The 281,316-nt window shown below is 46.1% G+C and overlaps 13 protein-coding genes and 2 long non-coding RNA genes across 48 annotated transcripts in view; 8 read left to right on the forward strand and 7 right to left on the reverse strand.

Annotated features, from left to right (window-relative positions):
• Positions 1 to 3,742: 3,742 nt before the first annotated feature.
• On the reverse strand, positions 3,743 to 32,451 carry SLC6A16 (solute carrier family 6 member 16). 4 transcript variants are annotated; one of them, XM_080976178.1, is made up of 15 exons: positions 32,333 to 32,451; positions 27,148 to 27,214; positions 24,189 to 24,329; positions 23,498 to 23,691; positions 20,217 to 21,049; positions 18,915 to 19,072; positions 17,108 to 17,234; positions 16,082 to 16,257; positions 15,410 to 15,520; positions 13,433 to 13,674; positions 11,750 to 11,939; positions 9,834 to 10,035; positions 8,580 to 8,739; positions 8,250 to 8,412; positions 3,743 to 5,915 (listed from the first exon to the last, which is right to left on the reverse strand). In XM_080976178.1, exons 5-15 carry the CDS (start codon positions 20,410 to 20,412, stop codon positions 5,649 to 5,651), a joined length of 1,992 nt encoding a protein of 663 aa, XP_080832304.1. In that variant the 5' UTR covers positions 20,413 to 21,049; positions 23,498 to 23,691; positions 24,189 to 24,329; positions 27,148 to 27,214; positions 32,333 to 32,451; the 3' UTR covers positions 3,743 to 5,648. The 4 variants fall into 4 exon arrangements, with proteins under 4 accessions (XP_080832304.1, XP_080832303.1, XP_080832306.1 ...); XM_080976177.1 differs by lacking the exon at positions 23,498 to 23,691; XM_080976180.1 differs by lacking the exons at positions 23,498 to 23,691; positions 32,333 to 32,451 and adding an exon at positions 29,744 to 29,933.
• A 194-nt stretch (positions 32,452 to 32,645) lies between these two features.
• LOC308460230 lies at positions 32,646 to 34,813 on the forward strand. Its single transcript, XR_013978508.1, has 2 exons — positions 32,646 to 32,751; positions 34,555 to 34,813. It is a non-coding gene; the product is annotated as an uncharacterized lncRNA (long non-coding RNA).
• Positions 34,814 to 43,487: 8,674 nt separating this feature from the next.
• Positions 43,488 to 61,438, forward strand: CD37 (CD37 molecule). Its single transcript, XM_080976297.1, has 9 exons — positions 43,488 to 43,645; positions 46,399 to 46,473; positions 46,662 to 46,734; positions 47,534 to 47,658; positions 48,566 to 48,640; positions 50,322 to 50,426; positions 51,398 to 51,607; positions 53,612 to 53,695; positions 58,947 to 61,438. Exons 2-9 carry the CDS (start codon positions 46,408 to 46,410, stop codon positions 59,022 to 59,024), a joined length of 816 nt encoding a protein of 271 aa, XP_080832423.1. The 5' UTR covers positions 43,488 to 43,645; positions 46,399 to 46,407; the 3' UTR covers positions 59,025 to 61,438.
• Positions 61,439 to 62,380: 942 nt separating this feature from the next.
• On the reverse strand, positions 62,381 to 84,433 carry TEAD2 (TEA domain transcription factor 2). Of its 6 annotated transcripts, none has more exons than XM_080976250.1 (12): positions 84,296 to 84,433; positions 75,329 to 75,538; positions 74,313 to 74,377; positions 74,109 to 74,171; positions 70,994 to 71,119; positions 70,194 to 70,252; positions 69,949 to 70,010; positions 69,718 to 69,851; positions 68,172 to 68,342; positions 66,816 to 66,971; positions 65,176 to 65,331; positions 62,381 to 64,479 (listed from the first exon to the last, which is right to left on the reverse strand). In XM_080976250.1, exons 2-12 carry the CDS (start codon positions 75,474 to 75,476, stop codon positions 64,366 to 64,368), a joined length of 1,254 nt encoding a protein of 417 aa, XP_080832376.1. In that variant the 5' UTR covers positions 75,477 to 75,538; positions 84,296 to 84,433; the 3' UTR covers positions 62,381 to 64,365. The 6 variants fall into 6 exon arrangements, with proteins under 6 accessions (XP_080832376.1, XP_080832377.1, XP_080832378.1 ...); XM_080976251.1 differs by having other exon boundaries at positions 70,994 to 71,113; positions 84,145 to 84,394; XM_080976252.1 differs by having other exon boundaries at positions 66,909 to 66,971; positions 84,145 to 84,394.
• A 3,706-nt stretch (positions 84,434 to 88,139) lies between these two features.
• Positions 88,140 to 101,606, forward strand: DKKL1 (dickkopf like acrosomal protein 1). 5 transcript variants are annotated; one of them, XM_080976239.1, is made up of 8 exons: positions 88,140 to 88,296; positions 90,088 to 90,265; positions 92,313 to 92,447; positions 93,525 to 93,623; positions 98,486 to 98,581; positions 99,075 to 99,222; positions 100,117 to 100,279; positions 101,094 to 101,606. In XM_080976239.1, exons 2-8 carry the CDS (start codon positions 90,128 to 90,130, stop codon positions 101,434 to 101,436), a joined length of 1,122 nt encoding a protein of 373 aa, XP_080832365.1. In that variant the 5' UTR covers positions 88,140 to 88,296; positions 90,088 to 90,127; the 3' UTR covers positions 101,437 to 101,606. The 5 variants fall into 5 exon arrangements, with proteins under 5 accessions (XP_080832365.1, XP_080832362.1, XP_080832363.1 ...); XM_080976236.1 differs by lacking the exon at positions 88,140 to 88,296 and adding an exon at positions 88,759 to 89,050; XM_080976237.1 differs by lacking the exon at positions 88,140 to 88,296 and adding an exon at positions 88,760 to 89,050 and having other exon boundaries at positions 98,489 to 98,581.
• Positions 101,607 to 104,447: 2,841 nt separating this feature from the next.
• On the forward strand, positions 104,448 to 127,212 carry KASH5 (KASH domain containing 5). Of its 8 annotated transcripts, none has more exons than XM_080976218.1 (15): positions 104,448 to 104,582; positions 105,121 to 105,237; positions 106,109 to 106,289; positions 107,370 to 107,531; positions 107,933 to 108,050; positions 108,560 to 108,610; positions 109,014 to 109,091; positions 109,192 to 109,248; positions 110,052 to 110,111; positions 112,520 to 112,584; positions 114,920 to 115,007; positions 115,405 to 115,512; positions 123,725 to 123,774; positions 124,345 to 124,455; positions 126,903 to 127,212. In XM_080976218.1, exons 1-15 carry the CDS (start codon positions 104,507 to 104,509, stop codon positions 127,096 to 127,098), a joined length of 1,518 nt encoding a protein of 505 aa, XP_080832344.1. In that variant the 5' UTR covers positions 104,448 to 104,506; the 3' UTR covers positions 127,099 to 127,212. The 8 variants fall into 8 exon arrangements, with proteins under 8 accessions (XP_080832344.1, XP_080832345.1, XP_080832346.1 ...); XM_080976219.1 differs by having other exon boundaries at positions 115,408 to 115,512; XM_080976220.1 differs by lacking the exon at positions 124,345 to 124,455.
• A 1,680-nt stretch (positions 127,213 to 128,892) lies between these two features.
• Positions 128,893 to 135,830, reverse strand: LOC308460221 (GTPase KRas-like). Its single transcript, XM_080976326.1, has 5 exons — positions 135,669 to 135,830; positions 133,676 to 133,808; positions 133,117 to 133,295; positions 131,030 to 131,189; positions 128,893 to 130,308 (listed from the first exon to the last, which is right to left on the reverse strand). The coding sequence occupies exons 2-5, from the start codon at positions 133,784 to 133,786 to the stop codon at positions 130,198 to 130,200; spliced, it is 561 nt and encodes a 186-aa protein (XP_080832452.1). The 5' UTR covers positions 133,787 to 133,808; positions 135,669 to 135,830; the 3' UTR covers positions 128,893 to 130,197.
• Positions 135,831 to 135,965: 135 nt separating this feature from the next.
• LOC308460743 (galanin peptides-like) lies at positions 135,966 to 150,572 on the forward strand. Of its 6 annotated transcripts, none has more exons than XM_080977259.1 (7): positions 135,966 to 136,024; positions 140,848 to 141,016; positions 142,650 to 142,733; positions 144,301 to 144,355; positions 147,793 to 147,918; positions 148,788 to 148,862; positions 149,026 to 150,572. In XM_080977259.1, exons 3-7 carry the CDS (start codon positions 142,650 to 142,652, stop codon positions 149,085 to 149,087), a joined length of 402 nt encoding a protein of 133 aa, XP_080833385.1. In that variant the 5' UTR covers positions 135,966 to 136,024; positions 140,848 to 141,016; the 3' UTR covers positions 149,088 to 150,572. The 6 variants fall into 6 exon arrangements, with proteins under 6 accessions (XP_080833385.1, XP_080833383.1, XP_080833384.1 ...); XM_080977257.1 differs by lacking the exon at positions 135,966 to 136,024 and adding an exon at positions 136,065 to 136,739; XM_080977258.1 differs by lacking the exon at positions 135,966 to 136,024 and adding an exon at positions 136,065 to 136,325.
• Positions 150,573 to 154,703: 4,131 nt separating this feature from the next.
• On the reverse strand, positions 154,704 to 157,486 carry PTH2 (parathyroid hormone 2). The gene is made up of 3 exons (XM_080977491.1): positions 157,452 to 157,486; positions 157,259 to 157,373; positions 154,704 to 155,297 (listed from the first exon to the last, which is right to left on the reverse strand). Exons 2-3 carry the CDS (start codon positions 157,360 to 157,362, stop codon positions 154,886 to 154,888), a joined length of 516 nt encoding a protein of 171 aa, XP_080833617.1. The 5' UTR covers positions 157,363 to 157,373; positions 157,452 to 157,486; the 3' UTR covers positions 154,704 to 154,885.
• On the forward strand, positions 155,135 to 166,454 carry LOC308460954 (uncharacterized protein). 5 transcript variants are annotated; one of them, XM_080977490.1, is made up of 5 exons: positions 155,135 to 155,195; positions 163,711 to 163,869; positions 164,430 to 164,595; positions 165,399 to 165,475; positions 166,173 to 166,454. In XM_080977490.1, exons 1-5 carry the CDS (start codon positions 155,189 to 155,191, stop codon positions 166,313 to 166,315), a joined length of 552 nt encoding a protein of 183 aa, XP_080833616.1. In that variant the 5' UTR covers positions 155,135 to 155,188; the 3' UTR covers positions 166,316 to 166,454. The 5 variants fall into 5 exon arrangements, 4 of the variants coding, with proteins under 4 accessions (XP_080833616.1, XP_080833615.1, XP_080833614.1 ...); XM_080977489.1 differs by lacking the exon at positions 155,135 to 155,195 and adding an exon at positions 158,760 to 158,826; XM_080977488.1 differs by lacking the exon at positions 155,135 to 155,195 and adding an exon at positions 158,862 to 159,198.
• A 2,089-nt stretch (positions 166,455 to 168,543) lies between these two features.
• Positions 168,544 to 176,589, forward strand: GFY (golgi associated olfactory signaling regulator). Its single transcript, XM_080977637.1, has 4 exons — positions 168,544 to 168,641; positions 171,590 to 172,015; positions 174,718 to 174,894; positions 175,597 to 176,589. Exons 2-4 carry the CDS (start codon positions 171,616 to 171,618, stop codon positions 175,860 to 175,862), a joined length of 843 nt encoding a protein of 280 aa, XP_080833763.1. The 5' UTR covers positions 168,544 to 168,641; positions 171,590 to 171,615; the 3' UTR covers positions 175,863 to 176,589.
• Positions 176,590 to 178,855: 2,266 nt separating this feature from the next.
• Positions 178,856 to 206,615, reverse strand: LOC308460161 (excitatory amino acid transporter 2-like). 3 transcript variants are annotated; one of them, XM_080976192.1, is made up of 12 exons: positions 206,399 to 206,615; positions 205,117 to 205,250; positions 198,813 to 198,975; positions 191,122 to 191,274; positions 188,551 to 188,801; positions 188,245 to 188,422; positions 187,083 to 187,209; positions 184,929 to 185,162; positions 183,748 to 183,942; positions 182,984 to 183,118; positions 181,883 to 182,096; positions 178,856 to 180,066 (listed from the first exon to the last, which is right to left on the reverse strand). In XM_080976192.1, the coding sequence occupies exons 2-12, from the start codon at positions 205,192 to 205,194 to the stop codon at positions 179,971 to 179,973; spliced, it is 1,824 nt and encodes a 607-aa protein (XP_080832318.1). In that variant the 5' UTR covers positions 205,195 to 205,250; positions 206,399 to 206,615; the 3' UTR covers positions 178,856 to 179,970. The 3 variants fall into 3 exon arrangements, with proteins under 3 accessions (XP_080832318.1, XP_080832319.1, XP_080832320.1); XM_080976193.1 differs by lacking the exon at positions 205,117 to 205,250 and having other exon boundaries at positions 206,282 to 206,612; XM_080976194.1 differs by lacking the exons at positions 205,117 to 205,250; positions 206,399 to 206,615 and adding an exon at positions 204,623 to 204,662.
• A 203-nt stretch (positions 206,616 to 206,818) lies between these two features.
• Positions 206,819 to 235,410, reverse strand: FLT3LG (fms related receptor tyrosine kinase 3 ligand). 3 transcript variants are annotated; one of them, XM_080976305.1, is made up of 9 exons: positions 235,100 to 235,409; positions 214,521 to 214,617; positions 212,875 to 212,997; positions 211,992 to 212,045; positions 211,141 to 211,287; positions 210,318 to 210,471; positions 208,456 to 208,628; positions 207,691 to 207,751; positions 206,819 to 207,168 (listed from the first exon to the last, which is right to left on the reverse strand). In XM_080976305.1, exons 2-8 carry the CDS (start codon positions 214,554 to 214,556, stop codon positions 207,719 to 207,721), a joined length of 720 nt encoding a protein of 239 aa, XP_080832431.1. In that variant the 5' UTR covers positions 214,557 to 214,617; positions 235,100 to 235,409; the 3' UTR covers positions 206,819 to 207,168; positions 207,691 to 207,718. The 3 variants fall into 3 exon arrangements, with proteins under 3 accessions (XP_080832431.1, XP_080832432.1, XP_080832433.1); XM_080976306.1 differs by lacking the exon at positions 235,100 to 235,409 and adding an exon at positions 220,801 to 220,819; XM_080976307.1 differs by lacking the exon at positions 211,992 to 212,045 and having other exon boundaries at positions 235,100 to 235,410.
• LOC308460232 lies at positions 210,479 to 255,771 on the forward strand. The gene is made up of 5 exons (XR_013978510.1): positions 210,479 to 210,876; positions 211,836 to 211,933; positions 241,360 to 241,423; positions 242,487 to 242,683; positions 255,646 to 255,771. It is a non-coding gene; the product is annotated as an uncharacterized lncRNA (long non-coding RNA).
• The window catches only part of ALDH16A1 (aldehyde dehydrogenase 16 family member A1), a 46,936-nt gene continuing 17,131 nt past the window's right edge, over positions 251,512 to 281,316 (reverse strand). The window contains exons 11-18 of one of the 2 annotated variants that reach the window (XM_080976120.1): positions 280,279 to 280,415; positions 277,166 to 277,271; positions 276,869 to 277,038; positions 275,362 to 275,529; positions 265,668 to 265,872; positions 264,660 to 264,845; positions 255,690 to 255,815; positions 251,512 to 251,780 (exon numbers count right to left, since the gene is read on the reverse strand). In XM_080976120.1, the coding sequence (XP_080832246.1) occupies positions 251,604 to 251,780; positions 255,690 to 255,815; positions 264,660 to 264,845; positions 265,668 to 265,872; positions 275,362 to 275,529; positions 276,869 to 277,038; positions 277,166 to 277,271; positions 280,279 to 280,415 (1,275 nt within the window). In that variant the 3' untranslated portion in view covers positions 251,512 to 251,603. Of the gene's footprint in view, positions 251,781 to 255,689; positions 255,816 to 264,659; positions 264,846 to 265,667; positions 265,873 to 275,361; positions 275,530 to 276,868; positions 277,039 to 277,165; positions 277,272 to 280,278; positions 280,416 to 281,316 lie in introns of those variants that run through there. The other variant, XM_080976121.1, reaches the window with a different exon arrangement.

The raw sequence follows: 281,316 nt of genomic DNA on the forward strand, positions 1-281,316 counted from the left end.
GTGCATCCCTGAACAAAACAAAGCCTGTTCTATGCGAGAGCATTTTGCTCACATTCACTGCTTGCCTCAGCCACCCCCCACATGGATCTAAATTTAGGCGGTAAAGTTCAAGGAGGCATCTACTTGCCTTTCATTATATAAATTTACACAGAAGCCCCATAATGCTAAGTTGTCCAGGCACCCCAGAAAACAAACAAAACGATTAAAAGGCAACACAAAACAATAAGAACATAGGTTGTAAAATCAAGAGGACCAGACACTAGCTGTTTGAAAGGCCTGGGTGAAAGGCAAAAAAGATGGTGTTAGGCAAACCCATGGTGGCAAATGCCGCACTTTGTTTGACCAGGGGCACTTGGCTGGTGACAAGGACCACCAACTTGACATGAATGACTCATTTATCAGGGATAACACAAGGAGTTAGATAAACCCTCACAGAGGACAGATCTGCCTACAACTGCGATAGCTAGGTGAAATACCAGCCGCAGGGGCGGGGGGTGGGTGGGAGACAATACAGAAGATCAGATCCCCTTGTCTTCAGACCCTAACTTTTGGGCTTCCCAGTAACAACCAGTTTGCCCACCGTTAGGCTGGAGCGCGGGGTGGGGGTAGGAAGAGAAACAGGTAAGCCTCCGCCACGTGCTTCTTGGCGAAAGGGCAGATTTAAAAAACAAAAACAAATCTGAAATAAAATCGCCCCCCAAATAATTATATAAATAAATGGAGTACAGCTGCATGTCCTGGCATGCCCACGGACTTCACTCAATGGGTGGACCACTACCGGAAGCGGGATACTATAACACACACACACACACACACCCCGGACCCGCATGCCCCATGGTCAGTGCATAAATGAGCAAAACCCTCATTTAACTCCGTGGGGGTTTAAGTCTGAGCAGACATACAGAGGGATGGGCGCTGGGTGGGTTCTCTCTCTCTCTCTGATCCACCCAGATTCTCATGCTCTCCCACTAAAGAGGAGGCTTCCCGCCCCCGCCCCCAATTTGCAGTGCTTTGCCTCTCCCCATAACACCCTCCTCCCCATACCTCGGGCAGGTTCACCCCCTTTCCGCGGTGGGGGCTCCGGCGGCTGCTGCTCCTCTTTCCCAGGGCCCGCCGCCGCCATCTCTCCTCCTCCACAGCCACCCGGCTCTGCCCAACCCGCGGCCGGCAGCCTCCCTGCAGAAAATCACGTGACGTAGTATATTTAGGAGGGGCGGATAGATAGAGCAGCGAGCGCCGAGGGCGGGAGAGGCCTGTCGCCGGCCACGTGACGGGAGGCAAGGCAGCAGAGAGGCCGAAGGGGCCGGAGCGGCTCGCGAAGTTTCCGGGGTGGAAGGACGCGGGGTGAGGGGTGAGGAAGGAGCGCATAGAGTTAGAAATAGCGGTAGAGGGATACACGCAGGGCGAGCTTCCGGTTCCAGGGGGGCCTTTCCTTTCCCCTCCAAAGACAGACCTCCGCAGCCCTAGAGATGGGTGGAGGTTTTGGCGGCAGCGGTGTCCGTAAGAAAGAAGGCAGCGGCGGAGCCAGGGCGGCTCATGATCTTTCTACCTCTGGATTTTGTTTGGTGGAGGTTTTCTCCTCTGATGCTGAAAATAGAGACTTGTTGCCTTTATTGAGGAAACAGGCTAGTCTCATCGGCAGCACTTATGGCTAACATTTATTGGGGCATAAGGCTCTCTAATCCGGGTTAGATGGAGCAGTGCTTCCCCCCGCCCAAAAAAATGCTTAGGGGTACTCTTAAACAGCAGAGACATCACCTTTCCGACAAAGGTCCGTATAGTGAAAGCTATGGTTTTCCCAGTAGTGATGTATAGAAGTGAGAGCTGGACCATAAAGAAGGCTGATCGCTGAAGAATTGATGCTTTTGAATTGTGGTGCTGGAGGAGACTCTTGAGAGTCCCATGGACTGCAAGAAGATCAAACCTATCGATTCTTAAGGAAATCAGCCCTGAGTGCTCACTGGAAGGACAGATCCTGAAGCTGAGACTCCAATACTTTGGCCACCTCATGAGAAGAAAAGACTCCCTGGAAAAGACCCTGATGTTGGGAAAGATAGAGGGAACAAGGAGAAGGGGACAACAGAGGACGAGATGGTTGGACAGTGTTCTCAAAGCTACCAGCATGAGTTTGACCAAACTGCGGGAGGCAGTGGAAGACAGGAGTGCCAGACGTGCTCTGGTCCATGGGGTCACGAAGTCGGACACGACTAAACAACTCTCATTTTCTTACTCATATTGAAATACTGCCCTTCAATGAGGCCAAAAAACTTAGATTCACAAAATGTTTGGGGGTATGCATACCCCTGTGTCCCTCCAGAAAAAAAGCACTGGATGGATGCATTTCCTCCAGCGTTTTTCTTTTGTTTGTTTGTTTTTTTTTTTAATAAATAACTTCAAACTTTTTTGTTTAAATAAAAAACCCCAAACCCATTAATTAAATGAAGTCTTGCTATTCATACCACTGCCTACGTTGCCTTTACACGAGCACAACGCACATGAGGGCGGATATGTGTGTGTTTGTGTGTAACGCTTGAAGTGATTGGCTGCGAAATCGATTACGTGGCACATAAATGCAGGAATAGGGCTGTACAGTGCGCGAAAGTTGGCGTGGTGAGGGAAGTGACTCTGCCTGCTCCCTGCTTGGACCATGATGCTCCAATCACCTGTGAGTGAGGCCTTTTGGACAGGGCAGAACTTAGGTGTCTTGGTGCCTGGGGGCAAACGGCATGAAACAACGCCGTAGTTTTATAGTGCAAAATGAAAATAGTTGCAATGCAATGATAAATAAGTATTTATCATTTAAATAGTTATGGCCAGTGGGTTTCCCCCCTAAAATGTTTAGTGGTACTCTCATTTTCCTATTCATACTGAAAAACTGCCCCTCAATGAGGCCAAACCTAGATTGACAAAATGTTTAGGGGTATGTGTACCCCTGCATCTCCCCAGGAAAAAAGCACTGGTTATGGCTGTGAGAGAGTAGCTGTAAGCACAGTGGCCTTTTTCAGCACAACAGGCTATGATTTTTAAAAAGGGGTTGTATTGGTGACTGTATTGGTCAGTTGGAATCTAATGGCATCATCTGAAACATTAGCAGCTGATGCATCTGCTCATCTTCCAAAGTGATCTATGCCATCATCTGCCAGCAATACCCTTCTGCGGTCTACAAAGGTCAAACAGCAAAGTCTCTCTCTCTGTAAAATAATAGGAAAGGCTCTTTGTGAAATAATAAAAGGACACCAGGAACAGCATTATCCAGAAAGCATTAGAGGGATATTTGAAACCATACAGGACACTCTTTAAATGAGCTTAATGCCACCATCCTTGAACAAAGGAACTTAAAAATGAGACTGCAACTTGAAACTGCTGGGCTACAGTTGGAACAAAGGTGTTTTTTCCTCTTATACTACACGATCCAACTCTACAATTCTATGATCTACATGTGCTTATTTGCTCACCAATGCCAGGATGCCTATTATCAATAATTTTTTGTGTGAAAGGTTACCATTAATAATGTAATTATTACAATCTGTACATTATTTCTCCCACCATATGAAAATATACTGTATTTCTGTAACTAGAATAACCATGCACCTGATGTAGTGAACTGTAGTCGAAAAATTATGCTATAATAACAAAACTCTTTGTTGTTTTAACATTTAGGAAACATTTGAGAAACAAATGGAGCAACTTTACTTAAAAGTTGATTCCCCCACCTCCAGAGTTGAGATCGTAGGACAAATACTTGTTTCTACTAAATAGCTTTTATTGAAAAGAAAAAAACAAACATTCTTTGAAAAAGTTGTTCTCCTGTGTATGACTCACTTATGAGCTACAGCAAGCTGTGCTCCCCTCGTCTTGTAAGAAACTCAAACCCAAACACCACCACCAATTGGTTCCTTGCTTTGCTTGAACAGAGAAGTCCAAGAAACAAAATAACTGCGTTATAAAGTTCATTTACTGAACCATTTACATGAACCATCCTCATGGAGAATAGTTTAAAAACAGTCTACTGACTGCTACCTTTTAGCCTTGAGTTACAAAATCCAACTGAGTGTTGAAAAATTACTTGGCACAGTCTATTCTTGCACTCAGAACCAACCATAAAATGTCATCCCTCCCCCCTTGCATTTACAACAGTGTAACTTTAAGACAATGTAGACCACATGGAGTTTTTCTTTAGTCCTGTATCTCATATCAGTCTAAATGCTCAACCAATTTCTTTCTCAACATCACCCTTAGTCAGGTTGTGGAAAATACTGACTTCCATTGAGGAATTTTGCTGGCTCCTGCCCAAAAACATGCAACAAGCAGATGCTCTTTCTTGCAACTAAGAAAGAGATATTTACTCAGGCCAGTAACTGTACAGGCTCAGCTGCAGATGCAGAGCTCAGGGTTCATGAGCAGGATGAGAAGTTTAGAACCGGACGGAAGCAACCAAGATGTCCCAACAAGTTTCCATGCTCCACCTGCCATGTTTTTAAGAACCCAGCATGGTGCACTCACTCGTAACACTTGGCTCACTCTTTGAGGTCGGGATTGCAAATGTGCACTCTTTCAGGGTGGGTTGGTCTGTTCCTATCAGTGAAGGTGCTGCCTGGTTCTAAGCAACAAAACTGCACCTTCCTGTTAGGGCTCCAGTTGTTACTGCCTCTGGCTTAACTTCCAACTTTGGCTGCTCCAAGCTCACAGTTCTGCAGGAAAGTTCCCTCGCTCCCTCTTCCCAAGTGACTGAAGTTGCAGTGGAAAGGAGTGATCCCTTCACCACCAACTCTGGTTCCCACTATTCAACCCCCGCCCCCCTGTTGCTTCCTCCTCCTGCATCAGTCGGCAAACCCAATCCTGACCTTAACAGTACTGCAGGGCTCTTGACAGAAACTGGCCCTGGGAGAAGGGCGTTTTCATGCCTGTAGCTGCTGAGCTTGAACCATCTTCGGATGAGAATGAGCAATATGGCATCCAAAGATTCATCAGGGGGGAAAATAGGTCCTTGCCCTCAAGAGGCTTACAATAGTGGGTAAAACAACGGGAGGGAGGGAGAGAGACATGGGATGAATGTGAAGGAGAGCGAGAGGATCCTGTAACAGTGAGTCAATGCCTCATCAGATCTCAAGCTTTCCTTTACTACTGGAATCCCAAGAGTTGTCACTTTCAGCCTCTGGAACATGCGTGGCCTTCCAAAATCAAATTAACTTCAGCTCTCAAATGTTCCTGCACCATCATTTTAGTGGAGGCACTGCAACAAGGCATCACGATTCTAGCGAAGGGAAACAGGGCTCAGTGGCAGCAGTGAAAGCCACAAGGTGTTCTTTAAAAACAATTAATAATCCAGCAGCTTTTCTTGGATTGCCCCCACATCACTTCTGAGCTCCTCTTTCATTCGTCTCTTTCATCTCCTTGGTTGCAGCAGGTGTAAAGGAGGCACTGGGGCCAGCTGCATGAAAGTCTTCATGCTCACATCCCTTTTCCCCCCAAAGCTGCACCAGCCTTGTAAGCCATAAACAGCACACTGGGGGTATGGGTGGGTGTCTAAACAAACATGGTCGCCGCTATAAGAGGCTGGAAAATATAGCCAATGGTCAGGAGGATCTAGGAGCCGGAGCAGGTCAGATGTCCTCCAGGTGGTACATTCCTGCTGGAAGTGCCTCCCGTCAGTCTTGCCCATCTTCTGCCTGGACAAGCAAGTACCCGTTGCCTTGGTGCTCAGTATCAGCGGGGCTCTCTCTTTCTGCCACCTCGTCATCATCCTCAGTGGGTACAGGCGCCATCACCATGCCAGACCGGCTGCCACGCTGGGCAAACCAATCCATCAAAAGCTGCCGGAGAAACATCACTGGGATGGGGAGAGCAGCCAGAACAATGAGGCCTACGAGGAGGCCCAGGGCCCAGGGAGGGTATTCCAGCATCTGCTCCTCTGCCTGGAAAGGGAGACAACCAAGAATTATTACTGGTTTTCAAAACTGAAATTTACTATCAACCATGTAGGAATGGAAATTTAGTGGGCCCATCTGGACTCTGAATCAGGCTTCTCTCAGTCCAAGATGCACTAGGCCTTCAATGGCTGCACAGCCAGAAAATGTCCCCATCAGCCCTCGTCTTACTTAGAGAATTGACATTATCAGCAATATGGTCTGTGGAATTCAAACAGTTCTCTTTTTGAGCTGAGAAAACGTTCAGGAAGGGACAACCAAAAAATGATCTAGGGGTTGGAGCAACTGCCCTATGAGGAAAGATTACAAAATTTCTGTAACATTTAGCGAAAAGGCAAGAAAAGGGGTGTGGCAGGATGGAGGTATATAAGTGCACGCATGATATGAAGAAAGTGGGTAGGGAAATATTGTTCTCCCTCCCTTGAGGCCATCCAAGGAAGATGAATGTTTCAGGATTAAGGACAGGGAGAATAAATATTTCTTCACACTGTGCATGGTTAAAACTTTAGAATCTGCTCCCACAAAATGTAGTGATGGCTTTAAAAGAGGATTAGACAAATTCATTGAGGGTAAGGTGGTCAGTGGCTACAAGCCATGGAAACTATGATCTACGTCCACTGAAGAAGGCACTATGTCTCTGAATATTAGTTTCAGAATCACAAGGTGGGGGGAGTGTTGTTGTGCTGACATCCTGCTTGGAGGCTTCCTATAGGTACCTGGTTGGCCACTGTGAGAACAGGATGCTAGACTAGATGGGCCATTGGCATGATCCAGCAGAGCTCTTTTCTTACATTGTTAGGCCAGTTGGGTCTCATGGTTGGCTTCCCTAAACTAACCCAGAGCAAAACCAAAACACTCTTCTAGATCCAAATGGTATGGAAAGATAGTCCTGGTAATGAGGTCCCAGGCCTCAGAGAGGTTAGGCTGGCCTCAACTAGAGCCAGGGCTTTCTCGGCTGCGGCTCCAATCTGGTGGAACGCTCTGTCACAAGAGACTAGGGCCCTGCGGGACCTGACATCTTTCCGCAAGGCCTGCAAGACAGAGTTGTTCCACCAGGCCTTTGGTCAGGGCCCAGCCTGACTCCCTCCTCTGGCAACCTGCACAGAACTTTGCTTAACGGTTGCCATTAATTTGATTTTAATTAATTTTTATAATGAAATGTTTTAGAATGTTGGATTATTTGATTGTTTGATTATTTGATTGTTGTTAGCCGCCCTGAGCCTGGCTTTGGCTGGGGAGGGCGGGATATAAATAAAATTTATTATTATTATTATTATTATTATTATTATTATTATTATTGGAAGACCTGGTACAGTGGTACCTCGGATTACAGACGCTTCAGGTTACACACTTCACTAACCCAAAAATAGTACCTCGGGTTAAGAACTTTGCTTCAGGATGAGAACAAAAATCGCATGGCGGCGGCGGCGGCAGCGGGAGGCCCCATTAGCTAAAGTGGTACCTCAGGTTAAGAACAGTTTCAGGTTAAGAACTGACCTCCAGAATGATTTAAGTTCTTAACCCAAGGTACCACTATAATCAAGTGTAATCCATCTCTTTGGGAAGCTTGTCTGCTATTACTGAGCAACTCAACACGTGTTCAAAGAGCCAGAGGGCTCCCTCCCCAGAATGCCACTGGAAAAAATACTGCATTTGTGGATTAAAGCAGGGTTTCCCAAACATGAGTTTCCAGCTGTTTTTGGACTACAATTCCCATCATCCCTGACTCCTGGTCATGCTAGCTAGGGATGATGGGAGTTGTAGTCCAACAACAGGTAGTCACCCAAATTTGGGAAACCCTGGATTAAAGCTTTAAAAGCCCTAAATCTTGACTCTTTAGCAACCAATAAATATATCACCATTACTGTTTTGTTACAGAGAGTGGAAAAGAGGCAGTGGATTGGAGAAGGTCACCTAGTGAATCCATGACAGTTTTCAGCCCGTGACTTTCAGATCCAAATCAAAACACCTGATGCTTAGGATATGCAGCAGAAGTACCCATGGGGACTATGTGCAAGAAAAGTCATTGCCACATCTAGGTACAGAGGGTACAGCTTGATAACCTGTTGGTGAAAGTTGGGGAGCAGGGCTCCGCCACTCAGTTCCCTCTTGCACTTCACCCACATTGCCACTTTTATCCCCTTCCTGTATGCACAAAAGCTCACAATGAAGTAGGCTTTAGGGTCCCACAGGACTCCTGGTTCTTTATACAGTGGAGCGGTCCCCAGACTATGCTTAATTTTTTAAAGTGAAAAGCGGCAGGGGCAGCTGCTATTGGTCGGAAACATGAAGAGGTGTGACTGGGTGGAGTGCGCCTCTTACCTTTTCTCTGTTCCAGGCCTGGTAGGTGGGCCACTTCATAGCCATGTGCACCAGACTCGCTAGCAGCAGGCACAGCATCGCTCCCAGGCTGACAAAGCGCCACATGTAGCTGTAGATCCTCCAAGGCCGCCAGCCCAGCATGTCTTCTATGTCACTTAAGAACCTGCGGACGAAGGGAAAAGGATCAAGATGGCAGACGAGGCACCTCAGGTGTTAAGATACCCTGGAAGCACAGGGGAAGAAGAGAAACAGGCTCTGCCCAAAGCCACAAGGTAGACATTCTCTCCCACCTGCCCACCCCTCTCTTGAGAAAGCAGGGTAGAGAATTACCTGTCTGCTCCGTAGATCCAGGCCACGGCAAAAGCTTCAAAAGCCACAACAATAAGCAGGGGCAGGGTAGCCGAGTAGTCGTCAAACATGGACACAAAATAGCTGCCAGACCGTTGCACGAAAACCAGGCCCAGCAGGAATCCAATAATACAACACAGCACTGTGGGGAGAGAGAAAAAGGAGAGCAGGTTGGCTTGGCTGGACACCTGCTGGACCGCAGGGGCCCCGGTATAGTGGTCAGGCAGGATTACTATGAGGAATTATGAAAAATGAAGAAAGCCATTGTGTCAGCAGTGAAAGCATTGCTTTGACTGGCTTTGAGTCATTGACATGACTTCTCATCAATCCCACAAGCCTCTGCATCTCTGCCACATTTTCTCTATGCCTGACAGTCATGTATAAAGCATTCTACACGGACCAGTTGCTTCACCAGGCATCCTGGGTACATAAAGATAAGGAGGTAGCTTTGATGTAGCTTTTGTTAATCTTTAGGTAGATTTTAGGGCTAGGAAAGACTTTACGTGGAGGTGATAAAATGCCTGTATTTCCTGTTTATGACCTCTGAGGTTTGATAAATGCATTTCTCCTTGGTTCCTGTTTTATGTAGCCTGAACATGTATGCATGCTCAAATAGGAAATAGATCTTTGTAGTTAAGAGGCTCTGATCTGACTTTGTCCCCACGTGGGAATTTTTTGAAATGCTCAGAGGAAATCTGATTGGTTCTTACAAACGCTGTGTTAAAGTTCTTGGGTTAATAAAAATGGCCTGGGCCAGGGAGTGGCATGCGCACTTTCTCCCAGGTCTTGCTGGTCAAGCCTCGTGTCTTTTGTATTAATCAGGGTCCAGTCCTTCCCTTGCCTTCAGAACGCAGCACCCCTGTCTCTTGACAGGAGACACAGGGAAATATTACAAGAACTTCATAAACTGAAAACTAGTGTTTGAGTTTGTATTTTTCCTCCTGCCTGCCAGTCCCCTTTCTTTGAGCGCTGTGCCTTTTAGACAGCAATCCTGAGGGCAGGGACTGCCTTATTACTGACCTTTGTAAGTGGGAGCCTTTTATAGCTAAAGAGAGACGGCAATTACTTATTTGAAGTCTTTTTATTGTGCCTTTGTTGTTGTGCCTTATTTGATGTTTGTTTTCCTCTGTACAACGCTACAGAATTTTGTTGTTTTGCAAAATAAAACCCATCCACCTCACTCTTTTGCCCCCTGATGGATGTTGTTCCATCTCTTGGTTTTGGGTTCTGCCCTACCTGTGAAGAGGGTCCGCCGGCGCTGGAGGCTGTGGAAGTTGTCCAGCAATGGAGTGATGATCCCTTGCATGTTCCCCAGCATAGTGCTCAGCCCCAAGTTCAGCAGCATGAAAAAGAACAGCACCGACCAGAATGGGGAGGTTGGAAAGAGGGTCATGGCCTCCGTGAAGGTGATGAAAGCCAGTCCTGTGCCTTCCACATCCTGGGAGTTTGAAAAGAAGAAAAATCTGGGAATCATCCACTGAAACGGGCAGGTGACAAGCTTACACCTATGGGAAAGAAATACTTAACGCCTGGGCAATCTGCCATACAGGAAGTAGCAGTTTGTGGCAATCCTAATTGAATAGCAACAGGGACTATGGCCCTGTTCATGGCATAGGCCACCGTTTCTCCAACCTGGGTCTCCAGCAGCTTTTGGACTGCAGTTCCCATCATCCCTGACCACTGGTCCGGATAGATAGGGATGTTGGGAGTTGTAGTCCAACAACAGCTGGAGGTCCATGTTTGGGAAATCCTGGCATAGACTAAGGGTGAGGTAGATGTGACCCTCCAGGTGTTGTTGGACTCCAGTTCCCATCAGCCCAAGCCAACATAACCAATGGCCATGGATGATGGGAATTGTAGTCCAGCAACATCTAGAAGGCCAAAAGTTCCCACACTAGGTTTATGGGGCTTCATCTATTTAAGTGCTCCTTGGTTTGGGTTTTGTTTTGAAGGCTTTCCCCCTGTGCCTTAAAATTGACTCCAGGAGGCTTTGTGATTGACACAAGGGCCAGCCAGCGCTGTACAGAGCTCTGCTTTGAGAAGCTGGTGAGGCAGCTTCGTGATTGGTTGCCCTTGCACCAATCAACCCAGTATACCTGAAGAAGCATCTCCACCCCCATTGTTTTGCCCGGACACTGAGGTCCAGCTCTGAGGGCCTTCTGGCGGTTCCCTCCCTGTGAGAAGTGAGGTTACAGGGAACCAGGCAGAAGGCCTTCTCGGTAGTGGCGCCCGCCCTGTGGAACGCCCTCCAGTGTCAATGAAATAAACAACTATCTGACTTTTAGAAGACATTTGAAGGCAGCCCTGTTTAGGGAAGTTTTTAATGTTTGATGTTTTTAATAATTTTATATATGTTTTAATAATTTGATATACAGTGGTACCTCGGGTTAAGTACTTAATGCGTTCCGGAGGTCCATTCTTAACCTGAAACTGTTCTTAACCTGAAGCACCACTTTAGCTAATGGGGCCTCCTGCTGCCGCCGTGCCACCGGAGCACAATTTCTGTTCTCATCCTGAAGCAAAGTTCTTAACCTGAAGAACTGTTTCTGGGTTAGCGGAGTCTGTAACCTGAAGCGTATGTAACCTGAGGTACCACTGTATTATTATTACATAATAATAATATTCTGTTGGGAGCCACCCAGAGTTGCTGGGGAAACCCAGCCTGATGGGCGGGGTATAAATATACTACGACTACGATGATGACTATTTAATAATAATGATGATGATGCAGATCTGGCTTCTCAAAACAGGGTCCCTCAAAGGTGACTTTTAAACACTTTTAAAAACAACTATGAGAGTTCAGGCACAGCTCATACATGCCTCATTCACACAAACATAGCTTGCCAGCCATGGATTGTGGTCTGCTTGATCACCCTATGTATACAGTGTGTATCTGTGTGTTCGTATTGTGTGTGTGTGTGTGTGTGTGTGTGTGTGTGTACATACACACGCACACTTCAATTCCAGGGAAATTCACTGAGTCCCAAACATGTTGCCACACTAGGCCGGAGGCTACCTTTTGACTGACATGGCACAAGTTATGCAAGCCCATCTCTTGCCCCTCGGACACAACCCCAAAAGGCAGCTGCTTCTGACGGCTTCCCCCCCTTTTGCAGCAGCCCAGCCTGCCGTCCTTCCTCCTCCCTAGTCACCTTGTTCATCTCATCCTCTGCGCGGCAGTCACTGATCTTCCACATCTGCAGCCACTCTGCTGTGTCGTTCTGAAGACCCTGATACCAAGCGCTGTACTCAGCAGCCGAGAGGTCAGAAAAGTTTCCAAGGTGGGGCAGCGTGGCAGGGAGGGAGCCATTTGATGCTAGAAGAGACAAGGTTTTTGTATTCCTGGGGGGAAAGAAAAAGAATGGCAAGCAGCGAGGCCATTAATCAGCAATTACTCCAGATCTGAAAACACAAAGCCAACTAGCTGGGTAGAGCATGAGACTCTTGATCTAAGGGTTGTGGGTTTGAGCCCCATGTTGGACAAAAGATTCTTGCATTTGTGGGGGTTGGAATAGATGGCTTTTGTGGTCCCTTCCCACTCTACAGTTCTATGATGTGGTATCCCAGGGCGCCTCCCAAGGGCACCTGATGCCCTGGACTGTGATCCGTCTCCAAGCTTGCTCCTTCCATCACGGAAGGCAAGCAGGAATGTAATCAACACACAATTTCCGAGACTCTTCCCTTTGCTCTTCTGAAGGACGGAAGCTTGGGAGCATGTAATGAGCCTTACTCAAACTGAATGGATCCCTAGATGATGCCAAAATAAGTTTCAAGTGAGTGAAGAAGAAGAAGAAGAAGAAGGTAGGGATGACTGGTTTGTTTTTGTTCTTGCTTTTATTATATACAGTGATACCTCTGAGGTGACATACGCTTCAGGTTACAGACTCCGCTAACCCAGAAATAGTACCTCAGGTTAAGAACTTTCCTTCAGGATGAGAACAGAAATCGTGCTCCGGTGGCGCGGCAGCAGCGGGAGGCCCCATTAGCTAAAGTGGTGCTTCAGCTTAAGAACAGTTTCAGGTTAAGAACGGACCTCTGGAACGAATTAAGTACTTAACCTGAGGTACCACTGTATTTTGTGTTTTTTATCTTGTATTTTTATGTTGTCAACCACCCTGACATCTGCAGGTGAAGTGTGGTATACAAATTTAAATAAGAATACAGTCGTACCTTGGAAGTCGAACAGAATCCGTTCTGGAAGTCCATTCAACTTCCAAAACGTTCGGAAACCAAAGCGCAGATTCTGATTGGCTGCAGGAAGGTCCTGCAGCCAATCAGAAGCCACAGAAGCCCTGTTGGACGTTCGGCTTCCAAAAATAGTTTGCAAACTGGAACAGTCACTTCCAGGTTTGTGGTGTTTGGGAGCCAAAACATTAGAGAACTAAGCTGTTTGAAAACCAAGGTACGACTGTAATAATAATAATGGAATGGAATTTCTCCAAAACAGCCCTCTAAATGGCCGTGGATGGGTAAAATTCGGAAGACTATGGTTGGATACAAACCTAACTCAGCAAGGGGCGGATCTGAGAGCCCCTCCAGGAATTCCCGTGTGTGTGTGTGTGTGTGTGTGTGTGTGTGAGAGAGAGAGAGAGAGAGAGAGATTCTTTGATCTCCTGATGGCATCGGTGGTTATAAACAACCTTGCATAACTTACTTGTTTGCATACATGCTTTCGTGTTTTGTTCAAAAACCCCCAACATAGAACCACTGAACATGAGAAATAAAGCCAAGGTTGCCCCTGCCTGCAGCCTTGTCCTACAGCAGCAGAACCCCAAAGAGCTAAATATGTCAAAAGTGGGTTGGGGGGAGCAGGACACAGGCAGGCAGCTACTCACCTCTCCACACAGTCCTGTGTGATCATGTTGGCACGGAAGCCCAGCACGGCAAACACCACAAGCGTGGCCAGCACTGAAGTAAGGAAGTTGATCCCAGACACCAGCAGCCCGTCGATGTGGCAGTTGTTGTGGCGCGGGTTATAGCTGGAGTAGGCAATGATGGTCCCAAAGCCCAGTCCCAGGGCAAAGAACACCTGGGTGGCTGCCTGGCGCCAGACCTGCATGTCTCTCCAGATGGACAGCTAGAGGTTGGGTAAAGAGGACAAGGGTACAGGATTCATCCTCATGAATTCATCCTCAGAAAAGGAGAGGGGTTTTTCCAATGGAAGTAAATACTGGCAAATTAGAACTTGTCAGGAAGTTTGATTCTATGTATTTAGGCCCAGATCAAGATAATGGTCTCCTCTCACACAACAGGTTTTACCACCTTTGTCTTAATTGTGCTTTGTCATCTTAATTTTGCTTTTTCCCTTCATTTCCCATTGCCGCTCTGGCAAATAGCCACTGTTTGTTTAGCAAACATTTAATTTTTACATAGGAATTCCACTTTTCACAGTGATTTACCTCCACTGTTCACATTTTTTTCCACTCTCTATGCCCATATATGCACCTACTTGCCAATGCAAGGCTAGTACTTCATGCATCTGATGAAGCAGTCACTATCTGGCAGGAGTTTGCAGCCCAATCCTATGCATGCTTGCTCAAAATGGGTTTCACTTGTAAGTAAGAAGGCCGAGTACTGCAGGTGTCACAGGATTCGTTGCTGTTCACCTTCATCCTCATGACCCTTCACAACCTCTAACCTGAGACTGCTAGAAGTAGGTTTATAAACTCCATCTCAACCTAACCAAGATTTGCATTACCCTACACAAAGGCAGAACTATCTAGGTCCTGGATTTCTTAAAGAGTGTCTGCTTATGAACTTCCTTGTGAATGAGGTAAGAGAGGCTCTGTAATGAGCTCCATCATATTTAGAAGTCAAACTGGCCTTGGCTAGAAGCAGGAGCAACCTGACATCCGCCATCTGAAAGCTGTGGAATATGTTTCATGGGCTACAGGTTTAGCACCTTCCCTTCTGTCATTCTACAAGCAGGTTGAGACACCCTGTTCTCAGGAAGGGCCATAGCTCAGTGGCAGTGAGTGCATCTGCTCTGCCTGGTTCAATCCTCTGCATCTCCAGGTAGGGCAGGTAGAGACTCCTGTCTGAAACCCTGGAAAGCCGCTGCCAGTCAGTATAGACAATGCTGAGACAAATGGATCAACGGTCTGATTCAGTATAAATTAGGTTAAAAGGTAAAAAGTAAAGGACCCTGGGACAGTTAAGTCCAGTTAAAGGCAACTATGGGGTTGTGGTGCTCATCTCGCTTTCAGGTCGAGGGAGCCGGCGTTTGTCCGCAGACAGCTTTCCGGGTCATGTGGCCAGCATGGCTAAACCACTTCTGGCACGACAGAAACCAGAATGCATGGAAACGCCATTTACCGCCACAGCGGTACCTATTTATCTATTTGCACGGTGTGCTTTCTAACTGCTAGGTTGGCAGGAGCTGGGACAGAGAAATGGGAGCTCACCTTGTTATGGAGATTTGAACAGCTGACCTTCTGATCAGCAAGCCCAAGAGGCTCAGTGGTTTAGACCACAGCGCCACCAGTGTCCTATGTTCCAGCGTTTTCTATATGTATTCATTAATCTATTACTTGCAGTGATGTTGCCTTTTCTTTTGCTGACAGTTTTGTTGCGTTGTTCCACTGGATTATTTTAAGCCAGTTTTTAATTGTTTGGTTTGGATTCGTTTCACTGTTAAACACGTCTGCACCACTTTTCTCCAGTAGTATGGAAGTTTTGTAAGTAAACAAGTGAAATAATGCTAGCCTTGCGGTTAAGCGCTGGGGGGGGGGGGGAATAAAGGGAATTTGCATGCAGCAGGGGAAGTGGGCACACATGTACGAGAGTGTTCTTCCTTTGCACAGGGCTCTTACATTGGGCGTGAACATGATTCTGATCCCATCAACCGCTCCTTCTAGCAGCAGCGCCCGTACGAGGAAGCACAAGAGGACCACGTAGGGGAAAAGAGAGCTGAAATACAGAACCTGCAAATGAGATGGGGGGAAGAGAGAAAATCAAAACCAGGGACTGACAGCCTGTTTGTGGTGAAACAACCATTGGTACAAGATGCTGGCATTTCATTACCAAGTTCTCCATCCCAGGTATTTTGACATTGGGACCAGTAGTGGACAATCTTAGAACCATGTTTATGGATCCTGATCAATCTGAAGGCAAAGCATGATTTTAAAACACTATTAATCAGAGCAGGAGTGGGGAAACTTTGGTCGACAAGCAAATACTGGCATACCAGCAAGGTCCAAGTTGGCCATTTCTTCCAAACCCAATGCACCTGTACATTGGCTGATGTCACTTGGTAATATCAGCTGTGGGGCAGTAGTGCTCAGCAGGGAGCCGGGTGCGGCTTTGCAAGTACATTCCATGTGGGGAACGCACTGACAAAGTAGAAACCTGTGGCCAATAGTATCAAACTTTCTGCTGCTCAGCTAGTGAGCAGAGGGTTCTCTTCTGCTCGTGTTGATGAAGCAAAACACTCCCTCCTACCCAGGTCAACTTTTGATGAGAGGGAAAGTGCTCTCGCAACTGACCTTGCCAGAGGACTTGATGCCTTTGATCATTGCCAAGCACACAAGAGCCCAAGCAGCAAAGAGGCAGCCAGTAAGAGCCGGGTCAAGGCCTCCGCTCTCGTCCAGGGAGTTGGTCACATGCAAGGCCTTGCGGTACCAGAAGTAGACGGTGGGAGAACTGTGGCCACACTCTGTTTCTAAGATGAGGACAAGGACACACAGAGACAGAAAGACAGAGAGGTGCAAAGGTTAGGAGCAGAGTGTCATTGGTGAGGCTTATTTGACAACAAGGAGCTAAGACTTTCGTGTCACCAGCCCAGTGCTGTGGAACATTCTGCCAATCAAGAGATTTAGCAGGCAACTTCTGTTTCAATTTCTAAATGCCTGCTGGAAACTTTCCTATTCCATCAGGCCTATGCAGGCAATTAAAAATCCAGCTTTCCAAAATAATTAGCTTATTTCTGATTTAAACATTTTATATGGTTTTTATTGTGTGGTTTTATGCACAATTGTTTGTAAATCACTATTATTTTTAATGAATAGCAGTATATAAATATTCTTATAAATAAGGTAACGGGACAAAATAATCAAGCCCCTCTCCTCCCTTTTCCCATCCATATTTTGGTATGGTTAACTGAAGATTATGGGTTTTTTTGAGGACAGAACTGAAAAAATATTAGTTTGGCAAATATATATATACAGTGGAACCTTGGTTCCCGAACGTCTTAGTTGCCGAACAACTTGGCTCCTGAACGCCGCAAACCTGGATGTGTTCTGGTTTGCCAACCTTTTTTGGAAGCCAAACGTCTGACGTGGCTTCCGTTTGAGCACAAGAATCTCCTGCAGCCAATCGGAAGCTGTGCCTTGGTTTTCGAACAGTTTCGGGAGTCAAACATATTCCCGGAACGGATTAAGTTCAAGAACCAAGGTACCACTGTATCTCAAGTTCATCAGCACTTCCTGACAATTGGGAGTACATTTTGTCTCTGTACAATGACATCAAGGCAGCTTAGCCCTGCCCCCTCCTCAAACCTTCCAATCCCTTACCTGGGGCAGTTTGATTGGTTGCTGCTGGGCAATCAGTCCAAGGCAGGGGTAACTGGAAGGAGTTAGCCAGATAGAAAAGACTCCATGCAATGATGACATTATAATACAGGGCAACAAAGGAACAAACCTGAAGAGGAAGAGGAAGAGGAAGAGATCAGCGTCCTTCTCACTCCATCCCCAATGGGCACTGACACAGCTACCTCAGGGGAAGGGGCAGCTCTTTAGGGTCAAAGAACATATTAAAACACATTTTTACGTCATGCGTTCAAAACTGGTCTCCTCTCCTCCCTTAAGAAAAATCAGGCATGGGGGCCCACTGATCTGAATTGGGTTAATCATAAGTTTGGAGGGGGAGGAGCGCCTTACATTTGCCTCCTGAAACTCCCTTGTACCCAAAAGATGCTATTTACAGCAAATAGCACCTTCAAGTACATTTTTTGGCAGGAAAATTTATTGCCCCTCCCTTCCAAGAATTTTTTTTTAAAGAAACAGATGTGGTCTAAGCACGTTAGTTAAAAATATTTTTAATGAGAAGTGTCGTTCGATCCTTAGGATCATATTCCCAGCACTAAAATGCAGCTGCTTCGGGGGCGAGATACTGGAGATGTTTAACATGTCTATCCCCAGGAATTTAGGGCAGGATGTTAACTGCAATTGGCAATTATCTCGCTGGCACTTTAATCTAGGCAAGGCAGAAGAAGGCTGAGGGGAGAAGCCCTTCGCTCCACCAATTCCATTACTCGCTGCCATCTGGATAATTAATTTGTGGAATTCACTGCCACAAGATATAGCGGAGGTCACTAGCTTAGGTGGGTTTAAAATGGGATTAGACAAACTTGTGGAGGACTTGTCTATCAATGGCTATCAGCTGGCATGAGGGCGCAATGGAGCCTCCATGCTTGCAGGAAGTCTACCTCTGAATTCCAGTTGCTGGCGGAGGGTGGCATTAGCAGCAGAGGGCTGTCTCCTTCACACACCCTCTTATGAGTATCCAGTTGGCTGCTATGGGAAGCAGGCCGTGGGACAAGATCAGGGCTGAGGAACTGGTGTCTCTTGAGATGCTGTTAGGACTCCAATTCCCATCAGCCTCAGCCAGCATGGCCCAACAGTCAGGAATGATGGGAGCTGTATTCCAGCAACACCTGGAAGGCCACACGTTGCCCACTCATGACACAGACCAGCAGTGGGAGACCCTCTGGCCTAGTTAGGCCTCCCCATTTGGTCCAGGAGGCCATTTTGTTAAACCACACCCACCTGTCTTACACCTGTCTTCATTTAGGTCAAGTGTGGGGCAGCTAAAAATGGGGCAGGTCGAGGTTTGAAGGTGTCGCTGTGTCTTCCAGGCTTTGTGCCTTTGGCAAGCGCCGACAAGCAGCTGATTACTGGCATTTGCAAAGTCCCTGCCTGACAGCAGGCCTTCAAAGTCTGTTTGCAGGCGCACTCTGGATTAAAAATTCGCCTGCAAACAAATTTCAAAAGCGGGCGCACTGTGGATGCGAATCAGCTGACTGAATCCAACAGCACTTCTCTGAAAGGGCTTGTTCCCATCAGCTGTTCTGTGCTGAGAACGAGCCCCTTTGAAGTTGTTACCCAACACCATAATGACACCAGGTGATTGACAGGTGGGGGTGCCCACTCACCTGTCAAAGTTGGCTTGTGGGGGAGGGAGAGGCAGTGCTCCAGCCTGCCAGCTGGATCCAATTCCACACCCCCAATATAGTATAAGAAGAGCTTGGTGGGTGAGATTGGGGGTGAGCGAGCTCAAAGGCAAAAGGTTTTCAAAAGTGCTGCCGGAGGAACAACTCACCACGCAGCTGGCGAAGCCAATGCCCACCAGGCGGGGGCTGATGTACTTCCAGACCCCGATGCTGCCCTGCCGGATAATCTGCCCAGCTGCCAGCTCCAAGAAAAACAAGGGGATCCCAATGATGAAGAGAAGCAGCAGGTACAGCAGCAGGAAGGCACCTGGCCAGGATGAGACAGACACACACGGCTACAGCATGCAAGCAACACTTCGCTCCCAGACCCCAGCAGTCTCCCCTGATTCCACCAGCCAGTTACCCTCCCCCTCCGAATCAGAAATAATTTAAGGGAGGAAACAGGTGCTCCCGTGAAAGAGCATTAGGGGTCAGCTGGTTGTGGGGTGAGCTCAACTCCCCCCCCCCCCCAGACACACAAATACGGTCTGTGGCAAATTCCGATTGCCGCCTCTTCCTACTCTCCTCCCCACCCACAAGTGGACTCCAGTTCTCTCCCTGTCTGAAGCGCATGCCATGATTATGCAACCAAATATTTAGCTCTTTCAAATAAAGAGGGAGGGGGTTGTTTTTCTTTTTAAACACCATTGCTTAAACACGTTCAAAACTGTGGTTTTTTGGGGACTGGCACAAGGAAGGTGTTTTCGGGATTGGTACAAGGGCAGCACTGTGAAAATCCAGTTTCTGCCACCCCCTCCCTGCAGAAATGGGTTCTTCCATCCAAAATGGCCAAGGCAGCTGTACACGCTTCCATAGCAGGCTCAAGCTATGCAAGTTTGTTTTGTAAGCACAGCCTGGCTGTTACCTGCAACACAAGACTGTCCCCCTTCCCATTTACCAGCTGCTGCTCACAAGAAGTACCTAAGACCCAGGTATTGTGTTTGTGTATTGCAGGAGAAGCTGGCATGGTAGGGCAGTTCAGTGGCAGTGCTGAGGTTGCTACTTCATTGTCACACAAGTCCACTTTGGGCCCCCAAATGCCTTGGGCCTCAGCACCTTTGGAATTTAAGCAGGCAGCCACTTACGGCAGGGCCTTCTCTGTGGCGGCCCCTGCCATGGCCGTTTCCATCTCCCATACCCTTCTAATAGTGATCTGCTTCTTATCTCTTCTCTTCTATGTGCATCACTGTCAAGGCTGTAACTGCTTTTCAGTTTGTGTTGGGGTGTTTTGCACGGTTTCTAAGTTGAGATGTTCAATGCCTTGAAAGCCCAATGGGGCAGAAAGGTGACACAGGCATTTAAAATAAGGAGAAGTTAAAAGGCACAGGTACCCTGCTACAAATGAATGAAAAAGGGGACAATCTTGCTCTACGCCAGCCCCGAGCTTGCAAGAAATGCCTATATCCACTCACCTCCCCCATTTTTATGGCAGAGGTAGGGGAATCGCCAGACGTTGCCAAGCCCAACCGAAAAGCCAACCTGGGCCAGGATATACTGAACTTTGGACCCCCAGGCCGGGCGGGTATCAGGTTCATCAGTGAGCAGATCTTGACTGAATTCGCCTTCGGCGTTTGCTGCAGATTCGAGGTCCGCTTTGGATTTCTCCATTGGTGGAGGGATGTGATACACACACACAAATTGTGCACGCGGCTAAATCCTAGGGCCCTTGCACAATCACACGCCTTCACACTTGTCTGTCCGCAATTATGTCACACCCTAAAAAAGATTCTTCTCCTGCAACTAGCACAGGCTCACGTGTACCATGGGACCAGGGAAACAGAAAGTGAACTGCTAAAAGTGTATACACTCCTTGCACATTAGCAAATCTCTCTCACACTCCCACAGATGTGGGCATTTGTGTGTGTCAATAACGCTTGCCACACAGAACTTTGGCCCTCACACTGCTGTGCAGTCGCAGGTGCACATGCCTACAAAATTCTCTATGGGATTGATGCACTGAAATACGAACTAAGCTCACACACATCACTCGATCAGTTCATGCACGCACATACGGACAACCCACTCATACAAAGAGGGTTTCTCACTTTACCCTTGCGTCGTCTGTGCCTACCCTCAATCACAGCCAATTAAAAGAGTTTGGACGCTATATGCATACAAAGATTCACACATGTGAAAGTGGGTGGAGACAGTGTCTGGTAGGCTCCGTGAATTGCATATGCTACGAGATGCACACACAGGCACACACGCTTGCCGACTCTTCTCCAAAGCAAAAAAGGATTCAGGCCTAGAAAGAGAAGAATCAGAGAAAGGAGGAATGAGTATAAGGCCAAAGGTAAGATGCCCAGCTGGAGGGTCAGTCTGGATTCCCCAAACCAGCCTTCCTCCACCTGGGAACTACAACTCCCATCATTCCTGCTTATTGGTTACGCTGGCTGGGAACAGTAGTAGTCCAAAAGAGACTCCAAGGAGACTCCAAACCATGGGGTGGGATCCAAAGCTAGTGTTGCGCCAAGCAGAAGCACCAAAATTAATGGGCACAACTGATTCAGGTTCATTCATTTCAGTGGGCCTACTCTGAGCAGAATTTCGGTCAATATAAGCGCATTGCATTGTGTATTGAATTTTAATTACTTTTTGTCTGGAAAATGAGTAGGAAATGTAACAAACAGAAATGTCAAGACGGACAGAGATTTTGCCTGCTCCTGTGCTGTCAATTCCTCTGGCCTGTTCCCCAGAAACTTTAATAAGATGTATTTATTACCATGAAATAGGAGTCAGAGCTCTTTGGAGCCAAGAATATCCCAGCACAAAGTGCCTTTCAAACACTTGTTTGGACATCTTCTTACCTCTCCTGTCAGGGGATTAAAATTACGTCAAACTGTGTATCTTTCTAGGCCTGGAATTATTCAAATTGGCATAAATGCATTTCATTTAGATGCCTTGCAATTTATTTATTTTTCGGCGCCATCTGAAACTTTGCTTGTTTTCCCCCTCTGAATAAACAGGATGGGTATTTGTGGCTGGGGGAAAAATGTTTCTCAAGAAATATGGATGGAAGTGAACAAGAAAATACAGTTCTCTAGAAGTCAGGCGTGGGTGTGGGTGTGGGTGGGAGCTTCGGGGAGCTCCTGGGACAGCTATGCTGAATTGAGACATCCTTCCCCTGCCTTAGCTAGACCACTGGAATCTATCTTTACCCCAATCCTCTTGGTTTTCTACAGATTATAGGAGAAGTTAGCTGCTGTCAAAATCATTTCAGTGGTTTTCGGTAGCCATGAAAGACCTGAAACTCTAAAAACAAGAATAGAGTTCCCAATGTCTGGATCTCATATTAGCCATAGAGCCACATTTTCTCTACTCAAGCACAAATCATACCAATGTCTGGATTTCTTGCCTCTGAGCATCTGGTATTTTACAGCAGGTGTGAAGGACCTCAGGCACTGGGGCCTAATATGCCTGTCCAGGCCTTTCTTTCTGGCCGCTGGAACTTCCACCAGGCTCTGCTTCCTATCCTAATCCTGACTGTTTTTGCCTGGCTGGAATGTGTCCTTGATTGGTAGATAGATATAGATATAGCTAGGGGTGTGGGTGGGTGTGATACATACAATTGCTTTAACTGTTTTTAGTTAAACTAAGGTCAAATTCACACTACACATTTAAAGCGCTATGATACCACTTTACATGGCCACGACTTCCCCCAAATATTCCTGGGAGCTGTCATTTGTTCAGGGTGCTGGGAGTTGCTAGGAGATCCGTAATCCCCTCACAGAGCTACAGTTCTCAAAGTGGTTGAACTACAGCGGTACCTCAGGTTACATACGCTTCAGGTTACAGACTCTGCTAACCCAGAAATAGTGCTTCAGGTTAAGAACTTTGCTTCAGGATAAGAACAGAAATCGTGCTCCGGCGGCGCGGCGGCAGCGGCAGGCCCCATTAGCTAAAGTGGTGCTTCAGGTTAAGAACAGTTTCAGGTTAAGTACGGACCTCCAGAACGAATTAAGTACTTAACCCGAGGTACCACTGTATTAATCTCTCTTCATAGGAAATACTTTGGAATTGTAATTCTGTGAGGGGAACAGGGTCTCCTACCTAACAACAGCACCCTTGGCAAACCACACCTCCCAGGATTTTTCAAAGGAAACCATGACTGTTTAAAGTGGCATCATAGTGCTTTAAATTTACAGTGTGGATGCGGCCTGTTTTGGCCAGGAGCAAAAGTGGGCGGTGCAACAAATGTAAATTTCACCGTTGCACAGTAGGCTAGCTTCTACACAGACTCACACACCCCTCTCTATCCTCCATCCGGACATATAAGAGACCTTATCAGAATTCAGGGGCACATTCCACCCATGGAAAAATGTGCAAGGAGGGCCCTCTTGCCCTGCTGCCGCCCAGGTCTCTGGTCTCTCATCTTTGGGTTAGAGAATTCAGAACAAATAGCCTTGGGCCACAATCTCTGCAAAAGTGGTTGCAGCTGCAAAATTTGCAACAAATAATCTCCTCCCCTCCCTTCTTTGTGCGTATTCAGATACTCTCTCGAAATCTGCCCGTGCCGTGGGCAAGTGTTGGAGAGCAATGCCAACTTCAGCGGGTGAGCAGGAGGCAATGCCAACGGTCATCATGCCTGGCTCTGCGTAAGCGGTGAACTTTTGTCCACTGCCCCCCCCCTTTTTCCAGCGCCAATGCCAACCGCTCATTATTTCCCACAATGAGGACTGGAGGCTGGACCAACCTTCACAGACGTAGTGGTGGCCAAGGTCAGATATGAAAGGAAGGAATGTGTGCCAGCTCCCGGAGTGGGGGCAGGGAGAGAAAGGGTTCAGGGAAGGGGCAGCGTTGGCACAGGACAGCTCCTGCCTGCCTATCGGGCAGCGCCAGCCGTCTCCCTGCAAAGGCTCGCAGGCATGGTTCGGCAGAGCTAATTGCCTGAAATTAAGGGAAATGTTTATATCTCTAGGTCTGCAGACTATGCATGTCATGAAGGCAGTTGCCTTACATACAAGACTTTGCATGTTTGCAGTTCCTTTGTTGCGAAAGATTTTCCACATGACTTCCTATTTACAAAGCTCCCAGAGGACGATTGGGCTGCATTCACACCTGCATTTAAAGAGCATTTATGGCACAGTGACTTTCTCCAAAGCATCCTGGAGACGGTAGTTTGTTAAGGGTGCTGGGGAGGTTTAGCTTTTTGAGGGTTAAACTACAGTTCCCAGGGTTCTTTGGAGCAAGCCATGTATGGTGCGTATGCACAGAGATCTCAGGTTCCACCCTCAGCATCTCCAGTTGAAACACTCTCTATTGACAGGGCTGAAGAAAGGTTTTTCCTTTGCCTGAGATCTTGGCTAGGTGGACCCAATGGTCTGAATCCACTTCAGGAGCTTCATATATGATAACAAATACAGAGGATGGCTAAGTATACTCACATGCAGCGGAGGTATCTTATGTCCTCATCTAAGCATGCAACAGGCAAAAAACAGTTTACAGCAGCATGCCCACTCTCATTTTCTGTCCTCTCAGTCCTTGGCTTCTTAAGTTCACAAATTATATCTCCTTGGTGTAGCAATCTGTGAAGGTAGACGAACAGCCATAACTGGGTTTGTCCATTCAGACATCACTCCAAATCATAGTTAAGCACAAAACACGGTTTGTAAATACAGTACATTTTAAGGTGCAGTTTCCAGTTCTACTTTCCCAGTCAATCCAGTCGTAAACCCTAGTTTTTCAATTCGAACGCAGCAAACCATAGTTAAAATTTCTTAGCTACAATTTGGCAGGATGTCTGAATTGAGACACTCCATTTAATTAGATGTGGGAATACCCAACTTCTACTCTTGTGTGGCTTCTGTGTTGCTGCTTATCAGATCCCAGCTTTCTTTCCCAAATATATACAATTTCAGCAACAAGATTTTGCTACTTTTTCAGTCTTGTCTTAAGGCTAGAGAAGAATATCAAATGATAGATAAACTCAATTAAGTCTAACAACGCAATATGTTTTATTATCACTTAACTGTGATGTAGAAATAGCTACACCTGTGAACTCACTGAATCCAACAAAGTCTCCACAAACACACATTTAATTCTGTGGCATAAATAAAACACATGTAGCTGCATAACAGATTCTCTGAGGCAATTGTGCAGAAGGGGCTGCTGTTAAAAAGCTGCCGCTGCACGTACTGAATTGTGCAATGCTTGCAAGTGGCAAACTGTGTGTGGTTTGCCTCAAGGTTTGTTGTTTCAGAAAATGGAGTGAGGAAAGGGCTGCAGACTGATGCTGCATCCTTGCCATACATTTAAAGCACTTTCCAAGCCCCAAAAGAGCCCTGGGAACTGTAGTTTGCTAAGGGTGCTCAGAACCGTAGCTGTTTGAAGCTACAGTACACAGCCAAAAGCAGAAAACTAGCACATGGGAAGGGGGTGCGGGAGTTCGTAATCCTTTTCCCATGTGTCATTTTCCCACTAAAACACAAACACACACAAAGCTTTTTTCGGAGCGGGGATGCCCTGCAAGGAAAAATACGTACACAGCACAATGTTTCCGCTTTAGTTTGCAGCCTTCACAGCTGCATTTTGTCAAAAGTTGGAGATAAGCTACGCAGGACTGAGAACGACACGTAGCTCAAGCCTCGCACCTTGCCAGGATCTTGCTTTGTGAGGTGATCTATGTTTAAACAACTGGGCATGGCCCTAGGCCATTTGTGAGCATGTGTGCTGTGGAACAACACAACCTTCCTGAGAAGGAAAACTTGAAGAAGCCTCAAGCAAGCAAGCACTGAACTTGTTCAATTGGCCAGTGCCTTCTTACGCAAAAGAGGGTCTTCCAGTTTACATGACCAAAAGCTCGCTATTAACTTCATTGGAGGTTTAAAGGAATCTAACTGAACTGAGGTTCTGCCATTTCTAACTGCATTATAAGACCTGTAACTTGTGGCTGAGCTTGCTTTTCCCTCCTCCCTCCTTTTCTTTTTCCTTGTGTGCCACATCTTCTTCGGTTATAAGCCTGGGGGCATGGAATGCCTTACTATTAGCGCTGAGGAGGAGCAGATGGCCTAGCAAGCCTGTGCTAGCTACTCCTCTTCCCATCACACTCACTTAATTGCATTCCCTCTACCTCTAGGCTAGAGGAAGAGGCAAGTAAGCAGGAATGTTGAAGAGCAGGGATAGGGAACCTATGGACCTCCAGGGTATTTTTGGACTACAAATTCCATCATCCCTAAACATTGACCCTGCTGGCTGGAGCTGAGGGAAACTGGAGTCCAACAAGGGCCGCAGGTCGTTCCAAGCCCCATCTCTGCTGAACAGAAAGAACAGCAGCAGGAGGAGGCCCCTGGTCTCCAGTAGGCCTCAGGCCAGATCATGGACCTCAACAGGGGCCTGAAGGGATCAACCCTGGTTCCAGCCCTGTAGAAGACTGAGCTGTATGGTCTTGAATCAAATCAGCGATGAAAGACCCCAGTTGCATGTGAGGGGAGGGAAAGGGGCCACTACCACAGATTGTGCAAAAATGTGCACAAAAACCTCAAGGAGATACACCGTATTTATTTATTATTATATTTGTTAGTTGTTTTTCTCACAAAGTGACCCAAAGCAACTTACATTAAAACCAAATAAAGAACTCCCAATAAAAATCTAAAATCTAAAAGCGCAGCTGAACAGATAAAACAGATCAGGACTTGCTGTTCTCACCCAACTAAAAGAGGCCACAATTAAGGGCCAAAAACTTGCGTAAAGAAAAAGGTATTCACCTGGGGCCCAAAAACAGATAAGGGTGGCTCTAGGCATGTCTCCCTGGGTAGAGCATTCCACAAGTTGGGGGGTCACCACTGGAAAGGTCTGATCTAATTAACTTGGTAACATACCCTTTTGGTTTAAATGTATTCTGAAAATCCTACAAAAAGGAGACAGTTGTACTGTAACACGACTGAAAAGCGTGACTTTTACTGAGTAAAAAAAAAACCCAGGGTCCTTCTCCTTATGGGTTGTGTTTGGCAAAGTCATTGGGCAAGCAACCAGACTTCTGCTCAAGCAACAGAACTTCTCCTTCTGTCTCCTCTCCCTGCAACTCCTCAAATCTGCTTTGGGGTTCCCGCGAACCCTTTGGGGGTGCACGGGAGAGGGAGGAGAAGGAAGAGGGGAAGTTCAGTTGCAGGAGCAGCCTGTCGTTGTGCAATGACTTCAGCGGATTCCTCCCCCTGCCAATATTTCACAACCTACTGAGAGTTGAGGATGGAGCAAGACACAAGCATCAGACCCCACTATCTCTGAACGCAGGTTACCACCAAAATAGCTACAAGGCGAAGGTACAACCAGTACCTGCTCTCATCACGTTTACTTCCTCCCATCATATTTAATTCCTTCTTTCTGTCCGGAGAGAAATGTCCTTACCTTGTTTGTTGTCTTGGAAGTCACAGTTTAGGGCTCAGGACTGTCTGCCACAGCACCAGGTTCGCTCCTTTACAGAAGAGCAAAAACACAGGCAAACATGAGGAGCTGGTCTCCCCAACACGCTCAGCGAAGGCATGACGAGGGAGCAGGATAGCACCCACCAGCCTCACCCCACCACATTGACGTTTGCACCACAAAATCACATGAGAACGCTCTCCAAGTTACACAAGACCTTACTTTATGGGTCATTAAAAAAAATGTGCTAACTACCATCTTTTGACCCACAGGTCATAAAATCAACAGGTAAATCACCTGCTTACCTGAGGCAACCTTGCGACAAGTATGGGTGATCCCAGCAGCTAATACAGTAGTCAGGTTTCACAGACCTAAACTCAGGTCATTGAAATGAAGTTATGTGGGCAATAGGTTAACTCTCAGCAGGTATAAAGGAAAGGTGGGGTTGGCAGCCCCCAACAATGTACACGAAGGGGTTTTTTTAAATTGCTTTGTGGGTTTTAGTCATGTAATCTCATTTGTACACCACTTTGAGAAATCGTTTATGTTTTTTCTAAATAAAATAAGTAAATTTTGCAGCGTAACGCAACAGATCTAGAGTAGCGACAGCCAGCATGGTGTTGGATTGGAAAGGCAGGCTAGGACTGAGGAGAACCAGGTTCAAATTCCCCACTGGGCCACGAAGGGCCTCACTCTCTCACTCTTTCTGAGCCTCAGCTACTTCACGGGGTTGTTGTGAGGACAGAAGGTGATGGTGGGATCCATTTGGGGGTGCCAAATTTATTCCTCGCATAGGGCGTCGTATTACAAAAGATTGCCAAAGGATGCCGCTGGATGCAGTACCCTAAGATGCCTTGAGGAAGGATAAATATGCAAGGTCCTTGAAGGGTGGAATAAGAATGTAATAAATAAAAACAAATAAATATCTAATATTTGGGGCATCACTCTTATATCTTAAAGGACGGGAAGGATATACAAACAGAGCAACGAAACATAGAACAGGATAAATTCTCTGAGGCGGGAAATAAATGCGGCCCTCCAGACGTCTCTCTCTGGCCCTGCAGACTCTTCCCAGGCTACACCCCCTCCCCAAACACACTCTCTCTCTTGTGCAGAAACAAGCCTACTGCACAAGGGCAAACGTTGATATCAATTGCCCCGCCCACTTTTGCCTCTAGCCCCGCCCACCTTGGAATGTGGTCCCTGGGACGTTGCTCAGAAGGAAATGTGGCCCTCAGACTGAAAACTATTCCTCACTCCCTGCCCTGAGGGGGAGTTATTTTAGCACTCAGAACTGCCAGCCTTCACAAGAGGCCGACTGAAAGAGGCATGCTCAGAGGTGCGCAGGAGCCTTTAATTAAGGGACTATTTCAATTTGCACCACAGCAGGAGCTGCCTCTGTTCACATGAGGGCGACCCAGCACACACACATACACACAAGAGAGTTTGAAATTTGAAAGAAACCTACCATGGCTCACTTGCATCTTTCTTCCTCTATTCCTGTCCCAGCAGGAAGCCTGCCCTATTTAAAGTCCCAGAGCCAGGTCCCACCCCCTCTGCCCCCCCTTCATTCCCCAGTTAAGCATCATGTTACAAAGTGACCTACAAGCCTAGGCACACAAGCCCCAGTCCCCACTTTAGAAGCAGCCCGGCTTACGCTTCTCCTTAAAAAGCAAGCGGCAAAAATATATGATCAAACCAAACGTCCCACCATCTCAGGTTAGGGGGCCACATGGTATCAAGACATCTCTCTCCCCAGAACCACCACACTTTAAAAGCTCCTTGAGCTGATCCGCTTCTCGTTCAGTCTAGTTTCTTAAAACTCTGTCACTAGCAAGTGAGGGCTACAGCTTAAGGCCTCACACAAGTAGCCCCCCCCCCCAATTCAGCTCTGCAAAAAGAGGTACAGGATCAGGCTGGGTGCTGTGCAAGAGTTAAGCTTGCCGAATCAAAGGCCAGCACTTTACAACACAGTTCTGCAGCACCACTGCAAGGAAACTACCAGTTTAACCCAACTCTACAGGGTTGCGGTTTGTAGCTACCTCATTTTATCCTCTCGTTATCAAATTAGAAGATACACAGTCACCCAGTTTGGATGATCATTCCAGGCTTCATAAACTAGAATCTTGGTGCCAAAGGTGGCAGAAAACGGGAGAAAAGGGAGGAGCACTTGGCTCACACTCTCAGCTGCAGAAACCATGGTTTGCGAAACCTTAGATAATTGTCTGAATCAGGCCATCAGCTCAGTTCGGAATCCCTTACAGATGACAGCAATGCCTGGAGGCAAACGGTCAGGTCTGTGTATCCACAGCAGTGACCTTAGGAGAAACAACCGCTGGGAGGAGCACAGAGAAGAAATGACATGGTGCATCTGCAGTAGCACAACTGGGCGGCGTCTCCTGCCCCAGCTGCAACAAAACATGTATCTCCTGCATTGGCCTTCCAGCAGCTTGACCTCCCCACCATAGGTCTCATTGTCTCCCGAGACAGATGGATGCCAGCAAGAAGAATCCTGCATACACACATAATGGAAGTGATTGATTCAGCTAAATATAGGAGTCCCCTTGAAAACCAATTTTACCTTAGAACTCCATATGACTTCTGTTCAGGGGCAGCTTCTAACGGCTCCCACATCTATGGGAAATCAGAACACACCCACCCTCCAGCCAAGGGGCCTCTGGGCCAAATTCTCTCCAGTGCCAGGGAAAGCTCTTTCCCATCTTCTCGTTCCCATCCTGGGCACACCTTCCACTCCCTGGGGACTGGAGCTTCTCCACCCTTAACCCCAAACCACACATGCGGCTGTGTGGTGCATTGTGGGAAGGCCGTCGCTGCTCTCATACGTATGCAAGAACACACGGAGCCAAGAGTCAAGAGCCAAACTTAGACACAACTTAAACCCACCCTTCTTCAAAACCATTCGGGGAGCGGGGAGTGACAAGGACCCATAGTGTACCCATCTCCCCCTATGGCTAAGGGCTGTGACAGAGCACATGCTTTCACCTCAAAAAAGGCCCTGGGTTCTGTCCATGGCACCTCAGATAGGGCTGGGAGAGACCCCTGCCTGAAACCCCCAGCCACTTCATGTAGGCAACACTGAGCTGCTCCTTAGCGGCCTGACTCATGGTAAGTCAGGTTCATATTTTCCATAGGGGGGGAATTTCCATCGGAGAAAAACAATAACACACACGCTACCTGTGCCTAAGACCAAATTGCGCCCCATGCAGCAGCTTTTAACCACATCTAGTTTGCCCCCAGCAACCCCCAAAAAGACCCCTGACTCACACAATTCCTGAGCGCTTATGCTCACCAGATCCCTGGGTACGCACCTGCAAACACACGACTTCCCTGCCTCACACAAGCCCTATGCCACCCACACCATTCTCTCGCATTATGTGGCAGCGAGCACTGAACCCTAACTGGCCAGAAAGGCAGACACTCTGCACATGCTCAGAAGAACTCATATAGTAATATTCTTAGCATTTCCCCTCGACTAATACTCTATGAGCTGGTTAATGATATACACTTCTAGTCAATTTAGATAATAACAAGTGACTAAATTTTTTCCAATAGGTAAAAGCAACAGTATTGAGGGAAAACCCCACTACAGTATCATTGTTTTGATTTTTCCAGTTAACTTGTGCGTGAGTCATGACAACCATCTCAAAAGAATAGGCACGCCCACCTTGTGGGTGTGAGAGAAGGTGGCAGTTCCTTCCAGTAATTAGCTTGCTACTTTTATTTTCTTTTTACTGGTGTGTTACATTCCTATCCGGCCTTTCTTCCAAGGCACTCAAGCAGTGCACAGAGCACATCCCCATGTTATCCTTGCCTTGCACAACAGCCCTGCAAAGTTGGTTAGGCCGAGAGAGAGCGAGAGAGCAAGTACTACTAGCCCAAGATCGGCCAGTGAGCTTTGTAGCCAACTGGGGATTTGAATCCAGTATTCCCAGTAAGACATTTTCACTACTAATTCACAGCGACTCTTGTGTCAAAAACAGTCAGTTCGTTGTAAAATCCGAATCCTAATTTAATCAGGGATGTGCATGCTTTTTTAAAAAAGCTGATTAATATACTGTATAATGAAGTGGAAACCCTTTACACATTTGCCTGTATATTTATGATTTACTAATTATATTTCTATACCACCTTTATCTTCCAAGGAGCTCAATGTGGTGTAAATGGTTCTCCTCCCTCACACTTCATCCTTACAACAACCCTGGGAGGCAGGTTAGCCCGAGAGACGGAGAGTGGCCCAAGGTCACCCAATGTGAAGATTTGAACCCTGGTCTCTCCCAGCTCTCAGAATGACACTCTTAACTGTTAATTTACTGCTGCACTTGGTAAAAGTGATTTACAGGCATTGCAGCCCAAATTATTCACAAGTTTTGGGACTGAAGATCATGGAGGTGTCCCAGGAGCCCGAGATCACATGCACACTATGTGTATAAACATCGCTAATCCTTGTCTCCGTTTACCTTTGGAGCCTAGGGACCCTTTCCACACCCATGCCAGCTCCTTCTGGCCACATCTACTCAATGCCACTTTCAGCATCGGCTTAGCCAGGATTTTTGTTGGGAGGGCAGAACCTCAGTTAGCTATGTATTTTTATTTATTTTTTATTGATTGGGAGCTAGCTGCCCCCCCCCTTATACCCCGGCCACCTTGCAAACTCCCCGCCCCGCCCCCCGCGCGCAGAATTCTCTATTTGTTTTGTTCTATATATGGCACCGAGCGGCCACGTCTGACAGCTGCGTGACAGGCAGCAGCCCAACAGGTGATGCGCAGCGGTGGGAGGTGGAGGAAGAAGCTCATCAGCGAAGGAATGCTTCGTCTGTTGTTCAGCTGCTATTCCCGCCACATGGGTGCTGGGCGGACCTTCTCCTGCCCACCTTAAGCCGTCTCCCCTCCAAACCGCCGCCACGCTTCTCCACCCCCCTCCCAGAGAAGAGGGGGGGGTCGATTTTCCCCTCGCCCCCACTTCTCTGTCCCGGGGAGTTCCCGATCCGCTCCCCATGTCTCCTTCGCCCCCTTCCCTGTCCTGCCTTCTGGGAAGCCCCCGATGCTTCGCCTTGGGGTTTGATCCCCCTAACCCAATTCATTCCGCCCCCAATCTCGCTTCCTTGCAAGCGGGAGGGTCCCCTTCCTCGCCGCTCCTGCCCAGACCTACCAGCACTTCGGGGTACGATCCGGACGCGTCCGTTCCGTCGTGACACCTGGAGAACAGGCGAGGGAGCTCGGAGCCTTGCAAGCGTGGCCACGTTGCATCAGCCAAGCTCCCCCCGCGTCCAGAGGCGGGCAAAAAAGCCTTCCGACCCCGCCCAGCGCCTCGGCGCCGCCTCTCGGGTACTGCCGCTTTCGAAACCGCGCTCTTTTCGCAATGGAGGCCGCGAAAGATGGAAGATCTCTCTCTGCAACCCCGCGCCTCTTTCACACTTGCACGCACACACGTGTCACGCGGCAACGGCAGAGGAATGAGCACATGCCGTACGACGTTCATCCTGGGTAATGTTTGGGCATAAGAACACCCGCAGGAGGAAGGAGCACTCCGTGACGTCCAGGGAGTGGACTACAATTCTTATCATGCCGGTAGGGCCTGATGGGAGTCCTGTAACATTTGTATACGTGCTGTGCCGCCCTTTTTCTCCGGTAAAGGAAGAGGAAACGGCAAGAAAAAAGGGGAAATCGGGATAAAAGGCGCGGGGGTGGGGTGGGGAGGAAGACAGGAAGGGAGAAAACATGAAAGAAAAGAGAAGTAAATTGATGTGCTGCAAAGAATGGCAGAATAAGAGAAGATATGTGCACGCGCATATATGCTGGTTTTTACGTGCACACACGGTTATGAAGATTGAAAGGAAAAGATTCCCCTTTATTTTCATCCTTTCTCATCTGTTTCTTCCAAAGGAGCAGCATGGCTCCTCAGAAAACTCTGTAAGTTCGGTTGCACAAAAACTTTGTTCCTGCTGCACAGATGTGTCCAGCTGATGATTCATTGTTTTGACATTCTGCCCTTCCTCCGATTAGGAGCTCGTGACAGCTAGCGGTATTAAAAAACAACAGAACACACAGTAATAAAAACATACTTTAAAATCATAATCAGCTTCAGCAGCAGCAATGGCCATAATACCAGCCCTGAAAAAAGCTATTTTCAGTATGAACCAAAAGCAGTAAATAGAAGTGTAGGTATTCTGTTTCTACTATGGAGGGCAGTCAAATAATGAGGGAGTTCCACAGGTGGTGTGGTGGTGGGGGCACCACCAAGAATGACCTGCTTTGTGTAAATGTCCTCTTAGATGTTGGATGTTGTCTCCTGGGTGGGACAAGAAGTAGGACTTCCTCTACCCTAAACAGAGCTCCTTGGGTTCCAGGTCATTTAGGGCTTTATATGCAGGTCCCTGCTCCTGCCAACCTAGCAGTTCGAAAGCACGTCAAAGTGCAAGTAGATAAATAGGTACCACTCCGGTGGGAAGGTAAACGGCGTTTCCGTGCGCTGCTCTGGTTCGCCAGAAGCGGCTTAGTCATGCTGGCCACATGACCTGGAAGTTATACGCCGGCTCCCTCGGCCAGTAAAGCGAGATGAGCGCTGCAACCCCAGAGTCGGTCACGACTGGACCTAATGGTCAGGGGTCCCTTTACCTTATATGCTAACAGCAAAACCTTGAATTGTTAGTTCACTAGCAGATACGTAGTGCAGAGCTTTAAGAATCAAGTGAAATGATCCATACTTGCTGTTCCAGACCACCTTCCAGAGTTGCCCACATATGTTAATGCTGTTACACTGCTCTGGGATTTCTTGATTCAAAATCACGTTGAGTTGTATCCAAACATATCCAGAAACTTGAGATTAATTTCCAGAAAGCTGCTTCTTCATCCCGGGAACCATCATGCAAAATTGGATTACTGTATCTTAAGAGTTGTCCAAATGCATAGGAAACAGACAAAACATCTTTTTCCAAAAATTATTTATTTATATCATATTTTATCTATTTATTACACAGTATATTTTTTCATTACAGTTGTATTCCACCTTTCTTCCAAGGAGCTCAAGGTGGAATGCATGGTTCCTCTCTTCCCATTTTACCTCCCTGTGTCATAGGGGAGTCGGTAGCCATATATGTTTGTTTCTTTTTTCTGTGAACATAATGTAATAATTGCATTTCTTTAAAATTAAAAAGAAAAATGACGGCGGATGCCAAATCCAGTTATTAACATCCCGCATAATGAAACAGATAAGAAATGAGCAAGTTCCTTGTGGGCATTAAGCTCTGTTCAGGTTGGACAGGTTTCTACACAAAGGTATTCCAAGCCAGGTATTTAAGGCTATCCGTAGTGGGAATGTGGCTGGACTTGCTGGTTAACTCTTTTTTTTTTTTTTTTGAAATATTTTATTAGTTTCCCAAAAATAGCAAAAATAAAACAATAGCAATACAAATTCAAAACCAAATAGAAGAAATCGACTTTCCCCTAGTCCCTTCCTTGGTTCCATTATTTATCAGCATTCCACATGTCCATTGTAAATTTAAAAACCATTAAAATTACTTATTGTCCATTCATAATAAAATTACAAGTAGTCCTAGAACCCTGCTAATGTATTAACTTGTGTACATTGCTTCTATATATATGCAATAAAGTCCTTCCAATCTTCTTTAAATTCATTGTCGTCTCTTCCTCTTAGTTTCATTGTCAATTTTGCCATTTCAGCATATTCCAATAATTTAACTTGCCAATCTTCTTTGGCTGGGACACCATCTTCTTCCCAATGTTGTGCTAGTAGTATTTGTGCGGCCGTAGTTGCATACATAAATAAGTTCTTTTGTAATCTTGGTAGGTCCACTCCTGTAATACCTACTAGGAAAGCTTCTGGTTTTTTTTAAACAAAGGTTATTTTAAACATCTTCATTTCATTATAAATCATTTCCCAATAATTCTTTTACAATCCCACCACATGTGAAAAAATGTCCCTTCTGCTGTTTTACATTTTCAACACTTGCTTTCTTTAGCTTTGTACATTTTTGCTAATTTGACTGGAGTTAGATACCACCTATACATCATTTTCATATAATTTTCTTTAATCGCCACACATGCTGTAAATTTTATCTCACTCTTCCATAGTTTTTCGCATTCCTCCATCTGGATATTGTGTCCCCCATCTTGTGCCCATGCCTTGCTGGTTAACTCAGTTGGTTAGAGCATGGTGCTGATAATGCCACCGTCACAGGTATGATCCAGGTGTGGGTGCATGTTTCTGCATTGCAGGGGGTTGGACTAGATGACCCATGGGGTCCCTTCCAACTCTATGATTCTAACATTGCAACCTGTAGTTTAGGCTGGCTAGTTTACGCTTGGCAGGGATTAAAATTTGGCCCATGAGGCCATGCCACACAAACCACAGACACAATTAAAATGCATCTTGTACCTTTGAACACAATGTTGGTAAGCTGGGAACCATAGTAAGCAGTAGGCACTAGGGCCAATTTATGGACTGGGCATTCTGGCAAGCTAATGTTGGTTGGAGATATATGTATTTGTTATTTATATAGAATGCTTTTAAAACATGTAGCAAACTTCTGTTCTTTCTGTTTCTTAAAAAACTTGGTATAATAAATAAATTGGTTTCACTACCAATAAGGTAAAAACAGTTTCGCTATCAATAAGCTTGATGTGAAGCCAATACATCCTTTGCAGCTCCCTGGCAACCAGAACAAAACATTCGTGTTTGTTTGTGCGAGAGGGATTCCCCTTACAGAGGGGGTAAGAAGCAGGTTAGGTCTAGCAGATAAGCAACCTGGACTCTTCTACCCACTTTGAAACTACGGTACATTCACAAATGTTCCCATGCATGTGAAGAAGAACAAATACACTGCAAGCCTGGATTTTGGCAAAGAAGAATGTTGCTTTCAAAATCCTGTGGGTTTCTGGATTCTGTGGGATAGGACTGTGCTTCTAAAAGGCAGCTCTGTCCTAAGGAACAATTGCAGAGAAGCCAACTCGGAGAAGGCAGCCGCAATGGCAAAGGAGGATTGCAATTGCAGAATTGCAGTTTGTAAGACTGCAGGAAAAACATCTTTTCTCAAGCCTCACCTTGTTTCTATTTTTGCTTGTTATGTGGATCCCTAGCCAGGATCCTTTGCATGTGTAAGTATCCCTCCATCCCTGCTTTGTGCGTGGATCAGGGGTGCCGACTTGGGCCCCAGTTTATGGGTGCCCAGCAGCATGCATGCTGTGATGTCATGACGTCATGTTACATTGCATGCTGCAGCAGTGCTTGGAAACCCCAGAAGTCGTGTCCAGGGCCCGGCGGTAAGGGTGCCAAGCACCCACAACAATTTTTTGTGGGTGCCCGAGCCCCCAGGGCCCTCTGGAGTTGGTGCCGGTGGTGTGGATTAGGATTAGGGCCAGCCCAATATATTTTGGCTCCTGAGACAAACCACAAAATGGTGCTTCCTCCAGCAGGAAAGAAGGGGTGAGTGAAGATCTGCATTGGGAACAGGGGGGAATAAAGAGCTGCACTGGGAACAAGGGTGGGAGGAGACCAGCAGTGATTCCTGTTTGCCAAGAGACCACTGTAGAGGTGGCATGGAATGGATGCCAAGGAGGCAGCAGATCTGGACCATAAGCCAGTGTGGTGTAGTGGTTAAGAGCTGTGGACTTGTAATCTGGTGAACCGGGTTCGCGTCTCCGCTGCTCCACATGCAGCTGCTGGGTGACCTTGGGCCAGTCACACTTCTCTGAAGCCTCTCAGACTCACTCACCTCACAGAGTGTTTGTTGTGGGGGAGGAAGGGAAAGGAGATTGTTAGCCGCTTTGAGACTCCTTCGGGTAGTGATAAAGCGGGATATCAAATCCAGACTCCTCCTCCTCCTCCTCTTCTTCTTTGCAGCATGGCACAACTATAATTGCCACCATGGCAGCAGTAGCAGGTGATGCATTTCTTGGAGGCCAGATCTGCTGCCCCAGGTGGTCGCCTCACTTTGCCTCATGGATGGCCCAGCTCGGATTAGGGTTAGGATAACTATTCAAAATGTGATGCTTCCTCATGTTTATTTGAGCTCTGGAGACTTATTTCTGTCAGATGGTGTGGTATCTTCAGTACATCTATATGGAAAATAAAATATTTCCCCACAGCAAAGAAGTCTGTGTCCTTTGCCTGTCCCCTCGCACCTCGCCACTTAAAGTTGACGAGTTAAATTTTCAGTGAGGCCTACTTGCCAAAGCTTTCATATCACCTTACCTGTCTCTATCAGTTCTGCAACGTGGAATAGTCAAACTGGCTGCACTCATAAAACTTAATATGGTCTTTTGAAAGCAGCTTGTTCTGTTCATCCTAAATATTTAACAGTGCCTCAGCAGGCATCATTAATTGGTTTTGCTTTGTAGCTTGCTCTGTTCAACTAAACACCGTCCTCCAAAATTTTAACACCTTTCTACGGGACCACCACATAAGAAGTTAAGTTCCTTGGGCTGCAAACACAAATTAACTTTAAAAAGCACATTCCAATCACATCCCTCGAAGAATTTTGGGCACTGTAGTTTACCCCTCATAGAGTTACCATTCCCAGCAACCATTAATAAACTACCATGCCCAGAATTCTTTGAGGGAGGGGATGTGTTTAGAATGCGCTTTAAAGGCAGCATAGTGTCCCCTCACTCACAATCTGCGTTGCTGTGTTTTGCTATTTGGGTCAGTTTTGAAGGTGTGATACACTACCTATGTATAGGTTTTAAAAGATTTCCCCTCATTATTCTCTGCCTTCCAATACCTGCCACGTTAACCTCCAGCACCCGGCAACAGAAGCACCTGCTTCTTTAAAATTAAAAATATTACTTGCTTACAGGTGGGTGAGAGTGTGGCTTTGTTTTTGCTTGGTGCCGTCTCCTTTTGTGTTATCCCCTTCCTCATGCCCATGTGAGTAAATACTCTCTCAGTTCTTACCACCACCTCGAGGATCCATGCTTCAGAGCCAGGGTTTGGACCACAGCAGTGTCTTAAAGCATAGGATCTTAGAACTTAGCCGGTAAATGCAGCTGTGTTTTGTGATAACATGGTTGTTTTCTGTGGCTGGTGGGTAAAAAACAGGTGGATACATAATGCATGAGCCTGACTTTGCATCACAAAGCTCTGGATACTTGATCTTCATGTAGGATAACACGGGATTAAGATAATAAGGCAATGGTAAAATCTCTCCTCAATAAACACTCCCTGGTTTCGGGGTATGAGCTCATGAGAGATCTGAGGACCAGACACAGAGGCCTAAAAGTCCACATGCAGCCTGAGATTCCCCACTCGTCTAAGTGTAATACTTCAAATGAAAATACACCTGTCAGTGTGTAGAGATGGGCTCACTGGTCCCAGGAGGTGGGGGACAACAATCTGTCTGAAGTACAGTTAACAGTGGCTTTTTTCTGATATGATTTATGTCACATTTTCTAGAACAACTGTTGCTCAGCAGCACTGCTGTATGGGCGACATTTCCAGCTGGAAGGAACAGGAATACAGTTGGATTTACATAATACTTTTTGCCCAAAGATTGTGTAATCAAATGAGACGGTGCTTTTATCCTTCTCCAAAGTAAATACAGTTTTGATCTTCAAAGTGCTTGCCGGACAGGGGGAAAAAGTAACCACCTCAGGAAAGCCAAAAGGAGCAAAACGAAACAAAACCCGATTGTTTAAGGAACTTAAAACAACAGCTGTGGGGTTAAGCTGCCCAAAACCTCAAAAAGCTGCAGGAAATATAGAGAGAAATGCTATTGTGAAGGGGATCTCAGTAATCTTTGCTGCTGAGAGGAGCGGATTCTACTGTGAGCTGAAAGAGGAGGTAAACTAAAATAAAGAGTGGGCTGATCATTACATGGCGATGGGGGGCTCCTCAGATGAGCTGTGTATTGAGCATTCATCCTGATTTGCTTGCACAAAGCTGTCACGGAGGTCAGACACTGTCAGGTCTTTACTGAGCATTTGTTCTGATTTGTTTGCAGGGAGGTTATACGTCAGCAAACTGCTCACCTCCTGATGCCTATAGGAGGCCCCTTCGACATTCCACACTTTTCAATGCATTTCCCCATCAATTTCTTAACCACAAAAAACTGTTTCTTTTTCAAAGTGATTTTGTTGTGCTAGGGCAACAGAGCGCTTTAAATATGCAAACTTGAATTTTCTAGTGTGCGCTTGACTTCCTCCTGCAAAACATTGACCGTTTGGAGGTGCCCATGACGATGATAATTTACATAGTGCCATGAGTCATTAGTGTGTCCTGGCATTTTACAGAGTACTAGAGGGCAGGTCCCTCCCTGCCCCAAGGGGTTTACAATATAGATTTCTTTTAAGCATAGGCGGGGAGAAATGCTAAAAGTGACTGTTTCAATGACATGTACTTAAGCCAGAGTTTCCCAAATGCCTGAGTTCATTGGCCCCTTAATACACTTATAAAGTTGTGTTCACTCTGGAAACTGTAGTTTATCCCCCCAACAGAGCTACAATTCCTTTAACAAACTACAGTTCCCAGGATTCTTCGGGGTAGGTGGAAAATGTGATTTAAATGTGCTTTTGTCATGAGCTGGCTGGTTGACTGTCAGGAAGAAGAGGATCCTGGCAAGGGATGTAGCTGGGACTAGGACATACCAGGGCAAGCAGGGGATGGGGAAGGAAGTACTTACAGGGTGACGGAGGATGGTGAGGGAATGGGGGTCAATGCACAGGAACCAGATCAGCAGGACCCATCACCAGAGCGAGAGGGACCCCTGTCCCCACAAACATGGCGGGTTCTGAGGCGTAGGGAACAGTGGGAGTGACACTCAAGGAGGCTGAGGCAGGCAAAGGCTCACAGCCCAGCTCAGAACAGGTGAGGGTCACCTGCCTCATCAAACCCAGATGCTTCAACCAGAATGCAAAGTACAAAGGGAAAGCAGAGCTGAGATGCTGTGTCTGCTCAACTGCCCATGTTGATGAACCTTGGATTGGATTACGCCTGGACCTCTACTGAACTGTGCTTTGGGTTTGACGCTCGACTGTGTATTCTGACTGCTGGACTTCAGACTTGGCTACTTGGATTGACTCTGAACTGCGTTTCCTGGACTTTGTTTGTGTGGATTGACCCTTGGGACTTGGCATACTGACTTGCTGCCAGGTAAGCTAGGGCTTCAGGACAGCTTTGAACGTAGGGTATGTATGCTGCTAAAATTAACTAATTGCACCCACTGATGCTCAGCAGTATCTGCAGAAGAAATGGAAGACCTTTGAAGTGGTTTCCCCTCAATATTTCAGGGTCAGTAGCAAAAGTGTTTCAATACAATGCAAAGAGTAAACCCCACGATGAGCTTGTTAAACTTTAAGGGCCTCTCTGATAAGCTGAAAAGGATTTTCCCCCTTTTCTCCTTCCCTCCCGCACCAAACCAGCTTCCCCATTTTAGTTTTGTTCTGATTGTGTTGACTTTAAGTTCAAAATAGTAATAGCAGTGATGATAACCATGAAAAAATATATATGCGGGGATCAGGAATCTCTTCATTCTCATGTCCCACGTTGCCCGTCCTGATCCATCGATAGCTTGCAACTAGGTAAGATGCAGACATGAACAGACCCAACCACCTCGGCTCTGACACTACTCAGACGAGCTCTGCCAGTTCCTCAGAGGAGGATCTATTTGGAGCACAAGCAATGGATCTCGCTTTCTCTCCTAGGCCCCATCTTCTAAAACAAGATCATACCACTTTAAACAGTCATGGCTTCCCTCGAAGAATCCTAGGAACTATACTTTGCGGGTGCTGAGAGCTTCTAGGAGACTTCACAGAGCAGCAGTTTCCAGAGTGGTTTAATAGTCAACCTGTCTTCCCAGGGAACTCTGTGAGGGAAATAGGAGTCTCCTAATGACATCCTGTGCCCTTAACAAACGACAGTTCCTAAGATTCCTTGGGCGGAGCCATGGCTGTTAAAAGTGATGCTGCTTTAAATATATGGTGCGAATGGGCCCCCTCATTCTCAGGGTCAGCCCTTCTGCCAGGTAGAATTAAGCAGACAGTGGTAGCTCCCCAGCTGTTGTCCTGTTGGAGGACAGAGTTGTGGCTGCTACGTGGCCTGCCCTGAGACCGCCAAGTTAGCCTGCTGCCCCCATTCAAGTACCAGTCATGTGAAATCTCAATAATGTGGAAATTAACCATTAGGAAAAGGTTGAGGAAATGGAATAAACTGCCATGTGAATGCAGCCTATATTGTTCTGTCATTTGTTGTGCAACACTTAAGACATGGCCTAAGCAGTTCTAAGCCTGAAATGATTCAGCAAAGCTGCTTGTTAACAGACCACAGTTAATTTTCCAGTAAACTTGTTTTTAGCAACGATTAAAGAAATGACATACATTCTTAACATGCTGCCTAATCCTGTGAGTGCTTACTCAGTAGAGAGTCCCACAGACTACTTGGGAGTGTAGCCTTAATTAATTATTTGTACAACATATTTAATTTCTATGGAAATGGAAAGCAGAAGGAAGTTCCAACAGAGAGAAAGATGTGTGTGAATTATACCACGTAGGCTGAATGAGCTCAAAACCACAGCTCATCTCTTGGGTGTTTAAATTTTGCATTTAAATTTAAATTTTGAATTTTCTCTAACATCCCTTCTTTTGTACCATGCTCTGTGCTGCTGCTGATGGTGGTGGTCATTATCAGTACTATCAAAATGAATGGTGATTAGTACTATCAAAATGAATGGTGATTAGTACTATCAAAGTGAATGGAGGCTTACAGGTTAACAGCAATAAGGTGGTGATGATGATAATAATAATAATAATAATAATAATAATAATAATAATATATTATTATTATTATTATTTATACCCCGCCCATCTGGCTGAGTTTCCCCAGCCACTCTGGGTGGCTCCCAATCGAGTGTTAAAAACAATACAGCATTAAATATTAAAAACTTCCCTAAACAGGGCTGCTTTCAGATGTCTTTTAAAAATAAGATAGCTGCTTATTTCCTTGACATCTGATGGGAGGGCGTTCCACAGTGTGGGCACCACTACCAAGAAGGCCCTCTGTCTTGTTCCCTGTAACCTCAGTTCTTGCAATGAGGGAACTGCCAGAAGGCCCTCAGCGCTGGATCTCAGTGTCCAGGCTGAACGATGGGGGTGGAGATGCTCCTTCAGGTATACAGGACCGAGGCCATTTAGGGCTTTAAAGGTCAGCTCCAACACTTTGAATTGTGCTCGGAAATGTAACTGGGAGCCAATGCAGATCTCTCAGGACTGGTGTTATGTGGTCCTGGCAGCCACTCCCAGTCACCAATCTAGCTGCCGCATTCTGGATTAATTGCAGTTTCTGGGTCACCTTCAAAGGTAGCCCCACGTAGAGCGCATTGCAGTAGTCTGGAGTAGTCTGCGGGAGATAACTAGAGCATGTACCACTCTGGCGAGACAGTCTGCAGGCTGTATAACAGTGCCCCCAGCTCCCAGCCCCTCTAGACGGTCCAGAAGGATGTTATGGTCAATGGTGTCATTGATGGAATCCCTATTTGTCTGCAACACTCATGAAGGGTGGAAAAAGCCCCAAATCTCTCCTTAGAAAAAAAAGTGTGTCCATGCTTCAGATTCAGGTTTCCGTACCACAGCAGTGCCGCAAAGCAAAGGTTTATTTACCTTGGGTGTTGTGAGCTGATAGCCTGGTAGCTCCGCAGTGGATCTGGAACGTCTCCATGTGAAAACTACGATCACGAGGAAGCTAGGAAGTGGAGGAAAGTTGCTGCAACCCTGCAGAGCACTGGGTCTTTATTCAGCGTGGACAGTGACTTGAGGAGCAATTAACTTGCTGGTAGATTTGGGTGTCCCCATGTGAAACCAAGTAGAGCCCTCCCCCTGTACGATGGATCTGTCCCCCAAAAATGCTGGATCTATAATTTTCGCCATGCAATGCGCGGAAATTGGTTTGAGCTGTGACTCTAGTATTATTTCTCAATATAAATTAACGCGCGGAGATGCGAGGCATGGTGCCTTGAACCCCTGGTTTTGGATGTTTTTACTGGCATAATTGGGTTGGGGATTTTTTTGTGTGGCTTCCCTGCAAAAGCCGTACGTATGATCAGGACAACTTGCGCTGTGCTTGTGCCACTTTCAGCATGTGGAGGGCGCAGAGGATAAACGTCATGAAACCAAATACCCCTTGAGAAGCGGCACCACCTTAAAAAAAAAAAAAGGCAGCCCGCAACAAAAGAGGGAGGGGGAGGGTGGCTGGAAACTGGCGGCTGTGGGTGGAACGCTGGAATCTATTAATTGTTAATATACAAGCCCCGCCTCCTTTGCTCCCCTGGCAGCCAATCAGAAACGCGAGGCGCAAATGAGGGAGGTGGGCCCCTTTGGGTGGATGAGCGAAGTTTGGAAACTTTGGACCGTCAAAAGAAGGCGAATTATTAGGTGGTTGCGGGGAGCGGAGCGAGAGGCTGGGATAGCAACCAAAGCAGAAAGAAGAGGCAAAAGGCTGCCTGGGTGATACAGAAAGGTGAGCCATTCCTAGATCGGGTTTTAATGAACGCTGAGAAGTCCCAGGGCAGAACATTGTACGGCTAAGAGGTCAGCAGGAGATGGAGGGGATAGGGAATAAAAGCGAATAAGGGCGTTTTTTAAGAAGACATCTGGGGTTGGGACTGTTGGCTCATAGCTCAGAGATCCAAACTCGGTCCTCGAATAACATCCTTGTTCGCTGAACGTGGCATTAATTTTTGAGTGAGTCATCTATGGGGCAAGTGATGGGGTTGGGCTTGGCTGGAGATGCAGGTGGGCTGCTTATGGGGCAGAAGTTGAGAGAGAATCTTGGGGTGTGATATGTTTCGAGGCCTCAGAGTCAGTGATGGGGGGGGTGGCGTTCCCAGTGTCACTGTGAGGCTGGGTGGGATGAAACCAGTTTAGAATAGAAAGCCTGTTTGGCAGAAGAAGAGAGAACTGTTCGTGTAAAAATGAGGCAGAGGTGGACAGTACATGTGGACAGTATGTGTGGACCCAAGGGACTTTGACAAAGAGTATCATGACTTGTTGATTTGTGGTTTAATATGTCATTTTGCTACTGACTGTATATTGAGGAAACCCAGCGAAAACGCCTGTCCTTGTCAAAACGCATGTCTGTCTGGTATGTGTGCAAAGTATTTAAAAGTGCCCTTGTGCAAAACACCCATGGAGGTGAAGGCTGATGTGCTCTTTAAGGTCCAAGAGGCCAGACACTGGTTGTGAACCTGCACATATGAGAGAGCTCCCTCGTACACGGAATCTGAAAAGCTCTTGTGCAACTCGAGACGTTCCCATGAGTGTAAATGTGTCATGGACAGCTTACATAAGTGATCCGGATTGCGCATACTTCTGTATGCATAACAATGATGAGCGGAGCTTGAACCGTCTTGCTGAAACAGGGTGTGAATGAGCAGATGTGACAGAGGCCTGTGTTTTCACAAATGAAGGTGGCATATAGATGTGTGTGAACTGGCACTGCTGCAGATGTGAGTTATTAGCTCAGCCAATGGAAAGGCAGAGGAGTGAGTCTGTGGGTCTTGCACGCAAGAAGACAGAGATTTGTGAGAGAGATTATAAGAATCAGTTGCCTAAGGAGCCCAGGAAGTGAGCCTGTCTCTTTCTGAGAATCTATGATGCACAGCACCTTCAGAAACAACCACTTCCTCTTCTGGTCTGCTCTGAGATCATATTATCTCTCCTGCTAGCAAGTCTCAGTTCTGAAGGATCTTTCTGAGGGTAGTGGGAACATGTGACGTACAGTGAGAATGCCTCTGGCCATGGGTAGAGTGCATTTTCTTCCATCACCTGAACAACCCCTGTTGCCCAGCCACATGTCTCAACATGAACAGATCCTTGTTGGCCCTGATCAAAAGTTAATCTACTTCAACATCTTGCTTTATTACAGGGGCCAACAAGATGCCTTCAGGAAGGCCACACACAGGGCATGAAGCCTTCCCTGGCTGCTGCTCCCTGACAACTTGTATTCAGTAATATGGGTGGGACCCGCAGCAAAATGTTGTAGGCTAGAGCACTACTGTTCAGAGTTCCAGCCAGCCAACCAGCCAGCCCTGACCTTTCCCAGGACACTCCATTCCAATTTCCCTTGCACCTGGTTTCCCAAGTCAGCATTCCATAACCACTGAGCATGTTCAGCCCTCAGTGGGCTGTTTTGTAGCGCCCCCTCAAACCACTTTTTTGGGGTACTTCTGTAAAACTTCGTGTAGATGTTGCTGCTTAGCTATATAAGGATCCACACTCAAAGAATGAGTTTGCTGCTGGTATATTCTAATCTATCTCTGTCTGTGGATCTGTATAGCTATCTTTAATGAGAACTTCTGCTTCTGAGAATGTAGCTTGAAACTTGCAAAGCAACTTAATTTGGAAAGTTAAATGGTGCCTGTCCTATACACTTGCCGCAGTGGTTGGTTGTCCCTCTGCATTCTCTTTTTCTGCTGTCTACCTGCTTTTTTGATAAACCTAAGAACGGTTCCTCATATTGGACTCAGCTGCTGTGAGGCTGCGGTCAAAGCTTCAGAGACAATGCAGGCCACTTAGAGACAGGGCAGGCTCAGTTCTTGCAGCCAGATGGAAACCGTGGGGTTTTGGAAAGGGTGTGTGTGTGTGCGCGCGCGCATCTGGTGGATAGGTGTTCCAACTGACCAGAAAATTTAAAAAAATTGGGCCTTCCAACAGCAGCTTTTGATGTGCTGATAAAGCTTCCTACAATGTGGAAATAAAGATTATCCTTCCCTCAAACTGTTTTTAAAGGCATAGCAGGCTAAACAACTGGAAACCCAATGGAAGAATGGGTGGGACTGTTTTATCACATGGAACCAGTTGTCAGCCGCAATGGGTGTTATCAGTGAGGCCTGGATCAGGCTTGGGGTGTGGAGGAGAGGCCTCCATCCTCTCTGCTTTCTCCTTCCTTTCCCCCACCTCAACCAGCAAGGCCTGGAATGGAACAGGCAACCCCAAGATGACAGCCAACGTTTCCCCAGCAACCGAGTGAGCCACTGTTATGATTTCATCACTTAGGATTCTAAGTTACGGGAGAGGCTGCAACTTAGAGCTCCTTTTTTAAAAAAAGGAAAATTAAAGAACCCAAACGAAATAACCTTCCTTCAGGATTGGTGTGGAGATAACAAACATGGGAGCATGATGAGGCTGGGAGGGAAATGGGCCCTGCCAAAAACAATCCAAACTGGATTTGTATTTTGTCTCTCTCCTTGACACTCTTCTCCTTCCCTACAGGACGACACAATGTCCCGCAAAGGTTGCATCGCTGTCACAAAGTACTTCCTTTTCCTCTTCAATTTCTTCTTCTTTGTGAGTACCTTTTTTGGGGTGGGGTGGGGGCCAGGCCTGATGCCAGGCTAGATGGGCCCATCAGTATGATTCCCATTTGCCCTTTGAGAAGCCCATTGATGGAGGGTGAGGAAAGATTTAAAGAAACTTGGAAGCAATATGTAGGAACATAGATTTATAACCTTCCCTCCACTCCTTGTTTCTTTCAGCTCCTCGGAGGACTTCTGTTTAGCTTTGGCTTATGGCTACTTTTTGACCGGGACAGTTTTGCGGCTGTTCTAGGTGAGTCTCGTCAGTGCGGATGTGGGTGGGGGGCTCTCAGTCCCATTTCACATACTTGTCTGTCCCTTCTCCTCCTTGGGTTGTTAATATTCCTCCGTCCCAACTGACACTGCACCCCACCCACTAGTCCCACTGGGGAAATTCTAGGAGAACAAAAAACAGACCTTTCCTTACAGCTGTCTACCAGTGCTTTCCCCCACCTTGGCATCATATTGGTCGTGCTTTCTCCTGCATCTACGCCTTGGGTGTTTCAGGGAAAAGGCTGTGGGGTAGCTCATGGCGGCTCATGTGTAGCATTTCAGCCCCTTAGAACATGCTCCCATAAGCACCTGTTGTTTCACCGAATCCTTATACCAGGGAAAATTTCCAGTCAGGTTGCTGGAGAGAAGTAGGCTTTTAACAAAATTGGGGGAAGGACTGTAGTTCAGTGGTGGAGAATTTGCCTTGTGTGCAGAAGGTCCCAGATTCAATCCCCTGGCATCTCCATGTAGGAGAGATTCTTGTCTGAAATCCTGGGCAGCCACTGCTAGTCATTGTAGACCAGGGTTTCCCAAACTTGGGTCTCCAGCCACTTTAGGACTACAACTCCCATCAACCCTATCTAGCAGGACCAGTGGTCAGGGATGATGGGAGCTGTAGTCCGAAAACAGCTGGAGACCCATGTTTGGGAAACCCTGGTGCAGACAATGGGCCAGTGGGCAGCTATTCTTCCTAAAAATATTCTCTGCCATCTCTGGCCTCTTGAGTTTCCTGTCAAGACAGGCTGGACTGATGATTTACCTATTAACTCCCTCTCCAGGGTCGGCGTATTATGCCCTCAAGATCTGGTCCTATATTTTCTGTGGGGTCGGCATCCTCACCATGTGGATGGGATTCCTCGGTTGCCTGGGTTCCCTCAAGGAAATCAAGTGTATGCTAGGATGTGTAAGTATGTGTGGAGAGAGAGGGGGGGGGGAGTCAATAAAAGGAACTCATGCATAAGGGGTTAAAAGCAAGGCCTGCTGGGAGTTGGCAGGCCTTTTCTGGAAGCAGGACCAGGTGGGTCAAGAACGCACATGTGGTGGCAGTGGCAAAAGACAAATCCCACTCTTGGGAGTGACTGGAAGAAGTTCTGAAAATAAAACTGCCAATAGCTTCACGATGTTATATAAATCTGTGGTGTGCTGCTGCATTTAGAATACTGCCTACAGTTCTGACCGTGCCACCTCAAAAAAGAATAGTGTAGAGCTGGAAGAGGTGCAGAAAGAGGCAAGGGAAATTATTTGGGTGGGTGGTGCTGCTGGAGAAGGGGGAAGGGCTGCCTACTTGCCACCCCATAGCAGCAAAGAAAATGGGGCAAAGTCGTAGCCTTTATTAATCAGCATCTAAGATGGAGGATATCCCGAAAAGGGAAGGCTTGTGTTTTCTTCTGGACGCCAGCCAGTCCCTACAGCAAGAAAGGGTCCTACGCCTTGAATAGCGGCCTAACAAACAGCCAGGCAGCAGACACAGCATGCTGGGGACCCTGAAGCCCCACGGACCGTGCTGACGGTGTAGGACCCTGCCTAGAAGTAACAGGAGAAACATCCAGGGGCTGGGCCTCCCTCGTGGGGTATATTCTGTACCTGTGGAAAGCAAGGGGAGACACAGACAGAGTAAAAAGCAGCAGTCAGGAAGGAATCGCTGGAGCTGCAGGCATAGAAAGTGTTTGGGGTGTGTGTGTGAGAGGAACCACCATCTCAGCTGGCATCCAGCCTTCTCCCGTGAGAGGGAGACTTGCAGTAGCTCACCTGGCTGTGGTGGGACGTTGGCTGAGTCTCACCATCCTCTCTTGTTCCCTGTGCCCCACCAGTACTTTGCCTTCCTGCTCCTTCTCTTCCTGGCCCAGATCATCATTGGAATCTTGGTATATTCGCAGAGCAAAACGGTGAGTGGCACTTGGATAAAATGTGAAACCTGCGTGTCTCATGGGAGGGTCAGCGCGGGGCTGCCTTGGGATTTTCCCCACCGCGGTCCAAATAAAAACATCAGATTATCTATCTCTCCGTTTCTCTCTCTCGCCACGCTTTCATCGCTAGGCTAGATACACGTAATACGTTTAAGGCACACATGCCATCCCCAAGAATTCTGGCAACTGTAGCTTACCCTTCCCAGAGCTACGAAATCCAGCACCCCGAGCAAACTATATCTCCCAGGATTCTTTGGGGGGCAGACGGGGAGAAGCAAATGTGTGCTGTAAACGTGTGGTGTGTATGGGGCCTCTACACACACAGTGGAACGAGGTGATAAAGTGCAGAGGTGACAGAAGCAACCATACTGTCTCAACTTGCTGCAGGGGGGCAGCACTTTGTGCATAAGTTTCCCCGAAAGTAGATGACCTAGCACATTGGAGAGAATGGGTTCTAGCTCCACTCACTTCCTGTGTGCTGGTTTTTCCACTCATAGAGAGAGTTTTGTTTGACACAGGGGAAAACGTTTCAAAGATTCCCCCGCCGTTGTCTGAAGTGGAAAATTTCATTCTACCCCCTTACAAATCCGCCGCCTCGTTCTTTTTGCGTGTGCTGTCGACCGAGCCTCGGTTTCCTTGCCTGAGCAGAGGAAAGAACAAGCAGGGCACGCGAGAGAGGGCTGCTCATGCCCTTTGATCTCCCATTCCCTCTCCGACTGCTTGTGACTCACACGCAGGGGAGAGCAGGGTGAAAGCTGGGGTGAAGCAGGCCCACGCCTCCCTCCTGCCGTGGGTGCGCTTTTGATCTTTTCTCTCTTTTGGCTGGGTGGTGAACTCTTGCTTTTCCCCACCCTTGAGCCTCAGGCTCTGGCTCCATTGTAGATTCTTAAACCCTCCCTTCTACGCTTTCAGGCAGGCTCTATGTTTTTAAAAAAGCATTTCTGGGCCATTTATTTGGCACAGTTTTCTCTAAGTTAAATTATACTGGAGGGAGGAGGAATGGCTGTGTGATTGATGCAAGGGCCAGCTATTAAGCTCTGTGCGACCAGCCAGCTCCTATACAGTGGTACCTCAGGTTAAGAACTTAATTCGTTCCAGAGGTCCATTCTTAACCTGAAACTGTTCTTAACCTGAGGTACCACTTTAGCTAATGGGGCCTCGCACAGTGGCCGCACAATTTCTGTTCTCATTCTGAAGTAAAGTTCTTAACCCGAGGTACTATTTCTGGGTTAGCGGAGTCTGTAACCTGAAGCGTTTGTAACCTGAAGCATCTGTAACCTGAGGTACCACTGTAGTAAACAGGAAAACCCAATGCTCTCACATGTACTTCTGTTTAGGAGTTTGTGGGGCAAGTGTAGATTCAGAGAAGGTGTGCCACTCAAGAAGAGTACATCACTTCTGTTTGGTTTTCAAGAATCCAGGGGGAACCGGGCACGACAATTTTTCAACCTTGTTTACAGGGGCTTCATTTTCCCCCTGCCTGTATCTGGGCAGCTGGTAAGGAAACAGACAGCATTCCTTGGGGGGGGGGCGGTTCATGCCAACCCAAGAAGACACTATAAGAAATTTGCTATAGGGCACACAGAGAATAAGAGCACCCTAATGCCTGTTGCTGCTGTCGGAGAGCCGACTTTTTAACTTTACTTTTGTTCCCATGCAGCTCAACACAAAGGTTGGTGACTATGTCACAGAAATAATTGAGCACTATGGGACATATAATCCGTCCACGGATGAGGAGGAGAGCTGGGATTATGTGCAGATGGAGGTAAGATACTTTCCTCAAGAAGAAATGCCCACCCAAGTTTTCTATGCCTTTTTGATTCCTCCTGCCATGTTCATGGGTGGCTTTCTTTGGTTATTTACCATATTTGTCCATCTATAAGACACCCCCATGTATAAGCTGCCCCCTATCTTTGGGGACTCAGATTTAAGAAAATGGGGGGAGATATATCCATGTATAAGACATCCCCCTAATTTTTGACATTATTTTTTAGGGGAAAACCCTAGTCTTATACACAGAAAAATACGGTAATTACTTTAGCAAAATTAATGTACTGTTCAGTTGTGTAAAAAAAAAAAAAAGCACCCAAAGCAATTTACTAAAAGAATAAAACGAGATTATCAGAGTTAAAAATTATTTGAAACATTACAAAAATGATTAAAAATCAACAAAGCAATGGGCTAAAAACCAGATTGAAACTCATGCCAAGCCTAATGAGGAACGGTTGAAGGAGCTGGGTATGTTTAGCCTGGAAAAGAGGAGATAGGATAGCCAGCTTCAAATATCTCAAGGGCTGTCACATGGAAGATGAAGCAAGCTTGTTTTCTCCTGCTCTGGAGTGTAGGACTCGAACAAATGGCTTCAAGTTACAAGAAAGGAGATTCTAAGATTTAGGATGAACTTTCTGACTGTTAAGAGCTGTTTGACAGTGGGACGGTCTCCCTCGGGAGGTTGTGGACTTTCCCTCCTTGGAGGTTTTAAAGCAGAGGTTGGATGTCTAATGGGTGCTTTAACTGAGTTTCCTGCATCGCAGGGGGTTGGACTAGATGGCCCTTGGGATAGGCTGGCGTGCTGCAGGCCCCGTTGTGAGTGCCGCCCACCATTTTGTCACCCGCTCGGTGGTGACACCCAGGGTGGACCGCCCTCATCGCCCCCCTTCCTCTGCCCCTGGGGTAGCTTTCTCTTCCAGCCCCCAGGTCTTCTTCTCATGGTCTCTCTCTTTTGCCTCCCTGCAGCTCCAGTGTTGCGGATGGATCCTCTCCAATGACTGGATGGAGAACAGCATAATAAAGAACTCCTCTTACCACCTCTATCCCTGCTCGTGCCGCAGCAACGTCTCTCAGCCTGGCCAGCCAGGGAACAGCACCACCGCTGCCCCCACCACCAGGCCGAAGATCGCAGGCTTCTGTAACTCTTACGGGCAACCGTGGTCCGTCTATGAGATGGTGAGTAGCCGAAGGCCGGGGAGAGGAAGCTTGCAACCCTTCTCTGGTCAGAATCCGACCCTTGTTGTGCTCTGAGCTTGGCTTGCATGGCTTGGAGAAAGTGGATAGAAAGAGGCTTTTTCTTCCCACCCTGTTAATTCTAAAACTCCCAAGTCACCCAGTGAAATGGATCGGCAGCAATCCTAGAAGACCTTTAATCTCAATAATTAGGTAAAGGGACCCCTGACCATTAGGTCCAGTCGTGACCGACTCTGGGGTTGCGGCACTCATCTCGCTTTATTGGCAGAGGGAGCCGGCGTACAGCTTCCGGGTCACGTGGCCAGCATGACTAAGCCGCTTCTGGCGAACCAGAGCAGCGCACAGAAACGCCGTTTACCTTCCCGCCGGAGCGGTACCTATTTATCTACTTGCACTTTGACGTGTTTTCGAACTGCTAGGTGGGCAGGAGCAGGGACCGAGCAACGGGAGCTCACCCCGTCGCAGGGATTCGAACTGCCAACCTTCTGATCGGCAAGCCCTAGGCTCTGTGGTTTAACCCACAGCGCCACCCACACCCCTATTATTATCCTAGAAGACCTTTAATCTTAATAATTAGGATTCTGCTATTCGAGGGTTTGGAAATCGCCTTCCTTGGAAAGGTATCTCATAAACAGAAAGTACCTAAAGGGCAGAGCTTGAAGGACATATAGATATAGATGACATGATTTTATTTCTTATATAAATATTGAGGCACATGGTCAAAATGATATATGCAAAATGTCTGGCTCAGTTAAGGCTATATAGAGCCTTTGTTCACAATAATGATGGAACTTGGAGGCTGAGAGTACTTTTATAAGTCTTTATTAAGGGAACCTTGGCGTGAGTTAACATGTTATTATTATCTCTTTGGAGCTGTGTTGTTATCTTTTCATACTTTTGTCCTTCCAGGTTGTGATGCTTTATGGTTTAAATTTTTGATTCTTTGTTTTCGGTTCTGTCTGCACATTGGTTGTTACATCAATGTAAAAATGTAAAAATGTGTTCTGGGAGGGGGGAATTGGCAGTCCATTCAGCAACAGACAAAAGGAAACACTTTTCTGCACACTGTGTAGTTAATTTATGGGATGCACTCCCATGCAATGTGGGGTAACAGTGGTGCAGTTTTGACCGTGCTAGACTGAACGTAATGGTCTTACCAGGCAGTAGTGGGGTGGGGGAAGGGCTGATTTTGAAATTGCAACATTTTCACTTCACTTACTTCAAAATGCAGTAAGACAGCTTTGCTGCGGGGGCCGGTGATCCTCTGTTTCAATCTCCTGGGAGTGGGGGCTGGACATCTGCACCCCCAGTCCTTCCTTGCTGGCAACCACTGCTGGGAATGGCCACCGGTTTGGATGGCTTTAAATGGGTAATTAAGCAAGTTCATGGGACGCGGGTGGCACTGTGGGTTAAACCACAGAGCCTAGGACTTGCCAATCAGAAGGTCGGCGGTTCGAATCCCTGTGACGGGGTGAGCTCCCGTTGCTCGGTCTCTGCTCTTGCCAACCTAGCAGTTCGAAAGCACGTAGATAAATAGGTACCACTCTGGTGGGAAAGTAAACGGTGTTTCTGTGCACTGCTCTGGTTCGCCAGTAGCAGCTTAGTCATGCTGGCCACATGACCCGGAAGCTGTACGCTGGCTCCCTCGGCCAATAAAGCGAGATGAGCGCCGCAACCCCAGAGTCGGTCACGACTGGACCTAACGGTCAGGGATCCCTTAACCTTTACCTTTAAGCAAGTTCATGGAGGATAGGACTTATTAGCCATTGTAGCCAAATGGAACCTCCATGTTCAGAAGCAGTGCATAGCTGAATACAGAACTTGTGGCAGGCTGTTGCCTTGCTGCCGTGCTCCCGGACTTCTTGGATGCATTTGGTTGCTGTCTGGGATGCAGAATGGTGGGCTTGGCAGCTCTTCTCTTTTCAGAACACGCACACATGCAACCAAGCAGCCTTTTTAAACAAATACGCCTTTGTCCAATTGTAGGGCTGCATGGACGGCGTCCAGACCTGGCTCACAAATAACATCGTCACCATTGTGGGGATCAGCCTTGGGATTGCGCTCATGGAGGTAAGAGGTCTGGGCGAGCTGCTGCAGGTTGGTGTGGCTGCGGTTCTCCGCAGCTGTGCAAGGAGTAGAACTGCTGGCATTGCCAATAGTAGCGGAGGTTGCGGTGGAGCTCCGCCGCTTCCCTGGCCTCCCGGCAGCTGAGTCACTGCTGCTTACCAGGAAGGAGAGGGCGAGGCAGCAGCAAGGAGGCTGGCATGGTGCAAACGCACCACAGCAGCCAGTCTGGTGCTCCTGCTGGTGTGTTTGCACCACCCCTCTGCTGCCTCGCTCCTCTCCTGCCCAGTAAGCAGCAGCGACTCCACTGCTGGGAGGTCAGGTGAGCGCTGCCACGCCACAATACCACCTGCTACTTATTTGCTCGATCTGCCCCCTGGAAAGCCGCTAGAGCTATTTATCTTTCATTTGCCCCACCTTGCGATAAGAGGTGCTCACTTCCCAGAAAGACAGAGGCTCTAGGCCTTCAGTTCTGCAACCCTCTACTCACCCAGAATATATGTGGTTGAGCGAGTGGGGGGAGGGTCTTATCTGTGGATGCAGTTCCTACAGAGACCTGAGGGTGTTTCTGTTGCTGAGCAAAAAGGGGAAGCATACCAGTGCTGCCATCTTGGTGCTCTGCGGAGGAAAACCACAAGAAGTCCCTGTAAGTGCTGCTCCAGTCTGGACCACTAAGTGCTGTTGACTGTGGAATTATGCTACGTGGGTGAAAGATGGTCTGCCCTTCCCCCTCCTCAGCCTAAAACCTTTCTTGTAGTTCCTGCAGCTGCTGTGCATGATCCTGATCAGCGCACTAGAGTACAGGGACTTGCATAGTGATGGCTCCCATGAGATCCTCTACTTCCCCAGCAGGTGGCAGATGGGAGTGTATTTGTATGCATGCACTGATGTGGTTTTGCTCAAGGGCCTGCCTTGGTATATTAGCTGTGTACATTTGTGTTTACCAGTGCTGGGAGGAATTGTGTGTTGTTGTTGCTGCTGTTGCTGTTGTTTGCTTATTTCCCCTCTGGTCCAAATCCGATTTGTGTGGGCTTTTATTTGTATGTCCTGTGCATGATTTTGGTCTTGTGTGTGTGCTGGCCATCAAAACTGCTAGCATATTGAAGTCATTGTGAATTCCTTGGTGGATTCTTGGCCTGTGTCCCCTGAATTCTCAGATTATGGGGATTTTTTGTGTGTCTGCAGGGTGGTTGGGAGGATAAAATGGGGAGCCAAAGCATCATGTGCACCACCTTGGGCTCCTTGAAGGAAAGGTGGGATATAACAGGGAGTGAGTGAGTGAATGAATGAATGGGGTGTTTAGCTCCTTCTACTCTCGCCTCCGCCATCCTTCTGGCTTTCGTCACTGCCACCTCCAGCGGCTTGGCAGACTCTCGTCTCAGCTGTTTGGGCCTTTATATAGTGCGCTGTGTGATCAACACCTGCCCAGTAAGGGCATGTGGACTGCCCTGCTGGCACCAGCAAGTGGGGTGCTGAGGCCAGCTGTGGCCTGCTTGCATGTTTTGTGTGTTGGCTGCTGCAGTTATGTGGAAAAGCAGGTTGCTTTGTGGTTCTCGAGACCCATGCACCTCCCTGCCATGTGTCCAGGCATGCCTGTGAATGCAGTGTTTTGGTTGGCTACACAAAGCAACACACACACACACACACACACACACACCAGGAATTGCATGTTTTCCTTGTGCTCCTTCCCCAAGTGCACTCTCCCAAACCTCCTCTGTCTCTTTGTTTATTTTTATTTTTTTGCTTATTTTAAACCCTTTTGCTGTTGCCTGCACAGGGACATCTACTTCGAGTATTGGCAAGGTAATTACTCCAGGTGAAGTGGGAAGGCTGAGCTTTGCCTCTGCCTGATAGGGATTTAGCTGCTGCAAATCTGTGTGTATCGGGGCCTCCTTTCCCCCTTTTCCTCCTCGCCGTCAATTGCCACGTGCCTGCCCTCTAGGCTGCTTCGCAAGGGGAGCCTTGATGCCCCCTCAGAGCAAGAAGAGGAAGTGTTTAGAGCGCCCAAGCCTCTACCCTCCATAAGAGAAAAAGAGAAGGGGAAAGAGAACGAGAAAGCGGTGGAGGGGCTAGAAAGAAAATTTCAAAATATAGCTAAAATGCAACAGGAGGGAGTTCAGAGTGGTTATTTCTAGGGAGGGAGGAATTATTACTGATAACCCACCCTGCTCCCTCTAAGATGCACACGCCATTCTGATCTCCTTCAGCATCTCCTTCCATTCCGAAGCCAGTATTTAGACCCGGCAGCTCTTTGAAATGCCAAGGCAAGAGCAAGTAAAAAAACCACACCAAATATCACAAAGCTCCAAGTGAAATAAAAAAGCAAAACAAAAGAATAAAACAATATAGAATAATGCATTCACCTGCTTTGCATGCAGATGGTCTCAAGGCAGGACTAAGAGATCCCTGCCTTGAAATCCCGGAGAGCCACTGCTGGTGTGTGGACAATGCTGAGACAAGGGTCTGACTCTGTACAGTGCAAGGCAGCTGCCCTGTGTTCCTGGAGTGCTCTCTCTGCTTCCCTGCCTGAACCACTGAGTAATTGCCTGCCTGCCTATTCAGATCTGGAACGAATGGCAAGTAGGGCTTTCCAGGTCGAAGTGCAGATTGAATTGAAGGTGGAACCCAGCATACTTCCGCTTCGTAAACCAAATCTGAATGTTTTGAATAGACTTGGTCTGTAGCGGAACAATGTCTGTTGTCACTAGCACAAGGGCAGCATTGCCTTCCAGAGTAGAAGAAAAGCAGGGTGTTTTTTTCGTGATGGTAACAAAATAATTAGCAATCGTGTAGTGCTTCTGAATGTTCAGAGTGCTCTGTACGCATTGTCTTGTGATCCTTACGACGTCAGGCGTTGCATGTTTCCATGCTGGTCTGTGGCCCACTCCAGATGCTGTATGTCCTTTTGAGTGCTGTAGATGTGTGTGTAGATGTAATAGCCTTGGCTATTAGACCACTTGGAAATGTGGTGGCCAGGGACTGCATCCTTCTACCTAAGGAACGGCGCTTTAACTGCAAGAATGAGACGGTTCTGGCAAGCCCCGCACTGTGTTGGCCTTGGGATTGCCATGGGTGTGGAGCGCATGTGTGTGTATGCACGCTCCTACAGATAAACTGCGGGTTGCTGGGACTCGGATGCTCATCCTGAAACTCCTACCTCGGCCTGTGCTGAGATGGACCTGAGTTGAGGTGCAAGTTCTGGCAGGGGAAACGGACTGCACAACTGTGTAGAAACTGTTTTGAAGGAGATGCGAGCTCATGTTCAGCCACTTCCACGAATAACGCACTGAGTGAGGCACTTCCTCTCCACGTGCAAAATGGGTGTTATGATTGCCTGCTTCCTCCTTGGGGTTGCTGGAAGGATAAATGAAAGTGTAGCTTTAAAAAGAAGAACCCTCCCTCTGCTGGATAATCTGTAGACAGTGTTAAAAACTTTTAGATATACAGTGGTACCTCAGGTTACATACGCTTCAGGTTACACACTCCGCTAACCTAGAAATAGTGCTTTAGGTTAAGAACTTTGCTTCAGGATAAGAACAGAAATCGGGTTCTGGCGGCGCAGCGGCAGCAGGAGGCCCCCATAAGCTAAAGTGGTGCTTCAGGTTAAGAACAGTTTCAGGTTAAGTATGGACCTCCGGAACGAATTAAGTACTTAACCTCAGGTACCACTCTCAATCGCCAAATGGCACCTTAAACTTGGGTTACGGTTGCCACAATGGAATGTTTGGGCGACTTTCCTCCCCACCCCCCACCCGTGGGATTTATTATTATTATTAATTTCATTTCTATACTGTTTTATATTTTAAATAAAAAAATCTCAAAGTGGTTTACAACACATCAAAGCATCAAATAAAACAACCCATAATAATAAAAAAATCAGGCATCAAGGAAAATATTTCAGATCCTTCTCTTGATATTTTGCTTTCCCCATATTTATTTACCTACTTAATTCATAGAGCTGGCCTGTAGCAGGAATCTAGGAAGCCAGTGTGGTGTCATGGTTAAAGTATCAGACCTGAGAGATCAAGGTTCAAATCCCCACTCAGTCATGACCTTGGGCCAGTCGCAGCCTCTTAGCCTTCCTCACAGGGTCATTGTAGGGATTAACTGAGATGGGGGGGTGAACCATGTACTATTTGGAGGAAAAGGTGGGATATAAATGCAGTAAACAAGCTTTTCTGCTGACCTGTTTTGCTTTACCTAGGTCGAGCTAGGTACCCTTGTTTGAATTTTGGTCATTTAAAATTCTATTTCCTTCTGAGGAAACTGAATACTTCAGTGAAACGAGGTTTGTAGCCGGCATCCCATTAAGGCTTTGTTCTGTTTTAGGTTTTTCTATTTTTTTCCCTTAAGCTTTTTGATTTTTATTATTTAGTTGATTTCCACAAGAAAATATTTCTAGTCGGTTACTTCTTGTTTCTGGGATTCTCACGATATTTCATTTGTTTTGTGCGACCTGTTTAAGAAAGCTGGCAGGGCCAGCCAGATGAAGATGTCAGTCGCGAACCTGGCATCATCAGGTCTCCATGTGGTCACAATTGGACCTGCACTAGTTGGCACCTGGGGGATTTCAAACACTGTAGATACCGTATTTTTCGCTCTATAGGACGCACCCGACCATAGGAGGCACCTTGTTTTAGAGGGGGAGAACAAGAAAAAAAAATTCTCCCCCTCTCTGACTCTTGCTCTCCCGGCTTCAGCAAAAGGAACCTGAAGCCTTCGGAGTGCAGCGCGAGTTCCCACTGTGCTCCAAAGGCTTCAGGCGGCTATCCCTGAAGCCTGTAGAGCACTGACCCCTCTCACTCTCCAGGCTTCAGCAAAAGCAACGTGTAGCCTCTGGAGCACGGAGGGAGTGCTCCCTCTGCGCTTCGGAGGCTTTGTGTTGCTATCGTTGAAGCCAAGGAGCCTGCATTCGCTCCATAGGACGCATACACATTCCCCCTTAATTTTTGGAGGGGAAAAAGTGCGTCCTATAGAGCGAAAAATACAGTAGTTTAACTTCTCCTCCCTCCTTATCCAGCTAGATTGGGATGGGGAGGGAGAAATAATGGCCTCCTGCTTTCTTCCATAAACCTGTTTTTTAAAAGCCCAGGCAACTCCAGAATGCGAAGGCTGCCCTGGTGTTTCCTGTGAGGTCCACCCCCTGGGTGATCAATGTTCCATGAAATGCAGCTGGGGCTGCCCCCCATTGGTGCCGGTGGTTGTATCAGAGCAGCAACGTGAGCCCTCTTTTAACTCGATCTCTTTCTTCCCACAGCTCTGCCTCATGACGCTATCGATGTTTCTGTGTAGGACCATCGGGCCAAACTATGACAAGCTGACTCGCTATTCCTAGGAGTCGAATCACCACTTCCCAGAGTTCCAGACTTTATTAGGGGGCGGCAATGGAATCCATCCCTTTAAATTCAAAACTTTCCACTTCAGGGCTGCAAGGTGCCTCTGGAGATTCTCTACCTAACCTTTCCTTGCACAGAGCTAGAATTGGCTCTACCATAACCTTGGGAAAAGAAATTAAACTCTCAGGAGTTGGCAGGCGTCAGGAGAATCCATTACAATACCCTGCAGAACTCTTCATACAGCAAAACAGATGATTTAGCCCTTAAATCATCTCCCCAAACCATTAGCTTATCCATTCCGAAATTTGATGTAATAATGCCAAAAGATTTACTCCCGATGTTTTTCTGATTATTTTGGCTCTTGAGTGTTGTTTGTGACATCCAAAGCTAGACCCTGCTTCAGCACTGTTTGGCAGAATAAGGAGTTCACTGCCAGACTCGAGTGGATTACAAAACATAACTTGGAAAGCAAATGTGTGTTTTTAAAGGTTTCTTTTTTTACTACTAATAATAACAACAACCATAACAATTCTATTGACCATTCCGTAAAATTCCTTAATAAGCTTGTTTCGGAATTAATCCTGCCTTTCGTAGTACAAAAACAAAGCTGATGTTAAAATGTTTAAATTTTATTTAGCAGCGAAAGAAAGAAAAGTACTGAGAACTTGGACGAGCCATGTTTTTGAGCGATGGTGCTCAGGTGCTTGGTGCAACATTTTAAATTGGCGATGGGGAACCTGTGGTCTTCCTGATATTGCTAGACTAAAACTCTCATAATCTCTGGCCCTCCTAGCAGGGACTGATGGGAATTGTACTCCAAAACAGAAGGGAGTGCCTGTGAAATTCTTTTAACCCACTCAGTTTACACCTTGTACTGTAATGTCTAACCCAGGGATGAGCATCCTGTGGCCCTCCCAGCTGCTGGACTCCCAACTCCCATCATCCCCAACCATCACAGGCATGATGGAAGTTACAGTCCAGCAACATGAGCCACAGGTTGCCCACCTTTGCTCTGAGTCACCTTGGCTAGATTTGCTGAAAATGCCTAGGTGACAACAGCCATTGTCCCCTCCAATCTCCCCTCTTCCAGTCGTTAGAAAACTTCCAACCTTTGTTCTGAAGCCCTTCCCTACCCCGCGACCCTGCTCTCCCCCTCCCATTTTCTGTTTGTTAAGACTGCAGGTTGAGACTGTGGGCTTCCCCGCCATGGAAAGTTTGGTCCAATTTTTGTCTCTCATCATCTTAACGCATGCACACCCCAGCTAGCTGCCTGCACAGGAGGTGGGGAACATGTGGCCTTCCAGATGTTGTTGGGCCAACTCGTCACCTCAGACAGGTTCAACATCTGGAAGGCCACAGGTTGCCTCCCCATTCCAACAGTTTGAATGCACTTATCCTTCTCAGATGGGCTCTTCTTACACAAAGGAAACAGAAGCGAGGGTAGCCAGCTCTGGTAAAGACGTCTTCATTGTGAACACTTGAAATCCCAGGGAAGGAGGAAAGCTTTGCTTGTCTTGGGCATGGGTGTCTGCCAGGCAAGCTCCAGATCTGAGGGGGCTGTTGGGCAGCGTCTTTTGATCCAGCATCTTAGCCTGTTTTGAACAATAAGACTAGAAACAAGTATTTTAAGGGGGACCGAGGGCAGGTATTTGTCATGGGTCCTGCTTGGACATTTCTAGGTCTTGGCAGCTGCCCAACAAGGCCAGGTTCTACTCTCAATCTTGTGTGTGCACGCGTACGTTGGTGGTCTCCCAGAGCTTTGGCTGGAGCTACATAAGCCCTTTCTCCCCCGACGTCTTGGTAACTATTTGGAAAAGTTGTGCTCAACTCACATCATTTGTCGTTACTTTTGATATTCTGCTCCACTTGTTTATACCTGTACATTGTCCGATGGGAAAGCCCATTTCTAACACTTGCTGCATGTGTTGTGTATCTGTTTATGCATACGAACCACTTGGATGTTTGACATACAGTCATACCTCGGGTTAAAGTAGCTGCGGGTTGAGCGTTTTCGGGTTGTGCTCCGCGGTGACCCGGAAGTAATGGAACACGTTACTTCCGGGTTTTGCTGCTTGCGCATGCGCAGGTGCTCAAAATGTCACACGCATGCGCAGACGCGGCAAATTGCGAGCCGCGCATGCGCAGAGGTGGGTTGTGTTCGCTTCAGGATGCGAACGGGGCTCCAGAAGGGATCCCGTTCGCATCCAGAGGTACCACTGTAGTGGAGTCGTGAGGGAACACATGTTAAAAGGGAAGATGCTGGTGGAATGAGGTACGCATATATAATTTCACCTTTATCCGTAGCTTGTTGCTTCTTAACAGTATTTGGGGTTGTTTTGTGCATTTTGTGGGTTGGGTTTTTTATTATTATTATCCTGTTTTGTAAATAAATAAATAAAAATCCCTAAATGGCCGTTTTGCTTTGGTTCTTTTGCACTCTGGAGATGTGAGCAAGCTAAGATGGCCTCTAGAAAGAACAACTAAGCAGGCCTCAACCCTAAGAGAACGACAACAATCAAGGAACAGGAGAGGTATGGCTATCAAGGGCATACTTAGCCACACCTCTTCCTCCTATTGGCTGCTCTAGCTTGATGGGATCTCTCAGAAGGCTCCTTCCAGCCCAAGTGGGTTGTATGTGCCACAGGCTGTTGGGAAGTCGTACCTTGGTCCAAAGCTGGTCTGTGGCAGAACTGGTCCCGACAAGGGAGTTCTTCTTCATCCTGCTGACTTGCAGCTTTTCCACAAGCGGTAAGTGCTGGTGCTTCTTTTGACTTGCCCTACCGTGCCAGACTCATTGGTTTCTGTGACTGGTGGGGTGCTCCCCAAGTAAAGGTAAAAAGGTAAAGGACCCCTGGATGGTTAAGGGGTTGTGGCGCTCATCTCACTTTTAGGCTGAGGGAGCTGGTGTTTGTCCAGACAGCTTTCTGGGTCATGTGGCCAGCATGACTAAACCGCTTCTGGCACAACGAGACACCGTGACGGAAAACAGAGCACACGGAAATGCCGTTTATCTTACTGCTGCAGCGGTACCTATTTATCTACTTGCACTGGCATGCTTTCGAACTGCTAGGTTGGCAGGAGCTGGGACAGAACAATGGGAGCTCATCCCGTCGCGGGGATTTGAACCGCTGACCTTCTGATCAGCAAGCCCAAGAGGCTCAGTGGTTTAGACCACAGCACCACCCGCAAGTACAAAACCCAAGAAAGGGTTAATCCTGCTCCAACCTGTCTGCTAATGAACCCTTCCACCCTGCCCTCCAAAGCAGTCAACCCCACAGCAAAAGCTGCAAACCTACAGGCCTCTCGAGTGAGAATGGGCTGAAGGGGAAACGAAAAATCACTCAGACCTCCGTACTATGTCAAAATAAACTTTATGCAAGATCACATAATTTGCCCCGTTTCCCACCAAAGCGAGAGACCGCTGCAACCTTGTGAATGGCAAAGGGGCAAGGGAAAAGGACTATATACGAAGAAAGTACAGCGGTACCTCGGTTTAAGAACGATTTGGTTTACAAACTCCACAAAACCGGAAATAGTGTCTTGGTTTGATAACTTTACCTCAGTCTAAGAACGGAATCAACGGTGGAAGGGCACCGGAGGCGGGAGGCCTCATTAGGGAAAGCGCGCCTCGGTTTAAGAACGGTTTTGGTTTAAGTACGGACTTCTGGAACAGATTAAGTTCGTAAACTGCGTAAACTGAGGTAGCACTGTACATAAAGTCCAAATGTGTCTCGTACACCCCACACTTTTAAGCAAAGCTTGGCTCGTTCTTACACTTTGCTCCATCAGACGCTGGGTCTAAACAGCCAGCAGAACAAAGCTGTGGAATAAACCATGTTACTTCCCCATTTGCAGCTACAGGGTGGCAGCAGAGAAAGCTGCCGTAGGCAGAGTCTGACCCTAATTAGCATCTGCATGGGCTGGCAGTGGCTCACCTGGGTTCCACAAAGGTCTCTCCCTGCCTTACCTAGAGATAGTGGGGTTGAACCTGGGACCTTCTGCATGTGAAGCAAGAGTTCTCCTGTGCTACAGCCTTCCCCCAAGGAGGAGTGCAAATTCATGGCAGTGGCAAGGAAGGGGTGAAATGGGGTGCCCCCACTCACCACTAGAAGGTGGGCCCCAAACAATGGGTGCTGAGGCTATGCTGGCCTCCAACAGGAAAGAAAGGTTCTGCACTCCTGTTGAAGGGAACGGTTATTTTCAGCTCAAAGACCGGCCCGCTGAACCATCTTTTCGGGTGCCGGCCTACATAAAACTCTTGCTAGCAGAAAGCAAGCACTGCAGGCAGAGGCCTGCAGGCGAACTTTTCTCCCTGGGTTTGCTGGTGTTCTTCAAGGGAGTTTACACCTGGGAATAATAACGAATAGAATCGCCTGCCTGTAGTCTGTAGTGTTGGCCCCACTGCAGCCGTTCTACCTCCTCATTCTGCTGCATGTAGAGACAAAGCCTTGAATCTCTTGTGAGGTAATAGGCCTCTGAAAGGTGAATGTCTCCACCTCCAGTGCGACAGGGAGTAAGGCCCACTAAATTCTACAATGGGACTCCTCCCCCGCCCCCAAAGTAGGCATGGTTAAAAACAACACCAGATTAGGTGTAGTACTTGTAAAGAGAGCCTGCAAGATCAAATGTATACTGCTTTCAGGGCTGTGTCACCTCAGGCTGCAAGCAGAGGCTCGCCTTACTGAATGCTTCTCCATACCAAAAACCCCACACACAGAACACTAGCTTTTCTGGGGAGGAGCCTACAATCATGTGGACCCCGCTACCTGAGGTGAAGTGGTGTGGCCCACCCCCAAAACAGGTTGATCTCCTTACTCCTAATTCTCACACGGACAGGTTAAGTTACATCAAACTTCTGCCAGATTATTGAAAGCAACCGTCCTCAAAAATGCCACGTGTCTCATTGACAATGGAGTGTGTGAAATCCCAGCCACACGGAGGGGAATGTTCTCGGTCAATGGCATATGTATGGTAGAGGTTAACTCCTGATATCCCACAGCTTGACTGGGAACGGGGTGGGGGGAGCTTGCCCTGAAAGCACTGCTGCTCAACAATGCTGTTGCCATAGCTGCGAGCTTCTCCGCTGAATTACAGCAGTGCTTCTGGGCTTGGGCCTCGGGCCTAACTTTGTGGCCATCAGGGAGAGAGGAGGATATCCATTGGTAGAATCAGTTGCTGGGTTTGCCGGTGGTTGCCAGGTGACAAAAAAGCCATTATCACCGAAGGTTCAGCAGTTGTCATAGCAGTCCATTCACAGTTCACAGACAGGCCGTAGACCTCCTCCTGGTGGGTGAGGGAGTGACCCATTTTGGAGCATGGAGGTGGGGTAAAAGCTGTTCATCACTCCCGGCCCAGCCGGTAGATGTGGTGTTGTGCCCCGTGCTCGCTGGCAGACACTTCAAACACAAAGGCCACACATAAAAGTAACTCCTGAGTTTCTTGATCCCGCAAAACCTGTGGAGGGGATGGAGCGTATTCTGACAAGTTTCATAGCAGTGCAAGGGGATAATCCTGCCCGTATCTGGGAGCATAATGAGATTTCCCTAAATCTCTCCCACAGGGAGCTTGCTGTGGCCCCCGTAGCAAATTTGACAGGTGCTGCCATCTTCCCTTCCCTCACCCTTATTGCTGTACCAGGTCTCCACTGCCTTACAGCTGATTCACAAATTGCAAAACACGAGCATTTATTAAGGGTTGCTTCCCAATTAAAAGAAGCGTAAGTCTGTCAACTCAATTCTGCTCTGTTCGGTTATGCCTGTGTTTCCGCATGAGAAAATATAGTTACAACCAGCACACTATTACATCATGGATGCACAAGGCACAGCCAGCATAATCTTAGAAGAGGCATCATGCCACACTGCCCTTGCTATCCTACATGAAGGAATGTTCCTAAGCTAGAGCTTGCCACTGGAGGATTTTATAAGTGCCATTTAAATTTCCCACAATGCATCACCCTGGAGAGCTGTGGGAAATTAAAAGGTTGCCCTGTACTGTACTGACTCTGGTCGGTCAAGGACTGGAGTTTCTATTTATGGAGAATTCAAGTTTTGGCTTGGCTCCCTATTCTGCCTTCTCCTCCCCCAGGGAAGGAAAGAAAGGCAGAGAGATAGAGAGAGCGCAAGATGGCCCCTCGTTTCCTTCCCCAAATACCTGCAGGATGGTGAAGTTTTCAAGCACGCTGTCCATCATCGGCTTTTCTGGCAGCGTTCGCAGTTTGCGGATGAAGTTGATGAGGTACTCACACAGCGGTGAGCGCTGCAGCTGGAAAACAAAGCGTCCGTCTTCCCAGTGGGGAGGCTCAGCTGTCTGCAGAGTTGGGGAGATGGGAGTGGTTAATGGCAAAGCGGGCATATGAGACACAGAGAGAACCTAACACATGCACACCACCTTTGTACAAAGGGAGAAGCCGCCTCTCTTCCTCCGCCACCATAGGGCCAACCTTCTAAAAGGAGCAAGACTCACACTCCTAAACTTAAACGATGCAAAGATTAGTTCGACTGAAATTAAGCCTGTTTCCCCCCCAACTTCCAAGTACTGTAAATCTGTTTGTGGGATGCAAATCTTAACTCCTCAATGTCCAGTAGCTGATACAGCTTAACACTTTCACACTCGCACACACTTAACTTCTTAAACATTGTAGGCCAAGTTGCTCTTGACCCTGCAGATCTTCCTAGCTTCCAGGCCCTTCTATAGTTTAAGACATGCACAGATTTAGCATTAGGCTGCAGGTCTCCCTTTTTTTAATGGTCTCCATCGGGTGAGTGGGGTACCAGGTTCACATCAGAGGGAAAGCTTCAGATGAAGGGATGGAGGACCTGCAGCCTTCAAGATGCTGGAGCCGAACTCCCATCAACCCCAGCCAGCCTAGCCCAATAGTCAGGGATGATGGGAGTTGGGGTCCAACATCTGGAGAGCCAGAGCTTCCCCATATCTCTGCCAGAGCAGAAACAGCCAACTCGGTGCCCTCAATATGTTGATGGACTTTGAAGACCAGTCAGCCTCAGGCCAATGAGCATGGGCGGATGTCCAGCAATGTCTGAGGGGCACCACATTGGCTGCAAGGGAAGGCACAACAGCTCAGTGCCGGAACACATGTTTTGCACGCAAAAAGCCAGACGGTTCAACCTCCCACACACAATGGCCTGTTAAAAGGATAAGGAAACAGGTGGCCTGAGAGATTCCTGCCCAGGGGCACTGCAAATATTTGAAGGGATGGGAACACAGACCCTTGACACAAATCTGCATATGCCAGTTTAGATGCATAGATGCAAATGTAGTCCCAGCAGCACTGTAAGCAAGGTTTGGGTTTAAGTTTGGGGCGGAGAGGGAAAGGCAGGAGATTTGAAGCTCAAGCTGCCTGGGTCACCCTAACAATGCTTCTGCCCCCACCCAAAATCCTGGAAAGATAGAGCATGCAGCAATGGGATAAACAGAGAAATAGGCTGCATGCACACCACACCTCTAAAGCACGTGGCTTCCCCCAAAGAATCCTGGGAACTGTGGTTTGCCAAGAGTGCTGGGCAGTGTGGCTTTGTAGAGGGTGAACTACATTCCCCAGGATTCCTCATGGGTGTGGTGTGTACGCAGCGGGTAAAAGGCAACTTGAATTGTGGCCGACGTGGCTACTTTTTCACAAGCTGCTGCACAGAAGCTTCTTAGGCGTAAATGAACCCTGTTCCTCTGGCACCCCCACCCGCCAGTGTGGCAACCCCCTCTTCTCTCCCCATCCACTCCCCCCCCGCAAGTCCCGTCATCCCCCTGCCAACTCTCCCCTGCCCCCCCACACCCACCTCCAGTTTTTCCACCACCTGTTTGCCAAAGGAGCAGACCTTGGAGGTGCAACTGAGAGTCAGAGCCCGTGGGCCCTCGTATCGGCTGCTCACCCCATAGAAGGCCCCTCCTGTGCCCCCTGGTTCTTCTTCAAGGAGGGGAAAGCTCAGATCAGCCTATGGTAACAGGAGAAATGGGTGAAAAATGCAGTGTTTTCTTTCTTTTCCTCACCCCCACCCCGACTGATATAAAAAGCAGGATGTCATACATTTCAGGTAGTATTTCGTAAGTGGGGGGTGGGACGGGAATGTCTATTCCACAACTACTTGCCACAGCAGCTAAACAAAAACCCCACATGCATAGAAGTAATATGCCATTGAACATCACTTGCTGGGGCCAGGAGGATAGAGGGTGGGGATCACCTTCCTGCCCTTTTTGTGATCTTCTGAGGTCTGGCCTTGGTGGATAAGACAATGTTCTAAAGTTTACTATTGATGATTCATTTGGGTTGGCCTTGGGGGGTGTTTGCAAGTAACCTTGCATATCCTGTATGCAATTATTACTTCTGTGAACCATTGCAATTCTATTTGCTTGAGGACCTGGCTTTTGTGTGCATCGTTATAGCAATATAAATGCATATCCATTATCCTACACACAAATAGCAAACTAAGTTCTCCGAGGGCCAATCCTGACATTGCCAAAATAACATCAGCCATGCCACAAATGGAAGGCTTCGGAAAGCTTGTGGCTCCTCCAAGGTTTTCAACAGTAGGAAACATCTTTAAGAAATAAAAACCCTACATGGGAGGGGGAACCCACCAAAAACATGGCAACAAAGACTGAGCATGCTCAGTAGCTTCAGAACGCTGACAGTCTGTTGTTTGGAGTGGTGGGAACCATGTGGGAGGGGTCATGGCTGGCGGGTACAGTAAATGGGAGCACCCTATACTGCAACATTTTGTTGCAGGCTCACTGGCATTTTTCTGTAGCTGTAAAGATGCTTAGAGCAGCTTTCAATTAGCTAGGAGCAGAGACCAAAGCTCCCTTGCAACAGTTTTTCTGGCTGGTACCTGCCGGATCCTATTTGAGGCTGGAAGGCGGCTAATGTGCACAGCTGAAACAACAACAATGCATTCATTAGGTCAGTATTCAAAATGGCTCATTTGCCCCTCCACCCAAACAGTGATGGAGCCATGCCAAGCTTTTCTAGGAGATCTGGCATGAATGTACCCAGAATCTGCTTTATCTGCTTTGAACCACCAAGGCAATCCACCAGCCCCAGCAAACTGGCCAGGTAAATATCTATATATAATGCAGCAAAGGAGCTTTTGCCTTCCTAGCTTGTTGGGGATTGAGGGAAGCAGGGCGGTTCTCACCCAGAACTTGACCAAGAAGAAGGCATGAGAAGGCCCCTGGTCATACAGGTCTCGCAGCCCACCTCCCCGCTCAGGGAATTTGTCGTAGATTTGGCGTACGTCCACCGTCTCCAGCGGGGAGTCAGAGGCGGGTGTCGGGTCGATATGCACAAAGCGGTGTAGCTGCTTACACTGCTGAGAGGAAAGGGTAGAAGTCAGTGCATGGAATGATGCAGACTGGCACCAGCTGCCCGAATTTTGATTTACTGAATCGCTTGCCAAAAGAAGTTAGAATGCAAATAGCTTTTTTTTTTTTTTTGAAGTGCTTTACAACAGCTTTCAATATGGTACTCGTGCTAGTCTGTTGGCTGCATCTTAAGCTAGGGACTAACGCATTTTGTTATGGTGTAAGCTTGTGTGGACTAGGGACTACTTCATCAGATGCAAATGTTACTGCCATGATCCTCCCAATTAACTCGGTAAAGCAGGAATACAATATGTGCAATTCTGATATTGCTGGGTTGCTGTTGTTTTTAAGTATGACATGTTTATCCTGCTTTTCCCTCCAGTGAGCTAAAGGTAGCACACAATGTTCTCTCCCCTCATTTTATCCTCACAATAACCCTGTGAGGTAAATCAGATGGAGAGATAGTGAGTGACCAACCCAAGATTATCCAGCGAGTTTCACATCTAATTAGGGATTAGAACCTGGATTGCACCAACTCTAATAAAACACCTTAACCACTAAACCACACTGGCTTGTGGTCAGAGGCTGAGAGACAGCAACTTACTCCAGGTCACCTAATAAGATGAGCCTTCAGGATCAGGCCAATGCCCCACCTAGTCCAGTATCCTGTTCACACAGGATAAGTTCATGGCAATGGTGGGATCTGAACCCCAAATTTCCTGCCCTACACAGCTCAAACTTTTAGCTACTTCCCCACATTTCTGTCTCTTCAAATTTAATCTTGAGATGAATATCAGCCTACAGTGGTACCTCGGAAGTCGAATGAAATTCTATTCTGGAAGAAACCAAGGTGCAGCTTCCGATTGGCTGCAGGAAGCTCCTGCAGCCAATCAGAAGCCGTGGAGGATGTTCGGGTTCCAAATAACATTCGCAAACCAGAACATTCACTTCCGGGTTTGCGGCATTCGGGAGCCAAAATGTTCGACTGGCAAGGCATTTGGGATCCAAGGTACAACTGTACTGGTATCTTAACCTTAGCTTCTCCACTTGCTGCATGTAGTTTCTTATACTCGTCCCTCCATCCACTTCTGTTTATCAAGCCCTGCCCTTCCTCCAAGGAACTCAGGGCAACATAAACACGAGCTGTCCTATTTTATCCTCTTAAATAACCCTGTGAGACAGGTTAGGCAGTGAGACTGTGACTGGCCCAAGGCCACCCGCTAAGCATCTCATCACTGAGTGCAGTCTTGAAACTAGATCTCCAACACACGGTCAATTACATCATCAGGCCAACTCCCAAACTTTTCAAGACAATATATGGGGACAGCTGGCATGAGGCGCAAGTGTGCGAATGGTGTTAAGTATAGGTACACATCTCACCGCATCTTGTTCTGCCTGCCGCTCCACAAACGCAGTGAACTCCACCAGCCGAAGCGTTTCCGTACCAATGTGGCTTCCCTGCCAAGAGGTAGCGCTGGGGAGGCGGGGGGCTCTCCCTGGGGGCGCGTGGTAACCTGCCGAGCCGAGGGAGAAGGCACTGAGACCGACTGGAGCACTCTCACCTCCCCCGCCTCATAGGAAGGCAAGCGGTTTAGGAAGACGGTGGCTTACCTGGGACAGCAGCGGGTGCTGGGACTGGGATGGGGTATGGCGCTTGGAGGATAGGCTTGACGCTAAGGGTAGGAGGGAGAAAGAGGAGAGTCAAGATATGGCTTTTCAACAGGGGGGCATTGCAACACACACACACACACACACACACACACACACACACACGTGTGTGTGGTGCAGAAATGCTAGACAAATTGCTGCTCCCAGCAGTGCGTGTGTGTCAATGACTGAAAACAACAACAACTTACTCTAGAGTGTCTCGGGATTGGCTTGCATCCCCTGTCCAAAACTGGAAGAACTCTGTGGACTGGAAAAGTCAGAAGAGTTAAAAACTGCACTACATACTTAAGTTAGGGCTGCAACATTTATTCTGTTTACTCTGAACTGACGAAATCAAATTTTAAAACCGTTTAATTGACCAAATTCAGTGGAGAGTGATTATTTAAAAAAACAAAAACAAAAACAAAAAACAACCAAGTGTTTATAAAAACTAAGACTCCATCTTGGAAGAGGAGAATGCCTCTTCTGTGGTGATGACGTCTGCTAAGTCATCTGATCTAAAAAACTTAGGAAGCATGCTTCTTGCTTCCAAAACACGGTTTTTGCCCATATGGAAATATAATTGACTAATGCTTGTACATATGATCTGTCAGCTGAGGTTTCATTTATTCAGCAACAACTCTTAACTTAAACACCATTTAATAATAATTTCCTCTCTCCAGGAAAGAGCTAATGATCTAACACAGAGAATTCTTTTGAATGTCACCAAACTACAATTCCCAAGATTCCTTGGGAGAGTTGAGAGCTAAACTGGCAGAAACCTTAATCTAAGTTTTTAGTACAGAAAGAGAACAGGAACCGGGAACCTGTGGGCTTGCAGGTTTTGCTAAACTATTGCTCTCAACAGCCCCAGTGGGCATGGCTAATTGCCAGGTATTATGGGAACTGCAGTCCCACAACATCTGGGAGCCCACAGGTTCTCCATTCCTGCCATAGCGTTACAGCCCCATAGAAACCCCACCTCACAGCCCCTCTTCCACATGCTTACGGTGGTGCTGGGTGGGTAGTGGGGTTCTGACAAGCCCAGTTTTTCCTGGAGGACCGTGGCAGATACGAGTTGAGCAGAAGACATGGCTGCCATAGTCTGAAGCGCTTTGTCCTTTGCTACCTGGTCCTTGAAGAGAGACAAATCCTGGTTTTCAAATGCCCGTTTCCCTTGCGCAGGAGTTCTCAAAACATCCTACCCTTAAGGCCTCTTTTCCACATTGATTCTCTACTGAGGAATGCCTGCAAATCAGCCGCGAAGGGTCTGGAAGTTTCAGGGGGTTATGGGGTGCATAATGACACACATAACTTTGACTGTGGGGGTAATGTAATTTCTTCTGGGGCTATCACCCCACAGGAGACATTTGTAGGGGACAAGGTGCTATATAGGCAAACCATCAGTTTGCCACCTGTCTTCTCATTGAGGAAGCCGATGGTGTAGGGATCACTCACTACTGGAGAACAACTCTCATCATGCCAGACCATTGGCCATGTTGGCTGGGGCAGATGGGAGCTGGAAGCCAGCAGTGCCTCAAGGACAGTTGGTTAAACACCCCTGTTATAAGGTGTTCACCCTGGAGTGCCTAGGGGTTAGTCCCCTTGTGAGCCACTGAGTTACAAACAATAGTATAATTACCATCATTTACATGCTGCCTTTCCTTCCATTATGGAATTCAAGGTGGTATATATTGGCATTGGCGAGACCCACACCTAGTTAGCTCCAGAAAGGGGGCTGCATCAGTTGCTGAGGCTCAGACCACACCCTGAAGAATTGCTTAGAAATCACTGCACTGGACTCCATTACAAAGAGAGGTTGAGAGAACTGGTAGCCCACCAAAGTGGAGACTGAGAAGAGACAAATATCCTAAATGGTTGCCACATGGAGGATGGAGCAAGCTTTTCTCCTGCCCTGGAGGGTAGGACTCAGACCAATGGCTTCAAGTTACAAGGAGATTCCGACTAAATATCAAAGGAGCTTCTGACAGGAAGAGCTGTTCGACAGTGGAACGGACTCCTTAGGGAGGTCAGTATCAATATCGTCCTATTAAAAAATCTCTTCAGAAAACCAGGATTCCTGGTTTGCAGTCACACTTCATTCTTCCCCTGCTTATTACTAAGCTTTGTTCAAATCTCAGAACTCAGAACTCCCTGACCTATCCCCTCCAGCCTGGCCTCTACAGGAAAAAAATCACCCTGATGTTTGGCACCGAGAAGGCGGCCGATAGACTGAAACAATGAAGAGTCCCTTTAACTGCACCTTCAGTGTCCCTGACATGGTCGTAGTGCTGCCTCACGGCCATGGGGGGGGGGGGGTTTCAAGTGGGCTCCTTTTGCTTGCTGAAGCCCTTCAGGGCTCCTCTCAGCACCGATCAGCGAGGTTTCCTTAAAACAGGCCCACCTGCTCAGGGCAGCTGCCTGTAGTTGGCCCCTTTCTGTCTGCCTTTGCTCCTTCGTGTCGAGAGGCGCTCAGAGCAGCTGCTAGGGAGCCATCATTGTTAATTCCTCCCCAGGGCCCGATGCAACACTCCTACATCAGGGATGCAGGAGGGCTGAGATTAAGATGGATGTCTCCCTTGCTCGCTGCAGCTGCTCAGAGCTCCTCTCCCAGCTCCAAGCAGGACAGGTGGCATGGGACAACAGTCTTGAAAAATCAACACGCTTTGACCAGTGCAGGCCACTTTAAGAAACCAGCCCCTTGCAGATGCAGCACAATGCTACTTTGGAGGTGACAGGGCTTTGGGGAAATTAAAATGGCGGCTACCTCACTGCAGCTGGGAAGAGCTCTTCTCGCTTGCCAACACAGCTGTTTGCCCCACTTCTGTTGGTAAACTCAAGGCACTCACATTAAAGCCCTAAATGGCTTAGGACCCAAATATCCCAAATTGTGCTTTCTTTCCTCAGATGTTGAGGTTGGCAGCAGGGGCTGTCAGATGTTTGTGGTGGGGTGGTAGCAGCCCAAGAGAAGGCATCGCCTGTGGCAGCCCCTAGGCCTGAAACCTTCATTATACAGTATACAGTGGTACCTTGGTTCTCAAACTTAATCCGTTCCGGAAGTCCATTCTAAAACCAAAGCATTCCAAAGAGATCCCCGCCCCTGCTCCTGCTTGCACAGGAGTAGGAGCTGGATGGGCCAGCTCAGCTGGGGAAGTGCAGGCTCTATCACACTTTCTATTGAGGGGTTCACGGCTGCGCTATCCCTCAAGGAAGAAGTTTAAAGGAGCTCCACCTCAGCATCAGAGCCCCTGCACCACCCGAAGGCAGCCAGGTGGAATAGTTGTTGGGGTGGCAAAGGTGGAGGGAGCCCAGCAGTTGCATCTGAGAGCCCCTAAACCACTGCTGAGGCAGCTGTCATCAGGCTGTCTCCGCAATGGCACACGATGCTCCTTTAAACTTCTCTATTGAGGTGAACGCAGCCATGTACCCCTCAGTGGAAAAGTGTGATGGAGCCTGCACCTCTCCAGGTGAGCAGCCCCGATCCAGCTCCTACTCCCATGCAAGCAGGAGCAAGGGCAGGGATCTCTCAGCTCGGAAGTGGAGGCTTTCCAGTCCCCAGCTGAGCTGCCCCATCCTGCTCCTATTCACGTGCAAACAGGAGCAAGGGCACTCAAAACGAAAGTGTGGCACTGAAAACGGAAGTGTAACACTCAAAACGGAACAGTTCCAATTCTGAAAAAAGTTCGCAAACCGGAACACCTACTTCTGGGTTTGCGGCGTTCGAATTCCAAGTTGTTCGTGAACTAAGCTGTTTAAAAACCAAGGTACCACTGTAGTTCCCACCTTTGACACCTGAGAGATGTGTTTTCAGGAATCACCCTATTCCAGTGACTGTGATTTGTTTTAGCTGTTTTTAATGTTGATGGTGAATGATGGGTAATAAACGGAACACATAATAATAAAAAACCATTTCCCCAGAGACCGGGGTGGGGTGGGGTTTGGTTGGTGGCACTTTCCCAATAACTTCCCCCAAACCTAGAGCTTGTCTCAAGTACCAGCAAAGCATTATGGGACTTTGGGGGGTAAAATATGTACCCCCCTTACTACTACTCCTTTAGCAGAACGGGAATCCAGAGGTGCAAGCTTGTCATAAACATTTCAGGGAATGCAGGGAAGGGACTCACCTTGAGCTTGGCCTGAATCTCACGGGTTTTCCGCCGGGCCAAAACCTGGATGTGACTGGAGACCTGTGGAAGGAGTTGGGGGAGAGACTTAGCAGGAAACTCTGTGGAGAGAAAGGGGGAAATCTCACCAAGCCTCATTCTCCCCACACACCTCAGATTTATTTCCTGCAGTCTTAGGCTTCATGTCAAGCCCATCACGTTTACCTGTTTCCTTGTCCGTGTTTTGCCTGTCCTCAGTTTAATGTAGCGGGCAATGAGTTCATTACGGCCTGAGAGAGAAGAGGCAAGAAATCAGGAAAACTCATCCAACTTGAACACCATATACAGAGGCGGAATTCCCCCGCCTCTCTTGACCATGCCGCTGACAACAATGCTAGGTTGCCACATGGGGCAGGTTGCAGCCTCCCTAACTCTGCACATGCTCAGAGACACAACCCTGCTAACTTCTGAATCATCTGGACTGTCAGGTCACGCCCACTGCAGAGGTTTAAAAAGGTGGGTGGATGCAAACCTGACCCCTCCTCCAGCAGACCTTGCACACGGTTGTCCCCCATCACCAAAAGTACGTCCCACACTGCCTCTAAAGACCCCAGGGTGCTTTCTGTGGTTTTATCTTCACAACAACCCTGTGAGGTGGGTCAGGCTAAGAGAGAGTGACTTGTCCAAATGCAAGATGTTGAGGCAGCAGTTCCCTAAAAGAAAGGGATGCTACAAACTGCATAACTGAAAATGGAATTGTCATTAGCCGCTCGCCTATGGAGAGTAAGAACTGCCTCCAGGTGAGGCTCTGTCCTTATAGGGCTAGCGCGGCACATTGTAGCGCCTCTGTTTACAACGGTGCATTTAGCTCCCTCATTTCTCTTCCTGGCCCTGCTGGCTCTTTTGTTTCTTTTCTGTCCCTAAAGAGAGCCTTCTGCACAGCATCTATGGCACAGTACCATGAAGGCTGCATCTGAGGACCACCTCTTTCCCCCTCTCAGAGCTGGAAGGGAAAAGGCACTGCTAGCGGTGTACCGCAGGAACACAGCACCATCAGTGGCTACCTTCCCAACTCCTTCCATTTCTTCAGGGAGCTAGAAAAGCGTCATCTTCTTTTTTTTAACCTCACGTATTCTAAGCCCATTGCTTCTCATCATATATGATGGCTTGCAGGACGATCCCCAAAGAGAACCAAGGACAAGAGCAGCCGGTCTAATGGGTCAAAGTTAAGTCCCACCTACCGTACATCTTCCCCTCATCCGAAAGAATGATCTTCCGCCTCCCACAGGGTGGGTAGATGGCCAGGGCCTCCTGGAAACTCTGCTCAATATCAGGGCTCCAGACCCCTTCTGCATCGTTGTCCAGACCCTTCTCCCCAGCGTCCCCCATCTCCCCAGAGGGGCTGGGCCCCTCGCCCCAGATGCCAGGCTCTATGGTGTCAGGAGGGTTACCTGGAAGAAAGCAGAACAGGCGGCGATCAGATCTGAGGGATGGAGGAGCGGAAAGTTTCCTAACTGACAGAAGATGGGCAACAGCTCACCTCCATTTTCCCTTCCTTCCCATTTGGTTGTTTTTACCTGTGGAAAGCTGGGGGTCATATAGTTAGTCCTAGACCAAGGGTGGGGAACCTGTGGCTCCTGGACTCCTAATTCCCCACAGCCCTAGCCAGCATGCCCAATGGTTATGGATGATGGGAGCTGGGGGTTCTCAATAATATCTGAAGGGCATTGGAAGCCACCTTCCCAAGTCAGGCTATTGGTCCATGTAGCTTAGAATTATTTACACTGGGTAGACAATATTCTCTAGCATTTCAGACAGAGGACATTCCCAGCCTACCTGGGATAGCTCAGATGGTACAACATGAGACTCTAAATTGTGGGTTCAAGATCCACGCTCGGCAAAAGACTGCAGGGGGTTGGACTAGACGACCCTCGTGGTCACTCTTCCAATGCTACAATTCTATGCAGAGGACTGAACCTGGCACCTTCTGCATATTTATTTATTGCCTTCCTATCCCAAGGAGCTCAAGATGGCGTACATAGTTCTCCTCTCTCCTCATTTAATCCCCACAGCAACCCTGTGAGTGTGGTAGGTTAGTCTGAGAGAGGCAATGACTGGTCCAACATCATCCAGTGAGCTCCATGTCCAAGTAGGGATTTGATCTCTGGTCTCCCAGGTCCTAAAATGACACTGGGATATGCCCTATATACAGTGGTACCTCGGGTTAAGTACTTAATTTGTTCTGGAGGTCCGTTCTTAACCTGAAACTGTTCTTAACCTGAAGCACCACTTTAGCTAATGGGGCCTCCGGCTGCTGCCGCGCTGCCAGAGCACGATTTCTGTTCTCATCCTGAAGCAAAGTTCTTAACCCGAGGTACTATTTCTGGGTTAGCGGAGTCTGTAACCTGAAGCGTCTGTAACCCAAGGTACCACTGTACTTCTATCGCGAGTTAAGTTGCCCATTCCTATGCTGACCAGAGAACTGATTGGAAGCAGCAAGGCAAATAATATTTGTTGTCCAGCATTGTCTCAGCAGCAGTGGCTATCAGATGCCCCCGATAAACTTATAACTAGAGCACAAAGGAACAAATATCCCCCGCTCTTTGATCTCTGTGTCTCGTAAACAGAGGTATATTACCTCTAATAACAAAGGTTCAATTTAGCAATGAGTAATAGCTGCTGATACAACTACCCTGTATTTAAAGAGTATTTAAGTGAGACAGCAAGGCTAAGGACCATCATCTCAAGCTTTAGCTGTGACAAGGAAGGGTTTCGACACCAGCAGATGCTCACAGATTTCCAACTTTTTTTCTTTTTCTAGCTTCTGTAGAACCCAAGATCTGAGGCAAAAATGTGCAGCCCCCAATTCTCAATTCGTTTCATGGGGAACAAGCCTTCTCCTACTTTTCAATGTTTGCAGCCTGTGAGTGAAATCCCACCTAAATGACTGACATTTAGGAAAGCGGTTCAAGCCATTGAGTCAGAGGCTAGAGTGAAACTCCCATTATCATTATTGACTATTGGTTTGTGACGCCTTGAGTGCTCCTCACTGGTGCCCAATAGAAAGTTCAAGTATGTTGGGTTTAGTGTAGCTGTGATTAGGCAGTAGTACGACAATTAAAAATTAGCAGTAAATCAGGCACTCATGCCCTAAGGACTTATTTCATATGGGGGGGGGGGAGTGATTTTCTTCTCAATTTGTGAACATGGTATAGCATAATAGACCCATATCGCAGGGGAAAGGACTATGGCCGAGATTGTGGGTTACGCCTGCCCTGCCAAGTACTGTTCTTATGCCCATTTTCCTGGAGGAAGTGAAGAGGTAACGTACGGCAACCCTGAAGTGTAGTCCCATGTTGTTAACCTGGTTTTTGGGGAGTTGCTGTTTTTAGTGAAACGCAGTGAGGAGAGGTCTGTGAAGCTGATCATAGCAGCAGTGCAATTAATTAAGGTCTGGAGGAGGTGAAGGGAGGCCAGGCACAGGACAGGGTTTCTGTGGGCAGTGGAAAGATGTTATCTGGGTGCCAGTTTCACCCGTAGGTAGACAGCAGGCCTACCTATTGAAAACTAACAGAGCAGTAGATCTAAGATAGAAGTTTCTTAAGAGGCCTGATCTGCCTAGGCCTCACCACCGCTCAGCCACCAGATCTACTAGCGAACTATGGTTTGTTAAGGTGCAGAGAGTTGTTAGGAGACTCTTATTTGCCTTGCTGAGCTACTATCTTCCAAAGTTCCTTGGGAAGAGGGATTGACTGTTAAAACCACTCTGGGAATGGTAGCTCTGTGAGAGGAATAGGGGTCTCTTCTCCGCACTCTCAACAAGCTGCAGATGCCAGAATTCTTTAGGGGAAGTCACAACTTTTCAAGTGGTATCATAGAGCTTTAAATGTATTATGTGAATTGTTTCTATTCATGGTAGAGGAAGGAAGGCTAAAGAACCATTTCCCTGGTTGGGGAGAAAGGTGCTGAGTATCGGCTAAACTCTACACGGAATTGAGTCCCTAAGATGGTTGGATGGTGCCTTGAACGCCTCCTTCCAGCAACTCCTGCAGCCAAACCAATGCCAAAAATATTTCTCTGCTTTCCTTTGGACAACATCAGCGAATCCAAGAAGTGGGTCTTGTCTGGGCAGCCCAGGACCTCCATACACACTGCCCAGGCATGCACTGAGGGGATATCACTTCAGTGCGGCTAATGCAGCAGTTTGACGTCACCCCTGGAGGCATACTCCATTGTCTCTTGAGACAGACAAGATGCCAACAACAACATGATAGTATTGAGGTGGGTGGATTGGCCTTTGGCATCAATATCTATATGGGGTGGGGGGCATCATACGGACACAGAGCAACATGGGGGAAAGCAGCACCACTGACAAATAAAACAAATGGAGCCAAAGTGGCAAAGCTCTTAAGGGTGATAAAGAAAACAGCATGTTTCTCCGTGGGGGGGGGGGGGAGAGATATTCTAATTGACAGTTGTTAATAGCAAGGTTTGCCTCATTTTGGGAAGACGGTGGCCAGTCAGTAGACCTTAGGTCTACTGTAGACCCTGAAAGCCTTTAGCCCCCGCTGGTGTTGGTGGGAGTGAGAAATTTGTACCGGATTGGAGAGGGGAGCAGGGTTGAAATGTAAAGAGCAAAAACTGGGTGGTGGTTGTTGTTGTCGTCTGAGTGGAAAGTCCAGCGTAGGCCAATTAAGTCTCCTTCAGAGAAACCAGATTGATCGGGGAATGAAAGAAAGAAAAGGTGTAGGCCTCTCCTGCCCCCCCCCCCCACTGTTCCCTGTCAAGTGGAAACCCGGTTCTTTGCCTGGTTATGCCAGTACAAGTGACCCCTGGGAGCACAATCAGCAGCAAGACAAAGAGGCCTTCCAGTATGGATTACGTCTTGCTTTAAAAGACAGGAAGGGGGCTGGCTCTTTAATCTGTGATCAGATTCCCCCCACCCCGCCTTTTGGGATTGTGGGCCTTTATTTCCTTTGCTAACCCTGCACCACCGCTGCCGCCAGAAGGCTCCCAACAGCTGCAACCTTCCCAGACGGATAAAACTTTTTACGAAGAAAGGCACTTCCCTGGCGTGAGATTAATCACAACCACAAACTTCCTCAGAACCAGGCCAAGGACATGCGTTGTGGAAGTCAGAACAACTGATTTTGGTTTTTTTGCTTTTGTACCGAGGTTTTCCTCTGATTTTTAAGTGGCAAAGGGGCGGGGTGAGATGGGGAGGGAACTAGGCTCGCCTGACAAACTTCCCATCCACAACAAATCCAGAGGGAACAGCTTCCTTCAAGTCTCCTCTTCCGGGGGGGGGGGGGGTTGGCTTGTCCCACCCAACTGGATTTCCTGTACTGCTGCAATCTCGAAACCACTTCTACTACTTAAGTGATTTTCAGAGTGCAGCCTAGTTTTGGGAAAGCTGAGCCGTAGAATCATCTGAAAGAAAGGCAATTGGATGTTCTTTGGCAACAAAACAAAGGTTCGAAAGAAGGACAAACATTGAACGGATAATTCAGACATAACAGTTGTGCACAAGTACCATCTCCGCATAAACCAATATGAGTATACAATGAAGAATATCGTCATCTGGACAATCCAAACTGAAGCATCTCGCCTCAGACATTAGGCAGACATTTTGAGCTGACATTTAGTTTGATACCCCTACTTGCTCTGGGATATCTCCACACAAGTATGGAACAAAGGAAAGGAGAGGGTATCCATATTGCATTGCACAAATCCGAAAGAAAGAAAAACTGCTTGAAAGTGTTATTTACTGAGAAAGAACCAAGTGCTTGATATATAAACTCTGTTTATAAACAGCTCTGAGAGACTTGTAATAGCCACTTGTCTATGGCAAAAAGGAAAAAAAAAAAGTTGCCTTCATTCAAGCAGACAGAAGAGCTTTTGTATACTATGAAAGAGTTGGTTCTCTGTCCCCTTTTGGGCTGTCAAGGGGCCACAAATTGCTAAACATAGGTAGCGGCAGGCAGACATACATTTAAAACACATTTTAAGCATACAGCTTCCTAGGAACTGTAGTTTAAGGGGAACTGTAGCTCTTAAGTGAAAACTATACAAATCAGTGTACAGAGTGTCTATTTTCAGTATTCGAGTACTTATTTTTCCTCTTAGCATTTTCCAGCAGCCTTTGTTTCTTTTCACCATGTTCCACAGCAAAATTATGCTCTTTTGACTCTGCACTACTGGAATTAAAGGTATTAAAGAATGGAGCCTATGCTTGATAAACTACAGCTACAATTTATATCAGATGGGAGTAAATCCCATGAACTCCAGCTATTTCTGAGTAAATTATATGTTTCATATCCCACGCTTCCTCCAAGCTACTCAGCTAGCTAGCATACATGGTTCTTTCCAGACTCTCTTTTATCTTCTGAACAACCCTGTGAGGTAGGTTAGGCTGAGAGGTAGTAGTTGGCCCAGGTCAGCTTGCATGGTTCCTGACAAGATAGATATGTGAACCTGGGCCTCCCTGGTCCTAGTCCAACTCAGTCTTCCCCAACCTGGAGTTGATGACAGTTGTCTTGCAAAACAGCTGAAGCCACTGCACCACACTGGTTTAGGGATGCGGGTGGCGCTGTGGTCTAAACCACCGAGCCTCTTGGACTTGCTGGTTCGAATCCCCGCGAAAGGGCAAGCTTCCATTGCTCTGTTCCAGCTCCTGCCAACCTAGCAGTTCGAAAGCAAGCAAGCACAAGTAAATAAATAGGTACCGCTGCGGCAGGAAGGTAAATGGCATTTCTGTGGCTCTGGCACTCGTTGCAGTGTCCCGTTGTGCCAGAAGCGAAGCGGTTTAGTCATGCTGGCCACATGACCCGGAAAGCTGTCTGTGGACAAATGCTGGCTCCCTCAGCCTAAAAGTGAGATGAGTGCCGCAACCCCATAGTCGCCTTTGACTAGACTTAACCATCCAGGGGTCCTTTACCTTTTACTGGTTTAGGATTAGATGGCATGGTTCAAATCTTACCTGGGAGTAAGCATACGATTGAGCTACACATTTTACTATCTATGTACCTTTCTAATAAAAACCATTTTTCCAACAGACCCTGCAGACTGTTATTTTGGAAGGCTCTTAATGCAAGTGGTAAACCCAAATAAAGCTAAAATAAACAAAAGTAATATGATGCACGGAGAAAGAGCTCCAGCAATTGTTGTTGGGGCTGAAGTTTTCTTTTTTTAAAAGGAGGAGTTTATGAAGACTCCATTTTGAGAACAAGCCAAACTGGAGGGTAGGTCTCATTCAATGCCTTTGTATGCCACGAACTGAGGAAATGCTAAGATAATTTTGATCCTGTGTAGAGCCTGCAAAATGGAGTAAAATTTCAAAAGACAAAGGTGGGATCTAGACTCCCCATTCCAAAAGCTTAACAGTTCTGCAGAGTTTGCAGCAGACACAGACAAAAGGATCAGTCGCAGGTGGCTACGAATACACAACTCCAAAATGCCTCAAATGCAGTGTTTTGATTTGCTTTCCACAAGTTTTCGTGTACAAAGGAAAAGAAAAAAAAGTTGCATGGAAGTTAAGAAAAGCAAGCTGCCCTCCACAAAGCAGCAATGGGCCCCAACCTCATCCTGTAATTTGAGAAACGCATGCACCCATGTGAAAGGTCATGTTTGTTTTTGGAACAAGTCACATCAAGGTCTTGTGCAAATGGAAACTGCTGTATCCAACCTGCCCACCCCCCACCCCTCTCATACACACACATTTACTGGCCCATCCTTGCTTGCAGGCGCTGCAGTTGCAAAAGCCACAACATGAAGCATACAACAGTTTCAGCGCCAACACACCTGCTCACTAGATGTGGCACACAGAACATTCAATTGCAACGCCACCAATACACGCAAGACAGGCAGACTGGAAATTTTCCTTACGACTTAACAAAACTCCCCCAGTGTTACCTGTTCCTGAGAAAACCAGCCTGAAATAAGACAACCTTTGGAGACACAGGGTTGTAATTTTAACCAAGTTCTACTCAGGATCAACCCAGCTGAAAATAATGAGCCCAAAGTTAATCATTGCCATTAGTTTCTGTTGGGACTACTACACTGCGTAGGGCTAGCGTTGGGAAAGTCTGTTTTTAAAAAATATTCAAAGATGCTTTCGGCTTGAATGTGAGGAACTCAGGGAGATGACGGCTATCCATCCAAAAACTTTTTCCTGACTCTAGCAAAGGGCCTTTGACAAAGTGGGGTGGGAGCTGAGAGGGAATTTAAGCTAAAATAAAGGGCAGGCAGATGGCAGCTCTACTTTTCAGTAATGCCACCAGGGCAGGACTTTGGGGGGAGAAGGCCAGGATTCCTGCTCAGATGAATGAGCAGAGAACCCCCAAATGTGAAAGGGGCTGCTGACACGTTCACAAAAGTAGCACACATTTCTATCTTCAAGGTCTAATAAGTCCCAGTTCTAAAATTACCCCCTGCAACTCTACTACCATTAGCTATTTGTATAATTGACAGTAGATCATACATTAACCTGAGTGTATTGTGGTTGCCCCAGTCTTTGTACTGTATAGTTTTGCTAGATAGCTTGAATGCTTATTGTTACAATCCACTGAGGACTCTTATATTCAGAAGCTGCCTTATAGCAGCTTTGACCATTGGTGCATCTAGTGCGATACTGTTCACACTGACCAGCAACAGCTTTCCAGAGTTTTGGACAAGGGAATCTTATTGTAAGCTGGTTCTCCCACTCACAGGCAGCAGAAGAGAACTGGCTCCAATTCCCGAACCACCATTTTGCATCTGGCTCTGGTTGAGGGATCTCAGGGTTGCAGTAAAAAATGAAGTAGATCCTTCAAGCCTGAAGTTGGATCACCATTGCCTTAGAACCAGGATTGCCAGATGACACTTCTATATTTCAGATCTTGGCCATCCACAACACAGTAGGTGTGACATATGTTTGAACTTTTCCCTTTCACAGAACATTTCAAAAATGAGCCTTGTTTTGGCCTGTGTGGGCTCAGGTATTTCCTAACAACACTAATCAGGCAGCCCACAAATCAGAATTTCTACATTTTGATTTTTAAAAAGAGGGTTCTCCTTGCTCAGAAGTCTCTGAATCATCACTCACACACTCACAGAGATATATCTTTGAAGGAGGGTACTCCTCCCCCCCCATGTTTACTCAGAAGTAATTCCCATTGTGTGTGGCTTAGAAGTAAATGGGCAGACGATTTCAGGAAGTGTTTGTTGACCCCTTGGGGCAGTGGGGAATGTATAGATCAGGTAAGATAAAGACTGCCCTCCCTTAATGGCTGACATTGTGAGGGAGAGAGGAGATGGGGAAAGTTAAAACACCAACACACACTACATCCCTTCCAAGTGGAGAATCAAGCTTAACAAAATAAAATTTTGAACAAACCCATCTCCGCCCTCCATTGAAACTCGCTATCAAAACGACACCGAATCACACAATTGCCCCCTGCAAGCAACCTCATGAACTCTTGGCTTTCAGACAAAAAGTTATAGCCCCTGTCCTTTACTCAGACAAAGAGAAACTCACAGGCACACAATCAAGCCATTAAAAAAGGTGTGGTACTCCCTCCCATCTCTCTGCTTCGAGATTTCACATTCAAAAACGTTTATATATATTAAGAGGGTTAACGGCGGCAACCTCTTACTACTTACGTGCAAAATTAAAGAATACAGCGTGAAATTCACACAAATTACTGGATATTATAAAGATCTTTTTAAAACATAGTCCCAAGCAATCCAGTGACAAATATATATATTTCAGTACCTATGTATCAGTACCTATACATAAAATAAATTAAAACCACAATATATTTATGTACGCATACAGAAACCCTCACGCTTCCAGTCTTCCACTTCTTTAAATTAAAATTAAAGCGGTGGTCGACTTTTCCCACAAAAGAAGAAAAGTTGCAAGCAACGTTTATCCTCCCTGCAAACCAAAATCAAAAGCTAAATCACAGCTCACCACCAGATGCACGTTTAAATCGAAATCTTCCTTGTCAGGGCTTGCTCCCAAGTAGGAAATTAAACAGAACGAACGATTGGGAGGAGGGGAGGAAATATTACTTACTTTCAGAAGATACCCAAGAGGCCGGTTTTGTGCGCGCTAGTGAAGACGGGGGGGGGGGGGGGGAGAGAACGTAAAGGAGAAACTTTCCCTGAACTTTGCTTTAAGGGGGAGGGAAGGGGGGGCGTGAAAAAAGAGAATAAAAGCTCTTCACCACTAGGGTTAATTTTGACTCATCCAGGAGGTTCCTGCCCACTTCTTGGGATTGGAAATGGGAAGAAGAGCAGCGTGGTGGTGCGCGCAGAGGAGCAACAGGCCTGCGTGGTATTTTGGAAAGGTGACAGTTTTCCTCTGGAATCCTTGGAATGAGCAGAGGAATTGAATTAGCAGCAGTGAGTCAGTTCCACGAGGGGAGGAGCCGAGGGCTGGAAGGGGCGGAATTTCGTGTTCACACAGGACACGCACACACACACACAAAAACACACGCACACACCCCGCCAAGCAGGAAACGGGACCAGGAAAGGGCGCGCGATACCTTTCTTAGGGGACCGGGTGATAATGTTGCAAAACAAGGAACGACGCACAAGTTAACTTCCTCAAGATGCGGGCAGCGCCACTCGTTTACATTCTAAAGCAAATTCGTGGAGGATAAATTAGTCCTAAATTGCTTCAGAGGCAGCAAGTCGTGGGAAGACCAGAGCGAAGGAAGCCACAGCAAAGGGCTTGCGTTTGTTTGTTTCCAAGGCCTCCTTGTAGGCTTCCCAGAGGTATCTGACCAGCAAGGTACCAGAAGCCAGACAGAGGCAGCTGGCTATGAGGAAATCATCTTTCCTTAGCAGGTCTGAAAATTAGGTAAATACAAACTCGGATGGACAACAGCACATGACGTATTACACTGTGCCATGATTTATTTAACAGAAATAAAGCCAAAATGGAGAAAAACTAAATACACCCTTACTGCTTCCATAGGAATTAAGAAGCTAAGTAGCAGCTAATCAAATGCCTTTGCTTAATTGATCATGAGCAAATGTGCCCATCTCTATAAAAGCTGAAGTTTCAATTTGCTGGCCTGGGGCATTCGGGTGTGTTGTAGCGCAATGCCAAGGAGGAAACACATCAGCAATGCTCTTCGAGAAGCAATTGTTGTTGCTCGTGAAACTGGGATGGGTTATAAGGCCACCTCCAACCAATTTTAAGTCCATCATTCTACAGTGAGAAAGATTATTCGAAAGTGGAAAACATTGAAGACAGTTGCCAATGTTCCCGGGGTTGGACGTCCCAGCAAATTCACCCCAAGGCCACCTAAAACAAAATGGCTAGGTTGTGCTCAAGTGAGGAACAAGCAGAATTAAGGAGTGTGGCAGTGAAATATGCAATCTCTCCAGTCACCACACACATGACTGACCAGCAGTTTTTGCAGAGGTAAAATAGACACAGTAATTTTTTACTTACCATATTTTATGTGGTAAGCAGAAATTTGGGTTAAATGGTGAGTGGGTAGATTTGTGTTTTTGATGTCATGTGGAACAAAGAACTTGCATGCATGAGTAGCCCCGATTCCATCTAGAATCTGACATAGACCATGTTGTAAACAAAATCAGACCTTTTCCCCTTATGGGGTATCTAAGAGCCTGTATAGAGTCCTTATGTGGGTTCCCTATTGGTAGGAGAAAATAACAGAGGCCAACCAAAGAATATTGAGAAGCAAAGCAGCTAATAAGCCTGATCTTTATTAAAGCTGTTGCAACAGGGTGCTCCCCTCACACGCAGGAGGACGGAGGAGGACCCAGAACAAAGGTGTGCTGCCCTTATATAGACATTTTAAATTCCCTGCCCTGGAGCTCAAGAGCACCCCTCCATACATCATGCATACATCACAGAAGGGGTGTAACCCAAGACCACCCTCCACAAACATCATACCTATGGTACATCACAGAAAAGGTGGTCTACAACAGAAATTTGAATGTTGTTTTTCCTGTCTGCCAGGCTATCTGATAATGCCTTATCTGATTGCCTTTCCTGGTAGTTTGTCTCCCTTTGAGATGGTGATTTCCCAATTCCTGAGACAATGGGAAGGTTCCCTCACCCCCTCCCTCCTTGCAGAGAAAACATTTGGTCAGTTTGAGAGTCAAAATGGTTTCAGGGTGGTCTTTCTGTGCTGCTCCAGACATGTGGTCCACATATCTATGTACGTGCTTGGTTGGTACATTCATGAACATTTATTATATATATAAGACCTTAATTTTTTTTATTTCAGAGGAGAGAAGGTTGTGCTCTACTCCTAGGCTTCTGATTTCCCATATGAATTTAGCGAGAGGGTTTGGAATGACAAAATCTCTCCCCCGCCCCCCCTCCAGTTCACACACATGCACACACTTCCCAGGCAGGGAGAGTCATTTCCTGGATTTTTAATCATGGTGGACTTTTGACAATACAGTACATGTCAGTTTCACTGGAATCATAAGTCACCACCTAATGGTGACACGGCAGAAATGCACCCATTGTTCTTATGGAAGCAAGTACTGTAGCTTCCTGGCCATGAGAACCAGTCACAGGAATCCAGTGTTTATATTACAGGGCTGCTATACAGTGGGTTCCAAACCTTCTGCCCCCAGAAAACACTTTAATCCATGATTTACTTTCTTTGTTGTTTTGTTTTTGCGGAGGGACCTCTGCGTATCTGCTACAGTACCTCCACACTGCGGAGTATTCTGGGATGCATGCTAGCATGCAATTGTGCAGGGTGTGGTCCGCTCTTCTGATGTCTAGCTGTCACCCTGTGCAAAATATTAAGAGAGTGCTTCTACACAATTCATTCAACTCTCTGCTGTGGCTGTGTCCTGCAGGAGAAGACTTTAGGGTTACAGTTGCCAACTTTGTTACTGTACCCTGCTCCTGTGCTCTTAATGGCAGCTTGTTCTGCAGCTATTAGCAAGTGATAATACAGTGGTACCTCGGGTTAAGTACTTAATTCATTCTGGAGGTCGGTTCTTAACCTGAAACTGTTCTTAACCTGAAGCACCACTTTAGATAACGGGGTCTCCCGCTGCCGCTGCACCACTGGAGCACAATTTCTGTTCTCATCCTAAAGCAAAGTTCTTAACCTGAAGCACTATTTCTGGGTTAGCGGAGTCTGTAACCTGAAGCGTCTGTAACCTGAAGTGTATGTAACCCAAGGTACCACTGTACTTAACTTGCTAAGTAAGGGATTGCTCAGTGGACACTGTCACCAGCTAATAATACCTGCAAACCACACTGCTGTGAAAAGTGGTTCTGTCTGGTTAGTTAGCAACCCAGTTCAAGTCTCAGAGGAACACAGATTGAAAATGACTGTGGTACAGTAATTAAAAGTAACCTTCCCCAGTCTGGGGCCCTCCAGATGTTTTTTGGACCACAACTTCCACCAGCTCCATAAACAGCATCCTGCTCTTCAAAGATCTGTTGCTATCTGAGTTTTTAATAGCACTACTTGGGCTCATCCACATTTCCGTTTGTCCTGTTACCTAGAAAGCAGGGGCTTGAACAGTTTTCTGCTTGACCCACACTTTCTAGGCATGAATCCGAGCAATTTCCCCCTTGCCCTGCTCTTTTCCCAGGGAAAACATGCACTTCAGTGCTAAATTAGAGCAAAATAAAACACAAATTGCCACTGTTCTCCCGGGGAAAAGCAATGGGACAAGCCGAAGTGTGGGTATGTCAGGATTGACTCTAAACATGACTTCGCCCAAAGAACCCTGGGAATTGTAATTTAAAGGTGCTGGGACTTGTAGTTCTGAGGGAGAAACTACAGTTCCCAAGATATTGAGGGGGCGGCATATGCTTTACATGTATGGCATGTAGTCAGCCATAGAGTTCTTCCTGCTCTATTTGATGCCCACTGGAAATCTGTGAGGTAAATTTGGCCGAGAGGCTGTCCCAAGATCACCCAGTGAGGTGCAGGGCTGGGAGGGTATTTTGAACTCTCACCTCCCAGGTCCTAATCCAACACTTTAACCACCACACCACCACACTATGACCACCATTGGCCACTATGACTTAATAGAAATTCTATGTCTACAAGCAATATGCCCTTCAGGTCCTGTGTGTGGCCTAGATGGACCTAGGGCTGATCCAGCAGGGATCTCCATAAGTCCTCCTTCGAAGATGTTTTCTTTCAGTCCTGTGCTTTTAATGCTGAATATCTTGGCCTTTGTTGTGTGCTGCTTTTCCTTTTTTGTAAGTTGTGCTAGGTTTAGCAGCTGGGTTTAAATATGTGGATGATAAAGAGATGTGGGGATCTGGTACTTTGGATTACTGGAGGCAGAGGGAGAAGACATTGAGGTGGACGTTTGTGCAATCCTAACCATATCTACTCAGAAGTAAGACCTATTGAATTCAGAGGTGCTTACTTCCAGGTAAGTGGAGTTAGGATTGCAGCCTTCACCTGCCTTCCCGGGCTTTGAAAGCCAGCCCCTCTGACCTAAAAGCCTTGCTTCTTAATATTCTGCAGTAGGGGCTGACTGTTTCCTGAACGGTGAGGGGAGAGCGCTCTTGACATGCTCAGAAGTGTTCTTCATTGTTACTTCATATGTTCCGTCTAGTGCTGAACTCTCCGGGATTCACATTATGTTCTGGAGTCAACCCTAGCTCAAACTAAACATTGCAAATAGGGCGATGGATGTGAGGCCCTCTAAATCATTCAAGGGACCTCTGGCAGCTTATGGGAAGGCTGTAAAAAGATACCCCACACATACACTGTATGGGTCTGTGTGGAGAAACAGCTGCTCTGCCCTGACAGATGCCAGGCAAAGCTGGCACATTCTGGAACCGGAACCTTTTTTCAAATGGGCCTGTCAGAAACTGACCAACAGGGAGTTCTGCTTAGTTACAGGCTGGCTAGTGAATCGAGGGGGTTAAGAAGAGGTGGGCTGCAGCCCCTGTGTGGGGCAGAGGGGTGGCTGACCCCGAAGGGTGTGGGTGCCGAGAAGGGGTGGGTGCGAGGAGGGTGGCAGGCCAATATCAGAGGTAGTTTTAGGGGCTGTGCTGGTCACCGGTGCCATGGGGAGGGGGGGCACCACAATAATGATGTAAATGGAGGGGGGGTAAATTTTAGTATCGTATTTCCTTGCTGAAATTTGAGAGCCCTGTTTTTCCTCATGGACCACCCTCTGCTGGAACACGCTTAGTCTGTCTATTGGTGCCACCACCTCAGGGCAGATCCACACCTTACATTTAAAACACACAACTCCCCCCCCAATCATCTTGGGAATTGTAGTTTGTTAATGGTGCTGGGAATTGTTGCTCTATGAGCATGGTAGCTACAGCTCCCAGGAGTCATTGGGGGAAATCATGTTCTTTAAATGTGTGTTAAATACAGTGGTACCTCGGGTTACATACGCTTCAGGTTACATATGCTTCAGGTTACAGACTCCGCTAACCCAGAAATATTACTTCGGGTTAAGAACTTTGCTTCAGGATGAGAAGAGAAATCGTGCAGCGGCAGCGCAACGGCAGCAGGAGGCCCCATTACCTAAAGTAGTGCTTCAAGTTAAGAACAGTTTCAGCTTAAGAACAAATCTCCAGAACGAATTAAGTTCTTAACCCGAGGTACCGCTGTATATGGTGTGGATCTACCCTCAGTGTTTACTGCACTGACTGGCAGCTACCCTTCAGGGTTTCCGACACCTGGTGATGCCAGGGATTGAGCCAGGAACCTTTTGCATGCACAGCATGTGCTCTGGCCCGACCCACGGCCCTTGGGAGCCCCAAAGCACCTGTAAGGCTACAGGATCCCCATCCTTGCTTTTTTCGACTCGGTTTGCCTGGGATTTGGGGGGAAAGGCCTCTGTCCCTTTGGGCCTCTAAGCACTGGTCCACGTGGGCTGTTCTGGGGCAGAGCAAAGGGACGAAGGGTTGTGGGGTTGGGTGGACGCCTGAGTGCAGGAGGGGAGGGTCTTGAGAATAGCCGGCAGGGGCGGTGCCTGCTGAGTTAGCTCCTCTCTCTCCGATATTTCCCCTTTTGCGCAGGTCTGGCTCTGGCAGCGAGAGAATCAGGGATCGGCCCAAGATGCTGCTGCCGCTGGTGTGGGGATTCTGGTGCCTGACAGCTCTGATGCAAGGAAGGACCACGGCATCTGCTGCCTTCCTGCCCCCCAGCGTGGAGAGGCTCTTCAAGGAGTTTCGCAACATCTTTGAGCAGAGCCGGGTAAGGGATGAGGATGATGAGAGAGGGAGAGGGGGAGCATCAGAGCCACACACACCCATCCCACATAATAGAAGGGACGCTTCAGATGCTCTGTGAGCATCTGTAATGAGTTGGGGGTTTTTTTTAAAGGGAGGATTCTTGCAATAATCCTGGTATCCTCTGGCTGATTTGGTCTGTGACTCCCACCAGTCCCAGGTTGGTGGAGGCTGCAGTAAACACTGCACAGCATCTAGGAATTCTGGATGGAATCTGCCCATCCTTTACATTTAAAGCCCAAGGAAGATCTCAAACAACTTTTCTCCATCTTGTTCTCATTATCATCTGATTCCCCACAACCTGCTCATTCTTTTTCTTGCTCATGATGCACTCAGGTTGCATACGCACAATACATTTAAAACACATTTTCCTTCTCCAAAAAGGGTGGGGTGGGGGGAGTCCTGGGAACTATAGTGTATTATTGGTGGTGCTGGAAATGGTGGCTCTGTGGGAGTAAACTACAGTTCCCAGGATTCTCTGGGGCATGTCGTGTGCTTTAAATAATGATGTGTTCACAGTTAATGTTTGTCTGGGTGTGTGCTTTCCCCTGGAGGTGGATGAGAAAGTGTTCCAGTGCTAATTACATTATGGGAATTTAGAATAGCATCAATTCCCAGCCTTTGGGAATGTAAAATGTTGATTTCTCAGAGGTTCACAAGCAAATCTCTCATGATTTTAAGGTTCAAAAGCTGGGGTTTGGGGGTTAAGAATGCCTAATTCCACATATTTGGAAAGCACAATCCTTAATTTCTGCTTTGAAATTTGAATGCTGAAATTAATACTTTGTGCTGGCATAATAAACCCGTTAAATCTGCTCTTGTGAGCAATTTCAGACTCGGTGGTCTTATAGAAGTCTGCATCAAAGTCCTGCCCTAACAGCACAACAGCTTGTGAGCATTTTGTGGGTGTGGCATCTTGTCTTGTAATGGTTAATTTAAGTTAATTTCCAGGCTGAAACTTCAAGTTTAAATCTAAATTGTTTCTGCCTTGCTGCAGAAATCACACTGACCTGTTTATTGTTTTCCTCCATGAGAATTCTTAGAAGCTGCGGAAAGGGGAGGGTTCTCACCTGCAGGCACTGAGGATTCTGCTAGACATCTTGGGCCTTGGCAGTTAAACAGTTAAGTGGTGTCTGGCCAGCCATACTTGAGAGGGATCTCTCATCTGAAAGTACCCTTTGATGAAATTGACCAACTACGAACCATTAAGGCTATCATTCTTGGTAGCTGTTCCTCAAATTTGTTTCTTTTTTTAAAAAACACATTGTTATTTATTTATTCAAAAATAAACAGAAGACTAGTAAGAAAACAAACTTACGTTTATTATTATTTTAACTGATTCCTCTGATGAAAGCTACTTTTTGGAGAGAGGGAGAAGATGCTGTTGGGCTTCCAGACCTGTTTATTAATCATTCAACTTGATTTCTTTGCATGAAGTTCATGGGGCGGAACGACAATTATGGCTCTTTATCGATCATTTGTTTGTTTGTTTGTTTGTTTGTTGGAGAGGTTATACGGTGGTTGTGTCAAGCAACTGTTGAATCATACTTTCCCCATCACCTTCCTTCTTGTAAAAAGGTCAAATTAGGATGGGCGAGAGGGTATCTTGCACAAACAGTGAGCATTTTGGGGGTGGGATCCAAATGCATCCCCAGAGTTTAGGTTTGCACAATTGAAGTGCAAGTGAAATTCACTTTGAAAAAGAAATGGACTTTTTTGTGGCTAGGAAAGTGATGAGGAAATGAGCGGAAAGGATAAAATACTGGAAGACATGCAAACACTCCAAAAGCGAATTGGAATGAACACAGCACTAACACTCATTGTTGTATAACCTCCCTGCAAACAAATAAAAATGAAGACCGCACATAATCTACCAAATAAATAAAGACCGCACATAATGTAACCTCTTTGTAAGTTTTGTCCAAGGGAATCAGGATGCTCAGTTCATCTGGAGGGACCCTCTGTCTCCTTTCCCTACACAGTATAATGATCCGTTTTTGTCTATTGTGTAGGAGGATGTGCTGGGGAAAGACCAGCTTGAGCCCTCTGTGGATATCAGCAAGCTGCCCTCAAACTATCACAATGAGGAGAAGCACCAGCGGAAAGTGGGGAATGCCACTGTCTACAGCCACCGTGAAATCAGCAAAGTGAGTGAGCTATTGAAAACCAAAACCAAAATGAAGAACCATGGATAACTAAGCTCAGTCTACCTCACTGGCTGGCAATTCAATACCTGGGGGATGCAAGTTCTGATCAATATAGCTGGTGGTGTCCAGGCTGTCCCTATCGTTGGGTAGCCATTTGGGGACATCAAATTCTAGACTAAAAGGCATTTTGTCAGTAACATATAAAATATATGCACAAGGCAGCAGAGGATGGCTTAGATGCTCAGCCACAGTCAGCAGAACCCCTTTGGCCAGCCTGGCATAGATCTTAGGTCCTGGACTCCCCGTTGCTTGACATGGTTCTTGAAGCAAGTTCATGTTTCCCATCAGCTTTCACCCATTCTGACAAATGGCTCTCCGTGTATATATTGCAACTCAAGCAACCAACCATCCCAACAAAGCCATGGAATAATCTTTTCCCATGTATTCTTTCCCTCCCACAGTCCACCATTGGTATTATATTCTGGTGCATGCTGTCTGGAGACTATGGATTCATTAGTTTCCATGGGTCTAATCTGAGTAGGGCCCCATTGGCACTGTACATTTAAAGTGGCATCATACATTAAATTTAAAGTTAGAGCTTCCTCCAAAGATTCCTGGGAAGTATAGTTTGTTAAGGGGTGCTGAGCACTGTTAGGAGACCTCCGTTGCCCTCACAGAGCTACAATTCCCAGAGTTCCCTGGGCAGAGGAACTGACTGTTGAGCCACGTTGAGAACCACAGCTCTGTGAGGGGAATAAGGGCTCTCTCCAGGTGTTGTTAGACTACAACACCCATAATCTATGTCCCCTGGCCATGTTGTCTAGGGCTGACGGGACAGGCATAGGCTCTCCACCTCTTTCCTAAGGGGGTCGCAAGTCTAGTGCAGGCACCTGAGGACACCCCCTTGCCCCTGTGAAGCCAAGTCAACTGTCCCCATAGCTCTGTGGAGCCTTGGCCATGAGGATGTTTCTGCCGTCAACCATGCCGCCGCCTCACAAATGTTTAAAAGTAAGGAGGCTTCTTCGCTTGTTCTGTCGCTCCTATGCAGTCTTAATGTTGTTCTCTCAAAATATGCAGATGACTGATAACCGTACAGGAGAGATGGTGTTTTCAGAGAAAACGGTGACTTCTATTGAACAGGCAGACGCCCGCCCAGAGGAGGAGGAAGAGGATGAGGTCAGTGCATGCTCAGGAGGGTAACAAGCCCACTCACCTTTCCTCACCTAATTTTTTGGTTGCATGTGACTTGCTGTGTGTGGCAAGCTGCATGTTAGACTCTAGATGCATCCCTCCAGACCTCTCTCTCTGGCCTTTAGACCTCTCTCCTTCTGTGGGCATACTTCATATCCCCCTTGCATGTCTATGCTGGGCTTGAATATGTCTTAGAACTCTGATCATGCCTCTCAGTTGCCTGGATAGAGAATAGGGAGGGGTAGAAACTAGCCTGATCTACATAGGTGGGTTTTTACGCTGGGATGTTTATAAGTAGGGATGGAAGGCTGCAGTTGCTCTGTGCTATCTGTCCTCAGCATTTGATACTGGCAGTTCAGTTCAACTATCATGACCAATAAACCTTGTTAGACTAGTGTACCTCTGCTTTCCCCAAAAGGAGGGATGGGTGAGCTTCTGGTCCTCTGGATATTGTTGCCCTCATCAGGGGTCAGGGGATGATGGGAGGTGGAGCCCAGCAACATCTGGAGGGCCACAGGTTGCCCCCTCTTCCTCCCTATTCCCGTAGATTGGTCTTTTCCTTATCCCAGGAATACCTCTTCCTCTGACCCCCTCCTCTTTCCTGGAGGGGGTAAAAGAATGTGGACCCCCAGCTTGGAAACCCTCCCACTTCTCATTCTAAGCATAAAGTCCTTCTCAGGCTGATTCCCACAAACCACTGAGGTAATATCCTCACCCTGGTTGCATTTTATCTGTATCTTTCCAGGAGAAAAAGCCAGTGGCTAGTCAGGAAGAAAATGGCGCTGAGGCAGACAGAGAGAGCAATGGGCTCAGATTCCTCAAGCTGGGCCCACCCCAGCCCAGGCCTAGGCTGACCTTTCTAATCTTCCGCTTGCCCCAGCACCTTAAGAGCAAGCCCATCCCCGAAGCCAACTGGGAAAAGGAAGAGCCGGCCACTGACAGGAGGCACAGGCTGCTGGCCATTCGGAATGGGCTTTTGACAGCCCCCCACCCCATCAAGAAGAAGGCCCTGCCTGTCACCCCAAACCGCAAGCTCCTTCCACGAAAGCATCATTTCCTTTTCTTCTGGCGGAAAATATAAGGCAGGAGGGAAGCCTCTCATTTGCCTGGGCAACAGAGAATGTCTCTGGTTTCCTAGCTATTTCCTCTTTCACATCCACAGGGTGGCAGGCTGGGGAGAGAATCCTCCAAAAGGAGAAAAGCGTTTCTCTCAAATTCTTGAAATAAAAATATTTCCTTTTGAAAACAAAACCCTGAGAATGAGCAATTTGTATTTTTCTTTTTTAAAGTTAATGTTATAGAATCAGGTTCTTGGATACAGAATAGCACAGATAGTACCTCCTGAATCCTGGCCGGGATTCAAAACAACAACAACAAGTCTTCCTGTGCTACCACTGCATGTAACAGTGCACCTAGGCAACATACACAGGTCTCTGCTTGCAAGGAGCTTACAATTTAAAATCAACAGTGGGAAAGCAACGCAGGGAGGGAAGAAACATGGGTGTCTGCTGTGAAATGTTCTTAAGCATTGCTACCATCACACCCACACCATACATTTAAAGCACATGGCTTCCCCCAAAGAACTCGGGGAACTGTAGTTTACTTATCACAGAGTCCAATTCCCAGCACTGTTAACAAACTACAGCTTCCGGGATTCTTATCGGGAGCGGCATGTGCTTTAAATGTATGGTGCAGATGTAACTGTGGAAAAGGAAAGGTGTTGAATTTGAAGGGAAAGAGAGAGGTGGCAGCAGTTCCACCCCTCGTATAGCTGGTAGCAAGGGAGTATAATTCTTATTATTTCCACAATAATTCTTCTTACATTTGTCATATTGTCACTGACCTACAAGCTATAGTAATTACCAACAGTGTTCGATATTACATCCTCAAACGGTGAGCAGTTTGTTCTGTTCTGTTGGTTTCAATGAGAGCAGCCCAACTCCCCCACTGAAATCAACGGCCCGTCAGGTTACTTCAATTTTGCTCTCCTCTTTGATTACACCCAGCCCTGTTCAGAAATAGCAACATTTGGCTCTAAGAAAACAGACTGAAATTGTTTCTGTGCAGAGAGGAAGGAAAAAATAGAGAAATATATACACACCCCCCCCTTTCTAGCACTTTCTTCTTGTAGCAGGCTGGGAAATGGTTGGTTAGACCTAAAACCTGGCCTGTAAGTTAAATCTGTCTGTGCTGGGGTGTTCAAAGTTCTGAGCCAAGGTAACCCATTTTTTCCCATTAGTCTTGGTTTCAGGCTCACTGTCTATAATCAAAAGGCCTCACAACATGGAATAAAACATTACATTACCAAATATATATGAAATTTTGAAATAAAGATATGCAGAATCATTTCCACACAGAACAAAATTTGGTATTTGAGCAGCGAGAAGGAGTTAAATTGGATAGTCACCAGCCCAGGAAACAGCAATCGACTGAATAAATTTGTACTGATTGATGCTCAACATTAAATAAAGATATTTCATATGCAATAGAATCACAGAGTTGGAAGGGACCCTGAGGATCATCTAGTTCAACCCCCTGCAATTCAGGAATATGCAGCTGTCCCATACGGAGATCAAACCTGTGACCTTGGTGCTATCAGCACCATGCTCTTTTGTATTTCCCCCCCTGTAAAAACAATAAAAATTAAATCATTTTTGTTATTGTTTTTACAGAAAAACACGAGAGAGAAAATAAACAAGAACAAAATTCCGCCCTGCTTGAGACAGAGTAGAGCAACTTGTTAATCTGATAACAGGAAGCAAATTCTTGTTAAAATCTGAAAACTCAGTATATGACTAGCCGCTTCAACAGCAACCTTGTTCTTGGCTCGCTATATAGTTCCGTACCAAGAAAAGCTGTACTCTGCGACTGGAATAAATTACAAAACAACAAATAAGCCATACGTTTCTGTGCATTAATGATGAGGAGAGGCAGAAACCTACGCAGGGCATTGACACCCCATCCATTGGAAATCACTCACCCAAATGAATTTCTGAGGTTTTATCTGGCACTTCACTCTTCCTTTCAAATCGAACAGGTTACACACTTGCATCGAAAAAGGAAACCTGAACTAAAAGAGGTTTCCCACATTAAGTCTACTTTTTGAAGAAAAAAATCAAACCACCAAGAGATTGTTATGCATCTGACTGTCATACCAGACCATACTTAAAACTACAGTATTTTCCAGCTGTGCTTTATGTGTGTGTGTACTGTATGTAAGAGTAAGAATTGAAACAATTCTTGAAACGGGTGCTGTACATTGGAAGGCGACACTCGGCATCCTGTGTTCGCCACACCTGTGAAGGATTCTTGTGGAGATAAATGGCACAAACATTTTAAGACAAACGTCTGTGCACTAGAAATGCCGCTTCCAAACTGAGGTAGTTTGCAGGAGAATTTGTGGCATGTAAGGCAAAACAGCTGGTGTTTATTTGCAATTTTCTGACTGTCTTTCATGTGCTCCAAGCACTGCTTGTGTGGGTGCTTTCTTTTTGTCTGATCTGAATTCTTCCATGAGGTGGGAGAGGTGACGAGATAGCCTCTTGGGGCTGCTGTGTTTTTGTTCTCTTTATTTATTACATTTATACCCCCCTCCAAGGAGCTCAAGGTGGCTGTTAAGTTGTGGGCGAACATGTCAGACGACACAGCGATTCTTTAAACAGCTCTTCTTTATTCAGATGCCAGAACAGAACTAGGCTGAGGAGCTCAGTCAGCCTGCTTATATAGAGCTCCGGAACAATGCAACTGTTGCCATTTTCTAAAACTATCCAATCACTGAACGTCACTTTTCGATCCTTCATTTGCATAACTATCTACAGTATCCCCCTGCTGGCCCAGGGTGAGAACTTCAGTACATAACACCGGCATACTTGGTTCTCTTCCTCCCAATTTTATCCTCACAACATCCCTGTGAGGTAGAAAGACTGTGACTGGCCCATGGTCACTCAGTGTGAGTTTCATGGCCGAGTGGGGATTTGAACCCTGGTCTCCTGGGTCCTATTCCAGCACTCTAACCACTACACCACACTGGCTCCAAGTTCCACACAAGTGTTGGTAACATTAAAAGCTTTATCAATAGGTTTCTATACAGTTCTCTAGCAGGGCTCTTGATGAAGGCCTGCAGCAGAGCTTCTCCTAGTCCAGGAGCAGTGAAGCTCAGGCTGGCGACCAAATGTGACCCTACAGGCCTCATTAAATAGCCATCAGGACTTTCTGTAGGCTGCACACCCTCCCTATGAGTTCACCAGCTCTGCTCCACAACCTTCTTGAATGCTTTTGCCAGCCTCAGAAGATGTGCCCTTGAACTACGGTCCTTGCTTCCCTGGATGCAGGTTGTATAGGAATCTGGCCTTTGTAAGTCACCGCTGTTGACCCCACCCCTGGCATGTGGCCCCTGGAAGGCTGCCCAGAAGGGAATGTGGCCCTTGGGCAGAAAAAAAGTTTCCCCACCCCTGTCCTAGTTCAAGGGAGGCAAGGAATGGGAGAGCTTGGAGCCTGTGCTTAAGCGCACAGTTAAATTCCCTATGACTGAATACAATGCTAGTTGGGAATATACATGGGAAATGGAGCTGTTTATATTCTGGTGTGCATTCAGAAATGAAGTTTGCAGTATCCATTAATATTCCAAAAGGAGTAACACTCTATTACCTTTTCTTACATGTAGAACTATCTATGGGAAACTTACAGGTTTGAGCTGAGGTAGGGAGAAGTCCCATCCTAGTAGCCAGCTAAGATGCTCCACAGAAGCCAACTGCAGTCTTAAATTCAGCCATTACCCAGCAACGAAATAGGGAACTTGCTAGTGCTATGGTCTTGTAGCCCTTTTTAAATATGTCCTTCCTCTCCAGCAGGAATGTGTGAGTGACAGTGACTGCCAAAAGGACCAGTTCTGCTTTAAGTCCTTCCTTGCTTCCCGGTGTCAGCAGTGTAAGGTCAAGAATACAGTGAGTACACTCAACTTTGCTGCCAGAACTGTCCCTGGGAAATATTTCTACCGCAGAAAGGGGTATTCTAAAACGAGAGGCTCCAAAGCAAAAGTCTTTCCACAAGAGTGCTGGCAATCTGCAGTCCTAGTCTGCATGTGGCCCTCTGCCTAATTTCAAAAGCTCTCGAATGTGATCAGTTCAGGCCTCTGGCAAGAGGAATCTGCCCTTCCTCTGACAGACAGCCTGCTGGCCAGGAAGAGAGCAAGAGCGAGAAAGAAAAAAAGGGTATCAGAAAAAGAGAGAAAAGGGCCTTGGTCCTGTGCAATTTTGGTATTGGTCTGCTCATATTTTGAAATGCAAACACAGAAGCTGGCCTTTTGAGTAGCATATCCTGAATAAATAAAATTAGGCAGGGTCTTTTCACTGGTAGTGCCTTTGTATTTTAAATGAATTTTCTAGTTTTGAGCTTCAAAGAATAAATGCTGTGTCGTCATCATGCTTTGTCTCCTAGATATGCTGGAAGGACAGGGAATGCTGTCTGGGATACCTATGTGTGTGGGGCAGGTGTGCAAAAGGTGTGAGCCGTGGTGAGAGCGGAACAAGATGTGACCCACGCCGGGACAAGTGTGCTCAGGGGCTGTGTTGCACCGCCAGCAACTGTAAGATGGTTTTTATGTACTCATGCCTCCGGCGTGATAATCTACTTCCTTCTACCCTCGGATTTGGTCTGCTCATATTTTGTGATGTTAACTGCTTTACTTGGAGTTGTGTGAAAGCTTTTAAACTGAAAGTACCAATTCCTGGTGGGACGCAGGAGCCTAGGACTTGCCGATCAGAAGGTTGGCGGTTCGAATCCCCGCGACAGGATGAGCTCCCGTTACTCAGTCCCAGCTCCTGCCAACCTAGCAGTTTGAAAGCACATCAAAGTGCAAGTAGATAAATAGGTACCATTCCGACGGGTGTGCTGCTCTGGTTCGCCAGAAGCAGCTTAGTCATGCTGGCCACATGACCCAGAAGCTGTACACCGGCTCCCTTGGCCAATAAAGCGAGATGAGTGCTGCAACCCCAGAGTCGGTCACGACTGGACCTAATGGTCAGGGGTCCCTTTACCTTTACCTTTACCTTTTTACCAATTCCTGGGGACTATAATCCACACTGAGACCACAGTGCACATGGAGAGACAGTTAATCTTCGCCTCTCACACCATGGTCCTGATATAACCCCTGTCCTCATTATCACAATCAGTAAGCCAAGAGCAGGTATTGGTTATAGCTTGTGTTTGGTTTGGGCTACTGAAACAAACCACAAGACTGGATTTGCACATAATGCTAAGAGACTAACTATGGTTTAGCTCACAAGGAGAGGAGCTAAGCGGCTGAATTTTTCTAAATGTGCACCAGTATAGTAGCTCATTCATGCCACGACATATTTTGTCTTAGTGTTACGTGTGAACCAATCCAGTGTATCTTGTATAGCAGATATTCCAGGCAGATTTTACTTTATGGATTTTCTTCACATAATCCTTTATCATCTCTGTCCTATCTCCAACACAGCTCTCTCGTTCCCTGTCTGCACTCCTTATCCAAAGGAAGGGGAAGTATGCCAGATTCCCACCAGTTCCCTCTTTGGACTGATGGGTTGGGGCAGCCTCACAGCCTTTCCCAGACCTAGCCAGTATTGCCCATGTGCCCAAGGGCTGAAGTGCAGAGCTAAAAGGTAAGGAGGATTCTGTCTCTGTAGAATTCTTCACAAGAGAAAGCTGCAACTAAAGTAGCTGCAAGACTGTCTGTTTTGCATTGTTTTCGTTTTGTTTTAAGTCTATCTGCTGTTTCTTGCATTTTTAACTAGGTTGGATTTTGTTTTTTTGTTTTGATTTTTATTGTACATCACATTAAGACAATTAATTTACTAATTAATTACAATAATAATACCCCAATGAACCATGTGCTAATAAAATTGTACTCTGTTTTGCAAGACTGATTTAAGATAAAATAAATGAAGTCTTATATTATTGCATTTGCTCTACATATTGTTTCAGGATACTCTGCAAGATGCAATTAATGTTGATTGGACTGGGATGATACCCCCCCCCCCGTATTTTTTCATGTATAAGACGCCCCCATGTATAAGACGCCTCCTATTTTTTGGGACTCCAATTTAAGAAAACAGGGGGGAATTTGCCCTGTGTATAAGATGACCCACAGTTTTTCACATAATTTTAAAGTAAAAAAACCTAATCTTAAACACAGAAAAGTACAGTGTGTGGGGGGGGGTGTGTGCGTGCTCAGTGCTTTTTTCTGGGGGATGCAGGGGTACGCATACCCCTAAACATTTTGTGAATCTAAGTTTGGCCTCATTGAGGGGCTGTATTTCAATATGAGTAGGAAAATGAGTGTATCCCTAAACATTTTTTTTTAGAAAAAAGCACTGTGTGTATAAATATATTGTGTGTGTGCATATATATATATATATATATATATATATATGAGAGAGACATTCAGTCTTGCCAATCGGTTGCTTTCTCTCCTAGATATACAACAGTTTCAACATGTGAAAATCCAGAGAACAGTGTGGATATTAGTAGACCAGACCAACAGCTCTCTTTCTACCAGCCAATCCTGATGCGTCGTGACAAAGAGGATGCTTATTACGATGACTCTGTGCAAGATGGCCAACTAGCATTAGTCAATCTGCCCAGATCTCCTTATTCCATGGAAGATATTGGCCAACCAAAGGGGCTCAGTGAAGACTATGACGAGAAAAGGCAGTTGCCATGGGAGGAAGATATGGCTGATCCCAAACAAGCAGATTTCCAGGAACTCAAGCAATTGGCTAATGAAATGGGGCAGTACATTGGGCCTGGCTTTTACTAATTACTATGGTTTTTGGCCCATAATTTACATAGCTTGTTACTCTTCAATGCTCACAACCCTTTTTATGCTTATCATCTTAAAATCTGTACTTTCCCTCATAATTCACTTATTTCTCGATTCCATTCAGCAAAAAAGAAAAAAAGGTTTTGTTAATTAAATCATTCACACCACTAGCTGTGCAAATGTTGCTTTGTTCGCAATACAGATTTATTTATTTAAGGTATTTATACACTGCTTAATTACCAAAGTCTCTTATTCTTTACACTAAAGAAATTTATTTAACAGTGGGAACTGTTAAATATTTATAGCTAAAAAGAACATCTGCATTCTGAAAATCCCATCTTCCGTACACTTTTAGGGTAATGGTTCAGCTTAGGCAGGAAATGGCAAGAGAACTAGGAAGCTGAGGAGTTACTTTTGGGAGACTTGCTTATAGTATATACATTGCAAGGGGGGCAAGCCTGGGTGGTGTATGGAGTTTATGGGCTGTCCCCCTCAAAGGAAAGCAGAGCAATACGTTTGGCACCAGCTTGGCTGCAGGAGTCGCGGGAAGGAGGCATACAAGGCAGCATCCAACCGCCTTAGGGACTCCACTCTGAATTTGTGTAGCACGGGCGTAGCCAAGCCCCCCCCCCCATCAATACAAATACTTGAGTTTCTCTTCCCCCTAACATGAAGCCTTCCCCCTCCAAAATAAATCCTAGCTACGTCCATGTTGTGCAGGGTTCACTCCTGAGACTTTTCTTCTCCCAAAGATATTCCCACATGGCATGCAAGCATTTTTGTGTGCTTTTTATTGTACAGTAAATTGTTCTGTTCTCTTCAGACGACGGATGGTAGAGAAATTAATAATTATTTCTTAATAATTGATTAAGGAGAGGCAGCTGCCCCCCCCCACCTTGGCTACGCCCATGGCTGGCTAGAAAAGTTTGGTGGAGAGTGAGCTAGCCAGCAGGCGAGCACATCTTTCCATGGTGGAGAAAGGCTTGACACAGTAACTTCCTGCCTCTCCACCTTCCTAAGGAAACACCAACGGGCGCAAGGAACAGGCGCAAGAGTCACCGCTTCCGCATTTTCCCGCCTTTCTCTTCCCGCCTGCGTCTCCCATAGCAACGCCTCGGCGCGCGAGGCCGGCTTTCCCCGTCTCCCGCTATCTGGAGGCCGCGGCGGAGGGGTATCTCCCGCTTGTGCTTCGGCTCTCGCTGAGACAAGGTTTCTCCGTCCGCGTCTCCTTCCCTCGCTCGGAAGCTTCGACCTCGGCTTCTCGGTTGGCTTCTCTCCCTCGTGTGAGGGGCTGCTCTTCCTCAGCCTCGCGAATAAAGGCTGCTTGAGAGAGCTGCGCGGTGCGAAAACAAAGAGTCCCCGCTAAACGGCCTTCCTGCACGCCCCCCCCCGACGGTAGATTCCTTTCTGGACAAATCTGCCCCGTTTCAGTTGGTAAAAAGCCACGATAACGCCTCTCTCTCTCTTCGCAGGTGAACCTTTAGACCTAACCCGTGTCGTGGCTGAGGGTCTCCAAAAATCTCCCGCCCGTGGATTTAAAGCCAATTCCTAACGTTGCTGCCAATTCGAGAAGCAAAAGCAACCCGGCCTCGCTTAAGCCGTCTGTTGGCAGCCCATAATGGCTAAGCTGCTACGCTGCAAGCTACAAAGCATGCTCGAGCTATTTATTGAAATTTTAATTATTGATTGAATTTATTTTCCTCCCCGAGGAGACCAGTTGCGGCAGGCACAAGTTCGAAAAGAAAGCTTAAAGCCACTTAAAATATTCTGAAATCCATTGCCATTGAAAATGTCTTTAAAAAAGCAGGTTAAAAAGATTCTTCCGTCCAACGACCTTGGGGTTTCTACCGACCTGCAGACAAATATTACTATGGCTACCAGCCCTTTATCCCTATATCTTGTTAACTGAGCTGCCTTCATAGGGAGAACAGCCAAAGCCAAACTTTCGGCTCAGGATTGCGGCTCAAAAACAGCTTTCCTCCTCCCCTGCCTCAGACCCCTACCGCCATCCACAATAAATCAATAAAAACCCTAATTACCCCCCTTTCAAATGCAACCTGGCCTTCCACAGCTATTAATACATACTATTTTACCAAATAAACTGTTACTTTGGATTAAATACTGTGGCTGCGTACACTTGTTAATTCTGCATCCAATGCCTTCCCACCGCTGGTTTGTGAAGCAGTGAATACGCAATCCATATCTATCCTCTCTTGTTTCTCATGCAATAATGCATCCCTTCACCCCCAAAAACAGCTTCTTTCTGAATTGAGAAAAAGAAAGATAGATGTGCCAACCCCATGCATCACCTCCATAGAATATGCTATTCACAGTAGGTTGGACTCCCCAATTAATTTGTTCAAACTAAAACCACACCATCATAGGGAGGGATCTCAACCTAATTATACATTATTTTGATTTAAATAAACCTAAATTTGGGGGGTCACTCCACATATGTGAAATAGCAAATCATATAGTCAATCCAAGGTCCACGACACTATGATACAACTGAAATCCTGTGCCTGTTGGGCACACACAGCACAGGGTGCCCTTTAGGAGAGAAAATACTGTTTTCTAATATAATTCTGATGTTAGCAAAGAAAACCTTCCAAATTAGTCAACTACATCCATGCTACTGCCGCACAAAGAGATATGAAAGGAACTCCCTATTTTATCATTGTATTTCTTAATGCAATGTTTAAGCCAGGTTTAACTTTCACACAGCAGTCCTATATATGTCTACTCAGAAGTAAGTACTACTGAGTTTGAGGAAGCTTACTCCCAGATAAGTGGGTATAGTGTTACATAGCCTTAAAGTCTTATGAAACTTGTGCTTCGAACAGATGAAGTTGTTGGGGCAGTCCAAATGAGTTTAATTTTGCTACTTTCACAAAGCCTGGCAAATTACCAAAGTACCGGTAGCTTTTTTGCTTCACAGATACTGGAATTATGTTCTTGTTTTGCTTGTTGCAGGTACACACAGAAGTGACCTTATAATCTATTTTTCCTGGATAAGAACGCATCTGTGGAACCAAGTTCTGATTGTCGAGGAACTTACCTGTGTGTGATGATGGAGGATATTTATTACAAGTCACTTGAAAATGAAGCAGTTGGACAGTTAACTGCATTCTTGTCGAGAGAAAGTAGGCATTGGTCATTCTAAGCTGCCAGTCATGTAACAGTATTGTAACTGCGTCAGAAACATCTGCTCCTAGAACAATTTCCCCTTCCTCAGGGCACTTCCAGACTGTTGCCATTTTTGGTTGGGATTCAGTCACATATCAGCAAATCCAGGTCACGCAGTTATAATTAATAAGGAGGAGCAAACCTGCTTCCCCAAAAGATCAGACTTTTAATGAAAAGGAAAGTGTTGGGGAAATGCACTGGAAAGTTTGAATTAACACTTGCTTTGAGGTAACAATAAATCTCCCTGCAGACAAATCAAGATGCATGCTCAGTAAAAAGGTCATCTGGAAGCACCCCAGTTCATATGATTTCCACCATAGTTTTCCCCTTAGCTGATTTACCAAGGTTTTATCAAGCAGATTGAGATGCCCTCACCTCAGTATCGGGATTGTAAATACATTTCATAACAGCCCCAGAAGGATGACTTGGTCTGCAGATAATCTAGGCTTAGAAAAAAAATCATTTATATAAATATTACTTCCTCATGTTCCTTAGCAATGCCACGGGACAGCATTGGCGTCAGCAGCAAGAATCTCACCCTGAATGCAGGCCAGTGCTCTGAAGAACATGTTCTGAAATGCACATTCAAGGCCTGTGATCCAGAACAAACAGGTAGAAAGTTTTTTAATATCAGTTGAAAACTATCAGTCTCCAAAACTGCTGGGAGATCAGTTTTTTGTTAAGATGTGCAAATACCTTTCAGAATAGTTTAGCATCAGGTTATATATTATAGACTCTTGGCTATATGTCATTTTGTCAGTGAACCTAACATCACTGTATTGAAGAAGCATACAATTCCAGGTCAACTTTAATGACAATAAGTCCTAGTAGAATACTATATGGTACTATATGGAATACTTTCTTCTTCTTAGACGAAGTTTTATTGACTGGGTTGTGCAAAAAAGATTTTTTTTTAATCATTCATTGATAGACGTTATCCAGGACTCCTCCTAGTACTTCAAAGTTACATAAATTTATTTTAAGGTATAATAGAAAGAGAAGAAAAGACAAGAAAATAAGTGATAATAAGAAGGAAATGGGTGGGAAAGGGAAGCAGTGGTACAAAGCTACTATTCCTTTAAAAATCCTATTTTTCTTGAAAGTTGGTTCCTGATACATCACTCATTTTCTTTAATCATGGAGACCAGAAGTTAATGTATTAAAAATTAAATATAAATTCACATTACTTTTCAGACGAAGCAAAATTGCTTTGTGAGCTACTGCTATGGGGTATTTTAAAACAATACAGATATGTAGACTAGTTTATATATATAGTTCATATATTTATGACTGACGATTTTATCAGTTACAAATGCCTCATTTTTTCTAAACTGGAGAAACAAAGACGTATAAAACATATCATAATAGCTTGCATTGGTAGATAGCAGAGACAACTAAATCCAGATTTATTGTTCTATGCAATTTTTATACTTGAGTTTTCTACCTACCTGTGTAATTCTGTCTACCTGTATTCTGGTTATAGGAGAGGTGTCTGTCTTCCGAATCATTGAATATTTGCAGGAGATGACAGGGCAGAACTGTGAAGACTGGAGGTTTCGGTCTCTATATAAGAGGTTGGACCCTCAAGAGAGAGGGATTGCTGTTGATTTTTCTACCTTCTGTGCAGTTATGAAAGATTGGATCTCAGACTGTCGACAAGAGGGGTTAGTAATTGTAGTAGTCAGATATTGCCTTACACATGGCCTTGGTTTCAATATTAAATTCCCTGAGAGATGTCTGTATTGTTAGTATTCTAAGGGAACCTGAGGCATGGTGAATTTTCTTTTAAGATGATGAGTAGTTAGAGTAGGGATGGTAAACCTCTGGCCTGGGTGCCAAATGCAGGCCTCCTTATCTGGCCCTCAGAATTCTCCCCAGGCCATACACCTTCTGGAGCCATGCTCCTCTCCCGCCCAATGTATTTTTCCTGGCCAGAATTTGTGCTTGAACTCTAATGCTGCTTGCTTGCTTGCATGCATGCATGCATGGAGGATGGAGAAGATACATGAATATGTGACTTTCTCAACTTTTAAGAAAGCAGAATAGTAACATTTTAAAAAATTGAGACTCTACATCAGTCTTGCCCTGGTGGTGACTTTCCAAAGATTTTTGTCTACAATTCCCATCATCCCTGACCACTAGCAATGCTGGTTGAGGCTGATTGGAGTTGTATTTTTGGGGGACACAGGTTTAGGGAATGTTGCTGTACATGTTGTGCTTTTCAGATTAATCTCCAGCTTCACTAATACAGTGGTAACTCGGGTTACATACGCTTCTGGTTACATACGCTTCAGGTTACAAACTCCGCTAACCCAGAAATATTACCTCGGGTTAAGAACTCTGCCTCAGGATGAGAACAGAAATCGTGCTCCGGTGGTGCGGTGGCAGCGGGAGGACCCATTAGCTAAAGTGGTGCTTCAGGTTAAGAACAGTTTCAGGTTAAGAACAGACCCCCGGAATGAATTAAGTACTTAACCTGAGGTACCACTGTATAATAATTTTGTCTTTCCTGCCTTCCAAGAGTTCTGTGAGGCCTAATATAAATAGATATGTAAAATGTTTGTTATTTTGGATTATTTTCTCTCTTCCTCTTGAAAGAACAGTCTTGGTGAAGGCTAGCCACCTTCTTCTGATCACCTGCAGAGGAAGGAAAAACAGAATTTGATGTAAATTTATTCATGATTTAAACAAAGGGAAAATATAATTCTGGCTTATTTTCCCACCTGCTTTTTTCCTAACAAAAGGGAAGATGCTGTAGACCTAACAAACAGCATCCAAGATCTGCAACATGGCAACAAGCAGCTAGCAGTGCAGAACACCAAGCTGCAAAAGACTATTGAGGCTGCAGAAGAGCTCAACTCAAGACTCTCTGAGGAGATCTGTGACTTGAAGGGGAAGCTGAAAGGGTAAATGTTGGAAGTGCTTGACCTGGTATCATTAATTATGACTAATACAAGAAGGCAAATAGACAGGGCTGTAGGAAGTGGGGCAAGAGCTTCGTTGAATCTATGGAACATTGAGGGGCCATTGGTTGTGCTGAAAAGAGTTATTGTAATCTTACACTGTACCCTCTGATGTGCATGTATTTCCTTACCTTCAATACCATTCCCTATTTCCTTCCCTTCTGAATACAGTCCTACCTACTCAACATATGTTTGGGTTTGGATTAAGCTTTTTTTTCACTTTTCAACCCCCTGTTTCGTCTCCAGTTCTTGGGTCTTTCTCACATACGGTAGCTTGATGATAGTGAAGTTTGGAGGTAGAATTCAGATCATTATAACTAAACAGCCACCATTCTTTATTACAGCACCCAGCCAGCCTTGGAACAAGCTAGGGTCTTGGCAAATGAATTAGAGGATCTGAAGGTTTTCTCAAAAAGTCTGGAAGAAGAAAATAGTAAACTGCACACACAAGCCCGACAGCTGGTAGGTGCTTCAGTTTAGTTTCTGGTAAACCTTCCTGTTTTGTAAAGCTTATACACCGTTGTCTCAATTTGTTTGAGTTATTCAAATTACATTTTGGATTTTGGGTTGGAGAGTTTGGGTTTTTATCTCAGTCAGTTCTTCTGAAACAGAGAAGAAAGGAGTTCATGTAGTTGAATACACATGCAAATGTGTTGTGCATGTGGATAATTCTATAAAGCTTGTTAGATCATAGAATCATAGAGTTGGAAGAGACCACAAGGGCCATCGAGTCCAACCCCCTGCCAAGCAGGAAACACCATCAGAGCACTCCTGACACTCCTGACTCCTGATGAACTTGTGACAGCTGGCTTTTTAGAAACTGCTACTGTTTATGCCTGTTTGGATAATATATCTGCACAAGAAGCTTTCACAAACCACTTCAAGTTATCCTTTTGCTGAAAAATGTTATATTGGAATTCTGGATCCTCATACAGGCTAATCAAACTGTAACGTTCTCTTCCAAACTTTAGGTAAAAGAGCAGCAGTTCCTTTCTGTTCAATTGGATAAAGTGCAGGAGATGGTGAGCAGGGGCAATGGGGACTTTAAAAAAGTAAAACCAGCCATGTCAGCTGTAGGATAACACAAATGTAAGAAAATGAGACATGTGGTTCAGTGCAGGTTGCTGCTGTTTGCACTTGTGGCATTACAGTACAGGTGAAATCTCAGCTGTCAACTGCACAATGGAGAATAAGCATCCATTACATACAAGTCACTGCATGTGTAATGAAATTCCATACAAGAAGTGACATGTCCTCGTCCAGGATATCATCACACATATGCACACACCATGATATCCCTTCAGAATGGGTATCTTCCTTATTAATCTAAAAAAAAACCCCAGAGGCTGTGTAATAGCAAACTGATGCAGCACATGGGAGATAGAAATGTAGAAATGTTAAAAGTCTGTTGCATTTGTCTTCTAGAACAAGAAACTGCTTCTGGAGAAAGAAAGCTCAAAGTGTAAAATCAAAGACCTGTTTACAAAGAAGGCTAAAATGAAGGTACTTAAAAATACCCATGTTCAACTAGTTTGTCAGATGACTGCTGTTTTTGTAGTATGGATTTGAGGGCATCTATTTGTATTCTGCTTTCTTCTTGCAGTCCCAGATCTCTGAATATGAAAACCTTATCTCCTGCAAAGATGCTGCCCTAAATGAGGTGAGGTATATATAGGGAAAATGACAAATTGGAAGTCTGAAATTAAGGTGCTATGATGGAGGTGAGCGTCTGGGAGTATCTGTTTTCCTGGGTTCAGTGACACTGTGGGTGATAGTAGCACCACATATTGTTCGTAATGTGGTGAATTTTCAAGTTGCACACCTCTTTGCATGGAATAAGAGAGTTCTTGCTATCCTGTCAACACACTGGGTTTAATTACAGGTTACCCATTGAACAATTTTGTACATTGGTGAGTCCATGGACTGAGTGGTAGTTTCCAGTGGTATGAACAGGGAGTCATTTGCAGCATCCACCTGTGTCATGAAGACAATTTCCCTGTATTTCCATTGGGAAAGAAGCTATCTGAATGACATCATGATAAGTTGCTAGTTTGTACGTTATATTGCCACCTAATTGAACAAATCTTAGTTGATTAATTGTGATTAGTTGCACAACTTTTATTTGATTGAATATAGTTCCACACGGGTAAAAACAATTTAAAGTTAGAATTGATTAAACATTATGGTCCTATTTGTATGACTTGATAATCTTTGAAGTATTATATATATCCTTCCTCTGACATTTTTTACAGCTTTGGCTTGTCTCTGTGTTCAGGGATCACTAGGTGTCACTGCAACCTCATCTCTAGACATAACTTGGTTCTGAAAAGAAACCATACATATTTTGAAAAATTAGTTTGGTGACAGAGGTTCTATAAGATTATGGTTTGCTTTGAGATAAGGTTGAGTTACTTTCTTGTTTGTTTGGTTTTTATTATGTTTGATTATGTTTTGTGTTCACAGAAAACAAAACACGCTGAAGAACTAACAGTCACCTTGGATGAATACAGAATGGTAGTACAGGTAATGTGGGACTAGGAGGAATCTAGAGTGATATATATATTTTACAGTCTAGGGTGAACAATTATTTACTTATAAAAATATTTATATACTGCTATTTATTTTTTAAAATATGTAAAACCGTACAATAAAAAACATGTAAAAATGTTAAAATCAGAAAATAGTCAACTACTATGGAAAGATGTATTCTTAATTGCCTGCATAAGCCTTATGGACTAGAAAAGTTTTCAGCAGGAGCTTAAAAGTTGAAACAGAAGCCACCTGCTAAATCTCTATTGTCAGAGTACTCCACGATACTGGGCTGATGACACTAAAGTCTTGGGTTTCTTGTTGTCAAATGATCCTCACCAACTTGGGAAACAACCAGCAATGTTCCAACAATGCTCCTGAAGATCATCTCAGTCACCAAGCAGGGATATAAGGGTTCAGGTGGTCCTCAAGGTACTCTGGACCTAAGTTTTTCAGGGCTTCATAAGACAATATGAGGATCTTTACCCCAGCTTGGCAGTAGATGGACAGCTAGTGCAGATATTACAACAGTGGTATCACATGTTCTCATCCAGATGCCCCCATCAGCAGGCTGGCAGCTGTATTTGGAGTTAGTTAGTTGTGTATTAACCAGAAGTATCCCCCATCAATTTCTATGACCACAGAAAAACCAAGTCAGAATTGGTAATAATGATAAGGAATGGGAAATGATGAATAACAGGTTCACAATTGTAGATCCCAAAGGCTCATATTCAGTCTATGACAGATAGCAGAGGCTACCCTAGGAAAAGGAACACATAGACTACTGGATGGGGAGCAGTATGCATACAGTGCAAAAACTGCTAACATAACTCTTTGATATTTAAACAAATGAAACGGAAAAATTTCAGATGATGTGGAGTTAACATTGGAACAATATAACATAAGTGTTCCCAAGGCATTAGAGCAAATTAAATGTTTTGGAGAAGTGGTGGGTTTTAAAATAGACACAGAAAAGACCAAGATGTTAGTCAAAAGCATGGATGAGCAGTCGAGAAATTTGGGGATTTGACTGACCTTGAGAAATCTCAACTTATTTCAAGATAATTATATTAAACCGTGGAAATAGATTTAAAAAGAGTTGGCAATAAGGTAAAGGATGAAGCTTTCCCTACTAGGTTAAATTTCAGCCATCAAAATTAATATACAGTAGTACCTTGTTTCTCGAACTTAATCCGTTCCCGGAGTCTGTTCGACTCCCAAAACCGTTTGAAAACCAAGGTGCAGCTTCCAATTGGCTGCAAGAGCTTTCTGCACTCAAGTGGAAGCCGCGTCGGATGTTCGGCTTCCGAAAAACATTCACAAACCAGAACACTTCCAGGTTTGTGGTGTTTGGGAGCCGATTTGTTCAGCAACTAAGCCGTTCGGGAACCAAGGTACCACTGTACTTCCTAAAATTATTCCAAATGATCCTGATTGTTCATAATTTAAGCTGCCTCAAAGAATGGAAAAAAGATATGATTTGAAATTTACTGCATGCTATACACTGAAAGAGAATCACATGAAAATGATCCATAGATGGTATCTAACTCTGAGTAGGTTGTCTAAGATGTATAAAGTAGAATCAGATTTGTGTTGGAAATGTAAAGAAATGGAGGGAACCTTTTTTCATGTGTGGTGGGCATGTAAAAAGGTTAAAGAGTATTGGGAAATGATTTACAATGAGATGAAAAAAATGTTTAAAACAACTTTCCCCAAAAGATCAAAGGCATTCTTGTTAGGAATAGTTCAAGCAGAAGTTCCCAGGTGTCAGAAAAAATTATGTATGCTGCAATATCAGCTCATGTATTATTAGCCCAAAAATGGAAAGTGAGGGAGGTCCCTTGTAAGGAAGACTGGCAATTTAAGATGATAGAATTTGTGGAACTAGCAGGTCTAACATATAGAAGAGAGCAAGAAGAGGAGTGGAAACCTTTTGCTGAGTATATGGAAAATAATTGCACACAGCTGAAAATGCTGGCAGAATTAAGATAAATTCGACAGGTTAACTAATATTCGAGTATTGTACAATGACTAAAATGGTTATAGTAAAGAGAACTGACTAAAATGGTTATAGTAAAATATGCAGGTATAATAGGCAAACAAAATGAACCATGGAAGGGGAAGGAGGGAAGCCACTGATTAAATGGTATTATGTAAATTGTTTATTTTGAAATGTTAAACTGAAAGTTCAATAAACATTTTAAAAAAGAAACATTGAAAAGTTTATAGAATTGAACACAGAACCTTGCAAGGTAGACCCATACAGACTTCCCCACTTTACTTTGTGCTAGTATAGTAGCTACCATACTTGTGCATCAGGTTCTCTCTGTATTGTTCCAATTTTAGTATATGTGCTGCCGAAGTGAGCACGTGCATCAGGTTCTCTTTGTGATCTCCATTAGGAACTGAAACTGGAGGTTAGCAGACTTCAAGAACACCTGTCCCAATCCTATCAGGACCAATACGTGTAAGTGTTGCCAGAATAAGCTAGGTGTTCTGGGGGGTGGTTAGGATACAGCAGGCCCAGATGTATCTAGTTTGAAGGAAGGTGTGGTGTCCAGCCAGGGATAGCTCTATGATTTTTGTTACAGTTTCCTGTAAAATCTTTATTGTGTTAAACTAAGAATTATCCTTTCGGGACAGTGAAATGCTTTTGAATTTTCCAAAAAATAAAAAAAAAATAAAAAATCCCAAAAGCAATTTCAAAATGATTTAATTATTTTAACTGGCAATTGTCAAAATGCTCCCTGTTTATGATTAGCTTGAATTCTGTATGAATCATATTCTCAGAATATGCCCCTAAGTAAGCTATTATGTTTTTGAGGATTGTTAGCAAGACGTTTTCATTTAATTTTAATTGCATAAAATTAAGCTTCTGAAGTGTATGGGGTTTTATCATGTATTGTTTAATTCCCTTGTATTTGGAAGTGCTAGTTTTAAATTGTGGTACTTCACCCTGAGGTTTAGTGATGGTTCAGGATACAAATTTTAACTAAATGCATGAATAAAATTGTTATTTATATTATTAATAGTAATTTTTCAATACTTTTTCAGTACAGTGGTACCTTGGGTTAAGTACTTAATTCATTCTGGAGGTCCGTACTTAACGTGAAACTGTGCTTAACCTGAAGCACCACTTTAGCTAATGGGGCCTCCTGCTGCCACTGTGCCGCTGGAGCCCGATTTCTGTTCTTATCCTGAAGCAAAGTTCTTAACCTGAAGCACTATTTCTAGGTTAGCAGAGTGTGTAACCTGAAGCGTATGTAACCTGAAGCGTATGTAACCCGAGGTACCACTGTAGTGTAATATTAAGCTCTGGTAAATCTGTTAAAATTGAGTGCCCCCTGGAGGCAGATATTCAGACAGTGAAAGCAGACAGCTTTTTCCTCAGAGGGGACAGTTCATAGTTGCATGATCTGTCCAAGACTAAATGAGGTTGTTCATATCATCCTTATTGCTCTCATTCTGTTCTTCTTCTTCTTTTTAAAAAAGACTTAACAATTCCACAAAGCAGCTGAGCAGGGAGCTGGAATGTTTAGGGAATGATTTATTTGGTCCCAGGTAGTCGTACCTTGGGAGTGCTCAAGAAACGGAACAGATGCAGCTTAATTTGCTGTCTCAAGAGAAATTAGTTTTGTCCTCTCCGAGACCTGTCCATCTCTCTCTCTTACGCACGCACATCATGTTCTGTGACCCAGTTCTTTGTGACTAGCACTAAGAATCTGAAATAATTTGTTCTGACTTGCTAGGGAGACACTGAGGTCAGGTCTGGGTGTGTTACGAACATGGATAATTTTGCTTTGCACTTTAGTGAGACAGGGGTTTGCACTTCTATTAAAGGAGTCATTTTGATTTTTAAAATCAGAGCTGGAAAAATATATATTAAGGTGATCTTGCTATCCTAATGTTATCCAGACCTAAACAGTCTTTGACAGATACAAACAGAAAGTCTTTTATAAACAAATTGGGTTGCATCCAAGCTTGCCATCTTTCATAGCTGACTGATAAAACCTCCTATCTCCTGCTGCAATAGTAAATGGAAAAAGTGTTTTGTTTTGTTTTTATTTAGGTGCTATTGTGGGATTATAACAACTTTTTTTTAAAAAAGGAAGGCTAAGCTAAAAAACTGTTTTGGCACAAATTAACTGATTAAGAAATGATTCCAACCAGAAAGGCTGCATGTGTTTTTAAAGATTCATTAAAAAAATTGTACTAAAACACACCAAGCAGCCCTGGAGAAATATTTTAATAATATTTTTTAAACTATAGTTGAAAAGGTGTTTTAGTGTGAATTAAAAGAGTAATTAAAAATAAGCATGCTATTAAAGTAGCACTGACCGGAAAGGGTAATAGTGAAGGTGTGTGAAAGAATAGATACATGATGATAGGTATACCCACCTGGTATATCACTGTACAGCTTTTGAAAAATACAGAAGAATAGTACTAAGGTGATCTACCCCTGTGGAGATTGTGCTAGTATAGTCTGAACAAAAGACAGAATCACCATAGGGAGACCCCAGGAGGACAATGATTTGATAACATCATGCAGATGACCCATAAATTGTAAGTGAGCAAAGCATGAAAATTCCAGAGGAAATTCTAGTGTAGAAGAGTACTAATAGCGTTGTTAATTTTTATGTTGTTATTTTTATGTTAATGTTTATTGTTAATTTTGCTTTGTTAATTACAAGGTAAGTTGTTGATCCTCGGTTAAGTAGCCAAGGAGGTTCATGTAAACTCCCATTTTAATTGTTTGCAGTTCTGTTTGACACAATGAACTGTTAACATTCTTTTTGATGCAGGCTGCCAGGAGATTTCCTAGAAAATGTGAAGACCTGCTCACAGGCCCCTGCACAGCCACTCTGGATGGAAATTGAAGAATCACAGAGAGTAAGTTGTCACAAATGAGTCTTGCTTCTTGGAATGTCTTACCATTGCTCTCACCATAAATGGAAAGGATCTCAAGACTTAACTCAGACAAACCCAGAGTCTTGGGTAGATGCTTGCTGTACAGGGTTACACATTTATCTAGTTTGAAGGGAGTTGTTGCTCAGCACTAGTGATGTTGCAGGCACTATCCAGTACCGCCTGTGATACTCACACAATGACAACACTCATAGTAGCTGTTGTTGTGCTAAATGGGAGAAAAATAACATTTTGCCAGTAACAAGATATTACACTTTTGTGTATTGGAGAAAAGCAGCACCTGTGACACAGAAGTGTATGTTGAAGAAAGGCTTAATATTTATTCAGCTATAAAATGATGATAGTCCCTTGCTGTCTTCAGCAGCAGTTTGGCGAGGAGGCTGATTTGCCTAGTCCTTTGTGTGGGATGTTGACATCTTTGGTGGCAGATCCATTGGCTTCAGGTGACATTGGATCGTTGGCAGAAAGGGTAAGTGTGGAATTCACAAGTGGTAAGAAAAATAACGACAAAGTTTTCTTCCTTTAATTCCAGAGAACATGTCTGCTGAATTAAAGCTACCAGTATGCTGTTAGTAATATCGAAACTAGATTGACTTCACACCAAGCAACACTTTAAGCTTTGACCCCCGTTTCAAAAATGGAAAATCATCTCAAAAACTGATCTGACCACCCCATCCCATAGCACACACCTCCCATAGCACACACCTCTAATTTTCTCAAAATAACTTTTTACCTACTGATATCTGGAGCTAGCTCAAATTTTGTTTTGTTGGGCCAGGTGCTGTATATATTTATTTTTCTAGAAAACAGAGCATGATCCATAGTCTTATCTTTCATTACCTTGGTAACCTTTCTCTGAACTCCAGTTTTGAGGCCTGCCAAGATATATTTTAATACTAAGGACCCAATGTGTGGTGTGACTCATTATCCCAGCAGCCTCCCACTGTTCTGTTTCTCTCTGTCTACAAATTGGTATACAACACAAGCAAAAGCACCAAGAATACTGTGGCTTCCAGCTGGTAGACATGCATTTGCTGTCACATCAAAGTGTGGATGGGACTTGTTGCCTTTTTGTTGCTGTAAACATGTAGGAATTTGTGTAGGTGTAGAGTTATGGTGCTGAAAATATGAACAAGTCCCCTGCTCAGTTTAAGAAGAGTGCATGACCAGAAATCTTATGAATTGGACATTGTGGCTAATGCCTTTGGGGTGGAGTCAGTTGTGCTCTCGCTTGCCCTATTTGTTAAAGGGGTTTTGTGAAATCAAGCTGTTTCTTTATTATGCAAGCTGCAGTAGCATTTTGTTGGCAATTGGAGGGGAGGAACTGAGGACTGTATGGGTGGGTGTTGATAAAGCGTGCCCTGTCCTTGCATCTTGAAAAAGACCCCTGTTAACTTGGGCATATACTAGTGGACATGAATGTGGGGGGGAAAGAAAGCCACGTTAGATGTAGGAGCTGGAAGACGGCAAACTGCACAAGGCAAGCACACTGTTTACAGTATTAATCTCCTCCTCCTGTTTAAAGAGCATTTGCTATCCAGTTGATTGAAGGGAAGATGTTGTTTGTCATGTTGTAGTGAAGAGGAGCCTTTTCTCCTACCTCCATAGTCATATATGAGCCAGATGCTGACAGTTTAAATGGATGTTTGTACCATGGCAAGTCACAGAAGCAAAGCCAACACTGAAAGTTTGGAGAGACATATGGCCGATCAGCCTGATTTTCAAGGGAAAGTGGGACTCCGGCATTGGCACCAGAAAAATGAAAAGCCCATTAGGTTTCCTGTGGGGTGCACAGACTACACAGTCTGTGTTCAATTACAAAACAGGCACCGATGGAGCTAACAGGGACATGATTAGCAGTAGGGAAGTTTAGTATGAATACTAACAAAAAGACATTAGCTGCTCAGTATCTAAGAAAGCTGGTACTATTTTGAATAATACTGTTCTGGAGGTTATGATAGTTTGCATTAGTGGAGATAGTTTCACACACACACTCCTTTCTTGAGGTATACACTAACATCAGAAGATGCCTGGAAATGCTTACTTAACATGTAAAGGACCACACACAGCATTTTCTGAGCTTCCTTGAGGCTGCAGTTTGGAATCTCAATAAAGGTACATTTTCAAGGAACAGTTTTTAGGATTCTGACAAAAATCCTGAAAACCATTTGCCTCCCTGAATTAGTTTGCAGGGGGATTAGACAACATTGTGTCAAGCAAGTGTTATGCACTTTCCAGTGCATTTTCAGTCACATTTCTTATCACCAAAGTCTGGAAGTTCAGCTGGAACTCACTGGAACTCTGTTCCGGTACCTCTCAGGTAGGTCCCACTGCCATTATAAGAGAACAAAAGAGGCATTCATGGTGAGTTCTGGCAACTTTTTCCCCTAGAAAAATAGCACTGGATGTAACCAATCAAAATTGGTTGCATAAATCTTTATCTCTGACCATTGTTGCCATAAATCAGGCTCTTATTCCTGTTTAAACTAAAAAAACCAATGATACTGTGAATGCCGATAAGGGAGATGTAGCAAAAGGAAAGAATTTAAAGGCAAAAATATATCTGATCTTACATTTAATGGAAAGATCTGATCCTGGTTGTGGAGCTTTCAGGAGAAGAGGAGAAGCTCATGATGGTAGCCAAGACAGCTAAACTGTCAAAAAGGACAAGGCAATGGAAAGTTTTATGCTACTAGAGCTAACTTCTCGACAAACTGAAGCAAGATTTTAAACATGATCTACAGGAAGAGTAGAAATTAGCCTTAAAACCTATAGAAACTTCATTGGATTAGACAGAATCACAATCTTGGATGTTGCTGCAATAGCAAATGAAACAACTAAAATGGGAATTAAGCATTATAAAATAATTTAAAAGCTGTCTGACTGAGCTAAAGATATCCAGCTTTGTAAATGTCAGACAATGCTTTGCACCATTTAAATGTTAAAATAAGAGGCTTGGAAGAGACTCAGAAATGTCTGATACTAAATCCTTCATTTTATATTGATTAATCAAATAATGCCTGCCTGCCTGCCATTACTGACACTGACAATGCTTATCACTCTGGTGCTAGTTTGCAGTCCAACAACAACAGGCTGAGAGAGATCTTGGTAAAATTTTCACATCTTTCAGCTAAAGAAATCATTTTGAACGTGATCAGAGATAAAGAAGGTCTGGAATTGGAGGGCACCAATATTCTAATCTCTGTCCAGCTACACACGGTTGGAAACAGGCTTTGAAACAATACACAGATCAGTGGCAGAAAGCAGGAATCCAGTATTGCTTTCAGTTAATAGTTAGAATCAGTTGTGTCACCCATCTTACCACAAATAATGATGAAGCACATAACATACTTTATTTACCCAGCCTATCATCAGCATCCCAGCAGGGAGATCAAAGCTCAGATGATCTTGTTGGTGGCAAGGAAAAAAAATAGGTATAGAAGAGGAGAATTCCCTGGATGCCAACATCCAGGTTTGGGGCAAGTACTCTGGTGAGATAACCCCAGCAGAGATTTAAAAGCACAAAATAGGCAGCAAGGTAAAGCATGGCTGTTAGACCTTTAAAATATGCCCTTCTAAGTTCCTTCCAAAGTTCTCCTCTTCCCCTAACATAGAAAAATACCAATCCCCCCCCCCAAAGTTTAAAGAATTGTCCACCATACAGGGGGATAGTTTTGTGAATAGAGTCTGTTAAGGTTTCTTGTTATACTTATTCCTAACTATCTTAGCTTCGTGTGACAGTCTAATGCCTGTGAGTTCTGTGGATGAATTTTGGGTGCTGGGTGGTACATTGAAGCATAAAGCTTCAGATTTTGAGAAGTTAACCCGCAGGCCTGATAGTATTGTGAAGTTGCTAAGCTCTTGAAGTCTTGCTGCTCCCATGTTCAGCGGGTCAGGTGTCATAATCATTAAATCATCAGTGAAGAGTCCAATCATATAGTTTTGTTTTCCAGTTTGGACTCCCTTGATGTCTGGTGTTTTAAGGCATATAACTAATGGTCCTAAAGCTAAGATGAACAAAAAGAAAGAGTGGACAGCCTCTCGTCATTCTATTTAGACTAATGAAAAATTCCTTCTTTACAAAGAGATAATGTGTCTCAACCACATTGTATTTGCAAATTACCCTTTCCTAGGCCAAAGAGTTGTTTTTCCATCTACCCAAGTGCAAATACGGGAGCTTGTACCTTGTTGAAAGGTAATTGCTTTTCTATTAGATGAGAAAAGGATCAAACAAAGAAGAAGAAAAACCTTTATCTGAGTCTAGTGCCTTTTATACAAAAATCACAATTACTTGCCATGTTGGGTTATTTACTGCAAATGGGGCTTGCTTACCGTAACAGCCACCACCTGACTCCATCATCTCAACATTTGTTTGATTGTACTGGATTTTAGTTAAAAGAAAACTCAGAAGCAGATTTTCCTTTTCTGAATGATGCTGAAGAAGGCCAAAGATTCACATCAGTAGGAAGACTCATCACTCTTTACTTCCTCTGTTTATAGCTGTTGGAACTAGATACCCTTCTATTTTCCTTTTTTTTTATTTAAATGATATTTATTAGAAGTTTAAGAATTAGAAAAAAGAAGAAAAGAAAACAACAAAAAAATTGACAAAACATACATTACAATACATAAAAAGAAAAGCATAAAAAACAATACAACAATACAGCAAAAAAAACAATAACATTAAAAACACACATCCAATGTTCCATATCTTTATCTTTCATTTACTTGTTTCATCGACCTCCTCACACCTCCCTTTTTGTATTCTAATTTAATTAATTGTTTCGGCAAATTCTTTCCATCTTTCTCAATTTTTGTTATATAATTTATCTTAACAATCTAACCTATTAATTACCTTAATTTATTTAACCTTATCTTACCATAAAAAAACCTTAAAACTTAAAATTTAATACTTATTTGTACATGACTCCTTATATCATTTCTACTAAAGCCAAATAGTTTCATTCCAACATTTTTCCTAATACTCGTTAATTTTACACTAATTCTCAAAATAATTTTTTAAAAAACTTTCTTCCAATCTTCATCCAACGTCTCTTCTTCCTGGTCTCGGGTTTTGTCAATCCTTCTTGTCCATTCCATCTAGTCCATCAACCTGGTGATCTTATGTCCGAGGCTCTTAAGTCTTTTCCATGTCCCTTCTGCAGATCTTCTTGCTGTTTATACCTGCACTTTACTTTGTCTTTTGTTGATCTTTTTCTTAATTTATTTCCTTTCTCATTGGGGGGTAGGTCTTGGGAGGACTCCAATCCAAAAATATCTCCATCTCCCCTCAGCGGATCAGCCCATTCCCCACAGTCCCATTCCCCACAGTCAACACTGTAATCCAGAAAGTATTTAAAAGCATGTTTCAAAGTCCTTCCAAAATTAAGAGCCCTCACAACTCCAGACCCCCCCTGGTCCACTCCAGATTCAAACTTCAAGAACAGTGGCTTATGCTCCTGCAAGGCCTCGAGTCTCTCCATTTGTGTTACTTGAGGTTCAACAGCAACCTCCTCCATTATCTTCTGCACTTGCACTTGCCCTGTCAAAACAGGTTCCTGGATTGGTTCCTGAATGGTTTCTATATGGGTATTCACCGTTTGTCCAAAGTTTTTAACTGCAACAGTCATCAAATCCATCTTCTCATGCATCTGCTCCAGCAAAGCGCTTGTCTTGCAAAAAGCAAGCACCAAAACTTCTTCTAAACACATTTTTATTCAAGGTCAGAGTCTGGTCTCACGATCCTAATCTTCACAGCTGTGAAATCCCCAGATCGACTCCAGCAACAATTTAACAAGCTCCCTCTAGAGGAGACAATTTCTATTTGTATCCATCTTTTGAAAGCAGGACCAACAAAAGAAAATTACTTTCATTTTTCAAATATTTTGTTTCTTTTGAATGCAAAAGGCAACATTGGAATCAGTTTGTTTCTCTTTTTTAACTATCTGGCAAAAGACGTTCCATTCACAGTCAATGAACTTCCCCATAAATTTCTGTCTCTGACACCCCGTTCCCAGGTTTGAGACGGTGGAAACTTATCTTTCTTTACTCTCTCTCCTGCAGGCTTGAACAGTCAAAAATCCCCCCCCTTTTCTCCTGCTTCCAAGAGGAGTTTTGGTGGTAATAACTGAAGGAAATTTAGACCTTTATATACGACTTTCCAGACTTTAGCTTGCAAAGTCTTTGCTTCAATCTATTTACAAAAACGGGAGGCGGACTTCCTGTTTAGAACCTTCCCGCTTCAGTGCCAAATTAAAATGTTTCTTAATCCAATTTTCCGTTCTACTCACGGGTACTTGTTTAGAGTCCAATTGTCCACAGGAAAAAGTCAGCGCTCTCCGGCAACGGCTGTGCAGCTTCACTCCGTAAAAGTAGCGGTTGATTCAAAACACCGCGCCACTCACCCCGCGTCGCTTTGGATCCCCGAAAAAGGGTTTCCCTGCGAGTAGGGGAGGCACTCCTGGTGTCAGCCGAATCCCACGTTCCCAGGCTTCCTCCGCCTGGGATTTTTAAAGGGTCTCCGCCTTCGCCGCGGCGGCAAGACCCGATTTTCACGGAGCGGGTTCCTCTCGGTAAGAGGAACTCCGCCATTGCCGATGGCGCTAACCCAGAAGTCAATACCCTTCTATTTTCCCTTCATTTTGTGGGAACAGCCTCCATCATTGGGTTGTTCCATCCTTGGAATGAGGCAGCTGAATGTACACGTATGCCAAGAAACCATACTCCTCCAATGAAAGAGATAGGTGTCAGCTACACTGCCTTGTGGATTACCAACCTTTTGGTTCCAAAGATGGTTGGACAGCACTTTGTATGCCTCCTTCTGGCAGCTCCTGCAGTCAAGCTGGTGCCAAATATATTGCGCTGCTTTCCTTTCGACTACATCAGCGAGTCTGAGAGGAGGGTCTTGTTGTTTGAGTAGCCCAGGGCCTCTATGCACAGCCCAGGCTTGTGCCCAACGGAGGTCACTTTGTTGCTGCTAATGCAGTGGCTTGACTTCACCCCTGAAGGCACACTCCATTGTCTCTCGAGACAGATGGATACCAACAACTAGGCAGAAGCAATCACTCCTTTCTCCCATATTTTTGTGGAACCTCTGAAAAGCATTGGTGTACATTCTTGGTGATGTCAACTTATCTTCATTTTTCTGCGGTGAAGGCACCTCTTTAAAAAGGAAAAAATGGCCAGTTTATACCTTAAATAAGTCAATAATAAATAATAATACTTGCTCCAGACTGTCCTGCTTTAGGCAGCAGGTGTGTGTGATATGTGGAGGAGGAATTGTATATTTTAAAAAAACAAAACACCTGCACATGGAATGCTAACATGCCAGTAAAAAGTGTTCAGTGCTTTCCATTAGAAATGTTATTTTTCTATACATATACAGAGAGGTTTCCCCTTGTTGCCGGCATCCGTCTGTCTCGGGAGACTATGGAAAAGTGTACCTTCGGGGGTAAAGTCAAACTGTTGGAGAGTTACAGTGCCAGCTATGGTTGTTGAGAAGGGAGAGACGTATTTTACTGCTGTTGAGGTAGATGAAGGCGTTTGGTTTTGCTTCTACAGGTGCAGCATGACGTTTTTTCTCTCTGCACTCCTCCCAGCAGTCATTCCTCTTCTGGTCCTCATGGGGGTTATTGACCTCCCCCGAAACAGGAAGTACAACAGTCCTAGAAAAATATTAGCACTCAGTTTTGAAACAGGCATAAGATGGCCAAAGGATTCAAAATAAATCTCTTTCAAAAGTGCCAGTGGGAAGAGATTGCACCCACCATTTGGGTTTGGGGTCTAAGCTGTAGTATAGGCATAGGCAAACTCGGCCCTCCAGATGTTTTGGGACTACAAATCCCATCATCCCTGACCACTGGTCCTGTTAGCTAGGGATCATGGGAGTTGTAGTCCCAAAACTTCTGGAGGGTCAAAGGGGGAAGCAGGATGAAAGAACCAAGGAAGAAGCTGCAGGGCAGGAGGGAGGAACTCGTGGTCCTCTAGAGTTGCTGGACCCCAAACTCCCATCAGCCCTAGCCAGTAAGAGATTATGGGAGCTGAAGTCCACTAACAACTACAGGCCACAGGCTCCCCACCACTACTGAAAGATAAAGAGCAAGAAATTGTAAGATACTGGAAGTGATCCTGGATATAACTGGAATGTGAATGCAAATTACTTACATTTTATAAGAAGTCTGCTTTAGGGATAAGGATAGGAAATGCACCTCAGGTGATATGTTTGCTAAAGAAGCCTTTCTTTTCCATGACAACTTTCCATAGGAATGTTCGTTAATATTCTCAAAAAGAGTTTGATTTCATCTACATAGTTAGCTACAGAGCATTTGATGTGTTGCAATTGCATGATGACTTTGCATATTGTGAAAAGCACGTTCAAGGCTGTGTAAAATTGTTGGGGGGGGGAAAGGTTGCACATAGACTAGGTACAGCATTTGTACCTGCTGTTCTGGCAGGATTTTGTTCCTTTTTGAATTGCTTTGTGGAACATATTTCTTAAAAGCATTGTGAAGAATTAAAACTTTCAAATTTCATGAGGAGTCATTTGGTGTATCAAACGCACTGCAAAGTAACAGACTCTCAGACAGGAGAGAAATAATAAGAAGGCTAGTATGTAGGTATAATTTGTTTAATTTGCATTAAAAAACATCTTCATCACACCAATCAATTTTGTTTTCCCCAAGGCTGTGTATTCTACCTTTCCAGAAACCACACTGCTCAGCTCAGCAGAATCGTAAGTGTGCATGTTGGCCCCTACCATAAGGCAAGATGAGGTGGTCTACTTTAAGTACAATGGATGAGCAACAAACAACTTGTTTTTAGGAGGGCACTGTATCATACTACACTTTGTAATCATGTTTCTAATCAGCAAAACATGAGCATAATCTCCCACACAGAAGGTTTAAAGAATCAATTTCAAATAGGTCAGTCTAGAAAGTAATATGAAACTGAAAATGACTTATATAGCATATGCTCCAGGAACAGTTGGTTTCTTGCACTGTTTCAAGGACTGTCTGAAGCTGGGATATAGGCACAAGCCTGTTCCTGGATTAGCCCTAATTGTAAGGAAAAATAGAAAGAATATGCCTTGCTGCCCAAATCCCCGACTGTAATCCTCTCCAGTGTATAGTTGCTGTTAATACCAGATGCATAGTGGTGAAATCAAATTAAAGCACCATGTTCAGGATGCAATGAATTATTAAACTTATGCATATGCTTCTGTGGTGCAACAAATGATAGGAAACAAATGTTCCAAATGAAGTATTTTGACATATGAGGTGTTTTAATGTGCTTGGCTCTTCAGAGATTCTACAACAGCCTCTCAGGAACAAGCCTTAGTCCCAGTGTGTGGCGAGCTAATCCCAACTGTTAGGGAGAAGTCAGATGAAAACTTGTTTGAAATCCTGCTTCAAAGGTCAGGAACTACTGGGAACTACTGCAGTTGTCACAGACAGTTTTGACAAGAATGTGATTTGTGCCTCACTGTTGGAACTCCTTTGTAAGATTTATGCTGTGGAAAAACTTTCCTGCCATATTGGGTTATGTGGCCTTATAGAGAATTTTACCTTGAAGTAGATTCCCTTCCTTTCCATATATATATATATATATATATATATATATATATATATATCTCACACCTTTAGCAGATTTCTTACAGCTGCTGTCTAGATCGATGCAGAGCTAGAATTCAGCAGCAGAAGACACTGTCAGTGTATTGTGACCCCATACACTGTGAGTGTTGTGAATACTAAAGGGGATCACTTTCAGACCCAAGTAGGGTACCTTTCCTCCACTACTGAGTAACCATGCTTAGCCCCACATATTTGAATTTAGGACTAAGGGTTCCCAGGCAGTTAGGTTCGCTTCAAGGCAAACTATACTGTAGTTGCCTGTTCTTCATGTTCTCTGGACAGTCTCAATATACGCTCTAAATCTGTACAGTCCCACTTGGGTAACATCTAAAGCTAGATAGGTTAATGTGCCCTCCAGCTCCATGCACACATCCAAGGTCCTGCTCATTTCTCTCTTGAGCGCTGCAGTAGTGTCACTTTGGGATTCCTCACTGCACACAGCTGGAGTAGAAAAAAAGCCTGTCTTCTAATTTGTTTATTTAACAAATTTATAAACCAGAGTCTGAATCCATCCAGGTGGTGTGGGGTATTTATCTGCTCTAACTTTCGTTAAGTTTTCCCATTCTTCTTAGTATGCATTTATTCTACTCAGTTTCCAAGCACATCTTGGCCACTCCTTTTTGCTTCCCTTCTAGCCTTTGATTCAGAAAATCAAGTTACCATATTTTTCGCTCTATAAGACACACCAGACCACAAGGCGCACCTAGTTTTTGAAGGAGGAAAACAAGAAAAAAAAATATTCTGAATCTCAGAAGCCAGAACAGCAAGAGGGATCGCTGTGCAGTGAAAGCAGCAATCCCTCTTGCTGTTCTGGCTTCAGCGATAGCTGCGCAGCCTGCATTCGCTCCATAAGACACACACACATTTCCCCTTACTTTTTAGGGGGGAAAAGGGGAGTCTTAAAGAGCAAAAAATACGGTATTTAGAAAGTGTTCCTCTGGTGGGAGTAAACTTCTACTGGGCAGGCACTGTTTATGCCTTGTTTGTCCAGAAGATGGCTGTCTTATTGACTTCTGCCACCCCAGTCTTTAGGAATCAAGTACTAGAGCCTCATGCCTGTGGGCTCTTTGGGGGAATGCTCTGGAGTGGCAGATGGTGTTGCGACCTGTGGTCTCCAAGCCATAGACTAACTGCTCAACACCAGCTCCATCAAACACTGTGACTTAGCCACTGTTCTATTCTCTGGGGTAGCAGACTTCCTCCAGGGATGCTTTTGATACTGGCAGACTTCCCCAGCAGCTTAGGGCAGAGCTTTCCAAACTTGTTGGTGACACACTTTTAAAGTCATGCATCATTTCGCAACACAGTCATTCAGTTTTACTAGCAAACCTGAAGTTAAACTAACCCCTTTCCAGCCCTGGAGGAGTGTGGGGAGCGTTCACGCAACACACCTGCACATTGCAGCCAACACACTACACACAGTTTGGAAATCTCTGACTTAGGGGCTTAGTGGTAGTTGTCCAATGGCCTGCCAAACGTCTTATCACTAAGTGACATAGCTTTTTGAACTTGTCTCTAAAAAGACGTGGAGAAATGAAATGCACTACCTACTTCCTGACAAGAATCTCAGTAATTTACAACACAAGAAGGCAACTATACCAACATGGGCTGCAGTACTTGACACCTCCTATCCAGTGCTGAAGTTTGCTGCTTGGTCTCCACAACTTCCTTTGGCAGGGGGAGTTCCTCCCCTTTTGCTCCTGTTATGCATGGTCCAAGCAAGGGTGAGGTCATAGTGGGTGGATCCTCACAACTTGTTCTGGAGTCTTTGTCCCCCCCCACCAGTGATGGTAATACAAAACATGTCCAGGTGGGGAACACCCTCCAGTGGCCCTCACATAAACACTGCATGGTCTCCCGCAGAGAGAAAGCTGCACATAATTGTTCTTATATTCCTGGCAGTATTAGTGTTTCACACTTTTTACTACCCTGTTCCCAGGTGGCCACAGTAAAATAGGTGCAGTCTACAATATAAAGTGGCAGGGTGGTTCAATGTTGCACACCCTGCTCCACCTTGCTGTTCTTTGGAGAGTCTGCTGCCTTATCTGAAAACCACAACTGCTTCCATCAACTTTCCCAACTCTACCCAATGACCGTTTCTCCTCTTTGCTTTTGTCTCCTTATCACCACCCCCTCCAAAACTTGTTAACTTGGAACGGGTTTGTTGACGTTGGTGGTATGAAATTATCCCACAGGAATAAGAACAGCACAATGTCCTCTCTCCACACAGGTTTCTGGTCTCATCCAACTGCCTCTTACTGCACATCCTTTGGAATCTGGTTCTTCTAGGGCTCCCTGCATTCATTGCACTGCTTGCAGTGTCCTTCTTAGTGCTACCGTTCAACCAACAACCTGCCTGGGCTGAATCCAAGGGATGCTCTTGGCCTCAGTTGCAACTGCATTACCTACAGCCACCACCTACCTAACACCATTCCCTTTCCTAGTTTGTGGAGAGAAAAGGAAGCTGCTAAGAAGTCCTGATGCAAGACAGATAAAAGAACCTGTAAAAAATAAATGGAGTGAACCACTTTTAGGTTTAATCTTGGTGTGGACACAACATTCACAGTTTTTTTTTGCCAAGTCTGTGGGACATTCAGACAGCTCATTGCTCCCACCTAATAGATGATAAACACTCTGTTGACCGGGATCTAACATTCCAGTATTTTTGTGACTTGTGAAAAAAAGTAGACTATTGTCCATTTTCAAATGTTGCATTTTTAGGCATCTTTAAGAGAAGCCTCTTCAGCCTAATAAAAATCACGTTCAGGAAAAGCAAAAGGTCTTCTTTCATATAAACAAAAGTGCAGGTGAGGAGTTTGGCTAAAGGCAATGGGGCTGTTTTCTAGAACAGGCCCATTTAACCACAGTATTAGGCCCACAAACAATTTTGAAGGTGTGTTAGGAGGCATCTGCACAGGCATGGAATGCTTTTACCGTGCATCCTGAGAATGTTTGAATTTCTGAAAATCTCAAATCCCTTCTAAAATGTAGCCCTCCTTGTTGTAAGGATGGCATGAATAGCTATGCAGTGTCTCCCATATCATGAGGTGCCTGGCCCCTCTCCTCTGCAGCCTCCAGTCATATTCCTATCCATTTGTTAGCCTTCTAAGGAGTGCCTACCCTCAAGAATTAGCTCACCCTGGGCTTGCCTTACCCTGACCATTGCAATTATTTTGCAGCTGCTGCAGATTTGAACTACAAGTGATGCAGCAAACGCATGATTCCCCAAATTTGCATTTGCCAGATAGGGAAGGGACAATCAGCAGGGAGGTGCTTGACTGATACACACACCCAAGCTTCACCCCTGGCTACTTTTGCAGGAGTTGGCAAGAAAGTCCAGAAATTATGGACCTTGGAGGCTTCTTATCTAAAGCCTCTCTTCATCCCCTTCCATCACAGAGAGAAGAACAGTAGCAAAACATATTATAAAAGGGGTTCCAGTATGGTTAAGACCACCGGGGGGGGGGGGGGGAATCCGTCCAAACTCAGTAAATTCCTTTCAGAGGCAGCATCCATCAGTTAAAAAAAAATTAAGCAAGGAACACTTTCATCTACACTACAAAAATATTTTTGCTTGAAAAGCTGTGCCCCTACCCCAACTATCCCTGAAATAGGTACTGGAGTACCTAGAAAGCCAGAAACAGAGATAACAGTCTGGTTTTCTTTTGTCATATGTTTCCAGTGATACTCATATTAAGTCAAAAGGGGGGAAAAACATAGAGAACAGAACAATAACTGAATAGCGGATAACTTGTAAAATAAATTAGGAGCTGGTTATGAAAACACAACCTGAGGTCCCGGTGGGCTGTTTCAACAAGCATGCCTATCACACTTCTTGAAGAGTTACCACATCTGCAGGATTTCTGTTGAAAAAATCATGTTCAAAAAAGTTGGATGGAAACAATAAGAACAGAACTAGATAGATGCAACCCAAACAGGTACATGTTCTTGAGAAGCACATGAGGATGGGGGAGGGGGAGAACATCCACAAAATAGGGAGTTGAGCTAAACAAAGGCAACTCCTGGCTGAAAGGTACCATATTCTGATAGAAGGCTTCGCTGATTCTAGCACCATTGTGAACAGACAATTACAATTTCCTTGAAAGCCTCCACATGTTTTGCAGTTTCCCAAAACAATCTGTTCCAGGAAAGATAACCAGAAAACTACCATAAATCTACCACACATACCCTTTAGAAAAAGTCAGGTCTTGTAGATCAGGTAGCTTATTCACAGGTTTATTCCAAGTGGTGGCATTTATTGTACAGATCCTCAGGACCATGGAAAAAGACCAAATCAACACAGGATTCCAAGGGTGGGATTTTGGGGTGGGATGGGGGGGAAGAGAATAAGATCAAATAATGACAGAACGTAATTCCGATGGCTTATAAACACTAACAGGATAATAAATTCAGACTCTTTTCTCTCCATGCCAGCATTTAAGTACCTATATCTCAACCCATCCAAGCAACCCCAGGACTATGCAGGAGACTAAAAAAAGAGGGATGATTAAGAGACCTTTGGATCATATTCCTCCCTTCTGTTTATAAAGAGAGTCAACATCGCTATACTCCCAAGAACCAATTAGTAAAGGAGAGCAACAGAGGCAGGTTAATTTAGGACACTTCTATGGTGCAAATATTCAGCTATCTCCAACAGTTGTTTTTTCACAAACAGGTGCCGCTGCCTTTGGATGGTGGAAGCTGTACAGCCATTTAAAATTACCTCTCATAACTTGTTGATATCTCCCCATTACCACACATTTTTTATAAAACTTGCTGAGCAAAAGTACATTTCCCCATTCATTTTAAAGTGGGAGCTGTTGCTCAGAAGTTATAACAGCCCAAATGAAAACCAGAGAGAGAGAGACCCAACTTAATACAGAATTTCAACCACCCAGGAGAAAAATAACTGAGCACCATCTATTTTAATAGTGGGGTGAAATATTCAGCTACGGAGAGGGTTTGGCTTTCCACATTTTCTCTTTTGGCATTCTTCATTGCCACCTTCAGCAGATCACCTTCTGTCCAAGGTTACCTTTATTCCTCTGCTAGCAAAAAGACAATGGTGCCAAGTCTATGCGGCTTCCTCTTCAGTCTCATGGAGAACCAAGGGAGGTAAAATGCTACAAAAACCGAGAAAGGCCCCTAAGGTTCTGACTGAGACACTGACTTCGTGCTATCCCTTCCATCTAACCTGCAGGATCAGTCTACACCAGGTCACACTTAGGAGTGACCTCTATAATCCTAAGGACCAGAAACAAGATGATCTTTTAAAAAAAATAATAATGAAGGGGCAAGAAGCAACAGAACATCAAATGTGGTTACAAATCCTCATACTGGATGCAACGTCCCAGTTTTAAAAAATAGTAAAATAATTGACAGTAAGAACTCAAAACCACCTTCGCCCTCCAGCTGAAAATGGGTGAGGGGCATGGCCATCAGAATTTATCTTGCAGCTTGGGAAAATACCCAGACTCAAAAAGGGGGGGTTTGCACTCCCAACTGTGCAACAGAGTCTCTCTTCTTCAGAGGATAATACACTTCCTTTTGGAAGATTTCTTCTTGCGCCCATTGCTGATCTTTTCCTTGTGTTTTCGGATTTCTCGCACCAGGGTGTAGAAAGCATCCTCCACTCCCTTTTTAAGAGGAACGAGTATACCAAATGAAAGTAAGAAAAGACACAAACAGAAGACATCGTTAGATTTCCCATTTAAATATTAGAGGTGTCGGGGGTATTGGATTTTTATGCCGGTGATGTTTTTTCTATCCATTGCTAGTAGGCAGAAATAATATTACTTGGGAGCGGGGAGGTCGTCACGCTATTCCTGTTTACGGGATCCTTTCTCTCCCGATAAGCCCTTTCCTTCATATCAGTAAACCATTCATTCACATCTGCCTTCACTGAGAAAGGTTTTTTGGCAACTGGACACCAGCAGTAGAATGATGCCATGCTGATAACCGTCTTATCATTAAGCTGACGCAGCACAAACTAAGACAGCAGGCATTAATGACATGGCAGTTCACAAATAAGAATGGTTACCTTGTACCAATGCCATTCCTACTCCAAGTCATATAGGAGAAGAGCAACTGTGTTGGCTTATAGCGTGAATCCCGTTGTTTGGCATTTTGAGCACACAGCCAACATAAAGCAAAACTATTTGCTTTTTGTCTACATGCTGATGAACAGAAGATTTAGGCTGGAAACGCTTGACTTGGGGGAGAGGGCGCGTTGATGCAGCAGATAAACTTGGGCAAGATTCAGCTGCAATTTATTCCAAAACCCGCTTGAAACACTGTCTTGAGCTATAGCTACGAAGATCAAAGACCTTTCACTTTCTCCCACAGTAAATACCATACCTGTCTGGTTTTGGCAGAGGTCTCTACAAAGGGGATTCCGTAGCTTCTGGCAAGCTCCTGGGCTTGTTTCGTATCCACCGTCCGGGAGGGCAGATCACATTTATTGCCAACAAGCACCATCGGAACATCATCGGAGTCCTTCACACGGTTGATCTGCTCCCTGGAATTACAAAGGCAACGAGTCACAAACAGGGAACAACCGCCTAGATCAGCAGCTCCCAAACTTGATTCTGGTTTGGGCCCCCTCCAAAGTAAAATATATTTGAGATTATTGGTGTTAATGAAGTATACACCAGAAGTTCAGTTTGTCCTGTGTTTTATCTGTGTGCAAAACAACTGAGGTCCAAATTAGATGTGACATACAGATGTATGCATGAGAACATAAGAAAAGCCCCGCTAGATCAGGCCAATGGCCTATCTAGTCCAGCATCCTGTTCTCACATTGGCCAGCCAGATGCCCATGGGAAGCACCCAAGCGGGGCCTGAGCACAAGAACACTCTCCCATTTTTTTTTATCTAACCCAAAAAAGGCTTAGAAAGTTCCCAAGTTTGAGTAGAGATATGGTACGGTGGGGTAGCTTAATCCCTTTCCCTTTTGCTGCTTTAAATGTCACAACTAGCTGCTTTCTTCTGGTGGGGGAGAAAAGCAGTCAACAAAAGCTATTCCAAGGAAGAGAATAGTACAAAAAAGGACCCAACTGCACCTGCCATTACCTGACCTAAAGTCACTGACTTGTTTTGCTTTGGTTGGTTGGCTTTTTTTAAAACACACACACACACACACACACACACACACACACACGAAGTAATACATGTGTCAGGGTAGTTTGCCCTTAAGAGACAGCCATTCTACACTTAAAAATTAGATATAGCACATCCATACACATACTTAGGAGTGGTTTGCTGCTGAAGTATGCATTCATACTTTTTTTGAAAGAGAAGTCTAGAGATGTGAAGGCCTGGCAAAAACCCAGAAAAATTAAAAGAACACATTGGTGTTTGCTGGTTTTTCTGAAGTTTGTTTTGCTTTAAAAAAACCAAAACTTCAAAATATTTTCTTTTAGACTAAGGAACAGAATATTTAATACTCAGATGTTCATATATTTACCTCCCCCAAAATAATTTCTAAAATTGTGTAACAGGGAGACTTTTATGTACGACTACAACAGATCATTACAGTTCCTGTACACTGAGGACAAGCAAGCCCTGAGTTGTACACTGAGTACAACTTTCAAATGCAAGAGCATGAGGAAGGATTCAATACTGTCTTTGTGGCTTTCCCCTTGTTGGCATACTTGGTGGATCTGTTTCTGCTCTCACGAGGCCTCAAAGGACTGGGAGTGGGAGAAAGTATAGAGCAAGAGCAACATAATTTTGTTGACATCCAATTCACGCTGCTACAGATTTGTTAGATTCAAGGGCAGAAGCATCAGTGATGATACCACTGCTTCTACATTTGCCTAGATGACAACACAAGCAGCACACTTAGGGCTTGATGCTGAAAAGGTACTTTCCAGTGTTGCAGAGTATAGAGCATATTCAGGTACTTAGCTCAGGAAAATGCAGTCTGGGATTCCTCCAAGCATATCATTCCTGCCACATGGTGACAAAGATCTTTGCACAATGCAGCCTCCGACTCCTCTTCTTACCTACTTCAGATTCTTTCACCTTCTGCTGCAAGTCTTGCCCGCCTGCCCAATGTGATGGGGCTAGCCAAAAAGGGGCTTTGCGGGCCCTGCCAATTGACAGTGCCTGCAAAGCTCCATTGCGTAGTGCTTCCCAGCTAGTTGTCAGGTGCTTGGGAATCACAGCACAAAGCCCTCTGCAAGGTCTGTGCCTGGCACCTCCAAAACAATAAGCTTAGGGCTTGCAAAGTTTCTGAAGCACCCAAACTCCAGCTGGTTCTCAGGCAATTGGCATGTGCTGCGAGAGATGTCAGGTGCTGATGGATGGGGTGTCCCACCCACCTGACAAAGGTGATTTGCAGGGGTAGGGGGAGATGGGGACTAGGCCAAAACAGTTCTCCACCCCTGCTATACAGGAAGGAAAACAGATGGAGGACAGAGAGAAGCCAGCTGCCCACACACCTGTAGTGGTGAACATCTTCGAAAGACTTTGTGTTGTTGATTGCAAAGACACAGAGGAAGCCTTCTCCTGTCCTCATGTACTGGTCACGCATAGCACTGTACTCCTCTTGCCCAGCTGTGTCCAAGATATCCAAGAGACACGTCTCTCCATCGATTACCACTTGCTTCCGGTATGAATCCTGGGGTTCAGAAGCACCAAGAGGAGCAAGAGTGAAAGAAAAAATGTTAACAAGTGACATGGGAAACATGGGTGTAAAGCACAGCAACAGAAAGCCAGCAAGGAGGCAGTTGGAAACAATTGGTTCAAGCCAAAATTCAGGAAAGAAATGGACCCAATCTTGGACATGATAAAAAGATTGTAGATGCCTCTATAAAGAATGGAGAGCTACAGAGGGAGACAAAGTGATGGAAAGAGGACTAGTGTTTTAGAAGCCCAGAAAAGAGATGTTATAGTCCATAGCTTTGGAGATGGCAGGCAGGTCAGGAATATAAGGACTCGGAAAAGGCATACAAATGGGGCCATGCAGAAGTTGCTGCCAATATTATGAAGTTCACATACCTCTATAGTGGGATCATACTCGTCCACAAAGTGATTCTGAATCAACTGTATAGTCAATGCACTCTTCCCAACACCACCAGCACCCACCACCACCAGTTTGTATTCTGTCATCTCTGCTGGGTTCCAGAGCAAGCTGCACAAAGAAAAAGAAAGTAGAATCAATCTCTAGCAGAAGACACAGTGTCAGTTCCCCTCTGTGCTACCAAGAATTTGCATGAGTTTTGGCCACATCTTCCTAGATATTTGCTCCTAGCCAGATTGCTACGTCCATTCTATTTGCAGGAAATCCTTTCAACACTTTCCCCAAAAGCAGCACTCTGAATTGGTCAATCTAACTAGAATTCTTGCTTTTTCTAGGTAGATGAATGTCAGGTCACTTTATCATGAAGCTGGGATTGGTGTTAATTGACTCCTCATACAGCTGCTAGAGAAATCGCAGACAGTAGGACTTCAAGTGTCAGGCATGCTTATGGCTGCCAGCTTTTACCACCACCACCATCACCCTGCAACCAAAAAATCAACAACAACAACCCTGGACGGGGCCACAAAGGAACTGGAAGAGGAGCTACACAGCTCAAAAAATATATGGTGGATCAGAGGATTCAACTTCGCAGGTTTTTATTGTTCATTTATACAGCATCAACTAAGCACACAAGACTTTTAGCAAAGTGTCTCTGTCTCAAAGAGCTTACAAAATAAAACCTGAGAAAGGAGAGGATATGGAAGTAGGGAGGCATATGCATTTGTTTCAGTTACATGTAACCTGGTTACTACAGCAGGATGTGGGAACTAAAGGGTTGCAGTAAAGGCTTCTCAAGGGTCCTGGATTATGGGTGGTGTCTGGTGGAATTGAGAGCTGAGACTCTGGTCACTTGATAGAACACAGCTTCGCTTGCTGCCTGCCTGCCTGCCCCAGTACTTCCTGCAACTTAATGATACAGCATTTGCCTTGCATGCAAAGGGTCCTGGGTTCAATCACTGGCATCTCCAGGTAGAACCCTGTCTGAAGCCTTTGAGAGCTGCTGCCAGTCAATGCTGATAGCTGTAAACCAGACAAAACAGAAGCCAGCTTCCTATGTTCTTAGGTAGGCGGAATCAGTACATCTGATCCACACCAACCATGCAGGATCCCTGCCCATCCCCACAACGACTGTTGCTCGTTTCAACAGAAGTTCGAGAAGTAGCAGGTTCAGTTCAAACTTTGGACTCTCTTTCCCATTTCTGCGGTCCACCAGGGAAGGTACGTCCGGCTAGAGGCCTACATCCTGAGATTTCTACTCCTTGCTACAACTCCACACACACACCCCGCCCGCCGCGCGCAATATTATAGGGGTGCATTTGCTGGCCTCACTGCCAAGCAACCCCAGTTCTGTGGAACGCAACCCAACCCACCCAATCGCTCCATGCAAGCAAAAGTCAAGATTCCTCCGTCAGATGCGGCCCACCTGGGGGAAGAAGCAGGAAGGGATCGCGGACGCTGGCCAAGGAAGAGGGGGGATGCGGGCACAACCCACGCACGTGGGAAACCCGGGACGAGGCAGAAGGCTGGGGCTTGAGGGGAAGAGGCTGCCCGGGAGGAAAGAGGCGGCGGCGGGGATGGGTGGAGCCAGTCCCGGGCTCCCTCGGTCGGTATTGCAACACGCCTCGCGCAGCTGCCAGCCCTCTTTCTGCCCTCGTCCTCCCGCAGGCAGGCAGGCATCTGCCCTCCCGGAGCCCTACCCCGGCTGCGCGCGCAGAAGCAGCCACCTTGCCATGTTTATGCACCGCTTTTGCTAAGCAGGTGCCCCACCCTGGCGCAACCCCACAATGGCTGCGCGCCTCCAGGGGCCGCGGACCCAGCGCCAACCCGGCGGCCCTTGCAGAAGGGAAGCCCCCCCCGCCGCGCCCTGCCCTCTCGCCCTCCGCTGCCCTTCCAAGCTCCCCCCCCCCCGCCCTGCATCCCCTTTGGGGGGGCTGCTGTCAATCACCCGCCCCCTCGCCTCTTGGCACTCACCCGCCCTACGGGGAGGGGGAAGACGGGCTCGGGGTCTCAGGCACCCCCCATGCGGGAGGGAAGGGGGGCCAGCGGCGGCGGCGGCGCGCGCTCTCAGGGCCCTGGGCCGGCAGCGGAAAACCCCTCCCTCCGCAGCCTGACAGCTCCCCTCCGCGCCCCGCCGGGCTGAGCCGCCCGGCCAATAAGAGCGCGCCGCCGCCCCGGATTGGCCAATCGGAGTCGGGTGGCGCCATAGAGTCGAGGGGAATGGGTGCGGCTAGAGAAGCTGCCGGATGGGCTGGAGGACTTGGGCGGCGACGGGAGGGAAGAGCGTCCGCCGGAGGTTGGCATGGACGGGCTTGCGGGAGGCGGAGCGGGTGAGATTTAAAGGGCCAGCGCCTCCCCCTCCACCCCGCGCTCTCTGTTTCTCTCCCTCCCCGGGGAGGCTCTGTGGATTCAGGCAAATTTGACGGCTGGCGCTGCAGGTTGGCTAGGGAGTAGCCCCATGGATTTAACAGAGGCGGCGTTGTGTCGGGATAGCTGGGCGGTGGGCATGTGCAGAATCATAGAACTGTGGCGTCGGAAGGGATCCCCAGGGTCATCTAGTCCAACCCCCTGCAATGCAGGAATCTTTTGGCCACTCATGCTCTAACGACTGAGTTATCCAAAGGGAAGCAGGTTAGACTTTGGAGAGCTTATCTCTACTTATTTGGGCTTGAATAGAGACCGTGGGTTCCTTTGCTGCTGCGGATCCTCATTAAAACACCCTTGTTATTTATCCCATCACTGCTCAGGGCTGCTGCAAAAGGGCCGCTTCGCTTATTTCGCAGACACTCCTGCTCCAACTGAATTGTCGTCCCTTCTCTTGCATTTCATTTCCCCTTGAGTCCGCGGCTTAACATACCCACCCTAAAAACTACGTGTCTGTATCCCTGCAACAAAGGATTGTACTTTATGCATCTGATGATGGAAGTGACTCTGAGTCCACAAATAAAGATGTATTGCCTTAGACCAGGAGCAGGCAGGCTGCAGGCTTGGCATAACTATGTTTTGTTTTGAACTAGAACATCAGGATCTGCCAGCCAGAACAAGGTGAGGAATGATGGCATAGAGGACTCATGCACACTTTGAACCAAGTGCCAGGGTGCCCCTGGGCACATTTCAGTCCTGGAATTTGTTTTCTGACCCAGAACTGGATCACACAGTCCTTTCAAATGCAAATAGTTCCTGATTCCCCATCCCCAAGTTTTCTTAATTTCAGCGATTTATTTCGGAGAAGGGATGGGAGGAGATGTTTTGCTGCTGCTGTCATTAAACTCTTGGGAGTCAGAAATGCCTGTCGATCATCCTGAGATCTACCAGTAAATCTTGACCTACGTTCTCCTCATCCCTGCCTCTTGCCCTGCCAGGGCCAGAGGGCAGCCAGGGCCCCCCAAACCAGCAGAAGGACCGTTGTTGCCCTAACAGTGCTATCATTTTGACTTGGCACAAAGTATCTAAGACGATTAGATGTAGCCTGCAGTTGCATCCAGATGACCTATTTACTGAGCGTTCATCCTGATTTGTTTGCAGAGTTTATGGAGAGGCTAGGCGACATTGGCTGTTCATTGAGCATCGATTCTGATCTGTATGTGAGGATGTTATGCGACGTGTCAGACAATTGTTCTCCCGTACCTTCTGATGAATTTCCTCTTCATTTTTCACAAAAAGTCTGCTCTTTTGGGGGAAGCGGGTTTGTTGTTCAAGACCTCCAAATCTACTTCGATTGGACAACCTGAATTGGTCACTGTGGGATGGAACCCCACCTTGCAAATAGCAACAGTTCTGAAGTGCCCTAAGAGAACTCCCAGTTTGCATGTCCCACCTCTTCCAGGTTACAGGGGGCCAAACTGAAATCCTGGAGCCAGCACTGGCCTTGGAGATACATGAAGCCATGTGGGAGTGGGGGAGACCAGGGCTTTGGGCTATAGGGCTTATCCTAGCTGCACAGCAGCTGGGAGAACAACATTGTGATCCAGTTATTAAGAGCACAGTCATCTTACTAAGAGCAGAGTGGCACAATGTGTTTGCTTTCACAGTTTGCATGCACAAAGCCCCTACACACACACACACACACCAGTAGTGTACCATGGGTGTAGGCAGAGAGGGTCAGCTGCCTCCAATCAATAAAAATCAGTAAAACACATGGCTAACTGAAGTTCTGCCCCCCACAAAGGCCTGTCCCCCAACAAAAATCTTGGCTATGCAGTGGTGATGCCTTAGTGCACATTGATGCGCTTTGATAATGCACATTAACAGCAAGAATGGCTTGGCTGAATCTCTCCCTCCAGCTTTTCATTTTTCAGTTCTATTAGGCCACAAAGGTAACATTTTGGATGGGTGCTAGGAAACTCATTTCTAAGCTCCTTCCCGAAACATGGTTGGCAATCAACAAATGTCCCTGCGAACCCAAGAGCCCTGGATGCCACCCTGAGAATCTTGATAATCTACTTCAGTGCTCCTTTCAAACCACCAGCCGTTACAAACAAGCAGTGAAAAATGGATGTACGCAAATATGCTTTTTACATGTTACAAGAAGAGGCCTCGAGTGCCTCTTTGCATCTTTTGATGACCTATTAGCTTCCGACAAATCAGTTCTATATTGGGTACCACTCCCCTCCCAGAGCAGCCTGAAATCCTGACGTATTGCAGATGCCTCTTCTTTCCCGAAAGGTCATCAAGATCTCTAATGGGGCCATTAGGCTGAAGGGCCCCATGTGCACTTAAAGCAGGCCAGATGCAGATGAAAGTCCTTGTCCTAAAGCCCACCAGGGTACCAATTAGATTCAGAGGGCGAACTCTGGACGGAAAATTACAGGATGCTGTGAAAAAGAGGGCTTGGGCAGGTGTGTCATTTAATGCATTAAATTGTGCTGGAAAGAAATCTTAAGTAGTAGCAGGGGTGGCATTTGCCTCCCATATTCCCCTGCATCAGTTTTAGATAGGAAACTGCAACAGGACACAGGAGTGCTTATTTTTGTTCAAATAATCTGTAAGGCAGCCTTCCCAATCCCCAGCCAGGTGGTGCCCTCTGTATGGCTTTGAGCTGATGGGATTTGTAGTCCGGAGGACACCTGCAGCTTGGGGAAGCCAGCTTGAAGCATCACAAATGCCGATGACACTGTTGTTGTTAAGCATATACGATGCTTCAAGCAGGCTTCCCCAACATGCCGGTGTCCTCCAAAGGCTTTAGACTACAAATCCCATCAAACCCAACCATACAGAGGACACCACCTGGTCAGGGAAGGCTACTTTACAGTATTATAACAAATACTGGCTAGGAGCAGGATCCCTGAGGTCCCTGGAGATGGAGCAAGGCTCATTTGGGAACAGGGTTGCCCATTTTTATAATAGGCCCTGTTCCAGGCCTTTAAAAGCAGTCTGAATGTTCAAAGATCAGTCCACCCTCTCCCCTAGCATGAAGCTAATGTAGTGGAGAATTAAAACTTTATTTGTATGTGCCCAACTGCTGCAGAAGGCAGGGTGGATAGGCCTATTGGGGGAGAAGAAGTTGGACGCCCTCGCTGGGAGTTTCAGCTGCTGATTTCTTTAGGGCTTCTGGAGTGAAATTTGGCCAGGAGAGCTGGAGAGTTTGGGTCTGCTGCAGTAGAATCTGTCTTGAAGGGACTGTTCCCATATGAGCCTGCCTGAGCCCGTTATTCAGAAATGAGATGGGTGTGGAGGTGACAAGGGATAGTTTGGGATCTTTTAAGAACATAAACAGAGCCTGCTGGGACATGCCATGTCTGTGGGAAGGCTGCAAGCAGGAGTGGTATTCAGGGTCACACTGCCTCTGAGGGCTTGTCCACATTTTGGTTTGCCCTGTGGTGTTTTCTTCCACTTGTTCTAGACACAGTTCTGAGAGGCTTTTCATTTGTCCCACTGCTTTCCCCCAGAGAAGCCGCTGTGAACTGCTGAATCGAAACAAATGCCAGTCTGCAAGAAACCTGACTGACGTTTGTTCCAATTCTGTGGTAAACTGCGGGTTTCCCCTGGGAATGGGGCAGGGCAAACAAAGAACCTCTCAGACTTGTGCCTAGAAAGCCCATGGCAAGCGGCAGTGTGGATGAGCCCTGACAGTGGCTGTAGAATATTTTCTGTCATAGGAGCCAACTCCTAGGGGCTTCAGCCCCCACAATAAAATATTTGAGGCCCACAAAGTTGATGGGCATTCCCGTTCAAATGGTGTGTGTGCACTGTATCATGTGATCAATTATGTGGGGTGGGCCTTACCTGGGCCCCCACAATATTATACAGTCATACCTCTGGTTACAGACGCTTTAGGTTGCGTTTTTTGGGGTTACGGACCCGCCGAAACCCAGAAGTACCAGAACAAGTTACTTCCGGGTTTTGGCGGTCGCACATGCGCAGAAGTGCTGAATCGTGCTTTGTTCATGTGCAGAAGTGCCAAATCGCAACCTGCGTGTGCGTAGACGTGCTGCAGGTTGCGAACATGCCTCCTGCACAGATCATGTTCGCAACCTGCGCATCCACTGTATTCAAGTTTGCACCCCTGTTGTCTGTGGTAGCGCCTCATCTTTTGAATTGCCTCACCAGAACAATTCACCCTGTGCCAGTGCTAATAACATTTGGGCCTAAGCTCCAAACTTTGCTTCCCTCCACCCCAGGATTTAATGTTAGATTGACTGAAGCTCGCCCAGCAATCTCTGTTTAATTGTGATATTTTAGAGCAATTGATTTTAATGCCTCGTTTTGGAAGCCGACCTTACAACACAATGTGGGGTGAACGTGTTTTAAATAAAATCCAGTAATAATGAACACACACCAACCCTCCAGAGTTGGCCTCCTTGGAGCTAGATCTCTGGATTTCTCTCAAAGATGGGACTGTTTAGAAAAGCACTGCAGCGGGAATAGTGTACACAGGTGAAGTGGCTGTAATATCTATGAGTTCTCTGAGAGGGCAGCAAGATTAGAGAAGAGGCAGCAGGGCACAGAGTTCTCTGGCCTCAAAAACAGGAAGGCCTCTTGGCAGGTGTCTACTTCTTGCATGGTTGACCACCCTCCTCCAATTCACTTTGAGGAGTCAATTAGCTCTAATTACCCCCCACCCCAATGTTCCATCAATTTTCTGACAAAGGATGTGAATAAATTGCGCATTAAAAGAGATTAGTACATCTCTATCTCTCTGTTCCCCATTCAGCTGGGTTTCTGGGGGCCATTACGGTCAATTACACATATGTTCCCGCCAACCCGTGTCTTTTGTCTATGGAGTAATGACGCAACCCAACCTGTGCCTTCCCCCTCTATAAATCCTGGGTCCCCTACTTTGTGGGGAATCAGACATCCAGCGGCTCCTGACAGGTTTCAAGGTATGAATTCCTTAAAATCTATGATGGAGGTTTGGGATTTAGGGTGTTGGTTTGGGGGTGTGGGGTAGGACACCGGCTGACAGACTGTTAAGAGAGTTTAAATGGAGCAAGCTTGTTTTCTGCTGCTTCAAGAGGGTGGGACTCAGACAGATGGATTCAATTATAAGAAAGGAGATTCCGACTGAACCTTCCTGACAGTAAGAGCGTTTCAACAGTGGGACAGTCTCCCTCAGAAGGTGCTGGACTCTCCTGCATTGCAGGACTAGATGACCCAATTCTCCAGTTCCATGAAATGGGGCACAGCAGGGGTGTCACTGTTTTTTGCTCCAACGGGGTAGGCAGAAATTCAACAGGTTCAGTTTTTTGTGGCCTAAAGCAGTGACAGAAATGTCTCCACCTGTTGAATTTATGGTTGTTATGCAGGTGTTAAGAGGAACAGGAGCCCTGTCAGGGAAGATATGGCACGCATGTACCACATTTCATGTGCCTGCATCTTAAAAGCATTGTGAAGTCGTCACTGTTTGAGAGGGTTGCGGGTTATTAGGGGCTAGAGGTCACGATGCGGCTGGGCTTTGAGCTGAAGAGAAGAGGCCTGCAGCTCAGTTATCTTTTGGGCAGGTACCATCCAGCGCAGTGCCAGAGCGCATGCAGACCATGGGGTGCTGCCTTATTCTGAGACCAGCCTCTTTGGGCCTCTGGCTTAGTGCAAATACTCTGACTTGCATCTGACCCTTCAAATGGCCGTGCTTGTGGAGGAATTGAATCTGGGAACATTGCATACAAAGCATCTCCTCTCGCGATGGCTATTGGCAGTCTTGCTTTGTGGATTTGCTGAGAGCATCATTCAGTGGGTGGGGTTGGAAAGAAGATGAGGAGTGTGTGTGTGTTTGTGTAAGCAGACAGCGCTCTTTTTCAAAGGCTTGAAATTACACTCATGATGCACCCTTGGTGCGCACTTGTATCCTGCCACAGACCATAGCCACTGTGTGACTAGTGACTATGGTCTGTGGTCAAACAGGTTTTGAAGACTTCTTAGTGCTTAACCCCCCCCCCCCCTGCAAAACTGGCAACAGGCAGACAAAAATTGTATACACACCACCCAGGGAACCAATGTTAAATATTTATCGTGCCTCTTGGGGAGCTCTCAAGAAATAATGTCTATCATAATCCTGGTATTCTGGGTGGCTCTGTGGTCTAAACCACTGAGCCTCTTGGGCTTGCCGATCAGGTCGGCAGTTCGAATCTCCGCAATGGGGTGAGCTCCTGTTGCTCTGTCCCAGCTCCTGCCAACCTAGCAGTTTGAAAGCACATCAAAGTGCAAGTAGATAAATAGGTACTGCTGCTGCAGGAAGGTAAATGGCATTTCCATGCACTTTGGTTTCTGTCACGGTGTCCCGTTGCGCCAGAAGCGGTTTAGTCATGTTGGCCACATGACCTGGAAAGCTGTCTGTGGACAAACGCCAGCTCCCTCTGCCTGAAAGCGAGATGAGCACCACAACCCCATAGTCTCCTTTGGCTGGACTTAACTGTCCAGGCGTCCTTTACTTATTCTGGATTGGGAATGTGATTTAGTGGGGGAAACAGAGTCAGGCTGGAAACCAGAATGCTTCCTTGATTTCTTTCTTCCCCACAGATGATGTGGAGCTCTCAATCTGTGCTCTGTGCTTCTCTGCTCCTCTGTGGGCTACTCGGTGAATGCTGTGGAACCGTTCTGGTGGTGAGTTACACTGTCCCCCCACCCCACCCTATCAGCCCTACTTGATAGAGAGCTGTCACTGGCCTCCCTCCGTCCCTCCTGATCGCCTGCATGGGCTGGGCTGGTCCTCACATGCAGCAGAAATGAAGAGGCAGGATGGAACTGCATCGGTTCAGACTGTTGCAGGTGGCACAGTTTGTTTATAATGTATATAGGCTTAATTTCAAAACCAGCTTTTAAGCAGCTTACTAAGCAGGTTCTGCATACATATGCATTTAAAACACCACTCAAAAAAGCTTGGGAACTGTAGTTTGTGAATGGTGTTGTGAACTGTAGTGCTGCAAGGGGTAAACCACAGTTCCCGGGATTCTTGGTGGGGTCGCAGGAAAATGTATGGTCCATATAAAGCCCCCGTTTTGATTACTCCAACACTTTAAAAACAAACAAACGAAAAATCCTTGCAGATAGAAAGCAAGTACATCAGGGATAAAGACTCTTCCCCAACTATTTCCCAGCTATTCTGTGTGTGAGAGAGAGAAAATGAGAGAGAGAGTATGTGTAGAAACCTCTGACTTTTGTGTGGCTGAAGTTTAGGTCACATCTGCACATGGGCGTAGCCAAGGGGGGGAGGGAGGTACAGTTGCCCCCCTGAATCAATAAAAATCAATAAAGGTACATAGCACACTGAGGTTCTGCCCCCCCACAAAAATCCTGGCTATGCCCATGCATCTGCACCATATATTTAAAGCACTATTAAATTATGTGAATGGTCTTCGCTTCCCCTAAAAGATCTTGGGAGCTGTAGTGCTCAGAGTTGCTAGGGAACCCTTTCCCCCCACTCACAGAGCTACAGTTCCCAGAGTTCTTCAGGAAGAGGGATTGACTGTGAAACCACTCTGGCAACTGCAGTTCTGTGAGGGGAAGAGGGATCTCATTACACTTTCAGCACCCTGAATAAATGACCAGTCCCAAGATTCTTTAGCAGAGGCCATGGCCCATTAAAATGGCATAATCATGCTTTAAAAGTAAGGTGCAAATGTGAGCCTATTGTGCAAGGGTGACAGTTACATCCTTTGCTCTGCCCAGTTTGACCTCTGACCCCACCCACCTTTGTCTCTGGCCCTGCCCACCTCTAGCCCCACCCACTTTTGTCTCTGACCACACCCACTTTTGTCCCTGGCCCTGCCCACCTCTAGCCCCACCCACTTTTGTCTCTGGTCTAAGCCACTACAGTGGTACCTCGGTTTACGAACTTAATCCATTCTGGAAGTCCATTCTTAAACTGCAACCGTTCTTAAACCGAGGTGTGCTTTCCCTAATGGGGCCTTCCACCGTTCGGCTTCCATTCTTAGCCGAGGTAAAGTTCGCAAACCTGGACACTACTTCCACTTTTGCGGAGTTCGTAAACCAAATAGTTCGTAAACAGGGCTGTTCTTAAACCGAGGTACCACTGTAATAGCATGTATCCCTCCATCCACAGAAGGTTTCTCTGATGGACATAATGCCCATCTCCATAGCAAATTTCACCCTCTGACTCACTGCTGGCAAGCTTAGTTTCAGGGTACTTTCCCTCTTGTTGCATGTGCAGCCCAAGGACAAACGCGGCTGGACCCTGAACAGCGCTGGATACCTCTTGGGACATCGTAAGTCAAGTCAGGATTTACTTGGCATGAGAAAGATACGGCCACAGACCCTCCAAGTGTCCCTATCTTCCAGGGACGACCCTGATTTAGAGAAGCCGTCCCAGTTTCTGATTTGATCCTGGAATGTCCCGCTTTTCCTTAAGATGTCCCTATTTTCATTGGAGAAATGTTGGAGGGTCTGGAGTTATCTGACCCTCCCCAAGCCATCTTAAGGCAATCCTGTATAGGGGAAATTTTTAAAATGTTTACTGATGTTTTTATATAAGTCGGAAGCTGCCCAGAGTGGCTGGGGCAACCCAGTAAGATATGTGGGGTGTGAAATTATCATTATGGAATGGGACGTCCCTATTTTCATCAGAGAAATGTTGGAGGGTATGTGGCCAAAGGGCAAGGAGAAGAATGAAATGATATTGGAAGCTGAAGTTACCCTCCCCTGGGGGTTAAATCCCATTGAACTCCATGGTACTTACTTCTGAGTAGAAGTGCCTAAGATTGCACTATAAGGTATCTGCCACTGTGTGTGGAAGCAGGTCCGGGAGTTGTCATCGTCGTGTGTGTGTGTGTGTGTGTGTGTGTGTGTAGTAATTTTATGTTGTGAACTGCCCTGAGATCCTCTGGTATAGGGCAGTATACAAATTTAATAAATAAATAGTTAATAATAATTAAGAACAAAATAAGAGGCCTGCTGGATCAGGCCAATGGCCCATCTAGTCCAGCATCCTTCACAGTGGCCAACCAGGGAAGTCCGTAAGCAGGACCCAAGTGCGAGAGCAGCTCCCCCCAATTATGATTCCCAGCATCTGATGCTCAGAGGATGCAGGCCACCTCTGACCGTGGAAGCCAAGCAGAAGGCCTGCGATAGCCACCATTGCTTGCGGAATACGCACCCGTATCGTCCATGCCTCTGTCCTCTCTGCTCAAATAAACCTTTGCTGGTTTATTCCCCCGGCGCTTCAGAAAACCTGCAAATCCTGTTGGATTAGAGATGGCATAACGATGCCTTTAGCATAACCACTTCAGCTCTCAAGGGAAACACTTCTGCTGTTAGGGATGCCACCTTCCAGGCCTGGCATGAGCGTGCAGCACCCATGGGCAGCTGCTGGAATGCCAGTGCAGATGCCTCTCCTGGGAAGGGCTGTAGCTCAGAGGGAGAGCATCTGCTTGGGATGCAGAATGTCCCGGGTTCGATCCCCAGCGTCTCCAAGTAAGGCAGGGAGAGACTGAAACTCTGGAGAGCTGCTGTCAGCCGCTTCAGGCGGCACTGAGGCAGATGGGCCAATGGTCTGGTTTTGTAGGGGTGAGGGGAGGAATAAGTTGGTTTTTTAATGCAAAGCTGCTTATTTCGCACTTTCTGAAATACTGTATTTTTTGCTCTATAAGACTCACTTTTCCCCTCCTAAAAAGTAAGGGGAAATGTGTGTGCGTCTTATGGAGCAGATGCAGGCTGCGCAGCTATCGCTGAAGCCAGAACAGCAAGAGGGATTGCTGCTTTCGCTGCACAGCGATCGTTCTTGCTGTTCTGGCTTCTGAGATTCAGAATATTTTTTTTCTTGTTTTCCTCCTCCAAAAACTAGGTGCGTCTTATGGTCTGGTGCGTCTTATAGAGCGAAAAATACGTAATCTTTGAACCGAAACACAGCTATTTCTCGAAATACGCACTTCTCCAAATTGCAGGATGCGTCTCTCCAACCCAAGTACTGTTATTATGGGATGGGAAAGTGTGCCTAAAAATGCGTGTGTCGGTAAAAACTAATGTATAAAAGGCATTATGTCTTGCAGAAATGTGTATATCGGGCAAATTTGCATATAAAAAATGTGCATTTGAGGCAATACTTGCACCGATACGCTGGCAACTTTCCATGGGGCTCAAAAGAAATTGAGAACAGGCAAAATGAATGAATGTGTAGAACTGAGAAAAATGAGAAACAGAGGGAAGTCAAAATCATGGACAGCTTTGTTCATTCATATTGACTAGCACTAAGGCAACTTCCTTAGGGGAAAGAGTGCTGCTGCAGCCATCTCCTGCCTGCAGCTTCTGTCTGGCCACTGTGAGAACAGGATGCTGGACTAGAAAGGCCCTTGGTCCGATCCAGCCAGGCCTCTTCTTAGGCAGCTGCCCAATGGGTCATTCCACATCAGATCAATGCAAAAAACAAGGGTTTTGTCATCCACCATCTCGGATTTTGATGAAACTTGGTGTACACCCTTCCCTTATGGTTGAAAGAAACCGCCTTAAATTTTTTCCCTCTATCTCAAATGGTTTTAATTTTATAGCACTTCAAAGTTTCGTGAAATCTGTGTTTCTGTCCCTCTTTTGATCCTTGGGCTTGTGTACATTTTATTTTTTCCCTCCATAACCAATGATCAGATCTCTTTGAAATTTTACACAGAGCTCAATAACATGATGAGGATTCGAGGAAAAAAATACACCAGCATTCAAAAGATTTTATAAATGCCTTAAAAAATGTATAAATGTAGTTTTTTTGGTGGAAAAACTAGGTTTAGAAAACCTAAATTTTCAGTGTGTGGGCATGATGGAATCAAAAGCTTTTGATGGTGAAAATTGTTGCAAATACATGCTCTTTCTCAACAAAGAATAAAATGTATGGGTCTTTTGTGTACACAAGGCCGAGGGTCTCAAGAGGGACAGAAACGCAGATTTCACGAAACTTTGAAGTGCTATAAAATTAAAACCATTTGAGATGGGGGGGGGGGAATTAAGGGGGTTTCTTTCAACCATAAGGGAAGGGTGTACACCAAGTTTCATCAAAATCCAAGACGGTGGGTGACATGACCGTGTTGAACTGACGTGGAATGACCCCAATGCTGGTTGTTTGCAACACTGCTGCCATCTGCCACTGGTCTTCACCCCCCCCCCCGGAGTGGGGCCCCCAGAAGATGCACATCTGAAGGCCTCCCCAGACCTGGAGCTGGACCAGCCATCTTCTTGTTAGGGTAAAACAGGCAGGGTGTCCAGGGGCTGCATGTTAAGAGTAACTCAGTGCTATTGATGTACAAGGCTCTCAAAGAGTTGAATAAAACTGGACAGGTCTCTGCCCCAAGGAGCTTGCAATAAGCCTTTGGAGGAAAACAAGGCGGGAGGGAAAATGCTTCCTATTCGTCATCCTTATCATCATAAATTCGATCTCCTTGCTCTTTAAATTAGTTTTCTGTAGTGTAATCCAGACAGACAGGCATGCAAGTTAAGTCTGCACAAGTTGCTAGTCCTCAGAGATTGCTACTGGTCCACATAACCTCCCAGATCCATGTTAGTCCGTTTATAGCCCGTTGATGGTGTAAGAGGAAAGAAGAAGTTATGTTCCAATGTATGAAGACGTCCTGCCTGGTAGCTAAGGGGTGATTCTTATGTGCCACTAGCCAAAAGGCTGTTCACAAACCTGATGTAATCTGTATTTTTCCCCCTATGTAACCTGCAGCACTTCTCCCCTTGCACTCTCCTCTCCCCAAAGCAGATGCTCACCAGACACTGTCCAACAAAGGGAGCCTGGCGCATAAGCGAGATGCTATGGAGGACTTGTATTCCGTAGGGCAGGATTCCTTGGGTGAGCACCCTTTCACTGACTTCTCTGCCCTCTCCCCGCATGCTCCATTATGCTTGCTCCTTTTGCCTTATGGGGTATTTAAGAGCCTGTATAGAGTCCTTAGGTGGGTTCCCTAAGGAACCCTAAGGAAAATAACAGAGGCCAACCAGAGAATATTGAGAAAGAAAGCAGCTAGTAAGCCTGATCTTTATTAAACTGTTGCAACAGGGTCCTCCACTCCCCCCACGCAGGGTGGAAGGAGAGGAACCCAGAACAATGGTGTGCAAACCCTTGTATAGACTTTTGAAATTGCCCACCCTGTAGTTCGAGGACCCCCCCCCAAAAAAAACCCCACCATACATACATTACTGAAGGGGGCGAACTCCAGCAGAAATCCTGTCTGGCAGGATACTGATAATGGTCATTGACTGTTTTACCTGGGCAGCCTGGCCATTCCTTTTGAGATGCTAAATACTTAGTTCCTGAATTCAGGTCACAGGCTCACCCTATTCATATACAAATATGCCCTTAAGACATGATTTGTGAGTAAAGATGCAATGGGGAGAATATTTGAGGTTACAGTATTGGAAGAGTCAAAATGGCTTCAGGATGGTTTTCCTGTACTATTTCAGGCACATGGTTTATAGTAAGGTTACCAGACATCCCCGTTTCCCGGGGACAGTCCTCAGATTTACAAATCAGTCCCCATACAAAATCCATTGAAGTTGAAAAGTGTCCCTGGATTCATTGAAAATTATCTGGTAACCTTAGTTTATATACTTATGTATGTGTTTGCCTTGTAAATTTATGAACATTTATTTTTTATATATAAGACCTTAGAATTCCTATAACACTTGCCTGTCCCCGTCAACATTTCATCTGTCTTTCAGCACATGCTCTGCGCTCCTTAGATGATGGCGCCTTCCAAACCCTGATGGATTTTCTAACCTACCTGAACCCCCAAGGTATGGACAGATGCTGGGTTCTCTGGGAGAAGAGGGGCATTTTCTGAATGGTTCTGAATCTTCTCTGCTTTGGAACAAGGAATGTTGGGAGCTCTGTGTGGAGCAGGGCAGGGTAGGGCTGGGAACCTGGAAAATCAAATCTCTTCTCTGTTGTCTTTTACAGATCAAAGAGCTGTTTCTCGCCTGCCCCTCTTGCTGTCGGAGGAAGAGTCCTTGCGGCAGTAGTGGCCTGGCCTCCAGCCTTCGCCCTTTCAGAGTTGCTTGCTGCTGCCACTACCCCTCAGACCCCTCCCCATCACCCACACATACAGGATTCTGCTTTCAGAGCTAAGCGCGCCCCCCTTTTGAGAGAATCCCCCTCCCTTTGACTAAGCTGCCCCAGAGATATAGGCTACAAACACGCCATACAGTTAAAGCACATGACTTATCCCAAAGAATTCTGGGAACTGTAGTTTACCCACCACACAGTCACCATTCTCAGCATCTGCTTCTCGGCAGTGGCGCCCTCCCTGTGGGACACCCTCCCATCAGATGTCAAGGAGATAAAGAACTGCACAACTTTTAGAAGACAACCGAAGGCAGCCCTGTATCGGGAAGATTTTAATGTTTGACATTTTATTATTTTTTATATTTTGCTGGAAGCTGCCCAGATGGGTGGGGAATAACAACAGCAGCAGCAACAACAACAACAACTATTATTATATTCAACAAACTACAGTTCCCAGGATTCTTTGGGTGAGGGAAGTCAAATGCTTCCAATGTGCTTTAAATATATGGTGTGTGCAGAGCTATGCACTCAAATTAGCTCAGCCTCCCCCATCACCATTACACCTTTACACATTCCTTTCTAGAGACACACAATCCCGTACGCATCATTTGTAATGTGTGAGTTTGTATAGGAAGAAACATTGGCGTGTAGATGAACACATGTCCACATGTGCAAGGAGCACTCCTTTGGCACCGGCCCAGTGTCGCACCCTTGCCTTGCTCGTGAACCTTAGTAGGAATAGCCATAGCTCAGTGGTAGAAGACACGCTCTCCACGGAGAACACACAAATTTAACCTTCATCTCTCAGCCTAATTTTTCTTGGGTAGCATACAGTGGACGAGAAAACTAGAGATGGGAAGAAAGAGAGAGCTCTGCTTGCTGTTGTGGTCAGTTGAATTCTATATATCTATATCTGTATCTGTATCTATATCTATATCTATATCTATATCTATATCTATATCTATATCTATATCTATATCTATATCTATATCTATATCTAATCTATCTATATCTATATGGAGCTCCTGCACCTTTGTGTAGAAGCTCCCTCTTCTGAAATCCCCTCTGCTACACATAACACTTAAAGGGGCAGGAGCCCTGTCCTCTTTTTCACATCAGCACTGTACTGCTATCTTTCACCCCAACCAACTTTCCTATCCCTGGAATGGAGCCCCTGAGAATTTTTAGTCTTTCAATGTTATTTTGTTTAAAATGGACCCCCCACAGCACTGCAGTAGATGAAACAACTGTGCACACCTACTTTCTACCCCTAGCTGCTCCCTCATCCCTGCTGCTACATTTTCACTCTGAACAAACTTATTCACCCTGCTTTGAGAATGGAGAGATCAGAATGTGGGGCTGTGGTTATGAACAGGAGACCCGGGAACAGGGGAGAAGAGGCCCTGTAAATGAACTGATTGAATAAACATTTCTCTTCTGAATTTGCTCGTCTCTCTAGCATTGATGTCTTTGATCAGCACAGGTCCAGGGGAGATGGGGCTCAGAATCTACAGAGAGAGGTGCTACCAGGCTGTCTCCATTTTGGGGGTGGGATTCAGTCACAGCCCAGTCAAAACTTAAGTCAATTGGGGAAATAGGAGCTATTAACAAAAACAGGATCTGCACAGGAGTGTCAGACCTAATGATCTCCATGGCTCGCTCCTGCCAGAACAGGATTTTCGTTACTGGGCCTTTAACAGCAGCCTGACATGCTAAACAAGAGGGAAAGGGATGAGCTCTGCTGTAAGGACATCAGCTTTGCATGCAGAAGGGCCCAGTTTTCATTCCTAGCGCTTCTAGGCAGGGCTGGGAGAGATCCCTATCTGAAACCTGGAGAGCCATTGCCAGTCAGCCAGCTAAATGAACCAGCGGTCTGACTTGGCGTAACACAGCTTTCTCTATCCCTAAAAAAAGAACGGAGGCGACGCTTTTCGTGGCAAGGAGCGAAACAGGATCCCCTGCTAATGTGCCGCAGATCGAATGGCTGCAAAGGGGGCAGCTGCAGTTGTGGGTTCGTGAGAAGGCTAAGAGCTCGGATAGATCTGACCAAAGGTTTATCTAGTCTGGCAGCCTGTCTTGTGTGCATCAAGAAACCAGGTGCCCACAAGCAATAGAGGAAATAGTCCTACTCTGCTGTTCTTCCACAGGTTCTGAGTAGCTTATTGCTTCTGAGTCTGTCTGTGTTGGGCTGGATACTGCCATTTCTTTAACAACCCATAATGCAGGTAGCTGTTAGATGGGCTCCGCTGCCACCATCCCTGCCCTTTCGTGATGCTGGCGGCTGGAGCTGTTGGTCTGCAGGGTGCCAGAGAGCACAATTTTGCCCTCCGTAATACTTTTGTTCTCAGCGCTTCGTATTATAGCTAGCTGAAACCATAGGGAGGGGGGTCATTAGGGGATTTGGCACAAGAGGCTGCCAGTAAACTAATGCCCAGCTCTGTCCCCTGAAACATCTGAATTGGGAGAGGCTGAGCACACCCTAAACGGGTACCTGAATGCAGGCTAGTTAACTGGAGCTGAAGGCAGTCTACATGGTTCCTCTTCCTCCTCATTTTATCCTCACAACTACTTCATGTGGTAGGTTAGGCTGAGAGTGAGTCACTGGCTGGCCTGAGGTGATTCAGGGAGCGCCGTGGATGTGAGGATTTGAACCCTGGTCTCCCAGGTCTTAGCCCAATGCTCTAACCATTGCACCACACTGCCCCATACATAGGACTACCCTTCTGCCTGGCTTGGAAGCTGCAGCTAGTATAAATTTAGCTACTAGGGTGCTCAGGCGGGCACTCAGCTTTACACATATCACAGTGGCATTGAAAACTCTGCACACTACTGAGCCAAGTTCAGTGTTTTGCTGCCCGAAAAAACTTGGGAACAGGATACCTAATACCAGAACACACCGATTTTTAATATATTGAGGAGATCCTGCTGGACAGTCCATAACCTGTGGATTTTCACTTGTTGATAATGGAGCAGTGGGCCTTCTTGGGCCTTTTAGATTCCCTCCCTCATGCAGTACATTTCCCCCCTAAAAATAATGTTTAGGGGTATTCTCATTTTCCTATTCATTTTGAAATATGGACCCCCTCAATGAGGCCAAACTTAGATTCACAAAATGTTTAGGGGTAGGCATTCCCCTGCGTCTCCCCAGAAAAAAAGCATAATTCATGAAGTGGACACAGAAAATCATAAAAGCGTGGACTTTTTAATTTTTAGTTTACCATTTTACACATTGCTCTGTTTCATATAGTTTTGTTGTTTTTACTTAGCTTTTAGGAAATTCTGTTGAATACAACTGTTTGCACTTTTGGTATACATAAAAATATTAGGAGGGATAATTTTTTAAATAACTAACTTGCGAACCCTTTCCCTGGAGAAACCTTGTTGTGCTGTTCATTCCCACCCCCAACAGAGGAAATACAAAACAAGACAAACTAAATCTCATATTTTATTAGAACAGGAAAAATAAAACAGCCAAGTGGAGAGTGCGAGATACAAGCACAGAGGCCTTCCTAAACTTCTCTGTATCCTTCCAATTTCAGTACAGATGTTGTTGAAGTGAACATAAGTGGAGAGAGTGTGAAACAGATGTTCAGCAAAGGGCAGAGGCAACCCTCTCGGTGACCTTCCTGTGACTTCTCTTCTCCCATAACTCTGGCCAACTGGCAACGCAAAGTGACCATCTTTTCTAGGAAACCAAGCACAACTGCTGTCTCAAACAGCCTTTAGTGAGGCTCATGCAGTAATAAATCCACCTGCTACGCGGTCTCAAGACAGACTTGCTATTTGTTGCTCACAGGACAGGACGAGACCAAAGTGGGTGGAATTTGCAGGGAAGCAGATTTTGGCAGAACATTAGACCCTTCTCAACTGTAAAATGTGTTTTGTATGTGGGGTGGTCTGCCTTAGGAGTTAGTGGGCTCTCCTAAACTGCAGGTGTTTTAAGAAGAGGCTGGAAGGCTGTCAGCCAGGAATGGCGTAGTTCAGAGATGCGGAACCTTTGACTGCCGCTCCCATCATCCCTGTCTCTTGGTTGCATTGACTCCAGCTGATGGAAGATGGAGTCTATCAGAATCTCTGGAGGGTCAGACTTTCCCCTTTCCTGCTGTAGTTGCAAGTTTCATGCCCTGAGCAAGGGTGGACGAGACGACCTCTAAGGACCCATCCAGCTCTAAATTATCTTATTCAACCTGATTCTCTTTTTCCTCAAGGGTTTTTACTGCAACAGACCTTCTACATTTCACCACCTAAGGGCTGAAGGAGAAAATCCATTATTGGCTCCCCAAGTGTTTCCCCCCGCTTCACTTTAAATCAGCTATGTTATGGAGGCAAGGCTTAATCATTTCCAATGAACCATTTCCCCAATCTAAATCAAACGCACCTGCTGCTATTAGACCTGCAAATGTGGGCAGGCAGGGAAGATGCAGGTACCTGCATTTTCACCCACTGTGGACCTAATAGCAGCTCAAAGAGCCTCCTCTCTGCATTTAGAGGGGGAAATGACACAACCCCACTGTGTTTTAAGCCAGTTATGTGGGCACAGCCATAGTCTACCCAGCACACACAGCTTTGTACAAACAAATGAGGATGAATGTTGAATAAATATATCATCCGGAGGAGCCTAGCAGTGATTATGGGGGTTGGAATCCTACAGGGTCACTGACTAGCCATCCCAACTGCAGGGGTGAAAGAGATTTCGCCTGGCTCTCAGCTAGGGATAAATCGCTGAGCAACTCAACCATGGAAGTGTTTTGGGTGCGTCCGAGTTCCCTGGCATCAGGAGCTATGCCGGAGCACAAGCGGTAAAAAGCCTTTTAGGGTGGAGGGGTGGTAAAATGCTGCTTCCAGACTTCCAATTGCCTATTCCTGTTCTAAATGGTCAGTTGATACACCGCCCACCTCAGAGTGCAGGAAGACCAGAAGCAGAAACCTTTTGTCAGTTAACTCTTGTTTTGTTTTGTTTTTTATTTATGTACCTAAACCTAGATTGGTTATACAGTGGTACCTCGGGTTAAGAACTTAATTTGTTCTGGCGGTCTGTTCTTAACCTGAAACTGTTCTTAACCTGAAGCACCACTTTAGCTAATGGGGCCTCCTGCTGCCGCCGCATGATTTCTGTTCTCATCCTGAAGCGAAGTTCTTAACCTGAGGTAATATTTCTGGGTTAGCAGAGTCTGTAACCTGAAGCGTCTGTAACCTGAAGCGTATGTAACCCGAGGTACCATTGTGTGTGTGTGTGTGTGTGTGTGTGTGTGTGTGTATATAATTTATTCTGTGTTTGTCTAATGGTTCATTTTTGCCATTTTTGAATTTACTGACATGCTCTGTATTCCGTATAAAGGCAAACCTCGGTGCCCAAATGCCTTCATTTTGGAACGTTTAGGCTTCCAAACACCGAAAACCCGGAAGTAACTGCTCCGGTTTTCAAAACGATTTTCAGAGGCCGAAAGGCTTCCGAGCCACGTTTTTCTCCCCCCCCCCCATTGACTTTGCAGCCAGCCCAATGATCCTTGGTTTTCGAACTTTTCGGAAGCCGAACGGTCTTCCGGAATGGATTGAGTTTGAAAACCGAGGTTCCACTGTAGTCGTTTTGCTTTGGGCCCCGCTCCTTGTGGAAAAGCAGCACGTAAGTAAACTCAGTCACTCAAGCAATGCCCTGGATTTGGTTCTGAGAGAGGCGAAACGCAGCTGGGTTGACCCTTCTTGCACCTCGCATCTCCGTGCCTGCTCTACCTCCTGCCAATTCCCCCACTTCCTTCTACTCAGAGTTCACCACCAAAAGCTTTTGCATGTAGGAGTTGAGCCATTTCTGCCTCTCCATGGCTGTCAGCATCTTGCTTTTCTCCCTGAAGGCGGCATCATCCGCTAGCACAATACTTCGCTTCCCGCCCCAACCTGGAACCCAGCTGGCTTGGTACAGCGCCACCTTCTGGCCCCTAGGAGACAGAGCTTCCTGTCTCGCTGGGCCCCACGGGCGGGACTTCCTGTTTTGCCCTTCATCTTCATTGTCCTCAGCCCAGGGGGCTGTGACATCTGAGGACATCCACTTGAGCATCCAGTCATGCAAGGTAGTGGATGGGATGCCGAGGCTCCAGGGAACAAGGGCTCCTTTGAGGTCAACGCTGCCCCCTGGTGGAGAATACTGGGACACTTCACGTCTCCAGAGCCTGCTGAGAGAGAAAGTATAGGAAACCTGAGTGTTAAGTTGAGGGTGAACATATCAGATGACACAGCGATTCTTCAAACAGCTCTTGTTTATTCACAGGCCAGAACAGAACTGAACTGAATGGTTCAGCCAGCCTGCTTATATAGAGCTCCACTAGAACGCAACAGTAACCATTTTCTGTAACTAGCCAATCACTGAACATCACTTTCAATCCCTTATTTGCATATGTGGACCTGAACTATCTGCAGTATCCCCCTGCTGGCCCAGGGTGAGAACTTCAGTACATAACACTGAGTTCTCCAGAGGAGGGATCAAGTAGATTGGAACCGAGGAGTCCCAATATTGCCTTCTGAAGGAAGCACAGCACAAGTACGGATCCCCCTAAGGTTGCCCACACAATAAGCAATCTTCAGAAAGCCACCCGTGTTAGCCTGTTGCAACAAAAACAAGCCTTTTTCAGGTGTCTTCTTCAAAACCGTCATTCCCTCCATTACTTATGTCCACGCTGTGAGTTTCATTGTTTATTTGAACAACAACAACAAAAGCACCGCCTCTGCGGAAGAGGGAGCTATTGTGGACTCAAGTCTGTTATGGACTCAAGGAAACTGCAAAGTTTGCACAAGTCCGAAAACTACCTTAAGGGGGGAACAGACCTAAGGAGAAGGGAACCTCAAAAACAGCCCAAGGACTGAGTGTACTCAGTGTGGCTACGAAATACTGAGAAGCAGTTGAGGATGGGAAATGAAAATATGGGGTGGTGGTGGTGGAGAAGATGGCTTCGAATATTGAACAGAAGCACTCCACAAACACTGCAACATTTTGTTGCAGGCCCCATTCCATTACATTGGAATCCATGTTGAAGAATTCCATGAGCAAATTACGGACAAAAATGGTGGAGCTAGTCCTTAAATCAGTAATAGAATTGGGGATTATTTGAGCTCTTCTTCCAGACAACCTGTTTGTTCATCCTGGTTTGTCTGCAGGGAGATTGGACAACCTTGACTATGAACCTTCATTCTGAATTGTTTGCGGGTTCGTCACATGGCAGTTGTGTCAATGCAAGTGCCGCACCCCCCTTCCTGGTGCATTTTCCTGCCACTTTCCTTACTGCAAAACATCTGATCTTTTGGGTACGGGGGTTTGTTGCGCAAGGACTCCCAATCAACTGTAATTGTGAGACATGAGTCTGCGGGTATGTGAGTGAATTTCACCTGAGAATAGCAACAGTCTGGAAGAGCCCCAAATCTTTCCAACTCTAGAACCTCTCATTATACTTTGAAAAAAGGCCCCTGCTCCATCCACATTCTGCTTAACCCTTCCCAGCCCAGCCCCTCTTTCCCCCCTCCTGCAACTGCAAACTTCTCCCTTTGCACCTTCTTGCTGCCTCTTCTCCCCCAAAAAGGATAAAGGGTCAGTATTAATGTCTTCTTTCCCCATCCTGGCTTCTTTTGGAAGAGAAAGAAGCAACCAACAGTTGAAAAAGTGAGAGAGGAGGTTCCCCAAAAGGCAACAAAAGGTATCCCCCCTATTTATTCCACTACCTATATTGGGATAGTCAACTTGGTTCCACCAAGATGTTGTCCAACTACAACTCCCATCATCCCTGACCATCGCTCACACTGACTGGGGCTGATGGGACTACACTGGCTGCACCTGGACGGCACTGTGTTGGCTGCCCCTGATCAACACATTCTTAAAAACTATTTTGGGTGAAGAACTTTCTCCTTTCCTTTCCCAATCCCCTTCTCTGCCACATACTCTTTTGCAAGACTTTGGTCATGTAACTAAACTTTAAATGCACACACACACACACACACACACACACACACACTTGCCCTATCTTGTCCACTGTAAATCTGGTTCAGATGGAAAATGGCTCACGTGGTTTTTAGCAGATCTAGAATGACTGATGGAAAAGGTGGTCAGGGGAAAAACCCCACACAAAGAAAAACCCCTTCAACTTACCTGCCTGAGTTGTGCACCACAGCCCCTGAAGACAGCAGCAAGCAAGAACTGAGAATGACCATGGTGGCCCTGGGACTTTTGCAGGCTCCAGACGCTGCTTCCATGGCTCCTGAGGCTAGGAGGGAAAGACAGGGAAAGGGATTGGTGTGTGAAAAGGGCAACTCCGGCAGGCTCCCACCCCTGGATTCCTTACCTATGTATGCTGGTGACACAGCACAGGGGTTCTTGTATCCCAGTCCTCTGTTTCCTGCCTCCAGCAATCTCCCTCTGGTGAATTTATACCCCTCTGCCTCTGCTTGTGACATCAGCACAGAGGGCAAGTGGAGGCGTCCAGGGTCCAGATCAATGGGAAGACGATGCTTTGAGGCGGGAAAAGATGGAATGGATCAGATTGGAATGGGTTGCCCCCGGGTCACTCTAATAAAAGAAAATAATAAGGCACAGCAAGGAATGGGGTGAGTGACTGAGAGAAATAAAAGACGGATGATTAAAGATGATGGAACTAAACAGAAGGATGGAAAGGTATTGTGGGGGATAGTGGGGAGACATTGGTGAGAACACATTGATGTTAAAAGTCCATAGGCACAGACAGGGTGGAATTTTTAGTGCAAAAGAATTGCATGTTTAATATGCATTTGTGGAGGGGGGGGCCCTCACCCACACTTCCCTTTGCCTGCAATTTCTTCTGTTTGATCTGGGACTTCTACGCACAGGTGCAAGAGGTTTTCTTTTGTCCCGCTAAAAACCTTTTGGACTTGTGCCTGGAAGTCAAGGAGCAAACGGAAGTGAGTGTATATGGAGATGATGTGAATGTTAACAAGACAGGGAAATTAGGCTGCTTGTGTTCTTCTCATTATCAGAGCAAACGCTATCGGATCCCTTGACCCCACTTGGAAGGTCTCATTCAGAACCACCGCTAATGAAACCTGCTCCCACACTATGGCGTGACTCACCGCTTGGTCGTCGATGGAGGGTGGGCGGCTGGGTGGTCTCACTTCCCTCCGGGCCTCATTAACACGAGGCTCGCTAATAGGCACAGAAACAAGTTGCAGTTGATATGACTGAGGGTAGGGCAAGGAGACGGGCCATTCCGTTGGGCAGCGGAAGAAGTGCACCCTGGGTCACAGCAACTCTTAAGAAGGGACTGTGCATCAAATTCAAGTTGGAGCGCAGGCATGAGCCAAACATGGCCTTTGGTATTCGTCATTAGATCCACCATTTCCATGGTGTTTGCAAGAGGCGGTAGGGCCGCTGTGATACACACACACCTCACAAGTGTCCTGGAAAAACTGGGACATCCCATTTTTTATTGCGAGAGAATGGCGGCCATTTTGGGCACCATGATCTTGCACGATTTCATGCTGTAATCTTCCCCTGAAAAAATGCTTTTTTTCAGGGTTGCAATCTTGCGTGGCACCACAAAACACACACTTTTGGGTGCTGTGTCTGAAAAAAGCATTGGGGGGGTGTTACAGTGTGAAATCGTGCAGCGATCACATGGTCACTGTCCTCTTGTGACAAAAAATGGGAAGATGGTGTCCCAATTTTTGCTGTTCGGATGTTGGAAGGTATGTACATATTCACTGAGGTCTGTTCCACCAGCCTGGTTGAAAGCAATTGCTGTTTGGGGTTCCTCTTCCAGGACTGTCTCCATCACCAGCAATTCTACTTGGCTGTGTCTGAGGGAGAGGAAAGACCTACTTCATCAGTCAGGCTAGATGAAGCCTTCTCCAGAAGTGTCCTCTCAAAGGGCATTCCACCTCGCTTCCCCATACGGGCCTAGCTGAAGCCAACTGCCATTTGGCTTCTCCTCTCCCAAAATAGCTTCCATCAGCAGCCATCCAACCGGGATTGTTTAATAACAGGCTACCAGAAGAAAATGAGAAGGAAGAGGACACACCATGCTTCTAAAGCCCCTGACTTCCCCCAAGTAATCCTAGGTACCTCAGTTTACCCTTCACAAAGCTGCATTCCCAGAACCTTTAACAAACCACAGTTCCCAGGATTCTTTGTATAGTACAGTGGTGCCTCGCAAGACGAAATTAATCCGTTCCGCGAGTCTCTTCGTCTAGCGCTTTTTTCGTCTTGCGAAGCAACCCTATTAGCGGCTTAGCGGATTAGCGCTATTAGCGGTTTAGCGGCTATTAAAGGCTTAGCGGCTTAGAAAAGGGGGGGGGAGCGAAAAAAAATCTCAAGACTCGCAAGACATTTTCGTCTTGCGAAGCAAGCCCATAGGGAAATTCGTCCTGCGAAGCGCATCGAAAAACGGAAAACCCTTTCGTCTAGCGGGTTTTCCATCTTGCGAGGCATTCGTCTTGCGGGGCACCACTGTAAAAGAGCAAGGCCTAAAATGGCAAAGTTCTTTCCACCGAGAAGAACTTCGATTTTAGCAGGCCTGCTGAATTGCCAGACTGGAAGCAGCAGTTCTATATTCCCAAAACGGAAGAGATCCAGCTATGCTCCTCAGTTTATGCCATGGGCCCACAAGAGGAACCCATATTTCAATCCTTTGCATTTGCTGTGGAAAGAGGCAGGACCTTCTGGTTCTGGGGAAATACAGGGTCTAATAACAGCAGCTTAATTCACGGCTGCTTCTTATCTACAGATATCTAGATATCTGGATATGAGGTATATCTGGACCAGGCTGCTGAGAGCATGGGGCCATACATTTAAAAGGACCCGGTGGATTAAGAGAGGAGAAGGTGTGGGGAAGAGCAGACTCTAGGTTTTGTCAGTGAATATCTTAATCAGACATTCAGATGCCGACTTTGCTGGAGGGAACACAGCGAGGCGTTGTCGTCGCTGAAGTTATCAATAGTGCCTCAGCTGCCAGCACTGACCCCAATGCGGCTAATTGGGCATTGGGATCAGAGACGCAGAGCCAGATGCTCAATTGCTTTCGTAAATTAACGGAGCTGGGCACCCACCCCCACCCCCGGGTGCACAGGCCTCTCCGGATGTGCGGGCTTCTCAGATGTAGCCAGTGCTCTCAGAGGTGGCACTTGACTTTAATCCCAGCACACACAAACAAACAGAAAGACATGGAAGCCTCAGCCTGTAGAGATAAGGGGGTCTAAACCAGGGGTCAGCAAACTTTTTCTGCAGGGGACCGGTCCACTGTCCCTCAGACCCTGTGGGAGGGGGGCAGACTATATTGTGAGGAAGAAAAAATGAATGAATTCCTATGCCACACAAATAACCCAGAGATGCATTTTAAATAAAAGCACACATTCTACTCATGTAAAAACACACTGATTCCCAGACCATCCGCGGGCCGGATTTAGAAGGCGATTGGGCTGGATCCGGCCCCCGGGCCTTAGTTTGCCTACCCATGGTCTAAACATTCCAGTATAAAAGCAACACAGGCCTTTCGCAGATGTGAAGCAGATGCTGGCAACTAGATTGGTGTGTGTTTTGTGCAAGAGATGTTTGCCTGAACTTGAGAAGGGTTCAGTCATGGGCAGGGAGATCACCCATGCAATGCCCTGAGGTGGGGGTGGGGTGGGCTTTTTATTTTGCTGCCTGACTGAGGCAAAAGAGCCAATGCCCACCCCACAAGTCAGGCTATGGTGGTTATCTCCTGCCTGCACAGCTGAAGGCAGTGATGTTTCTGAATCTCCGTTGCTGGAAACCACAGGGGGAGGAAAGAAGGCTCTTGTGGTCCTTTCTGAGAGTTCCCCCCAGGGATCTGTTTGGCTTCTGTGAGTACAGGATGCTGGACTAGATGGGCCATTGGCCTGATCCAGCAGCCTCGTCCTTTGTTCTCATGATGTGTATAGCACCTAAGGTTGGCTAAGTTGTTATCGATGCCCAAGGCAGACAACCCTGCAAATGTACTGTATTTACTTGGCAGCAGGGATGGGGGAGAAATTTGATTCGGTTAACATTTGAAGGGGAACCTACGTAACCGGCTCTTTCTGAAATGATACAGGATTTGTTAAGTTGTGGGTTGACATAGCAGACGACACAGCAATTTCTCCAAAGCAGCTCTTTATTTGTAATTTGGAACAGAACTGAACTGAAGGCCTCAGTCAGCCTGCTTATATAGAGCTCCAGTACCTTGTTACTGTAACAACTTTCTAAAACTATCCAATCACTGAAAGTCCCTTTTGATTCTTCATTTGCATACAAACTATCCAATCACTGAACATCACTTTCGATCCTTCATTTGCATAACTATCTACAGTATCCCCCTGCTGGTCCAGGGTGAGAACTTCAGTACATAACAGGATTCAAAATGCCATCCTTTGAAAACTGTGCTTGTAACTCAGTTCTCCAACCAAGTAATATGTACAAAAAAGAGAGAGGGTAAGGTGCGCTTAGAAATCAATATATTAGGCAAAATTTCACACAAACACATTTCTATTAGGAGCAGTAGGCAGGTCGGAGCCAAAGAACAGTTGAGAGGCGGGAGTCCGGGTAGTATAAGGAAACAGGGTAATGCTGATAAGTTTTAAAGAGAACTTAAACAAAATGCGAACTTGATGCGCAGAACTGAATTTAAGACTGGGAAAATGAGTAAACAGAAATAGACAAATTCACCCATCCCTGCTTGGCAGCAAAAATGCAGTGGATTGTATTCAACATCAGTCATCGAACAGGCCCATTGAAATTAATGGCCACAGCTAATTTAGGCCCAATCATTTCAACACATCTAGAATTCAGCTGGATACAATCCAGTAAGAATAAATTAAATAAGTAACAATTTGCTACCCTTTCATAACACCAAAGATTCAGCCGCCTCACTCTGTCCTATGGTTGGGCTGGCCACGCCTGCAATTCATCTGGAGGACTATCCGCACTGTTTGTACACAAGTTACATAAGGGTAGGAGGTGGACAGAACACAGAGAGCAAGTCTAAGACCATATTTATTGGGGTTGGAAGAAATGCTGTTGAATTCAGTGAAACTTCTGCATGAACAACTTTAGGGTAGGGATTTTCTGCAAGCTCTGTTGGGGAGACGCAACAGGCCTTACCTGGCTGGCATCTAAATTTGTTGCCACTTTCCAGGGCAAGAGAAAAACATTTTTATTCATCAAGGCATTTTAATTCAGCGTATATGTGTGTTTTATTGCTGCTGCTTTGCACATTTGTTTGAACTTACTTTTTGTTAACCTAACATTGATTTTTATCCAGGCGGTTTTTATTTCCTGCTCTGCTTGTTTATAGATTTGGCAGGTTGTTGTTTTTTTTTAAGTGCATGTGATTTGATTTTGTGGCATTTATAATTCCATCCCCCTCCCCATAAGCCGCGTGGAACATGCTCAAAGGACACAGGGTATTCATTTATCAACCAAAAAAGAAAGAAAAGAACAGAACAGACTGAAATCTTGTGCTCAGTTACCAGAGAGTAAGTCTTCTTCAGTTTAACAGGACTTACTTCTGAGTAGAGATGTCTAGGATTGTCCTAGAAATATTTTTAGGTGAGATGCATTTACACACACAGCCAATTGAGGTTGCACAATGAAAGCTGATTCGGCACTCTTTGACAACAAAAACCCCCCAAACTGCATTGAGTTAAGGGTGCTGAGAGAGGTTAGGAGACGCCAATTCTCCTCACAGAGCTACTGTTCATGGAGTGGCTCACAGTGAATCACTGTTCACAGGGAAATCTGTGAACTGTAGCTGGGGGGGTGTGTGTGTTGTGGGGTGACTCCTGACAACCCTCAGCACCCTTCACAAACTCCTGCTCCCAGAATTCTTTGTGGAAGAGGCTGTGACTGTTTAAAGTGGTATCACAGTTCTTTAAATGTTAGGAGCTCATGTGGCCTGAGTCTTTTCCCCTTTAAATATCCCTGTCTGCTCCTTCCCCTCTAGCTCAGATCAGTTGTAGGTTCGGGAAAGCAATCTTTATAGCCTTTGTGGAGGGTTTCCTTTATCCTGTTTCAAAGATGAAGGGGGCAATGTTATTGTTTGGCATAAACCTTCTGCTATATGGCGGATCTGCTTCTCTGCTGGTACTAGGTGAGTGACTCAGGCTACAACCATACTTAAAGGTAAAGGGACCCCTGACCATTAGGTCCAGTCGTGGCCGACTCTGGGGTTGACTAAGCCGCTTCTGGAGAACCAGAGCAGCGCACGGAAATGCCATTTACCTTCCCGCCGGAGCTGTACCTATTTATCTACTTGCACTTTGACGTGCTTTTGAACTGCTAGGTTGGCAGGAGCAACCTTCAGGTATACTGGGCCGTTTAGGGCTTTAACCTTGAAATGAAACCACGGGAGATGAATTCTGGAAAGCAGAAGGAGCTTATGCTCATTGGACGAAGGATGCTGGGATTCTGTCCCTCTGGGAATTTGGGGTGGGGGGGCATAAGGAGGCAATACAGTCAGCTGAGAGCAGCGTAATATAGAAGCTATAACTTCCAAGCACCGTGTCCTTCTTTTCCTCAATTGCTTTCCCATCTGCCTGTATTTGTTCCCTTTCCCTCCCTCCTCCTTTACTCATTAGATTACCCTGTTTCCTTATACTACCCGGACTCCCGCCTCTCAACCGTTCTTTGGCTCCGACCTGCCTACTGCCTGTATGAACAGTGGACCAGAGAGGACTTGGATCCTAGCCAGGCCTCCCGGGAGACAGCTACCATAGAGGTGGAAGTGAAACCAGAAGGTAATGGAAGTGGTGAGCAGGTAGAATAAAGCAAAAAGTTGCTCAAGAGTTTTGTTGATAAGTTGGCACTTCAAAAAATTCTCCTTCCAGTGGTGTTTTGGAAAGCGCAACATCCCTGACTTGTACAGAAACTGTGGTGCTCCATTCCATATAATCCTGAAAGTAATTAGTCCTTTGTTTGCCTCTCTCTATCATTTCCACCTTCTCTAGGAAGAAGCTGGAGGGAAGATTGGATCAGTAAACATTGAGAACATGGACTAATACTTGGGGAGATGGGGATTGAGATCCCCACTCCATGAAGCTCAGTGGCTCAACCTGATCTACCTTATAGGGTTATTGGGGGGGGGGAGGGAAATGGGTATATTATCTCTTTCCAAATGTACATAATAAAACCACCTGTTTGGAGAGGCTTGCCATATTGCTGCTGGGGCTGGCCCTACTGTTGGGCAGTTGGCAGATGCTACACTGTATATCAACATCTATCACTAAGTAATTTGAATCTCCCGCCTCTCCTGGGTTCTTTAAGAGATAATAGATCAGATTGTTCTTTTTCCTTCCAGGACACAACCACACTTATAAGATTGGTAGGAAGTTCCCTATACCCTATTGTGGCCCAATGACAGAGGAGCCTTTGATCACAAAAGACCTTGCTTATGAGGTGGGTCCCACCTTAGTTTGCCTCCATGAAAACTGCACGAAAGCAGTCCTTCCTGGGCGAGGGTACAGGTGAGAAGTTTATTTGGTCTCATTGGGTAAATATCTTATTTACAGAGGAATGGTGTCATCTGGGTCTCGGTTGCATGCCTTGCCCTCTATGAATTTGTCTAATCCTAGTTGGCGGCCATCACTACTTCCTGAGGGAGCGAGGGAAAGAATGCACAATAAACAATGCCTGTTGTATAACCTCCCTACAAACTTTGTGCAAACAAATCAGGACGAATGCCTAATAAACAGGTCATCTGGAAGCAACCAATATCTATCCTGCTCAGAGTTCCTCAGGAGAATAATAATAATAATAATAATAATAATAATAATAATAATAATATATTGTTTATACCCCATCTGGCTGGGTTTCCCCAGCCACTCTGGGCAGCTTCCAACAGAATATTAAAATACAATAGTCTATTAAACATTAAAAGCTTCCCTAAACAGGGCTGCCTTCAGATGTCTTCTAAAAGTCTGGTAGTTGTCTTTCTCTTTGACATCTGGTGGGAGCGTGTTTCCGGGTGCCACTCCCGAGAAGGCCCTCTGCCTGGTTCCCTGTTACTTGGCTTCTCGCAGGGAGGGAACTGCTAGAAGGCCCTTGGCGCTGGACCTCAGTGTCCGGGCTGAACGATGGAGGTGGAGATGCTCCTTCAGGTATACTGGGCTGAGGACGTTTAGGGCTTTAAAGGTCAGCACCAATACCAAAAGAAGGATAATAATCTGAAAAACCTCTGGGGGAAAAGTGGGCTTTATGTGTGTGTCCCATAAAGCATTAACCACGTCATGCCCAAATCTGTTTTTCTGGCCCTTCCCACTTTGGACAGTGCCCGGTACCTTCTCTACAATCAAATCCAGACCCTCCTTGCTGCAACCAACTGGTCCCGGCCTTTCCACACACGAGGTGACATGCGGGGCAGAGGGGTGGTGGTGGTACAAGGGGAACTACAGCTTTCAGGCATCTTGGTAGTCCAGGTCCAAGATTTATAGAGGGGGGTTTTTGGGGGGGAGGGGGGATAGAGGACTGGAGAGAGGCTTATTTCCTAGAAGAACGGTGGTGAAACCTGTGATCCTCCAGAGATACTGCTGCACTACATTTCCCATCATCCCTGACCATTGGCTGTGTTAGCTGGGGATGATGGGAGTTGGAGTCCTGCATTGTCTGGAGGTCCACAGGTCCCCCACCCCTTCTTTAGAGTGAGACCAACTTCCTACATTTGTCCTCCAACAGGCGTTTGAGAAACGGTGCGGTGTAACGGTTAGAAGGCTGGACTTAAGAATACTGGGTTCAAATCCCAGTTAGCCGTAGAGGAGACTGCGTGACCTGCTTGGGCTAGCTACTCTTGGCTGCCGGCTTGTTGTTAGGATAAAATGCAGGGAGAGGGGAACCCAGAGTTCTTTGGGGAAGAGAAAGCGTGAAGCAATTTAAGGAAGCTCTTCTCTTTGAGTGCCTGTTGAGCAACACCTTGTTTCCAAAATGTATTAAAAGCACATGATTTTGGCTTTAGGTGCAATCCCCAGAACATGACCCCTGTGCGTATTACGGGCTAAATACATATACTAAATGTGTCTCGTCTCTTTTCCCTTTCCTTCCACGGTAGGTCTACCTATCAGTTTCCGTTCCATGGATGTTGCATTCGGAGGCCTCTCAGGAGGACTGGTGGCTGTCATAGTCCTGCTAAGCATCACTGTGTTCCTACTTTTGGGGGCTGCTTGGTTAATCGTGGCTGAGTGGCAGCAGTGATCTTCCCCAACTTTGTGAACCGGAAGCACTTAATGACGGAATCCTGGCCCAGTGTAGGATTCCAAGACCTGCCCACATTCCAGTGTCATCAGTGTTCTTACTGCAGCCTAATAAATGTGCCTTGCCTTTCGATCTTCTAGCTCTTCTCTGGATTGAGTGTTTTTGCTGGGGGTGACAACTCACAACTGTGCTGAGTGAGGCTGATGGAGACCAACATCATCTTGAGACCCCCGACTCTTGAATTCTAGAGTAGGTCAGACTCAGAATTCAACAGCTTCACATTTTTAAACTTACCCCACCTCTCCCATCACTGTGAAGTTCCTGGGTTTCCTTTCCTTTGGCAAGGGGTCGCTGGGAGCTTGTGGAGTTCTGTAATATTTACAAATATTCAGGTTGAACGTAGGTGGTGAAAGTAAAAGGTAAAGGACCCCTGGACGGTTAAGTCCAGTCAAAGGCGACTATGGGGTTGTGGTGCTCATCTTGCTTCAGGCTGAGGGAGCTGGCATTTGTCCACAGACAGCTTTTCCGGGTCATGTGGCCAGCATGACTAAACTGCTTCTGGCACAACGGAACACCATGAGCGCATGGAAACACAATTTACCTTCCTGCCACAGCAGTACCCATTTATCTACTTGCACTGGTGTGCTTTCGAACCGCTAGGTTGGCAGAACCTGGGGCAGAGCAACGGGAGCTCACCACCACCACTCAGATTCAAACCGCCGACCTTCTGATCGGCAAGCCCAAGTGGTTCAGTGTTTTAGACCACAGCGCCACCTGCGTCCCTAGGTGGTGGAAGTGCCACTTTAACAACTCCCAACAGACAACCGTATCCACCATCCCACATCAAAGCTCCAGAGTGAAGTATCTCAGTGTTCCCTGATGCTGCTACTTGCAGAACCACCCGAAACCAGCACTGATTTTTATGGGTGTGTTCACATTACCACCCTAGAGCACAATGAAGTTGTGGTCCATCTCACAGCTCTTCCTCCTGCGACTTCCCACCAGCTGTTCATATCAGCACTGTCAGTTTGGTGTTGGCAAGACTGGGACGTCCTTATGCAGGTGTGTTTTCACACCTTGGCTGGAGAGGAATTGAAAACAGCTCAAGGACTCCCATGGATGTGAAGGTGGTTTGAGAAACAACACCTCAGACAATACTATATTATTACAAAGTACAGGATACATATGCGTTTTGGATAACACTGTGTGAACACGGGTTAGAAACCCAAAACTGGAAATGGTGTGAGGGCGCAGTAAATGGGAGTGGGAACATAACCTGTGCCTTTCTAAAAACAAAACAAAACAAAACAAAACAAAACACTACTATTTGTTTATTTTCATAGGTACACAGGTTCCCTCCCAGTGGTCACTAGTTTGTGGAAGGGATTGAAGTGCATACCATGAAATTTAGGTTTTGCACAATTAAAATGTATTAAAAGTACTCTGTCCCCCACAACAAATCATTGAAAGAAAGAAAGAAGACAACACAATTTGGGGGGTGGGGAGGAGCCTGGTGCAACAAAGTTCAAGATAACATTGACCTATGTATTTTGTTATTAACTTTATAGAGATAAGTCAGTGCTAGGATAAGGCTGTAAATAATAAATTATAAGATTTGATATTTGATATATATAGCACATCATATGATTATGTATTATATACGTACATATATGCCGATGTGGTATATTGCAGACAATTCTCAATTTTTGATTTGCCTGAAAGACTGCACAAATTTTGTCTTCTTCTAAATAGAGTTTTAAGGATAGAGGACGATATGCTATGCAGCGGAAAATGGTTATTAGCAGACTCCACGAAGGGGAGGAAGGAAGTCCGAGAATTCTGAGAATTCTACACTTTTTGATTCTATTTTATGTGTGAATGTAAAATTAAATGGTAAAACCAATAAAAACGTATTACAAAATTTCGACTTCTTCCCTCTTTTTTTAAAAAAGGAATCAATTTCCCCTTGCTTTCAAAACGTGGGTGTGCGTTTCTAAATCTTCATTTCCGAATAAGGGAGGCACAACATTAGAGCTAACATTTGACCCTCCAGACTGAACTCTGACAGCTGCTACTTCCAGCCCTTCATAAAAGGGATGCAGCGTTTGCTACAACCATGTTGCTAAGTCGGCCTCTCCTGGGGCTTGTGTTTTGTTAGCTGTTTCTATCCCTTGTGGGGAGTGAAGATGTTCGGGTGGGGCCTCTCATTCTGCTCCTATGTTGTTGCATTTAGTGGCAAGCGGTTCCTTTGAGCATCACCGCTCTCTATTCCCCTTCCTTGGGCGAGCATCCAAACAGGAGACCCCTCCTTAACCAACACTGGATGGTAGGTAAATCTTAACGACTTTTCTTCTTGTTTGTTATGCCTTTCGAAAAGCAAACCTAGCAGAAAGAATTCGGGTATCTACAAATCCTCTACCAGGAGGAGCTTGGTAATTTTCAGCTGGTTTCACTTTAAAAAAATAAAATAAAAATACCTCTTGAATGTTATTCGTTAGCCTCCTACTTTTTAGGAAATTCATTTACAGTGGTACCTTGGGTTAAGAACTTAATTTGTTCTGGAGGTCCGTTCTTAACCTGAAACTGTTCTTAACCTGAGGTACCACTTTAGCTAATGGGGCCTCCCGCTGTGCCACCACCACACGATTTCTGTTCTCATCCTGAAGCAAAGTTCTTAACCCGAGGTACTATTTCTGGGTTAGCAGAGTCTGTAACCTGAAGCATCTGTAACCTGAAGCGTCTGTAACCCGAGGTACCACTGTATTTAAATGTTTACCCATCTGAGATTCAGAAAAGGGCAACCAAGATGATGAAGGGAAGGGCATAACTCCTTTATGCAGAAAGGTTGTCACTTCGGGGATTTTTTTAGTTTAGAGAAAAGGCGAAATTAGGTGACATGGTAGAAGTTTGTAAAACACAGCAAACAGTGAAACTGTAAAACTCACCCTCGCAGGACAGTGATGGCTTTAAAAGAAGATTAGGCAGCTTTGTGGAGGAGAAGGCTACTAGCCATTATTCTGAATATCACTTGCTGGAAACGGCAGGAGGGGGAGGGTCTCTTGTGTTTAGGTCTTGCTTCCTGGTTTCCCACAGGCATCTGCTTGGCTCCTGAAAACAGGATGCTGGACTAGACAAGCCATTGGCCTGATCCAGCAGCCTTTCCTTATGCTATGCCAACTTTTTGATTAAATATCTCCCAATGCATCCTTGTTAAACTCTTCGGAAGTGGTGGAATTGCAACTCCTACCAGCCATAGCCAGCACTGCCAACGGGCAGGGACAATGGGAGTTGTAGTTCCGGCAGCTTCTAGCAGGTCCACAGGTTTGCTACCTCTGCTGTAAAGCATGGAATAAACCTACATGGATAGATAACATACACACTCTACAGCTTTATAATGGGGTCCTTTTCTCATGCTTTCTGTATCGCACAGTAACGTTCCAGTTTTAAATGCAGACTCTGCATTTAGGTTATGTCTGTGTATGTGTTTAGAAATCCACAATGTGCCTTTTCTTTTGGTAAAGCAAACTCAAGCCAGCTTGCAAACAACAACAACAAGAACAGGAAAACAGCCCAATTTTCAAATTATATTAGTCAAGAGCACAGTAAACCAATCAGCTGGAAACCCTAGGGCCAATGGTTTAATCTGCATTGAAAGCTTGGGAGAATAAAGAGGTCTTGCTGTTTGCCCCATTGTGTAGTTTGCAGGCAGTGGCAGGCTCCCTCAGAACGTCCACAGCATACATTTAACAGCGCTTTCCCCCAAAGAATTCTGGGAACTGTAGTTTGTTAAGGGAGCTGGGTGTTGTCGCTCTGAGAGGGGTCTCTTAACCACTAGCAGCACTCTTAACAAACTAGAGTTCCCAGGATAAACTGTGAAAGAAGTCATGACTGTGAAAGTGGCATAAAGGTGCTTTAAAAGTATGGTGCAGGTGTGAGCTACAATCCTGCAATCCTTTTCGACTGAAGGAATGGCCAAGGAGCATTTGAGGGTGGGTGGCTGTGCCTTCCATCTCCTTTATGCGATATCTCTTTGCTCCCGTCAGAATAGCATCCGCCTTGCAACAAGGTCTCCGAAGCCGCTCTGCTCTGTCGAATGGCTCTTACAAGAAAAATTGTGTTTGCTTGATGATGCTGGGGGAACGATCAGTAGTCAAGAGAGCTGTAAACAAGGGCTTCCCTGTGGAGCACGTTGACACACAAGAGAGTTTGACCCGCTGTTGCGTATCTAGGGTTGTGCCACAGCTTTGTCAGAGGCGGCTGTGAAAGGAAAGATTTGTTGCTCAGGGTTCTTCTTGAGGGCTTGTGGGCAGCCGGGCTCAATTGGATCCTGCGCTTGGACTGGGGAAGCTGTTTCGATGGCAAATGCTTGGCCAGGAAACATGTCAGTGAAGAGCACCTCTGAGAATGAGCATTTCTTTAAGCCCCAAGGAACTTTGCAGGGCCTTGCAGGTCTGCTGCTAGAGTGCAGGGTTATCCAGGTGGCCTGAATCCCCAGCTCCTGTTTCTAAATTACCATGCTGTTTGTGAGATTGCTGAACGTCTGGCAGGACTGGGGGGGTCTCAGCTCCCCCGCTTACCAGAAGTGGATTTAGGGCAACATGACCGGTTCCCCTGCGCCAAGGGAGCACCTTCATGCCTTGTTCCTAAAGCCTAGAAATGCTTGCCCAGTTTTGGGAAGGAGCTGGAAGGGCTCTAGGACCCTGCCAGAGCCTGGCACCTCCTTCCCAAAGCCTGGCACCTCCCTTACCCAGCTTTGGGAAGGCACCATGAGGGCTGGGAGGGGGGTGTAAAATTCTGGCCTCCCACAGGACGTCACATTACGAAGGTCCGCCCCTGCCAGAGGCACATGAAGGAGGGCCTCAGAAGATGATCTCTGGGTCCAGGTAGGTTCATATGTACTATATGTACTATGCTACATATAAGGTTTCGATGATCCCCTTAGCAGCTCAGCAGACCAGACACAATTTCACTCTCCATCGCGGGGTCCTGTGCACTGGTGGGGACCATCTGTTTTCTGTTCACTCCTGTGCCGCTTGTATTTTTGTGACCACCAAAGGTTTTCAACAAATAAATCTGACTAAGGCAAACCTACATTTCCGGTCTGTGATTGAATCCCTCCCACAAAACAGGGATGGTCTGGAGGTGGCCTTGGTCTTTGGGGGTGGTCATGGCTTTCTATTCCATGGACGTCCCACTTGCACTCCGGGGTTTATGTGTGGAAGGTCTCATTGGTTTGTATTGTGCCACAGGCCAGCATTTTATCTTCCTCTGCAGAGACTCCCTGGTCTGGCAGTTTGAAAATGGATCTGAACCACCTTCTCGCTTGCCTGCTGCTGCTGTTCCTGGGTGCAAGCCACGCTACCACTGACGAAGCTCCCAGCACGCCCCTTTTCTCCTCTCCTTCCCCTCTCCCCACCACCTGGTCCTCCACGCCACAAACATCCCCTGAATCCACGCAAGGTCCCACATCAGACGCCACTGACGTGACATCTTCGCCCAAACCTTCTCTGACGCAGCAGGACCAGGACCACAAGGAGCCCTCGGTCTCCAGCCCACAGACAGAGAAACCCAGACTTCCCCAAGAGAAGATGGAGGCTGCTCCTTTCAAGTTTCCTGAGGCTGACATCGAGGAGTCTGGCGGAAGTCAGCAATGGGAGACTGCAGCTCAGGGAGTGGCCATTATGCTGATGAAACCCAAAGGTGAAGGTGCTTCTCCTGGGCTTTCAGTCAGGGGAAGGGCTGTGAATCATGGGTAGAACGTCTGCTTTGCAAGCAGAAGGCCTCAGGTTCAATCCTTGGCCTTGCCAGGTAGGGCTGGAGGACGAGGCATCTTCCTATGCCTGTGTGGGGTTTTGTGGAGGGATTAGGTAAAGGGACCCCTGACCATTAGGTCCAGTCGTGGCCGACTCTGGGGTTGCGGCGCTCATCTCGCTTTACTGGCCGAGGGAGCCGGCGTACAGCTTCCGGGTCATGTGGCCAGCATGACTAAGCCGCTTCTGGCGAACCAGAGCAGTGCATGGAAACGCCGTTTACCTTCCTGCCAGAGCGGTACCTATTTATCTAATTGCACTTTGATGTGCTTTCAAACTGCTAGGTGGGCAGGAACTGGGACCAAGCAACGGGAGCTCACCCCGTCGCGGGGATTCGAACCGCCAACCTTCTGATCGGCAAGCCCAAGAAGCTCAGTGGTTTAACCCACAGCGCCACCCGCGTCCCTGTTTGTGGAGGGATTAGTTGATTGCAATTCCAATCCTGGATTCTCCAGAAGGGCACTGGGGTCGAGTAGCTCACAGACCAGTATGAAACCATGGACCTGGGAGAACTTGTGGCTATTGGGTGACCCTAAGCAAGCTGGCATCTATCAGCCTCAGTTGCTATATCTGTAAAATTGGGGTTAGAATGGGCTAGACCCAGACTCAGGCCCCATCCGCACTATGCATTTAAAGCTGCATCATACCACTTTAAACAGTCATGGCTTCCTCCAGTGAATCCTGGGAGCTGCAGTTTGTTAAGCATCCTGAGAGGAGACCCCTATTCCCCTCAGAGAGCTACAATTGTATGAGTTCCCTGGGAGGAGGGATTGACTGTTCAACGCTCTGGGAACTGTAGCACTGTAAGGGGAATAGGGGTCTCCTGACAACTGTCAGCAGCCTTAACAAACTACAGTTCCCAGGATTCTCTGGGGGAAGCCATGACTGTTTCAGGCGGCATGATACTGCTTTAAATGTAGATGAGGCCTAGCTTGGCTGCTCACATGTAGCCCAAATGAAGTGCATTGTCAAGAAAGTGGACAAACGAGGATACAGGTTTGCATAAAAACTGCACACGCCCATAGGCGCCGACTCCATGGGGCCTGAGGGGGCCCGAGCCCCCTCAAAAATTGGTTTGGGGGGGCTCCGCCCCCCCCATAATCTCGGACGCCCCTCCAGCAGAGCGCCACCGCCGCCCCTCTCCCAGCCCAAAATGCACAGGGTCGGGCTGCATGCCTCCTGCCCTCCCTCCCGAGCAAAAGCTCCACCCAATTTCCTTCGGAGCTGATTAATAGGCGCAGCACGCTCTCCCCTATTCGCTCACGAGGAGGCGGCGCCACTTTATCTGCATATTCATGAGCTTATTTATTATTCATGAGCTTTCGCGGGCTCCCCCAATATTTTTTATAAGTCGGCGCCCCTGCACACGCCTGCTAACTTATATGGATAGACGCAGGATAGATGCAGTATTAGAAATAATTGCTATTATTTAAATAGAAATGCAATACATCTGGGTCAGTGCGCCTGGCTGTTAACCAGAAGGTTGGTAGTTTGAGCCCACCCAGGGATGGCTCTGGGCAGGGTTCCTGCATTGCAGGGGTTGGACTAGATGTCCCTGGGGGGTCCCTTTCAACTCTATGGATCTATGAATCTCACCATAGTCGAGAAGGTGACCTGGGTGACTGCCTGCTCAGCTTGCTTACTGAGTGCTAACTGTTAACTGGCAATTTCAAGGCAACTTATTGTCTTCCAGTCTTAAACTTGACCTGGATGAGACAACCCTTCAAACAGACAAAGGGATGGGGAACTTTCTGTTTGTGGGCCTAGCAAGACTCCGCATGGGTCTCAGCTTGGCCCATGGGGCCATTTCCATGTCACACCCTCCTGATTGTTCCTTGACACGGGAGGCTTGCTAGGACTGGCTCCTCTATTTCATAGATGTATTATGTTTGATGTATTATAGTATTTTAATATTTTTTTGGAAGCTGCCCAGAGTGGCTGGGGAAGCCCAGCCAGATGGGTGGGGTATAAATAATAAATTATTATTATTATTATTATTATTATTATTATTACCTTAGAAGGGAGGACTGTGTTTCGTAAAGTAGGAGACATGTCCATGCTTTCCACGAAGCTCTCTGTGTGGGCTAGGGATGAGAAAGATCTTTTCATTCCAGTTTCTCTCCGTTTCTCATTTTCCCAGTCTTAAATTCAGTTCTCTACATTTTGCAGGCATTTGTGTGTGTGTGAGTGTTTTTAATGAAAAATCCTTACGAAAATTCATCAGCTTTTTAGTGCAATTTTTCTTTCCGAGAAACACATTTTTATATGCAGCTTTGACTAACATATGCGTTTTTGCAAAGCAATTCCCCCAGGTATAATGCATTTTGTGCTTTCCCCGCCCCACTAACACCTTCATTTTCAGGGATGCTTCACACACACACACACACACACACACACACACACACACTGCTGCAAACTTGGAAGACTGCATTACAAAATTGCGAGAAGTGCTAACTTCTGAGGAGAGCTGCATTGTGGTTTGTGTATTGTTCCATAAAGTGAGGACTTGATAGGTTTGGCTTTGAATGTGGATGGGACCTCTCCTCCCCCCCTGGTGTGGACCACGTGATATCATTCTTCCTTCTTACACAGGGCAACTGTCAGCTGGGGAAGCCCACACCGCAGCTAGCCACGCCATGGGGCTTTTTCTCGCTGGCTGCGGCCTGCTGCTCTGCCTCTTCATCGGGGTCTACTGCGCCTACAGCCGAGGATCCAAGAAAGAACCGTTTTCCCACCATCGCTTGTATGAGGACGGATTTGATGACCCTGGTAAGCGATGGGTGGTCTTTGGGAAGGAGAGTGAGTGGGACCCGGTGGGCTAGAATTGAGAAAAACAGTGCAGGCGGCTGGACTATGCTTTGATACCAGCCGCCTCTCTGCACTGTTGAAAGGGAAAGATCAGGCTGGAGAACCCGTGATTGGACTGCAGTCCCCATCATCCTTGGCTATTGGCTGTGCTGGTGGGGGCTGATGGGAGTTGGAGTCCGAGAACATCTCACGGTTCTTCACAGCTGGGGAAGATCATCACTGGTTACCCCTGCATACCCTCCAACATCTTGCAGACCAAAATTGGGATGCAAAGATGAGCAGGGTGGTTTAACCTACAAACAATTGTAAGGTAAATAAGTAAAAGGAAACAACAAATAGACCACCAGTTACAATAACTGAATAAGATGATGACCTGAGTAGTAAAAGCCTTGAGAAACGAAACACATTGATGTGGGTGTCAAGTGAGCCTCCCTAGGGAGAAAATTGCCTAAATAAGGGGCCACCACTGAAAAGACCATTTCCCCCCAGTTGCAGCTAACAGGTGTTGAAAAAGATTTTTTCTTTTGCCAGTCAGCCAATACCAGGCAAAACAGATTGACTCAGTGAAAAGCAACTTCAAGTGGCACCTGACATGGTCATGTGATGCAATGGTCCATGGATGGGTTAATTTCTTACTCCGCCCCCCCCCCATTTTCTTCCCAGCCCTCTTCCTGGACAGCCCAAAGGATTACGACTGGTTCTTCTACGAGACTGACGGTTACGTCTACCCAACGGCCTCCCAAGCCCAGACTCAGCCAATCCAGACCCTCTCAATCCCAGCTCTCAAGCAACCGCCCCCTGCTCTTGATGGGTCGCCAGGGAAGCTGGCGTCTTCCGAGGTGGGACAAGACTCCAAGCAGCCCCAAGCAAGCCCTGTGAAGCTGGAGTGCCTGTCCCCAGCCAACCTGCGCACTGGGAACTTCATCTGAGGCTCTGGACCCTTTCCAGAAAAAAATATGGGCTACGTGCAAATCCCTCTCCCCACTCCTGCAGACTGAATTCTCTAGGCCAGGGTTAGGCAGAAGGTAGGACAGCCTATTTACTGATAGGCTGCTGCTGGAGAATTTGCGGTAGATTGGCTCCCCAAAAAAGTAATGAGAAAAAATCCACCCCTTTTCCAAATATAGATTTTTTTTTTTTTAAGAAGTCCTGATATGTAGAAATGCAGATGCTGTTTGGAATTTTTGATATATTCTTCCCCTGCATGGGTTATGGGTGCAGGAAGTAGTTGACTCCATCTCCACCCCACACCCCAAGTCACCACTTTGTTCCTTGCTCTGATTGGTGGAGCTCAGCTTCCTAGCAAAAGCAAACACAAAGCAGATCTTGCAATCCTGAAGTTTGCCCACATGTGCTATAGAGCACAGCCTATCTCCAGGTGCCCCCACTTTTGGAAGTGAGGTACGCATTCTCACAGTAGTGGATCCTCGTCTGCATAGATGGTTTTTAATGCTGCCAGTTGTATTTCATTGCATTATTTTTTTTAAATTATGTGATACGTGTTTTTAATGCGAGGTGTTGTAAGTCAATTTGAGAATATGTGTGGAAAGGCGGAAATATTTTAAATAAATAGAGACATGGAAACCCAAACAGGAAGCGTCACCTTCTAAATAAATAATAAAAAAAAATCCCTGTCCAAACCTTGAAAGCATAGAGACTGGCTTTTAGGAAGTGCACTCTGCACATGCTTAAAGGTACTCTAGCCTCCTGAACTTCATGCACTGAGGGGGAAGCTTCCCAGTCTTTAGGAACAGGACTGCCAACTTTTTAACCAGCTGCTGCAGCTGTGTCTTTCACAGTAGCCTGATCTAATGCATTCTTTAAGGTGCCCCAAGACTTCGTTGCTTATGCTGCCATCAGCTGCCATGGCAGTTTCTCTGAAATAAGCTTGATTGTCGACATCGGGCGATATGGCTTATATCCATGATGTGATAAGCCTCACCAGCTGATTGCGGCACCTCCAGTCTGCTGGTAAAAAGCACGTGAGCAGGCCTGTCTAGATCTGCTGTTGCTTTTCTAGTCAGTTGGCAACCTTACCCTGAAACAACCATTTGTGGCGTGTGACCAGTCTTGCCAAAATAAATCCAGGGAAAAGGTGTAACTCTCAAGCTAAACACTAGATGGCAACATGGGGTCAAATATCCCATCCTTGCCTGGTGGGGAAATCTGAGGTCTACTCCTGACAAGGGGTGGGAGAGTTAAACTGCGATGTGCAAAGTTCCTTAACCTTTAACCGTGGGCTAACCAAGTAATTTGAAAGTAAATGTATTGCATGACCTTGCATAACCTCAATCTGATATTTCAGAAATGCACACGCACAAAATATATATCTCGGCCCATTGTGCGTACACACAAAATCTCACTCCCCTTTTCGCCAGACTGCTAGGCAGGGGGAGAGAGCCACGGCTCAGCCATTGTGCTGGATTAGGCCAGCTAGCTGAATCCATACTGACGAAGCCTCGCTCTGCGTCATCACCTCCTGCCAGTCCCCAGACATTGATTAAATTCCTGGCTTTCGGCTTCTTAAGCCCGACAGACAGACGGCGTCTCCTTCTTTCCCTCCCTCCCCATCTCTCTTCAATCTGTTCTGTCTCTCTATCTCTCTCTTCCACCTCCCCTGAGATAGGTACAGCCCTGCTTCCTGTAGCTCAGATCCAGTGCAGCTGATGTTCCTCCTGCCCCCTGGCCTGAGCATTCCCATTGTGCTTGCTTCCCTCTGACTGCCCTGCAGTAGTGAGATGTGCAAAGGTTAGGCCAGGCTCTCTCCAAAATGCATTTCTGGTTGCTGTAGGGTAGAGGTGGGAACAAGGAGCAAATGTATTCCCTTACCACTGGGACACCTGTCAAAGATTCCCCACGATTTTTTTTTTAACATTTCATCACCCCCAGTTGGGGTTAATGCTGTAAGAGCCAGAAGGCATTGCAAAATAGTGAATGGCAAAGTTATTGGACAGGAAAGGAATTCAGAATTACCGGTACTCCAGAAACGTTTGGTCGAGTTGGCATTGTTGCATATGCACCAGTTTTTGTACCCTCTTTTTGAGAGAAACATGCAGGGCGATTCACAGTGTGCTGTCTGAAGAGCAGTTAAGATGTGGGAGGGATTGCTTACCTTTCAGACTGTGGGTAAAACAGTAAAGCACTTGTGGGAACAAAGTGGGACAGATCCCGGCCAAAACCCGCTCTTTCCACAGATTGACCAGCCTGCCTTCTACTTTCAGATACAACCCAACCTTGCCTCTGTTCTGTTCAGTTTCACAATGGGTTTCATAATGGGTTAATTAATTAACACCTTGGGAGCTGAGCTGAGAATATGGAAACAGAGTTCAGCTCTTCTGCAAGTTAATTAGGATAACTTTATCGAATCTGAGCTTCTGAGTAGCTCAGATCTCTCCAAGGCCTTGCAAGAGCTGCTTGCCCAACCTTAGGTCTCAGTTACATAGCTGTTTGGGATTAGGAAAGCTCTTTAGTTAAAAAACAGCAAACTAGCAGAAGATTCCTAGACTAAAATTTACCCAGTGCGGAGAATAAAGCAACAGACTGTCAATAGATCATTTGGCATTGTGTGTTGTTTTTAACAGAGGCAGGAAGGTTATATAGAGCTCTCACAGTCAATGAAGGAGGTAATGATTGTGAGGCAATGGAGGCCTGAAAAATACCTGAAGAAACTAGAAGAGGATAAGATTTCCTCATTTACGAGGGCAGTTTTGGCAATGACAGAAGTGGCCAAAGCATGTATGAAGTGTTATTTGCTGGAAGTTTTCCAGAGGAGGAAAGACAGGCATTTGGTATATATGTGAATTTTACCCTGTTGTGGGACAGGGTGGAACTGATCCAATGGGGCTATTCCACTCTAGGGTGCTAAATGTCTATGACGCTCTGTGAGAGGGAGTGTGGATATGCATGAAGATAATAATAGTAATAATACTTAGTATTTATATAGTATTTTCCCCCAAAGTGCTCAAAGCGCTTCACTTACATTCTCTGCATAAAGCTCACAATACGATTCTGCAAAATTGGCCCAGAATTATTATTTCCATTTTACAGATGGGAGAAGGGAAACAACAAGGCTTGCCTCGGTTCATGGCAGAGCCTAGAAGCTCCAAATCACACGCTCGGTCTCTGAAGGTGAATGAATAGATAGATGCGCATGAAGGGAATTGAGGTGCAAACCTCAGTGGCAGAGCACATGCTTTGAGTGTAGAAGGTGGAAAGCTTGTCCCTGACCTCTCTACTTAACATGAACAGGTAGGAAGTGATGGGAAAGACCTTTCTCTGCTGAAGACTCTGGAGGGCTGCTGCTAGATGGACAAAACAGTCTGACCTGGTATAAGGCAGATTTCTATATCCTACGAGAATCTCAAAGGTGGAATGTGGCTGTGTAAGAAAAATAGATCCCCTCTTCCCACCCCCAAGCAATCTACAAAAGGTATGTGCAAAAAAATATACAAGTCTATGTATATGTGTACACACACACGTACAAGACAATGCGTAGATACAGCAGCTGTGTCTCTCTGTGTGTGGCTGTTTAAGTTATCCAGGTATCTCTCATTCACAGCTGAGGTTGCTGCAAAAAGCGGGTTCAGGTATGAACTGTGGAACTAGTCTCCTTGGGACTGGTTGGGCGGAAGGCAGGGAGCCCAACAGTAGGTGGCGCCATAGAGCCAATGGCAGGTGGAGCCAACTAATTCTAGTTTTGTCCCCGTCCCCCGTCCTTCTCCTGCTGAGTTATACAAAGGGCAACAGGGAGAAGAAAGAGGAGGAAACAGACAGGCAGTGGCTCCTCCTGGACTGGCTGTTAAGCAGGAAGACAGGTGTTGGGGTAGGGGCAGGCTGAAGGCAGAATGAGGTGTGTGGGGCAGTTGACCCATGCACCTGAATGGACCAGCCTTCCATTGGGTACAATATTCATAAAGATAATAATCAAATCAGTTTGGGGGCCCCTGCCATTCCTCCTGCCCCCATTTGTGTTGCTCATGCTACCAGTGTGTGTGTGTGTGTGTGTGTGTGTGTGTGAAGTGAGTGGGGGGAAGGTGCTTATTCTTCTTCCTTTTTCTTCTCTTCCTCCTCTTCATCAGGCTCCTCCTCATCCTTCTCACTATACTGCGACGCCGCATCCATTTTTTCTGGAAGCTGGAAGCAGAAAAAACGGGGGGGGGGGGGTTGGATTATTATTTATTATCTGGGCATGTGTGAGTGTGCTTGTTTGGTGTCTAGACTTCTGTGCTGAAATCTCTCTAAATCCCTTTGATCAGCAAACAAGGATTCCGGGGGCTTTTCCTTCGCAGAAGCTCCTGTGCTGTTAACATCTGCATGGCAGGGAGCACAGCAAAGCAATACAAGCACAATAATGCGGGGAAGAGCAAAATACCTGTTGAATTCTCTCCCCTGAACTGGCTTGGGCTTCTTAAAATAAGCAGGAGTCTCTGCCAAGCAGCGAGCAAATTCAGATCCTGCCCTCGATATTGCAAATCAGGAAAAGTTCATCTAATTAGCTTGATTTGCATGCAGCAGGACTTTCACATTTATACTTTTTTTCCGAAAAGGCGCTGGAGCTAAAGCCCATTTTGGAACCGAAAGGATTTCCACTGCACATAGCTGTCAACTTTTCCCTTTTTTAAAGGGAAATTCCCTTATTCCGAATAGGATTCTTCGCAAGAAAAGGGAAAAGTTGACAGCTATGCCACTGCGCAACTTTAGCTTGCAACACAGACGTGAATTGGCTTTGTTTAACCCAGTGATGAGAGAAATTAACTTTGTACATGCCCAGGGGTTCACTTTACTTCACATGCCCCACGGCTAAATCCAGACAACGTTCCTGATCCCTGGCTCAGATCAAGTCTTAGCTCAGAGTTACAGGTAACAACGGAAAGGTAGGTCACCGGGGCTCAAAGATTATCTTCCTTGTGAATAAAGGCTTACAGCAAACATCTTAGTTTAGAGAAAAAGAGGGTGGAGAAGGCAGGAAACGCAGCACACGAAGAGGTTTGGGAGATCACGTACAGCAGGACTGGGGAGCCTGTGGACTTCTGAATGTTGTTGGGCGCTGACTCCCATCAGCCACAACCAACATGACCAGGGAGGATGGGAGTTGGAATGCAACCATGTAGAAAGGGCCACAGAGATACACAGGGATGGAAACAGTGAAGAGGAAAAAGTGATTTGCCCCTTCTCAAAAGCAGGTATTCAGGGGCCACCCACTATAATCAAGGCAGTAGGTTGAAGCAAAGGGAAGGACATTTCCCCCCATTCCATGATGCAAAACTGAGCACCAATAGGACTTGCTGGGTTTGTTCACTCAGGCGCACTCACTCCTTGCGGATCACAGCATGCGTGAACAAGAGGAATTAAGAAAAAATCGAACAAAATTAAAGCTTAGAGCTTTCTGTGCCCCTTTACAGACATATCTCTTTGAAGGCTCTGCTTTTCATTGGAGCTGCTGTCACTATTAAAGAGAGACCTTCCTGCCTCTCTTTAGTGAAAGCAAACAGCCCCGTTTTATTTTTCCAGCCATTTTTCCAGACATTTGCTGCGAGAGAGGGACTTCTCTCGTACGCAGAGGTCCCTGAGGATGCAGGTTCCTCCTTATCGCCTCAGCTGATGGGAATGGCAGAAAGAATCGTATTGCTAGCCCTATGCTTGGGGCTTCTCAACATGCTGAGTGTTGGGCCAGCAATGCCCCTTGCACTGTGGATTTACCCAGAGACGGAATTCAAAACCAAAGAGGCCAGCACTAAAAAGGCCCTGCTCTGAATCTAAATCTGGCCCTCAGCGCCACAATGGTTCCCTGTTACATACAGACACAGTAGGCATGAGAATAGAAGCCCGAAGGAAGACTGTCCTGAGCTGTGTGGGCTCAGCTCTCATGTCCAGATGTTCTTATGTCCCCAGTGACTGTCGGCTTCTCCCAGGCCCACTGAACATTCACCGGGAACGTTCTCCTGCTCACCTCTTCCTCGTCCTGGCTGGGCAAGACGGTGTAGCCAGACCCGATGGAGCCCTCCTGGTGATTGGCCAGAGCCTGCAGCTTAAGGGTAGTGGGGTCTATCTCAAGCTCCTCCCCCCTTCCGTCAATGAGCGCCAACTCTTTCTGGGAGAGGAAATGGACGATGCCTGCACCAAAGGAGTCGCCTACCACGTTGATGGAGGTCCTCATGCGGTCCCTGAAAGGAGGAGGGAGGAAAACAGGGAGGAGGGGGTTAGAGCAGGCTTCCTCAACCTCGGCCCTCCAGATGTTTTTGGCCTACAACTCCCATCATCCCTAGCTAGCAGGACCAGTGGTCAGGGATGATGAGAATTGTAGTCTCAAAACATCTGGAGGCCTGAGGTTGAGGTAGCCTGGGTTAGAGTGACGTGGTCAAGGCCTACCATCGCCTTCGCTTCCCATCCTGCCATTGTCCTTGCTTCCCACCTATCTGCTTGCATGTGTGGTCATTACGTTTTGCCATCGCTGGAGCTCTCTGTCCGTTGGACAGCCTTCCAGGAAGAGAAGACCTCTCTTGAAGGAGCTGCTTCGCAGAAAAGCCCACATCATATTGCCTCGCACTTCCTTGGGCCAGGCCTATGCAAGTTAATGGGACTTTGGCAGAAATAGGCAAGGACTGGAAATGAAGCAGTATGACCACCCTGCAACTTTTGCAGGCGTGAGCGGTACTGAAAGCGGGATTGTGTGTGACCGCCTCTATAGGTATAAATTAACATATGCAAATTCCACACATTTTTCTAAAAATAAACAAATTAATGCCTGAGGAGATAAAAAGGCAATGGATGAGGTTCTTCCCCTTCCCATTTTATTTGCACAACAACCTTGGAAGGTATGTTAGGCTGAGAGGCTGTGAGTGGTTTAAGGTCGCCAAATGAGAGCTTCACAGCTGAGTGGGGATTATGAACCCTGGTCACCCAGGGTCCAGTCCAACACACTAACCGCTATACTGCACTGTCTCTCAGACGTATTGTGGGTTGTTGTTTTTTGAATGACCCTGAAGGGGGACATTGATGTCGTGGTTTGACCACACTCCACTACCAAGCCCCTGCCCTTGACGTCACTCACAGTAGCCAGTCCACAGCAATGAGGAGGCTGATGTCCTGGGTCGGGAGTCCCACGGCTGTCAGGATTAAAAGCATGGTGACCAGCCCCGCACTGGGTATACTGGCTGCCCCTACACTAGCCAATGTGGCTGTTAGGCTGTGGGAACAGAAAGGGAGAGAAATGAGATGTTCGTTCACATTTATAGGCCGCAGAGCATCAAAGCAGCTTACAAAATTCAAAACAAGTAAACAGAGCCATTATTAAAATAAGCAACGTAATTGCGGAAGGCAGCTGTAGCTCAGGGCCAGAGCACCTGCTTGGCATGCAGAAGGTCCCAGGTTCAATCCTCTGCATCCACAGGTAGGGCTGGGAGAGACCCCAGTCTGAAACCCTGGAGGACTAAATGGACAAGTGGTCTGACATGGTAAGAACATTTGGGGATGTTTTTGCCCACCAAAACTGTGGAAAAAGTCTTGGACAAATGCTTTGGAACAGTGCTAGCTTTAATGGCTCAAGTACGAAAGCTCTGTAGCAAAGAAGCTATACAAATCTTTGCTGGAGGGAATTCCACAACCCCGGTGCCACAACCAAAAAGGCCCTGCACTCTGCCACTACTACTTTTCTGAAGGCTGCAAACAAGGACTCTGACGAACTGCTTAATAAGTGGGCAACTTTGTATGTGAAATGAGATTGACTCTCCCGCCCTTGGGGTGAGTTACATCTGACTTGGGCACCAGCCAGCTCATGAGGGGAAAAAACAAACCAGGCCTACCGAGTCACCTCACCTGACTGTTGCGATCTGTCCGCCATCTAAGTGTATGCTGTTCATCTGTGCAATGAAGATGGCTGCCACAGCCTCATAGAGAGCGGTGCCGTCCATGTTTATGGTGGCCCCAATGGGCAGCACAAAGCGGGTCACCCGCTTGTCGATTTTCAAGTTCTCCTCAAGGCAGCGGAAAGTGACAGGCAGCGTCCCGGCGCTGGCGTGCAAAGGAGGCGGCAGGGGTAGCAGGGACGTAGGGAAAAGTGATTTTAAAAGCTGCATGTCTATACGTAATTTCTCCAAAACTCCCCTACCTCCTCATTCACCCGTATCTGGACGCATTGTTTGTACACCCTGTAGCCGACAATCCTAAAGGCCCAATCCATATTTAATTTGAGTAACATGGCTGCTGCTGAGGTTGGCTGCTCCTCTTTCTCCAAAGAGAGGAATTCGATCCTGAGGAATTCCTCCCTGAACGCTGCCTGGCAAGAAGAGAAACGGGGGAGGCCAGCAACCCACCCGCCCATCACTACCTGCTGACCTTGAGGCCCATATTTTGTTTAATGGGAAATACTAACTTACGTTCTTGTAATTCTGCTCATTTAGTGTATGACAGAATTTCTTAGTTGTCTATTGGTCCTGTTTATATGTCTTTTTGAAATCTTTGTATACTATTTTTCTCTGTTCGTTTGCATTAACTTTGTTCCCTTGCTCTGGGACTGAAAACATTCCATGAGGAGGAATAATAATAATAATAATAATAATAATAATAATAATAATAATAATTTTATTATATATACCTCGCCCATCTGGCTGGGTCTCCCCAGCCACTCTGGGTGGCACCCAACAGAATATTAAAAACACGATAAAACATCAAACATTTAAAACTTCCCTAAACTTCCCTATAAAGGCTATAAATAAATAAATAACAAAAAACTATATATACACACACACCCTGAACATGTTCCATAAACCCCTGCCAACATACACCCAAGTTCATAAATTAACAAAATGCTTAACTGGTAAGTATTTTTTTAAAAAATGAATACTATTTTATGTAAACCACATAGAGGTTTTGCTTTGTTTTTTTAAAAAATTAATTATGTGGTCTATTAATTTTCCCAAGTGAGCAGATAAATGAAATGTCCATCACCACATAAACGGTGTCTGCTAAAAAGGAAGCCATGCGAGAGCTGCCCGTACCTGGAGGCTGTGCCAAGAGCCGTAATCCAGGCCTGGAAGATGCCAGCGTAGAAAAGGAAGGGGTTCTGGCGCGTGATGACGAAGAAGATGAGGGGCAGCACCATAGCACCGTGGATGACCAGCCCCACAATGACCGTCACCATGTACATGCCCAGCTGACGGGCCACCATCTCCAGGTCTTTGATACCGGCAATCTTGCCGCAGATGAGGGAAGCGATGCCAAACGGAGAGTACCTACATTGAGGAAGGGGACGTTCAGAAGACTGTCAGATGCGGTCGCAGCAGCCGAATGAGCAGCGCACAGATAGACTACGGAACTCCCTCCCACAGGAAACAGCTATGGCCATTGTCGTGGACTAGCTAGACACAGAGGAATGGTGGGAGGCACCAGCTGGGGAGCCCCGAGGGAAAAAGGCTCAGAGTCAGGGGATTAGTGGTGGGACAATGATGAGTGGTCAAAGGGAGAAGACTGGGATGAGTTGGAAGCTGAAGAAGCAACAGGGTTTAGTGAGCAGGAAGAGCCTGCGGCAGAGAGCAGTCCAGAATCAGAGCAGGGACAGAAGCAGGCAAGGAGGGAAGCCAAGAGGCAGAGATGAGTCAGGCTGGTGAGGAAGCAGTGAGAGAAGCACCATTGCTCAGGTAAAATCCCATCCAGAGTAGAAAGCCTTGATGGCTAGGCTGGACAGGTGGGGCCACTTCAACCCCTGGGAATCCTTTTTGCTTCGCATGTTCCTCTAGTCTACACCCCCCCCCCCAGCTCTCACCACACAGGGGAGTTGTACATGGAGATACAGGAGCTCATTTCTACGTCTGGGTGGTGCTCGAATTAATAGAGGTGCAGGAGTAAGAGGGATCTAGGCCTCCCTATCTTTCATGATGGCCCCATTAGTGGAAGGGCATGGGGGGGAGAGGGAATTAGTGGTTAGTTTGAGTGTGTTTCGAAAAGGGTCCCCTAATTCCCCCCCCCCCCATTATTTGATCACTGCCTTTACAGTGTTTCTCAACCTGTGGGTCCCCAGATGTTGTTGGACTACAACTCCCATCATCCCTGGCCACTGGCCATGCTGGCTAGGAATGATGGGAGTTGTAGTCCAACAACATCTGGGGACCCACAGGTTGAGAAACACTGCTTTAGAAGCTTCCAACACCTGCTTTAAAGACAAGCACTTTCTGGGTGCCTGGCACAGCCTACTCGACTTGTATGTTTGGAAATAACCAAGTGCAGTTGTGACCTGCAACTCAACACTTCTTTGTGGAGGTCTCCTCCTTTAGGGTTCCAGCCAGCCATGCCCTTTGCAGGGCACTCCATTCCAGACTAATCCATCTCCTGCCCCCTGGCTGGTTTCCCTCAAGGCAATCAGATGCTGCTCAGTGTTCTGTGGCCAATGGGCACACTCACTTTTTATTTTAGGGGTCTCCACCCAAGCTTTTTAAAATCTGCTATTAGCTCCCTCTTAACTATACGGACCGTATAGTTAAAGCTATGGTTTTCCCAGTAGTGATGTATGGAAGTGAGAGCTGGACCATAAAGAAGGCTGATTGCTGAAGAATTGATGCTTTTGAATTATGGTGCTGGAGGAGACTCTTGAGAGTCCCATGGACTGCAAGAAGATCAAACCTCTCCATTCTTAAGGAGATCAGCCCTGAGTGCTCACTGGAAGGACAGATCCTCAAGCTGAGGCTCCAATACTTTGGCCACCTCATGAGAAGAGAAGACTCCCTGGAAAAGACCCTGATGCTGGGAAAGATGGAGAGCACAAGGAGAAGGGGACGACAGAGGACGAGATGGTTGGATGGTGTTCTCGAAGCTACCAGCATGAGTTTGACCAAACTGCGGGAGGCAGTGGAAGACAGGAGTGCCTGGTGTGCTCTGGTCCAGGGGGTCACGAAGAGTCAGACACGACTAAACAACTAAACAACAACAATATTACCTCCCTCTTACACTTAAATAATGCCATTTTGGCTGCATACGGCTCAGCATTCAAATAATGATTTTGCTGTTGCTATCTCTGATGGCAAAAAACCCCAACAGCAATAAACCCAAAGGACTGTAGTTCTTGCTTCCATACTTACAAGGAAACTGGCACTGGGTTGTTGTTTTTTTAAAAAGAAATTAATCTCTAGGTTGCATATCTGTATGTGAGTCTCTCTTACCACATGATCATAGAGACCAGCTTCATGATGATCTCGTTGAGGATGTTGAAGAAGTCGGCCATGGGCTTAGCCTGCTCGCCCATCTTCCCCATGCAAATGCCAAAGGCAATGAAGAAGCCAATCAAACCTGCAAGGGAGGGGGTGAGGAGAGAAAGGGGGAGTCAGAGAGAAGGAGGGATCTCTCGCCAATCCTGTGCTCTGTCTCCCCAATAGAGGACGCTGAATGAACAGTTTAAAACACACAAACCCACCTACCTCTCATCTCTCACCTGCACACCAGATGCAGGTAGGAGGAAGAGAGGTGTGCTTAATTTATGTTTATTATTAAAAATGCTAAATTTCAAAACTGAAAACGGAAATGTCGAAACAATGTTGAGTTTGTAAATTTCAAAATTCAAATCTGAAATGTTGAAATAACATTGAGTTTGAAAAACATGTAAAACATGTAAAAATGAGTCTTAACCAATGCCTTTTGAAGGCCAAAAAAAGGATTAAGTATTAATGTGCCAAATTCAATTTCTTCTCTGCTTTTCTACCCCTCCCCTATTTTATTTATTTGTTTTTGAATTAATGTACTGCCCAATTAACAGTGGGGGTTTTGGGGGGGAGGGGGCACAGCTTTAAAAACCATACAATTAAAACACAAATATCCAAGGCCTTGTCTACACGTGTAGAGGATGGTGTCCAAATTCCTAGGTGGTAGAATGGGCAGAACCATTTCAGACAGCAGAGGGGAGATCACAGTTGTGAATGCTCCCATATTATAAAGAAACAACCTAAAGCAGAAAGCACTCACAGCAAAGAGAAGATTGAGACCAAACCTTTCCTGCTGATGTCCTGGGTCCACCCCACTCCTCTTGTTTGTGTGGTTTTGGCAGGGAGTTTCCCCCCTGGGGAATAAAATGCCACCCTCTACCTGCAGCCTGCAGTGGTACGGTCCTTAATTCCCACCATTTCAGGCTTCTACCACTTCATTCTGCTGCATGAATAGCATTCATGACGGAGGACATTCTAAAAGCATGCATATACAGTTTTAAAATTTAAAAATGATTCCACGTGGCATGGCTATGACTGCGTGAGTTGTTTGTCCACAGCACCCTCCATATTTGCTCCCAGCCCCCCTGCCGAGCTCTTCCACTTTTGCTCTTGACCAAAGGCTCACCCAAAACGTTCATTCCAGCCTTGAACTCCAGCTGCTTCTGGGTCACGGTGCTGGGACCCACGTTGACCTCCGTGATGGTGGTGTTGAGCACTGACCCACTGGCGTGGACTATCTGACTCACGTTTTCCTTACGGACCACAACCGGGGGCACAGGGATCTTCGTCGAGACGGTTTGGATCTGTGTGAGAAAGAGGCGGCATGGTAGGTGGAGAGGGTGGTTTGGAAACAACCAACCACTGCCAAACCACTGTCCCAGGCCGCGCCGGCCTTTGCCTCCCTGATCCATACATTTGCTACTTGAGTTACCTGCTGGAAACAGGCTTGGACCAGGTTTTCGGGGAACAGGTTCCTGATCAAGTCCAGAAAAGCGTCCAGACTGGAGACCTCCTCGTTCCTAGTCATCACCGTGGGGGATTTCTTGAGTTTTGGGTTGCCGGGGTGGATAGACAAGACCAGAATGACGCCCAATATGGCCGCCACCACAGTGGTGGACATGTAATAAACCATGGCGCGAGTGCCCATGCGCCCGCTGGATTTGGCATCGAGGCCGGCCAGACCTGCCCACAAAACACATCACAAGAGGTTACGGGGTCAAGGGATGGAGAGAGGCCACCCTGCCTAAGCCCATCCTCCATGGAAGTACGTAAGAGGTGGACAGACCAAACAGAGAGTCACAAAGAAAATAATAGTTGGAAGGAGAGGAGGCAGTTGCAGAATGGTGTCTCAGGGAGTGGGACCAGCTTCCTTCTGCTGCTCATGATGAGCCATACACTGGGATAGCTAAAGGTAAAGGACTCCTGATGATTAAGTCCAGTCAAATTTGATTATGGGGTGTGGCGCTCATCCCCGCTTTCAGGCCAAAGGAGCCGGTGTTTGTCCGCAGACAGCTTTCCAGGTCACGTGGCCAGCATGACTAAACTGCTTCTGCCACACGGAACACCGTGACGAGTGCCAGAGCGTATGGAAGCGCCGTTTGCACTGAGATAATGAGCATACAGGGGGCGCGGGTGGCGCTGTGGGTTAAATCACAGAGCCTAGGGCTTGCCAATAAGAAGGTCGGCGGTTCGAATCCCCGCAACATGATGAGCTCCCGTTGCTCAGTCCCAGCTCCTGCCAACCTAGCAGTTCAAAAGCACGTCAAGTGCAAGTAGATAAATAGGTACCGCTCTGGCGGGGAGGTAAACGGTGTTTCCGCACGCTGCTCTGGTTTGCCAGAAGCGGCTTAGTCATGCTGGCCACATGACCCGGAAGCTGTACGCCGGCTCCCTCGGCCAATAAAGCGAGATGAACGCCGCAACCCCAGCGTCGGCCACGACTGGACCTAATGATCAGGGGGTCCCTTTACCTAATGCGCATACAATACAATAACAAATCTGCATCTGATGTAGAACAAATTGGGGTTTCTAACACAAATCTCTTATTGGCAAAGAGAGGTGTACAAAGACCTGGTCAAGGAGAGAGCCAGTGTGGTGGTTACAATGTCAGATTAGGACGTGGGAGACCAGGGTTTGAATCCCCACTTGGCCATGAAGCTCACTGAGAAACCTTGGGCCAGTCACTGCCTGACACCTTAACCTGGCTCACATATAGAGCCCCTTCACACACCAGTCAAATGCACAGATCAGGTGGCATGTTCACTGCATGTGTTGATAGTGATAGGGGCTGGTCTCCCACAACTAGGGATGGGGAAGGAGTTTAATTCAGTTCACATTTTAAAGACGTATATTTACGAAATAATATGCGAATCAAAACACAGCTGTCCTACAAAATTCACACTTATTCAGATTTAGCAATGTGGTTCTCCAACCAGTGTCTACAAAAATTCATATATAGGGCAGAGTGTGTGTATAAAAATGAACATATTAGTGATGATGGTGCAGTTGGACATAACTATGCATGAATGCTATTTAGTGCACAACAGGATTAAGACTGGAGAGTTCTGTTCCTATACTCAGCTAAGCCATGCCCCCTCACTTCCATGAGGGAGGAAGTGAAGCAGCTTCTCTTCCTCTCACTCTTTCCATGCCACAAGGATGATGTGTCTAAGCAAACTGCAAGCTTAGAACACATATTTTAAGCTTTCTGTATTTTCTACCCAAGAGTATTCTGCCTGTGTTCACCTTGCTGCTACTAGGATAAATGCATGAATCTGACCTTTGGAGCATTTTGTAAGTAAAACATTTAAAACTTACTTAACAGTGTGTGCTCTGATCATTGCAAGAGGAGTAGAAAATGGGTGAAGTGCTGTATGCAACTAAACAGGATAAAAGGGTCTAACAACCTATATTCCTAATGCTATACTGCTGCTTGACTTTTGTGAGCTTAAACTCTACTCCTGGGTGCTCCCGCCTGCTGGAGAGTGACTTTATCCCTGTGTTTTCAATCTGGGCACCCAGCTGATTCTTTTGTTATTTAACTCACACAGGGATCACAGGGACTGATATTTTCCTCCTACAAATATAACATACAAAAATGCATTAAATTAGGGGGAATTGCTTGCAAAAATATGTTTGCTAGTCAAAACTGCTTATAAAAATGTGCTTGTTAGGATAAATTTGCTCTAAATTTCTGATGATTTTTCATTATTGCAGAAGTGTGGAGAACTGAATTTAAGACTGGGAAAAGGAGAAACGGAGAGAAATGAAATTGACCGATCCTTCCAACCTTTCCCACAACCCTCTCTTACATTCTTTCAAGGCATGGGGGGCTCTTATGAACTCACCTTGGATGCCATTTCCCCCACAGTTTCACAATTTGTTCCTTGTTCCTTTCAGCGAAAACCCAATCTCTTGGAAGGCCAGCTAAGCTATACAGAGGCTAGCGCCCCACTTCTCAGGTTTGGGATCTGGAGCCATTTCTCCCCCCTCCCCCTCTCACCTGAAATGAGACTGGATATCACAAGAGGCAAGATCAGCATTTTCAACATGCGCATAAGGATGTCCCCAGGAAAAGAAATCAGCATGATCAGGTCGCTGTCGAGAGGTAGGAGCAACCTCAGGAGACTTCCAAACAGAGATCCCAAAATCACTCCTGAAATGAAGAGGAAAAAGAGAAGGTCCCAGGATACTTCAGAAGTAGCTGTCACCAGGCTGAGAGCAGGACTAGGCTCTTTATCGACAGGGGGTCCTTTATCAGTGGTAGCACTAGGGTTGGGCTTTGGGGCAGATGTCCAAGGTCCCATGGAGCCTAATGAAAAGGAGGGTTCTCCCAAATGTAGCAGGACAGAGAAGTAAATAAAGTAATTCCTGTGACCATAAAATAATAATAATAATAATAATAATAATAATAATAATAATAATAATTTATTTATACCCCGCCCATCTGGCTGGGTTTCCCCAGCCACTCTGGGCAGCTTCCAACAGAATATTAAAATACAATAACCTATTAAACATTAAAAGCTTCCCTAAACAGGGCTGCCTTCAGATGTCTTCTAAAAGTCTGGTACATCTGGTGAAAGGTGTTCCACTGGGCGGGTGCCACTACCGAGAAGGCCCTCTGGCTGGTTCCCTGTAACTTGGATCCTTGAAGTGAGGGAACTGCCAGAAGGCCCTCAGCGCTGGACCTCAGTGTCTGGGCAGAACGATGGGGGTGGAGACGCTCCTTCAGGTATACTGGACCGAGGCTGTTTAGGGCTTTAAAGGTCAACACCAACACTTTGAATTGTGCTCGGAAACGTACTGGGAGCCAATGTAGGTCTTTCATTTACCACAGACCCCATTTACCACATGTCCGCTCACCCCTCTTGGTGCGGCGGCATTGAGGGATGGCAGAGGCTTCACTGGGGCCCCGATGTGGGAACTGGAACTGCCATGCCCTTCCTGATAGGTGGGGTGTGTGTGTGTGTGTGTGTGTGTGTGTGTCAGAAGCCTCGCCGCCCCCCCCCCCCCAATCTATCATGAACTGGATCCTAGCTTGCATCCTGATTTGGCAAGAGGGGATACAGGCTGGGACTTGGGCTGTGCCAGGGGGTGGAGCCAAGGGAGCGGGGAGGCTTTCCCTCAGAAAGCTAATCATTAATAATAATCTCTAAAGATGGACACCCTGATAAATCCATTACGTCAGAGTCTAAGACCACTGTCCCATTAAACACTTACCTGGGAGGAATCATAGAATTGTGGAGTTGGAAGGGACAGTGAGGATCATCTAGTCCAACCCCAGGAATATGCAGCTGTCCCATATGGGGACCGAATCTGCAACTTTGGCGTTGTCAGCACCACGCTCTAGCCAACTGAGCTATCCAAGTCCCACCAAATTCAGTGAGGTAATTTCCATCTGTTTTAGTGTTTTAACTTTTGTATGTTTAAAAATATAACTGTGATTTGTTTCTTGGTTTTACTGTTTTATCTTTAGTAAACCACTTTGAGGTTGTTGTTGTTGTTTACAATCAAGCAGCGTATGAATTTCATGAAATAAATAATAATAACAATTAGGGCTGAGCGAGCTCAGTGGTCATGGAATGCTGACTGAATGTTGGGTGTGGGGGTGACAACTGTGTGTGTGTGTGTGTGTGGGAGGGCATTTAATGGAAATGAGTGCCTGGATTCCTGAGTGGCCACTTGCCACCTGCTAAAATTGGCACATCGAGATGCCATTAAATGCACAGGACAGAAAGCGGTCCGTTCAGTTTGCAAAACTATCTGAAACTGGCTTGCGATTGTAGTGCACCGATACCGCCCCCCACGCAAAGCCGAACTGCTGCTCTAGATGCTGTGTGGGTGTGCTAAATTCAAGCATTCAGGGCAGGATCATGATGATACCGATTTCTAAACCGTTTGGTGAAAACAGGATCTTTTCATGGGATCTGTTCAGAGTCAGTGTCCTACTTGGAGTAAAGCCAGGCTACAGGGGTCACGCCCCCGAATCCTCGCTGGGAAAAGATCCAGGATAAAAATTGCTGGATACTGCCAGGGCAAAGTCAGGACAGCTGGGAGGGAAGGAAGGGCAATAAACCAACCCTCTCCTGATCCTACTTATTATATCCAGTGCTGCAGAGACCCCCTTATTAAACTTACTGGAGGTCTTTTCATTGTTGTTGTTGCATTGAAACCCATGGGTTCTCTTGTCCAATGAAACGACGTTCAAAACGAACTGTATAAATCAGAGAAACTGGTCCAGAGGTGTAGGTTTTATTTTGAACTACGTCTAGAGGTTTGGCAAGGGTGCATGAAAAATTATTTTAGCCACGGATAGGAGAGGTGAGGGGCGACAAAGAAATGCAAATAGGGAAGGGTATTATGAATGCATAATGCAAAAGCATTTTGTTCTAGACATTGTTTGCATTTCCCACAAACATTTTTCAACAGCGCTGAGAGCTAGGAACTTGCTCAAATGGCAACAGCAACAGAAGCCGAGATTATCAAGGGTCTGCATTTTGAACCACATATCGCACATGGTGTGGTATTATGCACATGCAGGTATCCTGAAAGAAAAATATGAATAAAGGCCAGTGTGTACAATTGCCAGAATCAAGTGATATAAGGCTTCAGCCTCCTGTATAAAGCCATTTATGAGGTTTGGAGCAGCAAATGTTTTATTGTGTTATCAGTCCAGGGCTGGTCATGAGAAGCAGAGCTGGAAATGAAGAACCCCAGCACAGCTGTCAAGCACCTTCCTTTGGTTATTGAGATTGCAGACTGCTCTTAACAGCTTCAGAGGGCAAGACTCATGCCTGAGCCCCCTTCATGGGGAAGAAAAACCCTCTCCTTGGACTCCTCTAAATACCACCTCAGTCAGATGACCTAATCTGCGTGTTTCGGTTTCTCCAGTTTCCAATCTTAAATTCGGCTCTCCAGATTTCCACATCAGTTTTTTAATTTCTACCCCCCCCCCCAAAAAAAGTCCTGATGACAATATCAGCATTTTTCTCTTCTAATACACACATTTTTGCAAAAAAACAATTTCCCCCTAATATGATCCATTTTTGCACACATTACCTGCACTGCAATATTTGGAGAAGTGCGACAGTAACTCAAAACGAGATCTCCCTCTCTTTCACACACGCACACGGCCAGCCCTGCTGGCATTTTGCTCTGTGGCACAAAGCTCCCTCTTCCCTTTTTCTCAGCGCATGAGATGCTGGTGTCCTCTGGACCCTTTCGCCCTCTCCTTCAAGCTGATTAGGAGCTGTCAGTGGACGCAGGGAGGGTGGGGTGGGGGCCTTGGGTGAAGCTACAGGGATTAGACCCTGTTTAATTTTCTTTCTCCAGGGCAATGACGTAAAAGAAACAATGAGAGACTAATGAAATCCTGGCCTTTTACCCTGTGCTACGAGACTGGATGGCTAGATGGAGCGTGTGCGTTTTTTCCTGTTTAAATCTGTACGGCGATTTGAGAGAAAGACAAGTTAACCATACAGATATTGGTCACATGCGATGCATAGTTGAACTGTGGAATCATCCCTTTCCACGAGAGCCAGCAATGGCTACCAACTTTGGGGTGGTTTCGAAAGAGGATTAGCCAAATTTGTGGAGGACCAACCTAGCCGTAAAAGGGACGCGGGTGGCACTGTGGGTTAAACCACAGAGCCTAGGACTTGCCGATCAGAAGGTCGGTGGTTCGAATCCCCGCGACGGGGTGAGCTCCCGTTGTTTGGTCCCTGCTCCTGCCCACCTAGCAGTTCGAAAGCACGTCAAAGTGCAAGTAGATAAATAGGTACCACTCCGGCGGGAAGGTAAACGGCGTTTCCGTGCGCTGCTCTGGTTCGCCAGAATGCTGGCCACATGACCTGGAAGCTGTACGCCGGCTCCCTCGGCCAATAAAGCGAGATGAGCGCCGCAACCCCAGAGTCGGTCATGACTGGACCTAATGGTCAGCGGTCCCTTTACCTTTTTAACCTAGCCGTGGCTACTAGCCGTGATGGCTATAGTCTCCCTCCACTGTCAGTAGCAATGAAGCCTCTGAATACCAGTTGGTGAGGATCACAGGTGAGCAGAGTGCTGCTGTGCTCATGTTCAGCTTGGGCATTTAGTTAGCCACTGTGAGAAGAGTGTGCTGCACATGACGGGCCATTAGCCTGATCCAGCACCGCTCCCCTTATGTGCTTATGTGTTTATTTGAATTTTGAAATACTTTATTGTCACTTGTACAACTTGTATACAGTGAGATTACACGAGCACCCTCCACTCAGCTCTCTTAGTCTTAATTCCCCTCATTTACTGACGCACACCCACCAAACCCAAAAGCCAGTTGCCCTGTTGTTATCTTTTCACTCAGCAGCCTAACAGCCCACGGATAGAAGCTGTTCTTTACCCTGTTGGTGCGACTAATCATGCTTTTATATCTTCTGCCTGAGGGCAGGAGATCAAGAAAGTGCCAAAATATTATGAAGATGTCAAGGAAGGAAGGAAGGAAGGAGCCAGAAAGAGAATAACTGTGCGGCTGATAATGTTGATCTTCTCTTCCTTTTTCAAAGCATCTTTCCATCATTGTTTTTCATAGATTTGGACTGCAATAAAGAATTGATTGATTGTATTCCATAGAACCATAGAATCCTAGAGTTGGAAGGAGACCCTGAGGATCATCTAGTCCAACCCCCTGGAATGCAGGAATATGCAGCTCTCCCATACAGGGATCGAACCTGCAACCTTGGGGTCGTCAGCACCACGCTCTAACCAGCTGAGCTATGATGTTGTCTGTATTGTTTTATATTGTTAGCTGTCCTGTGCTCATTCGTGAGGAAGGGCAGGGAATGCATCCAGTGGAGGAAATAAACCAGTTATTAAGCTACTGTTCAAAGGTACACAAGCTTGTGTGTTTGCAGCCAACGAAGAACAAAGAGGTCTGTGGGTGCTTGTGTACTACTGCACTCAACAGAACTTGAACTTGATAGCAATACACGCAGTGAGAGTATCTCAGATAGCGCACACTTTGAAAGCTTCCCTCCTTGTTTTATGGGTCCTGTTCATACGTCAATTCCACACCCTTTTCCTCCTCCACGTCTAAGAAACGGGTCCTTTTTCTTTAGCTCCTCTGCCCTCTGCCTATCCCTGAAGAGGTCATCCAGGGCCAAGAAGCCAGCCATGCTGCAGGACGACGAAAGGGTGTGTGTACGGCTGCAAGATATGGCAGGTTGCCCAGAGATAGGAGATTAGATGAGGGGCTATGGAAAGTTACTACCCAGATGGGTCTTTTTAAAAGGAAAAAGTAGCCTCATTGACAGACAGCTTGCTTGCTTGCTTGCTTCATTTATTTATTTATTTATGGATGGCTTGGGGGGTCAGAGAGATAATTCTAGAACAATCACAAAGTCTTTCTGGAACCATTCATCCCCTCCCCCCCATCAGACTTTTTACAATAAGGAAAATGAGTGTAGGTATAATTTGCTTAATGTAATGTTGACTGAAAGTTTATCCTCATTGGTTTGCACAAAGTTTTCAGGGAGTTCAGATGATAGCTACTTATTGAGCATCCCTTCTGATTTGTTCCTGGGAATGTTGTACGACATTGTTCTCCACACCTAAGCTTCAACCCAGACGGGTGTTTCATTGTGGATATAGCCTGCCACATGTTCTTAACACAAGAATATTGCATCAGCGGTGGGTTTATTCTGCTTTCATTTATTCCGTGATGCTTCTCCAAGGCTACCTCGTTATTGCTATCAGGAGGGGCTGTAGCGGAACCAAAGTGGGGTAAAAATAAAGCAGGATGTTTGTGGTATAAAAAGTTACAGGATTTCAGCAGGAAGTTATGGACTGGAAATGCAGCGGTGTGACCTCTTTAAACCTTTTGAATGGTATTGAAAGCGCAATTGCAAGTGACTGCTCCGATAGCATCCTCCTGAGCACAAATCATAAAAAGGACATCTCTGGAGGGACCCTAAACTAATTGCACTGGCTCAAGTGCCTTGCAGATCAGGTGTGCTGCATATGTAACAAGACAAGGGATCAGCTCACAACCTGCAACACAGGATGGGAGACAGCTCTGAGTGGGGTTGTTACTGTTCGCAGAGAAGAAAGAGACAATTAAGAAGTGATCGGATAGCTATCTTCCAGTACAGTGGTACATCGGGTTACATACGCTTCAGGTTACATACGCTTCAGGTTACACACTCTGCTAACCCAGAAATAGTGCTTCAGAACTTTGCTTCAGGATGAGAACAGAAATTGGGCTCCGGTGGCGCGGCGGCAGCAGCAGGCCCCATTAGCTAAAGTGGTGCTTCAGGTTAAGAACAGTTTCAGGTTAAGAACGGACCTCTGGAACGAATTAAGTACTTAACCTGAGGTACCACTGTACTCGAAAGGCTACTGCATAGGACGATGATGCAGCACACTTGTTTTCTGTAGCTCTAGTGAGGGTGAGGCTTTGAACAAGAGCTTCTAATTATAAGAGAAAGGATTTTCACTGAAGCTTAAGAAGAACTTCAAGATGATACAAGCTCTTTGACAGAGGAACCAGCTGCCTTGGAAGATGGTGGGTTCTCTTTCTTTACATGCTCTGAAGCAAATGCGGTAGTGGGCTTCTTGCAACAGCCAGGAGTGTTGAGCTAATGACCTTCAAAGGCCCTTCCAGCTACAATAATCTATGGACTCAGCTACATTTGTCAAGAAACAGCGTTTTGAATGCGTTATAAACATGCAACACCAGATGGTGCCAGAGAGGAAAACAAATTTCTAAGCAATTTTCCACAGTGTTTTTTCTTTTGTTATAACGATTTAATTTTTGATTTAAAGTGCCCCCCCCATGTGTAGATCCACCCTATGAGCAGTGTAGATCCACCCTAGAGCAGTGGGGCAAGTAGATCAGTTGATGGGTCAAATAAGGATAGAGGCTAGCAAGAGGCCATCCCCTCCTCCATCATGTCACTGTAAACGCCATATTGGCAGAATTCCAGATCTGGGAGAGAGAAAGCAGTGTGCCAAAACTTAAGCATGTGGGGGCACACACAGAGATACACACACATGTCTGTTTTGGAAACTGCCCCTTCTTATGGGAACATCTGGTTTTGAAGAGAACGGCTACAGTTAGAAAGGTTGTTTTAATCTAATGGGCCAACTGGCAGATATTTCTAGGCCAGATTTCACTCACAGCCCGTCAGTTCCCAACCACTGCTTTCCTGATCTGCCTATCTCACTACTACTATTTGTCATTTGCAGACTGTGCTAGATGCTGCACAGAACCTAGAACAGATGTCACCCCTGCCTAGAAGGACTTAAAGGAAGATGGAAGTTACTTCAGGCATGAAAAACCGCAGAGAGACAGAAAGGGGTAAACAGAGACTAAGGAGGTTGTTCCCAGACGGAGGCTGTGTGTCATTTTACCAATTAACAGCTTGGGACTAGTTTACTTGAGGGATCGAGCTTGCACTTTCACAAGTGCCAAATAATCTGCATTCCGTACCTATGATAAAGCAATCTCTAAGTGTGTCGCACCTGCAGTTTTACAGTTTCAGCACCAGCAAGTCCATCCCAACACCTAAGCCCATTGTCTATAGTTGCTTTCAAATTCTGTTGATTTTTATCTGTATTTTATGGATAACTATCCTCTTTTATGTGCACTGCTTAGAGATTGATTGATTTTTTTTAAAAAACAAGTGGTTCATAAGTCATCTTAGATAGATAGATAAATCTTACCAACGATGGTGAGGGTCAGCAGCAGGTTTCGCATCAGCCACCCACAGTATTTATCCAGGCAAGGTTTTGGCAGCTCTTCCAAGCTGATGTGGGGCCCATCCGCCATGGGGACCTCCACATGGTTAGTCATTTCCGGGGCAACTCCCAAAGCCCCTTGTTTCGTCTCAAGAGGAGAGGGGGGAGAGGGGAGAAAACAAAAAGTTAATTTGGATGGAAACAAAACTCTGTTTTTCCACTTCAGAACAGAGAGGGGCTGGGGCACAGGCCACTCTGGAGGGCACCCCCTTTGACCCAGACGACAACAACAATAACAACAAAAATTAATAGATGAACCAGGTAGATTAATCAATTAGCAAGACTTTTAATTTACTAAAAATGTGCCCCTGTTTAATCAGGCAGCATTTTTTATTTATTTAAAAAATGCATTATTTTTTAACATGATTACTTAACAATAACAGCAGGCCTCTTCCTTTTTCTCGCAGGTAGGAGCAAAAGCCTCTACAACAGAAGAGCATACGTAGGGATGGTTCCATATTCCCATCCTACTGAAAGCAGGCCCATTGAAGTCAATGGGACTACTCTAAGTATGTTGGGAATCTAGATCTGACCCATTATCTGAAAACAAAGTATGTTTTTTTGCTTCAGAAGTATCCCCCCCCCCATATACAAATGCATGTGAATTTAATTGACTGGCTAACGGATTAATCTAATTAAATATAAGATTAACTGAGATTTATTTAATCAGGTGAGAGAGAAATGACAATAATAACAATAATAATGGAGTTTTGCCTATGTGGTGCATTTCAAGATTTCAAAACACTTCACAAACATTGGCTCAGGTAATGAATTGGGTTTGCTGCTGGCAGCCCTGGAGCCAAATACGGCCTCTTGAGAGTGCCAGCTAGTCCATCAGTTGCCAACTTGACTTCTTTTCTTTGCCCAGTGCCAGAAATAGACTTCTAAGGAATGAGGGAGGTGCTCAGGGTAAGTTCTGGTATCTCTCATCCTAAAAAAATAGCACTGGCTGTCCCCTTAAGGGCAACATGACCTCCTGATTCCCCTCTCTCTTCCCGGGTGACTAGGGGAAACCCAGCCTGAGGCCTGTGTTAAGAACCCTGCTCGTGAGCTGTACGAAACGGCACAACCAACACCTTTGAGGAGCCTGACTCAATAGCAAAGCTCAGCAGGCAGCCTACTTGGCAGGAGTATGGTCCTATAAGGGGATAAATTTGGCCTGACTGCCCTCCATCACTTCCTCAATACACCCTCCCTTAAAGGAACCCTCTTTTCGTTCTCCGTCCAAATGGAATAAATGCTGAGATACTACTGGGTGGTGGTGGGTTGGCTAGAAAGGTCTTCCTTGAGACTGCCCTGACTTTGATTGCGGGACAATCCTTTTGCTCGAGCGAGGGGTCAAGAAGAATATTTGGCACCGTCTAGCTGGGAAGCGAAGAACTAGCCGGGAATGGGACAGACAATCTGGGCCCCGACTGATGAGCCTTCCTGCCGTTAATCAGCTAGGGGATAATCAAATGGACGTATTGGATTTTGGTCACGGCATCCGACCAGATCACGAAACTCCGTCCCCGTTAAGCGAGTGGGCGTGATCCGCTCTGCAGATTTAAACTGGCTTAACGGTTTTATTGGTTCCTGTGTGAGTCACTGATACAGGCACCATAGGACCAGGCCATTCCTTCTTCTCAAGTAGTTCTCTCGGCTGCCCCCCTCCCCCAATCACATTTCCTGTTATGGTCGCAATAATTTCTGGAACACAATCTCAGGCGCAACAAGTAAGGCGAAGGTGTCGGAACAGGTTTGGTGTGCCAGCCATGGAAAATCAGGCGCAAAACAGCACAGGTCAGCAACTAAGCACAGATGCAATGCCAGCTGATCCAAGCCTAGAAGGGTTAGGAACAGTATAAGCAGTGGCGGAGGAAGTCTCTTGGGCATCTGGGGCGGTGTGCCCAGAGGCGGTGCGAACTGCCCATAGCGGGTAGGGATGGGGTGGAGCTAGCACCCCCATTTGCTCCGCCTCTGAGAATGTCTTATACTGAGTCAGACCATTGGTCCATCAAGTTTAGTACAGCTTACACTGACTGGCAGAGGCTCTCCAGGATTCGGTGCATGGTTCTCTCACAGCCCTACCTGGAAATGCCAGGGATGCTACCTGGGACCTTTATCTGGTGCTGTAAAACTGAGCTACGGTCCTCATGGTCCAGGAAAATTAGAGTTGGTCTAATCCAATGCAGTCCCATGGACTGCAAGAAGATCAAACCTCTCAATTCTTAAGGAAATCAGCCCTGAGTGCTCACTGGAAGGACAGATCGTGAAGCTGAGGCTCCAATACTTTGGCCACCTCATGAGAAGAGAAGACTCCCTGGAAAAGACCCTGATGTTGGGAACGATGGAGGGCACAAGGAGAAGGGGATGACAGAGGACGAGATGGTTGGACAGTGTTCTCGAAGCTACGAACATGAGTTTGACCAAACTGCGGGAGGCAGTGGAAGACAGGAGTGCCTGGCGTGCTCTGGTCCAGGGGGTCACGAAGAGTCGGACACGACTAAGTGACTAAACAACAACAATCCAATGCAGCACTGCTTATGATTTTATGTGTTCCATGCATGAATTCCCATGTCAATCATTAAGGCAGATTTGGGGGTTCAGAAACATACAGGTTTCTTCCATGACACCTGCCAGTTCTGTGCAAACGGACCTACAGGACTGTCAGAAGGTCAGAGTGTGGCTGCAAATGAAAAAGCACTTCATACCAGGGAACTGGTTCCCTGCGGTGAGATGGCACCAAGAAGTCCTCTTAACCTGGACTTGGCAGGACACTCAAGTGGAAGCGTCTGCCGTCAGCTGCCTCCCTGGCCATGTTGCGTGCTCTAGGCAAAATCAGAACAGTTCTGCTTTTGGGAAGAAGGGAAACTTCTACAGACCCGGAAGGTGGGGCGGAAATGACAGTGCTAGCAATTCACATCAACAGGAGTTTAACAAGGCATCCTACAAAGGCAAAACAACAGGAAATAGGGCAGCGGTCAGGGACAGGTTGCCTGGACACCTTTCCAGTGAGGTTTGTCAGACCAGGTGAGAGGGAGCTGTGTCTCAAAGCACATTCTGGACATACAGGAAGCGTCAAAACGAACAAAATCAAGCGCTAGTTTTCTTTTCTCCTGTGAGATTTCTCTGTTTGCTAAAGACAATTCCATCTTCCCTTCATTCGATAAAAATCACACTATGCAGAGGGAGATTCCTTTCATTGACTCATGCGTTTCCCAGGAAGCTGTGGTTTTCTGTCTCTCCTACAACTCCCAGGATTCTCTGGGGGATGCCGTGACCATTCACTTAGCATGAAACCAGATATAAATTTGTAATGGTGAGCAGATCAATAAACCCAGTAGTGTAAAGGTCATTTGCAGAGGAGAAACAGATCCCTGCCCTGTACGACAAGCAATGCCATTTGTGCAAAGATATAGACATAGGCCCCAATCTAGCGCCAGCTGTACACGAGTGAATCTGAGTTGCGGGCGTATATCTGTGTTAAAGATGAATCTGGCCAGTTCGCTGGGGATAGAGTGAGCACTGGGGCATGGATGCAAATTATTAAAGGAAGGATTGGCATATCACACAATGCAAGAAGATGGTGCAGACAGAGAATTATGGGTCCAAACTTTAGGGATGAATCTCTCAATTAAGGTTTCTCTCTACAGTCGTACCTCAGGTTACGAACACTATGGGTTGCGCGTTTTTGGGTTGCGGACCGCGCCGAACCCGGAAGTACCAGAACGGGTTACTTCTGGGTTTCGGCGCTCACGCAGAACCACAAAATGACGTCACGCGCATGTGCAGCAGCGCTGAATTGCATCACGTGTGTGCGCAGATGCAGCGCTTCAGGCTGCGAACTCTGCAGGTTGTGAACATGCCTCCCACACGGATCACATTCGCAACCCGAGGTATGACTGCATTTCTAATGTTTTCCAATCTGAAGTTCAGTTCTCCACATTTCCACATCAGTCTGACTTTTTTAACTCTTCATGAAAACCCACCAGCATTTTAGTGCGAATTACTCCTAATATATGCATTTTTATTGCAATTTTGACTAATATACAAATATTTGCAAAACAAGTTGGCCTCACATCATGCATGTTTGTGTGTTAATTTCACAAGCATATGTATCTTTATGCATCCTACAATATACTTGGCTGGAGAACTGCATTGCAAAATTCAGAGAAGTGTGAATTTCAAAGGCTGGCTAAGTTTCGGTTTGCACACTGTTTCAGAAAGTGTGAATGAGGCTTGCTTAAATAAATGTGAAGTGAATCAAATTTATCCCCTATCACTGGTCCACACATACATTTCCCCCTTCTGCATTTTGTTCGAAATTCTCCTCTCCCCTTCTTCTGTTGACCAGCAGCTGGCTCCCATACGTCGAATCTCCTAATCCATATTAACTTGCAGGATTTGGAACCTCTGGGTGGTTCAACGATTTCAGTCATGAGAATAAATATAGAAAAGGGACACATGCAAAAATTCATCCTTCTCCTCTTAATTAAGTCACAGATTCCTTTCCAACGAGGGGGCAGTGGAACCATTTTAAAAGTTTTTTTTTTTTTTTTTTAAGGATGCAATCGGGTTTAGATTAAACCAAGAAAAGACAAGGATTCTACATTTCTACTGAGCAAGCCAATGCAGGATCAGAGGCAAAATCTCATAAAGGACCAAAATCTCATAAAGGACCCCCCCACCCCCAGCCATTTCCCAACACACACACACACACACACACACCCCTTTTCTGGCAAAACTTGGCAAATTTGGGATTGAAAGGAGAAAGCAGATGCAACAATATTTTGCTTTTTAAATATTTTGTTGGAAGCTGCTCAGAATGGCTGGGGAAACCCAGCCAGATGGGCAGGGTATTATTATTATTATTATTATTATTATTATTATATCAACACCATCATCTTTGATTGATGCAAGTGTATGCAAGAGTTTGTGTCTCACAGGATTCTTCTTCAGGCAGTCCTGATGAAGACAAAGTGTCCCGCGGAACTCAAAAGCTTGCACCATCCCTCAGCACCATGCAATATAAAGATACAATTTCATCTGCTTTCTAGCTCCTATATTTTGGGATCACCATACTACCAAAGACACTTACAAAAGCATTAACCCCTTAAATGGAAAAAGCTCTATGTCTTCCCATGTTCATACAGAGTACATACAGAAATGACCCCATATTCAACTTATCTTTTAGTAGTCAGTACTCGAGTAGACTCAGGATTCCCCAGAGAGAAAGAAAAGGCCAACAATTTTTTTTTGCCCCTACCCCGTCATTTCTCAGAGAACCCTCTATTTCTAAGTTGTACACGGGTTGCCAAATTCTTTTAGCTGCCCCTGCTCCTGTGCCTTTAACATCCAGAAAATAAGTGGGTGAAGTTTTCTCTTTATGCCTGTGTTCAACACAGCAGCAGGACCTGCTTAGGAAAGCAGCAGTTCTACATTGGAAGCATTGTTATTTAGAATTTAACACACATAAATTCTCCACTGCCACCTCAGAAATGCTGGCTTATACCCCCCCCCAAGACTACCCATTTTCCAACTCTCTTCTGGGATGAGTTTATCACAGAAGAGAGGGCAGCTCCCTCTAGAGGGGAAATTTCCCCATGACCTTTTGTTCAATCTTCTCTCCCCCCCCCCTTGTCCAAAAGAGCCCTTGAAGAGGCTGGGCAAAATCTGCCCCTAATCTCTACCTCCCTGCACCCCTTCTTGTCCCCTGCCCCCCCACCATTTCCCCTGGCTGCCTTGCTCCTTACCCCACGTAGGGAGGGGGGGGACGGTGCGTCTCGGCGGGAGGCGAAGGGGGATCTGAAGACGGCAGGCGGCAAAGGGGGAGACTCTGGTGGCTTAGTGCCCCCGTCACTCGACGACGTCAAAGAACAAGTGTGGTCAGGCAAGGGGGGGGGGAGTAAAGAAAGATTACGAACAGAAAAAGGAGCACAGCTATGCAAAGGACAGGAAAAATGGACATGAGGATAATACCCCTAACTGGGGGCTGAGCAGACAGCGCCGTTTAATCAGCGGCCTTTAAAAAGAAAAGGGGGGGGGCAGGGAGAGTCATCAGAGGTGGCAGGTTGGGGTAGGCCCTCACAGTGAAGAATTTATTTTATGAAATACAGACTTGGTCCTACTGCAGTTTCACAGGCAATGTGTGTGTGTGTGTGGGGGGGTCTGTTAGCAAATGCCATCTGTCCCACAGAGAGAGATTTAGTGTCATTCAAACCACTGACGTTTCGCTGTCTTAACTCACCTCGAACCGCTTGCCACACCAGTAACTTGATTTCGTTTTTAAAACATAGGTATTGTTACCTCCTTGAAGACAGATCATTGCTTGTAATAGGACAGAGAATCTTGGGCCGGCCCCACATGTTAATAGAAGTTAAACTGATGATCAGAGTAAAAAAAAAAAAAAGGAGGGGGGAAGCTTTAGAGTTACACAGTACCCCAGGCAGAATGGAAAAGTCACTGATGTTCAGAGAGAGGGAGAGAATATGGCGGAACTGTTTTACTAACAGTACTACACTGGTAAACGCAGAACATATATTTAATGCTTATGAAGGCTCTGCAAAGTGACTTTCTCCAAGGAATACAGGAAAGTTGCAAACCATTCTAGAAGCATGGGCATCCATAACCCCATATTCCCAGGTCCTTTCTTCTTCTTCTTCTTTTCAAAGGGGAGAGTTTAGAGCATTTATAAAACCTGAGATATAAGGCAAAATGTGCAGGCACTGTTCCTTCTTTCTCATTTGTGTGTGCGTTCCCCCCTTTCAGCATTTGCTTTTAAATAAAGATATGCCACCCTCAGCCAACAGCCCTGTGAGGTAGGCAGGCAGCTAGGCAAGTAGGTAGGCTAGACTGAGAGACAGCGACAGAGAGAGTGACTGGCCCAGGGCCTCTCAGTGAGCTTATGGCCAAGTGAGCTTTGAACCCTAGCCCTACATCTGACCCTCTGGGCCTGATCAATACAGTGGTACCTCGGGTTATAGACGCTTCAGGTTACAGACTCTGCTAACCCAGAAATATTACCTTGGGTTAAGGACTTTGCTTCAGGATGAGAACAGGAAATCTGTGGCAGCGGCGCAGCAGCAGCGGGAGGCCCCATTAGCTAAAGTGGTGCTTCGGGTTAAGAACAGTTTCAGGTTAAGAACAGACCTCCAAAACGAATTAAGTTCTTAACCCGAGGTACCACTGTATGGGCGCTTGCCCCACAGGAAGCTGCAGTCTGGGCACGGGGAATTTGTGGGCCCCAGATGTTGTCCCAGCTCCCATCAGTCCCTCCCTGGTAACATGGCGAAAGGTGGTGGATGATGGAAGCGACTTCTGGAGGGCCACAGGCTCATGTAGAGCTCCTTCTTCTGCAGCTCCATCTGGCGCCCAGTTCATGTTTCCCCCTCTTCCCTCCCCATCCTTTTTACCTTGCATGTCGTGGGGCAGGGACTCCACTCTGGGAGCCTTTTTTTGGCTGAAGAGCTGGGTACAAAAGCTCAGAATAAATAAATAATACCAGTATGGCACAATTCAGGCCTACTCACACGCAACAGCCGCCGGTAGCCTTTAACTGGGGAACCCTCTTGCCTTTGGGGCGGTTTGGGCATCTACGTCACAACAAAAGAGAAAAAGTTACTGCTCTCTGGCAGAGAGGACGGGGCTGAGGTGATTATTGCCCATAACGGGAGCAAGCAGTTTTTCCTCTTTAGAGAGAACTCTCCCTTCACTCACGCAGATTCCAGAGGTCAAATCTCCAACAGCAAAAATAAATATAGATATAAAATATAAATATATAGCCTTGGTAGTCCTCCACAAAGTCTGAAACATTTATCGTGGTGCCAGGTTTAAATGGGGGCAAGAGCTGTCAGGTCCAGCTGCCCTTCCCTGAGCAGGCTAGGTACTGAAGCCAAAATTTCTTTTGGTGTCATGCTACTTAAATGATACGTTCACATGGCTACTAAACATTTTTGTTTATTTGTATTTTATTTTTATTTATACAAAATAATATATATACATATATATATTAACAAAAAAACCTGTGCATGTCTTTCTCCTCTCACACTTCTCAATATAAAAATGGCGGTGCAGCAACACCCAGTGGCAGAATCCGGAACTGATGCCCACACAGCTCCTCCTCAGAGGGATGGGGCAGATGAGTCTCTCTCCCCACTGCCTGTCTCCCCCCAATAGCTATGGAAGTCCAGTCCTCCAGGGAGAAAACAGTGGGAGCGGGGCATGTGCTGCTGTTGATGGTGTGTGAGCAAAAGGACGCCGTCCCATTCACTGTGGAGGGGGCCATTCATGCCTGAAGATGCTGTGGGAGGAAGATAAGATGACAAAAAAATAAATTAAAAAAAATTGGTTGGGGCCTGGGCAGAAGAGAAGCCAGGAGTGAGGAGGTTGCAAAAAACCCCACAAATCATTTGGTCATTTTGCAATATTCCCCACTAGGTAAGACCCTGAAGCTTGCCCTGGAGTCTAATTCTCACTCAGGTGTGCCAGGCAAGTAACGTTTCAGAGTTCAAGCGTGGAGCTTATGTAATTGGTTGTTCCTCCGTAGGAATGGATGAAATCTGTCCATTTGGGGGCTTTTTATCAGTTTCTCCTTTTTCTAAACTTACGTTCAGTTCACCACATATCCTCATCGGTTTACAGTTTCATTAAAAAAAAAAAAAATTAAAAGTCCTCGTGAAAACTCACCGGCATTTTAGTGCAAATTTAATCTTTGCACGCGATTTTATCAAACGCACATTTTTGCAAAGCAATTTCTGAGAAATTTATTTCTATGCGCCTTTTGCCACAGAAATATGTAAATACAGGAAAGTCTTACCCTTACCTTTATTTCCCAAATGTGCTCTGAAGGCTCAAACGGGCGTTTCCTGAAACCTTGGGAGCCTCTGGGGGATGAAATATGAAGCTATGATTACATCTCAAATTGACGGATGTGGGTGGAGGAGATAATAGTACTACTGGTGATGGTGGAGTCAATGTCACACATAGTGCTGAAAGGTGAGGATTGGGCCCATGCGAGAGTGACAGGATTCCGTGGTTATCTATCCTGGGATGATTGATCAAAGGCAGGGATGCTGTGTGCCCCCCCCCCCCATGTATACTGCAAGCACAAACATGCGACTCTAGCCTAGATAAAATTGCATTATTAAAACTACCCCCAAATTATCTTTGTCTGAGAAGAGGTAAACTCTCAAAAGGGGCATGCGATTATTGTTAAGTCTGGGAAACACTGCATTTTCGTATGTTATTTTCACCAATATGTGCATTTTTAGGGATGGTTTACCCCAGTGTGTGGATTTTCGTACACATTTGCTGGGCTGGAGAATTGCAAAATTTGGGGAAGCGCAAATGTCAAAGGACGGCCATGTTTGGGTTCTCAGATTGCTTCAGAAACAACGAATCGAATAGGTTTGCCTTTAAAGACAAACTGAATCGGAACACCCCCAATCCTTACCTAGGGCAGTATTTCCCAACCTCGTGCCCTTTAGAAACTTGGGACTGCAATTCCCACCAGATCCTTGTCAGCCATGGCTCAGTGAGTACCCAGAACATAATATCCCAGAGCTCTTTGAAAAGGCTTCTTGCTTACCTGAAATAGGTTCCTTAATGGACGTGTCATGATGAGTAGAAAGCAGGAAATGGGAATGAGAAGCAGAAGTAGAAATGGTCCCCAGTGAGATCTCTGAAGTGGGGTTTGCTGAGACGAGTGGACTCCATCATGGGTCTGTGTATCATTTTTGGTGACTGGAGTAGTAAAAGAGTCTGCAGTACAGAGAGAGACTGACCTATAGGGGCAGATTGAATGCCTTCCGGTAACAAGCGAGGGGCAGAGAGCAGATAATATTGAGAGGATACCCACAGAGTGTCGCTGAACCACCTTCTTATGACAACGGATGCAGAATATTGCATTGGTTTCACAAGAAGCGGATGGTGGCCTGACATCAAGTGATTGGCACCACAATATTTTGTTTTGTTTTTTAAGAGGAGAGGGAGAAAAACAGGGAGAAAGTTAATGGGGAGAAGAAGGAGAAAGTGTGAGAGCATCTCTACACCACAATGGTCCACTGGTTTAATTGTCATGGACTCCCCCACCCGAAGCAATCATGGGAATTGTAGTTTATTGCAGGTGCTGAGAACGCTGTTCTGGGCCTCTAAATTCTCCCTCTTCTAAACTAAAACTCCCATGATTTCCTGGGGGAGAGATAAACCAGTATGGGTCCTCAAGTGTAGATATGCCTTGGGAAAGACAGAAAAGAAAGGGGGGGGGGGGAGACAGGAGAAAGAGCGATAAAATTGTAAACCACTTAAGAGGTTTTGATACAAACCAGAGGTATATAAAGTTTGTTCAATAAATAAAGTGAGCCCTGTGGTAGAAACCAGAGTTTCATGCAGTCCTGGGGCTGCAGAAGTTGGTGACACTGACAGCTGGGTGTGAGCTGTAAGTTGGGAAGTCCTGAGTTCAAATCAGACCACAGCCACATACTCACTCAGTGGGCTTAGGCAACTGACTTTTCTCTCTGCCTCAGTTTCCCCTTACTGCAAGCTGGGCATGATAATACCAATGTTGTAAACAGGGGCAGCTTTAGGTGTGAGGGGCTCCCTGGTAAAATGCCCTCTGCTAGGCCTCTGCCCTTGAGCTTGCTTTCCAACAGCTGAGAGTTGCCATTTTAAACTTCCCACAATGCCCCTGAAGTCATGTTGGTCTGGGGAATTCTGGGAAATTACAGTGGCAGCCGCAGGGAGGCCACCGAGGGCAGCTATTTATATTTACCCAGAGTGGCGCAGTATGTCAAGGACCTATTGCGACCAGGTGGGCCTAGAAATTGGGGGGGGGGGGGCAGAAGTGTTGACGTTGGGCCTGGTTGTCATGGCTACTGGGATAATGTTTGTGAAGCATTCTGAAATCTCCAAAGCACTGTATGGATGCTAAGTATTATTTCTGGCGGAAACGAACCTTCAGAGCATAAATGCAACCACTCAGTAGGCAAAGCATTTGTATTCTGCCAAGATAGCGAGGCAACTTTGCTCATTTTCTCTGCCTCCCCAAATTGTCGACACTGGGGTGAAACCATCCTCTTTGATCAGCTCACCACATACCGTTTCATACACACCATAGCAAGTTGTTCACCCAGTGGAAAACAGGAGTGGCTGGGGCAGTGGGGCATGGTTGCAAAGCCACCTTCCTAACACTGTCATCACTACCACTGACCGGGTTGGGGTGCAGGGAGGTGGTGGGGAGCTCAGGGCTGTGTGGGCACAGATTGGCTCTGCTCCAAGTTTGCCACCCCCCTGCCATGCCAGTGAACCACCTTGATAAGCAGCAGCGACACCAGTTTTATGAGGGCATCTCCATGGCATTGTCCCACTGTGTCAGCCCCCCATGGCAGAAATGTATCCCCTCTGTATCCCCACAGCCTTGCTCCCCCACACCCTGACCACCTGGAATGTTACCTGGTTGGCACTGAATAATGGTGCAATTATTGTAGTCAGCAGACTCTTTCAGTTCAATGAGCTTCTCCATCTTGTCCGCCAGGTTTCCGATGTGGTAAGGAACCGGATTCAAGAACTGAGTGATGTTTGTCCCCACAAAACGGACACAACTATCCTGTTAAGGCGCAAGAGAAAAAAGTCAAGCCCAGCAGCTTCGTCCTGATGTATAGTGAGCCCACAAGCCATGCCGCCACACCTTAGGAACTGGGGCCAAATTACACGTGAAGTTGCGGCACTTAAACGGGGCTACTTCTGTTTTGAAGACAAAACAGCCGCAGGCCCCTACTCTGGATCAGGGCCCTGTGGCAGTTTCCTGCTGAAAATCACCCTCTTCCTCAGCTGTTCTTTACTCCTACTGGTGCTGCTGACTGCAGGCATTAACTCTGGAGCCAAATAGGTTTAAAAAGTTTGAATTAGGTAGGAGGTAGGTTTTAAAGAAAATGCAAGCAAGACTGGATTTCTCCATTGACCTTAGGGGCCCATGGCTGCGTTTCAGCTTGTATTTTGCTTTGGAAGTTAGGTAAGTTCACCTTTCAATGTGAACTGAATTGAAATTCTTCTCCATTCCTACCTGGCATGAGCAGGGGCCTGGCTTAATCTGGAGGGAGGAGCACCTTGTGGTATTTCATTCTGATCCAAATTTTAACTTAATTATTTTTAAATATCCTTAACAAATACAAATAATTGCTAGCGTCTAGGACTGGTCAGGTTCAAAACAGCTATTAGATGAATAAATAAGAGGGGGGAATGACCTGTGCTGCCTTCCAAAGCACCCATGACCTACCTCAATGTTACATCCTTTACTAAAGGAGGCAATGTGATCTGTTATATTGAAGAACATTTGCTCCAGCATTCTCCCGGATACGCTGGCCAGATGCTTCAGCTTTTTGTTTATGAGATGAACTTCCCATACTTCCTGGCAGAATCCATCCTGGGGGAAATTATTGGGGGAGTGGGAATATAAGGAAGGAAGGAATGATTAGGAAAAAGTCAGGGGTGTATTCTTTTTCGAAACCACTAAGAACATACAAAGCTGCCATAGGGCTCATCCAAACTTACCTTTTGACCCATGTTTTCCAGGCTCAGGTCCACAGTTTAAAGCTTTTTTTTTGACCCAGATATTTCCCCGTGAAAACCTGCTCTTTGAAGCAGAAGCACAACAAACAGCAGTTCAGGTTCCGCCCCCCCCATTGCTGTTTGCTCCAATTCAGCTATAAAGAGCAGGGGGTTTTTTCCCCAAGGAAAGCTCCGGAGTGGGGTGGGTGGGAAAGGGCACCTGGATATGGAGTTTTAAAGCATGGACCATTTCCTGGAAAGCGCAGAGAAAAGGTGAGTGTAGATAAGCCTTTATAGTGAGTCAGACTTTTGGTCTATCTAACTCAGTATTGCCCACACAGGCTGGCAGCAGCACAATTGACATAAGAGGAATTGTCTTTCAAATCCTTCCACTCCTGGTGGAAATTCTGCTTTTTGTAACAGGAGAGGCAGCGCACATTTTCGTCTCCACGCAAAAATTCACTCCTGAATTAAAATAATTGCAACCGATCAGCCATTTCAAGTAACATAACAACACCATGGTAGGTAACATATGTCTAGTTGTTTCCTTAGTTAACAGGTTGTTTTTTAAGACTTTACCGGTTTCAGGTTGGATGGCCTATCTACTGGGTAATTGAGGAGCAGGTACTGCTTCTGAGGAGAGAAAGAGACAGGCCTGGGTTGAATGAGGGGAGAGGATGGATTAAAGAGCAAGAAAAGTCTATCCATGAAATGTTTCTAAATAGGCTTTAAAGGTCCCTCTAGGTCAGAGGTTGGCAATCTAAGGCCCATGGGCTGGTTCTGGCCCAGGAGTTTCCTCGAACTGGCCCACGGCCGTTCTGTGGATCGACGTGGGGCTTCCATGCTTTTTTTCATGGCGCCATTATTTTTCTCGCTGCAGGGATCAACTTCTGTCCCAGAAAAGCACCGGAAATAGCGTGTGCGCATGCGCATGGGTGCTTCTCATCTGGAGGAGCGCCTGTACGCGTGTGTACGTGCTATTTCCGGTGCACTTCCAGGACAGAGAAGCGCCCATGTGCATGTGCACACGCTATTTCCGGCGCTCTTCCGACCCAGAAGAGCACCAGAAATAGCTCGAGTGCATGCACAGGCGTGCAAGCTCTGGCCCAATGAGAGGTCTGCCGGGGAGTGGACTGGACCGGCCTCAAAAAACGTTGCCGACCCCTGATCTACATTTATCTAGATGAGCCTTCATCACCCTGGCACAATTCTCCATGTTTTGGACCACAACTCCCATGAGCGCTGCAATGTTGCATTTCCACCTGCAGTGCCAATTTCAGGTGGTAGCATGGGATGATTGGCTCAGCCCCTTGGCAATTAAACTCTATGGTCCCTGCAACACTTTATCACATCCCCAATGCTGTTCAACATCTATTTGAGGGAGGTTCATGGTGAGTTTTGGCACCTATTTTTCTAGAAAAATAGCACTGCCCTGATATAGTCTGCTCGAGGGCACACTCACCAGTTCTTTAATTTTAGATAAAAAAAGCTGAGTGTTGTTTGTTGACTCAAACGGAACATGTTGAAAGACGCAATTCTTGCTTGACTCACATTGGGTGAGAAACAGCAGCAGCAGAACAAAGACCTAGAAGGACAGGAAAAAATTCTTTGGCGTATATAGTAAGTGAAAGCTCAAAAGAACTCTAAAGCATCTCTCAGTTAGCATGCAATGCAGACCCAAACTTCCATCTTCAAATATCTGAAGACCTGTCACATACATGACAGAGCAAATCTGTTACCTGCCTGATCCTCTTTTAAAGCCATCCAACTCTTACCCTTCTTCCTTTACAGTAGAATGGGAATGTTGGCATTGGACTTTCCCGAGAGACCCCTGGAGTGTGACTCCGGGGGTGAAGTCAAACTACCGGAGAATCATAGCACTTGCTGTGGCTGCAGAGACCACTGAAGTGACTATTTCAGCGTGCAAACCTAGGCAATGGAGTTCCTGGGCTGCCCAGATGACAAGACCCCCCTCTCAGCCTCACTGACGTGGCCCAAAGGAAAGCAGAGCAATACGTTTGGCACCAGTTTGGCTGCAGGAGTTGCTGAATTTGTGTAGGGCTTAAAGGTAAAGGGACCCCTGACCATTAGGTCCAGTCATGACCGACTCTGGGGTTGCGGCGCTCATCTCGCTTTATTGGCCGAGGGAGCCGGCGTACAGCTTCCGGGTCATGTGGCCAGCATAACTAAGCCGCTTCTGGCGAACCAGAGCAGCGCACGGAAACGCCGTTTACCTTCCCGCTGGAGGGGTACCTATTTATCTACTTGCACTTTGATGTGCTTTCGAACTGCTAGGTTGGCAGGAGCTGGGACCGAGCAACAGGAGCTCACCCCATCACGGGGATTCAAACTGCCGACCTTCTGATCGGCAAATCCTAGGCTCTGTGGTTTAACCCACAGCGCCACCCACGTCCCTCAGTGTAGGACTTACTCCATAGCTTTTTCTTCTCCCGAAGATGTCTTGCAAGGGCAGGGGTATGGAGGGTTTACTCCCAAAACCTTTCTCACGAATGAGTGTAGCCACAAGGCAGCAGAGGTTGAGAATCAGAGTTTTCCTTCTCCCAGGTGAGCTACCTTCCCAGGTTGACAAGCCCCATCTGCTCCTCATTTCCCTCTGCAGCATGTCATACTGCAACATTTCTTGCGGGTCCCAATCGTTTGTTGCTAATAGGTAAACTCTACAGCTCAGTGGACTGACAGTTGGAGAAGTGAAGACTGAAAAGGTGGCGGCGAGGAGAATGGAATAGCCTGGAAGAGGCTGATTGCAGAAACATTCCCCCCGTCTGCAATCACGAGGACAAAAAAAAACTTTTAAAAAATGGAAATCTGCGTTGCTCAAAAAGGCAGTGAATGATAGAAAGGAAATTGCTTTCTGAGTAATTTGCTTTCTGTCATTCACTGCCTTTTTGAGCAACGCAGATTTTGAGTGCTGGAAAGCATGCATTGAACTAAGGCCACCTGGTTCTGGGAAGATAATGGTGATGCTGTAAGGAGAGGTCCAAAGAACCTCCCTCTCCCTCTTCCTCTCCGGCCACCATTCCTGGACTAGTATATCAGGAGAAGCTGAGGCCTCTTCCTTGATGCTGCCAATTGTTTTTGGAAACTTACCACAAAAGACTCTGGGGTTGCATGGCGCCAAATCATCTCCACATGGTCTGATGGATGACCAACATGCTGAGGATTACCCCTCTAGAAAGGGGGGGAGCTGTGGGGATAAAAGAAAGGATGGTTAGGGGTTAAGAGGCCAAGGAAACACGGACTTGGGATGTAGCAAAACCAGCATTTACCAACGTGGGGCCTTCCAGACGTTTTGCACTACAACTTATGCAAAATAATAAAAAATACCTAACATCAGGGCTTCTTTTGAGCTGGAACTCTCCGGAACTCGCCATTATAAGGGAACAAGGGAGGCACTCAGGGTGAGTTTCAGCACCTCTTTTTCTAGAAAAATAGCACTGGTTCACATGAAACACTGTTTGTTCATTTATTCATTGCATTTATTTTCCAAGGATCTCAAGGTGGTGAACATGGGTCTCCTCCCCATTTCATCCTCACAACAACCCTGTGAGGCAGGCTAGGCTATGAGATGGTGACTGGCCCAAGGTCACCTAGCTGAGGGGATTCGAACTCTGCTCTCCAGGGTCCTAGTCCAATGCTCTAACCATTACGCCACATTACGCATAATGATTCTTCAGTCATCCACCATTTGACCTGTACTGGGGGATTTCAACATCCATGCAGGGGCCAACTTGATGGAGCAGCCTGGGGCATCAGAGCCTCCATCACATCCTCTGTTGCCGTTCCTCTGTGTGTAATTCCAAAGGTTATGGAGTCAGCTGCGTGGCTGTGTCTGTGTGGGAGAAAGGCCAGCTGGAGGACCTGCCTGTGGGCAGTGGAACTCACTGGTGAAGGAGGAACTCACTGGTGAAGGAGGAACTCTCTGGTGAAGGAGGGACTCATTGGTGAAGGATGCCTCTTCAGGACCGGGTGCCAGGAGCTACTGAGCGTGAGTAGGCTAAGCCCGGGGGAGACGATGATGGAAGTCCAGGAGTCCTACACCATCCCATTTGAGAGGCTCAATGGGCACAACTGGGAGGATTGGTCCCGAAACACGTTGCTCTGGTGACAGTCTTATTGTTTTACAGCAGCAGTTACAATCGGCAGCCAAATTAATCGGCTGCTGATTAATTGCTGTTGTAAAATACACGCTTCTTAGATTAGGAAATAAGCTGCGTACAGAGACTTTTCTGCATGCTTGAGTAATCGCTGTTAAGTTGTGGGTGAACATATCAGACGACACAGCGATTCTTCAAACAGCTCTTGTTTATTCACAGACCAGAACAGAGCTGAACTGAAGGGTTCGGCCAGCCTGCTTATATAGAGCTCCACTAGAACGCAACAGTAACCACACAGAACACAGACTGCTGTGCACAATCTCTGCTAAACGCCGGGATGACACTGAGTTGCAGTGGAAGCATACCAGATGTTGAATTCCACAGTCTCAGCACAGCACCAGTCTGATGGATGTGGCAGGTCACAATCCCAAGACGGTCTTTTCAACAGGAGGGCTGGTTGGTGCGCTGACAGGTTTTTCTAACTCCCATTGTTGTGGATGAACCATTTCTTGCTGAGGTTTGGTTAGTCGGCAGCCCCTGGGAATTATGAGACCTGGCCTGTTTGGTTGGCCTGCCCCCAGAGGCTTATGGAATCCACTGGATTCCTGAATGCTCTGGGGAATTTTCTGACTGACATGGCGGGCGCTCCTGTTGATGTAAAGCAGGCGAGACCATTATCAGAGTGCTGCCTCCAAGGACGAAGACAGTATGCTTCTGAATGCCAGTTTCTGGAAACCGCAAGACAGTCATGTCTTGCCTGAGAGTTTCCCACAGGAATCTGGGTGGCCATTGTGAGAACAGGGTGCATTTATGAAGCTGAATCAATTTTGCAAATTTGCACAGAGCAACTTGCAAACTGGGAAACTGGGAAAAGTCACACCTGCCTGAATTTTGCCATGCAGTTGTCCAACCAAACAATGCTTGCGAAAACACATATATTAAGTGTGTATAACAATGAAGAAGTTTGTGGAAAATAACATACAAAATGTTATTATGTTAGGGGAAATAACTACTTGCAAAAATTGCTGCAAAACGTGGAAAACTGAATTTAAGATTGGAAAAATGTGAAACTTGGGGACTGAAATTGGCAGAGCCTTCCATCCGTGCTTCCAATGGAAAGAGCAAACCAAGGAGTAGCAGGTTTAATATTTAATCTGAACCGTAGCATTCTCCTACTTATTCTACTAAATAAACCACAATTGGGAACCCAAGCCTGGTGTCTGCAGTTTGTTTCTTGATTGTGGTTGGTTTAACAGCTTGTGCACACCTTAATTTCCGTAACCACAGTTAATTGCTCACATTAGGTCCAAGCCCTGCCAGTGTAACATCCTGTCCAACATGTGTCTTCCAGGACTAAAATAGGGACTTACCAGCCAGGTAAGAAATTCTATATACGAGTAAGCAAACTGGAGCTTGTTTTCTCCTGCTCTGGAGGGTTGGACTCGAAGCAACGGCTTCAAGTCACAAGAAAGGAGATTCTGACTAAACATTCAGAAAAACGTTTCTGACAGTAAGAGCTGTTTGACAGTGGAACAGGCAGCATTGGAAACTCCCATTGTTCTAGGCGCATTTTGCAACAGGGAATTCCATTAGCGCGAGCAGTTTCTGAGCTCTGGGCGCAGTACTGAGCCTAAGATTTCAGATTAAAACTGCCACGACTAGAAGAAAAGGACCTTTTCCTGTCTCCCCACTTCCAGCCACTCTCTGAAGACTGAAGAAGGGACCCTCATAAGAATATTAGGAGGGCAGGCAAGAGAAATATGGCTCTGGTTTTTGCAGTCTTCAGATGAGGACTAGACCATGTGAAAAATGAACATAAGATTTGAGTTGCAGTTCATTCGTTTTCAGCTTTGCATTCTTGCTATATATAAAAAAGCACATAGACACTCCATAGCCGAGGTTTAAGGTGTCATTTAGCTCCTACCTTTCATATCTCACTGGGAACAGGCTCCCGCAAGAGGGGGTGGACTCTCTTTACTTGGGGGTGTTTAAGCAGAGGTTGGATGGTCATCTGCCATGGATGCTGTAGCTGAGATTCCTACATTGCAGCGGGTTGCACGAGATGACCCTTGAATCCCTTCCAACACTAAGATTCCATGATTCCCTAGCTTAGTCCCAGAGGTAAAGCTGGGCAAACCCCAAACCCATTTAGGTTGCATACACACCATACATTTAAGGTACATTCAAATCACATTCTTTCCCTCCAAGAATTCTGGGCATTGTGGTTTACTGCTCACAGAACTATGATACCCAGCACCTGTAAAAAACTACAGTTCCCATGATTCTTATTTTTTGGGGGGGATGCTTTAAATGTATGGTATGTACATTGCCATGGTGACTCGCTGACGTGCCATGTTATAGGATGGTGTAAAGAGTCTCTGAAGAACCTCAGGGTGCGTCACAGACCCAAAGGCTCTTTTTCTGTGGTTCACCACTATAAGCCATCATAAATGCACAATATGGGGGAAGTAGAAAGAGAGATGTTCCCCTCCCTCTTCCATATGATTATTTTATTATTATGCTGTCTGCTATTATGCTTTTTATTATTGATGCGCCGTAAAATGTGTTCTTAATGTTGCAAACCGCCCTGAGATCTTTTGATAAAGGGCAGTATATAAATTGAATATAGTAATGATGATGATGATGATGATGATGATAATAATAATAATAATGCTAGAATGTGGATGTTGTGGTCTGTGCGTAACAAGTGGCCCTCAGCTTAAAGATACACTGCTTTAGCCTGGCTTTTGACAACCGAGATGAATATTTTTAAGGCCCACCTTACCTCTGTAATTGTAAATCGTTTTAAACTGTTTTTCTTTGGACTTCCGGGTTGGCGCCATCGCCGAATGGCGGACTCCCTCCGAGCTCCGGAGGGAGCCTGCTCGGCAGGGGCTGGGTCCTACCGCACCGGCGATGCGGGGACCCTTAAAAACCACGGCCACGGAGGCCGTGGACATGGAGACTCGGCTGGCACCGCTAGCGCCCTCCCGACTCGTGAAGGAGCCTTTTTAAAGGCTACGGATCGGGTGCCGGGGAGAAGCGTGGTGCTTTGAGTCCTCTGCTATCCCTGCCGAGCGAAGCCGCATGCCATCCGGCGGAGAGCGCTGACTTCTTCCATTGAAAATTCGGACTTCTTAACAACAACCCGTGAGTAATTTGGAAACCGGGTTCAAAAGGAGAAAAAAAGAATTTTTTTTCGGATTGGACACGAGCGGGGGGGGGGATCCAAAAAGGAAGTCAGTCCCCCTCCCTACTGTAAACCTTCCAAAACAAGGATGGGGAAACCAAGGTCCAAAAAGATTTGTATTGCTGATAAAAACTAAGAATTCCACGATGGAGAACTACAAGAACTGTGCTGGAGGAAGAATTGAGGGAGAAGGGAAACGTAACCCCCCCCCCGGGAACCGGGGTGATTGAAGAGAGAGCCTGGTGAAAAGAGTCGGAGATTTTGACAGCTGTCAAAGTAGCTGTCAAAGTCGGAAAGCAGAGAGGATTTTATTATGAGAACTTTGCTGGTTAAATTTGTTACAATTTGCTATAACCCGTTAAAACTTGGATACAAAATGGCGAAAACATGGATAACAATCGGACTTTTGGACTAGAGAAAACAAAGTTACAACAATCCCCCTAGAGGAGTTTCGGGACATTACAAAGATGGTCGTAAGTGGAAAAATACCATTGGAATTTTACAGGACTGGTTATCTTCTGGGAAAGCTGCAAAACGGAAATAATATTTTGTCTACAGGGTGTTCAGCTAAAGGAGACAATAGAATTTTCTATTGAAGAAAGGAAGGGACTGAACGCAAGTTTTTGTTCCTGAATAACAATAATCCCTGCAGAGTTACTAAACTTCTGAATTAGAACGTTTCAGCAGCGGAACAAGAGGAAATTGGACTACAACTTGGAAAGAACAATGGGGGGAGTTTTATTAAAGATTTGAAGTTAAATGTCTTAAAAAATAATTATAAAAAGAAAAAGCCAGCAAGGAGTTGGGGGAAATAGGTGATTTATGGACTTTAAGAATTCCAGGCAGATAACATGGTTTGGTGGTCAGGGGGAAATTAAACCGGGGACAGGGGGGGGAGAACTAAAATCCAAAGGCTTGCCAACTTTTTTTTCTGAATCGGCTCTTTTTCATCTATTATACTTTTTATTTCTTATTTCTTATATTTCTATTGTGTGGGGTGTCCTTATCATTAAAAAAAAGGGAAATTGTGGAATGAAAATGGGGTGGGCCCTGGGGAGAGAACTTTTGTCTTTTATTAAGGGTATTGATGAGGAGTGTATAAATTTTAAATTCGAATAATGGTCTAAACAAATTAAGTTTCAATTAGAACTGAGAGCTTGTGGAGCCAACAATATGAAAGGGGAATATGGTAGGGGTGGGGGAAGGGGGGAGTCCCGGAAAGTGGATGTATGAAAATAAGGCTTTGAATGTACTTTAATCTTTACTTTCTGTATTTTTGAAAATCTTAATAAATATCATTAAAAAAAAAAATAAAAAAAAAATAAACTGTTTTTCTTTATTTAACTATGTTTTTTTTAAAAATGTAACCCTCTCTGGGACTTTTGAATTAAGGGCAGGTTGTTGTTGTTGTTGTTAAATAAGCTGCCTACTTTATTTGCACCATTTGTTTTAATAAGACTTCGCTTTCTTTCACTCTGAGTTTTTTTTGTATGTGTAGCACATGCATGTTATCCTCATCATAGACTGAGTAAAAGAGACAAAGTAGATCAACACCCAAACAGAATCACAGGTGTCTTTGGAAGTAAAACAGAGACAGGGCTCCTGGATTGCATTGTAAATTTGGAACAGGGACTTATCAGCGGGTTAGAAGACTAGAGCGTAGGGTTTTCTAGATTGTCCCACTAGCAAGTGATGAGAAGACTCATACAGCAAACAGAAGAGTATACAATTAATTCATTTATTATAGTCCAGATGTTAATCATTTGCTTTTGCTAACCTTTTGGTAACCTAGATTCCAGTTGAGGAAGCATAGCAGAGGCAGCTGTAATCATCAGCAGATTTGAAATATTGTTGTTGTTATTGTTATTGTTATTGTTATTGTTATTAGGCCCACAGAGAGAGATATGGGGAGGCACATAGAACAATACATTACAATGCTATACAATCCTGCATTGTTTCAGACCCCACCCACTTGGGGCTCTGACTCCACCCACCGCTGGCTCTAACTCCACCCACCATTTTCCACAGCCCCTGGTTGACTTTCCTATGGCCTTTAATGGAAAAATAAACGAAGCTTCCTCACCCCTTCCTTAGGAAAGAACTTTTCTGTACGCTGCCATCTGTTCCTTTTTAAACAGAAGATGCCAGAAGTGAACTTGAGACTTTCTGCATACAAAGCTTTTATCAGTGATCTCTGGCCTTTCTTGGAAAGCCGTAATAGCACTTTGCCAGTACACAATGGCAGGATTTTAAGCTGTTTACCTTGCCACAAATTAGGTGTGCGTGCGCGGGGGGAATGACTGGAATACAATGGGCGGGAAATGACATAATGTGAATTCCCCGTTAAAAAAATTGGGTGAACCAAGGGTGGCAACTCCAAAACCAAATTAAGAAGGATACCAAAAAGCCACAAATGATTCGGGGTACAGGGCAGGAAAAGAGGATGAAAGCTAAATTAGGATTTGGAAAGGAGAAGAGTGCCTTTCAGTTAAGCCATGCCTGTGCAAGGGGAATGGGTGTCTACCTGACAGGGCCACCAGAGGCAAAAAAGGGGACAAGGTACAGCTACTGAAATTCCTTCTTTAACACAACTATTAATGATACAGGAACACTGCCTGATCTCTTCCTTACCTGGCCACCTGGGAAACCTCTCTCCAAACTCGGCCAAACAGAATAGCAGATGAAATTTAGCCTGCAAGTTGCTGCCAAATCTTGGCACAATGGGACGAGATTCCAAGTGCATTCTGACAGGGTCTATATTAGCTGCTATTATCCGGGAAAGAGGCACAAGACTGAAGAGACCTGGGTCAAACCAAAGGCCCATCCATCCCAGACTATTGTTGCTCCCAGCAAAGACCCAGGTGCCTCCAGGGCTGCTTCTGCACGAGGGGTTGGGAGTCAATGCTAGTCCTACTGAGATTAGAGCCACTGAAGTCCATGGCCTGGATGAACTCGGGTTTGTTGATTTCAACGGGTATTCAACTCCTGAGAAACTATTCAGAATGTATAAAGATGTTTCAAATGTTTGCTGGAAAATGCCAAGAACATGAAGGGACATTTTATCATGCCTGGGGGGCATGTAAAAAAAAGCTAAAATATACTGGATACGAATACACAGAATCATAAAATCATAGAACTGTGGAGTTGGAAGGGACCCTGGGGGTCATCTAGTCCAGCCCCCTGCAATGCAGTGCAGTGCTAATAATAGGCTTCAAACCCACAATTCTGAGATTAAGAGTCTCATGCTCTCCGTGGATACAGCAGATTTTAAAGGTTACTGTTCAGTTGAAGCCAGAACTCTTGCTTTTCGGGCTAGGGGACACGCAATTAGAAAGGGGTTATGGAAGAGGACTGCAATACAGTGGTAAGGTAAAGGTAAAGGGACCCCTGACCATTAGGTCCAGTCGTGACCAACTCTGGGGTTGTGGCGCTCATCTCGCTTTATTGGCCGAGGGAGCCGGCGTACAGCTTCCGGGTCATGTGGCCAGCAGGACTAAGCCGCTTCTGGCGAACCAAAGCAGCGCACGGAAACGCTGTTTACCTTCCCGCAGGAGCGGTACCTATTTATCTACTTGCACTTTGACGTGCTTTTGAACTGTGGTACCTTGGGTTAAATATGCTTCAGGTTACAGACGCTTCAGGTTACAGACTCCGCTAACCCAGAAATAGTACCTCGGGTTAAGAACTTTGCTTCAGGATGACAACAGAAATTGTGCAGCGGCAGGCCCCATTAGCTAAAGTGGTACCTCAGGTTAAGAACAGTTTCAGGTTAAGAATGGACCTCCAGAACGAATTAAGTTCTTAACCCGAGGTACCACTGTACAGCCTTGATGATGACTTCATTTCCCTGAGAGAAGAAGGTGTACTATTGCATATGTAAGGATCTGGAACTTGCTTTATTTATACAGAACGAAAGCAGAGATGCTCAGGAAGCTCAGCTCTGGCCTGGTAGCATATTCTGCATTTTTCCTCCCAGGGCAACTGCATTAGATTGCATACAGACTCCGCTAACCCAGAAATAGTACCTTGGGTTAAGAACTTTGCTTCGGTATGAGAACAGAAATCGTGCTCCGGCGGCACGGCAGGCCCCATTAGCTAAAGTGGTGCTTCAGGTTAAGAACAGTTTCAGGTTAAGAATGGACCTTCGGAACGAATTAAGTACTTAACCCGAGGTACCACTTTATATGCTTACAGCCGTGAGATTGCTATAGGCCATGTATGTCGACTCGACCACGGTCGACTCGAGGATCAAGCACCCTGCTCAGCCGCAGGCTTTGCCCAACGCCCAGTAATAGCTGTCAACTTTCAGATTTGAAAGTAAAGGATCAGCAGCCTCAAAAATAAGGGATCAGAAGCCTCACCTGTCCCGGAGACAGTCTATGGGATATCTAACAATCTGGGATAGCAGCGGGAAACGACGCTGGAATAAGGGAATTTCCTGGAAAAAAAGGGAAGGTTGACAGCTATGCGCCCAGTCAGCTGGCCAGCCGGGAAAGGGAGCCGAGAGAAGGGCAGAGAGAGAGAGAGACCATGATGTTTCTCCTTCCTCTCCCCGCTCCTGCCGGTTCCCATGGAAAGAAAACCCTCTCCCTCCTAGTTCTGCATGGATGCTGAACTTCTCCCACCTTTCCAGCTCCTGACTAGCTGCATTAATTCAAAAGTAAACCACTGCCCCCCCCCAGAGTTTTCCCATCCGGTAAAGGGGGAATTGGACATTTGGGGACGTGTTGGCTTCCCGTGTGCACCAATGGCCCTGGGAGGGGGCTGGTGTGTGGGGGGGGGGTAATATTTTTTTTATTATTTTTATCATAATCATAATTTATTATTTATACCCCGCCCACCTGGCTGGGTTTCCCCAGCCACACATATAATAATATTAAGTTGAAGAATGACAATGGGAGAGTGTGGTAGATCACTGCCAGTTTTTTTTTTTGGTATTTTTTTGTTGCGGGGTCCATCTGTTGCAGTTTACTGTCATAGCAAATACAGTGGTACCTCAGGTTAAGTACTTAATTCGTTCCAGAGGTCCGTACTTAACCTGAAACTGTTCTTAACCTGAAGGACCACTTTAGCTAATGGGGCCTCCTGCTGCTGCCGCGCCACCGGAGCACGATTTCTGTTCTCATCCTGAAACAAAGTGCTTAACCTGAAGCACTATTTCTGGGTTAACAGAGTCTGTAACCTGAAGCGTATGTAACCCAAGGTACCACTGTACAGGACTTAGATCAACAAGGCACCTGATTAGCAGTGCACAAAATTCCATCACAAAAATTGTAATTTATCCGCATAACGTAAACAGAAATTAAGAGAATTATATATACAAAACTTAATACATTACCATTTTTAGCATAACAAGAAATCTTACAGTGCAATTCTATGCATGCTTACTCAGAAGGAAGTCCTGCTTAAGGCCACATTCCCCCCCCCTTTTTTTTACCAACAACCAAAACCCAACAGTGAAACCCCCCAGGCGGCGGATACATTGAGTATACATAATCAATAATAACATATCTGAATCGACCTTATGTACAATTCTATATACATTAACACTCCTCACTCCACAAGGTTTATTTAACTTTTAACATTTTAATTGCCCCAAATTGTTCAAATCTACCCAAATAATTCAATATCTTCTCAAACCAATCCTCCTCTTTCTCACTGACCTTAAAACCTTTCATTCTGTGTATCTTCACAGTTAAATATTCTAAAATTATAACATTATTCAATTTTTTCCTCCATTGGTTCACCCTTAGCTCTTCTGCATTTTTCCAATGACTCGCTATAACCTGTCTGGCCAGGTTTTTTTACTATTGGATGGTAGATTGCAACCTGTTGGATGTTGGACGTGCCTGCTATATGCACAAAGATGGAAAGACACAGCCCTGCCCACTATAGAAGAATGGTGATAAAGCTATTGGACTTGGCTGAGATGGCAAAGTTAACATGTATAATTAGAGAAAAACCATTACTGACATTTGTTAAGGACTGGAAATTTCTTAAGGACTTTTTGCATGAAAGAGAAAATGAACTTGTAGTAACTGGATTTAAAGATTGAAAAAATACTGTAGCTGCAAGGACAGAGAGCCAGAAATCCTTTTACTGTTTTCTTCTTTATCCTTCTTTAGTTTTCCCCCTTTATTTTCCTTTTCTCTCGCTTTCTCTTTCTTTAGGTTTCTCCTTTCCTTTTCTTCCTTCTGATTTTGCTCTCTAAGTAGCTGTTTCATCTCAATATAACATAAAAAAATACTTTGTAATGGGTATGTATTTTTTGTATATCATTGAATAAGTATCAATCAATCAATCAATCAATCAATCAAAACTATAAATGTGATTGAGAATTTCTTTCAAAGACATTGCTGCCTCTCAAGATTTTCCATCCTTAGGATCATAACATCTCCATACATAACTCCTACAATTCACACTGACAAACGGCCTTGCACTGATCTAATGCTAATATAGCTAGCTGGTTTTGGGTGGCGGTTATTGCTGGGTTTGGGGTTGTTGTTTTTTTGCAAATTTTATTATGCTGACAGGGCTATGGTCTTACAGGATCAGCAATATCAGCAGGACTCTTCTGCTTTTAAGTTCCAGTCCCTTCCTCCATTATTCTAACAGTTTCCCCACTCTCACTTCCTTGCTGCACAGAGAGTAAGCAATCGATGCTTATAAAACCCATTTCTTCAGCTGCCAAGAAGAGGGGAGGCGTTTGGTCCACGTGTTGCACCTAGTTGCAAGAGATCTTGGTGTTTTGCAAAGCTCTCCAAGGCTCAGTGCAAGAGGGTTAAACAACTATCTTCTCACATCTTCTCCAACCCCATTAACAGGCTGGTCATCCACCCCATGAGCTAATGCAATATGCATTTTCTAAACTCCTTCCCTTTATGTTATTTGCTTGTTTAGAAGAATTTATAAACTGTGTATTTTAAAAAATCCATTAAGTGGTGAACACAAAACCAAATAAATGAGTTACTATGAAGTATGGATACAAAGTGTCTCCCGGCAGGAATAAACGAATCAATTTTAGTTTCTTGTTATTCCAGCCTTAAGTTCAGTCCCCTACGTTTCCGCAATAGTTTTGCTTTTTGAAAAACAGTGACAATTCATCAGCTTCTAGTGCAAATGTCTCCAAATGTGCAAACGTTTATGTGCAAGGTTGCCCAAAGTGCAAAGTGATTTCCGCTCTTTTGGTTGTGGGGTTTTTTTTGGGGGGGGCACATTATTTTCATGCACACCTAACCTTAGCACATGCATCTTTCGTACACGTTGCTTAGCTGGATAACGGTACTGCAAGCTTCGGAGAGCTGCAGATTTCAAAAGGCGGCTGAGCGCAGGAAAGCACAAAGGAGGTGTGTTTGCCTTTAAATGTGAAAGTGCTTCAATTCCCCCCTCCCCACATTCCTAACTCCAGATCAGGTGCAGCTTGGGACAGCTCCGAAAGCAGCAGCTCCCTAGCTCCTATGAAGAAGGGAAGGGGGTGTGTGGAATCTCTCTTGGTTGAGCTGAGCTGCTGAGAGCTCTGCAAACAGTAATAGAGAGACATCTCCGCTGTTTTGCAAAGCTTTAGCGCAACAAGGAAGTGGTAGGAGGGGGTGTTTGCTTTATCTGCACCGCCTTCTCCTCAGGTGTCCTGTCAAACCACACACACACACAAAGAAACAAGCAAACAAACACACAAATAAGCCCCATTCCACTCTCACCAACCCCGCAGATGTACATCGCTGGATATTTCTGGAGACAGTGTAGAATCACCATTCCAATTTACACTGACAGCCAGCAGCAGAAAAGGGATTCTCCTTCAACCCCGACGAGTTTTATAGTCTTATGCCTAGTAAAAGGTAAAGGGACCCCTGACCATTAGGTCCAGTCGTGGCCGACTCTGGGGTTGCGGTGCTCATCTCGCTTTACTGGCCGAGGGAGCTGGCGTACAGCTTCCGGGTCATGTGGCCAGCATGACTAAGCCGCTACTGGCGAACCAGAGCAGCACACGGAAACGCCATTTACCTTCCTGCCGGAGCGGTACCTATTTATCTACTTGCACTTAGACGTGCTTTCGAACTGCTAGGTTGGCAGGAGCAGGGACCGAGCAACAGGAGCTCACCCCGTCACGGGGATTAGAACCACGACCTTCTGATCGGCAAGCCGTAGGCTCTGTGGTTTAACCCACAGCGCCACCCGTGTCCCTAGTCTTATGCCTATCAATGTTCAATTTTTGAAAAAAAAGGTTTTAGCAGTTCTTATTTTTATATGTAAGCCGCCTTGAGTCCAACTGAGGGGAAAAGGCAGGGTATTAATAAACCAATAACCAATAGTGTGGAAGAAGCACAAATGCTGTTTGCCCCTCTCACCCCATTTGGTAGCCAGAGCTATACAGTGGTACCTTGGTTCTCACACTTAATCCATTCTGGAAGTCCATTCCAAAACCGAAGCGTTCTAAAACCAAGGTGCGCTTTCCCATAGAAAGTAATGCAAAATGGATTAATCTGTTCCAGACTTTTAACAACAACCCCTAAAACAGCAATTTAACATGAACATTACTATCTAACGAGACCATTGATCCATAAAATGAAAGCAATAAACAATGTACTGCAGTCACACAATCAATCAATCAATCAATCAATCAGTAGCTGAACTGGGTTCCACACAGTCACACACACACAAAAAGAGAGAGCTGCAAAAACAAAAGCACAAAATAAATTGACAAACCTCAGCGTAACACTCAAAACGGAAGCGTAACACTCAAAACGGAGCGTGTTCGGCTGCCAAAAAAAGTTTGCAAACTGGAACACTTACTTCCGGGTTTGCAGTACAGTATATGGGTTCCAAGTTGTTTGAGAACCAAGGTACCACTGTACTGATCCCATCCTCCACGTAAGGCCACTGATAGCCCTGGAGGCAGCGGATTTAGGTTTTACCTTTCTGCATGAGACTAGCTTATTCTTTTTAAATTAATTGTTTATAACACATTTAATAAAGAAAAGCAGAGGAAGGAAAGTGGGGGAATCCCATTAGCTCACATTGAGAGTACAATGACCATCCATCCGTCCATGTGAATGGATTACTATTCCAGTTGAATAGTCAGAAATATTAAGATGACAGTGAATATCCATGCACTGAAAAGAATGGGGAACGATAATTCACCACTCTGCTATATTTTAAGTAGCCAGATGGCTAGAAAGCCTGTGTTGTGTAGCAGGAAACAGGGTCCTGAACTTCCTGGGGTTCCAAGTCCTCACACATCCATGGAGCTCCCACAACAATTAGCTCAAGCTAGCCTACCTCACAGGGTCGTTAGGAGGATAAAATGGAATAATAACCACCACCCCTATCTAGACTGCTCTACGCTCCCTAGGGGGAGGATGTGGTACACAGCCAACCAAATGAAAAAAGTATAGGTATATCAAATTTCTTCTATTTCTCATGTTCATGCGTGCATGAGTGCCATTGCTTATGTGGTCAAAGCCGCAAGAAGCAAGAGGAATGTGTTAGGGGAATCCCCAGGTATGCAGAAGTACAAAAAAATACTTGAGGAAATCAAACTGTAAGAGTGGGGAGAAACCCAGTGCACCCCAGGATTAAGCATGCTCAGTGACTACAGAATGCTGACTGACTGCTGGAGGAAGGATGAACTGAAAATGGAGTCGGAGGGGGGACGGAAAATTGGGGGAGATGACCCCAAACCACAACATTTTATTGCAGGTCCTAGCTGTTTACATGGCATGCAAGTGTTCTGCCCTCCATTCTGCAAGTCTGTGAACCAGCGGCGCCAGGTATATGGGGTGAAGGGGGCTTCAGCTTCCCCAATATTTTTTTGGCAGGGCGCGGTGCCCCCTAATATTGAGGGGGTCACCACCCCCTGCCACTGCCGGGAGCCCTCAGTGCGTCCCAGCCCCAACCTCTGCCCAGCAGGCCAGGAGCCAGGCTGTGGTGGGAAATTTTGGAACAAGATGGAGATAGATTGAAACTGCAGAGTTTTGAAAAACTAAAAAAAAAAGTGCGAGACTGGCTTCATTATTATCAGATAATGGAGGCATACAATTTGGACAAGAAAATTGGCTTCCAGGTGGAAAAATCAAAATTAGAAACAGAATTGTTAGAACCCAAAACTAAGACTTTGTCAAAGATGTATAACTTGTTGTTGAAATGGAATACTCAGGATGAAACGGTGAAATCTGCTATGATTAAATGGGCACAAGACGTTGGACATAATATAATGATGGCTGACTGGGAACAGTTGTGGACCACAGGTATGAAGTTTACGGCATGTAATGCCCTAAGAGAGAATATTATGAAAATGATATACAGGTGGTACATAACCCCAGTCAAGCTTGCAAAAATCTACCATTTGCCCGATAACAAATGTTGGAAATGTAAAGAAACTGAAGGTACATTCTTTCACCTTTGGTGGACATGCCCAAGGATTAAGGTTTTCTGGGAGATGATTTATAATGAATTAAAAAAGGTATTTAAATATACCTTCTTGAAGAAACCAGAGGCCTTTCTCCTGGGCATAGTCAGCCAATCAGTGTTAAAGAAGGACAGAACTTTCTTTATGTATGTGTCAGGGGTTCAGGGACAGAGGCACAGGGTAGGCAGGAGATGGAGAGCGATGGGGATGAATCCCAGGACAGCAAGGAAGAGGATGACAATGACTCAAGAGATTCCATGAGTCTTTCCAGCGAATCAGAGGATTCCCAGAAGGGGGTGCCGGTGGTCAAGGACAGGGGAGCCCCAGGGGGGACGTGTCAGGAGCAGGGGGCCAGCGGGGGATCCCAAAGTGGCAGCTGGGCGTCAGGACCAGCCTCCCCGCCAGAGTGCAGCGAAGGGGGTGGAGGTTCCAGTGTATCAGGGGAAGCAGCTCCGGCAGCAGAGAAGGGAGGGAGGTCGGAGCAAGCCACCCTCCCGGAAGGGGAGGGGAGTAGTGAAGGGAGTAGTGTAACTGTCAAAAGGAAGGTTAGAGGTTGGGCGCGCGCGCCAAGTTCAAATGTGGAGGCACGCGGAAGTACAGGGAGCCCGGAGGAGGAGCCAGGTCCCAAAGCCCGCAGGAGGGGGCAAGAGCAATCTGGGGATTCCGCGTCAGGGGAATCCAGGAGGGGCGAAACCCCAGCGGGCAGGAAGACCCTGCGGAAAAGGAAAGAGAGGAAGAGGTGGAGCAGCGCAAGCCTCTTAAACTGGTGCAGGGGAGGGACTGACTCAGAGGGGACTTCAACGGTCTAAGGGTAACAGACGTGGGGCTGCGCGCCTCGGATGTGAAGCAAACAATGAACTCCAATAAACACTTTTGTATATAAGAAGAAATTGGCGTTGGTCTTTTGTGAGCTGAGACTTGAGGCAGCCCTGACAGTATGCTACAACAGCAGCAAGAATACTTATTGCAAAGCATTGGAAGACACAAGATCTACCCACACTGGAGGAATGGCAGATGAAAATGATGGACTATATGGAATTGGCGGAAATGACTGGCAGAATCCGAGACCAGGGAGAAGAGTCGGTGGAAGAAGATTGGAAGAAATTTAAAGACTACTTACAGAAATATTGTAAAATTAATGAATGTTAGAATGATGACGGATTGAAGTTAAGCGGTTTCTAGCGGTAATGGTACAAAAAAATATGGAAAAATTGGTTTTTAATATGTAAAAATTTAATGTTATAATTTATCAAGATTAAAGATTAGGATTAAAAAGGAGGGAAAGGAATTGCTGGATTAACATATTGAATTGGAATACAAAAGAGGGAGGTATGAGGAGGTCCGGGAAACAAGTAAATGTAAAAGATGTGATGAAAAGATGGAATTGTTTTTAACTGTTTTTTTCTTTTTTTGTACTTTGTATTTTTCCTTTTTATTGTTAATTTTCTTATCAATGTGATTTTTCTTCTTTTGAAATTTTAATAAATATTATTTAAAAAAAAAAAAAGCAGCCAGGCTGTGGCTGGGACAAGCGTGTCCCAGCCTGGTGCATGCCAGAGGCATCACGTGACACGTCACATGACTACACCCCCTCAATGTGGGAGGCAAGTCAGCAACCCTGCCGTGAACACACCACACATGTAAAGCACAAGGCTCCCACTCAAGAATCTTGGGAACTGCAGTTTACCCCTCACAGCGCTACGATTCCAAGAATGTTCAGTTCCCAGGATTCCAGGATACGACTGGTCAGGATCCAGCATTATTCTTAACAGGCTCCCAACCCAATAGCTTGACCGTACAACAAATGGCACCTGCACCCAAATCTTGCAGTATGAGTGAGGCCCTCTTAACGAGGTATATTCTGCAACATGCCATTGGGTGTTTCCAGACAACCTGTTTGTCGAACATTCATCCGAGTTTGTTCACAGGGAGATCAGACAACATGGGCTGTTTAATGAACATCCATTCTGATTTGTTTGTGGAGAGGCTAGAGGATGTGTCAAAACAAGCTTTATCTCACCCTCCCCAGTGCCATTTCCCTGTGGGTTTCATCATCAACATCATCATCATAACCATCATCATCTTATTTCATAGTTAAAACCATGCGCAAGGCAGCTTAAAACATAACAAGATTCACATAACTGCAAGCATAACAAAAGTAATAAGCAATAAATGAAAGGCATCAAAAAGCACACAAACAAACTGAAACAATCGCCACATAAATTGCCCAGGTATGCAATCACAGTGCATTCTGCATCGTTCTGCAATTGCTTCCCCCCTGTTACTGCCATCTGGAGAGGCACTCTTGCACCACAATGCAACAAAAGTGGGGCCACCAAAACAAAACCAGAACGTTTCATAGAACCGCAGAATTACAGAGCTGGAAGGGACCACGAGGGTCATCTTGCAACGCAGGAATCACAGCTAAAGAGCCATCCAGCGATGGAAGCAAAGGCTCAGAAAAGGCTCAATATGGAGGCCAAATGGCCGAAATATTGGGAAATTTTGGAACAAGAAGGAGACAAATTGAAATTGCAGAGCTTTGAAAAATTAAAAGATAAAGTGCGAGACTGGCTTCATTACTATCAGATAATGGAGGCATATAATTTGGATAAGAAAATTGGCTTCCAGGGTGAAAAATCAAAATTGGAAACAGAATTGTTAGAACCCAATACTAAGATCTTGTCAAGAATGTATAACTTGTTGTTGAAATGGAATACTCAGGATGAAACTGTGAAATCTGCTATGATTAAATGGGCACAAGATCTAGGATATAATATCATGTTTGCTGACTGGGAACAGTTGTGGACCACAGGTATGAAATTTACGGCATGTAATGCCCTAAGAGAGAATATTATGAAAATGATATACAGGTGGTACATGACACCAGTCAAGCTCGCAAAAATTTACCATGCGCCCGATAATAAATGTTGGAAATGTAAGGAAAATGAAGGTACTTTCTTTCACCTTTGGTAGACGTGCCCAAAGATTAAGGCTTTCTGGGAAATGATATATAATGAATTGAAAAAGGTATTTAAATATACCTTCTTGAAGAAACCAGAGGCCTTTCTCCTGGGCATAGTCGGCCAATTGGTGCCAAAGGAGGATAGAATTTTCTTTATGTATGCTACAACAGCGGCAAGAATTCTCATTGCAAAGTACTGGAAGACACAAGACCTACCCACCTTGGAAGAATGGCAGATGAAGGTGATGGACTATATGGAATTGGCAGAAATGACTGGCAGAATCCGAGACCAGGGAGAAGAGTCGATGGAGGAAGATTGGAAAAAGTTTAAAGATTATCTACAGAAATATTGTAAAATTAATGAATGTTAGAATGATGTTGGATAGAAACTAAGTGGTCTTTAGCTGAAAGGTTATAAGGGAAAAAGAAAAAAGGGTTTATTATGTAATATGTAAAAATCTAAAATTACAATATTTTTATGACTAATGATTAGGATACTAAAAGAGGGGAGGGATTTGCTGAACAAAATAACTGAACTGGAATTACAAAAAAGGAAGGTGCGAGGAGGTCCTGGAAATAAGTAAATGAAGGTCAAGTAATGGAAGGAAAGAATTGTTTTTAAATATTTTTACTTGGTATTTTTTCTTGTTTTTTTTTCTTTTCTTTTGTGTGTTTTGTAAAACATTGAAAATCTTAATAAATATTTTATTAAAAAAAAATAATAAAGAGCCATCCAGCCTCTGTTTCAAAACCTCCAATGAAGGAGAAGTCAGAAAAGTTGCAGGATTTCAGCAGGAAGCTCTAAGACAGGCATAGGTAACCTCGTCCTTCTAGATTTTTGGGACTACAACTCCCATCATCCCTAGCTAACAGGGCCAGTGGTCAGGGATGATGGGAGTTGTAGTCCCAAAATATATGGAGGGCCAAGGTTGCCTATGCCTGAATTAGTGCATGTCCTAGACCATGGGTAGGCAAACTAAGGCAAATATAGTCCGGCCCCCCACAAGGTCTGAGGGACAGTGGACCGGCCCCCTGCTGAAAAAGTTTGCTGACCCTGTCCTAGACTCTAGGACATGCACTAATAGGAAACAAAGCAGTATATGTCCACCCCAAAACCATTGCAGGTACAAGCTGTATGGAAAGCAAGATGGAGTATAACCAACTGCTGATACTATCGCGAGTACACAACCCACAACACATCTGGAGGGGCCCTGGGCTTCTTCTAGATTCTAGTCAGCCATGCTCACTTCCAGGATACTCCATTCCATTCCACCCACATTTTCCTCTGTCCTGCATGAAGACGTACTTCTTTTTATCTGTCCTGGATCTTCCCACATAGAATCACAGAGTTGGAAGGGACTCCAAGAGTAATCTAGTCCAACCCCCTGCCCCCCGGTCATCTCTGTTGAATGTCCACAAGTTACAGTGTTATCAGGGGGGGGGGGGGGGAATTCCATCCACTTTCTCAAGAGGCATGGATCATTCCTTGCTTTTTCTCTGGTTGCACGCATTTGGTTTAGAGAAAGCACGTTTTGATAAGTCAGCTGGAGGCAGAGGGCGTGTTCTGATATGCATGCGGTTCCCAAGATTCAGGGCCGCCTGTGCGAATCTGGCATGCTACTGCCAACCCTCTGATCGCTGCTGAGCAGCAACAAAGCTGGACCAGGACCGCATGGCAAAGATGCCGTAGGCTAGACCCCGAGACAGCGCAGAGGCGCTGCTTCAATTGGCAGGGTGGTTTTGTGTGCGGATGGGAGAGCGGCAGGGTGCAAAACTGTCTGGGCTGCTTCTGCGCCTCTCTATTGAGTAAGCAACTGGAGAGAGCCAATAAAAGCAGTAGCCTGGCTTGAGCACACAGGGAGGACTTGTGGCTCAGTGGGAGAGCACCTGACTGGCATGCAGGAGGTCCCGGGTTCAGCCCCTGACATTTCCAGGTAGGGTTGGGAAAGGCTTTATCACAGAATCGTAGTGTTGGAAGGGACCCCAGGGGTCATCCAGTCCAACCCCCTGCAATGCAGGAATCTCAGCTACAGCATCCCTGACGGATGGCCATCCAGCCTCTGCTTAGAAACCTCCACAACCTCCTGAGGGAGTCAGTTCCACGTCAGTCGGAAGCAAGCCGCAGAAGCCGTCCACTTCCAGAGATAGGTCCCATGCACACTGTGCATTTAGAGCACACTCAGGGCTCCTCCTGAAAGATTCTGGGAACTGTAGTTTGCTAAGGGTGCTGACCTCACAGGCCGGACAATTCCCAGCCCTCCAAGCAGACTATGGTTCCTGGGATTCTCCACGACTCTTCAAGTGGGGAGCAGAGGCAACTTCTTAATTTCACCTATCACTTTTCACTATCCCTTTCAGAACATGCTGCCAGGTCCACTATCCCCATCTACCATAGTGGTGCCTACACTGACCGGCAGCAGCCCTCCAGGATTTCAGGCAGGGGTCTCTCCCCACTGGCTCCTTTACCTTCAAGCCCTGCCCCTTCGGAGGCCCTTCTCTCTGCAGCCCCCCCCCCAACACCTATATAGGCACCTCCTTGATACAAGGGCGGGATATAAATCCAAAAATCATCGTGAAGCTGAGAAAGAACCACAAGGAGTGAGAGAGCACCTCAGGGCCGCGGGTTCGAGCCCCCCATTGGGCAAAATATTACTTCGCTGCAGGGGGTTGGACTAGATGACCCTAGAGGTCCCTTCCCGCTGTAGAATTCTGTGATTCTATGAAGCCTCCGCGATCTTGGCGCTTGGGGGCTCCCTCCGCAAGCGCGGAAGCCAAGGTTGGAAGCGGCAGGTCCCCCCCTCTCGATTCCCCCCCTGCGCCGATCCCCTTGCCCTGACTGCTGGCGCCACGCACGCGGGAGGCGCCGGGTTCGAATCCTGACATCTTGCCCAGGTAAGGCGCAAGGGATCGGGAAAACGCCCGGAGAGCTTCTGCCAGTCAGTACCGACCCTTCGCCTAACCGGTCGAAGAGGGGAGCTAGCTTCCTGTATTTCCCCTAACGCCCTAACTTACCTATGAACGATCGATGTTTAGAGGGAGGGCGGAGGAAGCGGGGTTTCTCCCCAGCGTCGTTCGCGCTTCTCACATGCTCGCGAACCCCACGAGAAAGCAGTTGCCCAAGGACCCGGCTGCCTGGGTTTTGTTTAGGCGAAAGTGAAAGTCTTTCCGAAGAGGGAGGGCTTGGTCCGGGGTGACGCCCCTCCTCGCTCCCCCGCACCCAAATATTCGCGGTGGGGGGAGATATATTTCCCCGCACGTCGGGACGCCCCCACTCGCCCGCCCCCGGGGCTCCGCAGCCACGAGCCCAAGTCGCGCTCCGGGCTCGGTTCCGCCTCTCCACGTGTCCCAGCAATCGGCCAGAAGGAGAACGGCTCGTGCGATCTCGGAAAGGGCGAGGGTTAGCGCTGAGCATACAGAAATCTTTTGCCCAACGTGGGGCTCGAACCCACAACCCCGAGATCTACAATCTTATGCTCTACCGACTAAGCTATTCACGCATACATATTGTTTATGTTTCCTCTTGGGAATGAGGCACAGAGGAGCCTGTGATGTCTTTAGGATATATGGAATATGGATTATTTACCATATACCCTAAAGATATATATATGGGTCTTGTTTCTCCCTTGGATTCTTCAAGCAGCCTTGGATTCAAGTTGAAAACAAGCATTGCTCTCTGGCCCTCTGCTTTCAGCTTTGCTTCTAAGTCACATCCCTGCCAAGTTCTGCTAGAAAACTGGCTTTTGTTCTTCTCACTACCTGCAAGTTGAGAGAGGACCCATTTGGTATCTAGCACAGAGCCCCCTTTGTTCTCTTGATGGCCCATTACCCAAGCGATTACCTCATCAGGAAGCTAACCTGGTTTATATTTTAAAACTTGCCGGATCCAGGGATTTAGGATTTGGCATCTACATAGCTGTCAACTTTTCCCTTTTATTGTGAGGAATCCTATTCGGAATAAGGGAATTTCCCACAAACTCATAAACACACACAATGAGGGAATTTCCCACAAACTCACAAACACACACACACACAACACTAGACACCACCTAGACAACACTAGACAACACACAACACCACCTCTCAGGCATTTCCCCTTGCCACAGGTTCCAAATGTTCTGCTCTCGCAAATCTCAGGAGTCCTATAACTCCATTGTTCTTGTCACAAAAAAACACACACGCTCTTCCCTCTTAGCCATACCCAATGATCTGCCACTTCCTATTTCCTAGAGTCCATTAATTAAATTGCTTCTTCAAAACCACTAAAATCCCCCTATCTCCTGCCTTATGATTCCCCACACAAGCCCTTTAGGGACACAGGAATCTCCGTCTTCCTCTGCATCAGAGACCATTGGCATATCCAGCTTCCACTGGTCTTGAATCGGTGGGTTGTGGCCTGGCCCAAGGCAGGTCCAAACAGGAGCACTGCCGCCATGAAAATATATGGAGGGAGGGGGAAATTAAAAAATGGGTCCCCCACATGCATGTTTTGGGTTAAAAGTGGGCCCAGGGGTCTGAAAATACCTGGTTTACATGGCAGAAGCAGCCTTTCAGGGTTCCTGGCAAGAGATATTCCCAATCCTGACATGAGGGGCTTGAGATGTGGGGTACTGGCATACCACACACAGCCCACTTAAGGGTCGCCTGGGGACGGTTCCCCATCGCCTTCTCCAAGACCTTCCCTGACCCTGGGTACTTCCCATGTCTGGATCCGAGCCTTTTCTAAGAAGCGAGAGAAAGTGACCAAACTCAAGACACAGTTCCCCCCCGCCCAAGGTCAACAGTGGGCCATGTTGCAAAGCTGTGGGGCCCCCTTCCACTTTCTGGCCTCACCACAGGGTCCCTGTGGGGGTCTGGGGTTAGGAAAAGCATCTGGGAGGTCGAGGAATCTGGGAGAAAGTTGTGGCCAAGGAGTTGGGAGGGAGAGATGGTGGCAAAGGGGGAGCAGGAGGAGGGGAGGAAGGGGGCTGGTGTTGCTGGCAGAGCGCAGCGTTCAACACAGGTCTGGCCCCCTCATGCATGGATGGACCCCAGGGTGTAGAGGGTGCAGAAAAGCTGAATCTAAACAAGACAGGGTCAGGGATCGGAGGGGGGGGGCGGCAGCAAGGGCATAGCCACTCATACCCGTGCCAGAAAAAACATGGGGCAAGCGGGGAAACTGCTCAGCCCCGTGCTATCTAGGCATGGGACAAGTGCAAGTCAGAGGCTGCTTGCCACAGTCATGTTTGTTCTTTCGGCTGGCCCTTGGAACTCAGCCAAGCCATAGACCCTGGTAGTCTCCAACTACAACTTTCCCTTCTATGGGGAAATGGCTGGAGATGGGAGGGGGGTCCTTTCTAGAATTATCTCCTGACAGGGCAATTACCCCCTTCATGGATCACTGCCTTGCTTTTGAATTATGGTGCTGGAGGAGACTCTTGAGAGTCCCATGGACTGCAAGAAGATCAAATATGTCCATTCTTAAGGAAATCAGCCCTGAGTGCTCACTGGAAGGACAGATCCTGAAGCTGAGGCTCCAATACTTTGGCCACCTCATGAGAAGAGAAGACTCCCTAGAAAAGACCCTGATGTTGGGAAAGATGGAGGGCACAGGGAGAAGGGGACGACAGAGGATGAGATGGTTGGACAGTGTTCTTGAAGCTGCCAGCATGAGTTTGACTAAACTGCGGGAGGCAGTGGAAGACAGAAGTGCCTTGCATGCTCTGGTCCATGGGGTCATGAAGAGTCGGACACGACTAAATGACTGAACAACAACAACAAGGGCAATTACACCTCCATGCAAAATTTAAAAAGCAGAGGTCTTGTGATCTTTTGCAAGAATAACCTTGTGAAAGACCTCTCTATTCTTTGTTGCTGTTGCTGTTCAAAAGGATGATATATGAAGATCTTTTGGACCTTCCCTTGCTCTGTCCTAGATAACTGTTGACTGAACACATCCATTGGGCAGCAACAGCCTTCGCAAAATGTGACCACTGCCAGATCCAGGGCCGGTGGCATTTTTTTTAAAAATGCAATCACAAATTGTTGAAAACATAGCATCAAAATCGCATTAAAACTTGTGGCGCAAAAATAGGAAAGGAAACAAGCCAAACATGACAGGATTTATTTGCAAGTCTTAGCAGCAGGGTGAAGAGGGGAAATCTTGCAAATGTTCCTATTGCTCTTGTTCGTCTCAGTCACTAAGTAAGCCAGCCAGAGTTCTTTGGGCTGTCCAGCACAGAAGAGAGTGGAATTCTCAAATTCTCATGATCTCTGGGAAAGACGCTCTTCTTAATACACTCAGGGTGTGTTTCCACACTCCCTATTTTGGGGTGGGATTCAGCCACAAACTGGCAAATCCAGGTTGCACAGTTATCGTTGATGGGGAGGTTCTGCACAACAGCACTCCCACCCTTTCCAAAATCAGACTTTTTGTGATGAGGGAAAGGATGGGGAAACGCACTGAAAGGTGTGGGATGTGACACTTGCTTTGAGGCAACGTCATCTAATCTCCCTGCAAACAAATCCTAATGAATGCTCATGAAATAGCTGTTGCCATCTATTCTCCTTCTGGCAAATGCTCAACAGGAAAGGTATTCTGGAATCTCCTGAATAATATAGAATATTTTCTATTACTTAGAGCAGACCAGAGCTCCAATGGCCTAAATTAAACTGAAATACAGTAAGCCCGCAATTTATGCCAAATTAACTTGTGGGCATTCAGTTTTGCATGTGTAGCCAAAAAAAAGGGTGGAAAGAGGACGTGATTCTGGGGAAAATCTCGTTGGCGACCCAGGTAAGCCCCGCCCTACATAATCGATCACATGATGTGGCACACACACGCTATTTGAATGGCAATGACCGTTAACTGGGGGGAGCACCCCCTCAAATATTTTATTGAGGGGGGTGAAGACCCCTTGGCCCCTAGGAATTGGCTCCTATGCTCATCTTAATATAACCACAAGCAGCTGCCTCTCACTGGGGGCTTACGGGGGATTAAGGGACAAGACTTCGGGGTCAGGAGGTTATGTCACAAGGAGAGACTTGACTTCTGACCTCTGTGCATTCTCTCCTCCCCGTAAGGAAAATAAGGGTGCATACTTAAAGGTAAAGGGACCCCTGACCATTAGGTCCAGTCGTGACCGACTCTGGGGTTGCAGCGCTTATCTCGCTTTATTGGCCGAGGGAGCCGGTGTACAGCTTCCGGGTCATGTGGCCAGCATGACTAAGCCACTTCTGGCGAACCAGAGCAGTGCATGGAAACGCCATTTACCTTCCCGCCGGAGCGGTACCTATTTATCTACTTGCACTTTGACGTGCTTTCGAACTGCTAGGTTGGCAGGAGTTGGGACCAAACAATGGGAGTTCACTCCGTCGCAGGGATTCGAACCGCCGACCTTCTGATCAGCAAGTCCTAGGCTCTGTGGTTTAACCCACAGCGCCACCCGCATCCCTTACTATACCTTTAAAGCACATTCAAAGCACGTTTCCCACCACCAAGAATTCTGGGCATGGTAGTTTGCCCCTCACAGAGTTCTTGTTCCCAGCAACCCTTAACGAACCACAGCACCCAGGATTCTTTGAAGGAAAGAATGTGCTCTGAGTGGCCCTAAAGGGAAATAGTATGTGGGCTGTCAGACGATAAAAGGGCCGTGTGTGGTGGAAATAATGGAAGTGGGGTGGGCAGCCAAGCTTAGGGGCTGAACACGTAGGAGTTCAGGTTAGATGGCTGTCACCACCTCAGGGAATCAATATTTGCTCTGTGTGGGTGTAAGGAGAAAGTATGGACAGGAGAAGGGAACTTTCCCTGGGGAAATCCCTAGAGCCAGATGGGTGGGACTTGACTCTCTGTGTGGGTGCGAAATTGTTTGTCCTTTGTGTTTTCTGATAACCCTTGGGTTGGTTGTTAATGCTACTAGCTGTGGGTGGCGAGAGCACGGAAGTCTCCACATTCTTGCAACCAGCCCTTTACTCTCATATCAAGGATGACTTATGAGGCTGGAGCTGGTGGCTTATTTCTTAATCCCACAAAAGTCTGAAACGGAGCAGAATGAGCTGTAAGCTTTGTCTGGGGTCAATGAGCACTAACAGAGCATTGGGTAACCCCCCCCCCGAACCTCTGCCCCACCAGCTTTGATTAGAATTCTTGCAGCGACAGTCGCTTGGCCATAGAGATATTTCTAGTACAGTGGTACCTCAGGTTAAGTACTTAATTCGTTCCGGAGGTCCGTTCTTAACCCGAAACTGTTCTTAACCTGAAGCACCACTTTAGCTAATGGGGCCTCCTGCTGCCACTGCGCCACTGGAGCACGATTTCTGTTCTCATCCTGAAGCAAAGTTCTTAACCTGAAGCACTATTTCTGGGTTAGCGGAGTCTGTAACCTGAAGCATCTGTAACCTGAAGCGTATGTAACCCGAGGTACCACTGTATAGGAACATAGGAAGTTGCCTCTTGTTTCCAGTGAACATACATATAAATGCCAGTGCATTGGCAGGGGGTTGGACTAGATGTCCTCTGATGTCCCCTCCAGATCTGATTCTGTGGCCATGAGAAGTGTGAACCGGATCCTTAAAAATGTTATCTGCTTGCACCAACCATGTTTTAACAGAGCATTTGTCAAAGACAAAAAGAGATCGGAACAGTGATTTACCAGGAACCAGAAGAATAGGGACTGCCTAAGCCTTGATAATTGTAGCTTGTTTAAAGGGTGGCAAAGAAATGACGGCAGGTTTCACTTTTATAGGCATACAAAAGAGTTTATGTTAGAGAAACAGCTAGTAATACATATGCAACATTTTGCAGATGACTATGGGGACACCCCAATACCAAGGAAAGTTTTGTCCAAGCATCCTTCCCCACAAAATTACATATTTGCTGAAGGCTCTGTTGTGCTGTCTATCTGCTTGCTAGGCTCATTTCCTGTGCAACTGCCTATCTTCCACTGATATTAATGGTAGGAAGATATTTGGTTAATGATAGGCTGGAAAAATAATCCTACAAGTCTGCCTACAGGATTTTACAACCTGTTTCTAAAATATATCTTGGCAACCGCAGGTGTGCAAATTTCAGTTCCTAATTTTTCTCATCTTAAATCCAGTTCTCCACATTTCATATGCTCATTTTTGTATGCAATTTTGCTTAATATGCACAATTTTTTTGCTAAGCAATTTCCCTGGATGCAATGCATTTTTATATATATTCAGTAATGCATTCAGTTACAGGCATGCTTTGCACTGGTATATGTGCTTTTTATGTGCATTACTTGGCTGTCTTTCAAGTTTGTATCTCATTTCAGAACGTGCAGCCCACCCTGGGACCTTAGAATGAAGGACAGATAATAAATCATCATTATAAATTAGGTAAGTTCACCTTTCAGCCTGTGAACATGTGCAAGATAAACATTATCGCTTAAAAACATTACAGCTGTTTGTGCAAAGCAGTTTTTTGCTCTGGCCACATGGCATTGTGCTCAAAATGTCAGACTACCAGAGTTCTCTGAGAAGAGGGATTGAAAGTTCAAGCACTCTGGGAATTGTAGCTCTGTGAGGGAAATAAGTGTCTCCTGGCAACTCTCAGCACCCTTAGCAAACTACAGCTCCCAGATTCTTTAGGGGAAGCTGTGACGGTTGAATGTTGCTTCACAGGGCTTGAAATGTGTGGTGTTTCAATGGTCAGGAAGTCATGGTTCAAATCCCCATCACAAATCCCAGTCTCCTCCCCCATCGTTCAGCCTGGACACCAAGGTCCTCCTCTGAGGATCTTCTGCTGGTTTCTTACTGTGAGAAGCAAAGTTGCAGGGAACCAGGCAGAGGGCCTTCTCAGTAGTGGCGCCCTCCCTCCTTCAGATGTCAAGGAGATAAAAAATTACACAACTTTCAGAAGACATCTGAAGGCAGCCCTGTGTTGGGTTTTTTAAAAATGTTTCATGTTTTTATTATGTTTTTAGATATGCTGTAAGCCACTCAGAGTGGCTGGGGAATCCCAGCCAGATAGGCAGGGTATTATTATTATTATTATTATTATTATTATTATTACTACTACTACTACAGTGGAACCTCGGTTTTCAAACTTAATCTGTTCCTGAAGACCGTTCGACTTCCAAAACGTTCAAAAACTGAGGAGCATTGGGCAGTCAGCAAAATCAATTGCGAAAAAAGAAAAACACGCAGCGGAAGCCGTTCGACTTCTGAGGCACGTTCAAAAATGGAAGCAATTACTTCTGGGTTTTCGGCATTCGGCTTCCAAAACGTTCGGCTTCCAAGACGCTAAAAAACCGAGGTTCCACTGTATTATTGAAGCTGCCAGAGTGACGGTGAGCAATCGCTGTCTCTCAACCCAGAATACCTCGCCGTGTTGTGGTTTTTTTTGTGTGAGGTAAAAAGCAGGAAACTAATAAGTATTTTCCAAATTCTTTGGAAAAAGCCTGGAAGAAAAGAAGTGTAACAAACAAAATACTTATGGGAAAATGGAGTTGTTCCAACGAGATGCCAGCACTTCCTGTTCGAGACATTGTTCTTTCACCTGCTTTTCTCTACAACGAAGTAATCATGGGGCCAATCCAGGGTGAAAAGTGGAAAACAAGGTGCTTTTGGAAAAAAATGGAAATGAGACAATTTTGGGTGAGTCATGACTCTTTGTGGGCTTCCTTTGGTAAACCAATATTGTTTAACCACTCTTACTGTAACTGAGCTGCTGGGAGATTAAAAGGATGGAATAAGATGTTAAGTATTATTGATAGCAATGAAATATAATCGTATTAAATATTGGGTGGGGTTGTTAGTACAGTGATACCTCGGGTTACGAACTTAATTTGTTCCGGAGGTCCATTCTTAATCCGAAACCATTCTTAACCTGAGGTGTGCTTTCGCTAATGGGGCCTCCTGCTGGTGCCACGCCGCCAGTGTGCAATTTGCGTTCTTATCCTGGGGCAAAGTTCGCAACCCAAGGTACTACTTCCAGGTTAGCGGAGTTTGTAACCTGAAGTGTTTGTAACCCGAAGCATTTGCAACCCAAGGTACCACTGTATATGTAATCTTAATAATTCTTAAAGTAACCCAGTGGCATGTGCCGCTTTTATTATCTTCATCTGGTATTTATTATTTAATAGGTTTAGAAACTGCATCATGGCCAGAGGCCAATTCCTAAAAGCCACAGAAGCATCTTTAGAAAACTCAAAAGAACACAAAAACCAGAGTTTACAGAAAACAATAAAATAACCTCTGCTCCACAAATAGGCAGTTAATATTCCATAGGTGCTAAGTCACTCCCCTCATCCCCTCCCCAAAAACCTGGAATAAAAATGTCTTCAGTAGGCCCTTAAACATCATGGCTTCAGGTGCCTGTCTAGTTTTAGCTTGCAATTGAGTCTAGAGGGCTGGAGCTGCAACACTAAAAGCCCAGTTGCTACTGCAAGCTGAGCACACCTCTGGGACATGAGACATTGTAAGTGTGTGTGTGCGCGCGCACCCGTGAATAGCATCTGTCTTGCACTTAAAAAAAGAAACAGCCGAGAAGGGGGAAATGTGAATCACATCGGTACCACGATGCTGAGGAAAGAGGTTGGTGGTAAAGTTTTCCTGCATAGGCGCCGGCTCCAGAGGGGGTGAGGCTCTTTGGGCCCTCTCAAACTTTTTTTTTAGGGAACCGGGGGCTCCCATTGTCAAGGCTGAATGTGGGGCCAGGGGCAGAGCGACATCGTGCATGTCGCACATGTGACATCAGGACATTTTGTGATGTCGTGTGCACGATGTCAAGACACTGCGTCAGGCCCCCTCAGCATTCTTGTGCTTCTGTTTTCCTTATCTACATGTCCCAGTCCTCAAAACTGCAGTTTGCACAATGGAAACGGTGGGTGGGGAGTTTGATTAGGGAAATGTGTGGGATGTGATACATAAGTAGCAGTCAAGTACAACATTCCTTGTTTTCCTAGAGTGGACATGCGGGGGAATGTTTGGTCCAGCCAGTCGAAAACTTCTGGTTTCCTCCTGGCTGGGACATACTTCCTTTTGCATGTGACTAGAGGTGGGTGTGACCTTACCTGTCCAGGTAACAAAAAGGCAACTCACGCAGCATGTCCTCTCTCTTTGACCTCCTCCGTCGTTGGAGCAGCTTTTAGCTAGAATTGCTCTGTTGGCTCTCAGCCAACACAGCACACTGTGATTATCTACATATGGGATAGATCAGGGGTCAGCAAACTTTTTCAGCAGGGGGCCGGTCCACTGTCCCTCAGATCTTGTGGGGGCCCGGACTATATTTCAAAAAAATAATAATGAACGAATTCCGATGCCCCACAAATAACCCAGAGATGCATTTTAAATAACAGGACACATTCCACTCATGTAAAAACACGCTGATTCCCAGACCGTCCACGGGCCGGATTTAGAAGGCGACTGGGCTGCATCTGGCCCCCGGGCCTTAGTTTGCCTACCCATGGGATAGTTCCACATGTATATACTTTGTAACTAAGTCTGCCTTCAGAGATCCAACAGATGATGTGAGTAAACTTTTTTTATATACTTTACACAAGATTGTGGTGTGTTTATTCTTTTAAGAGGGGCATAAGGGAAATTACCAGGAACCTAATATTGAGAGGCTTAAACAAGCCTGCAACCAGCTATCTGCTGTGCATTTAAAAGGGGAATGTAAAACTCTGCTAAGTTATAGAACTTGCTAGCGCAAGTGAGGAAGGATATTAATAAACAATATATCCTCTCCTACCTCCCTGAACATTCCCACAAAATGGTGCTGGGGGAAAGATTAAGACAATCTTGACCCGATTCACTTTCCACGGGTCGTGGTCCTCTCTTTGAAGGGCTGCCTGCTTTAAAGCTAAAGAACCCTATCAGGAAGGAAGCAGGAGGGGCTTGAAGCTGCTCATCACTAGTTAGTACATCCAGACAGCAGACGCATCAGGCCTGCAGCAGGTCACCGGTTTACCATCTTACCTGCTCCAGTGAGCTAGGTTGTATTTCTTTGGAAATTCTAGCAATTCCTTCTACATTTGCACCTATTACCAGCACATGCAGACTTTATGCAAACACCTGCCTTCCTTTGGTGATGCATAAGTCGCCACCCTACCCAAAGCTCAGCATCCCCAGAAAATGTCAGCCCCACAACCTGCTGCCTTTAGCCATAGAAGCAGTTGTACTTGATGCCTGGGGCTCAGTCCTGGAAAATAAGAAGCGAGGCAGGAAGAAAGTGTTAGGATATTGATGTTCTGTTCCACCTAAAAAGCTGTGTGGAGCTGTTGTATGTCACATGTCTGTTTACATTCCAGCACAGCTTGCTGGGAACTTCCGTTTGTGTATAGCTTTTGCTTTATGCCGCTTCTTTGTTGGACATGAAGGAGAGCAGACATGTTTTCTTTGTCCTGAATAAACTGCTTGTAAATATGCTTTACATATGCCTCTGTCTGCCCTTACGTTGTGAAGAGTTTGTTATCTCTGCTGGCTTGCGTGCTCAGCTTCTGAAAGGCGTCTGAAGCTTTGAGTCACAGTTTTGATGCAGAACCGAGGACTGGAGTTCGACCGGCTGGTGGGCTGGAGCCAGCTGGGGGTCTGCCAATTGCCCCTGTTCCCTTGGGTGCATCACAACAGAAAGGCCCTCTGGAGATGAGCAGGGGAGCAACCTGTCCCTCCAAGCCTAAGGTTAAAGGAGATGGCTTTTAGGTTATGGGTTGGGATGTGGTTTCCATTCCTGGTAGGCTTCAGCACATCCCCTCTTAGAAATCAACCACAGGTTTCAACACCTCAGCCTCTCTTCCTCCGACTGCGCTCCAGCAGCCAGACACTTCGCAGAACATTCAACTTGGTGGTTTTGAGGTAAAAGGTTTTCTGCGTTTCAGTGCCGGAAGCGCACAGCTCAAAAGAAAAGAGGCAGCAAATAAACACACATTGAAATAGCAGCAACAAAGTGACCCACAGGACGAGTGTTGAGGCGGAAAAGCTTGGAGGTGGGTGTGTTTCCAAAGGGCAAACCCAAGCCGGGGGGTGGGGGAAGGCTTGTGACAATGGCTTTTGTTAAAACCCATAATCACCAGCTCTGTGTGTATCTGTGTGCAAGAGGCAGTGTGGTGCAGTGGTTAGAGCGCTGGACTAGGACCCGAGAAAGCAGGGTTCAAATCCCACTCAGGCATGAAGTTCACTGGGTGACCTTGAGCCATTCACTCACTCTCAGCTTAATTTACCTCACAGGGCTGAGCGGTCCTTTGGCAGATTCAAGCCAATTATTAACAGAGATTGTGGCTAGATTTCCCTTTCTGGGTGCAAAAAGGTGAAATCTCCCCCCGATTAAGCCTACCCTGTCTGGCTACTGTTCTCATACATTACAAATCTAGCTGCGTTATTTCCCCTCTCAACTCATTTTTAGGTCCATCAGTTCTAACACCCAGCATTCGGTGACCACTGAGCATTCTCTGCTCGAATTGGTATGAGTTTTGGGAGGAGAGGGTGACCCTTTGCGTTGTTTGGGGTTTTTTTTAAGAAGAGTTGTTGTACTTCTGCATTTATTTCTTCTGTTATAAGTTGCTTGAATAATGACACTTGCCTTTCTGTTTCCCCCCTTATTCTGTTTGATATGAAGGGTTATATTTATTTGATAGATACATGGTCTGCATTCCTTATACTGTAAAGTATTGTTCTTCTGTTAATGCAGGGGTGGGAACAGGGTAGGATATGGGGGACTGAGAGAGTGAGGTGGGTGAAATCGGGGCTTGAATGTGTTCACTGAGACAGGGAATCCCCTGGCATTATGTTGATTTAGCTGAAGTTCCCACAGTGGTAGAACAATTGGGAAAACCCCATTACTGAGCCTATGAAAGTGCTTTGTCAGATCATCAGTGACCATAACAGCATTTTTTCAAAACTCCAATAAATAAATAGATCTATTGGCTACAGCCCTTGCAAGCTTCCAGGAACAGATCTTTGCAAGCTATGCAGCCTTTCCATTTATTTAAGGGATTAAGTCAGGGATTGAATTCGCCAGCTGGTATATATAATTCATGTGCTCTCTTGCTGAACTCTCACATGCCTTCCCATTCTGGTAAAATTTCCCCAAACTTAGTCTCAAACCAGGAAACTTCCTTGGTTTCACAGGGCAGGACCTAAACTTGAGAAAAGTGATAAAAGCAAATTCTTAACAGCACATAGGAAGTCACAATCTTTCCCAGATTTAACCGTCAATCCCTTTGACCTGGGGACTCTGGGAATCGTATTTTTATACACAGGTGAATAGAAATTCTCCCAGCAACTATCAACACTTCTAAATAAACTACATTTTTATCCATGTAGTATGTGCATTTTTGTACGCATTATGCGAATTGAGTACTGTGTTGCAAAATTCGAAGTGTGAATTTCGAAGGCAGGCTGCATCTTTGTTTCTGTATTGTTTAGAGAGCAGGAACTGGGTAGAATTGCCTTTAAAAATTCTGCCCTGTTTAGTAACTCCTTTTTGAGATTCTTCTGCTTGTCGTGGACTCTGCGTTGCCAACCAGGATTATCGAGCCATGGGCATCATCCTGATATTCATTTATCAAAGCTTATTAAAACCAACTGTCCTGAAATCTGAGGTTTACATAACATTACAAATTCCAGCATCACCTGGTCGCTTTCATTCTCAAGGTTCCCACTAATTTCGGTCTCATTCACTGCAGAGCCAAGTCTCAGGCTGCTTCTACTCTGTGGAAATAGTCCCATTTTAGTCGCTCTCTCTTCTCACATATGCAAGCTGTGCTCATAAAGATGTTCCTCCCATGTTTTCCCTGTTCAGAATCCCAGCAGTCCTCAGAAAGTCCAGCTTTAAAGAAAGCCCAACACAATGGATATTGATCAGCCCCCTAGGTATAGCTGTTCCGGATGGTTATCACCTATGCAGATGGTTCCAACAAATTCCTTCTCTATGGTTCATTTCTCATCTGTATAAATCAGTAATTGTGACCGGCTCTATCTGGCTTCATATGTTGTTCCTCATTCCATCCAGGGTGAATGGCATAAACTGCTCCTGCCCTTCAAGACAGGGTGAGGTGGAGGCAGGCTCACATTGCTGCAGGATCTCCTTGAAAAAAAATGGGGGTGGGGCAGGGCCCCTCAGTTACCCCTCCCCAGCTGCTGCCCCAGGGTGGACGCCTGAAAAACCACAAAACCATGCAGGGCCAGCGCCAACAATCAGAAAATCCCAAACCAAGCTCTGCTTTAAAACCTCAAACTAAATCCCAAACCAAGCTCTGCTTTAAAACCTCAAACTAAATCCCAAACCAAGCTCTGCTTTAAAACTTCCAAGGAAAAAGAGTCCATCACCTCTTCTGGGAGTCTGTTCCACTGTTAAACAGCTCTTACTGTCAGAAAGTTCTTCCTGATGTTTAGTTGGAATCTCCCTTCTTGTAAACTGATGTCATCGATTTGGGTCCTAGCTTCTGGAGCAGGAGAAAACAAGCTTGTTCCATCCTCCATGTGACAGTTCTTCAGATATTTGAAGGAGCCCATCATATTTCCTCTCAGTCTCCTTTTCCCCCAGGATAAACATACCCAATTCTCTCAACTGTTCCTCAACAGGCTTGGTTTCCAGACCCTTTATCATCTTGGTTGCCCAACTTTGCGCACGTCCCAGCTTGTCAACATCCTTCTTAAATTGTGGCACCCAGAACTGGACACAGCAGTCTAGGTGTGGTCTGACCAAGGCAGAATAGAGCGGGACTATAATTTCCTTGATGTGGACACCTTTGCTGATGCAGCCTAGAAGAACATTAGCTTTTTTTTTGCCACTGCATCACATCACTGAGTCATGTTAAGACCCCCTAGATCCTTTTTACATGTACTACTGGCAAACCGGGTGTTGGCCCAGCGCCAAGGGCCTTCTGGCGGTTCCCTCCCTGCGAGAAGCAAAGGTACAGGGAACCAGGCAAAGGGTCTTCCCGGTAGTGGCGCCTGCCCTGTGGAATGCCCTCCCAGCAGATGTCAAAGAGATGAACAACTACCTGACATTTAGAAGACATCTGAAGGCAGCCCTGTTTAGGGAAGTTTTTTATGTGTGACATTTTAATGTATTTTTAATCTTTGTTGGAAGCTGCCCAGAGTGGCTGGGGAAACCCAGCCAGATGGACGGGGTACAAATAATAAATTATTATTATATATGTGCACCTGGTTCTTCCTGATTAAGTGTATAACTTTGCTTTTGTCCATGTTGAAATTCATTTTGATATGTTTTGGCTCAGTTCTCCAATCTATTAAGGTCAGGTGCAGCAACAGTTGAGTGTAGGATCCCTCCGGTCTTCCAAACTGGATGCTTTTCCAACCTTAGGCATCCAAGTTTCTAACAGTTGTGCTAGATTCAATTACTTACACGACAGTTTGTATCTCACCCTCCCTCTAAGGAGCTCATGGACCGTATCATTGTGTGTCCAGTCTTATCCCCACAAGAACAAACATAAGAAGGGGCTGCTGGATTAGGCCAGTAACCAATCTAGTCCCACATCCTATTCCCACAGCGGCCAACCAGATGCCTGGGGAAACCCACAAGTGGGACCCAAAAGCACCCTCCCCTCCTGTGGTTTCCAGCAACTGATATTCAGAAGAATTACCGCCTCCCTCCAACCGCAGTAGGTCAGACAACTTGCGTATGATGTTCCAATGAGTTTCATGGCCGAGTGGGAGATTTACACCCAGGCCTCTCACCTTTAAGCCCAATGGCCTAACCGCTGCACGACGCCTCTGTCTTTCTCTCTCTCAACCGCCTCACCAAACCTTTGCATGAGACCTCAACACAGGCTGCAGAAAAGGACAAGTGACTTTCCATTTCTGACTAACAGAGAACGCCTCTCAGAACTGTTTTCCCCCAGCTCAACCCACCATCCTTCTGACCTTTATCTCTTCAGAGCAAGTGTTTGAAAATACCACAGCCTCTTCTGATTAATATCACATCGCTACCATCTCCCACCCCAAATGGCAAAGCATCAGAAAACCTCAACAGTGGGGTGTTGTTGTTTTTCCCCAGTCAGGCTCCAGAATTGAGCAGGGACTCTGCAAATGAGAACATGAACAGAATGAGCCCCAGGCTGTCAGCAGTGCCATGCCAAAGGAGGAGATGGAGTTGGACAACAGCTGGCATGAGGGGGGTTTCCCACCCATACCAAGGAGCCCTTAAATCTTGGCCCGGGGGAAGAATGATCTGGCAATCCCCCCCCGCCCCTTTTTTCATTTTCCCAGCCCAAGTTTGGTTCTCTGTTTTCCTTTTAGGCTGGCAATTTGAAAATATGAAAAACAATGGGCAGTGGGACAGTGCCTTGCTCAAGGAGCGATGGGGTGGGGAGAACAGTTCTCTATCCAATGCTCTGAAACACCTTTGTACTGCTCCTTTCGACCTCTGAAAAACCAGAAGGTTAAAGGTGCGGTTGTTTGTGAGCTTTGCGACAGCGCTGCTCTCTGCGCTTTGAAGTCCCAGCAAGTGGGGCTTCCAAGTGCAGCATCCCTTGACATCACAATGATGTCAGGTGATGGGCAGATGGGCTGCTCCCGCAAGGTTCCTTGTGGAGAGGGATTGGCCGTTAAACCACTCTGGGAACTGAAGCTCTGTGAGGGGAGTAAAGGTAAAGGGACCCCTGACCATTAGGTCCAGTCGTGACCGACTCTGGGGTTGCGGCGCTCATCTTGCTTTACTGGCCGAGGGAGCCGGCGTACAGCTTCTGGATCATGTGACCAGCATGACTAAGCCACTTCTGGCGAACCAGAGCAGCGCACGGAAATGCCATTTACCTTCCCGCCGGAGCGGTACCTAGTTATCTACTTGCACTTCGATGTGCTTTCGAACTGCTAGGTGGGCAGGAGCAGGGACCGAGCAACGGGAGCTCACCCGTTGCAGGGATTCGAACCACCGACCTTCTGATCAGCAAGCCCTAGGCTCTGTGGTTTAACCCACAGCGCCACACACCCAGCAGAATTAAAGAGTGATCTGCTTAACTCGGGTGGGGAACCTGTGGCCTTCCGGATGCAGGACTACAACTCCCATCCTCTCTGACCATCAGCCATGCTGGTCTAGCAACATCTGGAGCGCCACAGGTTCCCCATCCCTGGTTTAACTAGTGTGGGGGGGACCGACCTCTGGCCTGCGAAGCTCTTTTGGCCAAGCCACACCAACCTGCCTGTCACCTGATTGCCAGGGCTTCAGAGCATCACATGGAGCAAAAATGAGTTGCCTGACGTCTCTGTGATATTCATGGCTGACAGGTGAGCACCCTTGCCTAGTCTGCAGGGCTTGGCGGAGGGGAGATAAGGATTTGGCCCACATCCAGTTCTGAACCCTTGATCTAATCCCTACATGGCAGGGCAGGGGGCTGGTTTCATTGGAAGGGAGTGGAGCTCTGTGAATGGGACAAGGGAAGATGGCAACCATTGATTCTCCTGGATAAGGAACAGATTCAACCAGCTATAACTATAGAAACATTTCCACAGCAGAGGGGTTTTATAAAAAACTACCAAACGATCTTTATTCTCAATCTCAACGTTTCCCAACCCTGATTGCTTTTCAGTTCAGCCCCACTGATCCAGAGGCTCAGTTGGCAAATATATCGCCCATGGGCATCCAAACGCTTTTACACTGCGTGGCCTGGTAGAGAAACTCTTCCCCAGCCCCCTCTCGTGGGTCAGCCCAGCAACGCTCCTCCGCTCCATAATTCACCCAGGTCCTCTTCAGGTTCCCAGCCGAGGCCCATTCAACAAGTGCAGAACCCTAGGCGGAAGGGGAAATAAAAACAAAATAAAGCAGAGGAATTGGAACTCTTCCAAGTTAAGGGGTTCCTTCATTGATCTCGGGCAGAGGTGTGTTTTTTTTAAAAAGTTCTTGATCTTCAGTGGTCATTTCTGCCCCCAACTGACTTATCTATCATGTAGAACTCATGCCCACTGCAAAGGCTTCTGGGAAATATTCTCATGTATGTGCTCAGTCCCGCTGTCTTGACAGGCCTCAGCATCATAGCCTATGAGCTGAGAGTATGCCCTTGAACAGTGATCTACCTGGTGAGGGCCACAAACCCCTATATGGGGCCCATAGCATCAGCAGTGTGCCCCATCGCGGTCATGGGGGTCAGCAGTTTGTCAAGACTGCTGTGTGCTGCTGGCCTTAGGCCTATTCACATATTATTAAACGTAAATCACTTGGTGACCTTTAAGGTAACAAGCGACTAATAACGTCTAACAAATGATACAAAATATTTATTAATGTGAAATTTTATAATCTGTGCTTTCATTGTATATATATCAAGGTGGTTCACAGAACATAAAAAAATCCAAAGAATCAGTTCATAAACATCTATAAAACAAAACAGAAACATCAGGAAATACTGGTTGGTCAAAAGAAAAATTCAGATTGTGAAGGCCTGTCTAAACAGTACAGTTTTCAGAAGACATATAAAAGGAGGAAGGGGGTGGTTTCTGCCTCACCAATACAGGCTGGGAGTTCCACAGGGCAAGCCTGCCCTGCACACTAAAGCCAAACCTCAGGGGAATGGGGAACTACCACAAGTGCCCCATCACAGGATCTCAGTGTAACACCCGTGGTGGCAGGCATGGTGTCTTTCAGAGACGTTTGTCCGTCACTGCTGGTTTTCTCCCTGAGGAAACCATGACAAACTACGTTCGGGTGAGGTAAAATGTACTTTTGGCCTCCAGACTGCTCCTGAGAGATTAGGGATGGTTCTGGAGAATACAAAGTTGTTACTCCTCTTAGAGATATTTGGATTCTCCAAAACTATTATCTCACCCAAACACAGTTGATTGCCAGGCTTGAATAATAAAGGCAATGCACTACCTCCCCATAAAGGCCTCACTATTATCAAGGGCTGGGCTTGGGCATTACTCCACAAAAACCTAAAAAAATCATTAAGCAATGTTACATAACCTTTTTCTTCACACATGGTTTCCCTTTCATGCGAAGCCTGCAGGCAGTAATCTCTCTCTCTCTCTCTCTCTCTCTCTTTTGGCTGCACCTTAATTAAACCTAGGTAGGGGCCATTGGGGGACACGGGTGGCGCTGTGGGTTAAACCACAGAGCCTACGGCTTGCTGATCAGAAGGTCGGCGGTTCGAATCCCCGCGACGGGTGAGCTCCCGTTGCTCGGTCCCTGCTCCTGCCAACCTAGCAGTTTGAAAGCAAAGTGCAAGTAGATAAATAGGTACCGCTGTGGTGGGAAGGAAAACGGCGTTTCCATGCGCTGCTCTGGTTCGCCAGAAGCGGCTTAGTCATGCTGGCCACATGACCCGGAAGCTGTACGCCAGCTCCCTCTACCAATAAAGCGAGATGAGCACCGCAACCCCAGAGTCAGCCACGACTAGACCTAATGGTCAGGGGTCCCTTTACCTTTACCATTGGTGGACAAAATAAAATTGCTTTTCAGGTTGAGCCGAGACCACTTAATGGGCTCTGGCTTCAATCCAAAAAAAGCCCATTTCAGAGAGTCCTGTAGCCCTGCTAAATTTTCCCTTGACACACTTCTGTGTATTGAGACAGGAATGCAAAAGCAGCAGATTTCTTGGAAGCAGACAATCCGTTCTCAGACTTTCTACAGATGAGAAACACTGGCTGCGTACTAGTTTACTTCTCAAAGAGCTACAATTCCCAGCACTCTGAACAAACTACAGTTCCTGGAGGGAGGGGAAATGTGCTTTAAATGTATGATGTGCACACAGCTACTGATAGAGGTTGAGATGTGCCAGTATACTAATAGGTAGGAAGAGAAGCTGAAAATTAATCTGCCTGGTAGCTTGGGAGGTACTCCTGGATTCATCCTCATCTAGTGAGTCGCAGGTAGCAGCTATAGGCAGGAACACCTTCTACGAGCTCAAGCTTGTACACCAGTCGCAACCCTGTCTGGAGCAGTTGGACTCGCTCTTAGTCATCTGTGCCCTGTTTTTGTTGGTATATGTCTGTCTCCGAAGACAATGGAGGAGTGAGCCTTTGGGGGTCAGTCAGACCATTTCAGCTGGAGCAGAAGGTGGCTGTACCAGACTGGTTAGCTCCAAAACTAGGCTACTGGAATGGACTTCACCTGGGGTTGGCTCTATGATTATTGTAAGTTTATTAAGTCCACACATACACCATTTAGTACAAAATATCCTTTTCCAATGCTTAAAAACAAGTAAGGATAAAGAAAGAGGAAGAAAAGGTTTAAAACTTGTGAAAAGGGAAATAAAATAAGGAAATAAAGTATACAAAGCAAAAACAAATGGGAAAAAGGAAGGGGTAACTTCCAATTCATTGTCTGTTAGCTATATATAGAAAATTATTCAAAACATTCGCTCCAAGATAACCCCTGACTTTTCTACTTTCTATAAACCAGTATTTTCACACAGGCTTAGCTCTGAAGGGCTGTAAATTGCAGCGGGCACAAAATTCGGCTTGCTGGATGCTGGGGGAAGCCAGATGTCTGAAGCATAACTCTGAAGCTGTGCCGGCTGTGGGCAAAGCTTCCTTTAAAGGTTCAGAGTCCTAAAGAGCTTGGGGCAAAGTTATTTAAAGGACCATTTTCACTCATAAAGTCCTGCACCAGCCTAAGTTCTGCTTTGGTGGGCCTTGAGTTTCCACCTCAAAATATCGGTTAGGTTGACCTGCACACACAAAACTGGGCCTTCTCGGTGGTGGCCCCAGAACTTTGGAACTAATTTCCTATTGATTTGCACCTTGCCCCAGTGTTGGTGAGCGCTGGAGACCTTCTTCAATGCTACCATTAATGAAGATGGTAACCATAGTATCCTAGAGTTGGGAGGGGACCCTGAGGAACATCTAGTCCTGAAATGCAGGAATATGCAACTGTTCTATACAGGGATTGAACCTGCAACCTTGGGGTTATCAGCACCATGCTCTAACCAACGGAACTAACTGGCCAGCTAGGGCATCACAGAGCAGCTGCTTAGTTTTTCTGTGTGTTTGCTGCTGTGGCTATTCTACCTTTATACTTTGCAAAGTCTTGTTTGTGTGTTGCATTGTGAGGCCACAGGATACCAAGTCCATCTAGCTCAGCAATGTCTACACAGACTGGCAACAGCTGTTTTCTAACCCAGTAGATGCCAGCGATTGAACATGTGCTAATACCACTCCGATATTGCTCTTTCATACTAAAAATGCAGAGCTTCATGCAACGTGAGAAACCATGCATGTGTGCTTTTACACAGGTCACAGAATTCCCCTCTTCATGGTGCAGAAATAAGTACATACAGTGGTACCTCGGGTTACAGACACTTCAGGTTACAGACGCTTCAGGTTACAGACTCCGCTAACCCAGAAATAGTACCTCGGGTTAAGAACTTTGCTTCAGGATGAGATCAGAAATTGTGCGGCGGCAGCGGGAGGCCCCATTAGCTAAAGTGGTACCTCAGGTTAAGAACAGTTTCAGGTTAAGAATGGACCTCCAGAACGAATTAAGTTCTTAACCTGAGGTACCACTGTACAGCCTTGATGATGACTTCATTTCTCTGAGAGAAGAAGGTGTACTATTGCATATGTAAGGATCTGGAACTTGCTTTATTTATACAGAACAAAAGCAGAGATTCTCAGGAAGCTCAGCTCTGTCTTGGTAGCATATTCTGCATTTTTCCTCCCAGGGCAACTGCATTAGATTGCCGCAGTATTTGCAAGGGATACTCACCTCCTTAGAGCCAAAGTACCACACAGCTTGCACATCTTGGTGTTCGGCTAAAGCCCGGCTCAAATGGTCCCGGTTGCCAGAGATGATGTTCACTACTCCACCAGGAACGTCCGAAGTATCTAGTACCTGGTAAGAGAAGAGATGGACGCCATTTCTTGCAAAGGTGACTGGCACTTTAAGACAAACTCCTAGAGAATTCTGGTCACATGACTAGAGCCTGGGAGGTTAGTTCATTGTAGCCTGGATGAGACCTGCTAACGCAGTGGTTGTTCTGTTCAATTACCGTATTTTTTGCTCTATAAGATTCACTTTTTCCCTCCTAAAAAGTAAGGGGAAATGTGTGTGCGTCTTATGGAGCAGATGCAGGCTGCGCAGCTATCCCAGAAGCCAGAACAGCAAGAGGGATTGCTGCTTTCACTGTGCAGCGATTCAGAATATTTTTTTTCTTGTTCTTCTCCTCCAAAAACTAGGTGCGTCTTGTGGTCTGGTGCGTCTTATAGAGCGAAAAATACGGTAATAACTGTACCCTGTATTGCCTCTGCAACTATTTCCTGACTGCACCATTGTACTGGTCGGCACCAAAATAAATCTTGGAGGCAAGATTTCAAAGGTCCCATATAGACTATGAGGCAAACTGGAAACACATTTTAAAATATGGGTTTATTGGTAACACACCAAGGATTATGTAATATCTGGTTTTTGGTTTTTTTAAATAATGCAATAACCCCATTGTCCTTGGGTTCTATACAAAAGTGCCTGAAATTTCTTTTGTTGGCTACAGCTCCAAAATCTTCTGGCTGGTGTTAAGAGTTTGAAGTTCTAAATTGCACACTTTTTTGTCCCATTTGGGTCCCAGAGGACTACTGGGAGAGATCCACAACATGTTGGAATACTTCAGGTGTGCCACGGAAGAGAATGGACTGTGCAGAATGCGCATCGACATTTGAGGGATAATGTAACTTTTCAGATCTTGTGTGGGAAAAGAGTAGAAAAGGAAGAAATCTGGGGCATTGACTTTCAACTGCACGTTACCAGCTGTCTCCACTTAGCCATCTGTCAGAAAATATACAAAACCGAAAACCCAGACACTGTACTATTGGGCAAACACCATCCACTCCAGAAGCATACAGTCCCACAGATATATGTGTGCTCCTTTTCATTCCATGTAAAAGTAGTTGGGGATTCAATGCCTGAACATTGCAGACGGCTCTTGCTTCAGAATAATGACAGCTACATGTTCCTTCATGGGAAAATCATAGCATTTTCCTTACCAGGCAGCAGTAAAGGAAATCTGGGCTAAAGCACACACTTGTATCATTTTAACAATTATGGCTTTCCATGAAGAATCGTGGGAACTGTAGTTTGTTCAGGGTGCTCAGAATTGCTAGGAGACCCTTCACAAAACTAGAGTTCCAGGATTTTTATTTTTTTTTTAAGGGTGGGAAGCCATGACTGTTAAAGTGGGATAAGAGAGAAGAGAGAATCCCAAAGGGTTCCTGCCAGCAATTTTACAAGCTTTTTGTGACAGTGATTTATGAATGAGTCACTGCGTAATTTTGAAATCACTTGTTATTATAAGCCTTTAGTTCTCTCAAGGGGAAAATTATAACTCCCTCCCAGATTTTTGTATAAACACATTTTTTTTATTAGAGTAATAAAAATGAACACCAAACCAGAGAGAACAGAAAGCTGCAAGCCGTTGCTTACAGCAGGCATAGGCAAACTCCAGATGTTTTGGGACTACAACTCCCATCATCCCTAACTAACAGGACCAGTGGTCAGGGATGATGGGAATTGTAGTCTCAAAACATCTGGAGGGCCAAGTTTGCCTATGCCTGGTTTAGAGGCTTTTACGCAGCAATATATAGCAATAGTTTTAAGTTCTGTGTTCATTTCTCTTTCCCATCTTGCCTTTGTCTGACATCCTTTCTGTACAATTTGTGTCCGCACTGTGCAGATAGGCAGTTACTCTTCCAGATGGACTTCTGCAGTCAAATAAAGGTTTTAGAAGGGATTTGATAGCCCTTTCTCCCTTGTGTAGGTCAGGTGTGGGGAACATTTGTCCTGCTAGATGTTGAACTACAAATCCCATCACCCCCAGCGAGCATGGTCAGTGGACAAGGCTGATGGAAGCAGCAGTTTAGCAACATCTGAGAGGTTCCTCACATTTAGTAGGTTATGAAGCCATGCCAGAACATGTAAAAATCTAAATTATTTGCCACGCCCTTGTTTGAATGAATGCTGTATTCCAATAATTGCTCTTTGCCATAATTCCCAATACCACTGATTTGGGATTAAGCAGCCAGCCATCTTTGAATTCTTCACTATTACCTGTTGAGCTGCTGGTATTATAAACTTGATTAAGTTTGGAGAGTCCTCGTGGCTTACGAGGAGACCCTCCCTGGAGTCCAAAAATGTCCTCTTCGGATTCCAGGGAGGGTCTCCTCGCAATTCCCATTTATGCGAATTTCACTGGCACGCATGGAGGCCCGGAATGTAACCTCCGCGTAAATGGGGAGTTGCTTGTAGTACAAATAGATTTTTTAAAAATAAAAATTGAAAGGGAGTTACAGCTTGTTTATTATTCTGAGCACCTGCTGCTTAAGAGGCCCCAAGATCTTGACAAGGAGAAGACTGATTTCCCCCTTAAATTGTTGAACTAATCCTAGTGGCCAGTAACAGATAATTTCAAACTAGATAGTGGTACATTCCTGCATCAGTGATGAAAAAGAGGTTGCATTGCTGGCAGGAACCTCTTGAAGAGTCTGTGCAGGGAATTGGAGAAACGCCCTGTGTCTCCTTGGGATAAGACTTATTTGGTCTTTCTGTCTGTTCTCAAACCAGTTGCCATTGCAGCTGTCATCCTCAATGTTTTCAGCTACACAGCTTTCTATGCTAAAGAGCCATTGGTTGCCCCAGCTACAAAATGTTTTGCAGTATCCTTACTTTCCAGAGGGGGCGCATTCACATGTGTGGCAAAGTAGGAAGCTGGACGTGTAGCTCCGCTTTCACCTGCCGATTTATATATGTGGATTGTGGTACTTTAAAGGCTAATAGTTTTAGGTTTCTCTGACAAATGGACACTAGGCTATATGCATAAGGAACATCATTCTGTGGTGCAGATTCAGGAAGTTACTCTCTTTTCTTTCTCAAGCTGCTAACAGCTATCATTCTTGGTGTCTCTTAATATCAAAGTATACTAAACAATAGAGACACGGGTGGCGCTGTGGGTTAAACCACAGAGCCTAGGACTTGCTGATCAGAAGGTCGGCGGTTCGAATCCCCGTGATGGGGTGAGCTCCCGTTGCTCGGTCTCTGCTCCTGCCAACCTAGCAGTTCGAAAGCACGTCAAAGTGCAAGTAGATAAATAGGTACCGCTCCAGCGGGAAGGTAAATGGCATTTCCATGCACTGCTCTTAGTCATGCTGGCCACGACCCAGAAGCTGTACGCTGGCTCCCTCAGCCAATAAAGCAAGATGAGTGCCACAACCCCAGAGTCGGCCACGACTGGTCCTAATGGTCAGGGGTCCCTTTACCTTTACCTTTATACTAAACAGTGGCGATAAAGCAGAACCACCAACTCATATATCAAATGGAGATGGTGTCCTGTTTGATAAGCTACTTAGGGTGGTTGTTATTGTTTTGGCCAAAGTTGAGCTTTAAAATTTTTTTTTGCCAAAGTTGTTGAAATTTTGTGGCAGGATCTGAATAAACAAAGTTTGAGCTATTTTTAAGGAGACACACCAAAATCTACACTTCGGTTGCCATACATCTGGATTTTCTGTGATTTCCGCCCAGGTACTGCTTCCAGCTGCAGTATTCAGGCTACGTCTGGGAAATACCAGGCAACCCTAGATTTACTATAGAGGTGGGCTCAGAGTTTTGGGATAGGTAGGGCTGTAGAACATGCTGCTTTTTTTTTGAACTTATTATACAGACAGGGACTCAGTGCTGAGACTTCCAGGTCTTTTATTACAGTAGATAGTTTAACAAGTTTACTTTAGAGAAGTATGGTAATATAGTAATATAAGTTTATTTTGCTCTTATGAGCCCTAATCTAAACCTGACTGGTTTCTTGTGTCATCCTCTCCTCTAGGCTGAAGTAATAAGGCAGGGGAGTTAATAACATGATGAAGATGAAGAGCCATCATTTTAGCTTCTGCTCTGCCATGCTCCTAGAACCAGCCTGGTGATCCCACTGGGTTGTGTTCTTGCCTTACGCAGAGCAGACCCACTGAAGTTCATAAACCTTAGTCAATCATGCCAATTCATTTCAATGGGTCTGAGCAGGACTAGCATTGGATACGACCTTCTCTCTCTCCATAGCTGTCAACTTACAGATTTGAAAATAAGGGACCAGCAACCTCGAAAATAAGGGATCAGCAGTCAAAATAAGGGATTTTCTGGGCACAGGAATGTTCAACTTCTGAGCCCCTCCGAGCCAAAGGCAGAAAGCCCAGCCAGCAGCCAAACGAAGCCTCACCAATAAGGGACAGCAGCGGGACATGGCGCTGGGATAAGGGACTGTCCCGCCAAATAAGGGACGCTTGACAGCTATGTCTCTCTCTCTCTCTCTGCTTTGCCTGGTCACATAGATGGAGAGTCTCACAGAAAGGCTCCTCCACATTCCTTGACTAAATTGGGACAAAACACTCTGGGCTCAGCACTGTATTTTGCAATCCTTGGCGAGACAAATTCTGGAAATGCATATACAACATTTGCCAAAGAGAGCGCGGTTTCTGCTTTGGCTGCTTTCATAAACGCCACACAAGATTCTCTCTCCGCCCCCCCCCCCCCCCCGAATCTGAAAGTGAGCCATGAAGAAGAAATCGAGAACATAAAAAATGGCAACGAAACTCGAATCCTCACACCGAATCAGACCGGTATCCTGATCAACACACCCAAAGGAAAAAACAGAAGTGGGAAAAGGCTGCCATTGTGGAACGCTACTGTTGCCGGTTCCCTCTCACCCCGCAAGCAACTTGACCACCGCTTAAGTAATCGTGTTATATTGTATTGGAATGTGGTTTCTGTATGTTATTATATTTGCTATTGTTTTGTTATGTTATTATAGAATTGCTACTGTTGTGCTATGTTATGAAATTGTTGCTATGTTTTCCTATGTTCTTGTGAAATTGTTTTCATAGGATTTGCTTGAAATTAATCCCCTGTTTCTTGGTTGTAAGCTGCTTTGAGAATGAGTTTCTGGGTGGAAAAAGGGCACACAAGTAAAATGAATGAATGGATGAAAGGCAGATAATGGGATGTCAGCTGGTCCAATTCATTTAACACATGCTCAAGTACAGGTAAATAGACAGAGTACCAATAACAATATTAATTAATTGATCACTAATCATATTGCAGGGGTTTGCATTGCAGGGGGCTGAACCCCTGCAATGTTCAGCAATGTTCAAAGTTGGGTCCCTTCCAACTTGACAAATCTATTATTCTACTATATCATTATTTATCCATGAATAATAATAATAATAATAATAATAATAATAATAATAATTTTTTATTTATACCCCGCCCTCCCCAGCCAAGACCGGGCTCAGGGCTGCTAACAACCAATAATAAAAACAAGTTGATTAAGATACAATTTAAAAGATTAAGATACAACATTAAAAGAATTAGGGAGCAATCTCTTCATAGGAGGAGAAAGGAAAAAGAAAGAGGGGGAGGGAATCAAACTGATTCTGAGCGAAAGGCCAGGTGGAACAACTCTGTCTTACAGGCCCTGCGGAAAGAGATCAGATCCCGCAGGGCCCTGGTCTCAAGAGAAAGAGCATTCCACCAGGCCAGAGCCAGTGTTGAAAAGGCCCTGGCTCTGGTTGAGGCAATCAGACCTCCTTAGGGCCCGGGACCTCTAGGGTGTTGTTATATATGGACCTTAAGGTCCTCCGTGGGGCATACCAGGAGAGGCGGTCCCATAGGTACGAGGGTCCTAGGACGTGAAGGGCTTTAAAAGTCAAAACCAGCACCTTAAATCTGACCCTGTACTCCACCGGGAGCCAATGCAGCTGGAAAAGCACTGGGTGAATATGCTCCCATGGCAGAGACCCTGTGAGGAGCTTCGCTGCAGCATTCTGCACCCAGAACAACGGGCCAATTCACCGTATGCCCTTGCTACTAAAGTGTTTGTGTGTTGGCCGTTTCTTTTTACGTAACAGCACCACATATGGAGGTAACAGCTTGTTTCCTTTTGTTAATGACTTGTATTAATGTATTTACAGTGTAGTACTGATATTAGTAATAATATTCTCCACCCCAGTTTTAGTAAAAAAACAAAAACAAAAAAACCTACAACCTCAATGAATGTTGTTAGGATATATTTATTCCTACTTTCAGGAGAGGCTGCCGTGGAAGGCAATGCCCTCTCTTTTCACTGGAAATATTTAAACAGAGGCTGAGCAGACACCTGTCCCAGATGCTGTAGCTGCTGCAACCTGAACGGTCCCTGGAAAACCACAGAAGCACTGACACCCTCCATGAAACTGTCTAATATCTAATAATAATAATAATAATAATAATAATAATAATAATTATACCCCGCCCTCCCCAGCCAAAGCCGGGCTCAGAGCAGCTAACAACAGTAAAAATAGCATAGTTTACATAAAATCACAGTCAATTCATTGAAATACATTTTAAAATCAGTTCAGAATCAAATTAATGGCAACCATTGGGCTAGAGTTCTATGAAGATTACAGAAGGAGAGAGAGCGTCAGTCAGACTGTGCCTTGGCCAAAGGCCTGGTGGAACAGCTCTGTTTTGCAGGCCCTGCGGAAAGATGTCAAGTCCCGCAGGGCCCTAGTTTCTTGTGACAGAGCATTCCACCAGATCGGGCCCCAGATCAACAGCTGCCTACGCCTGCAGTCATCACTTTTACCTTCCAAAAGAGAATTCCACAAATTAATCCAATAATATGTAAACAAGAACTTCCTTTTGCCTGCCCTGAACTGTCTCCTTGTCTGTTTCACTGGAGGCTGCTGCAGCTGCCCTCTTGCGGGTCTGAGTCATTCTGAGAGCGGTTTTCCCTAAACCACTTTCTTCACACTGTGCCTACATTTTATAGAAACTTTCATCACATTCCCTCAACTAACACTGCCCCCCACCCCCTGGGATCATTTCATTGGAGGAGTTCATTCCCTGGACAACTATATGTGACACATGCCTAACCTCACCAAGCTGCACTCTTGCGAAGCCAAGTTCTGTATTAATAATAATAATAATAATAACAATAATAATAATTTCATTTCTACACCACTTTCTATTTTTAAGCAAGAAACCTTCAAAAGTGGTTTATAACATATTAAACTATCAAATAAAATTTGCCCGCTCCCAATTTAAAAAAAATAAAGGGAACATTTAGGGTGCATTTTGTACATGGGAGAAGAGTCTAGAACACAAAAGAACTGCATTAGGAACAGAAGGGATGAAAACAGGAAGCTTTCGTTTCCAGTCTTGAAAATTATGCTTATTCAAGCAGGAAAATGAAGGGTGCCATGACCTCCCCAAACTTCCTCCATTCTGCATCCCCAAAGCACCACAATTTGTGAATGAGGCTCATGGGGAAGAGAAACTGAGAAAGCTTCTTCTTTCCCCGAAAGAGAAAAATTCATGGGGAGGTGTTATATTCACCTCCTGCCTTCCAGTTAGCAAATCACGTTTGACTGAAGTGGCTAAGCAACACCTTTTTCATCTCCCCCTTCTTATTCATTTCTTTGCAAAACAGAAAAAAAAATGCACCTCTCTGGAAAAGCTGAATTATCCCCCCATATCAGAGCCAAGTACATGTGTGCTACCGTCTTCAGTTACGCAACTTATGGAGCGCAGACTTCGGGTTTCCCCAAGTGAGGGAATCTGCATTCCTTCATGGGGACCACAGAAGCCACACTTGCCTGTGTTCATGCCAGAAGTTCTTTAAAAAGGGAACCGTGCGAGAAATCCCCAGGCAAATGGGTCAAAGAGAAACCTCCATCGTCCAGCTGAATGAAAAAGTGGATGCCGTTGCCCTGAAAATGACATCCCTGGAAGTGCAATGCAGTCTGATTTCCTCCCACCTGCATCCTCTGACTTTGCTCAGGTGTTGCTACTATTGACTGAAGAGGATGGGAGGCCAGTCTCTCCTTTTCTCCCCCTTCCTGCCCTTGACTCCTGGTATCTTGTACTTCAAATGCAGCAAGCCATGCAACAGAAGCTATGGTTAATATCTGCCAGAACAGCAGTAATGTGAGAAGCTGGAGGAGGAGGATGGAAACCAGCTAATGGGACGAGGAGGAGGGGAGTTGAATTCTTCCCTGGCTCAGATTAAAATCCAAGTCAGAGAAAAACTGAGGTGTACTGGTGTAAGTGCAGCGAGTTGCTGAGATTCATATTCCAAGTCAAAGTATATGAAATTGAGCAACGTGGCCAGTCTAAACCCTTCCCCTCTATAGTGGGGATTTGGAATCATTTTAATAACAGATAGGGGAAGGAAAAGGGGTGCATGTAGAAGTTATGCTTACACTGTCCCTTAAAAACTTGGAAAGATCCCAGCTGGAAAGATCCCAGTGATACTCTGATTTGAATCATCTTGGCACACACACACATCAAAGGTTCTAAGTTCTATACACTTAAATGCTAATGAACCCAACGAGAACAAATGACCGCTGCATAAAAGACCATCTGAATGGATGGAGAGGACACAGAGATACACTTTATTTGATCTACAAATGGGACAAGGAACCTCCTGCATCCCTGAGGGCCACAATCCCTTCCAAGAGTCGCATGGCAGTGATGGTGCCAGAGACAAAAGTGTATGGAGCAGCCAGTGCAAAAACATTCAAGGAGGGTACTAAGCAGAGCCAGTAAGGGTTGTGGTCTGGCAAAAGTCGCAAGGACCAGGCAGAGAGGCCTGGGGGGCTGCATTTGGTCCCTGGGACTCAGACCCCCTGCACCCTGATCTACAAGATAGGCTAGAAAGCATTGTACCTGGTAGAAATCCAGGGCGAGTAATGGGAACCGCTGGCTGGGGACCATCACCACACAGTTGCCACGGACAACAGCAGGAGCCAGCAAGCTGACGAAAGCGAGGAGAGGCTGTTCATCGGGGCAGGCGATGCCGACGACACCGAGAGGCTCCCGAAAGAGGAGGGAGGCGCCGTACAAAGAGGTTTCCTGCAACAGAGAGAGTAATTTCTGTAGATAATATATGTGAAGAAAAAATAGATAGAAGCAGTAATATTCTGTTAATAATAAATCAGACAAGTTTAAGTATCGGATATGGAAGGGAAGGGAAGTCTGATGTTCATGAAGAAATTTATTGTTTGAAAGTTGTTCTGTTCTTTATGTGTTTTGTGATGTTTTTGATTCGATGATAATAAGATGGTGTTGTAAAGATGTGATAGTGAACAATAAAACATAAAAAAAGGAAAGCACGCAGAAGGCGTTCAGTGAGTGAGGTTTGGGGTGGTTAATATAGACTGTGAAAGGAGATAATAAACCCACCCCCAAATGGAAGCTCCATGTGGACACCCCCACCATCCAGCCCGCTCCCCAAAGTCTGCCTTTCTCTCTAATCTGGCTAAGTGCAGACATCCTATGGTGCTCATTAAAAGATAGCGACTAAAACACAGGGTCACCCAAACAAAAAATATGTGCAAAACTTCCCATCCAACTGTTCGGCATCTGGGAGGAACTTCAGCTGACCCACAGTCTGGGCTGCATCATCCCTTGGGATATGGGAGGTTTTGTGTCTCTTTAATCCAGGATCTCAGCTGAAGGCCTTTCCCATCCTTTGCTGCTGGATCCTTTTACTGGGACATGCCAGGAACTGAAGCTGGGACCTTCTGCCTGAAAAGCCCATGCTTCCCTGCTGAGTTGTGGCCCTTCTCCCAAACCTTTCCAAGCCTGTAGAGCCAAGTCCCCCAAAAGCTATAGGGGTGGGGGGTGTCCTGTGGCATGTGCTTAGCTCTATGGCCCTGCCTGCCCAGTTCGCACCTGCACAGCTCCTCCGTATTTATCGGAGTACGCCGCCCAGTAGAAGAGCCGCTGCACGCAGAGGTCCACCTCCTGCAGAGACGCCTCTTTCTTGGCACCGGCCAACGCCTCCAGCCGCGATGCAACCTCTGCTCGGCGGAGTTCCAGGTTCTCAGCCAGGTAGTACAAGATCTGCGCCCGGGCATGAGGCGTCTGCTTCGCCCACCTGGGGAGACCAACTCCGTGTTAGATCGGGGGAAAGGGCAGGCAGAGGAAATGTGGGTTCTGGTGGTCTCACATCTCCTGGCGATGTGCACTTTGGAGACCACAGAAGGCTTTGTTGCTCTTCCTAAGAACGCCTGAAGAGCCCCTCTCGGATCAGATGGAAGATCCCCACCCAGCCCAACATTCTGCTATTCCCCACAAGAACCAGGCAAATGCCAGAGGGAGAGATGCAAAAAAGGCAGAGATGAGTGAAGGCTGCTGAAGAAGCCACAGAGTCTCCCCCTCCTGCTGTGACCAGCTCCCCTCCCCTCTGGTCTCCCAGAACAGAGAGAGGAATGAAGAGGGTGGAGCCAAGAGAGACAAGGCGAAGGAGCTTTGCGGGGGTAGGACCCAAGGGAGAAGCCTTAGAGAGTGGTGGGAGGGCAGGGACCTTCAGTCCTTGCAACTGCCTCACTGGGGCAAGACCTCCCGGGAAGAGTTGCTGTGATCGCTAGGCCTGTGCTGGTTTGGTTTCTTTGAAAAAAAGGGGGGGGGGGGAGTTAACGTCACAGGCCGGCTCCTGACACTACAGTGGAACCTCGGTTCTTGAACCGCTCTGTTCCCAAACGTTTCGGCTCCCAAACGTCGAAAACCTGGAAGTAAGTGTTCCAGTTTTCAAAAGTTCCTTGGAACCTGAACGTCCGACGCAGCTTCCGATCCACAAAAAGCCTAGCTGCCAGCCTATCAGAAGCCATGCCTCGGAATTTGAACATTTCAGAATTCGAACGTCCTTCCGGAACGGATTACGTTCGACTTCTGAGGTTCCACTGTACAGCTAAGCTATGGCACCTTCCGCTGTGAATCTCCGCCTGCTGTCCTCCCTGCTCCCTTCAGCAGGGAGAAACTGTGTTCAGTGAGTCGTGTTCTGTAAGTCAAGTGTGCTCAGGGTGGCACCCTAACGCAACTTAGCACTAATTTTTCCATTGGTGCATTTGACTTAGTTTGGACCCAAGATTTACAACTTGGGACCAAGGTGGGCAGGACCAAAGTGCCATAACTAGGCCTGGCAGTGGGCAGACACCTCACACTAGCACAGACAACGGACAACACACACAAACACAGGCAGCCGGGGGGGGGGGGAGTAGAGAAGATTGTTCAGAAACAGGGGAGATTTAGGGCAGATCTACACATCCAAGGCACATTTAAAGCACATGACTTCCCTCCCCCCACCACAAAGAATCCTAGGAACAGTACAGTAGTTTGTTAAAGGTTCTGGGAATTGCAGCTGGGGGGACAAACGGACTGCAGTTCCGAGGATTCTTTGGGGGGTGGGTGGGCAAATAATGTGTTTTACATATGAATCGGATGCATTCTATATTTATGCTGCAGATCTGTCCTTAAAACAGCTGAGCCGTGGCAAGGACGTGGGCTGATTTCCAGGAACCTTCGCCGAAAAAAAAATTTTTTTTTAAGAGGAGAAAGGAGGAAACACGAGCACTGCAGGAACCGAAAACATTTAAAACTTGAAAAGTCATTCAAAGGAACAGAAACAAGGCAGGAAAACGAGCAACAGACGACACTGGAGGAATCGCCAGAAATAACTGGTGGCAGAGGGAAGAGAGCATTCCCACAGATGACATAGCAGAAAAGATGGATGTGGACATCTGGCAAAGGTGGAATTGGAAGCCCCCTGAGCTTAATGTCATCGCTCCAACACTGTCAGGAAGCGAAGCTGCCTGTATCTTAGCAGCTGCCTCTACATCTTGTCATTTTGCATCAAATCTCACCCCATTTGTCAGAAGCCAGGCCTTGTACATCCCTATAGTGTCTTAAAACGGAGGAGAACTGGATAACCTTTTTTCCCCCCCCAACTGGAAATGATATTGCGATCAAGGGCCAGAATCCAAATATCTACTTGCAACATTGCCTGGTGAAAGTTTTAACGCTTTCCTGTAAAATCAGCAACCGCCACCCCCAAAAAACTGCTCTGATTTTGAGAAATCCCTTGGGGATTCAAAAGACGTTTGCTGTGTGGCATGGATGGTCTGATGCTCAGCAAACACAGGCCATGGGAAGCGGCCTTAAACCCAAAATCAGGCCTGCCTATATTTCTTCATCATCTCCTCTATCACACCCCTTTCCCTTCACCTCACCATCCTGCACAGGCCCATTGACTACCAGCCTCAGCAGTTTCCTAATTCCACTCTTAGATCCTGTGCCTCAAGCCTTTTCGTTGCATCTGAAGATGCCCTTTGTCCCTGAAACCTATCAGGCTGTTGTCAAGGGCTTGTCAGGCGGACTGGATGTAAGACAGCCACAGGTTTCTTGGGAAAGACGGGCTGTTAAGCCACTCTGCAAATCATCACTCTGTGAGGGGAACAGGGGTCTCCTAACAACTCTCAACACCATCAACTAACACTGCCCTCAAGGGACTTACGGAGGGGACAACAGAGGAGGGAATGGAGCCAGGAGGAAATGTTCTGTGCACACCATACATTTAAAGCGCATGGCTTCCTTTGCGGAACCATGGGAACTTTAGTCTGCCCCTCACAGAACTACCATTCAAAGTACCATATTATTATTATTATTATTATTACTACTACTACTACTACTACTACTACTCTGGGCAGCTCCCAACCGAATATTAAAAACACAATACAGCAGTAAACATTAAAAACTTCCCTTCAGATGCCTTTTAAAAGTAAGATAGTTGCCTATTTCCTTGACATCTGATGGGAGGGTGCTCCACAGGGCAGGTGCCACTACTGAGAAGGGTGCCACTACTGGAGACGCTCCTTCAGGTATACTGGGTCAAGGCCGTTTAGGGCTTTAAAGGTCAGCACCAACACTTTGAATTGTGCTCGGAAATGTACTGGGAGCCAATGCAGGTACCCTTAGCAAACTACAGTTCCCAGGATCCTCCGTTCCTGTTCCTTGGAGAACATCACCCAGCAGGTGCAACCAAGGAAGCTTCCGTGCCAGAATCAGGCCCAGAAACAGATGAATAAGCATCTACCAGGCAAGCGATCATAAAGATTAACAGGCTGTTATGACTCATAATGGAATGCAGTAATAGGCATACAAATGCCTCAGCGTGACTTTTATTGCAGTTACAATCTTTAGATTCTAAGCAAGCCCATTGATTCGGGTTTTGTGTGTGCATAACTTGGCCCAGGAAGCCCTGCGTGATCCTTAGCAGCAGGAGATCCCTCATCAGCCTCTCACACCCAGACTCTGCATATTTGTTAAGAAGCATTCATGCCAGCTTGAGCCCCACAGAGTTCAACACAGCAACTCATCCAACCAACCAACCAAAATATATTACAGAAACACCCTCAGGCCTGCCCGCCTCCCTGCATTGTGCCAGGCATCTTTTTCACTGTGCATTCATGGTGATCTGCGATTGCCTCTCTATCTGGCTGGCCCTGCAAGAGTCTGGCTTTCAGCAGTGCGCTTTGTGCCTACAAACCAGACAATACGGAGCAACAGGAGAGAAAAGGCTCGAATCGACGGAGGGATTATGCAGCCGCTGCCCACATGGAAAGAACCTGTTGGTTATTATAAGCTGAACTATAGGAAATATCGGAGCTCTTTCGAATGTTTCCAACAGCAATCTTCTCTGCGGCTTCCAAGATTGCCGCGGATTCAGTTCCAACCGGATGAAGTCGATGCAAAGGCCGAGGCCCATTGGGGAGGAAAAGAAAAAGAGCCACACAGCTGTGCATCTGTCAACAAAACTTTGGCTCGCCATCTAAAACTGGACATCTTGAGACCGGCAGGCACTCTACGGCCGTTGGTGAGGATCTGCTGGAGCTTCCAAAGTGAGTGGGTGTAAATCAAGATCTTCTTCCTTCGCCTCGTTCTAATTCTTCCTCCGTTGAGGGCCTTGCTGAGTAGAGTCAAGGTGAACGTAACCAAAATCTCATACAAACAGCAACTCTTGAGGTTGTTCAGAGGCAGCATCCAGCTGTTTTTATATGTGTTGCAAGACTCTCAGAGTGGCTGGGCAACCCAGCCAGATGGGTGGGGTATAAATAATAATAGTAATAAATAATAATAATAATAATAATAATAATAATAATAATAATAGCAGCAATGGTTTGGAGCTAGAGAAAGAAACCCGGTGTAAGCCTGCCACCCTCTCCCCCGCCCCCTCAGCACATGGAAATTCCTTTCTCCACTTTTTCTGGTCTGAGGCAAATTGCAGTCTCCTATTTCATCCCACAAATGGCGAACCAAAGCTAGGATCAAGCTCTGTGCCAGGAAACGTGCAAACCATTGTTTGCTGGGTATGGAGAAATGGCAAACCATGGTTGGGCTCAAACTTGGAAAGAAAGGAGCTAATCAGTATGGGCAATATGCAACAGAGTTTTTTCCTCAGAGTAGACCCACTTGAAATAAAGGAACATGACCAAGTTAGGTCCATTAATTTCCATAGGTCTGCTCTGAATAAAACGTAGCTGAACACCACCTCGTGTGCCAGAGGAGAGGAAGGAGCAGGTGAGCCCGAGGCTTCAGCACATCACACTGAACTAGGGACATGATGTGAAATTTGCCCTGGTCCATCAAGTTCTGATTCCGGATTCCCAGTGTGACCACAGCCATGTGCTTTTGGGAAGCCTGACAGGTACGGCAGGGAGGCAAGTGCTCTCTCGCAGCGTTTGTCTTAAGCACCTGGTTTTCAGAAGCACGCGGTGTGTGAACCTGGACTGCAGGTTCTGTTGGCTATGGCAACTACTAGGGAACAGGCCTATCAATGACTATGGGTGTCACCTTATCCTTATTTTAAGAAAAGGACCAAAGCCAGTGGCATATCGTTTCTTGGTTTACACCGGCCTTCCCTCCCTTTCTCCTTGTCTCCTCCATATGCATCAAATTGTAGGCTGTAAGCTCCTCAGGGCAGGGGCCTGTTCACTCACATCGCACCTGATGATGCTGTTAAAAAACCTAAACAACAGAAGAGAACACAGGCTGCTAGCCCAGCCTCCTGCGAGATATGAGATGTCACGGTTGGGAACGGAGCAGCTCTGGCAAGCGAGCAGGTGTCTTTGCCTGCCGTATCTCCTCCCACTTCCCACTTTGTTTCATTTCCAGACCACCCCGTTGACCAAAGTCCTCTAGGCAGTTTTCAGACAAATAAAAACCAATGAAAATGTACACCCTATCATGCTAATCATGAAACAAAGCACAATGCAAACTCCTTTTTCCTTTCCCCCGGTTTCCCCTCGTGCCTTATCTGCAGCTGGCTTACATCACCACCTGGCCGGCTGCCACTTTGGCGCTGCTGGACTTTGAGATTCTCACCTGAGCAAAGTCCCCTGGGCTCAGCATCTTTGAGAAAAAGGCCCTCTGGGGGAAAACGACAAAGGCCCGTGGGTCTGCAACTCCCATTACGCACTGGGGAAGCTGCCTTGCACCAGGTCACACCTCTGGTCTGTCTACCTTGGTGCCGACTCTCAGGCCTAGTTGCTCTGAGGCAGAGCAGCTGAAAGAGCCCATCCGCAGCCCAAGGCTTCCAGTACATTTCCGAGCACAATTGAAAGTGTTGGTGCTGACCTTTAAAGCCCTAAACGGCCTCAGCCCAGTATACCTGAAGGAGCATCTCCACCCCATCGTCCAGCCCGGACACTGAGATCCAGTGCCGAGGGCCTTCTGGCGGTTCCCTCCCTGCGAGAAGCCAAGTAACAGGGAACCAGGCAGAGGGCCTTTTCGGTAGTGGTGCACGCCCTGTGGAATGCCCTCCCAGCAGATGTCAAGGCAATAAGCAACTATTTTACTTTTAAGAGACAACTGAAGGCGGCCCTGTTTAGAGAAGTTTTTAATGTCTGATGCTGTACTGTTTTTAATATTCAGTTGGGAGCCGCCCAGAGTGGCTGGGGAAACCCATTTATTAATTATTATTATTATTATTATAAGGCGCTCTGCGCAGCACCCAAAGCCAGCCAAGTTACTTTACTAGTATAGGGATTCCCAGGCGTATCTCTCCCCAACCCGTGCCAGTAAATAGAGAAGAATGATGTTGGATTGCAGCCTTCATCTCTCCACAAGGCTTTTCAACTGAGATTGTCTTTTGCCTGCAGCTGTATTGCATTCTCTTACACATAATTTTTTTACTGTTTTATCATCTGTTGTCTGCTGCCCCGGGCTCCTTTGGGAGGAAGGGCGGTGTACCAAACGAATAGCCATCCATCCATGAAGCTCCCAGCATCCCTGGCCATTAGTCACACTGGCTGGGGCTGAGTTTTCACCCACCAACTTCCAGAGGCCTACAAGTTCCCCATCCTGTCCAAGAAAGGAAAGCCCAGCATAAATAAGGAAAGTCATTCCTTTGCCTATTTGGGCATTTAATAAATAAATATAATAATAATAATAATAATAATAATAATAATAATTTATTATTTATACCCTGCCCATCTGGCTGGGTTTCTCCAGCCATTCTGGGTGGCTTCCAACAGAATATTAAAATACAATAACCTATTAAACATTAAAAGCTTCCCTAAACAGGGCTTCCTTCAGATGTCTTCTAAAAGTCTGGTAGTTGCTTTTCTCTTTGACATCTGGTGGGAGGGTGTTCCACAGTGCAGGTGCCACTACCGAGAAGGCTTTGTGTTTAGGGCTTTGTGTGTCCACATTATGTAGAAGAAATGGTCTGGAGGAAGGAGATGTTTTGGAATTGGATTTTACTTTGGTTTTTCCTACACTTGTATTCAGGGCCGGCCCAGACATTAGGTGGGATAAAGCCATTGCCTCAGGTAGTGACAGCACCTCCATGGGCACTCTGATGCCTCAGTCGCTGACATCAGCGCTGATTTCTGGCAAGATGTTGCCAAAATCATGCGGCATCAGGAGAAATCTGCGCCAGTGCAGCAGACCCAGTGTCGCAGGGCAGGGCAGCACTTCTCAAGCGGCAAAACAGGACGCGTCATCCCTGCTTGTATCTCACCTTTCTTGTGCTATGAAACAATGGACCTGCAAGTCCCCAGGCCCAGGCCCTGTTCAGGCTCAGTTCCACTGCTGCAAGGTGGGGCCTTCAGAGGCCTTGCCTCAATAGTAGAGCCCTTGCTTTGCACGAAGAAGGTCCGATATGCAAGGCCAATTTAAAGAAGCCTGGAAGTACCTTTCAAAAGCGACCTTGTGGCAAACACACGCGATCAGGAAACAGGCCTTTGCAAGGCTCTCAACTTGCACGTCTGTCAGCACCCTGCAGACATGCCTCAGAATGCCTGGAAGGGGAACGGGGTGGAGCCTGCCACACACCTAAGGTTGTGGGACAGGTGAAAACATTGCTCAGTTGAAAGGCGACTCCCATTGTCTTTTCACAGGCACTGCCAATCAGCAAAGCCCCTGCACAAAGCTCTGTGTATGGCAGCTTGGGAATCAGAGAGCTTTGGAAGACCAGTAGCCTCCTGCCCCTGCAGCTTCAAAGCGCAGAGGGCTTTGAAAGATCCAAAAGGTCACCTGGTTGTGGCATCAGACAACTGGCAGTTGGTTGGATTTTGGCCTGCACTGGCAGAGGAGAGAACGATCCCACCCGCTGGATGGATCCAGTTCCCCACCGCTAGATGAACCAATTATTTGATTTAGCAGGAGGCAGCCAGGCCTATGTATGTTAGGTTTGGGGGCAGGGGGGGCAGGAAGCCCTTCTGAAAACCCAGGCCGCCCATTGTCAGCCTGGAGGTGGGGAGGAGGCCAGTCCAACTGACTCGAAGGGGCAGGATGGCAATATTTCCCCAAGAATATGGCAAAGACCGTTGCCTCTGTTGCTTTGTCAAGATCACGGCGAAGAAAAACTTGTCTCTGACTCAAGAAATGCAACACCTGGCCAAACAAAGGAGCAGCGATGCCACGAGCGACTCGCCTGCCTCTTTCTGTTTGTGTGCGTGTGCCAAAATTGTTCACAAGAGCCTAATCACAATTCCGGAGAGTTCTGCCCCCTGGCCTCCCTTGGAAGCACCGCAATGCATAATTGCTGTTCTTGTAAACAGAGCAGTTCGTAGCAAATCAATCTTCTCACGTCAATTAAGACATTTTAAAGACTTGTTACACTTGTAGGATATGCTTCGTTATCAGATAATTAATCAAAGTGGGGTTTTCTTGTTTTAAAAAGTGACATACTGTACATTCATCAATGACTCCATGTAAAATATACTGAACTGTATTACAAACGGAGGCGAAACTATAAAGGTATATCTGGGGTCTCATGAACCCTGGAGACCTCGTCCCACCGCTCAAACTCGAAACGTTTTCGGAGAACAAACGCACCCCCTGCTTTACAGTTCCATAGCGGAGCTTTTTGCATTTTCTGTTACATTAAGTTATTTATTTAGGACTGAATAGTCTTACCTGCAGTGCAGCAGCAGTGAAGTACTTTTGGACTCTGGACATAAGCCACATCCACACCACACACATTTAAAGTGTTATGGCACCACTTGAAATAGCCGTGGTTTCCCCCAAAGAATTCTGGGAAGTGTCGTTTGTTAAGGGTGCTGGGAGCTCTTCGGAGACCCCTATTCCCCTCACGGAGCTACAGTTCCCAGAGTTCCCTGGGAAAAGGGATTGATTGTTAAACCCCTCTGGGAATTGCAGCTCTGCAAAGTGAATAAGGGGTCTCCGAAGAACGCTCAGCACCCTTAACTACACTTCCTAGAATTCTTAGGGGAAAGCCATGGCTGTTTAAAATGGTATCATGGTTGACATCCTATGCCCTTAAAAAAAGCGGGGACGGGGGGACGGGCTGTTGTTTTTATTTTGATTATGTATTTTGTGGTTTTATATTTTGATTTTGTTCTGTGAACCACACTGAGACTTCTTTAAATAATAATACAGTGGTACGTTGGGTTAAGAACTTAATTCGTTCCGGAGGTCCGTTCTTAACCTGAAACTGTTCTTAACCTGAAGCACCACTTTAGCTAATGGGGCCTCCTGCTGCTGCCGTGCCACCGGAGCACGATTTCTGTTCTCATCCTGAAGCAAAGTTCTTAACCCAAGGTACTATTTCTGGGTTAGCGGAGTCTGTAACCTGAAGCATCTGTCCCCCGAGGTACCACTGTACAGTCATACCTCATGTTACGTCCGCTTCATGTTACGTTCTTTCAGGTTACATCCCACGGCAACCCGGAAGTACTGGAAAGGGTTACTTCTGGGTTTTACCACTCGCGCATGCGCAGAAGCGCAAAAAGATATCACGCCCATGCGCAGAAGCAGCGAATCACAACCTGCATGTTGTGCTCTTTTCATGTTGCGAACGGGCCTCTGGAATGGATCCTGTTCGTAACCAGAGGTATAATAACAATAACAATAACAATAATAATAAAAAATGTGAATGAGGCCTTTATGGACTTAATGTGGACAGTCCTCTTTGAATGGTAAAATCTCTGCATTTTGGGGGCCCTTTCTGCTGAGTGGGGCCAAACCCTCAAGCCCTACCCCTGAAGGCACCACTGCTTATCTGACTCCCATTGAGGCAGTGGCTCTCCTCTGCCTCCCACCTCCTTCCCCTGCTCAGACTCACCCCGGAGCAGCCTTGTGGGCGGCTTCCACAGCATTACGGATGTCTTTGATGCCCCCGTCTGCTACGTAAGCTGCTATCTTGCCAGCGTGGTCAAGGATGGCTCGGGAACTCATGGAGTCTGGCCTCTTCTGCGCACCCCCGTAGTACAGCTTGTAGGTTCGGTCCACACTGCCATCACAGAGGAGAAGGGAAAGGGGTAAAGGCCCAGCATTTTGTGCCCCTAGCTCACTGGGCTGCTTGTTTCAGAGAAAACGCCACACATGTCACCTTTCGTCACGAAGTCCAAAACGGCACACATTTCTTGCTCAGCCCCTACTACACAAACCCCCTAATTCCCGGACTTTTAGTTTGTGAATTAAGATTGCAAGAAAAGGCCTGTGTAACCCTATTCTCACAGTGAATTCTTCCATGGGGAAAAAAAGGACACCTTCTCCTCAATTCATCTCTTCAGGAAGCCACCCATTCCAGTGGTTGTGCTGAGCATAAGCACAAAAGAGAAGGTGGAAAGGGCTTGAAAAGGATTAGGGGAAAGAACTCTTGAGGTTGGGCTCAGGGTGGATTTAGTTTAAATCAAACTGATTTAAATCACGATTTAAATCACTAGTCAGTAAGACTTGATTTAAATCATTATTTTTTTCAGAAAGACTAATTCTTGCTAGTATAATCTTAATATTTACAACCAGATAAAGGTTTCATTTTTGGAATAACTAATTTTTAGAGTATTTTTACTGCTATATCAAAAACGACTGATTTGGTTATACTGCTGTATTAGAAATACATAGATAATTATGAAATTATTGTGAGGTTTAATAAGTTAACTATTTATATTTGGACAACTTTTCTTCTGTACTTTCTTGGAAGGAGAAAAATAATCATTTCCTTAATAACAATTTGAACAATTTATTTAACTAAAACAATAACATTATAGCATATTTATCCATGTTTGTTAACTGATGTGCTTAAACAATTAAAAAACAAACCTTAGATTTAGTTTCAGCACACGTGAAAAACTTAAAACAAATCCTTATTTCCTGATGAATAGCCGTTGGACTACAATGTAACTTAAATAGAAATATTTCGAAAGACTTCCCCCCAAAAAGCATTTTATTTTTAAAATCTGATTTAAATAAAAAAAATCTGATTTAAATAAAAAGAATGGTTTATTATTATTATTATTTTAAAAATCATTGATTTTTATCCACCCTGGTTGGGCTACATAACTTTACCAAAGCAAATTCTCTCCCCCCCCCCCCCGCCAAGTTCCTACATTTAAAGCATAATACTGGAGGGGGGGTGGAGTGGGGGCACAGTGAAAGCAGGCACATTCTAGGTGGCAGATTTAAAGCACATTTAAAGCCCCAAAGAATCCTGGGAACTGTAGTTACCCTCTCATAGTGCTGCAATTCCAAGGACCCACGACAAACTACAGTTCCCAGGGTTATTTCTGGAGGGGGGGGGGTCACATGCTTTGAATGCGAGGTTTGGATCTGGCCCAATACACCCTTACTTTGGAATGTTTCCTTCCAGGTCAGACGCTGAGGAATGTGGGACTCTACTGTCTGCAGCAACCGAGGGGATTTCAGCCCCTTGTGAGGTAGCAAAGGTCTTGAAGTCCAGATCCACAGCGCCGGGATCCGGGCGAGCCTGCCAGTTTGGTCTCACGTACTCAAAAAGGCCCTGAGCAAAGAAGATAATAAAATTGAAAAGTCAAATTGTTTTATTTTGTATCCCCGCCCCCCAACTAACCAGAGCCAGACCCCAGAGATCCCTCTGCGCCAGCATGAAGCCAGCTTCTCCAGCTAACCTCTTTGCCTCCGTCTCGGCCATAACCGCTTTCCTTGTACCCCCCGAAAGCAGATGCAGCGTCTAGCATGTTGTGGCCGTTGATCCAGACAGTCCCCACCTGCAAACTGGAGAGGCGGAATGGGAGAGGGTCAGAGAAGGCCGGCCCTGTACACAGGGCTCCTTAAATCTCCTGAGGGAACTTGGGTTCCGAGGCATTTTGGAAAACACCTCACATTTCTCCGCATAGTCCATGCAAAGCCTGGCAGCAGAATGAGACGGAGGCGGCAGAATGGACCGTACCACCTCAGAACACAGGGGCGAAGGGCACTTATCTGCAAGGCAAAACTAGGCACAAAATGGAACAGGATAGGCTAGAGCAGGGGTCAGCAATCATTTTCAGCCATGGGCCAGTCCACCATCCCTCAGACCATGTGCTGGGCTGGACTATATTTTGAAAAAAAATAATAATGAACGAATTCCTATGCCCCACAAATAACCCAGAGATGAAATAAAAGCACACATTCTACTCATGTAAAAACACCAGGCAGGCCTCACAAATAACCCAGAGATGCATTTTAAATAAAAGGACACATTCTACTCATGTAAAAACAGGCTGATTCCCGGACCGTCCGCGGGCTGGACTGAGAAGGCGATTGGGCCGCATCTGGCCCCCGGGCCTTAGGTTGCCTACCCCTGGGCTAGAGCCTTTCTCCCTGCTTTTTTGTTTTACTTGCAGGGAAGATTTTAAAAATAAAATAAAGCAGAAGACCATTAAAAAAAAATGCCATTCGGGGTCAGCGCCATTGGTGAATGGCGGAGTTCCTCCGACCGGAGGAACGGGCTCCATGAAAACTGGGTCTTCCCACCGCGACGAAGGTGGGGACCCGCTAGAAATCCCAGGCGGAGGAAGCCTGGGAACGTGGGGTTCGGCAGGGCACCAGAAGCGCCCCCCTACTCGCGGGGAATCCTATCCAGGGGCTCCGGAGCGAAGTGGGGTGAGAAGCGCGGTGCTACGAACTGACTGCTACTTTCACGGAGTGAAGCCGCACAGCCATTGCCAGACAGCGCTGACTTTTTCCTGTGGACAATTGGACTTAAAACAAGTACCCGTGAGTAGAAACGGAAAATTGGATCAAGAAATTGTTTTAATTTGGTAACGAAGCGGGAAGGTGTAAACAGGAAGTCCGCCTTCCGTTTCTTTGCACATAGACTAAAGCAAAAACTTTGCAAGCTAAAGCCGGGAAGCTGTCAAAAAAGGACTAAATTTCCTTCATTTAGAACCACTGAAACCCCCCTTGGAAGCAGGAGAAAAGGGGGGGGGACTCTGTTTAACCGTAGCAGGAGAGGGAGTGAAGAAGGATAAGTTTCCATCGTCTCTAACCTGGGAACGGGGTGTCAGAGACAGAAACTGTTGCTGAGGTTCACTGACGGGGAACGTAACACTTTGACAGATAGCTAATGAAGAGAAACAAGTTGATTCTAATGTTGCCTTTCGCATCTTAAAGAAACAAAATATCTGAAAAACGTTTGAAATATCTGAAAAATGAAAGTAACTTTCCTTTGTCTTTAAAAAAAAAAAAATGGCTACAAGTAGACTGTCTCCTCTAGAGGGAGCTTGCTAAATTGTTGTTGCAGCATACTTGAGACCGAACATCTGTGTGATTAAGACCGTGGGAACAGACTTTTCTGACCTTGAATAAAGATGAGCTGGGATAAAGACTGGTTGCTTGCTCTACGCAAGACAAATGCTTTGCTGGAGCAGATGCATGAAAAGATGGACTTGATGAATGAGAAAATGGATTTGACTGTTGTGGTTAATAACATAGATACAGAAATCATCCAAGAACCAACCTATCAATCTGTACCGACTGGGCAAATGCAGTTGACAATGGAGGAGGATGTGGCTGCACCTCAAATAGTACAAATGGAGAGACCCAAGGCCCTACAGGAGCATAAGCCACTGTTATTGAAGATTGAAGCTGGAGTGGGCCAAGGGGAGTCTGGAGATGAGGAGACTTCTAGCTTTGGAGAGACTCTGAAATTTGATTTTAAACTCATTTTGGATTATATCGAGGACTGTGGGGAATGGGTGAGCTGGATGAAGGGTGATGGAGACATTTTTGGGTTGGAATCCCCCAGAGACCTACTCCTCAATGAGAAAGGAAAGAATCTAAGACAGAGACCAACAAGAGACAAGGAAAAGGGCAAACACAAACAAGATGAAGAAGAATTGCAGAAGGGACATGGAAGAGATTTAAGGGCCTCGGACATAAGGCTTCCAGGTTGACGGACTAGATGGAATGGACAATAAGGACAATAAGGACTGACATGACCCGAGACCAGGAAGAAGAGACGCTGGATGATGATTGGAAGAGAATTTATAATGGAAACTTTTTTATTTTAGAACCAGCTCATGAATATCAGGGAAAATGTGGGAATGAAACTATACGACTCTAGCAGAAATGATATTAGGAGTTATGTATATCTGAAATTTAAGATTTAAGCTTTAAGGCTCTTAGGGGTAAGATAAGGTTAAATAAATTAAGGTAATCTGAATAATAGAATATGGGGAAAGATGGTAAGGATTTGTTGAGTTAATTATTAGGTTAAATTGTTAAGACAAATTTTTTAACAAAAATTGAGAAAGATGGAAAGAATTTGCTGAAATAATTACTAAACTAGAATACAAAAATGGAGGTGTGAGGAGGTCAATGAAACAAGCAAATGGAAATTATGGATATGCAATTTGGGATTTGTGTTTTTTTACTCTTTTTTCTTCTCTTTTACTTTTTTTATTGCTGTACTGTTATACTGGTTTTTACATTTTGTGCTTTTCTCTTTTTTTATTGTCTTCTTTTTCTTTTTTCTTTTTGTGTATTGTAGTGTTGTTTGCTGTTTTTTATTTTTCTTGTAATTTTGAAATTATCAATAAATATTACTTTAAAAAAAATAAAAAAAATAAATGCTATTGCCCACTTGCATTCTGAAGTGAAACATTTCACTCTACCACCTCATGATTCTACCGCCTTGTTCTACTGCAGACATAGACCAGATCAGAGACAGTCTCCCAGGTGATTTGCAAACTTCTGTGTTAGTGGGGTGGGAAAGCTAGGCTGGAGTGACAAAACCTACCTGTGAGCGACTTCCAGAGCCAGGGAAAGGGTCTCCGTCCACACACTGGCAGCCAACCCATAGGGGGTGCTGTTCCCCAACGCCAACGCCTCCTTGGCTGTCCGGAAAGTCAATGATACCAGAACCGGGCCAAAGATCTGGAACACACGAAACAAATTTTGAACAAGAGGGGGAAGGGTGGAAGAGGATTCTAGGATCTGACATGCAGCATACTCCAATCCTAGAATGCAGGCATAGGCAAACTTGGACCTCCAGATGTTTTGGGACTACAACTCCCATCTTCCCTAGCTAACAGGACCAGTGGTCAGGGATGATGGGAGTTGTAGTTCCAAAACATCTGGAGGGCTGAGTTTGCCTATGCCTGCCTAGAATGTCACAAGAAGAAAAGAAAAAACCCTGTCTCAAAAGCTCTTTCACTAAAATATTGAATATTGAAATACTTTATTGTCACTTGTACAACTTGCATACAGTGAGATTACACGAGCACCCCCCACGCAACTCTCTTAGTCTTAATTCCCCTTGTTTACTGACGCAAACCCACCAAACCCAAAAGTCAGTTGCTCTGTTGTTATCTTTTCATTCAGCAGCCTAACAGCCCATGGATAGAAGCTGTTCTTTACCCTGTTGGTGCGACTAATCATGCTTCTGTATCTTCTGCCTGAGGGCAGGAGATCAAGAAAGTGCCGGCCAGGGTGTGAATCACCCCTGAGAATTTTCCTCACTCTCTTGAGGTAACATTCTTCCGCTGCTTCATCCAGCGGATTCATGGGATAGCCCATAATATCTTGTGCTGTATTCACCACCCTCTGTAGGCACTTCCTATCAGCTGATGTCAAACGAGTGTATCACACCGTGATGCAGTATGAAAGGACATTTTCTATCGTTGACCGGTAGAAGCAGATCATCAAATGTTGATTGACATCATTCTTTTGCAATATCCGAGGAGATTGAGTTTCTGTTGGGCTTTCTTAACCACCTGGGTGGTATTTATTTTCCAAGTAAGGTCTTGAAAAACTCATGCAAGATTCCAGTCCTCCT

This window comes from Podarcis pityusensis, assembly GCF_964106645.2.
Source record: "Podarcis pityusensis genome assembly, chromosome: 13".
Taxonomy (NCBI): domain Eukaryota; kingdom Metazoa; phylum Chordata; class Lepidosauria; order Squamata; family Lacertidae; genus Podarcis; species Podarcis pityusensis.

Bases quoted from the DNA above. Each gene is read 5' to 3' on its own strand.
- KASH5 (XM_080976218.1), top strand. From the start codon at position 104,507: ATGATGGAGGATATTTATTACAAGTCACTTGAAAATGAAGCAGTTGGA. The intron at 112,585-114,919 runs GTAAGTGTTGCC...TTTTTGATGCAG, and splicing joins TCCTATCAGGACCAATACGT to GCTGCCAGGAGATTTCCTAG. The intron at 123,775-124,344 runs GTAAGTGTGCAT...TTGGCTCTTCAG, and splicing joins CTGCTCAGCTCAGCAGAATC to AGATTCTACAACAGCCTCTC.
- SLC6A16 (XM_080976177.1), bottom strand. From the start codon at position 20,412: ATGGAGAAATCCAAAGCGGACCTCGAATCTGCAGCAAACGCCGAAGGC. The intron at 13,675-15,409 runs GTAAGAGCCCTG...CCCAACCTCTAG, and splicing joins GAATCATGTTCACGCCCAAT to CTGTCCATCTGGAGAGACAT. The intron at 10,036-11,749 runs GTGACTAGGGAG...TCAAACTCCCAG, and splicing joins CAGAGGATGAGATGAACAAG to GATGTGGAAGGCACAGGACT.
- LOC308460161 (XM_080976192.1), bottom strand. From the start codon at position 205,194: ATGATCTGTCTTCAAGGAGGTAACAATACCTATGTTTTAAAAACGAAA. The intron at 191,275-198,812 runs GTAAGATTTATC...TCTTCATTTCAG, and splicing joins GCTGACCCTCACCATCGTTG to GAGTGATTTTGGGATCTCTG. The intron at 180,067-181,882 runs GTGAGCAGGAGA...TTCTGCTTCCAG, and splicing joins CCAGCCAGGACGAGGAAGAG to CTTCCAGAAAAAATGGATGC.
- LOC308460743 (XM_080977259.1), top strand. From the start codon at position 142,650: ATGATGTGGAGCTCTCAATCTGTGCTCTGTGCTTCTCTGCTCCTCTGT. The intron at 142,734-144,300 runs GTGAGTTACACT...TTGCATGTGCAG, and splicing joins GCTGTGGAACCGTTCTGGTG to CCCAAGGACAAACGCGGCTG. The intron at 148,863-149,025 runs GTATGGACAGAT...TGTCTTTTACAG, and splicing joins AACCTACCTGAACCCCCAAG to ATCAAAGAGCTGTTTCTCGC.
- CD37 (XM_080976297.1), top strand. From the start codon at position 46,408: ATGTCCCGCAAAGGTTGCATCGCTGTCACAAAGTACTTCCTTTTCCTC. The intron at 48,641-50,321 runs GTGAGTGGCACT...GTTCCCATGCAG, and splicing joins TATATTCGCAGAGCAAAACG to CTCAACACAAAGGTTGGTGA. The intron at 53,696-58,946 runs GTAAGAGGTCTG...TTCTTCCCACAG, and splicing joins TTGGGATTGCGCTCATGGAG to CTCTGCCTCATGACGCTATC.
- FLT3LG (XM_080976305.1), bottom strand. From the start codon at position 214,556: ATGATTTGGCGCCATGCAACCCCAGAGTCTTTTGTG. The intron at 212,998-214,520 runs GTAAGTTTCCAA...CTGTCCTTCTAG, and splicing joins CAACCCCAGAGTCTTTTGTG to GTCTTTGTTCTGCTGCTGCT. The intron at 207,752-208,455 runs GTAAGCAAGAAG...TTCATCCCCCAG, and splicing joins CATTAAGGAACCTATTTCAG to AGGCTCCCAAGGTTTCAGGA.
- DKKL1 (XM_080976236.1), top strand. From the start codon at position 88,905: ATGGGCCTGTCAGAAACTGACCAACAGGGAGTTCTGCTTAGTTACAGG. The intron at 99,223-100,116 runs GTAAGATGGTTT...TCTCCAACACAG, and splicing joins GTGTTGCACCGCCAGCAACT to CTCTCTCGTTCCCTGTCTGC. The intron at 100,280-101,093 runs GTAAGGAGGATT...TTTCTCTCCTAG, and splicing joins CTGAAGTGCAGAGCTAAAAG to ATATACAACAGTTTCAACAT.
- LOC308460954 (XM_080977487.1), top strand. From the start codon at position 163,151: ATGAAGGGGGCAATGTTATTGTTTGGCATAAACCTTCTGCTATATGGC. The intron at 163,224-163,710 runs GTGAGTGACTCA...TTTACTCATTAG, and splicing joins TGCTTCTCTGCTGGTACTAG to ATTACCCTGTTTCCTTATAC. The intron at 165,476-166,172 runs GTGACATGCGGG...CTTCCACGGTAG, and splicing joins CCGGCCTTTCCACACACGAG to GTCTACCTATCAGTTTCCGT.
- GFY (XM_080977637.1), top strand. From the start codon at position 171,616: ATGGATCTGAACCACCTTCTCGCTTGCCTGCTGCTGCTGTTCCTGGGT. The intron at 172,016-174,717 runs GTGAAGGTGCTT...CTTCTTACACAG, and splicing joins TATGCTGATGAAACCCAAAG to GGCAACTGTCAGCTGGGGAA. The intron at 174,895-175,596 runs GTAAGCGATGGG...TTTTCTTCCCAG, and splicing joins GGACGGATTTGATGACCCTG to CCCTCTTCCTGGACAGCCCA.
- LOC308460221 (XM_080976326.1), bottom strand. From the start codon at position 133,786: ATGACAGAATACAAACTGGTGGTGGTGGGTGCTGGTGGTGTTGGGAAG. The intron at 133,296-133,675 runs GTATGTGAACTT...TCTGAACCCCAG, and splicing joins AGTATGATCCCACTATAGAG to GATTCATACCGGAAGCAAGT. The intron at 130,309-131,029 runs GTATGGTATTTA...CCTCTTAAAAAG, and splicing joins CCTCTGCCAAAACCAGACAG to GGAGTGGAGGATGCTTTCTA.
- TEAD2 (XM_080976250.1), bottom strand. From the start codon at position 75,476: ATGGGGGACGCTGGGGAGAAGGGTCTGGACAACGATGCAGAAGGGGTC. The intron at 70,253-70,993 runs GTAAGCATGTGG...TGACTTTTCCAG, and splicing joins ACTACCCACCCAGCACCACC to TCCACAGAGTTCTTCCAGTT. The intron at 68,343-69,717 runs GTGAGATGTGTA...TCCTCTCAGCAG, and splicing joins GGCAGGCAGAACAAGATGCG to TGTAAGCAGCTACACCGCTT.
- PTH2 (XM_080977491.1), bottom strand. From the start codon at position 157,362: ATGGAAGCAGCGTCTGGAGCCTGCAAAAGTCCCAGGGCCACCATGGTC. The intron at 155,298-157,258 runs GTAAGTTGAAGG...TTTCTCTCTCAG, and splicing joins GTGGTGCACAACTCAGGCAG to CAGGCTCTGGAGACGTGAAG.